The sequence below is a fragment of the Stegostoma tigrinum genome, chromosome 13, assembly GCF_030684315.1.
Source record: "Stegostoma tigrinum isolate sSteTig4 chromosome 13, sSteTig4.hap1, whole genome shotgun sequence".
NCBI lineage: Eukaryota > Metazoa > Chordata > Chondrichthyes > Orectolobiformes > Stegostomatidae > Stegostoma > Stegostoma tigrinum.
In genome coordinates, this window is record NC_081366.1 from 39,763,946 (window position 1) to 40,046,233 (window position 282,288).

Here is a 282,288-nt window from a genome sequence, read left to right on the forward strand (position 1 = left end):
AGCACAGATCCCCATGGAACACCACTGGTCACAGGTCTCCAATTTGAGAAACTCCCTTCTACTACTACTCTCTGTCTCCTGTTGCCTAGCCAGTTTTTTATCCATCTAGCTAGCACACCCTGGACCCCATGTGATTTCACTTTCTCCATCAGCCTGCCATGGGGAACCTTATCAAATGCCTTACTGAAGCCCATGTATATGACATCTACAGCCTTTCCCTCATCAATCAACTTTGTCACGTCCTCAAAGAATTCTATTGAGCTGGTAAGACATGACCTTCCCTGCACAAAACCATGTTGCCTATCACTGATAAGCCCATTTTCTTCCAAATGGGAATAGATCCTATCCCTCAGTATCTTCTCCAGTAGCTTTACTACCACTGACGTCAGGCTCACTGGTCAATAATTACCTGGATTATCCTTGCAGTCCTTCTTAGAACATAGAACATAGAACATAGAACAGTACAGCACAGAACAGGCCCTTCAGCCCACAATGTTGTGCCGACTTTTTTTTTTGTTGGTTTCTTTCGTAAAGACACAAGCAAAAAAACTCATTTAGGGCTTCCCCTACCTCCTCAGGCTCCACACACAAGTTCCCTATGCTATCCCTGATCGGCCCTACTCTTTCTTTGACCATTCTCTTATTCCTCACGTAAGTGTAAAATGCCTTTGTGTTTTCCCGGATTCCTTCTGCCAAGCCTTTCTCGTGCCCCGTCCTGGCTCTCCTCAGACCATTTTTGAGCTCCTTCCTTGCCTGCATGTAATGTTAAACAAGGGAACGACATTAGCAAGTCTCCAGTCCTCTGGGACCTTACCCGTGTCTAAGGACGCTGCAAAGATATCTGTTAAGGCCCCAGCTATTTCCTCTCTCGCGTCCCTCGTAAACCTGGGATAGATCCCATCCGGACCTGGGGACTTGTCCACCTTAATGTCTTTTAGGATACCTAACACTTCCTCCTTCCTTATGTCAACTTGACCTAGAGTAAGCAAACATCTATCCCTAACCTCAACATCTGTCATGTCCCTCTCCTTGGTGAATACCGATGCAAAGTACTCGTTAAGAATGTCACCCATTTTCTCTGACTCAGTGCATAACTTTCGTTCTTTGTCTTTAAGTGGGCCAATCCTTTCTCCAGTTAACCTCTTGCTCTTTATATATTATTTATTTGTCGTTTATCTCAAGAGCGTTGGAATATAAAAGCAGCGATGTGCTTCTGAGGCTTTATAAGGCTCTAGTTAGGCCACATTTAGAATACTGTGTCCAATTTTGGGCCCCACACCTCAGGAAGGACATACTAGCTCTGGAGCATGTCCAGCGGAGATTCACACGGATGATCCCTGGAATGGTAGGTTTAACATATGATGAATGGCTAAGGATCCTGGGATTGTACTCATTAGAGTTTAGAAGGTTGAGGGGAGATCTAACAGAAACTTACAAGATAATGTATGGTTTAGAAAGGGTGGACGCTGGGAAGTTGTTTCCGTTAGGCGGGGAGACTAGGACCCGTGGGCATAGCCTTAAAATTAGAGGGGGTAAATTTAAAACAGAAATGAGACGACATTTCTTCAGCCAGAGAGTGGTGGGCTTGTGGAATTCATTGCCACAGAGTGCAGTGGAGGCCGGGACATTGGATGCCTTCAAGTCTGAGATTGACAAGTTCTTGATCTCAAAAGGAATCAAGGGCTACAGGAAGAGTGCAGGGAAGTGGTGTTGAAATGCCCATCAGCCATGATTTAAATGGCAGAGTGGACTTGATGGCCCGAATGGCCTTACTTCCACTCCTCTGTCTTATGGTCTTATGGTCTTATATGTTGTCAATTAGAAAATTCAATTTCCTAGGAAATTCCCACTGAGTCAACTGTATCAGGGATTCCTTGTGGCTCTGGTGTGCATCTCCCATTGGTATTACTCCAGTGGCAGTCTGACCATTGGAATATCTAAGGCCAATGTCAGGTTCGTGTTCGGAGACCCTCACGGACTTGATGCAATAACAAGACACTGACCTGTTTAGAAAAACACAAATCCTTATATTACCATGCAAGTACAAGCTGTGGAGAATCACTGTACTTAACCCGGCACAGAGTGCAGAGTCTCGCAAGTAATTCTCCCGGAGCAGCGGACAGTCCCCACTTTTTATACTTTACTAAGTACATAATACATATAACAACTTCACATCTCACAATGACATGATACATGAAACAATTATTACAACAGACGAAGGCAGAATACAAAACAATTATTACATCAAGAACATAAAGGACCAGGATATAGTATCGATCGTTCGTGAAGTGGCTGCTCATGGCAGGAGGCGATTTCAAGTTGTTATCGGGACAGATTGTAAGTTCAAGTTGCCGGTGTGTCTGGCTGGAACAAGGTCAGTGCCCTGGCCCCTTTGTCAGCGACAGAAGTTACATACTTCAGAAGTCTCACACCTTTACAAATGTTCCTCATGTAACCTTATTTGAGACAGTTTAATTCTAATTCTATTCAGTCAGGAAGCTGAAGGCAATGTCTGCATTCCGATGTGTAGGAATATAAGGATTACAAAGTCTTACACCGAATTCCTAGCTGGGCAGAAAGCTTTAGGGCAGGGCCCACATGCCGATGTGTAGGCAGAAAAAGGACATTAATTTATAGAAGTATAGAAATCAATGAGATGTTATCCCAATAACATCTCACCAAGACCAAAGATTCAGTTTTCCCACTCCCATGCTCCCATTGTCTGTAGTGTTCAATATGACCTCATACCTCTTATGTTGCCTTAGATCCATTCCAGGTTGCAGGAGGAGACAACAGTCTCTTGTCTTTTTTTTGTCCATGCTTAAATAATAAATTTAATTGTAGGTCACCCCTTAGTCAGCTCTTTTCAAGAGAAAAGGGGCCTAGCTGTTGATTTTCTTTCCTTTAAGATGTCAGCTCACAGTTCTCATACAATTATTTTCATTCTTTGCTACACCTTTTCATTTCCTCCATATCTTTTTAAAATGAAGAGCAAAACTACACACAATGTTACAATTGTGGTCTAAATAAGGTCTAATACAAGTTTACCATAATTTCTCAACTTTTCTCGAAATAGGTATTAAGTTTCAATTCATTTGTTCACTTAGATTTAATTTCTTAGTGATTTGCAAGTTTTTGATTTGCCCCAGTACCTCATTCAGATTCGTTTCAAAAAAAGTCTTTATTTTTCTGACTAAAATATGCAGCCTTACACTAATCTGCAATAAAAATCATTTGACAATGTCTATTATTGAAAATGTATTGAAGTCTTGTAAATTCTCCTCAATTTTAATTATCCCTTCCAATCTGACAATCACAAAAGTTTAAAAAATGTACTTTTGTTTCCAAATTTTATATCACAATTTAGAATGTGAACAATAATGTTCTCAGTATTGATTCTTGTTAATCCCCACTTTTCGGATTCTGCCCCTTGGAATAGCCACCCATCATTCTTATTGCCTGCTTTCTGTCTTCACGCAGTCAATGCCTGAACAGTTTACACCTTTCCTGAACCTAGGAATGGGCAATAAATCATGGACTGGCTGGGAAAGCCCATATCCTGTGCTGTCCTTTGAGATGTGACTGTGTTCTGAGCAAAATTATCAAGAAATTCCTCCCTGCCTTATATTTAAGAGTGTGTCTAACCTGTGCACCTCTTAACATCTCTGAGCTAGAGTAACTCAAAGCAGGGTAATTTCTTGCAGAAGACAAATTCCAGGACTGTCTTGCTTCCCATAAATAAACACATACTACAATCCTTCCAAACAGCCTATGTTACTCTCTCTAGTTGTTCATTACCTAAAACTAAATGGTGCTGTTTCACTATAATAAAATGTGAGGCTGGCTGAACACAACAGGCCAAGCAGCATCTCAGGAGCACAAAAGCTGACGTTTCGGGCCTAGACCCTTCATCAGAGAGGGGGATGGGGTGAGGGTTCTGGAATAAATAGGGAGAGAGGGGGAGGCAGACAGAAGATGGAGAGAAAAGAAGATGGAGAGTAACCCGCAGACAAGGGTGGCGCAGTGGTAGTATGGCGCACTGACCTCTACATCGCCGAGGCCAGTCGCCAACTCTCCAACACCACCTCCTACCGCCCCCTCGATCATGACCCCACATCCGAGCACCAAACCATCATCTCCAACCTCATTCATGACCTCATCACCTCAGGGCACCTCCCACCCACAGCCTCCAACCTCATTGTTCCCCAACCCCACACGGCCCGTTTCTATCTCCTTCCCAAATCCACAAACTTGCCTGCCCTGGTCGACCCATCATCTCAGCCTGCTCCTGCCCCACCGAACTCATCTCCACCTACCTGGACTCCATTTTCTCCCCTTTGGTCCAGGAACTCCCTACCTACGTCCGTGACACCACCCACGCCCTCCACCTCCTCCAGGACTTCCAATTCCCTGGCCCCCAACACCTCATCTTCACCATGGACGTCCAGTCCCTATACACCTGCATTCCGCATGCAGATGGCCTCAAGCCCTCCGCTTCTTCCTGTCCCGCAGGCCCGACCAGTCCCCCTCCACCGACACCCTCATCCGCCTAGCCGAACTCGTCCTCGCCATCAACAACTTCTCTTTTGACTCCTCCCACTTCCTACAGACTAAGCGGGTGGCCATGGGCACCCGCATGGGACCCAGCTATGACAGCCTCTTTGTAGGTTACGTGGAACAGTCCCTCTTCCGCACCTACACAGGCCCCAAACCCCACCTCTTCCTCCGGTACATTGATGACTGTATCGGCGCCGCCTCTTGCTCCCCATGAGGAGCTCGAACAGTTCATCCACTTCACCAACACCTTCCACCCCAACCTTCAGTTCACCTGGGCCATCTCCAGCACATCCCTCACCTTCTTGGGCCTCTCAGTCTCCATCTCAGGCAACCAGCTTGTAACTGATGGCCATTTCAAGCCCACCGACTCCCACAGCTACCTAGAATACACCTCCTCCCACCCACCCTGCTGCAAAAATTCCATCCCCTATTCCCAATTCCTCCGCCTCCGCCGCATCTGCTCCCACGACAAGACATTCCACTCCCGCACATCCCAAATGTCCAAGTTCTTCAAGGACCGCAACTTTCCCCCCACAGTGATCGAGAACGCCCTTGACCGCATCTCCCGTATTTCCCGCAACACATCCCTCACACCCCGCCCCCGCCACAACCGCCAAAAGAGGATCCCCCTCGTTCTCACACACCACACCACCAACCTCCGGATACAACACATCATCCTCCGACACTTCTGCCATCTACAATCCAACCCCACCACCCAAGACATCTTTCCATCCCCACCCCTGTCTGCTTTCCGGAGAGACCACTCTCTCCGTGACTCCCTTGTTCGCTCCACACTGCCCTCCAACCCCACCACACCCGGCACCTTCCCCTGCAACCGCAGGAAATGCTACACTTGCCCCCACACCTCCTCCCTCACCCCCATCCCAGGCCCCAAGATGACATTCCACATTAAGCAGAGGTTCACCTGCACATCTGCCAATGTGGTATACTGCATCCACTGCACCCGGTGTGGCTTCCTCTACATTGGGGAAACCAAGCGGAGGCTTGGGGACCGCTTTGCAGAACACCTCCGCTCAGTTCGCAACAAACAACTGCACCTCCCAGCCGCAAACCATTTGCACTCCCCCTCCCATTCTTTAGATGTCATGTCCATCATGGGCCTCCTGCAGTGCCACAATGATGCCACCCGAAGGTTGCAGGAACAGCAACTCATATTCCACCTGGGAACCCTGCAGCCTAATGGTATCAATGTGGACTTCACCAGTTTCAAAATCTCCCCTTCCCCCACTGCGTCCCTAAACCAGCCCAGTTCATCCCCTCCCCCCACTGCACCACACAACCAGCCCAGCTCTTCCCCTCCACCCACTGCATCCCAAAACCAGTCCAACCTGCCTCTGCCTCCCTAACCTGTTCTTCCTCTCACCCATCCCTTCCTCCCAACCCAAGACGCACCCCCATCTACCTACTAACCTCATCTCACCTCCTTGACCTGTCCGTCTTCCCTGGACTGACTTATCCCCTCCCTACCTCCCCACCTATACTCTCTCCACCTATCTTCTTTACTCTCCATCTTCGGTCTGCCTCCCCCTCTCTTCCTATTTATTCCAGTTCCTTCTCCCCATCCCCCTCTCTGATGAAGGGTCTAGGCCCGAAACGTCAGCTTTTGTGCTCCTGAGATGCTGCTTGGCCTCCTGTGTTCATCCAGCCTCACAGTTTATTATCTTGGATTCTCCAGCATCTGCAGTTCCCATTATCTCTGGTGCTGTTTCACTATTTTTGTTAAAACATATACAAATTATTTACTAAACAGTGATCAAAATAATTCAGATGCCGGAATTCTGAGATTAAAATAGAAAATGCTGGAAGAAAACCAAACTTGTTTGGCAGCATCTGTGTGGAGACAAAAACAGAGTTCACATCCTGGATTTTCACTGACTTGGGATGATATGAGAGCCCTTTAAAAAGTGGGTGTGCCCAGGTTGTGGTGTTCCTGACCTTATTCCCAAGGTTTCCGATTTTCAAAAGAGCTTCTTGAGGATGCAGGCTGCTCATGCCCACACCAGACCCTCTTGGCTTTGTCATATATTACTGTGATAGGCATGACCTTGACCTCCACAATTTGGAGTCAGGCCAACTTTAACAGAGTCATAGTTGCGGCACCACAGAGCTGTTGTGAACCATAGTCAATGTGAGGGAACCCATTGAAAGCCACACAGAACCATGGCAGGATTGACCTTTCCTTTACCTTTTAGTCCAACAGCCTCTGTACTCATGGATCATTTTCTGCCATTTCTGTACAATGTTATCTTCTCCTCCTGTCTCCTTTCAGCACTCCAAAAGAATAATCCTTCCATGATACCGCTCCTCAGTCACCTGTAATACCCATCACTTCCCATGAAAGTGCAGGACGTATAAGACAACACTTTTTTTTCACTTTCTCTCTTCTCACTGTATAAGGGCCAAAACAATCCTTCCAAGTAAGGCAGCGATTAAAATGTACCCTCTAGTTTACTGAAGTTGCTGTTCACTATATGGTTATTCCCTACACTGGCAGACCAAATGCAGATTGGATCACTGCTTTTCAGATATGCCAATTCCATCTGCAAACATGATCCCGAGCTTCAATAGTCTCAGAGATTTTAATTTTCTATCTTTCTCTCTTGTAATCCCTGTGCTACTGCACTATTTCAGTGAAGCTTGTCAATGTTGACAAGTCAAGTAACAGCCTGATCTAGTTGCTCTCAAGGAAATGTAGGCCAATATCCCAGACACCTATATCACCTTCTTTGGGTAAGTCCTGATCCACCAAGTGGACACACTACCAGAGGTGGTGGCACAGTGCTGTACAGTCAGGAGGGAGAATGTTCCCAGAATTGACTTCAGTCCCCATGAAGTCTTGTAGCATCAGTTGAATGTGGTGAAGGAAACTATCTGAGTCGTGAGAAACAGAGTTAATGTTTTGAGTCTGGTAGAACAGTCATACCAGACTTGAAATGTTAACTATTTCTGTCTCCACAGATGCTGTCAGACATGCTGAGTTTCTCCAGAAAATCTCTGTGCTTGTTTCAGATTTCCAACATCACTTATTTCACTTTGATTCAAACAATATTTTATTAGCTTCCTAATTTAGAGTAATTATACTGAACACCAAAATGGTTGCCAATGCATGTGTAGACAGAGATGTAGGATAATCTGTGTATGTGTTGCTGAAATCACCATGATCCACGTGCAAAGACATCACACCAGAGCAGACTGTTCCACCTTTATCTCAGTGTAATGAATTTTTATATGCAATGGCAAAACCTCCATGCTCCAACCAGTGGTGTTGTTCGTAATAAATGCAGCCAAGTACTATACCTATATACAAGCATTTAGCAATTTGTGCACTTGGAGACCCAGCTCCCTTCGTATCTCAGCGCTTTGCAATTTCTCATCTGTTTAGATAATTTTTTTTGCTTTTCCTTAGAAAATGGGCACTTTCTCACATTATATTCCATTTTCCAGATCTTTACCCATTCACTTAACTTATCCAAATCCCTTTACAGCCTTCTCACATCTTCACAATTCACTTTCCTTTCTATCTTTGTCCCTTTGTTCAAATTCTACACCCAGTGCATACATACATGGAGAAATCCTAAAGAAGGATTTCTAAGATCTCTATTGCAAGACGAAACATACATCCATCTGATTGACTACTGAATCAAAAATTGACAATTGCTAATCATAGAAATTTTGAAAATAAGAGCAACAGTAGGTCATTCAGCCCTTGGAGTTTGCTGTGCCATTCAATATGGCCATGGCTGATCTTTCAGCTCAGTGGCCTGTTCTTGCTTTCTCACCATACCCTTTAATCTCTTTATTTCTAGGAACTTTTTATTAACTGGCACCTATTGCACCAGGAGTCTAGCAGTTGATGAAGTATTCCGGTTGGTCAACGTAATCAATGTAAAAACACACACTAAGTAACGGGAATGTGATGCAGAAGCATATATTTCATGTCTATACTTTACTTAGTGCAAAAATCACTTCAATAATATTGCAACTTTACCTTAAATGAAATTTACTGGCAGAGAGCCTCCTCACTCGCATTCTCAACTGTCTACTCGAATATTGCAGAGCTTGCGATAATGCAGTAAACTTCTGGTATTTGCGGTATATAATTTTTGGTGGTTTATTGAGAGGGTCAATTTATAAGGTGCCAGTTAAAACAAGGTTTTCTGGGTGTCCATATCTAATTGAGGAGAGTTGGTACAATGTCTTTTTGTGATTGGTGGAAAAGCATGTAGTGCAAAGGAAGGGAGTGCTAGTGGGGTTGCAGGAAGACTCCAATGCAAGAACACAAGGAAATAAACTTAGGAAGATATTATTCTCATCCTTCCTGCCAAGTTCAGGTTGTTGAAGCACATGCAAAATGCAGTCCTTGAGGTGATTGGCATTGTCTATCATCTCCTTCACATCGGCTGCCATTTGAGGGGAGCAGAAACTAAAAGTGCAGATTGGCATGTTCCATTAACACTTTGACCTGAGGAAATAAGTCACTTTTGTCTGAGATAATTGAAACTGAAGAATCCTAGCAGTTGCACTGAAGTTAACTGAATTCACTTTTTTTATATCTGTTTATGGGATATGAGCATCACTAGCTAGGTTAGCACTTATTTTCCGTCTCAAACTGTCCCTGAGAAGGTGATGGTGAGCTGCTTCTTGAATTGGGCTGCTGGGAAGTGAGTTCTGGAACTTTGACCTAGCAGTTGCAAAGGAATGGCAATGTAGTTTCAAATCAGCATGGTGTTTGGCTTGGAGGCAAGTTTGCAGGTAGTGCTGTATCCATGCATCTGCTGTCCTTCTTTTAGGTTATCGAATTTTGAGATTCGGAGTGTATTCTTGAAGGAGTTGTGGCAAATTACTGCATTGTTTCTTGTAAGTGGCGCACACAGCTGCCACTGCGCTTTGGTGGAGGAGGGAATGAAAGTTGTAACATGCCTGCTGGAAATTCTAATTTCTGAAAAGGTAGATTGTCTATCATCACGAAAGCTCATGGAAAATTCAAAATTTAAATGTAAGAATCTGTAAGATTCATGGCCCAATGATATATACTGATAAACTTGATAACATTATTCTTCGGTTTCTATGGTTCTCCTCTAAAATGTCTTCTTTTAAATTATGTTTTTTTTGTTGTTTTGAAATAATCTTGTTTGTATTCAACAAACAGTAGGTTGCATTTCAAACTCATACTACCTCTCTATAATTACTCATTGTGCAGTGCCTGTGAAAAATTACATGGTGAAAGACAGGAGGGAAACATTACCAAGTACTTATCAGTCCATTATTATCATGTTGAATTAAAGCGGCATGCTGTATTAAGATATCCACTAAAACAGTGATAAGGAACCAAACTTAAGAGAATAAATTGACAATTGTTGTGTCGAATTCCCTTGTAACATTTTGGACTACAAGCTTCAATTGAAATAAATTAAAATACTGTTAGCACAAGTCACTTTTTCCAGTTATTACAATGAGTTCAGAAAATTCTCATCTGAGTTGTATGTTCATTGTAACTGTTAATTATTCTTTCTAGATGAATTGTAGATCAAGATCCAATTGGCATTGACAGACCAAATGCAGCTGTGTTCTTTTCTTCCCAGAAAATAAATTCTTACTGTTATTTGCCATCTGTTAAATGCGACTTGAAATCACCCTGAATTTACAAAGTCTGCTTACCTCCTGCTATGAAGGAAATTGCTTTAAAGGTAATCACAGAACAAAAGAAACTTTGAGAAGTTATTGCTAATTTTTCTTTGCTTTGTTTGACAGGAGACTGCCTGAACAGGAGTACATCATTTGACTCCTCAAGCCTATTTTGCCAATCAATCAGATTATCAGCAGTTTGCGCCCCCTTTGATGCTGAATCTCTTAACTAAACAAAGATTCAATTGAAACTTGAAAGTTTAAATTGAACCAACAGTCATAGCAAACAAATTTCTGCAAACAACTGTATGAAAAATAAGTCATTTCTGATTCTGCCCTTGAAGACCCTGAGGTTAAAATTTCCATCATGCCCTTTGGTTTTGGCCTCCACCACCAACAGGAAGAAGTTCCTACATTTTTATTCCTTTAAATCACTTCGTATTTTGAATTGTTTAACTAGATCTTTTCGGTTCAAATCTCAACGAATTGAAAAATTACAATATAATCTGATTCGTTTCAACTTCTCAAAGAATAACTTCACATTTCTATTTATCACAATTCTGCACACTCACTTGGCTTATGCCATCATAGCAATGGATCAGAACCCTAAAGTATGCATGGACATATTGACATGTTAATTTCAAAATGTGTTTTTATGAAAGGATACTGCTGTAGCCTAGCACTGACTGCGGTTATAAATTTACTGATTGTCTGGCAGAGTTCCATGTGAACCTATGGAATGCCACTTAGACCTGTCCAGAGTCAGGGGAAACTTCGAACAGAACAACTTGAAAAGGAAGAAATATTGACAAGCTGAAGAGCCACTCTTCTCCCAGCAAGAAGCAAGGTCCTTCTATGAAGGTGATCGTATTTCAACCCTTTGAGGAAACAAAATAAGAGTTAAAAACCAGCTGCAATAGTTGGCCTTTGTGAGGTTAGTGGTCTAGCATACGACTGTGCTGTGAAAATTACAGTTTAGGAATAGCCACTAAATAGCTCTGCACACACAAGAGGAACAAATACACTCTTGGTCTGAGTGCGGGCAGCCAGCTATCATCAAAAAGAACCAGGGTAAAAGAATTACAGTCAAGCTGCAAATACGCCAAGGACCTTGAACTCAACTACTCAACTACCAATGTTAATGCTATCAATACCATCCAATGTAATGTCACAATGTTATCTTCTCCTTACAAGAGCCTCAGAGACTGATTGGTATGTCTACCTTTGATTTTTAGGGACTTACCTCATAGGCCTAATTTCTGTATAAATGGTCTGTTATTACTTTGCTGCATGTTCAGTAATTAATAAACTCAGTCTTTTGTTAATTCAAGAAAGCCCCATAAAATTGTCTCTTTATTAAACATAAATGAACAAATGTAGACACCAAGTGAGGGGGCAGGTGAATAAAGAATGGGAGACCCCTCGACACATGGCATTTGAGATTCCATCTGGAACAGTAGCAAATTGGGAACCTTGCTCAGGTATATCAAACCAGGGGCATATCTTCTATTTGAAACCAGAGATGAAAAAACAGAAGTAGAGATTTTAACCATCACTTTAAAACCGATTTACAAATAAAACGCAAAAATCTTTCTTGAGTTTGCACTGCTACAGTATGAAAATTGATGCCTGTGTGTTCCTAGCAGAATTCAGGGAAAATGCCTTTAAAAATTTAAATGTTTTGTCTATCAGACAGTTAAATCAAGGTACTAAGATTAGAATCTTTCCTAAAAACCAGAGAACACAAAATTTCAAAAGTCATGGGCAGGAGTTTATGGATAGAAACTGCGGACAATAAAACAGAGAGATTAAAATTGATGAAATTAGGCTGAATTTGAATTGCAAGAGAAAGAACGAACAGACAGCTAGAGGAAAATGAAAAGGAAAGAGAAAGTAAAGATAAAAGAAAGAGAAATGGGAAAGAGAGGAAAGACAGTAGGGATAGAATTTCAGGAAAACTGTCATGATTGGTAGTTTGAGCTAAGGAAGTATGAACTGAGGGGCAAGAATCCTATTGCGTCCCACATAATCATTACTGGTGCAGGCCTAGTGAAAGAGGCAATTTGGTTTGCTCACTTAGCTCTTAATTTTGATGAGACAGAGGTAAAGAGGGTGGAACAGCATTAAAAGCAGACCTTTCAAGAGCATTAAAACTTGCCAATCCAACATTATCTTTTATTACTGCAGAGTAAAGTTTTGAGGGAAAGCTGACAAAGTATACTTCCTCTTGCCTGAGGAAAATGAGATAGGTTATCAGGCAGTTAAAAAAAAAGGCTATGTTAAGTGCATGCCACCTATTGTCAAAGGCATATGGTTAAAAGTTTGAACTGGCTGGTGATTATCTACAAGCCCCTGCTCCAGAAGAAACCGGCCTTCAGTTAATCCTGACAACTGAAAGGGTAGAGGTGGGCAGTGTGATCAGAAACCGAGCACCCCTGGGAGGAAGGAATATGCTGGGAACCTTCTTCAGAAAGACTGATGTTAAGATGGAGTGTGAGATCAAGAAGCTTGTGTGCTTCAACTGCCAAAAAGTATAGCATGTCAGCACAATGACTATGAGTGTCGCCCCCACTCGGCTTGTGGGCAGGCTTGACCTGCTCCTCGGCAATGACTTGATGTCATCAAAGGTGATAGCATTCCCAGCATCTCCAAGAAATCATTCTCCTGAGCCAGAGAGGCCAAAAAGCTGCAGGAGGGGGCCTCAGTTCATCACAATCTCTTCCATTCCATCCAAGTGGCTTCTTGGTCTTCAGTGTCCTCTTTAACTACACTCTGCCAGGTGTATTTTGGTCAGTCCAGCCATCTATTTCCTCCGGTTAGTACTATGGTACTGCCAGTCAAGTGGGGCATATGTCCGAGGCTGAGGCCTGTAGGAGAAGAACATGTCCTATCGGTGTCAATTGCCATTCCATCACAAATTCTCACTGGATACCCCTCACCCAACCCTCAGAGCAACTCCCCGTTGGTGCTGCCATCTCTCTATGTGATTCTCAATATCTTACACAGGCACCACAGGTGAAAGGCCATCTAACTTGTGTAATATCTTTGCTACTTTTTCCATGTTCCCAATGTACCTGTAGGCTTTGATTTCTGGATGGAACTTGTCATGGATTTGGAAGTTGTTACCTAAGGAGACTTGATGAATTTCTGCAGTGTATCTTAAGGATAGTACGCACTGCTGCTACATAGCATTGGTGGTGGATGAAGTAAATGTTTATGGATGTGGTGCCAATCAAGTGAGCTCTTTGTCTGGATGGTGTCAAGCTAACTGTTGTTTGGGCTGCAATCACCCAGGTAAATGCAGATCTCAAAGGTCATCTGCCTTATAATAGCTGTCTGATTGGCTCCTGTGTTGCTGAGCAGCTTTTGGTGTGGTTGATACTGGTAGCTTTTGGATTGTCGCTGTGAGCAAACAATGGTGTGTCATTCTCACCATAAAATATCCAAAGCCTGTAGAAAGTCAGTTTATTTTCTCTCACCAGTTATTGTAAACTGTGGCTTTTAGCGAATGACTAAGAGGCTTTTCAGTTAATGTATCAATTCCTGTGCTTCACATAAAAAGAACCTGGGGTAAATAGATTGAAGAATAGCCTAAGTCCATCAAACAAAAGGATTACCTGAGTGAACCCTGTGCACTGGGCCATTGTACTGCACCCCGAGGTTAGTTCACATATTAGCTGGAGAAACCTTAATTAATTATGCTGGTTTAGTTTACTTATTCTCAATTCCAACTATCACTGAGCTCAACCTCACTTTCCTGCCCTTAGCTTTACCATTTTTAGCTAAGGCACAGGTTAACTAACAAATCAAAACTTTCCTTTTGCAACATTCGTTATATTGTTAGTTCATGCTGACCAACTGGTGGGAGGAGTTATGGAAAGCTAGGTTTTGGTGGAGATCGGTTATAACTCTCCTAAGACTTTCCAAGAAAGTCGAAGATTTTTACCAGCTGAAGTAGAATACGGAAGGAGGACACCAGAACCAGTGATTAAAATTACAGTCAGACAAAGCTCAGGATATCTTGGACCCTTCTTCACATGGCATGAATCAGAAGAACAAAATTAATGACATCTTCACTAGAACATGCACTGTTTGGTTCAGAACTATTGCAGCCATTTTCCAAATAAAATTTATAATTATGAATTAGTCTTGACAATTACATTTATGGTAATAGTTTATCATTATTCAATCTAGATTGTATTATAATTTATTGTTTTAACTCAGATTTGTTCCTGGTAAGAAGCTAGATTTGAGATTAATAAAAGTAATTTCTAGGTTAATGTGCCTTAAATCAGATGGGTGAGAGCACTATTACAAGCGACTTCTACTTCCCATAAATAGTAAATTATTTTAAATAAATACTATTTAAAAGCACCAAAATATAAGAAATGGAAGCAGAAGAAGGCATTTGATTTCTCTCTCTGCTCTCTCTACTCTTCATTTCATGACTGACCAGGTTGTGACCTTAACTCCACTTTCGCACACATTGACATTGCCTTGACTTCATTGTCGATTAAAAATCTGTCTCAGCTTTTTATATATTTAATGATCCAACCTTGACTAGGATAAAGAATTCCAAAGGTTAGTAGCAGTCTGAGAAAAGAAATTCCTCCTTTTCTTTATCTCAATGTGAAACCCCTTATTTTGAAACTGTGCCTCCTGGTTCTGGATTCTCGCACAGCGGAAATAGTCTCTCAATATCTTTCCTGTTAAATTCTCGCAGAAACATAGAAACTTTGAATTTAGAAGCAGGAGTAGACTTTTAAGCCAGCTCCGATATTCAATGTAATCATGACTGATCATCCGGCTCAGCGCCCTATTTCCACTTTCTCCCCATAATCGTTGATCCCTTTATTTCAAAGAATATATCTACATCTTCTTGAAAGTCTTCAAAGTTTTGGCCTCAACATTTTCCTGTAGTAGACAATTCCACAGGCTCACCATTCTCTAGATGAAGAATTTTCTTCACATTCCTGTCCTAAAAGGGCTTATCCCTAAAAACCAAAAGAACTGCGGAGCTGTAAATCAGGAACAAAAGCAACGTTGCTGGAGAAGCTTAGCAGGTCTGGCAGCATCTGTAGAGGAGAAAACAGAGTTAACATTTTGGGTTCGATGACCCTTCTTCAGAACACTCCGAGTTCTGAGTTCCTCAGAGAACTTCCTCAAAGTTGTTAATCAGTCTGTTTGTCTCACTTTACTGGAAGTTAAACTGTTTCCATTCCTCAGGTCTGTTGCTGTTTTTGGCCAATTTAAACACGTCTGCCTTAGGACCTTACAAGATCACAACTCATTCTTCTAAAGTCCAATGAGCACTGGGGCAATCTGACAATTCTCACTCATAAGACTTCCTCCCAGGAACAATAAACTAAATGCTTCACCTAGGTTCTTTATTTGGTGGTATGTAAATCCATATAAAAACTCAGTTGACCTAGGAGTGCAATAGAGTTAGGGTGAGCGCTTGAGGGTGGTGGATGAGAAAGTCTAAATATTAATTTTGCACTAATCTAACATTGTTTGTTACTTGTAGTTGGCATTTAACTGAAATCTACAGTCGAAATTCTGTAGGTCTCAGGCTTAAGCAGGATTTTCAACATGTCCTCCAATGTTAGAGTAATTGATTTTAATTAAGAAGATTCAGACTAATATATCCGGGTCAGAGTCTCAGAATGTCAGAAGTGTTTTTGGAACACTCTTCCTGAAAGTTTAGTGGAAGGTGAGTCCTTGAATATTTTTAGAGCAGATATTGATTGAATTTTGTTAAGTAAGGGCATAAGATATTATTGGGGTGCATAGCAATGTGAATTGAGGTTAGAATGAGATCAGCTGTGATCTTATTGATTGGCAGGCTTGAAGGGGATAAATGTCCTAATCCTGTCCCTTGTTTATTTGTTCATGTGATCCAGTGAACCAGTAGCTATAAATGCAAGTGTATCGCACCATAAGTAAAGAGACAGAAGTTGTATGAACTCCACGAAATGCAGTCAATTGTTCAATTGTAACAGGGCTTCCCAACTGTGATACTGAAAACACAAAATGCTGGAAATCACAATGGTAATAAAATGTGAGGCTGGATGAACACAGCAGGCCCAGCAGCATCTCAGGAGCACAAAAGCTGACGTTTCGGGCCTAGACCCTTCATCAGAGAGGGGGATGGGGGGAGGGAACTGGAATAAATAGGGAGAGAGGGGGAGGCGGACCGAAGATGGAGAGTAAAGAAGATAGGTGGAGAGAGTGTAGGTGGGGAGGTAGGGAGGGGATAGGTCAGTCCAGGGAAGACGGACAGGTCAAGGAGGTGGGATGAGGTTAGTAGGTAGCGGGGGGTGCGGCTTGGGGTGGGAGGAAGGGATGGGTGAGAGGAAGAACCGGTTAGGGAGGCAGAGACAGGTTGGACTGGTTTTGGGATGCAGTGGGTGGGGGGGAAGAGCTGGGCTGGTTGTGTGGTGCAGTGGGGGGAGGGGACGAACTGGGCTGGTTGAGGGATGCAGTAGGGGAAGGGGAGATTTTGAAACTGGTGAAGTCCACATTGATACCATATGGCTGCAGGGTTCCCAGGCGGAATATGAGTTGCTGTTCCTGCAACCTTCGGGTGGCATCATTGTGGCAGTGCAGGAGGCCCATGATGGACATGTCATCAAGAGAATGGGAGGGGGAGTGGAAATGGTTTGCGACTGGGAGGTGCAGTTGTTTTTTGCGAACTGAGCGGAGGTGTTCTGCAAAGCGGCCCCCAAGCCTCCGCTTGGTTTCCCCAATGTAGAGGAAGCCGCACCGGGTACAGTGGATGCAGTATACCACATTGGCAGATGTGCAGGTGAACCTCTGCTTGATGTGGAATGTCATCTTGGGGCCTGGGATGGGGGTGAGGGAGGAGGTGTGGCGACAAGTGTAGCATTTCTTGCAGTTGCAGGGGAAGGTGCCGGGTGTGGTGGGGTTGGAGGGCAGTGTGGAGCGAACAAGGGAGTCACGGAGAGAGTGGTCTCTCCGGAAAGCAGACAGGGGAGGGGATGGAAAAATGTCTTGGGTGGTGGGGTCGGATTGTAAATGGCGGAAGTGTCGGAGGATAATGCATTGTATCCGGAGGTTGGTAGGGTGGTGTGTGAGAACGAGGGGGATCCTCTTGGGGCGGTTGTGGCGGGGGCGGGGTGTGAGGGATGTGTCGCGGGAAATGCGGGAGACGCGGTCAAGGGCGTTCTCGATCACCGTGGGGGGAAAGTTGCGGTCCTTGAAGAACTTGGACATCTGGGATGTGCGGGAGTGGAATGTCTTGTCGTGGGAGCAGATGCGGCGGAGGCGGAGGAATTGGGAATAGGGGATGGAATTTTTGCAGGAGGGTGGGTGGGAGGAGGTGTATTCTAGGTAGCTGTGGGAGTCGGTGGGCTTGAAATGGACATCAGTTACAAGCTGGTTGCCTGAGATGGAGACTGAGAGGTCCAGGAAAGTGAGGGATGTGCTGGAGATGGCCCAGGTGAACTGAAGGTTGGGGTGGAAGGTGTTGGTGAAGTGGATGAACTGTTCGAGCTCCTCTGGGGAGCAAGAGGCGGCGCCGATACAGTCATCAATGTACCGCAGAACGGGCAGCCCTCCGCTCCCTCCGCTCCAACCCCAACCTCACCATCAAACCCGCAGACAAGGGTGGCGCAGTGGTAGTATGGCGCACTGACCTCTACATCGCCGAGGCCAGACGCCAACTCTCCGACACCACCTCCTACCGCCTCCTCGATCATGACCCCACACCCGAGCACCAAACCATCATCTCCAACACCATTCACGACCTCATCACCTCAGGGGACCTCCCACCCACAGCCTCCAACCTCATTGTTCCCCAACCCCGCACGGCCCGTTTCTATCTTCTTCCCAAAATCCACAAACCTGCCTGCCCTGGTCGACCCATCGTCTCAGCCTGCTCCTGCCCCACCGAACTCATCTCCACCTATCTGGACTCCATTTTCTCCCCTTTGGTCCAGGAACTCCCCACCTACGTCCGTGACACCACCCACGCCCTCCACCTCCTCCAGGACTTCCAATTCCCTGGCCCCCAACACCTCATATTCACCATGGACGTCCAATCCCTGTACACCTGCATTCCGCATGGAGATGGTCTCAAGGCCCTCCGCTTCTTCCTGTCCCGCAGGCCCGACCAGTCCCCCTCCACCGACACTCTCATCCGCCTAGCTGAACTCGTCCTCACACTCAACAACTTCTCTTTTGACTCCTCCCACTTCCTACAGACTAAGGGGGTGGCCATGGGCACCCGCATGGGCCCCATCTATGCCTACCTCTTTGTAGGTTACGTGGAACAGTCCCTCTTCCGCACCTACACAGGCCCCAAACCCCACCTCTTCCTCCGGTACATTGATGACTGTATCGGCGCCGCCTCTTGCTCCCCAGAGGAGCTCGAACAGTTCATCCACTTCACCAACACCTTCCACCCCAACCTTCAGTTCACCTGGGCCATCTCCAGCACATCCCTCACTTTCCTGGACCTCTCAGTCTCCATCTCAGGCAACCAGCTTGTAACTGATGTCCATTTCAAGCCCACCGACTCCCACAGCTACCTAGAATACACCTCCTCCCACCCACCCTCCTGCAAAAATTCCATCCCCTATTCCCAATTCCTCCGCCTCCGCCGCATCTGCTCCCACGACAAGACATTCCACTCCCGCACATCCCAGATGTCCAAGTTCTTCAAGGACCGCAACTTTCCCCCCACGGTGATCGAGAACGCCCTTGACCGCGTCTCCCGCATTTCCCGCGACACATCCCTCACACCCCGCCCCCGCCACAACCGCCCCAAGAGGATCCCCCTCGTTCTCACACACCACCCTACCAACCTCCGGATACAATGCATTATCCTCCGACACTTCCGCCATTTACAATCCGACCCCACCACCCAAGACATTTTTCCATCCCCTCCCCTGTCTGCTTTCCGGAGAGACCACTCTCTCCGTGACTCCCTTGTTCGCTCCACACTGCCCTCCAACCCCACCACACCCGGCACCTTCCCCTGCAACTGCAAGAAATGCTACACTTGTCGCCACACCTCCTCCCTCACCCCCATCCCAGGCCCCAAGATGACATTCCACATCAAGCAGAGGTTCACCTGCACATCTGCCAATGTGGTATACTGCATCCACTGTACCCGGTGCGGCTTCCTCTACATTGGGGAAACCAAGCGGAGGCTTGGGGGCCGCTTTGCAGAACACCTCCGCTCAGTTCGCAAAAAACAACTGCACCTCCCAGTCGCAAACCATTTCCACTCCCCCTCCCATTCTCTTGATGACATGTCCATCATGGGCCTCCTGCACTGCCACAATGATGCCACCCGAAGGTTGCAGGAACAGCAACTCATATTCCGCCTGGGAACCCTGCAGCCATATGGTATCAATGTGGACTTCACCAGTTTCAAAATCTCCCCTTCCCCTACTGCATCCCTCAACCAGCCCAGTTCGTCCCCTCCCCCCACTGCACCACACAACCAGCCCAGCTCTTCCCCCCCACCCACTGCATCCCAAAACCAGTCCAACCTGTCTCTGCCTCCCTAACCGGTTCTTCCTCTCACCCATCCCTTCCTCCCACCCCAAGCCGCACCCCCCGCTACCTACTAACCTCATCCCACCTCCTTGACCTGTCCGTCTTCCCTGGACTGACCTATCCCCTCCCTACCTCCCCACCTACACTCTCTCCACCTATCTTCTTTACTCTCCATCTTCGGTCCGCCTCCCCCTCTCTCCCTATTTATTCCAGTTCCCTCCCCCCATCCCCCTCTCTGATGAAGGGTCTAGGCCCGAAACGTCAGCTTTTGTGCTCCTGAGATGCTGCTTGGCCTGCTGTGTTCATCCAGCCTCACATTTTATTATCTTGGAATCTCCAGCATCTGCAGTTCCCATTATCTCGGAAATCACAATGGGTTAGGCAGCATCCATGGAGAGAGAGCAAGTTAATGTTTCAAGTCTTTTATATACCACTTCTTTTGTAACAAAAGTTAACATTCCATTTACCATTCTAATAACTTATTTCTGTGTGCTTTTTGTGAATCATTTACAAGGGCAACAAGATTCCTCTGTACCACTGTTTCAACCCACTGCCACCAGCTGGTCATGCTCAATTTATGCCTCAATGCAGAATTCATATGTGTACATCATATACAGAGAATATATGTATATATATATATAAAATATATATACACAGTGTAGCTTCTTCAGTGCAGGTGCAGACATCTGCAGAGCTACTCTGCTTTTTCTTCTCACTTAGGGTTGAAGTGTTGATTTGCCACAGAGTGATATCTAGTGCCCCAAATAAAAGAAAACAAGATCAAGCATGAGGTTAACATGTTTTGAAATGTGTATAAATTATCAGGCCCTGTTATTCAATACTCTATTTACAATGTTATTAGGTTCCTTGGTTTATCAATCTAAATTCTGTGGCAAATCTCCAAAAAATTAAATGCAACAAATCCATTGCATTTAGCTGAAAATAAGAAAAATAGTTATAAATACAACAGGGAGAGAGCATAACACGGAGGTGCTGAGGATCCTAGGATGAGAGAGCATACAAGCAACAGTGACACCTGGGAGTTGCAGTTGAAAAATCTTAACCTAGCTGCAATGAGGTTTTGCCAAATGTTACAGATCCCGCAAATTTTGGCCGAGAAAACCTCTTCTCCTGTGCTACTACTAACCTCATCTGTGGATCTACACCTCCCAACAGTCTCCCACCTCATACGCCCCCCAAGCCTATCAAGCCCACTTCTACCTTCTTGCCAAACTCCATAAACTGGTCTGCCCCTTTATTTCAGCCTGTTCCTGTCCCACAGAACATATGTCTTCCTACTTTGACCCAACGTTTTTCTCCTTTTGTCCAGTCTCTTCCCATTTACATTCACGATTCTTCTGACTCTTCTTGTCAGTTTGTGAGAATCAGCCATCTCCTTTACACCATGGGCTTGCAATCTCCTTACACCCCATCCATTTCTCATCAGGATGGTCTCAGGGCTGTCTGCTTCATCCTGGAAAGAAGGTCTGCACCATTCCTATCTTCCACCATGCTCCTCTGCCTGGCCAAGCTTGCCCTCACTTTGAACAACTTCTCCTTAAACTCCTCCCACATTTTTCAGATCATAGGGTTGGCTATGGATTCCTGTATGGTTAAACATGTTTGTGGGATACATGGAATATTCCTTGTCCAAATCCTACTCGGGTTTCTCCCCACAACCCTTTCTCTGGCACATAATGACATTATTAGTGCTGCTTTACTCCCTTGTCTAGAATTGGAAAACTTTTCAATTTTGCTTCCAAATTCCATCTTTCCCTCACTTTCACATGGTCTATCTCCAACTCCTGCCTTCTCTTCTTTAATTTTCTTTCTTCTGTTTCCAAAGCTTGGGATAACAGCTCCCACTATTCCCTTAATTAACCATCCTCATCTCTTGTCTCCTGTAAGGTCTCTATTCCATTGTCCCAGTTTCTCATTGCATGTTCTTATAATGCTTCCTTCTGCAGGGGGCCTTTGAAACGGTCACCTATTTCCTTCACCAAGGATTTCCTACTACAATGGTCAAGAGGACACTTTGTCATGGCCAACCTATTTCCTGCAATTCTGCCCTCACTCCTCACTTTCCCCTCACAACAATTATAGAGTACCCATTGACCTCATTTACCACCCCACCAGCCTCTGCATCTATAGAATCATAAGCTGTCATTTCTGCTAACTCCAGTGGAATGCCACTACCAGGTACATATTCTCCTTTCCTTGCTGTTCACCTTCTGTAGGGACCGTTCCCTCTGGGACACTTTGGATCACTCCTCCTCCACTCGCGTCACCTCCCCACACCCCCATGGCACATTCCCATGCCATCACAGAAGGTGTAACATCTGACAGTTTACTTCCTCTGTCTTCATTATTTGCCCCAAACACACCTTCTGGAAGAACCAATATTTTACCTGGACCTCATTCAATCTAGTTGACAGTATTCACTGCTCACAATGTAGCCTCCTATATCGAAGAGGCAAAAACTAGGTTGGGTGGCCACTTTGCCAAACAACTCCATTCTGTCTATAAAACAATACTCCAAGCTTCCAGTTTTCTGCCATTTCAACACATCATATTCCCATGCTAATAGATCTGCCTAGGCCTGCTGCATTTCTCCAGAAAAGCTCAATATAAGCTAGCAGGAGCAACACCTCACCTTCTGCCTGGGAACCCACAACCCCTGAAGCATCAACATTAAGTTTAACAACTTCAGAACGTGAACACCTCATTCCATGTTTGTTACCCACCCTCACACTCCCAGTCTTGTTCTGTATGTGTCGCTCCCAGCATAGCCAATATATTTCCAATCACTCACTGGTTCAGTTATCGCCTATTCAGCATTTATTCCTTCCCTGGCTTACTAACTGCAATCCTTTTCTATTTTTTCTCTCTGGGCACTGTCACCATCTAACCGTCTCATTCCCATCATCAGCATAAATATCACCTCATCCCAGTTTTCAGATCTGATGAAGGGTCACTGGATTCAAAATGCTTACTGTGTTTTTCTTTCCACAGATGGTGCCAGACCTATTGAGTCTCTCCAGCATTTTCTGTTCTTTTTTTATTTTAGATCTCCACTATTCACAGTTCTTTGTTTTCTTCTATCAAAGGAAAGGTGTTCAGGGGCACTGCTGGACTTTCCTGAAGCCTGCCCACCATCTACACAGCACAAGTCAGAAGTGTAAAGGAATATTCTTCATGTGTCTGGATGGTGTTGTTCCAATGACACTCATTAAGCTTGATACCATCCAGGGTAAACAGCACACTTTGATTGGTATCCCATCCACTGCTTTGAACACTCACTTGTTCTGTCACTGATGCCTGCTAATAACAGGGGACTGTGTGAATGTCTCTACTTCTTTATGTCATGAGATCAAGACATCAAGGGCTCTGTTCTCTGACTAATGCAGTTGGAGGCAATCCCTCCAGCAGGGAGTGTATACTTTTGAAGTTCCTATTTCTTTCTTTGGATTAAGAGCTAGTAATTGGATAAATACATTTTCCAGATGCAGGCGTTTGCATCTATCTTACACCTTGCAAGAGGCACAGCTCATTTCAAAACTTGTTACAGAAATTAAGTCTTGTAAGAATTTGGGAAACATTAAGGAAGGCCTGGGTTCACCTGTCCTGGAGGAGTAGCAGAACATGTCTAAACAAGTTTGCTCATTCTCCCCATGTCTGCGTGGGTTTCCTCCGGATGCTCCAGTTTCCTCCCACAGTCCAAAGGTGTGCAGGCTAGGTGGATCGGCCATACTAAATTGCCTATAGTGTTCAGGGGTGTGTGGGTTATAGAGGGATGGGTCTGGGTGTGATGCTCCAAGGGGCGGTGTGGACTTGTTGGGCTGAAGAGCCTGTTTCCACAGTGTAAGGAATCTGATCTAATCTAATCAAGTTTATTAAAAATAACTGATACTTCTATAGTCAACCTGTTAGAGCAGGTGGGACCTGAACTCAGGTCTCCTGTTTCAGACAGCATCAGAGGAGCAGGAAAGTTGAAAAGCAGGAAACTTTTGGGTCGGAACCCTTCTTCAGGAATGGGTCTACATTGCCTTCCTATGCTGTACTTCACTCTCTCCCTTGGCTTTCTGAACCAGATTCATGATGAATTCCTAATAGGGACAAATCAATGCAAGTACCTTGGAGTCCTAAAGTCCCATTTTTTGAAGAAGGGTCCTGACGCGACATGTTAGCTTTCCTGCTCCTCAGATGCTGCCTGGCCTGCTGTGTTCATTCAGATCCACACTGTGTTATCTCCGACTCCAGCATCAACAGTTCCTACTATCTCCTGTCCCTGAGTTGGAACTCTCTCCATAGCACCTCAACAGGTCTTGTAAATAATCTTTCAAAAGCCATTTAAAACACAAATATTAACTGCAAATGTATGGGTCAATATTTATACTAAACTGAATCTGGCAACTATGCCTCATTTAGGCCCTGATAACAAGGTGTTGAGCTGGATGAATGTAGCAGGCCAAGCAGCATCATAGGAGCAGGAAGGCTGATGTCTCGGGCCTAAACCCTTCATCTGAAATGTCTAGCCCTGAAACGTCAGCTTTCCTGCTCCTATGATGCTGCTTGGCCTGCTGTGTTCATCCAGCTCTACACCTTGTAATCTTGGATTCTACAGCAGCTACAGTTCCTACTCTCTATCATATAGGCCCTTCTGCCTATATTTTAAAATATTTTTTTCTAGCAACTGCACAGTTTTTCTTTGTAATTTTTACTAGGCATCTCCATAATTGCATGGGCACTAATGTTGATTATGTTGCTGGTTAAGGACTCCAAGGTCCTTATATTGATTTGGCCCTCTTAGTTCATCATGAATCTGGTTCAGTAAGCTGAGGGAGATAGTGGAGTACAGTATCGGAAGGCAATGTAGGGCAGATTCTTTCTCGCTCCTGAAAAATGTGCATTATGATGAGTCTATTGGGAAATTATGGCAAGATCTGAAAAAATAGAAGATGAGGAACAAAAGGTTAAATTTTCCACCCAGAATTTTGATGAAATATAAATCTCACTAGTGAACAACAAGAGGCCTAATTGGACGTATCTTGGTCAAAAATCACACGATAGCAGGTAATAATCCAACAGGTTTATTTGAAGACACAAACTTTTGGAGTCTCCTTCCTTCTTTAGGTGTCATTGAGACAGGTGGCATCTGACATGGAATTTATAAGCAAAAGGTCAAGAGTTATAGACAACTGATGCAGTGTTGAACAAACATAAGATGACTGTTAAATCTTTAATCAATTAGAGAGAATTAAAACGCAAATTACTGAACATCTTTCAAGGCACTGCCCCAAAATAATGAAAGCTTTTATCAGTTCTTTCACTATACCAGAAGTGACGTCTCAGGTCAAACAGTCCATTTTAGGCATGAGGGCTTGTTTAGAGCCTGGCTGAGCATCAACTTGGAATAAGACTGTTTTTATGTCCAAAGTAAAAATTTATAAAATGCCGCATTGATTGCCTACAAATTGTGTGCTTTTTGAACAGGGAATGCATCTGCAATGACAAATTTGCAAATAAGAAAGAGTGTGTGTGTGTGTGTGTGTGTGTGTGTGTGTGTGTGTGTGTGTGTGTGTGTGTGTGTGTGTGTGTGTGTGTGTGTGTGTGTGTGTGTGTTGGGTGTGAGAGAGAGAGACAGTGTGTTTAATATGGTGGAGTCACCTGTAGTGCAACATGAACCCAAGATCCTGTTTGAGGCCATCCTCATGGGTACCGAACTCTATCGGCCTTTGCTCGGAGACTCTGTGTTTTTGTGAATCCCGACGTCCACCTTGGAGGACGTTCACCTGAAGACCTGAGGCCGAATGTCCTTGGCCGCTGACGTGAACACTGGAAGGGAACATCACTGTCTGGCGATTGTTGAGTTGTGTCCATTCATCTGCTGTCATAGGGTGTGAAGGGACAAATGGGCACCAAACAACAATCATTGTTGTGGAGCTGCCGATGTTGGACTGGGGTGGAGAAAGTCAAAAATCACATGACACCTGGTTATAGTCCAACAGGTTTACTTGAAGATATCAGATTTTGGAGACTCATCCCTTCTTCAGGTGTCAGTGAGAGAGGTGGCATCTCCACAACTCATTGAGATGCAGTTTGCTATTCTCTCGATGATGGAGAGAAATGAGATGGTGACAATAAACAAAAATTAAATTGCTGAAAAAACTCAGCAGTTCTGGCAGCATCAGTTGAAAGAAAGCACAGTTAATGCTTTGAGTCCAGTGACTGATGAAGAATTCCAGATTGCCAACATCTGCACTTCTTAACAATACCTGACATGAAATCCTGAGCAAGTAGCTGATGACTGCAGCTTTCTGCTTACTCCCCCTAGGGCCCCATCTTGGCCAACATTTCCAAACATCTCAGCGCATGCTTGATGTGCAGTGACTGGCCAGATTCTTCATCAATAGAGGTTGGAATTGGAAATGTACCAGTCCCAAAACATTATCATTATACAACTTTAATTCAAGAATGCAGTTCACCACTTCAAGACTGCAATTTGGATCACACTGACACCCTATGTTGCAATGCTCCTGCCAAGCCACTTGCCTTCAGGAACAACATCATCTCTTGGACCAGGGAAGGATGTATCTTTTTTAATTCACTTGTGGGAAATGGGCATCACTGGCTGGGTCAGCATTTATTGACCAGCTGCCCTTGATAATTTGGTGGTGGGATGCTTTCTTGAATAGCTATACTTCATATGCTGCAGGTTGACCCACAATGCCATGTGGGAAGGATTTCCAGGATTTTGATCCAGCAACACTGCTGGAACAACGATATATTTCCAAGTCAGGGTGGTGAGTGGCTTGGAAGGGAAGCTTGCTGGGTTTTTCTCAGGGCTATTACCTTGTTTTCTTAGCACTCACTCACTTTGTACCTACTTAGATGCTCCCAACATGTCTGCCTTGCTTTTGTGTATATTTCTGCCTCACTGAGAACATGCACTTTCATAGTACTTCTATCTAGCCTTGCCTTTTACAGCAAACACAAAGCCAGGCAGCTTGTAACGTTTGCCAACAATGATCAGTCAAGAAAGTGGACATGTTCTTGTACACCATAGAGATATACCAATGTAATACCGCGACCATATTCCAGCATCATTCATTGTAAACAAGCTGCATTTGCTTCAAACAAGGGACCATGCCTCAAAGTCTAAGAAAAGTAGCTCTCAGTCAAGTCAAGGTAGACTGTAGTCAGCCAGGGGCTATCAGCACAGTAAGTCAAGGGCCTCATCTGATATAGTCTAAGATATTGGATATAGTCAGCTGCCCACTCAGGGCATCATAGTTACGGGGTCCATATGATTTCAGTTTTCAAAATCAGCTGTGGTCAGTCCAGCAGGTCGAGCACAATCAGACCAGGGATCAGCAGTCAGTCATTCGAGGAGGTGCACAGTGAGGGGTCTAGTCACTCATCAGCTGAGGATGTTTCTCCAATTTGATCTGAAGTGTGAGCCATCATCAGTACAAGGGGTCTGTTCATTGAAATTTTAGGCCCCAGTGGGGACATTGGGAGATTCAGTTGTGCAGCTTGGAGGCAGCATGTGTGTTGCAGAGAAGGTAATAATTGTGCCGTGGTGTGTAAGGGTGGCAGATGATAAAGCATGAGATGGCAAGGTGTACTATGATAGTGGAGGTCATTTACAGTCTTCACCTCTGTGGCTTTGACGGGGGGGATGATACACAACTATGTTTGTCACAGTAAGTGATTTGCCTGGGGATCAAGAGCTTACGTGATGTAACTAAAAGACTAGGGTAGAAATGTAGGGGGGATCAAAGTTGCTGTGTTTGACAGGGAGGACAAAACAGAAAGGAACATGAAGGTTTGGAGAATCACCTAAATTGAGAGGCTGAGCCTATGACTCACTCTATGAAGTGACCTGTGTTGTCTTTTGTCCTCATCTAAATCACAAATGTACAATCAAAATGAAAAATGGCCAGCATCACATCAAGAATGGGCTGCATAAGAGTTTTGTTTTCTCTGATGGAATGGGCTTCATTTGTGAGTGACATGAAGCACTTCAAGGGGTAATTAAGCCCAGGAGAGGGTTATGACACTTATTTCTGTTACTTTTGCACATACTTCTGCTTGCTAACCTTGTGCATTAACCAATTATCTTCATTTAAAAATCACAGCCAGAAGCAATCTTGACCAGTTCATTCTCCATTACTAATTAATTCTAATAACGACTCTGGAGCATTCACCTTAGTTACCAAAGTTGCAATCAAATTTCAAGGTTGCAAACCCTGCATGAAGTCCAGGGACTGCTCATTTAACACCTTATCTATAAAACATCCACAGCATTATCCTAGATATAATGCTGCCTTTCGTGGGTAACATGGAGTTTGAAGTGGGGGTTAAGTTCTTTTTATTGCTACCACACTTACAATCTCTGAAAGTATGTGCAAGAAAAGGCTGGAGCAATGTCTGAATCAGCCATGATGTGCAGACTTCATGTAAAGGCATCCTGTTTGTCAGAGGCCTCCATGTCCCAACTTTTTGAAAATACTGTAAATGTTATTTATGTTTTTCTGTGGTTGCTAAATGATCAGATCACTGATGAATTGCCTTGTTTCTGAGATTGCCCACATTGGCTCATTGGAGCCAGATACACAAGTTCTGGCCATCTCTGTAGCTACTGCACTAACAGTGTTCATAGAAATGGATGGGATGCACGTGTCTGGTAGGCCTGGACCAGAATTAAACTGCAGCAAGTGTGTGAAACCTGTTAATGGGAAGCTTCCAGCTAAAGATGACATCATGATTGGCAAAGATGCAGTAGCTCCAAAGTCACTTGTTTCCCATGAAGTGCATTGTAGATGAGAAAGGGGCTGTGACGTTATACTCTGTTGAGTGGTGGTTGTTAGATCACCATATTATGACGCCCATCACATCTGCAATGTGATACCTTCTTCTACTGAGGCCAACAAGACTGCAAGGTGTCTCCCATGTATCAGGTTCCTGTGCATGTCATGTTTGGTGCTTCACTGCTGTACAGTACAGGCGAAGGACATTGCTTACCCCTGGGCCCTTTGCATTGGACAATTTGGAAAGTTAACACTTTTAGTGACTTGTAGCCAAACTGAATTTAGGAAGTAATTCATGCACTTTCTCTTGATCACTTTTTTTAATTCTTCTCAGTTACTGTGAGAGACGTGCTATTTTCTAGTGGACAGTATCAATTTAATCAATTTTAACACATATACTTTAAGGTTATGAAAGTAGGTGCTGCTTTGGGTTCAATCCAGGTGGTTGTAACATCTGGATTAAAATATATTAGAATATAATTGATTACATAGAACATAGAACATTACAGCACAGTACAGGCCCTTTGGCCCTCGCTGTTGTGCCAACTTGTCATACCGATCTCAAGCCCATCTAACCTACATTATTCCATGTACGTCCATATGCTTGTCCAATGACGACTTAAATGTACCTAAAGTTGGCGAATCTACCGTTGCAGGCAAAGCGTTCCATTACCTTACTACTCTGAGTAAAGAAACTACCTCTGACATCAGTCCTATATCTTTCGCCCCTCAATTTAAAGCTATGCCCCCTCGTGCTCGCCGTCACCATCCTAGGAAAAAGGCTCTCCCTATCTATCCTATCTAACCCTCTGATTATTTTATATGTTTCAATTAAGTCACCTCTCAACCTTCTTCTCTCTAATGAAAACAGCCTCAAGTCCCTCAGCCTTTCCTCGTAAGACCTTCCCTCCATACCAGGCAACATCCTAGTAAATCTCCTCTGCACCCTTTCCAAAGCTTCCACATCCTTCTTATAATGCGGTGATTAATTAATTATTGTAATGCCATTCCTGACATTCAGTTTTCTGGAAATATCTGAACGTTTTTTGGAATTAATGTCGCGATTGAGAATCATAAGCAATTCTCGCATTTGAGAATCTGAATCAATTTGGTTGGATTGCATAGTCTCCCACCTGTCTACTTGAAGTGGTTGACGGCTTGCAAATCTTCAGAAGAGGATTTACATCCTCACGCTACCCTTTCTGATAATTAAAACTGCAAATGAAAGTACTTCTGCTCTATGGGCCCACATTTACAAGGAACCTGAATGAGATGCCTGTTTTTCACCTACTGCAACAACAACAGATGAAAATTTCAAAATGTGCAGGTAAGGAAGCTGCAAATATTAATTATTAGCTTTGACAATTGAAAAAGTTGGGGAAATGAGGATGCATGGCACGGAGGTCAAAGAATAATATACAAAACTGTATTAATTGAAAGGCTTCTTATAACATTGTAACTCCAGTGAGAAAAGCTTAAGTATGGTATAACTATCAACTGAACTCAAAATTAGATTCAATTTTCAATTTACTCCTAAGAATGTTTAATACTTTTACTCCTTGTGGAACATGTGACATGAAATCACCACTTACAGCAGGTTCACCTCCAAGTCACTCATCATCTTGGCTTAAAAATATAGCATCACTGGTTCAAAATCTTGGAATTCTCTCCCTAACAACAGTGTAGCCTGCCTATAAAGCACATGGACTACAGTGGTTTTAAAAATGCAGTTCACCACCACATTCTCCAGGGCAAACAGCGTTAGGCAATATCCCATATCACATGAATGAATAGAAAAAAGCTGAGTTAATTCAGGTTAGTGATGTTCTTCAGGATTGTTTTGTTCAAAAACAAGAGTGCCTTATATGACATAATCACTGAAGAATTATGGCACTAAATGATTGATGAGAGGATATTCATAGCATTAGTCACACTATACTATATATTTACTTTCTTGTCTCAATCTTATGAAACATTTCAAAAAAAAATTACTTTAAAAAAATCAATAATTGTAGTGCAGTAAAATGTTACTGACATCAGTATTTACTTACTCCAAGTCGCACTCTGTGTTATTTCAGATCTCTAGTTGTACAAATTCTAGAAGGATATTTGAAGAATTGTTTTAGACAGCACTCTTTTTAGTGGTTTAAATTACACAATGTAAAAATCAAAATGATTTCTTTCTACATTGGAAGATTTTAATATACATCAAACATTAAATCCATATTATACAGCAGCAGAGGAGTCAAACCCCAAAATGATTATTTCAGTGTTTAAAAAATGTATTTTATATTGTCATGATCCCAGCTGATGTTATATTGGACAAATCAATTCTGAAAGTGAAAACTGGTTTGTTAGATCCTAACTTTGTCTTTTATTTACCACTGAGGTCAGTTACTGAACACCTTAACTAGATGCTGCTAGTGTACCTTTAAGACAAGGAATAAAATGTTTATTAAACAAAAGAAAACATGAACCATATTATACTATTCAAAAAAGTTGGGGAAGATTTCATTATAGATATCAGAAAATGATTCAAATTCACATGATTCCTTCTCCACCAGCCACATACTTAGAAATGCACAAAATTCACTGCACCAGTGAAGAAACATTACTATGGGATTTCCTGTTTTAAGAAAGTTTAACTTACAAATGTTCATACTTATGAATGCAATCTCATACAGGGTGTAACGTTATGGATCCAACATACGTACGTTTCCTGTACTTACAAGTGTGTATACAAGTGGCTCCTGTATATTGCCTGCTTTGTGTTTCAACTTGCATACAAATCACCTAGCAATTGGACTCCAAAATAGAACCCAGTTGCATGTTAGGACTCTCAGTATCTCCATGCTCAGCCTTCTCACTCTGGCTGGCATCACTGTGACCAGTTTCCTATTAGGAATCTTTTTGCACATTCACAAGATGCTGCTTTTCTCCAATGAGAACTTCTCTCTGTGATACCTGAAACAATTTTGAAACAAACTCACTTTCACCTTTAATTTCAGAGCAAAGACATGAGTTCCCTACTCCCAGTTTTCAGCGGTCTTTTATTCTTTGGTACACACCACATTGACTGACTGACTTCCTGGATTGTTCTGTCTACCTGTCCTGTTGGATCCCTGTCACTAGGCAACAGCAGAGTTTCATTTTTCTGCCTCACTGTTGCTGCACTTTAGTGTTCATTTCAACAGTTTAAAATCTCATTAAAAGCACACAAACAAAGCAGGTGTCATAATTCTTTTATAACAGCCACAAGGCCGTAAAATTGAAAGTATGTCTAATATGCATGAAAATTGCTATGCTTATCGACCATACACCTATCCTTCACTTAAACATCAGTGTTGCCCAGTCGGTAGTACTGTTACCTCAGTGTTCAAATTCTGTCTGACTCAATGACTTGAGTAAATAAACTAGACTGCTGCTCAGTGCAATCCTGAAAGAGTGCTGCATGGTCAATGGTGAATGAACTACTAAACTCAGACCTTATCTTACTGCTCGGGTAGATGTTGAAGATCCTAGTAGAGGAAGGGGAAATTCTCTCACATGCCCTGATAAATTATCCTTTTCTCAACCAACATCACAAAGATCTAATTATTTTGTCATTTGGCAGCTTGAACTTTGCAAGTTGGCTTCTGCACTTACCTACATGACAGAGACTACAATTTGAAAACAATTCCTTAGTTTTACAAGACTATACAATTTTTGTGAGAGTTGTTTCCCTTAGTCTGCATTTTCCAGTTTGTTCAAATATTTTGAATCCACAGGCTCCATTAAAAAAGTGAAAGCAACAAAGGGTTTAGGGAATTAACAAGAATGTGTGAGGGTTCAGTAGAAGAACCCCTCCCCCACCCTACCACCCTACTCTGGACTGGTAAACAATGTTGATTTGCTAATATAATTATCATTGTTGCCATCTGTTAATAATTTATGCTCCATTCGCTTTTGGCACAATCATCTTCTGGCAAAGGAGCATGCTATTATTCTAGTTAGAAACTAAGGACTGAACTTTGGCAACAATCAGCTACGTGTTATGACTGGCACATTTCACGGACAGATTATCACTGCAGTGATGAGAATGCCCTAGCCCTGACTGCCTCAGTGGCTGATTAATAGTGCCCAAGTCCATGGATTTATAGTGTACACTGCCTTGACTTACTATGATGAGACTCAATGGTAGAAGATTGACTCTAATGGGCTGACTGAGGGATACTCCCTTTAGACTTTGAAACACGGCCATTGGCTGATGCACATGCAGTGCGTTTGCAGCATACGCTAACTGGCATATTGTAGGTGTGAGATTGACACTGCATAGTGCTGCACAGAGACATGGCCAGCTCCTTGACTGATTGCTGCTGACAACCATATTGGATGCCTCACTTTGTGTCCATGCTAAAAGACAAGACTGAAGTACTGTAAGCTTTTAAACACTGGTTTAAAGGGGCAAAGTGCAAAAAGATAAGTCAAGGCAATGCAAAGCAAAGCAGAGATACTGTGAACACCCAAGTATATGCAAAATGAATAAATCCTAGGAAATCAAACTAAGAGACCTCAGTTGCATCTTCTCCAAAATTATGAGTGAGTCCACTTGAGTTTCTGGTGAATGGCAACCCCTAGGATGTTGATAGTGTGTGATTCAGTAATGTTAATACCATTGAATGTCAAGGATGGTGTTAGATTGTGTCTTATTGGAGATGATCATTGCCTGAAAATTGTGTGAAGTGACTGCTCCTTGTCACTTGTCAGCCCAAGTTTGCATATTGTCCAGATCTTATTGTAGTTGAACGCTGACTGCTTCAATATCTACAAAGTTACAAACGGTGCAGAACAATGTGCAATCATTGGTGAACATTCCCACTTCTTAACTTATGATGGAGGGAAGGTCATTGATGAAACAGCTAAAGATGGTAGGCATAGGACACAATCTTGAGAAACTCCTGAAGGGATGTCCCGCAGCTATGAAAACTGAACTCCAAGAACCAAAATAATCTTCCTATGTGCCAGGAATGACTCCAACCAGCTGAAAGTTTATCCCTTGATGCTCATTGATTCCAATTTTGCTAGGGGTCCTCGACACAACAATTGGTCACATAAAATCTTGACGCCAAGGGCTACAGGGTAAAGGTTACCTAATCCTAACCGTGTCAATCTCACCTAGCCTCTGGAATCCAGTTCATAGAATCATAGAACACCTACAGTGTGGAATCAGACCATTTAACCCATTGAGTGTACACTGCCCCTCAGAAGAGCATCCCACACAAACCCAACCTCCCCCCAACCATATCCCTGTAATCCTGCATTTTCCATGGCTAATCCACATATGCTATACTTCCCTGGATGGCCAATCTGAGGAAAGGTCACCAGACCTGAAACGTTAACTCTGTTTTCTCCTCCACTGATATTGCCAGACCTGCTGAATTTTTCCCGCAACTTTGTTTTTGTTCCTGATGGGGTGGTAATTGGCCAGGTTGGCTTTGTTCTGCTTTTTTGTCTATGGGACGTACCTAGGCAATTTTCCACATTGTTGGTTAGATCTCGTGTTCTAACGGTACGGAAAGAGCTTGGCTATAGCAGCAACAAGTTCTGGAGCATGTCTTCAGTACTATTGCCAGACTGTTATCACGGCCCCAAGCCCATGCAGTATCTAGTGCCTCCAAACAATTCTTGATATCATGTGGAATGAATTAAAGACGGGTATCTGTAATGCTGGTGGCAACTGGAAGATGCTGAGATAGGTCACCCACTTTGCACATCTGTTTGAAGATTGCTGCAAATGCTTAAGCCTTATCTTTTGCAATGATGTGTTGGGCTCTTCCATCACTTAATGTTGACCTTGTTCTGTATGTACCACCTCTGCAGCCATAACGTTGTATTCTTAACTCTGTTCTATTACCCTTAAGCATTTTATATGGTCTGATCTGCCTCTACTGCATGCAAAACAAAACTTTTCACTATGTCTAGGTACATGTGACAATAATAAATCAAATCAAAATCATTGAGAATGGGAATATTTGTGGAGCCTTCTCATCTAGTCAGTTGTTTAATTGCCTACCACTTTTCACAACTGGATGTGGCAGGATTGCAGAACTAAGATCAAATCTGGTAGTTGTGAGATCGCTTAGCTCTGTCTATCACTTGCTTATGGTGTTTGGCATGCAAGTAGTCCTATTTGTGAGTAGCACCACATTGCCACCTCATTTTTAGGTATACCTGGTGTTGCTCCTGGCATGCCTTCCTTCACTGTCCATTGAACCAGGGTCGATCTCCTCGCTTGATGGCAATGGATGAGTGGGGACTATGCTGGGCCATAAGATTGCAGATCATGCTGGAGTACAATTCTGCTGCTGTTGATGATCTACAGTGTCTCATGGATGTGTAGTCTTGAGTTGCTCGATCTGTTTTAAGTCTATTCCAATTAGCACAGAGGTGGGGTCAAACTACATGATGGAAGGTATTCTTAATATGAAGGCAGGACTTTATCTCCACAAGGACTGCAGGGTTGGTCACTCTTACTGATTCTGTCATGGTAAGGATGAGGTCAAATATGTTTCTCCCTCTTTTGGTTCCCTCATCGCATGCGGTAGACCTTGTCTAGCAGCTATGTTCTTTAGAAGCTGACCAGTTTGATCAGTAGCTCCGCTGCCAACCCATTCTTGTTACTGGACATTGAAATCCCCCACCCAGATTAACTTTTTCTCTTTGCCATTCTCAATACTTCCTCCAGGTGTTATTCAACATGGAGGAGTATTGTTTCATCAGTCAAGGGAGCGACGTGTGCAGTAATCAGCAGGCGGTTTCCTTGCCCATGTTTAACCTGAAGCCATAAGCCTTCATGGGATCTGGAGTCAATGTTGAGGACTCCTAGAGCAACTCCTTCCTGAGTGTACACCGCTGTGCTGCCACCTGTTTTGCATCTGTCCTGCTGGTGGGACAGGATATATCCAGAGATAGTGATGCCTGGGACATTGTTAATAGGGTGTGATTCCATGAATATTACTATGTCAGGCTGTTGCTTGACTACCACTGCAGCACTGACATGCCACAGAATTGTATTATAAGTGGGGCAGAGATGTACCATTAGGATGTGGTGCATGTCTGATAATCTTGCCTGCGGATGAGGTACGTGGATGGTTGCTGCCCAGGGAGCATGTGCTAAGATGGTGGAGATTCCTGTCCAAGATGGAGACCCAGTGAAACAAGTGGTGAGCTGGAATCTTCAGCTATCAACTCTGACTTTCATGTCAGGAACTGCCACCATCTGGTTTCTCTCCAGCAATGTGGGAGAGTAGGAAACTACATATTAGTGCAGCAGAATGTGATAATAATGGCATGTTAAACTGTGCAATTGGATGTAAACAGGCCACTCATCACTAACTGTGCTCCTGAGATGCTGCTTGGCCTGCTGTGTTCATCCAGCTTCACACTTTATTATCTTGGATTCTCCAGCATCTGCAGTTCCCATTATCACTCATCACTAACTGATGAGATTCTTGACTTGCCCTGTAAAACTTGAATAGATAATAAAACTTTTTTTCTTATACTGATAATCTCATTTCTATCAATCTCACCATATTTCCCCAACTGTCTCACAATGCCCATATATTTCAGAAGCTGGGAAGATATGCCTGTAAAAATTCATAATAGATGCTAGGAAGATTTAAAAAGAATAATTTCAGTCACACTGCTGCAAAAAATCTTATATTCTCTGTGATTGCATGTTCCCTAGGGGGCCACAATAATATTGTTAGTTTTGTTGTCAAGAATTAATAGCTTGGATAAACATTCCTCTGAACAGGATAGAAAAATAGAACAATGAATGTTGTTCTATTTTCCACTCTACCCTCACAGATTGTTTTAAATCAGTTGTTTGAGTACATTCATTTCAGTAAGATGCATCCCTGTATAAGCACATCAACTGTAAGCCAGTCAACATAACTTGGGTGCTAGGCAAAGTTCTCAAAAACTTGGCCCAAATCCTGTGGGTCAAGTGCCTTCTCAGCTAAAGCAGGGTAATCAAAGCCAGAGATCCATGTGGCCAGCCACAGGGCTAACAGCTGCTGAAACTATGCCCCGTTTTTCTTCAGCAATGGTCATTGCATTCTGCGGTTTCAAGGTACTTAATCTATTTTTGTTGTTTTGTCTACTCCATCTTACCCAGGGATTGTTTGATTTGTGACATGCTTTGAAGGTGTGCCACTTAACTCATAACAACCCCAAACACTTCTGTGTCTGTGAGTGCAAGTCTCACATGCAAAATAATGGTAGTGGTGAGAAATGCCTCTTACATTCTTCAGTATCACGATATCCATGCTCAATTACCTGTACTATGAGGGATAGCATAAGCATTTCTGCATCAGGTAGGCATTCTCCTGGAGGCAAATTCATAATTTAGTTAGCTACAATAATTATCAAAAAGAAAACTCCAATATATTGGTGGCAGATATTGGGAAAACCAATTTCAGACAAATTGGATAATGACTTGATAAAAACAAAATCACCACAAGACCATAAGGTACAGGGGTAGAAATGGTCAACTCCACCATTTGATCATGGCTGATCTGTTTTTTGATCGCATTCTCCCGTCTTCTTCCCACAATCTTTGATCCCCTGAACAATCAAGAACCTATCTATATCCACAGCCCTGTGTGGCAATGAGTTCCATTGATTCATTACCATCTGGCAAAAGAAATTCCTCTTCATCTCAGTTCTATAGGGTCATCCCTTCACCCATTGGCTGTGCTATCATGTCCTCGTCTCTCCAATTAATGGAAACTACTTCTTGTCCACTATCTCTAGGCTTCTCAATATTCTGTAAGTTTCAATCAGATCATCCCTCTCCATCTTTCCAAATTCTGTCGAGTACAGACCCAGAGACCTCAACCACTCCTCATAAAATAAGTCCTTCATTCCTAGGATCATTATTGTAAACCTCCTCTGGAGTCCCTCCAATGCCAGCACACGCCTCCTTAAATACAGGGCCCAAAATTGATCACAATAGTCTAAATGCAGTCTGACCAGTGTCTTATACAGACTCAACTGTACATCTCAGTTCTTGTATTCTAGCCTTCTTGAAATAAATGCTAACATTACATTTGCCTTCCTAACTACTAATTGAGCCTGAATGTTAATATTAGAAGAACCATGAACAATGACTCCTGAGCCCCTTTGTGCTTCAGATTTCCAAAGCCTTTTCCTGTTAAGAAAATAGCCTACGTCTCTATCAGTGGCACGGTGGCTCAGTGGTTAACATTGCTGCCTCACAGCACCAGAGGCCTGGGTTTGATTCCACCCTCAAGCGACTTTCTATGTGGAGTTTTCATATTCTCCCCATGTTGGCACAGGTCTCCTCTGAATGCTTGAGCCTGCTCTGCCATTCATTATGATCATAACTGTTCAACTAACTCAATAGCCTGTTCCCATTTTTCCCCATATTCTTTGATCGCTTTAGCCTCAAGTGCTATCTTCAACTCCTTCTTGAAATCTAACAATGCTTTGGCAATAATTACCTTCTGTCATAGTGAATTCCACAGGCTCACCACTCTCTGAGTGAAGATGTATTCCGGGGTATATATTATCAGTCTCTGGGACCTATCTGCCTTCAATCCCATTAATTTTTCCAACACCTTTTCCCTGCTGATATCAATTGTCTTCAGTTCCTCCCTCTCACTGAACTGTCTTTTCCAACTTTTCCTTATTTGGTTAGCCATTTCCTTGTTCCCCCGTTATAAATAAATTGCCCTATTCTGACAGTAAGAGGCTTGCATTTGTCTTCACCAATCTTTTTCTCTTCACATACCAAACAAAACTTTTTCAATCAGATTTTATGTTCCCTGCAGCCTTACTCTCGTATTCTGGTTTCCCTTTCTTAATCAATCCCTTTGTCCTTCTTGGCTGAGTTATAAACTGTTCCCATTCCTCAAGTCTGTTGTTTTTTTTCTTGCCAATTTATATGTCTATTTCTTGGATCTCATACTCTCTCTAAGTTCCCTTGTTACTTTTGTGCCAGACAGAAATGAACAATTCTTGCAATACCATGTGGTCTTTGAAAGTTTGCCATTGCCTTTCCATTGTCATCCCATTAAGAAATGTTGTCCATCATATCATAGCCAACTTGTGCCTCATACCATACTAGTTTTCTCTATTTAGATTCAGGACTCTAATCTCAGAATCAATTACGCCACTCTTCATTTTGATGAGGAATTCTATCATATTACGGTTGCTCACCCCAAGGGGCCTCACAGAACTGAATTAACCAATTATTATTTTCTCATTACACAATACTCAGTCCAGAATGGCCTGTTCTGTGGTTAATTCCTCAATGTTAAAAAAAGAGTTGCGGATGCCAGAAATCAGAAATTTCCAGAAGAAGTCAACCTTTTTGGCAGCACCTATAAAGAGAAATCAGAGTTAATGTTTCAGGTTCAATGGCCCTTCCCGTAGGACTGATGGTATCTTGGAAAATGTCGGTTTTTAATGCAAAAGAAAGTGTGGGGGGAAGGGTGTAAGTAGTAAACAATAGTTGGAGACAGAGCCCAAAGAGAGAGAAGGACAGTTGGATAGACAAAGAATAGACAAAAGTTTGGGCGGCACGGTGGCTCAGTGGTTAGCACTGCAGCCTCACAGCGCCAGGGACCTGGGTTCAATTCCAGCCTCGGGTGACTGTCTGTGTGGAGTTTGCACATTCTCCCTGTGTCTGCATGGGTTTCTTCCAGGTGCTCCGGTTTCCTCCCACGGTCCAAAGATGTGCAAGTTAGGTGGATTGGCTATGCCAGATTGCCTGTAGTATTCAGGGATGTGTGGATTAGGTGGGTTATAGGGGAATGGGTCTGGGTGGGATCCTCTGAGAGCTGGTGTGGACTTGTTGGGCCAAAGGACCTGTTTCCACACTGTAGAGATTCTATGATTCAATGCGTAGATAAGAGTCGGCTTAGCAGAATGATTAGATGCGAATGGGGACTCTTGGTGGATAACAATGGAATGTGTGTATAGCAGACCATGTTTTAATGAGGCCAACTATGGGAGTTGGAGTAAAGGCATGGGAGAAGGGGTCACAAGCCCTAAAATTGTTAAATTTGATATTGAATCCAGAAGGTTATAGAGTTTCAAAGTGGAAAATCAGGCGCTGTTGTCCCAGCTTGCATTGAGCTTTGCTGGAGCACTGCAGCAAACCTAAGACAGAGATGTTGGTCCGGGAGCAGGGTGGTTTATTGAAAGGCAGGCAACTGGGAGGTCAGGTTCTTTTTAGTGGACAGAACATTGTTGTTCTGTGAAGCAGTCACCAGTCTATGCTTCGTTTCCTAATGTAGAGGTAATCGCTTGTGAGCAGTGAATGCAGTAGCCTAGAATAAGTGAAGTGCAGATAAAGCACTACCTCACCTGGCAGGTGTGATTGGGCCCATGGATAGTGAGGATGGAAGAAGTAAACAGGCAGATGTTACAGATTCTGCGGTTACACGAGAAGGTGCCATGGGGCTTTGGGGGGTTTTCGGGAGTGAAGGAGGAGTGGTCCAGGTTGTCCCAGGCAGAATGGACCCAGTGGAAGGCTGATGAGTGGGGAGGGGAATATTTGTCTGGGTGCTGGCATCCTGCTGGAAATGGCAGCCAATGATGCTCTGGGTGTGGATGCTGGTAGGGTGGTAGCTGAGGACAAAGGAGACCCTATGACTATTGTGGGAAGGAAGACAGGGGGTGACAGCAAAAGTGCAGGAGTTAGGTCAGACCTGGCTGAGGACCCTGTGAGCTACAATGCTGGGGAATCATCAGTTGAAGAAGAAGGTGGACATTTTGGAGACCCCTTTGTTGAAGGTGGTATCATTAAAATAGATGTGATTGATGTAGAGGAACTGAGAATGGAGTACAATCTTTACCAGAAGCAGGGTGTCAGGATGTATAGTCAAGATAACTATGGGAGTCAATGATTCTTCAAAATATTGGTCCAGAAGACCATTTCATATCCATGAATTCCTTCTCTATGGGATTGTAAATGATTTAATTTTCCAAATTTATATGCAAACTAAAGTCACTCATTGCTACAGATGTTTCTTTATTGCTTGTAACCCTAATTTCCTGCTTGATGTCATTCCCAACATCGTCTAACAATATACAACCTCCACTAATGTTTCTTGCTCTTTGATGTTTCCCAGCTGTACCCACACTGATTCCAGATCATCCGATCTACTAAACACTTCACCATTGCGTTAATCTCCTTTATAACCAGCAGTGCAATTCCATAACTTTTATCTTTTTGTCGATCCTTTCTCAATACCGAATATCTCTGGATGTATTCAGTATACCCTAGTCACGTTGCAGCCATGTCTTCCTAATCTTGACTATATAATACCTGTTTTCATCTATTTGTGCAATTAATTCATCCAATTTATTGCATTAAGGCTTGAGGCTTGTCCTTTTAGCATTAACTGTCCAATTCCCATTATTTTTTACTATGGCCCTGTTTAATTCTGACATTTTGTTTCTTTGCCTATTTCTTTTCTTATTACCCTTTTGTTCTTGATTCTGTTTTCCCTGATTCCTTGCATAGGTTCCCATTCAACTATCATTTTAGTTTGAAGCTTCCCTAATACTCCCCCAAGGACAGTGCCTCTGTCCTGCCCGGGTGTAATTCATTCAGTTTGTACTGGTGCCAACTCCCCCAGAGCCAGTCCCAATGTCCGAGGAATCTGAAACTGTCATCACTCGCACCATCTCTTCAGCCATGTGTTGTTCACCTTATATAGCTAATCTACTCAGTAATCATGAGATCACTACATATGAGGTTGTATCTTTTATCTTACTTCCCAAGTCCTACTTTTAGGACCTCATCCCTTTTTTAAACTATGTCTTTGGTACCAATATGTGCCACAACCACTGGCTGTTCACCCTCTCCCTCCAGAACGTCCTGTAGTTGCTCTGAGACATCCTTGACCCTAGCAGCAGGCAGTAACATACCATCCTGAGTTTTGTTTGCAGCCACTGAATGGCCTGTTTATTCCCTTGCAATGGAATCCTCTGTAACTATTGCATTCCCCACTTATAATTCTAACCCTATGCAGAAGAGCCAACTATGGAACAAGGACTTTGGCTGTTGCTGCTTTCCCCTGAAGAGCCATTCTCTCAACATTATGAAAAGTGATACTGTTTTGCAGAGGAGTAGCCACAGGAAACTCCTGCACTGCCTGCCTCATCTTCTTGCTCTGCCTGGTGGTCACTCATTCCTTTCCTGTCCGTGGAATCTTTGCCTGTGGTTTGACCACTTCTCTTTACATGATATTTATGATACTCTCCACCTTGGGGGTGCTCCACAGTGTTGCCATCCAGGGATCCAAAAGTTGCAGTTGGAGACACTTCCTGCACACATGTTGGCCCCACGCGCTAGAAATGTTCCCGGCAACCCATGTAAAGCAGGAACATGGCTTTGACCTCTCCTGCCAATGACTTACCCCTTTGATTTAAACCTTTTGGAAGATGTTTAATATCAAAAAGTGTCATAATATCATAGTATGTGGAGTGTGATGTTTACGTGTACCTGCTACACTTGTCCATCTATGGTCATTGGTTTGGAAAGTATTGTCGAAGGAGCTTCGGTAACTTTCTGCAGTGCATTTTGTACATGGTACACACTGCTGCTATCGAGAATCAGTGGTGGCAGGAATGGATGGTTGTGAATGTGATGCCAATAAAACAAGTTGTTTTGTCCTGAATTGTGCAAGTTTCTTGAGTACCGTTGGATGAGATGCACATCACATGCATTATGATGGAACAGATATAACACAGTGTAATCAAACCAGTCAATGATCTCAAACACCTGTACCCAGATAGATTTGATGTGTTCAGAAGTTTTAAAGATGATGCAGTACTGTATCTCACAGATGATGAAAACCTATTTATTGATCTTCCTCAAAATGGGTTTAGACTGCAGAGAACAGAGAAACAGCTCCTGCGTTGGCAAAGATTAAAACACTTCTCTCTGTATCTTGTTCCCAGCCCCAAGCTGTTCAGATGAGTGAGAACCAATCACATGATTGGTGGACAGTAAATGGCTTTTGTCACTGATAACTGGTCACTCGTCCAAGGACCACTCAACATTTTGTTGCCACAAGATAGATAGCAAAAACTGCAGACGCTGGTGTCAGAGTCTACACAGTGTGGAGCTGGAGGAACACTGCTAGTCAGGTAGCATTAGAGGAGCAGGAATATCAACATTTTGGGTTGACACCCTTCTTCAGGACTCTGAAGAAACATTGGTTTCTCCATTTGCTACAGTAACACATTGATCACATGTGCCCATGTACAATCATGTATACTTGTTTAGGATAAAACTTTATCTTTCAAAAAAAGGGGAACATTGTGTTATGTTTCTCAGCATGTCAGTGTGCTTTTGAGAAACATGCTCGTGATATCATCAATGCATCATCATATGTGACCTAAGAGTATGAAGGTCTCATACTTCATCTTACTCCAGAATCATTTGAAGTATAACATACCACTGAGATCATGATCCTCTGTCGGACTGATAAGGTTAATGTTATATGTCTGTGAATAAGATTTATGTATATTAGTTAACTACAATAGACGTACTTTGGATTCTTCAAAACCATAATATCGATGCCCAATTTCTTATGTTATGTGGAATATTGTAAGCATTGCCACATCAGGCAAAGTACTGTGTTGGAGTGAAACTCATATTGACTGTTGAGAGAAGGTAACTGTGTAAGATAGGCAAAAGGGAAGGGAGACAAGTGAATGGGGGGATAGAACTACAGATGAGGGGTAGGGTTCTTTGGAAAGGTATGGTGTCAGGTAGATGGGGGAACATGGTGGTTTAGGATGTGGTAGAGTGCCAGGACAGTGAGGGGTACAGATGCCAGATGAAAATGGGGAGTAGTGAGGCACATGGCTGGGCAAGTGGATGATGAATGTGGGTGCATGGGCACTGTGGCAGGTAAGCGGGTGAGGGCAAAGTGTAAGCCAAGGGGAACAAAGGTATTTGATATGCTGCACAATGGACCTGTGAGCAAATTTACAGCTCATAAGTTAAAAGGACATTAGCAACATGGAATACTGAATTTTTCTGAATGACAGGAAGCATGGAGCAGTGGTTGATACTTTTCTGGTTAGAGGAACATGTGTAGTGGAGTTGCCCAGGGATCAGAATTATAAAGCTGGTTTTTCATTTTAATAACTAGAACTTGGTGTACAAGAAATAATTTCAAAATTTCAAAATCAAGATGATAGAAAATTTGCCACCATTGCAAACAGTGATGAGGATAATGTAGATCTTCATAGACAAGTTGGTAGAATGGACAGAGGTGGCAAATGGCGCTTATGCAAGGAATGGGAATGTCATTCATTTTGAGGGGAAGAACATGTGAAGGCAATAGAAAGTGCACAATTCCAAACAGGTGCAGAAGCAGAAGAACCTGGATTTATACGCGTACAAATTTTTGAAGTGGCATTGACTTATAACACATACTAAATCCTGGATTTTACTAAATAGTGGCATGGATTACAAGAACAAGGAAGTTATGTTGAATTGAACAAGGCACTAGTTTGACCCCTGCTGGAGTTTCATGTTTAGTTCAGGCATTGCACTTGAGGAAGGATGTGACAGCATTCAAGGAAAGATTCACAAGAATTGCTCCAGAGTTGTGGACCTTCAGTTATGAAGATAGAGTGGATAAGGTGGTACAGTTTCCTTTGGAGTAAAGAAGGCAAATAGAAGATTTGATAGAGATATTCAAAATCATGAAGGTTCTAGACAGAATAACAGAATTCCTACAGTGTGGAAACAGGCCAAGCAGTCCATCAATTCAACACCAACTCTGTGAACAGCATCCACCCAACCCCCTATGCCTGCATTTCCCATGGCTAACCCCCATAACCTGCATGTCCCTAGACACTATGGGCATCATAGCACGGCCAATCCACTTAACCTGCACATCTTTGGGCTGTGGGAGGAAACCGGAGCACCCAGAAGAAACTCATGCAGACACAGGGAGAATGTTCAAACTCCATACAGACAGTCACTCAAGGCCAGAATCAAACCCAGTTCCTTGGCACTGTGAAGCAGCAGTGTTAACCACTGAGTCTCTGTCCTGCCCTAGTATAGCTAAGTAGAAAGCACTTGCACTCATGAAAGGATCAAAAATGAGGGGGCTTAAATTTAAAATAATTTAAAAAAGGAGAAAAGGTGATAAAAGAGAAAACAAAACTTTTTCATTCAGTGAGCAATTAAGCTCCAATGCACTTCTTGACAACATTGTGAAGGTAGGGTATATTGAAGTATTCAAAACAAAATTAGACCGTAATCTGAAAAGAAAGAATGTACAGAGCTATTGGGAGAAGACAGGAAAATGGCACAAAGTGAACTGCTAATTCAGTGAGCTGATATAATTTGTCAAATGCCTTTTTCTGTGTTGAAACAATTCTGTGAGTCTCTTTTAATAAGGCACTGTAGGAGGCACAGTGGTAAAAATAACAGCATAATACTACAATAATTGTATGTGACATGACTGAAAGTTATTATCCAACTACAACAGACAAATTACAGAAATCACTTGGTCTTGTGGGCCTCTGGGTACTGTCATTCTCTCAGATTACTAATCACACTAAGATTTTTATGCCCAAGAAAGACTTGCTCACAATACAGCCATTCAGATTAACTATCAACTTGGAAGCACACCAGGCAATGAGAGTTGAAGAGATTCCCCATCAACGATCTGATGGAAATAAACTGTATTCAGACTAAAAATTGCATGACTAAAGCTGTTTGGACTCCTTGAAGATGTGGTTGGCAGCTCACTGGATGGCTTGTTTGGATCAGCTTCATGATAGTAGCACGGGGTTCAATCTCCAACCAGCCTGGGTTGGGGGTGGGTGGATTCAGGTCGTGCCTCCTTTCCCTAACTGTGCTGAAAGTCATGGCATTTCAGGTTTTTGGGTGGAGAACTCAATTAGAAAAAGAATTATGCGATAGCTTCTGTTTGATTTAAGTCGACTTCAAAATCAATAGCACACTTCTACTGGACTATTGTGTTATACTCATCAACCATAAACTGTCTTAAATATCTATGGGTTAATCAAAGTTATCCTATAGAATAGATACAAAACAGCAAACAATTAAGCTACTACGAACCAGAATGAATCATGAACATTCATTTTAGAACAGAAACAAATGGTAGACTTAAACATTGATGATTAATGCTATTGCTTCAAAATATTAGCTTAAGATAACAGACTAGATTTTCCTCAACAATATGACTCATTTTCAGCAGCAGAAGCAGACACTGTGAGCATTTATGATAACAAAGTGTGGAGTTGGATGAGCACAGCAAGCCGAGCAGCATTTATATTCATTTTGTGCTTTCTCATTGGAAATTGATGATTGGCAGTAGGAGCATGCACTCAAATATGAATGGACAATGATATTTACTTATATATAATAAGATGCTGAGATAAGAATTTCACTTATAGTACATGCCCAACATCTAACATTCAACTATTAACAGGTTTGCCTTAGGTCACTTCAAATCTTTGGAATTCTCTCAACAACCTCTCTGACTTCTGTAACTTGCTCCTCCTATAAAGTGCTTCGTACAATCTGCTTTTTTGACCAAACATTTAGTCATTTGTCCTAACATAAATGGACTTCATATCAGATTTTGTCATTCCAGAGAAGAGTCATGTTATATGCTACTGTGCAAAAAGTGTTATTGAAATGAAAGTTATGGTTGACATTATTAATTTTGGAAAGACTATAGTAATTAAATTTTCTAACTGAGGTTATAAAATTGAATGGCCTAACACTAGAGCAATGTTAACCAATCAGATTGGCAGGTAAACATAAATACTTTTATTTGACTTAAAATCATTCTTTTTAGCTTCCCTAAAAGATATTAATTATTTACATTTGAATGTCATACAAAGAATAATTCAAATCCTTCCATGAAAGCAGATGTTCCATTTCATTTACATTCTATTTCAGAGAAAATAGCTAAAGCACAAAATCCTTCAGATAAACCAAAATACCACCCTATATAAAGATAATGGACTGCTTTTGTTTTAATTTTAACAGCAATTGGTTGGACAAAATATATACACTTTCAAAATATGTACGATACTGATAACAAAAAGTGATGAAATATTCAAATAGATAAATCACCTAACAAGTGTGGGGACAAAATTGGATAGCTCCAAATCGATAACTCTCTGCCATTACAGTAAATGTGAGGAGTACAAGCTAGGGGATTTGGATGCAGTGCTAGAAATATTCAATTGTCTCACATGAGTGATTAAGGTAATCAAATCTTTACGCATGTTCTTCCTACCTGTCTGTGGAATGTTCTGTTGAGTAAATGTAAATTGTCTGAATTAGAAAAATTGTAGAAAGCTCCTTCCTCAGTGCTCTACATGTCCAACATGCTACATTTAGCAAGTAGCCTGAAGGAATTTCAACCCTCCCATCTGCAAGTTTTGTGGACTTATTAGTCACTGGTCAGTTTATTGCATACCATTCTAAATAAATGTCATATCTTATATTATGGGGGGGGTGGAAGCCCTAAAAATAGCGTTACAGAAAGATACATTTGTTATTAATCCTTGTTTTGGCAAAGGTGATTTATAACTTGGAAAAGTCCCAAAATGAAAATAAGAAATGGATGTCACGATGTACCAGAATTGATGCAAAAGACTTAATGATCATTCTAAAAACTCAGAATAAATCATGACAACTCATTTCAGAATAGAAACAAATGATAGATTTAAAAATTGCTGATTAATGTTATGACATCAAAATACACTTTAAGATAATGATCTAGATTTTCCACATCAATATTACTCGTTTTCAAGTCATAGAAGCAGGCACTGCTACCATTTACAGTAATTTCACAATGCTATAATGGAAACTAATGATTGGCAGTAAGAGCTTGCAATCAAATATGGATGGGCAATGTTAAGACATAAATTACTTAGATTCATAGAGCTATACAGCTTGGAATCAGACACTTGGGTCCAACTTGTCCATGCCAACCAGATATCCTACATAAATCTAGTGCCATTTGCCAGCATTTGGCCCATATCCCTCTAAACCCTTCCTATTCATTTATTCATCCAGATGCCTTTTAATTGTTGCAATTGTACCAACATTCACCAGTTCCTCTGGCAACTCATTCCGTACACACCCCTCACTGTGTGAAAAAGTTAGCCCTCAGGTCCCTTTTGTATCTTTCTCCTTTCACCTTAAACCTATGCCCTCTCGTTTTGGATTCCCTCACCCTGCAGAAAAGACCTCGGCTATTCACTCTATCCATGCCTCTTATGATTTCTATAAGGTCTATAAGATCACCTCTTGATCTCCAAAACTCTAGGGAAAATAAAGCCAGCCTTTTCAACTGCTCCCTATAGCTCAAACCACCCCTCAACTCTGACAGCATCCTTGTAAATCTTTTCTGAATCCTTTCAAACTTTACAACATCCTTCTTATAACAGAGAGACCAGAGTTGTACTCAGTATTCCAAGTGTGCCTAACCAACATCCTGTACAACCACAACATGACCTCTCAACTCCTATACACAATGCATTGACCAATAAACACAGGCATTCTAGACGCCTTTTTCACTATTCTGTCTACCTGCAACTCTACATTCAAGGAACTATGAACCTGTACTTCAAAGTTTCTTTGTTCAGCAACACTCCCTAGGACCTTGCCATTAAGTGTATAAGTCCTGCCCTGATGTGCCTTTCCAAAATGCAGCACCTCACATTTATCTAAATTAAACTTCATTTGCCACTCCTCAGCCCACTGGGCCATCTGATCAAGGTCCAGTTGTGCTCTGAGGAAACCTTCTTCGCTGTTCATTTCACCCCTATTTTTTGTGTCAAATGCAAACGTATAAACCATACCTCTTATGTTCACATCCAAGTCATTTACATAAATGATGAACTGCAGTGGACTCAGCACCGATCCTTGTGGCAGACCACTGGTCACAGGCCTCCAGCATGAAAAGCAACCCTCCACCACTAGAACAGCTAGTTCTGTATCTAAATGACTAGTTCTCTTCCTGATACTGAGAATATAATTTCATTGTGTCTTACCGCTGCATGGTCTTTGCTACATTAGTATTATTCTACTACTTTATGTTCAGGATGTGGACATCAATGGCAAGGCCTGAATTAATAGCCCCTCTGCAGCCACCCTCAATGTGTTGGATTCATCTAATGACACAGCTTTTACACTACACCTGAGAGCACTTAACAGTCAGCCACATTGATGTGTAAGACGAAATCAAGGTAGCACATTTAATTTATCAAATTCATTAATAAATCTTTGCGCTTTTAATGACAATCCGATAAGTGGACAGTCATCTTTAGTAGTAGTAATTTTTTACTTCCAGACTTCTTTTCAACTGTTTTAAGCTTAGAGTCATGATTCTGGACCTGAAACCTTTGAAAACTGTTGGTCCAAACAGAATGGAATCCCCCTCAATATGCAGGCAGTCTAAGGCTTAATCATACCTAAAAGCTTTGTTTGAGGAACTTTGTCAAAATACATTCTAAAATATGTTGTCCAAAACTCATATGCACTAATTTGATCATGTTTCAGAAAAAGAAAATGTTGCGAGATACATAGCAAGCAACTAGTCTGTTCAGATTCTGGAAATTGTTCTTCACATTCCAATTTTCAATGTCCTTTTTTCACATCCTTTTGTTGTATATCATGAAGCTCAAAAACAAGAAAATATAAACAACGATGACAGACAGAAGGTTCATCAAGATACTAAAGTAAATTCACACCTAGCATCCGAGCTGGAGGCAAAGGACCTTTTGGCTTTCTTGAAAGAAAACAACTGAATTCCCCAACTGTCTTGGCCAAAATCTATCCTTCAACCAACCTCAGCAAAACAATTTAGTTAGTTATTTATCTCATTACTAGCTGTTGGCTCATGGAGTTACAGTTTCCCATATTACAGTAGTGATTACAGTTCAAAACACAATCATTGATCACGAACATCTTGGGTTGTATTGAGAATGTGAAAGATGTCATATAAGTGCCAATTTTCTTTTTCTTATTATATTCTAGAAAAGTTATTAGTTGAATATTTTTTGTCCACCAGCTTTCCCTTTGGTATTTTTTATAAATAGCATAGGTTACATTTTATATCAATGTATATGTGTAAAAATATATTTGATTATTTTGTTTGTCTGGAAGCTTGTTTCATCCATAGTGAGGATTTGAAACATTTTCACTAGAAAAGTTTGAAACTCTCTTCCAAAAGTACCTACACTAGATAAACTGCAAGGGTTCAAGAAGACAGTGCACCTTGCAAGGACAGTTTAAAAGGACAACAAATGTGAAGTATAAGCACTGGGTTAAGTTCCCAAAAAGAGGAGTGAGATTTGGAACTTGACAAGGTCCTGTCTACATCTGATTCAACATGAACTTAATTAGAAATGACCTGGGAACGTCCTGTGCAGCTGCTGAGAAAGCAATCCTAATCGGCATTTAACTTTCTATTCAATCTTCCATTCAGGTTTCAACAGTTACTGCACTAGTTTCCCAAGTTCACTGATGCAAGTTCACAGTGTGGAATGTTCAACTAATGAGACTGATATGCTGAAGAATGCCTTGAAAGAATGAAACTGCAAAGCATATTGTCAACCACAATTAAACATTTACATTTGCAAAATTAGTTCTGAAAGGTTGAAGTCTCTACTTTAAGTATCAGTTTCAACTTTTATAAGTAGTGTCAAGTGTGGGAGCTAAGTTGCAAATCAGGAAGCTTGAAAGCAATAATCACTGGTTTATTCCTAATACCAAATACAAGAGTGGAAATAAGAGTATAAAACAGATGAATGGCTGACTTAAAAATGGTGCAGGTGGATGAGATTTGGATCTCTGAGATATTAGAACAGACTTTAAGGGTTTTGAAGTTAATGCAAGCTGGACAGGTTGCAACTAAACACAACAAGAAATAGTTTCCTGGATGGCAATTTGCAAATGCAATTGGAGAAGATTCAAAATATCTTGGCAGGGATGTGGGAACCGAAGACAAAAATCAGAGAGGAATACCAAGATGCACAGAATACTGAGGAAGACAGATAGCACAAGAATATGAAATAATGCATTATAAATGTGCCCGAAAGTGAAGGAAAAAGTGGAAAAGTCTAAATCCAGGATACAGAACATGCAAATCCATCAAGTATGATAACTAAGATTGGTGAGATATACATACATATAGTCATGTAGAACAATGGAGAAGGAATCACATGTATCTTAAGCTGCTATAGTCACAGTGCTAGAAAAATAGCAGAAAACTACATTGGGATGACTTCACCATGGCTTGGCATTGCTGAACAAATTTCTATGGATAACTTAGGAATGGGGACAGAAGCCCATTGACCAGTGTTGAACACTTAATCAAGGGGTCTTAAGCAAAGTGATTTGTATTTTATGGATGGTGCATGGGAGCTTCAGAGGCTGAGCAGTACAAATGAGGTAACTACAAAACATTGTTATCTGAAACTGACAAACATTAATGTTGCACAGATTTTGCAAATAAGAAAATTCAGCATCACTATCAGAAGGGAATATATTTTAAAGGGATTAGTGTTCAAATCAGAAACTCCAAGGCTTTCCCCCAGGGCTGCCGTACTGACCCTTTTTGGGTTGAAGACTCCAATGGGTATGAGTGCCGCACACTTAGAGTTCATCTCCCTTATCTCCTCCAGTCAGGATGTTAACTACTAGTCTCTTTTCAGAATCCCTCTTTGCTTTTCTTATTTGCTTTGCCACCTTCCTTCTGAACCTTCTACATTCAGCCTATTCTCTAATGTATTCTCTAATGGACACACTTTTTCATTTTTATTTCAATTTCTATTTCCCTTTGCATTCTCTTTGCCAAAGAGAAATTTGCATTTCTTCTTGCACCACGTCAGCAATGAAGCTCACAAGTCACACAACAAATTTCAGTTATGGAGGCAGGCGGGCACTAACAGTATGTTATCATACCATGGAGAGTTGCCACCAATGTTAATAGAAGGATGTTCTTTGAACACCTAAACTTTGGTGGGATCTATTGATATCAGAAGTTATAATTTTATTTCACCTGGAAGCATTGCCTGTTTATACAGAATTACAGTTTTAATGTGTGATCAAACCAGTACAGAATAAAAAAAGTAGAAAATGCTAGGGCTATAATTACACTTAAGTGTTTTTCAATTTAATTTAATTCAGAATAGCAATTATTATTACATACACACCTGAATAACATAGACCAAACATATTGAGAGTGAAAGAAATGTCAAAGCATGTGCCACATAAGCGGACTGGCACAAAATACTGAAATGAACAAGATTGATTTACTCAAATAAACACCCTTACAAAATTTTGAAAACATTATTGAATACTGTAGAAAGAAAACACTACTGTCATATAGTAACTGAGATCTCTGACACAATGATTAAAATATATCCCTAATTTAGCTTCTTGTCATCAAGATTCATTTTCCTTTTGTCATGAATGCAAAGAGCTTTTGGAATTGTTGTAACCAGAATGCATCCATTACTATCAGCACTTTCACTACAGCCAAACTGTCATGTTTTACGTTGCGTTTTAATTGTCACTACATTGTCCAAATCTGAAAATATATTTTTCTTGCATTAACACAATTTATAATACATCTGTTTTGATGTTTTACTATGTGGAGCTGTTGATCTGTTGTGAGAACAATGTATGGGAAAATCCTATAGAAAGTGTGTTCCTTAAATGTGACTTTTTCAGAAAAAGAACAAATTTCAGTTCTTTGTAAAGCTGTTTGTAACATTTTTGAGCTCCAACAGACAAGATATTTTACAAGTCTGAATAAAACGTGCCAGAATAGGAAAAGGATAAGACAATTTACATTGGATGTATGCAACTGTCAAAGCAATCCAGCTAGCATTTCTCAGGTGCCTTAAGCCAAGCTTCTCACAAAATGAAATAAAAAACAAATGTCATTTTCCAACGACATATCATTTTGTTTATTTTGTGTGTGTACTGTTTGTAACAAAGATCTTTTACTATTTTGTACTTTTGTAACAAATGTGAATATAATATGGTAATAATGATCCCAGTACCAGAGAAGCTATACTTTCCATGTTACTGTGATAAAAATACTGGCACAAATTTGATTAATACCACAATCACACACATTATATTGCACATAAATAAAATCAATTGGTAGCAGAAACTTCATTACAGATGAAATATTCTCTTTGATGCCAGATAGCAAGATTGTTTTTTAAATGAGGCAATATGTATACCTTCTTTTGATTGGGTCTAGTATTCTGAATAGCATCCAAGTAAACCACCTTCTTAGAAAGAAAAATCAAGAAATATACTTAGTTATCCAAACTGCATTTAACAATGTTCACAAAACCATACACAAAATTATACTTGCGTAGGCATTAGCATTTCTGTACAATTTAACAACAGTCAAATGATGCCTCAAAGCTTATGCCTTTCCTCAATAATTTAAGCACCTAGTAGCTCAGGCATTTAATGAATAAACATATTAATATGCAATATTAGACATTCAATATGAGAGATTAAAAATAACAAATTGCAACAGTAATGAAAAAAGCTAGCTCTTCCTTTCCTCATAAACATTAACGGATATCAGCATGCAAACTATCATGTATACATAACATCAATCATAATGACAAGCAATCTAGGAACTCAGCTCTTATTTTAACATTTATTTATATTACACACTGTGGATATTTATAAACAACATTTTAAAAACACATTTTTATAAAACTATTTCCTGATTTTCCAGGAGATTAAAACTGTTGAGCCCTATAATACAGTGTAGCTTTAAAATGACTGACAGTAATGCTACAAAAGACTGTCGGCCATTTAATGTCTCACTGTAATAAAAAGTACTTTTCAAAAGTAACAGTAAATCTTAAAAAAAAACTGCAGGGAGCGTTTGCTTTTAAAGTGATTGTAAGTGGAGACTGATATTCAAACACAGTAACCAAAGAAATTTGCTAAATTTAACAAGAAAAATGGTTTCATGGAAAAATAAATACACTTGACCAATAACACTATGTGAATCAACAGCTTGAATGAATTTTGAGTCCATATACCTTCCAGTAAGGAAGGAATATGTGAAAAGATGCAACAACGAGACTGGTGTGGCTCTGTACAAATAAAATGAAGCAGAAAAGAGGAAATTTTAAATTGATAGATTTATAGTATTTATCAACTGGTTGAAAAAGAAAATTAGGTGTAAATAAGAAGAGCAGAAGAAAAGAATTAGAGAACTTGATGGAATATTAATGGAAAAGACAGAGTACAGATGAAACTTTAAAATTAAATTACGAGTAAATCATAAATACTGTGCTCAATACATTGCTAAATCCCAAAGGTGATGACTTTATGAGCTTATGCATGGTTTAATCTGTACAACAGTAGTTGAATTTGTAAATTCATATAACCACATGTCTCATTGCTTGGGATAACATTTCTGTTCAAAAATGTTCTTTTCCATTTTGCCATTTAGAGAATAATGTCCTTGGTTCAGCGAAGGACTAGACTGAGTCTTCCTTAAGGAATTTTCATCATTTTCAAAGCTGAAAATAATTGCCTCAATTTTTTCCAGATCATCAGTTCCTACTTTTAGTTTTGCCTTCAGTAGGTTAATATATGCTTCGTATCTGCTTTTCTGTGGAGGGAAATTATAACCGAAGAGAAAGTTTACTCCATTTAACTAAATCCCAAATAACAGAGAATCATTCATACAATTTATGAAGTCTTGATTTAAAAGCTGAAAAAGCAAAAACTATCTTCATGAAAATTGTTAATTATTACAATAGTTTAACAACTAAAATAGAATATAATACACCAACTTTAGATTTTTCCCTGCAACTTGTATCAATAGCATGAATTTTGAGAAAGTTTGTAGCTCAGGTTGAGGTTCTGGATGTGAGGTTGCTCGCTGAGCTGGAAGGTTAGGTTTTCAGACGTTTCGTCACCATTCTAGGTAACATCATCAGTGAGCCTCCAACGAAGCGCTGGTGTTATGTCCCGCTTTCTATTTATCTGGTTAGGTTTCCTTGGGTTGGTGATGTCATTTCCTGTGTTGGAGATGTTATTTCCTGTTCTTTTTCTCAGGGGATGATAGATTGGCTCCTAATCAATGTGTTTGTTGATGGAATTCTGGTTGGAATGCCATGCTTCTAGGAATTCTCGTGCGTGTCTCTGTTTGGCTTGTCCTAGGATGGATGTGTTGTCCCAATCAAAGTGGTGTCCTTCCTCATCTGTATGTAAGGATACTAGTGATAGTGGGTCATGTCGTTTTGTGGCTAGCTGATGTTCATGTATCCTGGTGGCTAGCTTTCTGCCAGTTTGTCCAATGCAGTGTTTGTCACAGTTCTTGCAAGGTATTTTGTAGATGACATTTGTTTTGTTTGTTTTCTGTATAGGGTCTTTTAAGTTCATAAGCTGCTGTTTCAGTGTGTTGGTGGGTTTGTGGGCTACCCTGATGCCAAGGGGTCCGAGTAGTCTGGCAGTCATTTTGGAAATGTCTTTGATGTAGGGGAGAGTAGTTATGGTTTCTGAGCCTGTTTTGTCTGTTTGTTTGGGTTTGTTGCTGAGGAATCGGCAGACTGTGTTCATAGGGTACCCATTCTTTTTGAATACGCTGTATAGGCGTATCCTTACACACAGATGAGGAAGGACACTACTTTGATTGGGACAACACATCCATCCTAGGACAAGCCAAACGGACACACGCACAAGAATTCCTAGAAGCATGGCATTCCAAACGGAACTCCATCAACAAACACATTGATTTGGAGCCAATCTACCATCCCCTGAGAAAAAGAACAGGAAATGACATCACCAACCCAAGGAAACCTAACCAGATAAATAGAAAGCGGGACATAACACCAGCGCTTCGTCGGAGGCACACTGATGATGTTACCTAGAATGGTGATGAAACGTCTGAAAACTAACCTTCCAGCTCAGCGAGCAAACTCACATCCATAGTATGAATATTATCACTATGACTAGATCGTGAAAAGTTTTTTAACCTATTTATTTAAAATTACCATGTTATTTCTTGTACAGCTTGAACAGAACAATATAGTTATCTCATATGTCAAAAATGTTATTTTCCTTATTGAGTTCAGTTTGCTTCTGCACATGTATTTCCATCTGTCAAAGTTCATTCCTTTGGTACTTGTCAGTTCTACTCACATTAAGGTCATCAATCATTTGTTGGGATATGTAAAAATCCCATACTGACATTTGGCAGTTTGAAATGATCTATGCTACCTTGATGGAGTATTGTATGCTCAGAAAGGTATGTAAAAATTGATATCTTATTTGCTAAAAAAAGAAATATAACTCGGTGATGAATTAAGGACATGTTCAGCACCATTCCATTTTGTAGAGTTACACAGGTTCAATAAATCTATATGTTATTAAGAACAGTGAGTTGACTCTTACTTGCTTGGCTAAGTGTTAGTTTTGTTGAGTTTTTTGGAGGGATTCCTGTTGTGAAGCCTAATGAGTTTTTCATATCATAATATACTCACCTTATTAACTACTCACTCTGACCCTATACTTCCTCATGTCTGATTCTAGCCTGTCTTACCAAGCGTGACTTCTAGTATAGTTCATCATTCAATGGATATCTGCCAAAAGACTGGCATCCTTTGTGCATGTGCCATCTTTAAAAGGCTGCTGTGCACCCAGACAAGTTGTCTTTTGTCGGCAATGTAATGGCACAGCATCCCAGAACACACACTGCCAATGGCATATAGCCAGCATGGCTGGCATTCACTCGCACACCCTAGTCATTTTGTAACCAAGAGGCCACACAATTTATCAGTCTGCAGTTACACTTGGTGTGAGTATCCTCTCCAAATGACTGCTACTCTGCACCCAGTTGCCAGTGGACACCTATAATTGGTCATTATATAGTGGAGGAAAATGCATACAGGCAAGCAATTGGACGATTCTAAAGGTGAAAATAGAGGACAAACAAAATGAAATGCTGGCATGATAACTAACTGCTACTTTACATTCAAGGATAGTCTGCTACACCCAGCTGTCAGCTACACACCCTAGTCATTTTGTATCAACCTGTCAGCCTTGTTGCACCTGATGTAGCTGAGGTCTGTCATGGACGAGGAGAGCTTCCTCCTTCCCAAAGTCCTTGTTCTCCAGCAGATCCCCCATTAACCTCCTTTCCTACAAGGGTAGCAGTTTCAACTCCTTCAATGCATCCTCATAACTGAACTTTCACATTCTTGGTGCAATTCTTGTAAGTCGCTTCTGTAATCTCTCCAATGTTATCCCATCCTTTTTATAATGTGGCAGAATTGTACTCTATATTCAAGCTGAGGTCGATTAAGTATCATGTACATATTCATCATCATCTTCTTCTTTTTGTAATCTATGCCCCATTACTTAGTGTTCTCTCCACCTGTCCAACCACCTTCAACAGACACTGTGAATGTTGGAGAAGCTGAGCAAATCTGACAGCATCTGTGGAGAAGGAAACACCTTTAAAGTTTTGAGTTCAGTATGGCTGTTCTTGTTCTGAAGAAGTATCACTCAGCTTGAAATATTAAATGTGCTTCTCCATCCACAGATGCTGCCAGACCCACTGAGTTTCTCCAACATTCACTGAATTTGTTTCGGAACTCCAGCATCCACAATATTTTGCCTTTAGTCACCTTCAATGATCTGTATACAGATACACACAGGTTCTTCTGCTCGTACATGCTGCTTTAGAATTACACCATCTACTTTATATTGTTTTTCAATGTTCTTCCTACCAAAATCCATCACCTCACAGTTCTCTTGATTGAAACATACCTGTTACCTATCTGTCCACTACACTAAACTGGATATATCTGTTTTGGAATTCTATACTGTCTTCTTCACAGTTCACAATTCTTCCAAGTTTCCGGTTTTCTCAAAACTTTGAAATTGTCTCCTGCACACCAAGATCTAGATCATTAATGTATATCAGGAGAAGCAAGAGTCCAGATACCAATCCCTGGGGAACTCCACCACAAACTTCCCTCCAGCCAGTAAAATATCCTTTGACGTTAATCTTGGTTTCCTATTATTCTGCCAAAGTTGCATCCATGTTCCTACTACTGCCCTTTTACACAAAGTTAAAAAAAGGCAACATTCCCATAGTCATTCCATGAGTGAGACAACTAGTGGTGGGTTACAATACATCAGCAGAGAAAAGTCCTGCATGGTAACTCAGCTGGTGCAGGAACTGAACCCACATTGGTTGCATCACAAACCAGCCATCCAGCCAGCTGAGCTAAACACTATTGGTAACTGGAGCCTATTGCATTACCAGGAATTTCTGCTGGGAGAAGAATTTCAGGCAAGATTTGCAATTTCTCGATTGTCTTCTTTACTAACTCCTCAGGACTGTAAAAAGAAATACTTGTTCCAGAAAGAGTTGCCAGTGGGCCATTTGCACAGAGGCTTCCTAATATTTTCAAAACCAGTTTTACCGGTAAGTAAGGCAAAAATACACCCTATCTCTTATTGCCTTGAAAGCTCTGTGTGGCTGTTTCCTCCAAAGTCATTTGACTTTTCTGTAAACAGCAGGTGGCTTACAGTATAAATTGAACTGCTAATCTCACCCCTTGACCCTGTTAACGCAAAAAATGTCGAAGCCATTTCACACTTTCTGATTTTTCCACATAGTCCTTGAATATAAATGTGTATTCCCAGCCCATCACAGAATGTCCTCAGTGATAATGGGAACTGCAGATGCCGGAGAATCCAAGACAATAAAATGTGAGGCTGGATGAACACACCAGGCCCAGCAGCATCTCAGGAGCACAAAAGCAGACGTTTCGGGCCTAGACCCTTCATCAGAGATGGGGATGGGGTGAGGGTTCCGCTTGGAAATCTTGCAGCCCAATGGTATCAATGTGGACTTCACTGGCTTCAAAATCTCCCCTTTCCCCACCGCATCCCAAAACCAGCCCAGTTTGTCCCCTCCCCCCACTGCACCACACAACCAGCCCAGCTCTTCTCCTCCACCCACTGCATCCCAAAACCAGTCCAGCCTGTCTCTGCCTCCCTAACCTGTTCTTCCTCTCACCCATCCCTTCCTCCCACCCCAAGCCACACGTCCATCTCCTACCTACTAACCTCATCCCACCTCCTTGACCTGTCCATCTTCCCTGGACTGACCTATCCCCTCCCTACCTCCCCACCTATACTCTCCTCTCCACCTATCTTCTTTTCTCTCCATCTTCGGTCCGCCTCCCCCTCTCTCCCTATTTATTCCAGAACCCTCACCCCATCCCCATCTCTGATGAAGGGTCTAGGCCCGAAACATCAGCTTTTGTGCTCCTGAGATGCTGCTGGGCCTACTGTGTTCATCCAGCCTCACATTTTATTGTACAGAATGTCCTCATATTGGTCTTCATGGTCTGATAGTTCTGTTCTAAAGCCCGTTGTGACTGTGGATGGTAGGCTGAGAACTATGGCTATGGTATACCCTGACTATTCATAACTTCTTGAAAAATGTTAGACATAAAATTGATGCCTTCATCTGACTGAACCTCAGCTAGTGATCTATATCAGGTAAAGAACAGTGTCAGCCTCTCCAGTACTGCTTTGGCAGAAATGGTTCCCAAGGGAATGGCCTCTAGGAACTGGCCACAGCCAGAATAGTAATGTTGATACTGTGGCTCCAACTTGTTTCTGACATGGGTTCCACAGAGTCTACCAATACCCTATTAGCAACACCCTGAGAACTGGTACAGGAATGAGAGGTGCTGGTATTTTTGCAGGAAAAAGGGTTTCCCAGAATCTATTATGTTTTGCAAAACTGTATCATGTTCTTGTGGAGGTATAGTCATTAATGATGCTAACCTGTTTGGGTATCCCTTGCCTGCCAACCCAATGGAATTTCACAAGCTAACTTCAACACCTCCCAAAGGTAGCGAAGTCGCACAGTCAGAGATAATGGGAACTGCAGATGCTGGAGAATCCGAGATAACAAAGTGAGAAGCTGGATGAACACAGCAGGCCAAGCAGCATCTTGGGAGCACAAAAGCTGACGTTTCAGGCCTAGACCCTACATCAGAAAAGGGGGATGGGGAGAGGCTTCTGAAATAAATAGGGAGAGAGGGCAAGGCAGATCAAAGGTGGACAGAGGAGATGATAGGTGGAGACGAGAGTATAGATGCGGAGGTAGGGAGGGGATAGGTCAGTTTGGGGAGGATGGACAGGTCAAGGGGGCGGGATGAGGTTAGTAGGAAGGAAATGGAGGTGCGTCTTGAGGTGGGAGGAGGGGATAGGTGAGAGGAAGAACAGGTTAGGGAGGCGGGGACGAGCTGGGCTGGTTTTGGGATGCAGTAGGGGGAGGGGAGATTTTGAAGCTGGTGAAATCCACATTGATACCATTGGGCTGCAGGGTTCCCAAGCGGAATATGAGTTGCTGTTCCTGCAACCTACGGGTGGCATCATTATGGCACCACAGGAGCCCCAGGATGGACATGTCGTCTAACGAATGGGAGGGGGAGTTGAAATGGTTCACAACTGGGAGGTGCAGTTGCCACCCCAAACTCAAGTTCACCTGGACCATCTCCAATACATCCCTCACTTTCTTGGACTTCTCTGTCTCCATCTCAGGCAACCACCTAGAAACCGACATCCATTTCAAGCCCACCAACTCCCACAGCTACCTAGAATACACCTCCTCCCACCCACCTTCCTGCAAAAATGCCATCCCCTATTCCCAATTCCTTCATCTTCACTGCATCTGCTCCCAGGATGAGGCATTCCACTCCCGCACATCCCAGATGTCCTTCTTCTTCAAGGAGCACAACATTCCCCCCACAGTGGTCGAGAACGCCCTCAACCATGTCTCTTGCATTTCCTGCAACTCATCCCTCGCACCCCGCCCCCGCAATAATCGCCAAAAGAGGATCCCCCCTAGTCCTCACATACCACCCCACCAACCTCCAGATCCAACGCATCATCCTCCAACACTTCCGCCATCTACAATCTGACACCACCACCAAAGACATTTTTCCATCCCCACCCTTGTCTGCCTTCTGGAAAGACCACTCTCTCCATGACTCCCTTGTCCGCTCCACACTCCCCTCCAACCCCACCACACCCGGCTCTTTCCCCTGCAACCGCAGGAAGTGCTACACTTACCTCCATACCTCCTTCCTCACCCACATCCCAGGCCCCAAAATGACTTTCCACATCAAGCAGATGTTCACCTGCACATCTGCCAATGTGGTATACTACATCTGCTGTACCCGTTGTGGCTTCCTCTACATTGGGGAAACCAAGTGGAGGGTTGGGGACCGCTTTGCAGAACACCTCCGCTCGGTTCGCAACAAACAACTGCACCTCCCAGTCGCAAACCATTTTAACTCCCCCTCCCATTCCTTAGATGACATGTCCATCCTGGGCCTCCTGCAGTGCCACAATGATGCCACCCGAAGGTTGCAGGAACAGCAACTCATATTCCGCCTGGGAACCCTGTAGCCCAATGGTATCAATGTGGACTTCACAAGCTTCAAAATCTCTCCTCCCTCCACTGCATCCCAAAACCAGCCCAGCTCGTCCCTGCCTCCTTATCATGTTCTTCCTCTAACCTACCCCCTCCTCCCACCTCAAGCAGCACCTCCATTTCCTACCTCCTAACCTCATCCTGCTACCTTGACCTGTCCATCCTCCCCGGACTGACCTATCCCCTCCCTACCTGCCCACCAATACTCACCTTTACAGGGTCCATCCCTGCCCCTTTAACTTGCCTGTCTCCTCTCCACCTATCTTCTCCGCTATCCACCTTCGATCCGCCTCCCCCTCTCTCCGTCTTTATTTCAGCACCATCTCCACGTCCCCCTTTTCTGATGAAGGGTCGGGGCCCGAAACGTCAGCTTTTGTGCTCCTAAGATGCTCCTTGACCTGCTGTGTTCATGCAGCTCCACACTTTGTTATCTCAAAGTCACACAGTCATCTGGTGAGCCACCATCCAGTCTACAGTCGTTTGACTGTGGATTTCTTCACTTCTTTCACCGTGCCCTGTTATGTATGCAGCAGGACTCCAAAAATCCATCTGCTTCAGCTTTAGTTTGAGAGGCTAGGGCCAAGTAATTGAATTCAGGGTCGGCTTGCTGTAAGTTCAGCCAGGGAAGACCCACTTATCATTTCCCTCTGGTGATCCATAAAGCAGAGTCACCTGTCTGTGGCACCACTTTGGCATCTGATGATGGAACTTGTTTAACCATTGATCGCATCACCACATGGGAAAGAAATATAAATGCTGTAACCTTTTCCTGTTACTGCTTTGTTCTCCTTGTTTTCACTTGGCCTTTCTGAGACTACTGGGGAAACTAAAACGGTTCTCCCCCAACAAAACATTTCTCAGGTATAGGACGACTCAGTACACACAAAAGCTTTCAACAATCCCCAGAGTTATTGGCCCAGACATTAGTGGCACTCCAGGGTGTCCATACTGCACACATAGGTATGGTTATATATTCCTTGCTAATTTATTGCACTCTCTGGTAGAAAAATCATGCCTTCCCTGTGCAAAACGGTTTGAGTGATGCTTGTGTCCCTTAGTGTGATTATGAGTTTAGTTGCCTTACTTGATGGATAGGGAGTTGTTTTTCCTTCTGATAAGAACTCTCACTAACTCTCGGGGATCTTGTTCTCTTCCCCAACACTCACTCCAGGGGCTTTACCTAGCTTTAAGGTCACAGACAGCACAACAGCTTTTCCTGCTGTGTTCTTGGTCCCTGCACTGACATCATACACTATAGAAAGCACCAGCAGCATGGTGGCTCAGTGGTTAGCAACACTGCCTCACTGCTGCAGGGACTTAGGTCTGATTCCACCCTCGGCCAACTGTCTTTGTGGCCTTTGCAAATCCTCCCTGTGTCTGTGTGGGTTTCCTCTGGTGCTTCATTTTCCTCCCACAGTCCAAAGATGTGTGGGTCAGGTAAATTGGCAATGCTGAATTGCATGCCATAGTATCCAGGGATGTGCTGGATAGATAGCTTAGCCATGGGAAATAGGGTAGAAGGGTGGGATGTACTTCGGAGTGTTGGTGTAGACTCAATGGGCTAAAAGGCCTGTTTCCACACTATAGGGATTCTATGTTTCTACTCCAATGAATCCTATCATTACTTCTAGCAATTAGCCAAACAATTTTCCATTTTGATCTGAAGGTAGTAGCTAGGCTCAGGTGCAGCACTCCCACTAATTCTGCCTTGTGAAGAGAATCATTTTTGAGTCCAGTTGTCCCTTCTCTCCCCTGGCTGTTTGCATTCCTTTTGAACCTTCCACAATCTATCCTTGTCATGTTCGTGAAAGCAGTGGAAAAATGTTTCCCTTGGGATAAGGACTTGTGGACTAGCTCATAACCATCCGCCACCCTGTCTCCTTCTCTGTTAGCTGGAACCTTTTGGTTGATTACATGGGTCCTTATTGATGTAGGGTTTGAACTTTTAATTTCTTTGGGGAGAAATATCCCTCTGAAGCTCTCAGACTTTGGAGTCTACCCTGAGTGGTTGCACTGAATGATTAGAGCTCAGTTCTTTTATCCTCTCAAACTCCATGAAGGTCTGCCCAGGCTGCTTCCCAAGGCTTTAAAATTTCTACCTGTAAGCCTCAGAGACCAACTCATAGGTACTAAGGACAGCCTTTTTTGCCTGATGCCAGACAACATGGCATCAACTTTATGAGTTTTGCCAGTTAGCCTGCATGCGGGTAGTGTATCTATTCCACTCTTTGGTTCCAAGTTTATTTTGCAGCACTTGTGAGTTTGGCATTATCAGAAATTGGACTGGACTGAGGCAACTTCAGTACAGCCATAAGAAAGCAGGGAGAAGTGGCCTGCTTGAAAGTAGTGTAGAACATTTTTGTACAAACAAATAAAGTGGAACAAGGACACCGAGAGCACCCAGATTTTGTGATGTAGCTAGAGGCTCTGGTATAGATGATAGACAAGCGAGATCACTTTAAGAGCATAAATCATCTTGGCAAAACCTGCAGTAACAATGAGAAGACATGATTCTTTTGAGCAATTCAAGTGAAACTATTCCCGAAAACGTACTGTGGGTTTTAGCCTCCTGCACATTACAATAGAGGAAGAAGGGGAGCAACGAGAAATACAGAATTGCTTTCCAGAGAGTAAAGTTAGTCCCTAACCAAACGCCCATGACTGCTAAAAAATGCAGCCAAGCAGCATTAAAATCTTCTTCTCAGTAATTAATTAAATTTTCATAGAAAATAAGACATAAACGCAGAAAAAGAATTGACCAGAAGCTTAAAATCGCAAACCAGCAATTAACTCATGATGAGAGATAATGGGAACTGCAGATGCTGGAGAAAACCAAGATAATAAAATGTGAGGCTGGATGAACACAGCAGGCCAAGCAGCATCTCAGGAGCACAAAAGCTGACGTTTCGGGCCTAGACCCTTCATTAGAGAGGGGGATGGGGAGAGGGAACTGGAATAAATAGGGAGAGAGGGGGAGGCGGACCGAAGATGGAGAGTAAAGAAGATAGGTGGAGAGAGTATAGGTGGCGAGGTAGGGAGGGGATAGGTCAGTCCAGGGAAGACGGACAGGTCAAGGAGGTGGGATGAGGTTAGAAAGGTAGATGGGGGTGTGGCTTGGGGTGGGAGGAAGGGATGGGTGAGAGGAAGAACAGGTTAGGGAGGCAGAGACAGGTTGGACTGGTTTTGGGATGCAGTGGGTCGGGGGGAAGAGCTGGGCTGGCTGTGTGGTGCAGTGGGGGGAGGGGACGAACTGGGCTGGTTTTGGAATGCGGTGGGGGAAGGGTAGATTTTGAAACTGGTGAAGTCCACATTGATACCATTAGGCTGCAGGGTTCCCAGGTGGAATATGAGTTGCTGTTCCTGCAACCTTCGGGTGGCATCATTGTGGCACTGCAGGAGGCCCATGATGGACATGTCATCTAGAGAATGGGAGGGGGAGTGGAAATGGTTTGCGACTGGGAGGTGCAGTTGTTTGTTGCGAACCGAGCGGAGGTGTTCTGCAAAGCGGTCCCCAAGCCTCCGCTTGGTTTCCCCAATGTAGAGGAAGCCACACCGGATACAGTGGATGCAGTATACCACATTGGCAGATGTGCAGGTGAACCTCTGCTTAATGTGGAATGTCATCTTGGGGCCTGGGATAGGGGTGAGGGAGGAGGTGTGGGGGCAAGTGTAGCATTTCCTGCGGTTGCAGGGGAAGGTGCCGGGTGTGGTGGGGTTGGAGGGCAGTGTGGAGCGAACAAGGGAGGCATGGAGGGAGTGGTCTCTCCGGAAAGCAGACAGGGGTGGGTATGGAAAAATGTCTTGGGTGGTGGGGTCGGATTGTAAATGGTGAAAGTGTCGGAGGATGATGCGTTGTATCCGGAGGTTGGTGCGGTGGTGTGTGAGAACGAGGGGGATCCTCTTGGGGCGGTTGTGGCAGGGGCGGGGTGTGAGGGATGTGTTGCGGGAAGTACGGGAGACGCGGTCAAGGGCGTTCTCGATCACTGTGGGGGGAAAGTTGCAGTCCTTGAAGAACTTGGACATCTGGGATGTGCGGGAGTGGAATTTCTTATCATGGGAGCAGATGCGGCGGAGGCGGAGGAATTGGGAATAGGGGATGGAATTTTTGCAGCAGGGTGGGTGGGAGGAGGTGTATTCTAGGTAGCTGTGGGAGTCGGTGGGCTTGAAATGGGCATCAGTTACAAGCTGGTTGCCTGAGATGGAGACTGAGAGGTCCAGGAAGGTGAGGGATGTGCTGGAGATGGCCCAGGTGAACTGAAGGTTGGGGTGGAAGGTGTTGGTGAAGTGGATGAACTGTTCGAGCTCCTCTGGGGAGCAAGAGGCGGCGCCGATACAGTCATCAATGTACCGGAGGAAGAGGTGGGGTTTGGGGCCTGTGTAGGTGCGGAAGAGGGACTGTTCCACGCAACCTACAAAGAGGCAGGCATAGCTGGGGCCCATGCGGGTGCCCATGGCCACCCCCTTAGTCTGTAGGAAGTGGGAGGAGTCAAAAGAGAAGTTGTTGAGGGTGAGGACGAGTTCAGCTAGGCGGATGAGAGTGTCGGTGGAGGGGGACTGGTCGGGCCTGCGGGACAGGAAGAAGCGGAGGGCCTTGAGGCCATCTGCATGCGGAATGCAGGTGTATAGGGACTGGACGTCCATGGTGAAAAGGAGGTGTTGGGGGCCAGGGAATTGGAAGTCCTGGAGGAGGTGGAGGGCGTGGGTGGTGTCACGGACGTAGGTGGGGAGTTCGTGGACCAAAGGGGAGAAAATGGACTCTCATGATGACCTATTTAAATACCATTGAAGGTTTTTGATTAGTGGCACAAATTGAGTGAATTTATTGTGCAGTGAGTTTTACTCTGGGACAATATCAATATCAAGAAAGAGTTTACAATAAGCAGTGCACCCTAATTTAAACACATTTATCTATTATTTTGAGAAGTTTTGCTATGTTCTCTGGATATCCAGGGAACAGTCAGCTCCAATATATTGGGTGGGAGACATAACGAGGATGCATGCACTGCAGACTGTGTTGAGTTTTTGAACACCCATTTTGAACATGAAAGAAGTTGGGATAGAAACCTCTAGATCCAAGTCTGCTGTCTATGAAACATTTATTAATTAAGCGATAAAGTGTATATACTGCATGTGCCTTGAGACCAGTGCTCTTTCTGCTCTTATGGACTATTACTTTGTGACAAGCAGTCTGTACTACGAGAACAAAGAACTTTTAGGAATGTTATCATTTAGTCAATTACATTCTACTATTATTACGCAGTATATAAATGAGATAAAATTGCTGGATGTTTTTGACATTGTCTCAGGCAGCTTATTAAGACATCAATAGATAACAAAATGACCACAACCACAGACATTCCCTGTGGTGATTGGTCTAGAAGTGGCATGATCCTGGGTTGACTGTGGGTTTCCTGATAGTAGATGCACTGGGGAGAAAATGCAGGGGCAATACTTTGTCCCAATGAATTTAATGTTGCTGTATGTTGTCATGTGTGGCTACTTTAGATATTGCGGGAAGCAGAATAACAGTGCGCTATTACTGCAATTCAACAGCTCTGAATTTGTTTTTCTTCATTCTCTTGCTTGACCTTTGGACAGGATTCTGTCATAGGCTGCAGGACCCAGTTCCAGACCAGTCTGCAGCTTAGTTTGTTGCAAATTCAGAGAAAAAATTCTACCTTAAAAGAATTGTTACCATCAAGACATAGTCTTGCTCCTCTTTAACCTCCTGTCGACAATGAGAGCATTATAGATAGATTGAAATGGGATTAGAAAGCATGAAATACATGTTCTTGTTTTCTTACTGGTGCTTCCAGTGAACTCGGTTCTTGTGATCTTAAAACAATAAGATATAGGAGCAGAATAAGGCCATTCAGCCCATTGAGTCTACTCTGCCATTCAATCATGACCAATATGTTTCTCAAACTCACTGTCCCACATTCTCCCCATAAATTCTGATCCCCTTACTAATCAAGAGCCTTTCTATCTCTGTCCTAACCATATTCAGTGCTTTGACCTCCACTGTTTTCTGTGGCAGTGAGTTCCAAAGATTCACTATCCTCTGGCTGAGGCAATTCCTTCTATTCTCAGTACTGAGCTCCCTCATGCTCTTTGTGTGAGAATGCATTAAATGGAAACAAAAACTATAACAAGACAATAATACATTTTAATTTATGATTAACCTCAGTCCTGGCGCTGAAAGCTGTAGATCAAGAGAACTTTCTTGTCTTGATCACTAAAATTATCTCCACGTAAGGTATAAATGCCAAGAAGAGATTACTCATGGCAGGGTTAGTCTGCAGTCCATAAAAGTGTTGACTTTTGCAACTTAAATCAAATAGAATCAGTATTGAACAAATATAAATATGTGTTACTGTATGTGATATTATAGAACAGAACTTCTACAAATAATGATCTGGTCACGTAAGCTTTAATATGAATAAAATGATGCATGATGCTGCTAAGACAATGGGAGAATGAATTCAAGCTTGATCATGAAAGGTTTTCATTCAACACTTAATAGTTTGACTCTTTTGTAAGTTACCTTCAAACTGAAAATTTTCACAAACAAAATGATCCATAGTAATACAGGTTACTATCTATTGGTATTTTCATACTGCGAAAATAGGACCAGAACTTAAGTATAAAAAGGTTCATTTCATACTTAGGTTTTCCAGACAAGAAGCAAAGCTTGAGAAAATAGCGGTGAGGAAATCATAAGATTCATTGTATGATTTGCTATCTATGAAAATAAAAGGTAAAAATAGATACTGGAGTCTCACAATCTCTTTAGTTGTCCTCTAACAAATTTGTTTTTTTGATGGGGCTCCACGAACCCCTGGAGGGTGGCAAATCCCTAAGGATAATGGGGAAACACTTCAACTGGTTTGGACATGGCAGTGATTGTGGCCGACATTGCTTGTGGCCCTGTAAATGGGAAACCATGATCGAGGAATCAGCCATTTGGCGTCAAAAGGCACAGTGCTTTATAATTACATTGGGGAAAAATTCTTCTGATGGCATTGTAAACATGTTCTTTTCAAATGTATTTGCAATGTTGCTACAAATAAATACCAAAAAGCTACTTCCTCAATCATGGCTATCATGCAGCTTTAACAATATGCGCATATAAGCTAATAACATTTAATTGAACATGCCTCACATTCAAGTGGCACAAACAGAAACTTTCAAAAAATGTAATATGATACGATTAAACATGCGAAGTCAAGCAAAGTGGCTTGACTTCCATATCTCTCTTGCAGCAAAAGCCTATTCTAGTTGCACATTCTAGTAATTCACTATTACATACTCTGTATGTACCTTCCTTTAGCACTAAATATCAAAAAGCATACTCACCTCAAATAACAAATAATGTTCTTTAAGTCTGAATTCCTCTGCATCTTTAGATTTGACATTCTTCTCAGGAGGGTGGGTACTGTGTTCTGCTAATTCAGTTGTAATTTGTCTCCACTTCGTCTCATGAGACTTTAGCTGCTCCTCCTTTATTCCACATAATATACATAAGTTAATTTTATAATTCAATACATCACTTAAAAATACAGGACATTTAATGTTTGATAAATGTTGTTGATTTATCATTGATTAAAAGGATTTTACAACCACATCTTTGTGTGACAATTTTTTTGTAAACCATTACACAAAAGAAGCTCACATTAAACAGTGGAATTCATAAAACATGTCTCTAAGATGATACAAAAGCATATATGGCAAATTATTATTGATCCATATTTTCCAGTCAGTGGTGAAAGGACAACACTCGCTATTGACCTTGAAGAAAGGTGCCCATAAAAATCTAACAAGTTCTGTGAAATTGATTTGCTTTTTTTAAGATGCACTTTTAATTCAGGCACCATCTACAGGACATCTGTAGCATGAGGAATAGGCAAGTCATTAACAGAAGTTGCTAGAAAAGCTCATCAGGTCTGACAGCATTTGTGAAGAAAATATCAAAGTTAACATTTCAAGTCTGGTGACCGTTCCTCAGAACACTGGGCCCAATATGTTAATTCTGATTTTTTTCTTCACAGATGCTGTCAGGCCTGCTGAGCTTTTCCAGCACCTTCTGTTTTTGATCCTGATTTACTGCATCCACAATTCTTTCGTTTTTTTATGAAGCAAGTCATCAAGTAGTCTAAGCAATAAAATTGAACAATTATCACAAACAGCAAACCAGGAAGTAAGAAGCACTAATCATCATGCTATTTAAATATTTTACACAGAGTACAGTATTATTTGAGACATGCACATTAGATTAAAGTATAAGTTAAACATCATTAATAAACATAAGAGGAAATAAAAATTAAGAAAAAAATTAAGTTTTAATGATAAAATGAAATGACTGTCCAGGTTAAAACGAATTATCCAGGACCAGGTAGGTAAGTTAGCTGTAGTGAAAACTTAGAATGATGTCAAAAACTTAACTGTACCTCAGTAACAAACCTAACCATTTAATTTACTTTTGCAGCAAGAATGGCATGTAACATGTTGAATTCCTCACCAGATTTTGGATTCTATGCTGTTTGTACCTGTAAAATAAAATTCAGTAGCATACCCTGAGGAGGGATAGCGTATTAACGATAAGAATTTAAGAATTAGTAGTGGGAGTAGACCGTTGAGACTGCTCTGCCTTTCAAAGCGATTATGTCTGATCTTCAAATTCATCTCCACTTTTCTGCCATTCCTCATATTGCTAAACTACCGGAGAAAAAAAAATTCATCTACTTTAGCTTTAAATATGTTCAACTGCTGAATGAAAGAATTTCTTCCCATCTCACTTCTGAATGATTGTTCCACTTAACCTGAGACTGCAACCCTGTCTTCTGTATATTGCAGTCAGGAAAAACAAATCTACAGCTACCCTATTAAGTCCTTTCAGAACCTTAAATGTTTCAATGTGATCTCCTCTCATTCTTCTAAACTTCTAAGAGTACAGACCCAATTTATTTAATCTCTCACTACACGATAACCCTCTAATTCCAGGCATCAATCAAGCATTGCTTTGCTATACTGCTTCCACTGCAAGTGTATCCTCTCTTAACGATGGAGACCAAAACTTCCTACAAAATTCCACCCAAACCTCTGTACAAGTACAGTTAGAACAACAGCAAAGAACAATACAGCACAGGAACAGACCCTACGGCCCTCCAAACCTGCACTGCCGCATTTTGTCCTTCTATACTAAAACAGTCTTCACTTACAGGATCCATAGCCCTCTACTCCCATTCGATTCATTGTTTTTTCTTCAGCAGAGAGCGGCGGGAGCTGTGCGGAAGTGAAGTCGGAGCAGAGAGGCAGTTGGGAAGGTAAGTGATAGTTATTTAAGCACTTACCTCGAAGCCCCAGGTCCTACACAAGTAGGGTCTCCCTCCCTCCATCCTCCTCTAACCTACTTAAAAGTCCACAGACTCGCAGCAGGAAGAGCGGGAGTTTCGATCAGAGGCCTACAGGCGGGTGAGTCTCTGCTTTAAAGATTAGAAAGTACCTATCTTGACCGCGGAGCCCTCCATTCCTGTTCCAGCAGCACAAAGAGCGGGAGCTCTAACCGAGAAGGACTCTCGTGTGTTGTTAAGATAAGGCTTTTCAATTTATATTCTTGTGTATTGTGTAATTGATTAAAAGTTTAATTGCTTAATTGAAAAAACATGTAGCAGAAAAGTACTAGAAAGCATTTAATACATAAATTTTAAAAGTTAACTAAATAAGTAGTAATGGCTGGACAGGTGATGTGCTGTAGCTGTATGATGTGGGAGCTGGCTGATCCCATTGAACGGCAGTGACCACACCTGCAGCAAGTGCTGGCTGCTGGAAGAACTTCGGCTCAGAGTTGATGATCTGGAATCTGAGCTTCAAACTCTGCGGCACATCCAGGAGGGGGAGAGTTACCTGGACACTTTGTTTCAGGAGGCAGTCACACCTGGTAGATTAAATAACTCCAATTCAGAAAGAGTTCAGGGACAAGGTGTGACTGTAAGTGAGGCAGGTGGGGGGATTCCGAGTTCAGGGGTGCAGGAGCCTCAGCCCTTGACCTTGACCAACCGGTATGAGATTCTTGCTCCCTGTACAGATGAGGAAAAGGGCTGTGGGCAGGATGAGCCAGCTGACCACAGCACCTTGGTGCAGAAGGCCTTTCAAGAGGGGGGAGCAAAAAGACAGGTAGTTGTTATAGGGGATTCTATAATTAGGGGGACAGATAGTATCCTATGCAAGCCAGATCGGGAGTCTCGCATGGTGTGCTGCCTGCCCGGTGCCAGAGTGCGGGACATCTCCAACCGGCTTGAAAGGATGTTGGAGCGGGAGGGGGAGGATCCAGTTGTTGTGGTCCACGTTGGGACTAACAACACAGGCAAAGCTAGGGTAGAGGACCTGTTCAGGGATTATCAAGCACTAGGAAAGAAATTGAAGTACAGGTCCTCAAGGGTCATAATCTCCAGATTACTGCCTGAGACACGTGCCAATTGGCGTAGGGAAAAGAAAGTTAGGGAAGTAAACACATGGCTAAGGGATTGGTGTGGGAAAGAGGGATTCCATTTCACGGGGCATTGGCATCAGTTTTTGAACGGGGGGGGATCTGTACCATTGGAACGGTCTCCACCTGAACCAATCTGGAAGCAGCGTTCTAGCAAAAAGGATAAATAGGGTGGTCAGTAGGATTTTAAACTTGTGAGTCGGGGGGAAGGGAAAGCGAAAGTGACAGGGAGTATGGAGTTAAATGGAAAGATAAGAAACAGGATAGCATGTGTACAGGTGGGTTTAAGCTCGAGGCAGACGAGGAATACAGCAAAAAGGAAGGATAGCTGAAGCCATTTTAGGATTTCCAATCTCTCTAGTAATGATAAAAAAGTTCGCAAAAAGGCACTTTATCTAAATGTTTGTAGTATTCGCAACAAAGTGGATGAATTAACAGCACAAATCCTCTTGAATGATTATGATGTGGTAGGCATCACAGAGACGTGGTTGAAGGGAGTTCAGGACTGGCAGTTAAACATCCAAGGATTCACAACATATCGAAAAGACAGGGAGGTGGGCAGAGGGGGCGGGGTTGCCCTGTTAGTTAAGAATGAAATTAAATCTACGGCACTGAATGACATAGGGTCGGAGGATGTAGAGTCTGTGTGCGTGGAGTTGAGGAACCACAAAGGCAAAAAAACCATAATGGGAGTTATGTACAGACCTCTTAATAGTGATCAGGACCAGGGGCGCAAGATGCACCAAGAAATAGACAGGGCATGACAGAAAGGCACGGTGGTCACAGGTGACTTCAATGTGCGGGTGGACTGGGTGAATAATGTTGCTGATGGATCCAAAGAAAGGGAATTCATGGAATGTTTGCAGGATGGCTTTTTGGAACAGCTTGCGATGGAGCCCACAAGGGAGCAGGCTATTCTGGACTTAGTGCTATGTAATGAGCCAGACTTTATAAAAGACCTTAAAATAAGGAAACACTTAGGAGGCAGCGGTTATAATATGGTAGAGTTCAGTCTGCAGTTTGAAAGAGAGAAGGCAAAATCGGATGTAATGGTGTTACAGTTAAATAAAGGTAATTACAGGGGCATGAGAGAGGAACTGACAAAAATCGACTGGAAGCAGAGCCTAGTGGGGAAGACAGTAGAGCAACAATGGCAGGAGTTTCTGGGTGTAATTGAGGACACAGCACAGAGGTTCATCCCAAATAAAATAAAGATTATCTGGGGTATGATTAGACAGCCATGGCTGACAAAGGAAGTCAGAAAATATATCTAAGCAAAAAAGAGACAGCCTATAAAGTGGCCAAGATCACGAGGAAATCAGAAGATTGGGAAGGCTACAAAAACAAACAGAGGATAACAAAGAGAGCAATAAGGAAGGAGAGGATCAAATATTAAGTTAGGCTAGCTAGTAACATTAGAAATGACAGTAGAAGCTTCTTTCAATACATAAGAAACAAACGAGAGGCAAAAGTAGACATTGGGCCGCTCCAAATTGATGCTGGAAGGCTAGTGATGGGAGATAAGGAAATAGGTGAAGAACTTAATAAATACTTTGCGTCAGTCTTCACAGTGGAAGACATGAGTAGCATGCCAACAATTAAGGAGAGTCAGGGGGCAGAGTTGAGTGTGGTAGGCATTACAAAAGAGAAAGTGCCAAAAAAGCTAAAAGGTCTAAAAATTGGTAAATCTCCTGGCCCCGATGGGCTACATCCTAGAGTTCTGAGGGAGGTGGCTGAGGAAATAGCAGAGGCTTTGGTTGTGATCTCTCAAAAGTCACTCGAGTCAGGGAAAGTCCCAAATGATTGGAAAATTGCTGTTGTAATCCCTTGCTTAAGAAAGGATCAAGGCAAAAGATGGAAAATTGTAGGCCGATTAGCCTAACCTCAGTAGATGGTAAAATTCTTGAATCCATTGTCAAGGATGAGATTTCTAAATTCTTGGAAGTGCAGGGTCAGATTAGAACAAGTCAGCATGGATTTAGTAAGGGGAGGTCATGCCTGACAAACATGTTAGAATTCTTTGAAGAGGTAACAAGTATGTTAGACCAGGGAAACCCAATAGATGTTATCTATCTAGACTCCAAAAGGTCTTTGATATGGTGCCTCATGGGAGGCTGCTGAGTAAGGTGACAGCCCATGGTATTCGAGGTGAGCTACTGGCTTGGACTGAGGATTGGCTGTCTGACAGTAGGCAGAGAGTTGGGATAAAAGGCCCTTTTTCGGAATGGCAACCGGTGACGAGTGGTGTCCCACAGGGTTCAGTGTTGGGGCTGCAGCTGTTCACCTTATATATTAATGATCTGGATGAAGGGACTGGGGGCATTCTGGTGAAGTTTGCTGATGATACGAAGATAGGTGGACTGGTAGGTAGTACTGAGGAGGTGGGGAAGCTGCAGAAAGATTTAGACAGTTTAGGAGAGTGGTCCAGGAAGTGGCTGATGAAATTTAAGGTCAGAAAATGTGATGTTTTGCACTTTGGAAAAAAGAATACAGGCAGGGACTATTTTCTAAATGGTGAGAAAATTTGTAAAGCCGAAGTGCAAAGGGATCTGGGAGTGTTGGTCCAGGATTCTCTAAAAGTTAACTTGCAGATAGAGTCCGTGATTAAGAAAGCGAATGTAATATTGTTGTTTATCTCAAGAGGGTTGGAATATAAAAGCAGCGATGTGCTTCTGAGGTTTTATAAAGCTCTAGTTCAGCCCCATTTAGAATACCGTGTCCTATTTTGGGCCCCACACCTCAGGAAGGACATACTAGCCCTGGAGCGTGTCCAGCGGAGATTCACACGGATGATCCCTGGAATGGTAGGCTTAACGTATGATGAACAGCTACGGATCCTGAGATTGCACTCACTGGAGTTTAGAAGGTTGAGGGGAGATCTAATAGAAACTTACAAGATAATGTATGGTTTAGAAGGGGTGGATGCTAGGAAGTTGTTTCCGTTAGGCGGGGAGACTAGAACACGTGGGCACAGCCTTAAAATTAGAGGGGGTAAATTTAAAACTGAAATGAGACGACATTTCTTCAGCCAGAGGGTGGTGGGCTTGTGGAATTCATTGCCACGGAGTGCAATGCCGGCCGGGACGTTAAATACCTTCAAGGCAGAGATCGACAAATTCTTGATCTCACAAGGAATCAAGGGCTAGGGGGAGAGTGCAGGGAAGTGGTGTTGAAATGCCCATCAGCCATGATTTAAATGGCTGAGTGGACTTGATGGGCCGAATGGCCTTACTTCCACTCCTATGTCTTATGGTCTTATGGTCTTATGTATTCTTCTAAGTGCTTCTTGAATGCTGCTATAGAGTCTGCTTCTACCACCTCATGTGGGAACAAGTTCCAGGCCCTCACCAACCCTACTGCAAAAAACACGCCTCGCACATCTCTTTAAACCTCCTCCTTGCACCTTGAACCTGTGTGCCCTAGTAATTGACCTCTCCACCCTGAGAAAAAGCCTCAAACTTTCCACTGTACCTGCCATTCGCAATCTTATAAGTTTCTTTTAGGTCACCCCTCAACCTCCTGTGTTCCAGTGAAAACAAACTCAGTCTATCTAATCATTCTTCACAGCTAAAATCCCGCATATAAGGCAACATTCTGGTAAACCTTTTCTGTGTCCTCTCCAAAGAATCCACATCCTTCTGGTAGTGCAGTGAGTTGAATTGTACGCAGTATTCCAAGCATGGCTAAATAAAATTCTATAAAGCCCATAGCATACTTGTGTATCCTTATATTCAATGCATCTTCCAATGATGGAAAGCAGGCTATTTGCCTTTTTTATTACCTTAATTAAAAAGGGAAAGGCGTTGTCTGTCTTAAAAAGTATTAAGGTGGATAAGTCCCCAGGCCCTGATGGGGTCTATCCCAGAATATTGAGGAAGGCAAGAAAATAAAATGCTGGAGCATTGACAGACATCTTTGTATCCTCTTTGGCCGCTGGTGAGGTCCCAGATGACTGGAGAATAGTCAATGTTGTCCCATTGCTTAAGAAGGGTGGCAGGGATAATCCCGGAAATTAGAGACCCGTGAATGCTGAGCTGCCACCATCGGTGATCAGTGGACCTACAAACCTAGATCCCTCTGCATATCAATACTCCTACGGGTTCTGCCAATCACTGTATATATTTCACCTGTGCTTGGCTTTCCTGATGCATCACCTCACATTTGTCCAGATTAAACTCCATCTGCCATATTTCTGCTGATGCTCCTAACTGATCTATAACCTGCTGTATCCTTCAACAATCCCCCTTACTATCCACAACTCCAACAATCTTCGTATCATCCATAAGCTTACTAATTAGCCCAGCTATGTTTTCCTCCAAATCATTTATGTAGACCAAAAACAGCATCGGTCCCAGCACTGATCCCTGTGAAACTCCACTGCTCACAACCTTCCATTTCAAGAAGCATCCTTCCATCCTTCCACTGCTACATCTGTCTCCGATGACTAAGCTAGACCAAGTTCTGTATTCATCTTGCCAGCTCACGCTTGATACCATACAACTTAACGTTTTATACCAGTCTGCCATGAGGGACCTTGCCAAAGGCTTTACTGAAGTCCATGTAGACAACATCAATCTCTTTTCCATCGTCATCTTTGTGAACTCCTCAAAAAAAGTCAATCCAGACAGTGAGGCATAACTTCCCCCACACGAAACCATGCTGCCTATCACTAACAAGTCCATCTTTTTCTAAATGTGTATAGATTTTGTCCCTGAGAATCTTTTTTTAATGATTTCCCTGCCACCAATGCAAGACTCACGGGTCTCTAATTTCCGGGATTATCCCTGCCACCCTTCTTAAACAATGGGACAACATTGACTATTCTCCAGTCATCTGGGACCTCACCAGCGGCCAAAGAGGATACAAAGATGTCTGTCAATGCTCCAGCATTTTATTTTCTTGCCTTCCTCAATATTCTGGGATAGACCCCATCAGGGCCTGGGGACTTATCCACCTTAATACTTTTTAAGAAAGACAACACCTTTCCCTTTTTAATAGCAACTTGGCCTAGAAACTCTACATTCCCTTCCGTGAGATCATCCTCCACCAATTCCTTTGGTGAATTCTGACTCATTTAAAACATCACCTACCTAGATTTTCTCCTTTGTCTTTGAGTGGGCAACCCTGGCTACCCTCTTGATTTTTTTCATATTAATAAACACAGTCTTGGGATTCTCTTTAATCCTATTTGTTAAAAAGTTTTCATGACCCTTCTTAGTCCTTCTAATTCCTGGCTTAATGTCTTTCCTACTTACCTTACATACTTCAAAGGCTTCATCAGTTCTCATCCTCGTAGACCTCATATGTGCCTCCTTTTTCTTTATAACCAAGGTCATAACATCCCTGGTCATCCAAGGTTCAGGTAATTTGCCATTCCTACCCTTCATTCTCATAGGGGTGTGCTGCTCCTGAACTCTTATTAACTGACGTTTGATATACACATGTCCAATGCAGATTTACCCTCAAACTTCCACCTCCAGTCAAAATTCTCCAGTTCCTGCCTAATATTATTGCTGTTTGCCTTCCCCTAATTTAACACCTTCACTGCTGTTATCTCTATCCATGAGTATCTTAAAACTCATGGTATTATGGTGAGTTGAGCTTCTACTCAGACCACCCACACAAATGTGACGCCAGTTTTTAAAGAGTGCTATACTGGCAGAGGAAGGCAAACCGTGACCCTTTTTCACAAGAGTCAGCTGCTGAATTTTGAAAAGTTGTGGTCCAGAAGCACAGACAGTAATTTTGACAGCTGCTGTCACAACACCATAACAACATAAGATATAGGAGCAAATTTAAGCTGTTTGGCATATTGAGTCTGTTTCAATCATGGCTCTCAACCCCATTCTCCTGCCTTCTCTCTACAACCTTTGATCCCCATAAGTTAAATGTGCTGTTGATGTGCTGGGAAGGTGCCAGATGGTTAGGGTGCCAGATGGGCAAAGTGCATGGTGCCAGTTAAGAAGAGTGCCAGAAGAGTTGGATGTAGGGTTACAGGGATATGATATCAAGCAAGTATGAAAACACAGAAGTGGTGTGAATTTTGGCTATTTTTTGCTTCCTTGCCTATGGTATATTGGGACAGCGATAGAAAACACTCAAAGGCTCTTCTGGCATCATAGTCTTTTCATGATGCCACCAACAATAACATTTTCAAAACAGCTTTATGGCTCAGAACTAATCTAGTAATTCAATCCTTTTCACATAGATCTGAATTTCAAAATGTTTTTGTTTAAATTGGAATGGCTTTTTAACACAAGACTGCTCATATTTATTTGAATTTATAAGTATTTTGTTCAGCAAGTGCATATGATATTGTAAAGATGAATTTTTCAATCACATTTTAACAGGTACTGCAACAGACCGCAGCAGAAGCCTATAGGAAGAAACATAACTTTTCTATTCACTGTAGTCAGTCAAGTCTGAAATGTGAGGCTGGATGAACATAGCAGGCCCAGCAGCATCTCAGGAGCACAAAAGCTGACGTTTCGGGCCTAGACCCTTCATCAGAGAGGGGGATGGGGAGAGGGTTCTGGAATAAATAGGGAGAGAGGGGGAGGCGGACCGAAGATGGAGAGAAAAGAAGATAGGTAGAGAGGAGAGTACAGGTAGGGAGGGGATAGGTCAGTCCAAGGAAGACGGAGAGGTCAAGGAGGTGGGATGAGGTTGGTAGGTAGGAGATGGACGTGTGGCTTGGGATGGGAGGAAGGGATGGGTGAGAGGAAGAACAGGTTAGGGAGGCAGAGACAGGTTGGACTGGTTTTGGGATGCAGTGGGTGGAGGGGAAGAGCTGGGCTGGTTGTGTGGTGCCGTGGGGGGAGGGGACGAACTGGGCTGGTTTTGGGATGCGGTGGGGGAAGTGGAGATTTTGAAGCTGGTGAAGTCCACATTGATACCATTGGGCTGCAGGGTTCCCAAGCAGAATATGAGATGCTGTTCCTGCAACCTTCGGGTGGCATCATTGTGGCACTGCAGGATGCCCATGATGGACATGTCAGCTAAAGAATGGGAGGGGGAGTGGAAATGGTTTGCGACTGGGAGGTGCAGTTGTTTATTGCGAACCGAGCAGAGGTGTTCTGCAAAGCGGTCCCCAAGCCTCCGCTTGGTTTCCCCAAAGTAGAGGAAGCCACACCGGGTACAATGGATACAGTATACCACATTGGCAGATGTGCAGGTGAACCTCTGCTTAATGTGGAATGTCATCTTGGGGCCTGGGATAGGGGTGAGGGAGGAGGTGTGGGGGCAAGTGTAGCATTTCCTGCGCTTGCAGGGGAAGGTGCCGGGTGTGGTGGGGTTGGAGGGCAGTGTGGAGCGAACAAGGGAGTCACGGAGAGAGTGGTCTCTCCGGAAAGCAGACAGGGGTGGGGATGGAAAAATGTCTTGGGTGGTGGGGTCGGATTGTAGATGGCGGAAGTGTCGGAGGATGATGCGTTGTATCCGGAGGTTGGTGGGGTGGTGTGTGAGAACGAGGGGGATCCTGTTTGGGCGGTTGTGGCGGGGGCGGGGTGTGAGGGATGTGTTGCGGGAAATGCGGGAGACGTGGTCAAGGGCATTCTCGACCACTGTGGGGGAGAAGTTGCAGTCCTCGAAGAACTTGGACATCTGGGATGTGCGGGAGTGGAATGCCTCATCATGGGAGCAGATGCGGCGGAGGTGGAGGAATTGGGAATAGGGGATGGAATTTTTGCAGCGGGGTGGGTGGGGGGAGGTGTATTCTAGGTAGCTGTGGGAGTCGGTGGGCTTGAAATGGACATCAGCTACAAGCTGGCTGCCTGAGATGGAGACTGAGAGGTCCAGGAAGGTGAGGAATGTGCTGGAGATGGCCCAAGTGAACTGAAGGTTGGGGTGGAAGGTGTTGGTGAAGTGGATGAACTGTTCGAGCTCCTCTGGGGAGCAAGAGGCGGCGCCGATACAGTCATCAATGTAACGGAGGAAGAGGTGGGGTTTGGGGCCTGTGGAGGTGCGGAACAGGGACTGTTCCACGTAACCTACAAAGAGGCAGGCATAGCTGGGGCCCATGCGGGTGCCCATGGCCACCCCCTTAGTCTGTAGGAAGTGGGAGGAAACGAAAGAGAAGTTGTTGAGGGTGAGGGCGAGTTCAGCTAGGCGGATGAGAGTGTCGGTGGAGGGGGACTGGTCGGGCCTGCGGGACAGGAAGAAGCGGAGGGCCTTGAGGCCATCTGCATGCGGAATACAGGTGTATAGGGACTGGACGTCCATGGTGAAAATGAGTTTTGGGGGCCAGGGAATTGGAAGCCCTGGAGGAGGTGGAGGGCGTGGGTGGTGTCACGGACATAGGTGGGGAGTTCCTGGACCAAAGGGGAGAAAATGGAGTCCAGATAGGTGGAGATGAGTTCAGTGGGGCAGGAGCAGGCTGAGACGATGGGTCGACCAGGGCAGGCAGGATGGTGGATTTTGGGAAGGAGATAGAAACGTTGCCAGACAGTCAAGTCTGTCTGTTTTCAATGCTTCTGTGAGTATTCTCTTCACTGCACCACATGCTCTGAATCTTAAGAATTAGTTGGCTGATGCTACAGGGATTCATTAGAGGTTACTTCATAGAGAAACTCTCCGGGGATCCAACAAAGTTTTAATTGGGCTGTTGTGTGATTAAGTGGGCAACATTGATCAAGGCCAGCTTCACCACTGATTGCAAAATGCCGGTCATTGCTTTCCAATTTTCACAAGCAAGTCATGCTGTAAGCATTTCTATGTGATTAGTTGGAAAGGTCACGCCACAGAGCAAACTTGCCACATAACTAACCTTCACGCCGCATACGTTCATTTACTCATAAGATGAAATGCAGAACTTGGCAGTCACTCATCAAATGTGCTTTCCAAACTTCTAGCATCTCAACCCTACCTCTCTGCTGGCAAGGCAAAGCAGTGCATATATTAAGACCGCTCAGTCAATTGAACATGCCATGTTCAACCTAGCACGGCCTGAAGACATTGAGAGCGTTGACCAGAGTTATCCTAAGGCTTAGTGCCAAAAGCAGCACTTTTTTCTTATTCTTAGCCCACTCAGTCACTTTCTCACACAGAAGCACATGAAAATAACACATGTAGCTGTGAAAGCTCTTCTTCAGAAATTGTATTTCTGCCAGGATTCCCACTCATTTTAAAGAAAAGTATTTTTAACCCAAAGAGAACCTGCTGACTCCACCATATTGTGAAACTACAGTTGTCCATAATTAGATCATCTGACTGCAGAATCCACAAACACAACCCTAAATCCATATTCAGTAGAAGACCCATACTTTACCTTTCCTCAGTTAATAAAACTCATAGTGTCCTCCAGGTCAAAATGATGAAAGAAATGCCAACAAAATTACAACCACTTCAAACCAATGTTATCAACCAATTCGACCAAAATTCCACATCAAAAACAACTCATCATATTTGTACATTCCCTTGGAGCCTGTCATCTCTGCACCTTTGCTTGGTTTTGTTGCAGTGCTAATCCATAAAATAGTTGGTGGAAGGCCGCTGAGGAGGAATTGGAAGACAGACTTGAAGGATGAATTCAAACAGCTCTGGCCTTAGAAGTTCCAGCTTGAACTTCATCACGTTGGCATGGGAGGGCGTCAGTCTGGATTGGCTGATAAACAGACAACACCAAGGTTGGATTAACAGCGGTGGGAGAATAAATGCGGTCATTCCGAATTTGAAGACCAGGCGGATGTTCTGCGGATCCTCTGTTACTGCCCTGTAGTAATCCAGTAATCTACTGAAGGATAGATCACCAGACTGCTGCAAAACCTTAAAAACCCCTTTCAGTGTTAGTACCCATAGTGATGGGGGAAACAGTCTGAGACTGCATGGCAGAAAGGTATGCTGATATGATAGCAAGCAAGGGTTGCAGAACATTATTCAGCTTCCACCGCAGGACTCTGGCTTATAATTTCTGTTTACAGGCTGCAGAATATAGACATGACTTCGAAAGGGTGAATTGGCAAACCCGAGCTGTACACGGTGTCAGAGCTGTCTCTTCTATTCAGCAAGGCAGTGGTAGAATCTATCATGGCTGCCATGTACCTTTACTGCTCCAGCAAGCAGGCAGATTAGACAACCTGAAGCATTCAGCATCATTAATTGTTGCTGAGGCTACTGTCGGTTCAATTTGAGTGCCATGCTAATTTCCTGCCCAGTCAGGGCATTTTCATTTCAGAATAGTATCTCATGAGTGATGCAGTTGAGGAGTGGGACTCTAATTCATTTGGCTGTTATGTTCACATTTCTCTTCTGAAATTTTGACTAATGTGCGCAGATCCAGACTTCATTCTAGCTGCTGAAAGATATGCAGTTAACAACACAGCATCATGATCTTGGATCTCTGATGGAGCCATTTTATAAGATGTCTGCCCAAGAATCTGAATCATTGCTGTTTATGTTTATATGTTACTCAACAAATATCCTGGAGGATGCATGAGTTTTATTGTATTTATGCTCTGCTACTCATGACTACTTCAGCGATAGCTATATTTGAGGTTAAGAGAGTAGCCCACATCTCCTAATAGGCATTTGCATGATCTGTGACAATGGGAACTGCAGATGCTGGAGAATCCAAGATAACAAAATGTGAGGCTGGATGAACACAGCAGGCCCAGCAACATCTCAGGAGCACAAAAGCTGACGTTTCGGGCCTAGACCCTTCATCAGAGAGGAGGATGGGGTGAGGGTTCTGGAATAAATAGGGAGAGAGGGGGAGGCGGACCGAAGATGGAGAGAAAAGAAGATAGGTGGAGAGGAGTGTATAGGTGGGGAGGTGGGGAGGGGATAAGTCAGTCCAGGGAAGAGAGACAGGTCAAGGAGATGGGATGAGGTTAGTAGGCAGGAGATAGAGGTGCGGCTTGGGGTAGAAGGAAGGGATGGATGAGAGGAAGAACAGGTTAGGGAGGCAGAGACAGGTTGGACTGGTTTTGGGATGCAGTGGGTGGAGGGGAGGAGCTGGGCTGGTTGTGTGGTGCAGTGGGGGGAGGGGACGAACTGGGCTGGTTTAGGGATGCGGTGGGGGAAGGGGAGATTTTGAAGCTGGTGAAGTCCACATTGATACCATTGGACTGCAGGGTTCCCAAGCAGAATATGAGATGCTGTTCCTGCAACCTTCGGGTGGCATCATTGTGGCACTGCAGGAGGCCCATGATGGACATATCATCTAAAGAATGGGAGGGGGAGTGGAAATGGTTTGCGACTGGGAGGTGCAGTTGTTTATTGCGAACCGAGCGGAGGTGTTCTACAAAGCGGTCCCCAAGCCTCCGCTTGGTTTCCCCAAAGTAGAGGAAGCCACACCGGGTACAATGGATACAGTATACCACATTGGCAGATGTGCAGGTGAACCTCTGCTTAATGTGGAATGTCATCTTGGGGCCTGGGATAGGGGTGAGGGAGGAGGTGTGGGGGCAAGTGTAGCATTTCCTGCGCTTGCAGGGGAAGGTGCCGGGTGTGGTGGGGTTGGAGGGCAGTGTGGAGCGAACAAGGGAGTCACGGAGAGAGTGGTCTCTCCGGAAAGCAGACAGGGGTGGGGATGGAAAAATGTCTTGGGTGGTGGGGTCGGATTGTAGATGGCGGAAGTGTCGGAGGATGATGCGTTGTATCCGGAGGTTGGTGGGGTGGTGTGTGAGAACGAGGGGGATCATCTTTGGGCGGTTGTGGCGGGGGCGGGGTGTGAGGGATGTGTTGCGGGAAATGCGGGAGACGTGGTCAAGGGCGTTCTCGACCACTGTGGGGGGAAGTTGCGGTCCTTGAAGAACTTGGACATCTGGGATGTGCGGGAGTGGAATGCCTCATCGTGGGAGCGGAGGCCGAGGAATTGGGAATAGGGGATGGAATGGGGCATGTGCCCCAGCTATGCCTGCCTCTTTGTAGGTTACGTGGAACAATCCCTCTTCCGCACCTACACAGGCCCCAAACCCTACCCCTTCCTCCGTTATATTGATGACTGTATCGGCGCTGCCTCTTGCTCCCCAGAGGAGCTCGAACAGTTCATCCACTTCACCAACACCTTCCACCCCAACCTTCAGTTCACCTGGCCCATCTCCAGCACATCCCTCACCTTCCTGGGCCTCTCAGTCTCCATCTCAGGCAACCAGCTTGTAACTGATGTCCATTTCAAGCCCACCGACTCCCACAGCTACCTAGAATACACCTCATCCCACCCACCCTCCTGCAAAAATTCCATCCCCTCTTCCCAATTCCTCCGCCTCCGCTCCCAGCTTTTAGAAACATCAACAACCTTTGAAATCTCAGGGCAACAACCATTGCTTATGCAGTATTACAGTGTAGTCAAATTGGAGGCATATCTAATTACAAGTATTGTTGCTGGTTCAATATACAGTGAGGAGAATTAAAACAGTGGTGTAGTGGACAGTGAAAATTATCTCAGAGTACAGCAGGATGTCAATCAGATGGGCCAATGGGCCAGGAGTGGCAGACAGAGTTTAATTTGGATAAATGTGAGATCTTGTATTTGGGAAATAAAAGGGCAAGACATATACACTTTAGGGTTGGGGCCTGAGGAGTGTTGCTGAACAATGTGAGGGGTGCAGGTGCATAGTTCCTTGAAAGTGGTGTCGCAGTTATAGATGGTGAAGGAGGAATTTAGCCCAATAATCTTCATTGCTCAGAACATTTTATTTAGGTATAGGAAGTTAGGTGTCATGTTGTGGTTATACAGGACATTGGTGAAGCCACTTTTAGAATACTGCGCACAATTCTGGTCACCTTTCTATGGGAAGGATGTTAAAGATGAGAGGATGTAGAAAAGATTTTTAAGAGTATTTCCAGAGGGTTTGAGCTACAGGGAGAGGCTGGTAGGCTGGGACTTTTTTCCCTGGAACATCAGAGGCTGAGGGCTAGCCTTATAGAGATTATAAAATCATAAGGGGCATGGATAGGGTGAATAGCCAAGGTCTTTTTCATAGTGTCAGGTAATCCAAAACTAGAGGGCATGGTTTAAAGTGAGACAGGGAAGATTTAAAAAAGATGTGAGGGGTAACCTTTTCATACAGAGGACGGTGCATGTATGGAAAGAGCTACCAGAGGAAGTGATGGAAGCTGGAACAATCACAACAGTTAAAAGGCATCTGGATGTGTATATGATTCGGAAGGGTTTAGAGGCACATGGGCCAAGTGCTGGCAAATGGGATTAGGTCAGATTGGGATCTGGTCAGCTTGGGAAAGTTGGATCAAATGGTCTGTTTCCATGCTGTATAAGTCTTTGGTTGTATAATTTGGGCTAAATTTTCCCATTTTATATTGAAGTATTTTGTCCAGTTTGTTCATGGCACCCAATCCTGCCATGGCTCACTGAAACATTTCTCATGCAATCATTCACGCTTCACTTTATCAGTTATGCACCCAGGCTCCTTAACTTTCTCATGGAATTGTGCAAGAAGAGAGGCAAAAGAGCTTGCTACTGCTGCCTTCATATCATCGGTACTGTATTTAAAGCCATGTTGCACATCACTTCAGATGCTGCATTCTAGGAACTGCCCCTCAATTGGTGATGCTTGGCTATTATCACTGAGGACATGGATCAGAGACAAAGTTCACTCTCTGTTTCATGGGTGGGAACCTGGAGGTACTAGTGGAAGAAAGAGTGGTGGAAAAAGCGGCGGTTATTTCTCCTCCTAGCCACGCCAATGGACATAGCTAGCAAGGCAAGTATAGCATTTGGGTATGGAACACACTGCAGTACAGTAGAAAGCTTGATGTATATTCTGAGCTATCTAAGGGTATGGCCACCATCTTCTCATTGCCATGTCATATTATAACCTATTATTTAGACTAACTCTGCCACTATATATGACTCTCACTAAGCCTCATGGATACAGTTCTCACTGTACTTGTGCCATGCCCAGTCAATGGATCTCATCCATTCCACTACAAACTTTCATTCCCTCCACCACTAAAACTCAGTAGAAGCAGTGTACCATCTAAAAGATACACTGCAGAAGATCACCAAGGCTCTTTAGACAACACTTTCCAAACGCACACCCTGCATCATCCTGAAGAATAAAGGGCAGCAGATACAAGAGAATACCACGACAGGCAAGCTCACTTCCAAGCCACTCACCAACTTCGCTTGGAAATATATTACCATTCCTTTAGTGTTACTTGTTCAAAATCCTGGAACTCCCTCCCTGATGACATTGTAGGTTTACCTATACTAAATGGAGTGCACCAGTTCAAGAAAACAGATCACCATCACATTCTCAAGGGGAAATAATCTTGGACAATAAATGCTGATCCAGCCAGTGACACCCACATCCCATGAATGAATTTAAAAATATCCCTCAAACTACGAACCCTCTCCCCCTCTCTGCTTCCTGCTAATCACGCTTTCGGACTCCACACCACCTCTCCTGATCCTGTATCACCATTAATGTCTCTCCCCTCCACTTCCAAGATACACAATCCTACTCTTTGTCTCATTTTAGAAAAAACTGTGCACCTCCCCAAGGTCAACTCCACAGCATTCTGACCGACCTACCTGGATCCCTGGACTGCTTGCAATTGACCTACAATGTCCACAGTGGCCTTATCCCTATCGCAAGCACACGGATACCTAGACTCGTACAGGAACCACATCTGGCTGACTATGGAAATATTTTGAAAAGGGAATCAGGTGTACACTTTGACTAACTCTACTCCCAATACATGCATGTTTTAGTCTGGGACTATGGATAATGATGGTAGAGGATGCAACTTTTTTCCATCATAATGTTGACTAGGATTTTCAGTAACTGCTACAGTTGTGATTTGAAAGCATTTTCAGGTTTATATGCAATCTATTGGCCACATTGAGAACGTACTGCCTTTGGCCATCAAGTCCTTGTGTGGGACTCAAACCCAGATCCTCTGGTCCAGATGCAGGGATGCTACTTACTGAACTAAGAGACTTCCACACATCAAGCAATAGTTCATATCAATTCCACAGCAAAGATAATTTTGAAGGAAAGTGTCATATTGCACTTGACAGTTAATAATTCTCGTACTAAATAACTTTATACATTTCACCTGGGAGAGTTTGGTGGTAGACGAAGGAAGAAGTGGCCGACTGAATTTTTTCAGTGATCCAATAGCAGCTGGAAAGGATGGTGCTGAGAAAATGGCAGCTACCAGGTTTATTCTCAATATCCAGGAATGCATTTCCTCTTCACTTCTGCCAAAAAAACGGAAAGAAAAGTGTGTAAATGTTACTTTGAAAATATCCATCTCTATTATAATATTTAATATGTTCTAACACAGTCATTGAGCGAAAACAGGACAGCGAAGAAAGGAAATGCAGTCATTTTTTCAAGATTTTTAAATGATACTAACTCTTTCAGGTGATGTTAGAATACAACATGAAGATTCAGAGATAGTAATATACCACTGTAAAGACGTCTGTGCAACTGCTGCACTAAAATGTGAAAATTCCATGATACTGTACGATAAAATGACAATTTCCAAACAATAATGAGATCATGAGGTAGAAAGATTTTATACACTATAGGTATACATTCATTATTGTCCCATTTTCTGTTAATACTTCAGCTGTTCAGATCATCCCTCTTTTTCTCTCTCTTTCTCTTTCTCAAATGTCAAAATCTGAAGTGAAAGGATAAGTATTTCACAAACAGAAACAGAAATTACCACAAAAACTCAACAGGTCTGGCAGCATCTCCGGAGGGAAATCAGAGTTAATGTTTTGGGTTCAGTGACTCTTCAAGTATTTCACAAATGTTGTTTCAAAAATACTTTAAGATTTATAGTCCATCTTATTTTGACATAAATGGCAGAACCTCTCATACCCAGAAAAAGCCAATTCCAGCTGCATCAATAGAATCAACCAATGATTCAAAAGTTTAGGCCCAAATCTAATCTTTTGTACTTCTTTTCAACCGAAAAGTGCAGTACTGTCCAACATAACTATCTATAATGAATCATGTACCATGAAAGTAATCCAAGAGTGACAAGAAGTTGAAAATACTGTTGAAAACCTGATGGACTATAGGATAGTGATTCCTAATATGAAATATGCATATCCGTTTGTCATTTATATATGAAGTTGACTGAACAGCAATACGTTCTGTTGTGCTCATATAATTTAAATTAAACATTTGAAAAACAAGTAAATTTTAATTATGCTTGATCAGATTCCTTAAAGTAGCCTTCCCTTTCAGTAGCTTAGATTATTTAAATTTAAATATTGGTCACTCATTTCCAGAAGGCTCAAGGGAAAGGGGTGGTGGTGATTGGGAAGAGTGACATTGAAAGCTTAAGTGGAAGATACAGGTGCAGCAAGTTAATTGAAAGAAGATGACAAAAGAGAGGTAGCAACATACAATAACCAGAGCACACCGAGTGACAAGCAGGGACTTACCAAAAAACACGCCACCTTTACCACCACATACTGTCAACATGTTTAGAAATCTGTTTTCTTTACTTACATATAAACAGAAATAGACTTAGTGGCTTCTGAATTGTTTTTTATGCATCAATTGCACTATGATAACGACACATTGGTTTAATATTAACCTGTTTATGGAATTTTAACAATTATTCAAACACATTTCATTATGTTATGGTACCTAGGAAATCCTGTGTTATTCCAATCCTGAACAATTTTTTTTATTGTTGGCATAAGATTTAGATTTTACTGATTGACACATGAAAAACACTTTTTTCAAAATGTGTTGCTCTAATCACCGAGACAGAATGTAATAACTTTATTGACAATCAACTCTACATTTGTTGTATCATAGATGTGGTTAAACAAAGTAATACAATGTGTTGTGTGAAGTTTCTGAACTTTCAAGGAGGATAACAATTAACAATAACTCTTTCAATGTCTTAATGCTACATTTATTGTGCAAAGTCTGAAATATAGATATTGTAAAGCAGGCTGTGCATCATTTCATCTCCAAATGAGCCATATCTATGTAGATGCATCCATAATCTTATTGCTGTTCTTTGCTCACTCACTTGCATCTCCAGGCTCAGTACAACAAAATTGGGTTTCCCAGCGAATCTTTTTTGAAACATTTGAAGGGTTACTGAACCTGAAACATTAACTCTGATTTCTCTCCATGGATCAGAATTGAACTAATTAATTGAATAATGTGAAATTAGCACATGTTGTTGTCAGGTAGGTGTAAGCATCTCATTGCCTAAATAATGCTCAAAAGAAGGTTTGATTGGAAGTTACAGCAGAATCTAGCTGAAAAGTTTACATCCAAGATTTGCTTCCAACTGCAGAGAATAAAGACAAACTAACATCCCCAATATTCGGGGATGGGCAATGCTTAATTTAGCTTGAAAATAGTTCTTCAGTCAACTGATTCAATTAAAGTAAGTATGGCTGTTAATTAGTTTAAATTGTTGAAATATAATGGATGTACCAAAACAAATGTTCATACCAAATCATCTGGTACAGAATTGATTGACCAAATATGCAAAAATTTAAAAAAAACACAAATTCAGAAATATTCACAAGTAGGTGTTTACATATCTTATGTGATTCTTTCAGTGCACTTCTAATAGCTCATGTCATCTGTTTTCATATAGGCAGCTGGCTAACTGAACACAGTATGAGCTGAAAAATGGGGAAAAGTGGAAAGCAACAGTAAATCATTGAGATAACAAGGTGTAGAGCTGGATGAACATAGCAGGCCAAGCAGCATTAGAGGAGCAGTAGTCTTTGATATCTGAGAGTCTAAAACTATTTGTAATTCCTGCAATACAGTTTAACATACTTCCTTTACATCAACAAATCTTCCATAGACATTTCAAGAGTATAAGGACAATAATGTAAATGAGTTTGTGCCTTTAGTGCTGATGGGTTCAAATTCCAAGTCTGCCATTTTAAATCATTTTCAAAGCACATTAACATCTGACTGTTGGCTTTGCAAGAAACAGATACAAACTTGTAAGGGGATATGTGCTCAATGATTGATTAGTGACACAATTACATTGATGTGTCACTTTTTTAGTCATTTGGTGGTTCAGAATTCAAGTATTGCTGCAAAAAGATACAATTTGTTGAAAATTTTGAATTTAACATCTGAATTTAAATTACAAACCATTAAGCCATTACAATGTGAACAGATTACAAACGTTTGCTGCTCTGTCATACAGTTTGCTGCAGCACAGATTTATAGCAATGCAATGGATTTTTTTCAGAAGCCACATACCTACTGGTACTTCTGAAAAACATCATGAAATTTGCCGATTCAACCAGCTGCTCAAGCACCAGTAACTCAGCAAAAGTAACTACAGATGCTGGAGATCTGAAACAAAAACAGAAAATGCTGGAGAAACTCTGAAGCAGGCCTGGCGGCATCTCTGGAGAGAAAAACAGAGTTAATGTTTTGAGTCCAACAACCCCTTATCAGAATGTAACATAGCAAATTAAAGGGTCAGGTCACAAAAATCAATTTCCAAATTAAATTTGGTTCAAACTACAACATAAATGCTTAAAATAGATATGTACAATAGTCTTACGGTGCTTGGAACAGAAAGACTCTCCAGTCTGCTGTCTTCAATTTAAGAACATTGGGACGTTTGCTGTAATCAATAGCCTTTGTTGCTAATGCATGGTGTATGCGAATAGCATTTTTCAGATCAACTTCAGACAAGTCTCTATCTAATTTGTATTCATCCTGTAAGAGATACAGATAAGCAGAGCAATTATGATTTTTATTTTGAACATTCATTATAAGTGATGATCAGAAAATGCTCATTATGTGAAATGGAGACAATTCCATTCTGTTACACATTTTAAAATGAGAAACAAATTTCTGGGATTATTTTCTTCCCCACTCCCCTATCTCATTGTATGCACCCCAACAGTCCTTCAATACCTAACCCATTGGATTGACATCAAGTTTTAATCAAGATTATACTTGCCTGCTGGTTATATAACCATGGAGGAACCTTAACTCAATGTAATTTTGTTCTCATCTTCCCATTAGAGATAATTTTTTCCCCCGATTACTTAACTCAGGGAGTATTGGGGAAGTAGCTGCAAGGTGTATTGCATCTACTGAAATCACATTAACTACTTCCAATGAATAAAGTGTATTACACCAACTGACATCTCTAGTTTAATCTCATGCATCATTTTCTTTGTCAATAAATATTATGAAAGGCATTATTCAACTGGTTAACCATAATAATTTAAACTACTGATAATTCTATAATTACTATTTATTACAAATAAAGAGATTCTACATACAGATAAATAATTATGAACCATCAACACATAATTCTACAAGTTCAAGTTCAAAGCCACTTATAAACTCTCCCCCTACGCACATATACAGGCAATCACGAAAAAATGGGTGTTATGTGCAGATGGAAAGACTGAGAAGGTAGTTCAGTGGTTCTTGCTGTAACGTTTGCTGAGATAGTCCTTTTGCTGTTTTTCGAACTTCCTTCTCCAGGTACTTAAATTTGTTTGCAGGAGGCACAAGGTGACAGGTTCACACTTATAAAAGTCTCTGGTTGATTCATTTAAACTCACTGCTCGATGAGAGATATAAGTTGGCTGTCTTCAGGCTTGAAATTTTTTTTTAAACTGCAGAGCAAAAACAGCCCTGCACTTTCGGATTTCTGACGGCTTCTCCCTCAAACATTCACACACAGAAGATTTTCAGCACAGTTGTTTGTAGGCAGGAAGCCTTGGTCTTCATTAACTGTTCACCATACTACAGACCAATCAACTAATTGTTGCTGATCAAATCTCCATTTGTATGCAGTCCCTGGCTTTTCCTTCCACTTGAAGCAACAACTATGTCAACAATATTTAGTGTCAGATAACATAATTTTTAAGAGGTGCAGCAGTCTTCCAATAGCATTCTTGGATTTTAGGGCAATTTAGTCCACAATCAAATATACAGAAAGAAAAACTACTGTCCCTAGAGCAAGAAATTAAAAATTTGATATCAGCATGCTCAATTTAAATATAGATTGCTGCAGGCACGTGGGACGTTCCTGTAAAGATTTCCCTCTTTGGGGACAAACAGAAGAACAGCAGCTTGATAGGCCTTTCCCTGCTATGACTCCCTCTGAACAAGATGAAATATGGAAATCCACCACTGTTTGGCCACAAAATAAAAACTATGATTTAGTGAGAATGCTACAGTAGATGACATTTTAAAGGAAGCAGTGCCTTTAGATTAAGATTAAAGATATTGGGGAAGTGTTGGGGAAGTAGCTGATTAAAGATATCCACGTCACAACATCATGGGCTGAAGGGCCTGTACTGTGCTGATCTTTTCTGTGTTCTACGTTGCGATTTTTCAGGCCTCAGAAAAAAAAACCCATCACTTATGCAGCTCACTTTGTAACAGCGTATATAGAGGGCCACAAAAGACAGCATCTTGGGCATATTACCCGCTTTCAAATGTGCCAAGGAAGCAGCATTAACTCAAGTAGATGAGTTGGAGCCACAGGGCATGACAATATTTGCAAATGGCATGCAGGAAAGGCTGACCATTTTTGTTCCAGGCCAGGATGGGAGAAGGAAAATATATATGGGAACAATGGTGCAACATAATAAAATAAAATCATTTTCCTTTCTACCCATCATAAATTATGCCTTTATGTAATTAGATATAGTAACCTGGTACCATTTTGTTAACACTGCTAGAAATGGATTCAATTCACTAAAATCAGTGAAATTTAATTGATAAAGCTGCACTGAATCATTTAATAATTTCATTAACACATATTTGTCAGTTTCTAAATAAACAACTGAGTTAACTTGAGAAAGAAATCTATTAAAATGTGCCTTACAGTGACACAGTGCCTAGACAAATGAGACAATTTCAATAGTCTTCTCAAACAACTACATCGGTAGTATCTCATAATTTTGACATAGGATTGAGGCCAGTTTTGCAGACAGGGCCTGCTTTGAGCAAACTGAATCTTAAACGGAAATGAAAGAATGTGGTAAACAGAAATATATTTGTATAAGGGCACAACTCAGTTGGGTTTAAGATTGTTTGATCTTCTGAGTTGATACAGTTGAATCCACCCAGATAACATTGATATTACTAGAGCTAAGAAACGGAAATTATAGCCCATTAATCACTACTTTTGCAAAGCAACTCAGTAACAATAAAATATGCCTACAAATTTCTATTTTGTTTATGTATAATGTATATACAAACCACAGAGATGCACAATTAGATTTAAAAAAGAACACTACCTTTTGCAAATAGAGAATAGTCCCTTTGAGCACAGCATAAAATTTCTTCCATCCTCTTCTTCCTCTCGGGGCTACAAGAAAAATAAAATTCTAAGTCATATCTATTGATATGCTCTTCTGGTTACATTGTTACAAATTCTGATGATCTATTCAAAACTCATCAGAAGAATCTATAAAATGAAAATGTTTTTTGAATGAACATAGTTACTAAAAATCACTTCTTGGTCATACTGAGGTTGTAGTTGAGGTGTAGTATGAATCCATGGGTTGTAGTTACTAGATGCATTGGGAGTTTTGTTTCCTTCAGAATTCAACTAGTTTTGGAGGTTAAAAAATACCTAGACCTTTATTTTCCCCTCTCCGTGTTGTTTCTGTTATGTCTCTCTCTTAACTACATCTTTCTTTTCCTCATTTTTCTTTCTGGACATAACTTTACAATTAAATACAGGTACAGTACATCAATTCTGGGGTGGCGATGTCCAAAAACCTGGACTATTTTTTGTACATCTTAGCCTCTTTTTTCCTTAATTGCTATGGAGTTAGAAGGCTTATGATCTCAGTAAAAACCAAAAGAACTGCGGATGGTGTAAATCAGAAACAAAAACAGAAATTGCTGGAAAAACTGAGCAGTTCTGGCAGGATCTGTGGAGAGAAAACAGAGTTAACATTTCACGTTCGGTATCGTTTTCTCAGAACTGATGGTAGCTAGGAAAAGTGGTATCAGAGATAATGGGAACTGCAGATGCTGGAGAATCCAAGATAACAAGGTGTGGAGCTGGATAAACACAGCAGGCCAAGCAGCATCTCAGGAGCACAAAAGCTGACGTTTCGGGCCTAGACCCTTCATCAGAGAAGGGGGATGGGGTGAGGGTTCTGGAATAAATAGGGAGAGAGGGGGAGGTCCTTGACCTGTCCGTCTTCCCTGGACTGACCTATCCCCTCCCTACCTCCCCACCTATACTCTCTCCACCTATCTTCTTTTCTCTCCATCTTCAGTCCACCTCCCCCTCTCTCCCTATTTATTCCAGAACCCTCACCCCATCTCCCTTCTCTGATGAAGGGTCTAGGCCCGAAACGTCAGCTTTTGTGCTCCTGAGATGCTGCTTGGCCTGCTGTGTTCATCCAGCCTCACATTTTGTTATCGTAGCTAGGAAAATGTCATTTATACATGGAAGACAGGGTGAGAGGAGGGGTTAAGGAGTAAACAGGATGTGGGGATAGAACCCAACGAGAGCGAACAATTGGACAGACAAAGGAGTGGATAATGAACTGGCTAGAAGGGTGAATAACTATTAACGGGGACTGTTTGTTGCCAATAATGGGCTGTGTGTAATAGCAGACAGTGTGATAATAAGGCCTGATGTGTGGAAGTTGGGGTAAGGCCATGGGAGAGCTCAAGTCCTCAAGTTATTGAACTCGATATTGAACCCAAAAGGCTGCAGGATTCCCAAACAGAAAATGAGGTAATGTTCTTCCAGATTGCACTGAGCTTTGCTGGAGCACTTCAGCAAGCCTGAGACAGAGATGCTGGCCAGGGAATAGGGTGTGTGTTAAAGTTGCAGGCAACTGGAATTTCGTTTGCTGCCAGACCTGCTGAGCTTTTCCAGCAATTTCTAATTACGTTCTCTACTGGTTATTGCAATTACTACATTCTCATCAGTCTGCCAGATGGTTTTATGTGATGTGATCTAGTTAGCCCTCCCACACCATCTCACCAAACCTGCCACTTTACTGATCTACCATGCCAAATTTTGTTGTGAATTTGGTGATGTTTCTTCCTTTTTTTTTATCAGAAGCATTTAGCTGATTCAAAATCCAGAAAAAGACATGCATGAACATTACTTTTGGTGCCATTTAAGTACCAGCAGCAAATGAGAGCACCAAAGTAAAATATTGACAGTAAAAAAAGTCACAAAGTTTGAAATGGCAGATATCTTGGCAAAAGCAACCTATACGTGGAAAGAAATAAATAAAATGATACTAGAACACAAAATATCCAGCCCTTTTGGCCACCAATGGGACAATCTGCTTAAATAAGCCAGGTCCAGAAGCGCAGTGTTCTCATCATGACTGAACAGGAAGATATAGCTGTAGACACAATGTTCACAATGGTCACCTTAAGGATTTTCTCAAGTAAATATGGCTTTGATTATGAGTTCATATTACTAGTCTGTTTAAACGGAATATTGGAAAATACTCACTTCGCTTTCCATCCATATCTGCATGTGTTTTACGATTGAGAACTCCATGTTTATAGGTTGCTGCATTCAGTGCCTGAGGGATGTCGAGGAAGGGATTACTGCTATCAATGATTCTGGTCACTTTCTTTGGACAACTTTCGCATTTATCATCCACAAGCTCAGACAGAGATTTTCTCAACTCATCTTCATCTCTTCAAAAGAAGAGTGGAAGCACCAATCACTTTTATTGAAGAAGAAGTTTGGAACTGTCTTATTCTCCTATGATAAACATACTTGAACATGAAATGATTACATTACTATAATTTACACTAACTGGTAATTATACATTTTAATTCAAATTGGATCTGCAATTACAATGAAATTTTACATTATGCAAACTGCTACACCTCTGGCTATATAATACTGGCATGGTATGAGCACATCAAAGGAATTTCCTGGCTCACATGTCATAACAAAATGAGCACCACTAATTACAAAAACAGTACATAAGTATAATGAGGGTGTGATCTCATGAAACTGAGTCCGGCAGGATACGAAAAAGTCTCACGGACTTGTGTAATGATGTCAACTGGCAAAATTAAGTCATTTGGTAGCCTAATAAATAGATTGTTTACAACTGATAATAGGGACATCTGGTCAGCATGGACGAGTTGGACCAAAGGGTCAGTTTGTGTGGTGAATGGCTCTAAACTCACAATAAGGACTTAAGAGTTGCAATTTTACACAATTTTAAAAAGGTATGTAAGGGCTGCATAGAAGCAACAGCAGGCTATTCAGTTTACTCTCAGTGGTTGGAAATAGTGAAAAACAATAATCAGATACAAATTTACAACCACTTGGACACATGTACATGATTCAATTAAAGCTATAATGGATTTGTCAAAAGCAAGTTGCAAAAACCAATTTGACTAAGTTTTTCATGAAGTGAGATCTGATAAGGCTAATGCAGTTGATAAGATCTATATGGACTTAAAAAGGCATCTGGAAGAGTGCAATGTGATAGGTTCACCATCAAAGTTGAAGGCCATGTAATAAGCACAGTAAGCATCTAGATATAAAGTTGGCTGACCGATAAGAAACAAAGAATAGCGGTAAATGGTTGGTTTTAGTACTGATTGAATACACATATTATGTATACACAGAACCCAGACATCAGTATGTGGGCCATGGTTTTTCTTGATGGATATTCATGACTCATACTTGGGTGACAGTGTATAATTGCAAAATTTGCAAATGGCACAAAATGTGGAATTATTGTGACCTGAGGTTAGGAAGTAATAGATTTCAACAGGGCATACATGGGCTGGTGGACTGGATACATAGTTACTGCACTTATTTAGTGCTCAAAAGTTTACAAGTGTCAGATGTTGGTCAGGAAAAAGAGCAAGGGCAATATCAAAAAAGGTTACAAATTTATGGGGAGGAAGGAACAAAGCAACCTGAAAATATGTATGGTGATTGTTGGTGTTGGCAGGGCAAGTTGAGAATGTAGTTAAAACTGTGTTTATCATCCTGGGATTTATACATAAATAAAGATATAGAGTACAAAACAAGAAAATTTTGGTGAATATTTATAAAACTCTGTTTCAGTCTCAACTGAAGTCCTATATCTAATATTGTATCCTAGGAAAGAATACTTTAGACGGGTGTGGAAAGAAATTTTGCTAATGGCTCCACTGATGATGATTTCAGTCACGAAAGTAGCTCAGAGGTTGAAAAGTAGTTCGGAAAGGGAAGTAATGGAGGGCTGATCAAAGTGGAGAGAGAGAAATTGCTCTTTTTGTCAGAAGAGCTGAGAAGTTATACATATTGATGTAAAGTGTTCAACCAAAGCATATCATGAGAAGTAACATCTGGATGAAGGGACTGGGGGCATTTTGGTAGAAGTTTGCCGATGATACGAAGATAGGTGGACAGGCAGGTAGTACTGAGGAGGTGGGGAAGCTGCAGAAAGATTTAGACAGTTTAGGAGAGTGGTCCAGGAAATGGCTGATGAAATTCAATGTGAGCAAATGTGAGGTTTTGCAATTTTGAAAAAAGAATACAGGCATGGACTATTTTCTAAATGGTGAGAAAATTCACAAGTCAGAATTGCATAGGGATCTGGGAGTGTTGGTCCAGGATACTCTAAAGGTTAACTTGCAGGTAGAGTCCGTAATTAAGAAAGCGAATGTAATGTTGTCATTTATCCAGAGAGGGTTGGAATATAAAAGCAGTGATGTGCTTCTATGGCTTTATAAGGCTCTAGTTAGGCCACATTTAGAATACTGTGTCCTATTTTGGACCTCAGGAAGGACATACTAGCCCTGGAGCGTGTCCAGCGGAGATTCACATGGATGATCCCTGGAATGGTAGGTTTAACGTATGATGAAGGGCTAAGGATCCTGGGATTGTACTCATTAGAGTTTAGAAGGTTGAGGGGAGATCTAATAGAAACTTACAAGATAATGTATAGTTTAGAAGGGGTGGATGCTAGGAAGATGTTTCCGTTAGGCGGGGAGACTAGGACCCGTGGGCACAGCCTTAAAATTAGAGGGGGTAAATTTAAAACTGAAATGAGACGACATTTCTTCAGCCAGAGAGTGGTGGGCTTGTGGAATTTATTGTCGCAGAGGTGCAGTGGAGGCCGGGATGTTGGATGCCTTCAAGGTAGAGATCGACAAATTCTTGATCTCACAAGGAATCAAGGGCTACGGGGAGAGTGCAGGGAAGTGGTGTTGAAATGCCCATCAGCCATGATTTAAATAGCGGAGTGGACTTGATGGGCCGAATAGCCTTACTTCCACTCCTATGTCTTATGATCTTATGTCTTATGGTCTTATTATTTATGTATTGTGTGGATAGGGTCTGGAATGCCTGCAAGGATGGTCGAGGTAATTTAAAGGGTAGCTTTCAAAGAGGAATTTCATAAGAACCTGAAGAGTAAAACAAAGCAGGGTTAGAGGAAAACATCAGCGAGGATCAGCCAAATCACTCTTGGAGAGAACTAATATGAGCTGACATCATTCTGCTTTCAAGAGTCAGGTTTCAGATGACATGTTCCACAGGCAAGTGAACCAATTTGTAGGGTTCATCACTGTCACTGTGAAAGCAAAAATATTTATAGAGTGCCTGAAAGACTTACCCAATTCTTAAGATAATTTACAACATGAGTAATTAGAATGTTTTTGGGTCACAAAGTAAAAGTTGTACTTACACAGCCCACTCCAGCTTTTCATTTTTTATTGAGTTATACAATCCCTGAAGGAGAAGAAATTATATTTTCTGAATGGGTATTTAAATAAAATTGGACTTAAGGAGAATTATTTAATTATGCTCAGCAAACAATGACTTTCTCTTGCCATCAATATGCATTTGTTCCGTTGTTTTGTTGTACTTTGTAAATTTCTCAATAAACCAAAGAACACTTTGAATATTACAGGGATAGAATATCTGCTTCAACTACAATCAGAAAAAAAAATTCCCATACTAATTTGTGCAAGTTTTAAAATGAGGTTGCTTCTCTCAAATTTGGTTGCATATTTTCAAATGCAAAATGTGCCATGAATTAGCATAACTACAAAACTTTGGTTTTACAAATATCCCTTAACACATTCAAGAGTGCTTATTTGATCAATGCAATCTGATCAATACAGCTAAAAATAGGATTACCACAAATAAAATAAACAACATTAATCACAGTGTCTCCTGATCATCTACAAGTAACCTGATTTTAAAATATCATAAAAGAAATTTAACGTGTACAGAACCATTTACTAGTGACATTGAGAGACAGTAGCCCACTTCATAGTAAATTAAGAAAAATATATTCATAAGCTTTTAAGACTTACTTTTTGGTGTTCTTGCATCTAAAAGATTCATCCTAATTTTATGGAAGCTCCTCAGAAATCCATAAATGGGTGGAATATGCAGGAATTCTTAATATTGATAAATATTGAAAAATTCACCTGTGGGTATGGTCAGCTCTAGAGACAGAGCTTGCATCCAGCACAATACTTTTTAAACAAGCGTAAAAAAACTGCATAAACTCAATTTATCCATACACACTAGACACTTCAGGGAGGTAGATAATGGCAAAACTATAAGAAGTGAATTGATTAAACCAAAAGAGAGAAAGAACAAATAACACATGAATAAAGCATCAGTGTTGAGAGACAGGCTACAGTTTACAGCCCAAATAACAATTCTGAATACAAATGCATGTAGTGTGAGGAATAAATTAAATGAACTGCTGGCACACATTTAAACTGGAGATCATGATACAGCTACCAACGCTGAGACGTGGCAGCAGAATGGTTAAGATAGGGAACTAAACATACCAGGTTTTCAAGTTTACAGAACAGACAGGGAAATTGACAGAGGAGGTGGAGTAGCCATACTGATTAAAAACAAGATTACTTCAATGGTGAGGCAAAGTCAGAAGTCACATGACACTAGGTTATTGCTCAACAGATTTATCTGAAATCATAAGATTTAGGAGGGCTGCTCCTTCATCAGGGGAAGTCCACTTCACACGATGAAGGAGGAGCACTCTGAAAGCTTGTGATTTCAAGTAAACCAGTTGGACTATAACCTGGTGTCATGTGGCTTGTGACTTCATTCACCCCAGTCCAACACTGGCACCACCACTTCAATGGTGAGGGAGGATATAATTAGGGGAAAGCATTCTGTGGAGACCAAATGGGTGGAACTGAGGAACAGTGAAGTATCTAAAACTGTGGGGATGCTGCCAATGACTATCAGGAAATGGCAGACATGTTAAAATAATTATCTTGCCTCAATATTAATGGCAGAAAAGGTGATTAGCTTGCCAGAAGTCCCAAGGAAATTAATAGTGAATTTGGAAAAGGGATTAGATAAATTTATTGTAAGTAGAACATTGGTAATGGGGAAGTTAATGGAATTAAAGAGTGAAAAATCCCCGGGATCTCTGGTTTCCATCCAAGCATGTTAAAAGAAATAGGGAAGCACATTGTAGGTGCTCTAACTATAACCTTACAGAGTTCTCTAGGTACAGGAGTCACCACTCTGCATTGGAAATTTGCACATGTCACTCCACCTTTTCATAGATTGCAGTTGTTTGCTCACCGAGCCAGTTGTTCTGTGGCATGCAGACGTTTTGTTACCATTATAGGCCACATCATCAGTGTGATCTCTAATCAAAGAATTGGTGTTCAGCTCTGTTCAAATTGATATGACCCTCTGGTGTGGTGGGTCTTGTCACTTCCGGTTCTGTGTTTTTAACAGCGATCTGTATACAGGGTCTATTTCAATGTGTTAGTAGTAGAGTCCCATGTTGAAAACCAGGCTGCCAGAAATTCCTTTGCATGCCTGTTGTTCACTTGTCTCAGTATTGTCATATTGTCCCACTGATGTCTTACAAAGATTGCTGCTGGCTGACAAGGGTTACCCTCTGTAACCATGGCTGTTCACTCCATCAGCCCCCTGACCGAAGCCGAGCATAGAAACAATGTAGTCTATTCTTCCACCAGGGCAATCATGGCACAGACGTTAAGCCTCTTGTATATGGCACTAAGGACTGGTAATCTCCGCAGCTTCAATTTTCCAACTGCAGTTACAATGACAGCTGATCAGGCAAGTGATGATGGTAAAGATGTAATACATTAATGATTGTGAGATTCCAGTTCCAATGATGAGTCGCCCACACCATCTGTTTGTCCACATGAGCTTTTCTATTTCCGTTCTCTCCCTCTATTTGTACTGTGAAGGGCTAATACTGGCTGGCAGTGTTTTCCCTGGTCTACTGCAGGGCTTTAAATAGGGTGCCAGAATGGTAATGATGAGTACTTTCACCACTGGTGAGTGCACAATTATACAGGCACAGCATCATAGATACAGTGTCTAGATATAATTAGGTGCGCAGTGGAGAATTGCATGAGATAACCTGCTAGGGCTTATGGAGAGAACCCTCCATGAAACTCTCTGAAATTGATAGCAAGCTAGGTTTTGGTAAAAGTCAGCCCTATATTTTGTCTCCGGGATTGAGGTTGCATGATGTTCGATTCTTCCTTGAAAATTACATCTTAAAGTCATAGTGGATCTTCAGATGTGATCCTACTGAAAGAGTCGGGAACTAGATGATAATGTCCAAATCCATCATTCCTTATCACAAAGTGCAGTCAAAACCCAAAGGCTGTAAGTGTTTTAAGGTAGTTGGATTTGAAGGAATGAGAAAGAAGACCACAGTTCAAAAGGCTGAGAGCACTTTTCAGCCTTGCTTGGAGGAAATAAAATTGATCGAGGATGAAACAACAGTGGGATTCAGATATGCAACTTGTGAGCAATTGCAGAAGCAGCACAACATGTGGATTTCAGTTCATGGTTTTAAAAAATTGAGCTGCTGAAAGTGATAGTGCAAGGAGTATTAATTGCTGAAATCAGCTACTTCAAGACATGGAAATGAAATGCAGCAAACATGACAAAAAAGCAACAGAGAACAGTTATTTGCAGGACTTGAGGAGAGCTAGAGTAGAAGCACCCTTATAAAAATACCTTGAATAAATAAATTATTCAACGAGTAAAATGTTTCAAATATGCATAACACCAAGTGTTACCAGTTAAACTGTTCTATATTTACTAATCTATGTTACGTCGTCACAGAAGCATGCAGCTTTCTCAGTGCTTATCATTCATGGGCATAACGCAGCACACTCAGACGTTCAACAATCAAACTGGCACCACCTTACTGCTTAGACACTTATTGATCAAAGAACTGCAAATGTCATATTTTTACTATCAGTGTTTTATCTGTTTTGATGCAGACATGAGTAGCTTGTCATATTTTTGCTGCTGCTCAATGGTAAAGTAAATGGGAGGCCTGGCCATGTTGATCAACATATCAGTTTACTTGTTTTGTATATAGATGAGCACCATATCAAGGCTAATGATGCCTACATTGAACTGGAAATTGGTAAAGGCATAAGAGCTGAGGGAGAAGGTGAGTTTCAGCAACAAATGGAGGTGTCCTGCTCGCATAAGTAGCATAAACATGCAACTGGCTTTGGGTGAACTAGAGGTAACGGAGCCAGCTTCCTAAAATTGATCTCAAATAATTGTGCCAACACTTGCGAATTTGATTGCAAGCAAAGGCAGGTTCCAGTAGTCCACCCTTGGTGCTTGGTAATTGTCACTGCATGCTTCCTTTCATTGTATGCCATGTTAGCCACAAAATATTGTATTTGGAAATCAATCCCCTGCACTAATTTCAATTTAGCTTGCTATCACAATGGAACCTTTCACTCAAATGCCTTGACATTTCTTAAACTCCCCTGAAAACTTATACAGTAAATACTTCGTGCACGTTTTTCAGTTCTTTGTAATAGTGAAATAGTGCTTTGGTTACAGTGCATTCCAGAGAATTCAGATGCAATTTAGCTTTTTTCAGATTTCATGAAAAGGCTTATTAACAGATTAACAGAGTTCAGTGCTTAAAATACATTCCAAAATTGTAAAATGAAATGTTTCAAAGTCTGACCTTCTCTAGGTAATATAGCTTTGGTGACCTAGTGATTGTTTCCCACTTGCCTATTCGGCAAAGCTAACATAATGTGGTATTATATCCCAAATGTTCATTTGTAATCTTAAAATATATATTATATTTATCCATGAAGCTTAAATATGTTTTGGACAGGTTCCAATGAAAGATAGTTCTGTTCCATCCAATTTCTTGATTTCATTCATACCAAACACAATTATTTCTCGTGTTATCAATTGTTTCCAACCACATCAATGTTGCAGCAAAATAATTGCTAGGAATGGGATTTTTGATCATTGTTGCTGAGGAGTTATTGTTGTACTTCTTAGAAAATCCATGAAGGAACTACTTAACGTCTCACAGAATGTCGATAGGCTCCATTAGAAAATGGCAGGGGACTCTTTTTTGCTCTCTGTTTTTGTCACAATTTACCATTTAAACTTCCAGGGAGTACGTGGTGTCCTGGCAATTAATTACTATTCAATCAATGTTTCAAAGAACAGGTTATCTGGTCATTGTCACACTACTGTTTGAGGGAGTTTGATGTTCAGAAATTGGTTTCTGAATAAATATGTCCATAGCTGTCCAGGTTAGGTGGATTGGCCATGCTAATTTGCTCATAGTGTCCAGGGATGTGTAGGCTGAGCTGGTTAGCCATGGGAAATATGGGGTTACAGGAATAGTGTAAGGGATGTGGGTCTGGATAGGATGCTGTTTGGGGGGGCGGTGTGGACTCAATGGGCCAAATGACTTGCTTCCACACTCTAGACATTCTATGATTCTATGATCCTATGCATACTTAACTAACTAAAAAGTCCATGGTTATGAAAATGCGATGTAAATGCAAATTTTTCATTCCTTCTTTCTAGAACGAGTAAGGTATCCCTCTCTTTAATGGAGTAGCAATGTCTTGGCTAGTTTACTTAGGTTCTAAGTGTACTGTCTTTATGTGAATAACAAGTTCAGATAAGATGTGAAATATCAGCTTCTGAGGTTGAAGAGTATGGTTGCCACACTCCTAGTGAATCATAGACTGCTCTCTATTAGAGAGAGATGGCTGGTGGTGGTTCACCGTGAGGGGTTGCCACGCAGGTGAGGATGAGAAAGCAGGACCTGCGGAGGTACAGGAATCTACGTTGCTGGCGTCACTCTGCATTGCAAACCAGCTGTCCAGCCAACTAAGTTAACCAAATCCCAGTTGAGGTTGTATGAGTTAGTTACAGGCAAGGAAAAGTGTCACTTAACTTCAGTTAGGCTCAGAGTGAGCGAACGTAATGGTTCTGATCAAAGGACCCAGAAACACAGCCTGGTCCAGTCCATGAGCTGAGTGTCGGTCCCTGAGTGCACAGTGTCCTTGCTGTAGCATTAAAATGAGAGTTGTCAGTGCAGCCAGAGGTGCAGAATTGAAGTGCATAAGCATCCTGTAAGTGGATTGGTGGAATGTAATGAGGGTTCTTAGAGGCTGGCACATAATGGATGCCAATGTTTGAAGATGGGAGGGCATGTTTCCGTTGCCCTTAGAGTGTGCCCTGAGATGTTACTACTCAGTGTTCAATATGGATGTTGTTTGGAGCAAGTGGTGTGCTGAAGTCACCAGGTAACCGCTCTGTTTTCCAAGTCAGGTTTTCCCAATTTCTAGCTTGTTTGAAGTGTTTGTTAAGACAGGAAACTGAATATTAACAAGGCGAGTTGTGCCATTAGTAAGAACATAGAACATAGAACATTACAGCACAGTACAAGCCCTTCGGCCCTCGATGTTGTGCCGACCTTTGTTTAACAAGAGCTAATCACCCTTAATGGGCAACTTGCTGCTGCCTAGCAGAAACCTGCCACACTACTTGTGAAAAGCAGAGAAGGTGTGTGAGATGCTCCTGTCATCAGATAGGCCTCACTAGCATTCCGTCTAATTTCTTACTTTTCTGTGCAAACCCTCAGGGCCTGTGCACAACAGTGACATCTGGAACCTGAAGTCAATGCTGTGATCTATGTTGACATGCTAATCACCATGTTTGCCACCATAGTGAGATTTGAACCTGTACAGCCAGAAAATTAACCTGAGATTCTGAACGAATAGACCAGCAAAATCACCAATATGCCACTGTAGGCTACACTGATATATGCTGGAAAGTCTGATCGAGAGATAACAATCACATCCATGAGGCTTTCAGTAGCTGATGGATTAAGGCAATGTGCAGATTCAAGTTTTGTTATGGATGTGGAAGTAGACAGTGTCAATGGTAGTGCAGATATGTTGTTGAAAGCTTATCATAGGATCTATTATTGCACTAAGGTTGTGAACAGTGTGGTGCAGCTGATTTAGTTGTCAGGAAGTGGGATGGAGTTGATACTATGGAATGAAGTTTGCAACAGGAGCCAAAGACAATGGTTTTGATCTTCCAAATATTTACTTGGAGGAAATTTCTGCCCCTCTGATATTATAAGTTGGACAATCAGTCTGACAATTTGCTAAGTATGGATGGGCCCAGGGAGGTGGAGCTGTGTGTGGTCAGCAAATGTGTGGGAACTGATTTTGGGCTTTCAAATGATGTTGCTGAGAGGCAACTTATCAATGAGAAATAGAAGGGGACCCAATGTGGCTAATTCCTTGGATGTAATCTTGCTGAGCAGAAAGAAAATTCATTGCAAGTGACTGTCTGGCTATAACTCATTAGATGAGAATGAAACCAGGAGTATGCAATCTCAGTTAACTGGAAAACTTTAAAGAGATGTTAGAGGGGGACTGTGGGGTCAGTGATAACAAAGACTTGGTTAACATAGACATTATTACATTAATGTGAACAATACCTTTAATAAATCTTTGGGAAAATCCTTTCCATCGTTAAGGCCATCCAGATTTGAAATAAATTGTTGGCATGACATCTTCTTTCCAATATTCTGGAATACATAGACAAAACAAAATATGTTTTAATTTGAAAATAGTGGAGGAAATATTATTTGAAATATGCAGAGTGAATTTAATATATGTAAGACAAAATGAACAATGAAAGTAATAATTTTACTTTGAAACAAAAGCAATTACAATGAAACGAAAACCTTTCTGATTATAAATCTCCTTAAATAAATGCAATGACGTAACTGAAAGCAGAGGAATTAAGTACAGTTGCAAAAATATAAGGGAGATAAAGCTAAACTAGATGGGATAAAAGTACTAAATAATAAATGATTTAGGATTGAAATGTCCATGGATGAATACCTAAAGCATTAGGAATAAAATTGGAGATCAATAGAGCCAACTGTTAAAGGGAGGCACAATGCCATGGATTTGGCAGTCCTGGGAACTAAACAAATGTGCCTTAAACTTTCAAAAGAGATGAAGAATTCAAAGACAAAGGATCAGTGGCATGACTAATGACAAGATTACACCATTGAAAATGAATGGTTTTTCCTGAAGTTAGCATTTATCACAATTCTCTCCAGACTGAATTGGAAAACAAATTGTAAAATTTAACTATGCCTGTCTAGAGAAATTTGAAAATGCTCAAAAAGCTCTGTGCACGTGGATAGAGAGACAGGCAGTGCTACAGAGCCAGAAGGCATGCCAGAGAGGTAAAATGCCCATTATCGTCCCAATTTTGTCCAATTCAGTGAGGGATGTGATAAATCTAGGTTGGATTCCCAGCTCAGAGGTCATACCATTGGTCCCCAATTTTAAGGCCACTTAATGGCATCTTCCTATCACTTCTGGTATTCTAATCGTGATGTAGAGCTCCTTTGGCATATGGTGAAATCTCCACACCCTCTTAGAAGTTGGTGAACTCCCAATGGGCTTGGGCACTTCAGATCTGGCACTCTGTGGCCAATGGGAGGGTTACCATGGCAGAAAGGACCACAGCAGTCAAAAATCCCAGCAATATCTTCACCCACAAGTCCATCCCCTCAACTGGATCTAATTTATTGACTCCGGTGACCCTGGCCATATATACCTGTTTCCTCGGGTCAACCCATTACACTGGATGCAATCCCCGCTGTGGCCATAACTCTTGGTGGCATAATTGGACTGAAACGTTTTAGCCCTCCCGATGAAAGTTGGTAAATCAGCAAGCCTAGACAGCTTCAAATGCTAAGTGAGATTAGTAAAGGAATGCCACAACTGTAATCATAATATTCTAAAGATTCTGCACAGGAGAACAATAAGTTTCTTGCTCACAATATGGTTTGAGGCTAAGGTAGAACATTAGTTAGGCTGCTAACAATTAAGGAAAATAACATGCGATGGAATTCTATGTTGTTTTAGGACATTAGGATAATTATGAGCAGACAAACAAATGTTACAGACATTTGAAGAACTTAAATCAATATTTTATAGAAATTATCAGAACATATAATAAAATACTGGAGTGGATACAGAAAAGAAGTGTTTTAAAAGAAAAAGAATAACACACTACCTAAACAATTTGTTTTAAAAATTATGTAGTAAAGGTGCAGAAATAGCAATGTATGGGAATCGGCTTAAATGGAAAAGTGTAGAAATAAATAGTAGTGTCTCAGATTTGCACAATATAATAATTTTGTTAGAAACAAAACAGAAGTTGCTAGAGAAACTCGGTTCGTCTGGCAGCATCTGCTGAGAGAGAAACAGAGTTAACATTTCAAGTCCAGTGGCCCTTCCTCATAATTCATGTTGTCATGCTGCCACACCCGCTGAGTTTTTCCAGAGATTTCTGTTATTGTTTCTGATTTCCAACATCTGCAGTTCTTTGTTTTTTTTTGAAAGAATTGGTATGTCCTGTTGATTTGTTTTGAGACTTCGGTATTCCCCATATAATTATGTGAGTTTATTGTATAGAGTGTGTTTTTTTTTCATTCGAACACTGGATGTGGGTATCTCTGGCTGGGCCAGCATTCATTACCCATCCCTAATTTCCCAGAGGGCAGTTGAGAGTCAACCATATTGCTGTGGGTTTAGAGTCACATGTGCGTCAGGCCAGGCAAGGATGGCAGTTTCCTTCCCTAAAGGGCATGAGTGAGCCAGATGGGTTTTCCCTGACAATTGGCAATGGCTTCATAGTCACCACTTTTTATTGAACTCAAATTCCACCATCTGCAAGACAGGATTCAAACCTTGGTCTCCAAAGTATCGTCTGGGTCTCCATATTAATAATCTAGTAATAATACCACTAGGTATCGCCTACACATATATCAACATTATATCAAATAACATCAACATTCGCTCTTTTCCCTGGGGGTTCGGAGGCTGAGGGATGACCTTATAGAAATTTATAAAATCATGAGGAGCAAGAATAGGGTGAATAGCCAAGGTCTTTTCCCCAGGTTAGGGGAGTCCAAAATTAGAGGGTAAATGTTTAAGTAGACAAGGGAAAGATTTAAAAGGGATCTAAGGAGCAACTTTCTCATGATGAGAGTGGTGCATGTATAGAATAAGCTGTCAGAGGAAGTGATGAGGGCTGGTATAATTATAATATTTAAAAGGTATCTGGATGGGTATGTGAATAGAAAGGATTTAGAGGGACATAGGCCATGTGCTGGCAAATGGGACTAGATATCTGGGCAGCATGGACAAGTTGGCCTGAAGAGCCTGTTTCCATGCTTACATCTCTATGACTCGCTGACTCTTAAAATCACATTACTGAGGATGACAAATTGAGCAATCATTGGGATACTGCAAGAGACTAAAGCAGATATAAATGTAAAGTAAGGCATTTTGGCAAAAAAGCAGAGAACATGGAGTGCCAGTTATACGTATATCCCTGTATATGCATGTATATTTATTTATTTGTATATAAAATCACTTGAACAATACAACAGAGAAAAATCAGCCAAATGGGTTCAGAAAGTTAGTCAAAATGTCTTCGTTCTCTTACTTAAAATTAAACTATTTAGAAAATGTATATGAACTGTCTGCTCCAAAATGCATATCAACTAATCTGAGCAGCTTTCGTATCAGTATTGGTCTGAAATAGCTGTGTGGTTCTCAGATGGAAGCCTTAAAGAAACAATTTTTAAAAATTAAGTGGCTGTCTACTCCATGATCCAGGGTTTTTGCTAATGTCCTGCTAGTGTCATGCATAACTGGAGATGCAAGAAACCCCAAAAATTCAGCAACATTTGCTTTTACCAAAAAATGTTTTTTTTAAAAGAAGCTTCTGTTTCATCAAAAGAATATTAAAATGAACTTTGGTTAGAATTCTGCTTTTTAACGATAATTATTGATCATGCTTATTCATATATTGAATATTATTATTAATTATTATTTAATATTGTAGACATGTTTACTGAAAACCATACAGAAACAGAAACATGTATCTTCAGCATTGGCATTACACAGTTGAAACTAGAGAAAAAATGTTATTGCTATTATTTGAGATATAGGAGAGAATCAGTGTTTTAAATCTTATTTGGAAGTAATGGAACACCCAGAAGGACCAGAGAAAGGAAAATTGAATAAAAAGGATCATATAACTGAAATGAAAATCAGCACATTATTAGCAATAATTTTAAATAGATAGAAAATTAGTTACACCATTATTTCAAGGTGGAGTTTCCTAACTGATATTTGTGTGTGTAATGCTTACAGAACATTCACTTCAGTGAAGCGTATTAAGGGGAAATTATGCTCCATGGAGTTAGTGTACAAAAAAAACTAGTTCAGAAGAACTCAGCTTTTAAATTTCAATTTTATTTCACAGCCAACTTAACCCTGCACCATACCTGCCTTTAAAATAAATAGGTTTGAAATATCTGTGGAACAATCTCATGGTATGACATGAAAAATATTAATTACAATTGGATGTCTTTAAGATTCTGCATCTTCCTTTGATTCCTATTCACACCCCACACTCACTTCATCAAGCAGTTTTTGTGTCTGAGTTGTAAAAAAAAATGCTAGAACTATAAAAATGGGCTGAATCTTCACCACCACCCCCACCCCACCAACACCAAACCTCTCTAACAACCCCCCACCCCCACCCCGAGCCAAAGATCAGTGAGTTGGGTGAGTTGATAAAACTTTAAATTCTCAGACCTGACCGTGGACCATCTCCAATTCTCTTCTTCTTTAGCTGAGGTGGAACAAGGGACAGGCTGCCAACCCATTCTGAGGAGTCAGTCTGACAAATCAAATAAAAATCGAAAGAACTACAGTTGCTGTAAATCAGAGACAAAAACAGACATCGCTGGATAAGCTCAGCAGGTCTGCCAGCATCAGTGGAGAGAAAACAGAGTTAACATTTCAGGTTGAATGGCCCTCCCTCAGAGTTTTGAGGAAGCCTCATTCAACTTGAAACGTGAACTTTGATTTCTCTCCACAGATGCTGCTGGACCTACTGAGTTTATCCAGCAATTTCTGTTTTTGTCTGTGACAAGTTGAATGCTTTACTGAGGCTAGAAGATGCCAATGTAACCAATGTTATCATTTTAATATTTGTTGGCTTGGTTTTCCAGGTGAGAATTCAGACAGTTGGAAGGAGGCAAGAGCAATTTCAGATGGAGTTTAAGTGTTCATCTCAATGACTCCCAAGTTTCCTTAATAGCCTCTCCCACAGGCTGGTTGGGGATTGGATCCCTTTCAGGCAACATGCCCAATACAGAGACCCTCTATCCCAAGGGTTGGGATCAGACATACCTCCAGAAGAAGCAGCGCTTTCCTTAACTGCACCTGTGATCTCTTCCAGATATGTGCCCTTTCAAACTGGAAGCAAAGCTGGACAATCAGACTTGCACCCAGGCTTCCAAGCACTCTTGATTGCTAACAGACAATCTGCACTCCACCTCCCCACGCCAATCCCCACCCCAGCCAATCTAGATCATATGCAGTATCATGCAACAAGGGCAGCTTGGAGTCTTACTTCTGGGAAATGCTTCATTTTCACTTGACACTTCACATGAAAATGTTAGTCACAATTTCATTTCAGTAATAGTGGGAGAATAGAAATGATACTTGTCTTTCCATAGTATTAAATTTTGATGGCCTTGCACCAAGCCCCTTCATTATCAGCTTCAGTTTAACTGGAGTTAAGTACGACAACAATATGCCTTTAATCAAAAGAAAACATCCCAATATCTTTCACAGAGGTACAACCAGCATAAAGGAAGAGGGATTAAGGACATAATTTAATTGCTCCAGTGTGGGTCCTTGTTGCAGATGCAGAAGTCAGCTGTCTAGCCCTTGAATGAATACGATGTTTTTCAGCAAGAAGACAGAATGGGCAGTGAGTACACTGGAATGCACAGCACATTAGCAGATGCCTGAAGAGATCTGGATGTATGTGGTACAGAATTTGCAGACTGATATTTCTATCACTCTACAAGTGGGCATGAGAGTAGAAGTATGGATGTATTATCCAGACGGCCCCTTACTTGTCATGCATCCTGAAAAGGGAGTTATATATCCTTAAATGATGATACTCATTCTCTATTCCTGTCTGCAGTAAAAACAAATGGCTAAACAATGTGCAAATATGGGCGAAGAAGTGCCCTACATAAGTACTCAGAACTCCAAGGTTGGAGGAAGAATTGGCCATGGAACATAGAGGCTATACAATGCTGGTGGCAAAGCAGGATGGCAGACAAGAATGAGGAAAATCGAAAGAACTACGGTTGCTGTAAATCAGTGTAGGTTTAAAGGTAGGTTACGGTGCAGGGTTAAGTTGGCTGTGAAATAGAATTGAAATTTAAAAGCTGAGTTCTTCTTAACTAATTTTTTTGTACACTATCTCCATGGAGCATAATTTCCCCTTAATACGCCTCACTGAAGTGAATGTTCTGTAAGCATTACAAACACAAATATCAGTTAGGAAACTCCACCTTGAAATAATGGTGTAACTAAGATGGATCATCTTTCTGTTCTCCATTGCATGGAACATTCAATGAGGACAATGGCTCTTCTCTGTATAGCTGGGAAAATCCTCCCTTGTCTCCCTTGTCTTCTTCTTCAGGAGCACAGCAGATGATCGTACCCTTAAGGGGGACATTGGAGAGCTCCACTATAGCAAACCAGGTGCTCGAATCTAATTACCAGCCATTTGATAGTCTGCCCTACTGTTGCTGTTTGAGCCACAGGAAGCAATGGGATTGCAGCATTCTGTCTGTTGTCATCAGCTGGTAATTGTTACCAAAGATCCATTTCTATAAGTATATAAGGGATAGCCTTGGAACGTGGGAGTTGTGAAACCACCATGAATGATGAGAGGGGAACTGGCTACACTGTTTCCACAGCTCACAGAGATACTTAAGAGAGCAAAACGTCTTCCTGTGTTTAAGGTTGCAGGCTGATCCCAAGAGCTCTGATCATACCTGATCATAATTAACTTCTGCAACTTTTGTCAGCAAAGTTCACTGACATTGTGTCTGGTTCTCTTGACCAAAACTGATATTCACAAAATCTTTTTTAGATAGTGCATTGGTGACCTCTAATTCAGCACTATACACCTACCCATGAACTAACCCTCGTAGATCCTGGAAGAAGCCTGCTGGCATAGAAGTCCAATTCCGCAGTGACTTTTAAAGCTACTGGCTTGGGATTCCCTCCCAATCTAAGAAGGTATATCTCATCCTGAAGGTGAGCACACAGGTCTCCACAGACAGCCTCAACTTTGTACAGGCATTACCCATCAGTCATTTTCAGGTGCTTGCAGTAGCCTCTGGGATGATTCATTAGTCACTATCACATTTGGCCCTGGTTGCCTTCATCCTAACCAACCTCAGTTGGGTCATCTCTTGCTGGTCTTCTGGATACTGTTACACATGACCCCATGCCATTCTTCCCTTATGCTGATCTTGCCTCACCCGAGCCTCCAGGACCATTGGGTAGATGAGAACTACTTTCACTCCAGAAATTACAAAGCTGAAGCCAGGGAATGGAATGCCCACTACTGTTGAACAAGTCCTCGACCAACCCTTGTATCTGTGCAAAAGTGATGATATCTCTGGCGTCCTTCAAACTTATTCTAGTCTTGTTCTCCATGTCACTTCATATTCCATTAATCACGGTTGATCTTATCTTCATCACCTTCGTTCATCCGTGATCTTTCATTCATCCTTTCAACTTTCTCTTGAATGTCCTTGACTTTCCCTTGTCAGCTTTGAATGCTTCATCAACTGTCCTTGCCCACCTTTCATTCATCTTTAACACTTCCTCCATTACTCAAGAATGTCGCTCAATCAATAGTGAACCTCCATTGGTCAACTTTAATGCTTGATCACCCTAATGCCTCCCTCGGCCACCCTCAACCTTCCATTGACACTCTTGACTCTCCTTCAATTGTCTTTAACCTCCTCTGGGTCACCCTCAATCAATTGACGGTGAATGTGAAGGCTTGTATTTCCTAGGACCTCTAGTCTAATTGCAAAGTTAGTATCTAGTCACAAAAACCTGCATGTGATGAGTATTCATTGTATGCAAATCCATCAGTTACCTTCCTGCTGGGCGCCATGAACTTCCAAACTAACACCAGGATTATTCACCACACATATAAAAAAGTTAAGCAGTTGAAACTTTGCTTCATGGTCGATACAGTGCCCCCTCATCAGCCTCTTCTCCACTTCCTTAGCTGGAAATGAATTTCATTCAATAAGGGATGGCTCAAATTTTGGTCAATATGATGAGTTTTAGGGCAGCTTTTAAAGATGAATAGGAAAGCAATACAAAGGTTAAGGGAGGATATAGTGTATTTCTAAGCTTAGGTTATTTGAGATATAAGGAGCGGTCTGGGGACTCAGTAGTTAGCACTGCAGCCTCACAGTGCCAGGGACCTGGGTTCGATTCTAGCATTGGGCAACTATCTGTGCAGAGTTTGCACATTCTCCCTGTATGCGTGTGGGTTTCCTCCAGGTGCTCTGGTTTCCTCCCACAGTCCAAAGATGTGCAGGCTAGGTGGATCAGCCATGCTAAATTGCCTGTAGTGTTCAGGGGTGTGTGGGCTATAGGGGGTTGGATCTGGGTGGGATGCTCCAAGGGGCGGTGTGGACTTGTTGGGCAAAAGGGCCTGTTTCCACACTGTAGGGAATCTAATCTAAAATAATCATAAGTGGTGTGGTGGTGAGCTGGGAGTCAGAAGGACGTGTAATATGAGGGCAAAAGGTCAGAAAGATAGCCTGACCCCATTTTGGTCAAAGGCGCTTCTCTTCCAGGGTACTTCATCACACAGCATCATCTTTATCGTCCTGCAACTTCAGCAATGGCAGTGCCATTGTTGAAGCTGCTCAGCTGTCATCCCTCTGATTCAGTCAGCAATGCTGGAGGCACGTGGCTCTCCTTAATTGACTACCACCAGTAAGGTGCTGCCCTTGGTCTCACAGCCCATCGGAATAGGATTAGCTTCGACTACAGTCTTGATGGTGCGATTTCTTTTCCTTGAGGAAGGGTACAATGTTACAGCAAATAAACTTTAGCTATTTCTTAATTGCTTTATTTTCCTCATCCTTCCCATCTCTCAGGGCACCTGTGCTAATTGTTGCACATTATTTATACCTCCCCTAGCATCATTACTGATGCCAGCAGAAATTTCACTCTCTGCTGCGTAGGAAAGATATCATCAAGTCACGCTGTCTGAGAACTGTTCTTTGCCCACCTGCAGAATCTGTACACCTGTGAGCGGTGAGCATAAGTCACTTTAATTAACTATTAATACAGAAGACGTGTATCTTCCTAAAGGAATCTATGTGGAATACCCATGACAGCAATATAATACGTGAATACTTGACTAACCAGGATATCAACTGCTTTCTGAGAAATGCCTCAAGCACAGTTTATCATGCATTAAATGGTACAGCACAAAATAAGATAGGAACTGCAGTATAGGGAGGCGTTCTGGGATGTTCATGTTCAGTATATGCTGACTTATCTCATCAAAAGAAGCTGCCACACATTCTAGCCATCCTGGCAGAGGACAGAGAGTCACAGAGTCATACAACACAGAAATAGACACTTCTGTTACTATCTGTCCACATCCCAATCTGACCTGGCCAGCATTTAGCCCATATCCCTCTCAGCCCTTCCTACTCGTATACCCATCCACATGCTTTTTAAATGTTGTAATTGTACCTGCTTCCACCAATTCCACTGGCAGCTTGTTCAGACGCACACCACCCTCTGCATGAAAATGTTACCCCTCTGGTCCTTTATAAGTCTTTCCCGTCTCAACTTAAACCTATGCCCTCTAGTTTTGGACTCCCGTACCCTGGGATAAAGATATCACCTCATCTATGCCCCTCTTGTTTTTATAAGGTCACCCCTCAGCCTCCAACAACCCAGGGGAAATGCCCTGGCCTATTCAGCCTCTCCTTTTACCGGAAACACTCCAGACCTGGCAACATCCTTGAAATTTATTTTAGCACACTCTCAAGTTTAAAACAACTTTCCTTCAGAAGGGTGACCAAAATTGTATGCAGTATTCTAAACATTGCCTCGCCAATGTCCTGTACAGCTGCAAAATGACATTCCAAACCCGAAACCCAATGTTCTGACCAATGAAGGCAGGTGTGCCAAATGCCTTCTTTATCACCCTGTTTACCTGAGACCCTGTTTGCAAGGAACTATGCACCTGCACCACTAGGTCTCTCTTTTTGGTAACACTCCCCAGAGCCCTACCATTAGGTGTATAAGTCCTGCCCTGATTTGCCTTACCAAAACGCAAGACCTCACATCCCTCTAAATTTAACTCCACCTGCCACTGCTCGATCCATTGGCCCATCTGATCAATGTCCTGTTGTACTCTGAGATAATCTTCACTATCCACTACACTACCTATTTTGGTGTCATCTGCAAACTTACTAGCCACAGGGTGGTATGGTAGCTCAATGTTTCAGTGGTTAGCACTGCTGCCTCGCAACAGCAGAGACCTGGGTTCAATTCCTGCTTCAGGCAACTGTCTGTGTGGAGTTTACACATTCTCCATGTAGTCTGTGTGAGTTTCCTCCCACAGTCCAAAGGTACGCAGATTAAGTAGATTGGTCATGCTAAATTGTGCATAGTATCCAGGGAAGTACAGGCCAGGTGGCTTAGCCACGGAAAATGCAGGGTTACAGGAGATGGGGGTGGTTCTGGGTAGAATGCTTTTCAGACAGTCACTGTGGACCCAATAGGTTGAATGGCCTGCTTCCACACTGTAGAGATTCTAATGATTTTGGCCCCCTTCCAACTCAGGTGGAACCTAACCTTCATATACATGTCATTTCTACCCCTGAAGAGATTCCGATGATCCAAAAATGTGAATCCTTGACCTCTCACCAGCTCCTCAGCCATACATTCATCTGCTCTATCCTCCTATCCCTCCCTCTCTAGCATGTGCCATTGGTAATAGTCCAGATATTGGCACCCTCAAGGTCCTACTTTTTAAACTCCTGCAGAGTTTCCAATATTTTTGCTGGAAAACCTCATCCCTTTCCCCGGCCATGTCATTGGTACCATGGCCAGTGACCATACAGAACTAGGTTATCAATGTATAAATTTAAAAAGGCTAAAATCGTGCCATTTGATGCAGAGCAATTTTCAGCTGTCACGTAGCATAAGAGGTAAGATATCCAGTGGTTTTAATGGTCAGAACATGTCTAAGACCTGCTTTTCCTCACGGAGCGGAGACATAGTACCAGCATTCAAGAAGCACCTGGACGAATACTTGAATGGGAAAGGAATAGAAGAATACAGATCCGGTCAGTGAAGACAGATTTGGTACAGAAGGGCAAAATGTGTTGGCGCAGGCTTAGAGGGCTGAAAGGGCCTGTTCCTGTGCTGTATTGTTCTTTGATCTTTGCACAGTGAGGTCAAGCCCTTTGTGCAATCACATCAGGCTTGAGTCTGCAAGCAAGAGATGGAGGAGCCAAGTAGTTGGGGGTTACATCTCTAAAGCTTTGGAGAAGTCTGTTCAGGAACAGAGATACGTTTAATAGTTCTGGAAAAGGATTTCTAAATTGCATCATTCAACATTCTCCTTTCAATGAAGGTTATCACTTTTAATTAGATTTGTACACATTATGCCCTCAACACCAGTCCAAATCTACTTCTGAAACTGCAGTACATCTGCTAATTATGGAAATTGATTGTAAACAACATGATTCCATTTAAGGCTATCTAAATGCCACCAATAATCATTCCACTACAATTCTATGTAAAAGAGTAGAATGATAAATAATAAATAATGCATTTGAATCATTCTATGTTTCTCCCACTCTACAAGTGAATTGCCATAACCAGGTCAGAATGTTATGATGCAGAATGAATGGATTCAATCTCAGAAAATCCTGAAACTAAAATGTTACATTTTGATAGTTGTTTTGCCACCCTAATATTCCTTCACGAAAGCAATGCAACTCTAAACCTATTCTGACTAGCTCGTTCATTCTTTCAGTTTCGTTTCTGTTTCCTCTCTGAATCAATGAAATGTATGATTTAAGATGCAGAACAAGTGCAAAATGCCTTTGATGATTATAATGAGGACAATAAAATTGACAACTAAGCGTGGAATGTAATGCCCTGCTGGCTGAAATTTGATAGCAAAGCACCTTTAATCAGGCAGAAGGATGAGTAGTAGGGTTGATTATGTCTGGCGTGAGAAGGCTCATGAATGGCCGCCTGCTCCACTGGCAATTGAAGCTGTTAAATGGGCAATTAATTCAATCAGTGATGGACATGGAGCTCACCAATCGGAAAGTCCGAATTGCAAACTCGACTATGTTGTTTGAAAGTAATTTGAATCAACTTGTCTGACATTTGGGACAGAAGACATCAGAAATAAAAAAATCACTCTCAATATCACGATTAAGAGTCTGGACTTCCATTTTCAACATAGCAGGAATTTATTGTAAATATCAGCAAGTAATATTTCCAACATCAAATTTTATAAATTAATTGTACTTTAAATATGATTCAAAAACACAAAAATAATTTTACTTTAGATAAGCTATAAGCATCTTAGAAAATGTGCTAATAAACTGAAGTATTTTGAATGTTTCAGCTCTTTACGAACCTTTTTACTGAAGATGAGCATGTTTAGACATATTTAAGATTAAATTATGTACAATTTTAAACCACAGTGCACTTCTTTATCATGTACAGTTATCAGAAGGTTGAGAATATGTTAACTGTGGTAAAAGGTATGTTCAAAAAATCCACACAATACTATCTTCTATTGGATGCAAATGTCACTTCCAGTATAAGATTATACTGCTTTGTAAAATAGCAGGACATCTCTATTCTAGTTACAAGAGTGGATTCTTTGCCCACTGGAGGTGAGAAACAAAGAGTCATAGAGATGTACAGCAAGGAAACAGAGCCTTTGGTCCAACTCATCCATGCTGACCAGCTATCCTACACTAATCTAGTCCGATTTTCCAGCATTTGGCCCACATCAGTCTAAACCTTTCCCATTCATATACCCATCCAGATGATTTTTAAATGTTGTAATTGTACCCATCTTCACCACTTCCTCTGGCAGCTCATTCCATACACACTCAACCCTCTGCATGAAAAGCTTGCCGTTTAGGTCCCTTTTAAATCTTACCCCCTCACCTTAAACCTAAGCCGTCTAGTTTTGAAATCCCCCACCCCAGGCAAAACACCTTGACTATTTACCTTATTCATGTCCTTCATGATTTTAAAAATCTGAGAAGGCCATGCCACTGCCTCGGACACTTCAGGGAAAATATCCCCAGCCTATCCGGCCTCTTCCTCTAGTTCAAATCCTCCAACCATGGCAACATCTTTGTAGCTTTTTTCTAAACATGTACCAAATAAATACACCAACTGGAAAACCTAATTGAATGCATTCCTCCAGATGCTGGAAGGCATATAAAAGAGCACTGGTTATAGCCTGCATTTGCCTGAGCACCCTCTGAGTTAGGAATTATAAGTAATAGTGGGAAATATGGTCGAGAAGATATGAACCTGTTACAGTTAGAAAAAAATCTGAAAACAGATGTCGGCATGTGAAATTCATACACACTAACTCACGTTACACATATTTCACCAAATTAGGAAAAAATAGCATTTTTGACAAAGGCAGCTTTTTCAGCAGATTTAATAACTGAGTTTTTCACACTTATTCTCAAAGGTAATATAATTAAAATAACAATTAGATTATAACATGCAAGGGAATGAAATGAATGATGATTATTGAATGAGGCAGAAAACTTCAGTTTATTGCATACAATAATATTAAACATTCTATGCCAAAATACAAAAGATAAATTGGGAATTCACACCATTCTTAGATATAACAGTATAGCCAGCAAAAACACATGTGTGAGTCTTATGCACAAAATAAATAATGGCAAGATTAAAAATGCAAGTGATCACATTCAGAACATACATTATAAATTGGGTAGCCATTGTTCCTTGTTATCTAGTAAATAACAAACACATTTCACAGAGGCTGTTATTTTCCTCGTTAATTTATTCTGCTCCTACACTTCCCACTAATTGTCTCAGTTGGTGTTTTAGTTTACCAGAACAGAGCTTACTTAAATGCTGCCTAGAGTACCTACAGCAAAAGTAACAAGAGATTTGAAAAGAACATTTTCCCCCTAGCAGGTTCAATCAATCAAACAAACAGAAGCAATTTTAAAAATTGCTCCAAATAAATACTACTCTCAAGAAAACACAAACACAAGAAAACATTTCCACATGTATTAATTAATTGTTAAATTGAATAGTAGCAGTATAGTTACTTTAGTTGCGGTGCAGCTTAGTTACAGTTTAGTGAGCTGTCCTAATTTCTGATTCACCAGTGAAGGATGTTTCTGTGTCTGTGCTATTCTAGCCTGTGGAGTTACACCAGATTTGTGCTGCTTTAACCTGAATGTTTGTATTAACTTGGACATCAAAGTGGATAGTTTAGGCATGTACTTCCAACAGAATGTTCAGAACTAAAAACACAAACATTTTATTCATTCCTTAGAAAAGTTCTCAACTATTCAGCTAAATTTTCAAAGAACATGGTATCTTTCATTTTTAGCAAATTTAAGTACAATATACAAATAACATGAAATTAGAAATGAAATTTCATGAGATGGAAAAAATTAAATGGGCACTACCGTAAAAGTTCGTGCACTAAGCAGAACTACACTTACCACCTGAGACAGGAAATGTGTGATCCAGGGTTAGGCAGGAAATCAGAAAGGATACAAAGGCAAAAGAAACGGTTAGTATCTAACATGCAGCTGTTGAAATTTCCTTGACCGGAGGTTATCAAGCAGAATGGAGGCTATCAGGGACAAGAAATGCAATGCTAAAAATATTCCATTCCACATAGTACACAACAGGTTATGAGCATCAAGTTTATACAAGATTAATAGATGTAAATTCTAGGAAATGTAGTACATAAAAGAGGTAATTGTTCTCTTTCAGCCTGCAAAGCATTAAAAATACCAATCTAAAAAGTACAAAAACATAAGAATGACCTGAGGTGAGTGTATATCATTCAACCCATTGAAGTTTGCATTTTAAGTATTTCCATTTACTTTCAGCCTAACAAATATCTAACAATTTTATATGTTTTTATTTGACATCATTACATTATAAGTTTTTTTAAAACATCAATATTTTCAAATGTTCCCTCATAGTTTATCCTCCTTACTTTTGAGATCATTCATATTAGCCTTTCTCCAGCAAAACCACAAATGGATAGAAATATGGGTTGAGCAGGGTGCTATACTTTTTGCAGATTCACAGTCCATTGTTCCGGCTATGAACTCCAAAATTCTATTTGCTGCAATACATTTTCCACACCTGAATGTTTACTGTCTTTCCCAAGTCCCTTCCAAAGTCTTCCTGTATTAGTTTCTCCTAATATTTTGCTTTTGGTGCCTTTAAATTGCTAACCACTTTTTTACAGTTCTGATACTAAAAGGAATATATTACCGTGTTTAGCATAATGTGCTATGTAAAATATCAGTGCCTTGTTGGCATGATTAATTTATTTTAAAACCCACTTAATACTTTAACATGATGCTGTGCCTTTCCAAAAGTTACATAAGTAGTCATTTTGATAGTACAGAGCTTGATTTTTGCTGAAAACAGCACATAATTTCTTGAAGCTTATCATCTTACACTCATCAGGATAATTTTCAAGAATGACAATAAGGGGAAAATCAACATTTACACTGTTTGAGAGGAAAGTGTTAACTGGTTGGCAAGTGATTATGAGTGGTAAAGATGTTGCCATGGAGAATGCAGTAGTTAATGTTTTTCTTTATTCATTTATGAGTGGGTGCTGCTGGCTGAGTCAACATTTATAACACATCCCCAATTGCCCTTGAGAAGGTAGCAGTGAGCTGTCTTCTTGAACCACTGCAGTCCATGTACTGATTGTTGGCTGTTAACTGCCAGACTGTTTTTGGATTTCAAACCAAGCAGGCTGAGTTTGATTGATCAGGGCATTTCCCCTGGAAATGAACCAGTGAATGGCTGTCATATATTTGGTTGAGTTTGAACAGGCTTGGTATGTGCACATTCATTCAGTCTGAAAAGAACAGATTCTTATGTATTAATACAAGTACTGTGAGCCTGTCAATTCCAAATTGGTGGTCACCGCAAAATGAATTACAGCTTCCATTTTCCCTTTTAAGTTTTGTACTGATTTTTTTTTGCTGTTTTTGTTGACTTCACTGCTCGTCCATTCAGTAATTTGCTTACGTGCTCTACATCTTAACTGTACGTTTCTTTTGCATACTTAATTTTATAGTTCTAATTTTTTTTCCACTTTTCCTTGAGGAAACTTTCCCTCATAAAGCATTCAGCTTTATTTTCTCATTCAGTAAATTTGTCTTACTGAATTCATACAGTACTCGCTTGGTACTACTTTTTCTTTAAATATTAATACTGTTTCTGTTTATTTTTTATCCTGACCTTGATCCGTAAGCCAATAAACTTTCCACAACTACAACCAAGCCCTTATAAATTTCCTTTCTATTCCTTTCAGTTATTAAACTTATATCACAATTACTTACCTTCATACACTCCACATGCAATATTACATATGTCATTCTGATTACTTATGAGAACCAAACTTAGACTGAAGTTATTGCCAATAAGGTCTATGAAACACCACAATAAAAAGGAGTCGTGGAACATATTCTGCTCCTAACCTGCATTTGACCATTTCCAGTTTATGTGTAATCACGTGCAGTCTCACATTGGGCAGAATTTTACAGACACCTTTGCAGCTTCAAAAGCGGGTATGGGCCTTAAGTTGCCCGGTCAGCCTTCCAGCCAACTGCCTGCCCCCAACGAATTCACAACTTTACATGGGAAGGGCAAGGCCTATAGCAGCCGATCCACTCTTATCCCATGTGAGGCCTTTAAGTGGCTTATTATTGGCTACTTCGGGGCACCTTACCATCCAGTCACAGTGTCTTGCAAAAGAAGCTCGGGGCAGGGGTGAGCTCAGCAGATCAATCAGACCTAAGGTGGAGGAAGGTGGGCTCCCTCAGCAGCCCCCTTCCCTCACGGGAACTCACAGATTCTCCGTCAAGACCCGTAGCCCATTCATAGTTCTCACATGCTGTTCCCACAATCTCCTCTCTCTTACCTGATCCTGGACTCTAGGATGTGAGGGACTCGAAGCTCAGGGAGAGTTTGTAGTCTCTATTTGGTCATTGCTGAGAGTACAGAACTCGGGTCAAGCTGACTGCCTGGATGCTCTTTGATGTGAGACCCCTGCCTCAGTAAGTCATGGGGATCTCATCTGCGGCTAATTAATATTCTTTACGAGGGTTGAATGGTTATGTGGTTTATTGGGAGTGACAGGAATGCATTCCTCACTAACATTTTGGGTAGTGGGATGGAAAAACCCACCATTTCCTGCTCGTTATTATTCTTATTGTTGGTGATGACTTTTATTTCATCAAAAAAAAGCTCACCTCCTGGCCAAGGGTGATGTGTTCATAACGCGGCCAAACAGGTTGAGATTCAACCTACAAATTCTTCCAACATACATCAATGTCAGGTAACAAAATTCAGAGAGATTTCTGGTCAGCCAAATCATGGAAACAAATTGCGGCCTCTACCATCAGCGTCCATAGCTTCAGGCTACAAAGCGTTTGTAAAAGTGCTTGTCACCATGGTAACTCACTTTCCTTCAGGGGTCATTTGTCTTGGTTAATTATGCAGTGAGGACGAGATTGGTGCAAATAGCATGTAGTTGGATTTCTATTTGGCTGCACTGGACACGGGAGCTGCGTCCTTTCACTCCCTGTGATAAAGATCGTGGTGCTATGAGTTGACCGATAGACAAGCCAGGATGACCAATTAATCGCTGTGTGTCTGTTCCTAGTTATTAACAATGTTTTCAAGACGAACATGAATTCTGGGTCAGGAAGGAACACTAACCATTCACAGTCTCTGGATTTCTCCCAAAGATTAGATTCTCAGATCAGAAACTACATACACATCCCTCTCATAAACAAAGTTGCTGGAAAAGCTCAGCAGGCCTGGCAGCATCTGTGGAGGAGAAAACAGAGTTAACGCTTCGGGTCCGGTGACCCTTCCTCAGAACACCGGATCTGAAACATTAACTCTGCTTTCTCCTCCACAGATGCTGCCAGACCTGCTGAGCTTTTCCAGCAACTTTGTTTTTGTTCCTGATTTACAGCTCCGCAGTTCTTTTGGTTTTTATACACATCCCTCTCCCAGATCTGCCCACTGGTGCTTCACACTACTCCCCTCAGCATTCGCCTCGAAATAGAATATTGGACTTGGGTTCTGAGGACACCTTGTATTCACAAAGTTCCCAGAGCCATTCCTGCCACTGGCTCAGTTTTGTCTTCAGAGTCAGCAGACAATCAGATTGGGTGGCAGCTTTCTGAGGCTGCACTTCTCCCTGACTGAGGGGGTGGAATGCCCATTTCCAGCCAATGGCAATAGCTGTGGGCCTGCTAAGTTCAAAGGGGAAGTTTTTCTCACTAACTCTTCATGTGCTGGACTGAAAAAATTCTGCCATTTATTTCAGCTGTTTCATCATTGTTCATTGAAAGATCGGCGATCAACAAAATAGTTTGCATCCTTTGGAGTATAGATTATTATTCCCAGAATCTTTATGAGATTAATTTTCTTTTTTTCTGGAGGAAAAACTGACTAACTCTTGAAAACAGGTAAGGGCTTTGCAGTACTTAATTAGCCCACACTCACTTGTTACATTGTAATGAGTGTGGTAACTCGATATGAGGTGCTCTCTAAATGATTGCTGCATGTAGCTACCACACCCTGTGATGCTCGCTAGCTGCATTGTCCATTGCAATCTCAACAACTAAATGCTACGAAAAAGCAGACCAGGATGTTTTACGGAAAAGTGAATTGTAGCTGGAAGAATTCATGGTATTTTTCAGAAGTTAATTAAGACTCTAATACTTTGAGCAATGACTGGACATGAGCGTGTGTGAGCACAAAGATTTCCAGACAATGCACAACAAATCTTTATGGAAAAGGTGGAAAGGACAGATTTTGTGCTTTTGGGAGAGGTCGGATATCCTCTTGATATGTGCTCAGGAAGTCATTGGAACAAGTGGTGGTAGAAGTCAACAATAGGAGCATTGTTCCAATAACATGGATTCAGTGCAACATGTTTAATGACCTGTTATGAATGATCACGTCTTCCGAAGTTGGGTAGAGAATTTGTGGTTTGGAAGGCAGCACACTAGAATTTGGTGTTGGCAGACTATTGATGTTTGTAAAATGCTAGGGGGGAAAGCAATGTTTTGAATTTAGCCAATCAATTTGAACAAGGCATTTAGATATCAAAAAACCAATTAAGTTTAAATCTGATGGTTTTAACAACATAGGACCAATCCTACCGTAAGAAATTGAAATGTCATCAAGAGTATAAAAGAAGGGGCAGCTGGGCAAAGACAAGAGACAAAATTGCCATCTGCTAGAGATAAAGCACCATCTATTCACAACAATACCATTGCACCCTGTGTGAAGAATTCACAGGGAAAGCATTCCTGATAGAATGCTAGATAGAGAAGGCATTCCAGAACACTGAATGGAAAAGTCACAGACATTCTGGAAGGCATGTAATCTGGCTGTAATTTTGAGAGGCTAAATTCTTTTTTTTAATTTTACATAAGTGGGACTTTTATTTACTGGAACAGCATACCATTAGAATCTTCTTTTATACAGGAATAATTACATGGTTAGAAGGGGTTTATTCAGTTTGTTAATAATTTAGTTAAATTTGTGCATTTTGATGAATAAATTATTACTTGTTGATTATAAAGTTAATGTCAGGCTTTACTTTACTTAACCATGAGAAGTTGCTGCAAAAATGGATTATATACTCTCTCAGAAATAGTAGGAACTGCAGATGCTGGAGAATCTGAGATAACAAGGTGTACAGCTTCATTTCTGAAGAAGGGTCTAGGCCCGAAACAGCAGCCTTCCTGCTCCACTGACACTGCTTGGCCTGCTGTGTTCATCCAGCTCTACACCTTGTTATCTCTACACCCCTTCTTACACGCCTTTAACAGGTTATCGGGGGAAGCGCTCTCTCTGACTGTTTCAGGTTTAGTTATTGGCAGGGAAGTCAATCCCTGCTTGAGAGCAGACTGGGTGCTCAGCTCTGGGACCTGGCAGCTCATTTCTGGGATCTAAATGGATTTGAATGGATCTGAATGGATTTTAATTGATTTGAATGGATTTTAACGGATATGAATGGATTTTGAGGAATCTAAATGGATTTGAACAGATTTGAACGAACTGGATTGGATCTGAACAGATTTGGACAGATCTGCTCAGATTTGAACAGATTTAGGATATGGAAAGTCCCACAAGAGTTAAAATAACTGGGGACTAGTGCCTTAGATTTTTAAATAAATCTTAGGTGAGAAGTGGAAAATCTGTTTAATTTTGGCGGTTGTTATTGGTTAAATCAAAAGTCAGGTAATAGGTCTATCAGTCACTAAGAATTTTCGGGGGTGGAAGAAGTGACTTTGGGGGTTTTATAAAAGGTGAGCAAGGTAAAGCTGCTGGAATTGACAGACAAGCCTGAGTTGGGGCTGCCATTGTCTGTGAGAAAAGGAGAGGTACTTACAGCAATAGTTCAACAATTAAATTTGCTGGAAAGCCAACAGAATCTTTGGAACTAGCTAGAATTCAACTGCAGATGAAGCAGCTTGAACAGGTTACAAGTAAAGGAAAGGCAAAATGAAAAAGAGAGAGAAGAAAGGGAAAAAGAGAGAGTTTGAACTTTGGAAAGTGCAAATTAGACAGGATAGCCAACTTAAAATGATGGAAATGAAGGTCAGAGTGATGATGAGCAGACTCATTGTAGCAAAAAACCTGTTACGGATATATATAAATATGTCAAAATATTACCAAAGTTCAATGAAAAAGCTATAGAAGCCTTTTTCGTTTCCTTTGAGAAATTGGCTAAACACATGAACTGGCCAAAAGAAATGTGGGTAATGTTATTTCAGACCAAGTTCGTAAGCAGAGCTAGTGAGGTGTTTGCAGCACTGTCAGAGGAGGTGTCAAGAGAATATGAAGAAATAAGACAGACTATTTTGTGCACCTACGAATTGGCATCAGAAACATACAGACAAAATTGATATCAGAGGCAAATAGACAATGGTTCAGAAATATAGGAAATATTGAGTTTGAAAGAATTTAGTAGAGCAACTTCGAAAGATGGGTGACAGCATCAAAGATAGAAAAGGCATATGAGAATCTTAGAAAAGTTATTCTGCTGGAGGAGTTTAAAAAACTCACTTCCAGAAGTGAATAAGGACACATGTTGAGGAACAGAAAGTTAAAACAGCGAGAAATGCTGCAGAGATGGTGGATGAATATGTATTAGTGCATAAATCGAAGTCTAACTTCTGACAGCAATTTCATTCCATAAGGGAAAGGAATTGGGAGCAGGAAGACCCTTCAATGAAAAACAAAAAGTAGATCACACTGGGTACAATTTACCATATGTGCAAAAAGAAATCCAAAAGGGTGGAAAAGACGTGAGAGACTTTAGGTGTTTTCACTGTATGAAGTTAGGACACACAAAGTCACAGCGCTGGTGGATTAACAGAGTACAGGAAAAAGGATGTGGTAAAAGAAGCTAAACCAATTGGATTAGTTAAGATAGTGAAGGAAATCCCAAGAGAAGTTGAGGAGCTGTAGGAGAATGCACGGCTTAGTCATGGACTGGATAATAAGTTAGCTCCCAAGCTTTTCAAAGCGTTCACCTGTGTGGGTAAGGTTTGCTCAGGGGTACAGGGGGTATAGGTAAAGGAGTTAAAATGTTGAGAGATATGGGAGCTGTCTGTCTTTAATTGTAAGAGATGAAAATATTTGCACTTCTTCAGAAATGTTGCCTGAGAGATTCATAATCTGTGAAATAAAAGGAGAGAGAATTTGTGTTACCCTGTGTAAGACAAGTCCAATCAAGACTGGGGGAGTGGTTGTGGAAGTGATTGAAAATTTGGCTAATCCAGGAATACAGTTTGTTTTGGAAATTATATCGCTGGATCACAGGTAGGAGGGATGTCCATTGTAGTGGAGAAGCCAAAAGAAAACCAGGGAACTAGGGAGTTAAAAGGAAAATATCCTAGAATGTTTCCAGACTGTGTGATGATAAGATCCCACAGCCATTAGTTAAAACAAGAAGGAAGACAAAAAAGAAAATGAAGTAATAGACTCGCCAAGTTTAAGGGCATTTAAGTGGTCATTGGATAAACATATGGATAATAATGGAATAGCGTAGTTTAGATGGGCTTCAGTTTGGTTTCACAGGTCGGCGCAACATCGAGGGCCGAAGGGCCTGTACTGCACTGTAATGTTCTATGTTCAATGTTCTATGAAGGTATTGAAGTGTAGTTGTCTGACACCCTGCTTGAAGAAATAGTAAAGGAAAAACTTCAGCAGTTACTGGATCAGACAGAGGTATTTAGTTCTGAAAGAATAGCGGAATTATAACAAAAAGATGAGATGGTAAAGGATTCATATCATAAAACCATATGCAGAAAAGTAATCAGAATACATTCCAAAATGATGTTACACTAAAAATAAAAGCTTAAAGAACAAATAGAGACCATGTCAGGTTAGTGCAGATGAGAAATAGCCGAAAGTTCACCAGATTGTGTTGCTGGAAGAACACAGACAGGAAGATTTGCAGATAGCACCTGAATTACATGTAGGAGATCATGTGGGAGTGAGGAAGACTCAGGCTAAAATATGGAAGCCTGTATTACATAAAGATGGGTTGAATTTTTCTGTACCTGTCATACGTGTCAGATGGTAGGAAAGCTACAGGCAGTAGTAAAAACCAATTCCTGTATTTGAAGAACATTTCACGCGGGTTATCATTGATTCCATAGGTCCCCTCTCTAAAACTAAAAGTGTGAACCAATATTTGCTAACCCTAATGGATGTGTCTACCAAGTTTTTGGAGGCTTTTCCATTTCGGAATGTATCAGCAAAAAAGGTTGTGGAAGAGTTGTATGCATTCTTTACTCATAGTGGAATTCTCAGGGATACTCAGTCAGATCAAGGGTCCAGTTTTGCTATCAAATTATTTAAGGAAGTCATGGATAGTTTAGGCATCCAACACTTTAAATCAAGTGTGTACCATCCTGAATCTCAGGCGTAATCTTTGGAAAGGTGTCATCAGACTTTAAAAACATGCTGAGAGTTTACTGCCAGGATTACCCAAATGATTGGGATTAAGGTATCCGATTTATATTAATTGCTGTTAGAGATGGTCCAAACAAACCGATTCAGTTTACTCTGCTTTGTAATACAAAAGAAAAAATGTTCATCTTCATATAACCTGCCAACATCCACTGTTCAACCTTTTACATTCACATAGCCCAGCAATTAGCAATCTTTGTCAATTAGAACTTTAAAATTCATATGCTTTGCTTAATTCTCTCTTACATAGCACTGTTGCAAGTCCTGTACTCACAACATACACTATGATGAACCCAGCAGATGTTATTACTGAACAAGTCGAGAGTGCGTGCATGTGTACATGATGTGCGTGCATGCATGCATGCATGAGTAAAATGCCTTTTATCTGCCAAACTTTATATTGGTAATGTGCTTCACAACTTGAATATCCTGTTTCACCATTGGGAGACCATAGAACATTTACAACAGCATAAATTCTCCCTCATTATCATTCCAGATTTTAAAAATATGTTAATTTGTTCTGTTTGGAAAATGTACAGTTCCTATATGAATAAATGCTAATTATTTCTTGTCCTCTTTTGCATGAACCTCCACAGTTGTTGTCAAGCTCTAATAAAGGATTGAATTCAACACTAATCAAACATGAAAGTGGAAAAGCAATACAGGGGAAATTTTCCCAAATGGTTGGAGGCAGGTTTGGGAGCTTAAAAGGCAATTAAGAATGTTTTTAAGCATAGAATCCTTCATTCCCAATTGTGCATTGGTTGAATGTGATGTTTGCAATTCAGCAGGTTGGAGAAAGTGAGTATACAGTGGGAATGTAACATAAGATGAAATAATATGAGCAGCATAAATAGTGAAGCAGGCAAGTTTGTATTCCGCAACATTGCGAGTTTTCCGCTGACAGGAATAGTTCTTTCAGTCTCAACTCACTTATTTTGTTGTGGACAGTAACATTAATGCCTAGGATCAATCTCGTCTTATTGCCTGTAAAACTTCCCGGTGACATAGGTTTGCATATTCAGCAGTTTGTTGGATCTCTCATCTGTGTGGTCCAGCCCAGAAACTATAATTGAAGGAGCAGCTTTCTCCACAGCTACATGCACAAAATGGAAGAGAGGGGTTAGAACACAGCTACAGCTTAAAGCAGATGATACCCCCATGAAAGGATGTCTAGACCGAAGGTATACTTGCTCAAACTGCACTGTCTCTAATGGCTAAGCTTCTTGCAGCAGACAGTCACAGTTAACTACAGTCACCCAGTGATAGTCTTTCAAGTACAGCAGTTGGCAACGCTGCCCATGGCAACTTTCAACATTTCACATCCAGGTCCTTTCGGAGCTCAGTTGCTGACATCTGCTGACATATTCTGTTGCCGATTTCAACTGAACCTGAGGCAGGTTCAACTGAGTTGGAGGGCAATAGATTACTTGGGTAGAAATGTTGTTCATGGATATAGTGAAAAGAAAGGAGATTTTCATTAGTTATAAGAGCTGGTGAAGGCATGATGAACCACATAGCCACCTCCTGCATTGTAGCAATTCTGTAATATGTTGAATTTCACAATGTGTAGCCCAATGCTACATCAGCCAGGCAACCAATGCCTTGTTTGGAAAGATTACAACTGTATTCACTCTGACATTGTTGAAGGAGTCAAACACAGCTTTACTTTGCTTTCCCTTTGAAACCCACCGTACTTCAACACTAACAAACCTTACTACAGACGCAAACACCCACCACTTTCACATGGCAGTTAATGGCATTCATCAAAATTAAAATGAGCAGAATCACTGGGGGAATCCACCAATTAGACATCATAGCACTAAATTAGTTCACAGAAACTCATGCTTATACTCAAGTATGAAACAGTACCAATGGAACATTAACAATTTGAGAAGTACTCTTGTGATTTTCTCTGTGCTACTGACAACAGTTCCTTGTATTTCCTTCTATAGTTCCTACCTGGTGCTCCTCTGTAGATTAGGTAAAGCCGGAGAAAGGCTCCACATTCCCCTGTTCTACTGCAAGATGCCCATGACAGGCATAGACTCAGTTTGGAGCCCATGAGGAATCTGTCAAAAGATCTGCTCACCTTTGCTTATGCAGGAAATAGCAGGCTTTCTTTATGTCTGTGTTAACTTGACAGCCAGTGTGTGCAGGAAATGGCTGTGGATAGGAAATTGGCATGTGCAGAAATGATAGAGAGATCATAGCATTAATCCTACAGATAGACTCCTCCATTTTCTGCATAAGGATGCTCACTGCCTCTGGACAACCTGGCAGAAGCATTTGCATTTCCCTTTGCTGTTCCATAAATATCCTTTCAGTGTACGCCTAGCAGAACAGAATCAGGGAGGAGAACTGCTCATCCATGTTCTGGTCTCCCCCATCTGCTCATGTTCACAAAGATGTGCTCCTTGCCATGTGCCACCCTGCTAAGCCCATCAAGGTTTATATATCTGCTTTTCTGTAGCATACACAGAAGTCATATGACAGGGCTAGCCTTCCTCTGAAGACTCCTCAGGCGTATCCTCATTTGCTTCACTGGCAGCTTCAACTTACCTGTGGGAAATTAAAGATATGAGTTAAAGCTAGACCAAAATGAAATGGGTGCTCCAAGTTAATATAAAACAAATCGTGGCATTTAATGCATTGTTGACATTGATTCAGTATTAGTGACAGCTAAGTTAGGGGTATTGTAACATTTAATCCTGTTACTATCTGGGCCATCCCCAGCTCTCCATTGACATTGATCTGTGCAACTATCTCCCTTTCAATCTCCAAGGTTACTTGCTCAATCAGGGTAAGGATCGCCATGGATGGATGCAGCTCAACCCAAGTTCTCTGCCTGACTTAGGTATTGTGTGTTTTTTTTTCCTGCACCAAGAAAAGCTGACACTTATTGGGCGAGCTATTAACTGAGCTAACTGGATGTTGAGGGTCGAGGATAAACATTTGAGGAGGGCAACTCTGCAGAATGGAACTGAGGGCATTGACAGGGAAGCTCAGTGGCATGGTGGTTAGCACTGATGTCTCACAGCACCGGGGATCCCGTCCCCCCACCCCCCACCACCAAGTTTGATTCTGCTTTGGGCAACTGTCTGTATGGTGTTTACACATTCTCCCCATGTCTGCGAGCATTTCCCCCGGGTGCTCCAGTTTCCACCCACAGTTCAAAGATGTGCAGGTTAGGTGGATTGGCCATGCTAAATTGCCCGTAGTGTCCAGAGAAGTGCAGGCTAAGTGGTTTAGCCATTGGAAATGCAGGGTTACAAGGATAGGATAGAGGGGTGAGTCTACGTGGAATGCTCTTCGGTAGTTCAGTGGTGGACTCAATGGGTGGAATGGCCTGCTTCCACGCTGCAGCAATTCTATGGTTCTGTGACTATTGATACAGAAATTTGGGACAGTAACTGCAGAGAAATGGGTGTGTGTAATAACAAGTTGTGTCCATCAGAAGAGTGCTATGCAAAAGAATACTCGGCAGCTGAGAAAGTGATGGCTCCCCGTTGACAGTTTCGGGTACTCACCTCATTAGACATCAATGAACCATTTTCAGCATTGGATCCAGGTCTTCAGCCTCACATCTTGGTTACTGATAACTTCATACATGCATGATGTGGTTGGCCAGTTTTTATTGATCATCTCCGTGGATGACTCTATGAACAGGAGGACAGCTTTCCAGGATTTCCATCTCCTTTCTCCTTCACACAGGATTGCTTTCTTTCCCATTGGGATCCCTTTAAGTAAAGATGCTTCACTACTGCTTTAGATACAACATCCTAACCCTCTGCCCTTGACTGGGTGGCGAATCAAAAGATGATAATTAGTTTGTTCTGGAAATACCAACAGCACAGTGTGCAAATTAGAACCAAGTTCCTGAAACAAAAACATCGTTCCAGCAGGGAATAAGCTGAAAAAAATTCTGCCTGTGAGTTCACCTAGTAATGGAGTTCATAAACATGCTGATTCTCATTCTGAAGTTATACTTAACAAATGCAATTGTGAGCAATGAAGAAAATTAATTACGCATAAAATTGAAAAATATTTTCTGCAAATAAAATTCTTGATCAAACAAAAATGATAATTTATAACCATATCTCAGATAACAATTGCTGTGGTCATTTTTTTTAGTAAAATGCTGCTTGGTTTATTTACCTTTTCTGAAGTAAGATAAGACTTTTTACTTTAATGAGGTAATTTTTTACCTCAGTGTGAGTATCCTATCTGTAAATTAATTAAATGGACTTACATGTCCATGAAGGTCTGTGTTCAAAAGCATTAGTGCACAAGTTAATGTATGGACTCCATCTGAAAAATACAAATGTATCATTATCATTTTTAATTGCACACGCTGAAATAAAATACTACATTGCAAATATTCTGCTGTTGGTGCTGAATTGAAACTGAATCATGGCATCAATGTGCTCACAGTAACTTGCAACATTGGTAACTTGACATTGTGCTGTATCTCATGATATTTGTGATTTCAGGCTCAGTGGCATTGACTTTTACAGAACAATGCTTACAAAATAGTGATCTTGTATAGAAGCAGTGGAGATGGCTTTCATGCATCTGGTTGAAGTGATGGATAGACTAGAGGAACTCGATATCTGCACACACAATGCACGTTAGAAGTTTTCACACGACCTACAGAAAATTCCAGACATAGTGATAGTTCAGCGGATATCTGCAGCTATAAGTTGCTAGGAGGACGCAATAAGAATACAGGAGGTTGTTAGAGTGGTGATTCTTTCTGATTTAATAATTATCTTGAAAATCAGCTTAAGTACTACATTTGCACAAGGTTTCCAAAATCAGCTTGGCTCAGCATAATACTGATCAGTCGTACATCTGATCTTCTGTGCAACACCAGCGGAAAAGCCTTGCTGGGCGAATACTATCTGAACACATCATTTGTCAATTATTTTCTCTTTTCTATCCAAACTGTACAAGTACTCCTTTTAAGATCAACATCTAGTGAAATGGCTATTTTCTACATTCTGTAAAATACTAAAGCAAAATTATTCATTGACACTTTTACCATTTCTCCGTCATTACCTGTCACTTTATCATGCTCACCCTTTAATGAACCTACCGAGATTTTAATTCTCCTTATTTGTGTGTCCATACTTTATCATTTCTTTTAATGTGCATTGGTAAATATTTCTTTCTACTTCCTTGATCATTTGAAAAAAAAGATTCTCTTGAGTTTCTTGCATCTATTTTGGATTCCTCTCCTTTAGTATCTAATGGTTTATTATGTGTCTTCAGCCTTGGATCAAATTTTCCCTTTAGTTCTCCATTTATCAACTGTGCTCTAATATTAGCTTACATTTTTCTGACTTTCAGCAGAATAAATTTCTCCCAATTGATTAACAATAAATATCTTTCACAATTTTACTGTGTTTGTGGTTGGAACCTTGCAGATCTTGCAGAGACAGGTTTGAAAGTAAGGCCAGGAACAAAATTTCAGAAAGTGCATAAAGGATTGGTTCTTTAACATATGCCTGCTTCCAAGCATTCTTGCCAAAGGCAGGAGCAGGATCGATCAAGGATCCTTTTCGGACTAAGGTGCAGAGGGAAAGAATTACACTTATTGGTAAGGTTTTGCGGTGTGTTGCTGAACAAAGAGACCATGGGGTACAGGTTCACAGTTCATTGAAAGCAGTCACAGGTAGACAGGTAAGTGAAGAAGGCATTTGGTATCCTTGCCTTCATTGGTCAGCGCATTGAGTACAGGAGCTGAGAGGTCATGTTCGACTGTACAGGACATTGGTTAGGCCACTTTTGGAATACGCTCCAGGAAATATGTTGTTACAATTGAAAGGATTGAGAAAAGATTTACAAGGGTGTTGCCAGGGTTGGAAGGTTTGAGCTATAGGGAAAGGCTGAATATGCTAGGACTATTTACTCTGGAGTGTCAGAGGCTGAGGGGTGACCTTATAACAGTTGCATCTGGAGTGTTTAGCCCTGTTTGAATTCTAGACATTTCAATTAGATCCCCTCCTATCTTTCTGAACTTCAGTCAATGCTGGCCCAGTCTAACTAATTTCTCCTTAAAAGATAGTCCTACCATTCCCAATATTAGCTCAGTGAACCTCTCTTATACTGCCTGTATAGCAAATATGTCCTTTATTATGTGAGGAGACCAAAAATGCAAGCAATTTCAAAGTCTCACTGAGGCCCTGTATAACTCAAATTCTCTTGCAATGAAGATCAATATTCCATTTGCCTTCCTAATTGCCTACTGCACCTGCTTCATTACAATCATTGACTGGTATATAAGAACATCCAGATCGGTTTGTGCAACCATGCTTTTCATTAAGTCACTGCTTAAATAATATCTTCCATTCGGTTTTTCACGCCAAAATGTATAACCTCACATTTAGCCATGTTGGACTATATCTATCATGTATTTGCCCAATCAAGTAACTTAGCGAAATCACTTTGAAGCCTCCTTGCATCCTCGTCTCAACTCACAATGCCACCCAGTTTTTTTGTCATCAGTAAACTTGGAAATGTTGCATTTAGTTCCCTCATCCAGGTCAATTATATATAATGTCAATAGCTGGGGAACAAGCACTGGTTGTTGTGGTACTCCATTAATCAAGTTCTGACACTTATTCCCACAAAAAGTGATGGAGAAACTCAACAGTTCTGCAAGATTCTACCAAAAATTGCAGTACGCTGCTGTGCAGAGGGACTCGGGTGTCCCTGTGCATGAATTGCTTAAAAGTAGGATTGCAGGTGCAGCAGGTAATTAAAAAGGCAAATGGAATTTTGTCTGCCATTGCTAGAGGGATGAAGTTTAAAACCAGGGAGACTGTGCTGCAGCTGTATCGGGTCCTGGTGAGGCCACACCTGGAGTAGTGTGTGCAGTTTTGGTCTCCTTATTTGAGAAGAGATATACTTGCACTGGACGGAGTGCAGAGGGGATTCATTCGGTTGATTCCAGAGTTGAGAGGGTTGGATTATGAGGAGAGACTGAGTAAACTGGGATTATACCCATTGGAATTCAGAAGAATGAGGGGAGATCTTACAGAAACATATAAGATTATGAAGGGAATTGATAAGGTGGAGGCAGGGAGGTTGTTTCTGCTAGCAGGTGAAACTAGAACTAGAGGGCATCGGCTCAAAATAAAGGGAAGCAGATGTAGGACTGAGGTCAGGAGGAACTTCTTCACCCGAAGGGTTGTGAATCTGTGGAATTCCCTGCCCAGTGAAGCAGTTGAAGCTAACTCGAAGAAAGTGTTTAAGACAAAGCTAGATAAAGTTTTGAACAGTAAAGGAATTAAGGGTTATGGTGAGTGGGCAGGTGAGTGGAGCTGAGTCTCAATAAGATCAGACACGATCTTATTAAATGACAGGGCAGGATCGAGGGGCCAGATGGCCTACTCCTGCTCCTAGTTCTTATGTTCTTATGTCTTTTGTAAGAGATGGCAGCATTTTCCTGACTACTAATGTTAGGTCTAGTGCTGTGTAATTCTCTGTTTATTTCTGTTCTGTAATTCTCTGTTTATTTCTCTTACTCCCTTTTTAAACAGTGGGGTTACATTTGCGACCCAATAATCTGTAGGAACGGCTCTAGAGTCCATAGTATTTTGGAAGATGATCACCAATGCATACGATATTTCCAGGATCACTTCCTTTAGTACTCTGGGATATGGATGATCAGGGCCGTGTGTTTTGTTAGCTCTTACCCCATGAATTTCCCTCCAACCATAATACTGATTTCCTTCAATTCAGCCCCCTCACAAAACGCTTGGTTCCCTAACATTTCTGGCAAGTTATTTCTGCTTTTGTGAAGGCAGAAAGAATGTGTTCAATTCTTCTGTTCTTTCCTTGTTTTCCATTGTAATTTCCTGGCTTCTGACTGTTAGGGAACTACATTTGTCTTTCCTACTCTTTTTCTCTTCACATATTTATAGAAACATTATGGTCAGTTTCCATGTTCCCTGCAATTTTACTCTCATGTTATTTTATCTCACTTGATTAAACATTTTGTCTGTCTTGCTTAATTCTAAAATGCTCCCAATCCCCATGGGAACTAATATTATCCTGTATTTTATAAGTCATTGGTAAGCCTACATGTATTTTCCTCCAATTTGATTCAATTATTTGGTCTACACAATATCCTCTTTAGAGTGTTGGATCCCTCTGGTCTTTTACCTTAATTTTTATCAGAATCTTAATCACTTTAACTTATTAACAGTTACTTCCCTTTAGTTTCTGCTTCTGTTATGCTGTCTTTAACTACTGGATGTGACATTTTTTTGCAGATATGGAAATTTGGATTAGTCTTGGCCAGAAACTATATCAACACATTACTAGCAATGCCAGGTCATTATAAATTATTTATGCTTAGATTAGCTATCTGGAATTTATTTCCTGAACAAATTGGTCACTTGAGATCGAGACATAATACATGGATTTAGTTTGATTTAAAATGAATTAGTCATTACAGAAGTCACAGTGATTAATTACAAAGTGATTTGCCAGTTATTTAGCATTTTATGCTCAGTTTGAATTGAATCACTTAGCAAATTTTCCTTTTACTTACATTCTTTCATCCTAATGTTAAATTTTCATGAACTAACGCTTTACACCACCCACTAGTATTATTTATAGATACTAGTCAAATAAGGAATAGCTAAGTTCTCCCTGTTATAGTTATCTTCATTTCTATGGTTCTGCTACATGTCTCTGCATGTTAATTATAGAACATAGAACATAGAACAGTACAGCACAGAACAGGCCCTTCAGCCCACAATGTTGTGCCGACCATTGATCCTCATGTATGCACCCTCAAATTTCTGTGACCATATACATGTCCAGCAGTCTCTTAAATGACCCCAATGACCTTGCTTCCACAACTGCTGCTGGCAACGCATTCCATGCTCTCACAACTCTCTGCGTAAAGAACCTGCCTCTGACATCCCCTCTATACTTTCCACCAACCAGCTTAAAACTATGACCCCTCGTGCTAGCCATTTCCGCCCTGGGAAATAGTCTCTGGCTATCAACTCTATCTATGCCTCTCATTATCTTGTATACCTCAATTAGGTCCCCTCTCCTCCTCCTTTTCTCCAATGAAAAGAGACCGAGCTCAGTCAACCTCTCTTCATAAGATAAGCCCTCCAGTCCAGGCAGCATCCTGGTAAACCTCCTCTGAACCCTCTCCAAAGCATCCACATCTTTCCTATAATAGGGCGCCCAGAACTGGACGCAGTATTCCAAGTGCGGTCTAACCAAAGTTTTATAGAGCTGCAACAAGATCTCACGACTCTTAAACTCAATCCCCCTGTTAATGAAAGCCAAAACACCATATGCTTTCTTAACAACCCTGTCCACTTGGGTGGCCATTTTAAGGGATCTATGTATCTGCACACCAAGATCCCTCTGTTCCTCCACGCTGCCAAGAATCCTATCCTTAATCCTGTACTCAGCTTTCAAATTCGACCTTCCAAAATGCATCACCTCGCATTTATCCAGGTTGAACTCCATCTGCCACCTCTCAGCCCATCTCTGCATCCTGTCAATGTCCCGCTGCAGCCTACAACAGCCCTCTACACTGTCAACGACACCTCCGACCTTTGTGTCATCTGCAAACTTGCTGACCCATCCTTCAATTCCCTCGTCCAAGTCATTGATAAAAATTACAAACAGTAGAGGCCCAAGGACAGAGCCCTGTGGAACTCCACTCACCACTGACTTCCAGGCAGAATATTTTCCTTCTACTACCACTCACTGTCTTCTGTTGGCCAGCCAATTCTGTATCCAAGCAGCTAAGTTCCCCTGTATCCCATTCCTCCTGACCTTCTGAATGAGCCTACCATGGGGAACCTTATCAAATGCCTTACTGAAGTCCATATACACCACATCCACAGCTCGACCCTCATCAACCTTGATATCACATTTTCTATTTCCTCCCCTGAGATTATTTACTGTTGTCCCCTTCCTTAAAGAACATGCTGTCTCCTTTATCCTCTGCACAAGGCTCCCACTCTCACAAAATTCCTGTTTCTTTTCAGCAGATTCCTGCAGCCCCGTACACATATCACATAACACATTCTTATCCATTGAAGTTACAGAAACAAACAAATATCATGCAAGTATTATGGTAAATTTATAGCAAGAAAAACCAATTTTTAACTGCAAAATTTTGAAGTGTTCTCAATTTGTAAAAGTCAGTTTCAGAGATGTTAAACTGATTCTCAAAATCTTCAGCGAAGGTACAGTTGCTATTAATATAAATAATCAAAATATATTTAAATATGTTTTCTTCCTTTGAAATTTATTCCAGCAACCAAAGTATAATAATTAATCATGTAAGCATATTATCGCCATTTAATTGCACTTGTGACTTTTTCTGTACCTTCAGAATTGATACAATCACGATTGCATTGGCAGTATCTCTTAGAAAAATGAATCAGAACTCTCTCTCGCTCCTGCGTTTCACCCATCAGTGGAAAAGCCTTCAAAAATCTCCTAGTGGACAAAGGGAATAGAAGAATGATTTAAAAAGTCATCAAGAAATTAGAAACTTCAACTAATTCAGAAATTCTGAAATACATTTGCTTAATAATAGATCATTACAAAGATGATTTCAATGTTCTTGTTTTCTTGTGGGAGCATATTATATGCATACAAACGTATTGCAGATGTTGTTGAAATTTCCCTACATTTTAGTGAAACAACATAAGTTATGGAGCCAGTCCAAAGAAATAAATTGGTCAGTGCATGACCATATTAAAACACTGGATTATTTAAACTTAGGTATGAAAAGTCGATGCTACAGTGCTATTTTACATTCTCAATTTTAAGAAGTAAATAGAACTAAAATTAAGGTAGATAAGTAATGACACTATTCCCACCAATTTGTATACAAAAGTACTTTTGCTTCAAAGATTGCTAGGGAGGGAAAGCAGGCAGGAAACATACTTATATTCTTTCATTTGAACGCTGACTATCACTCGGGGATGGTTCTCATCATCTACTGAAAAGAAGCTGCTTTTTGTTAAAGTTAATTTTGTAAAAGAAGCTAAAGGTGAACATTAAATATCAATATTTAAAGACAAAGTGATAGTTGAAAAGCCTTATATGGGTTGTTAATGTAGACTAGTGGTTAATGAGGCATTTTTGGGGGGGTATTGTAACTGCATTCACTCATTTGAACATAATCAATTCCATTACACTCCTAATTTTGCCTTATTAATTGTGAAGTGGTATGGATATTGAGAAGGTGAGTCATTCACCCTTGGATACCCAGCCTCTGCCCTGGTCTTTTAGCTGAGATTGATCCTTTTCAGCTTCTTGTCAAACATGACACTCAGAATAGTTATAACTGGAATTTGTCATGCTTTATGTGAGACGGATGGTTTCATTGTAAAGATATTGTGAATGAGGTTGAATATTGCTCAGTGATTTACTCCATTCTGGAATTTATGATGCAGGAAGGGTCACAGATGGAGCAGCTGAAGGGAGATGGACCTAGGACAGCGCTCTGAGGAACTCCTTCAGCAATAAACTGGGCCAAAACTGATTCAACTCCAACAAGCACCGCCAATGCCAACATTTTTTCTGTTCCAGCTATCACTCTAGCTATTGAAACTTTTCCCACTGATTTCTATTAACATCAACTTCTGTAGGGTTCTTCATGGTACACTTGGCCAAATGTTGCCTTGATGGAAAGAATAGTCACTTTTAGGCTGGGCAAGTGCTGTCCAGCTGTGAATGTGACACTGTATTATCCTTCCTCCTTTTCTCCTAGTTGCTCCTCTCATCCACAATCCCTTGCATTAAGAATGAGCCATTGGCTGCGTGGAAGTTAAATATCAATCTTGATGAGTTTTCAAGTGGCTTAAAAGCTCTATCTTAGCCTTGCATTCACTGGCACTATGCACTGAGATATCAGAAAAAAATCATAAAACATCTCTCATAGCCCTATTCCCTCTATCACATGTGCCATATCACCTCATGTCCTGTATTGACCCATAGTAATCCCTTATTTTTTAAAGTTCAGTCATGGGACGTGAGTGTCACTGGCTGGCCATTTTTATTGCCCATCCCTAGTTACCCTTCAGAAGGTGATGGTTAGCTGTTTTCTCGAACTGCTGCAATCCACCTGCTGTGGGTTGACCACAATGCCTTTAGGGAGAGAATTCCAGGATTTTGACCCAGCAATATTGAAGGAATGTTGATATATTTGCAAGTCAGGATGGTGAGTGGCTTGGCTCCCCTCATGAGTGGAGGGGATCTTGGAAGTAGTGGTGTTCCTATGTTCCTGTTGTCCTTGTCCTTCTAAATGGAAATGGACATGGATTTGGAAGGCATTGCCTGAGAATCTTTGGTGAATATCTGCAGCTCATATTGTAGATAGTACACACTGCTGCTACTGAGCATTGATAGTAGAGGGACTGAATGTTTGTGGATGTGGTGCCAAGCAAGTGGGCTGCTTTGTTCTGAGTAGTGACAAGCTTCTTGAGTGTTGTTAGAGCTGTACTCATCCAGGGAAGTGGGGAGTGTTCCATCACACTCCTGACTTGTGCCTTGAAGACGATGGACAGGCTCTGGGGAGTCAGTAGGTGAGTTAATTGCTGCAGTATTCCCAGCTTCTGGTCTGGTCTTGTATTCATGTGGTGAATTGAGTTTCCAATCAACGGTAACCCTCAGGATGTTGATAGTGGAGGATCCGGTGATGGTAACCCATTGAATGTCAAGGGGCGGTGGTTAGACTGTCTCTTATTGGGAATGGTCATTGCCTGGCATTTGTGTGGCATGAATATCACTCGCCAATTGTTAGCCCAAGCCTGGATATCGCCCAGATCATGTGAATATGGACTGCTTCAGTATCTCAGGAGTCATGAATGGTGCAGAACATTGTGCAAACATTGGCGAATATCCCCACTTCTAGCCTTCTGATGGAGGGAAGGTCATTGATGAAGCAGCTGAGTATGCTGGACCCAGGATTCTAAGGAATTCCTCCAGACATGTCCTGAGCTGAGATGACAAACCTCCAACACGACCATCTTCCTATGTGATACGTATGACTCCAACTAGCAGAGAATTTGTCCCCTGGTATCCATTGATTCACCTGGCCTAGTTGAATATGGTCTTGATGTCAAGGGCTGTCACCTCTAAAATTCAGCTCTTTTGTCCATGTTTGAACCAAGGCTATAATGAGGTCAGAAACTGAGTGAGCCTGGTGGAACCCAGACTGGGCATCAGTACGCAGCTTAGTGCTGAGCAGTTACTGCTTGATGGCACTGTTGATGCCACCTTCCATCACTTTATGATCGAGTGTAGACTGGTAGGGCAGGAATTAGCCAGGTTGGATTTGTCTTGCTTTTTATGTATATGATACACCTGGACAATTTTCCACATTGTTGGGTAAATGCTAGTCTTGCAACTGTGCTGAAAGGACTTAGCAAGGGGAGCAGCAAGGTTGAGCACAACTCTTGAGTACTTTTGCCAGAATCTTGCCAGAGCCCAAAGCCTTTCCAATATCCAGTGCCTCCAACCATTCCATGATATCACATGAAGTGAATCAAATTGGCTGAAGTCTTGTATCTGTAAGGCTGGGGATCAGTGAGGAGGTTGAGATTGAGCATTTACTTGGCAATTCTGGCTGAAAATTGCTGCAAATGCTTCAGGCTTTTCTTTTTAACTGTTATGTTGGCCTCTTCGTTGAGGATGGAGATATTTGTGGAGCATCCTCCTCCAGTGAGTTGTTTAATTGTCCACCACCATTCACGATTGAATGTGGCAGGACTGCAGAGTTTAGATCTGACCCTTGGTTGTGGACTCACTTAGCTCTGTCTAACACTTTCAACTTATGCTGTTTGGCATGCAAGTAGTCTTGGCATGCCCTCCTGCACTGTCATTTGCTCCACATTAACTTATGCTTGGTGCCACCTCCCACAATTTCTCATATACTTCAAGCTACATACACCCAGTGCCCCTTATTCCCTCCATGGCAACATTTGTCCCTGTAATCATTTACAGTGCCCTCATACAGAATGAACAAGGGACAATAGTTGACACTTCAAGCCTGCTCCACTATTCCATAATATCATTGCTGATCAGAGTTTAAAGTCAACCATACATTCCTACATATCCTTAATAATCTTTCATCCCTCGGTAATCGCGAATCTGTCTATCTCTACCTTACAAATATTTAAATGGAATTCCAAAGACTCTCAATCTTCTGTGCAAAATAAAAACTCTCTTCATCTCTGCCTCATATTTATAATATGATCCCTCAGTTCTTGATTCCCCCAAAAGAGGAAACAGCCTTTTGACATCCCCACAACCAAGTCCCCTCAGATTCTGCTAAAGTACAAAGCATACAAGACTAGCCTGCCGTGCCTTTCCTCATAAGACAAGTATAACGCAACAGTATGTTATGCCATTGTATCTAATTCCCATTGTCCTCCAAATCCTTCAACCTAACCTGTACACACTCCATTGTACCTTTATTGCTTCTATGTCAAATTAGTACAAATTCATTCCAACCATTGTCTTCTCCAACCCAACACCCTCTGTCCCTGCCACAACTAACTTTACATAATATCCAGACTGGTCTTAGAACCCAAGGAAATCAGATAGAATAAAATTCTAAGCATGTCTTGTAGATTTCATTATATTGAACAACGATTCATTCATTTAAAAAAAAGTCTACATTTGCATTCCTTCAACTACAAAATACTTTGTAGGAATAAACATTTCATTCAGGTAAACAATCCCTTTTAACAACAAACATTGAAATTCATTTATGATACCACTTAGAACTGCCAAACAAGTTGTGAAATGACAGGCACCTCACTGTGACAATCAACGGTAATCCAATAATGGAAGCCGTTATATCAATAGACATAGTGAAATAGTAAACAATTATTTCTTTAACACTCCATGCATTTCTCTCAAATAATTAAAGGCAAGACTTTTGAAAGCATCGACACTTGGTAGTTTCTCTTGGCAGTTGCTTTTGATAGGTCGTTTTTGATGAATCACCTTAAAATTTGTTATTGACACTTTGTCCAGTTGATTTTTAAAGGTCTAAAAAGCTTAACAGTTGATGAGTTTGTGCACATATTATGCTCATTCATGCCTATTTTTAACCATTCTAATGGGTACCATGCATTCTCCCAAAGACAGCATGATGCCTTATCTCTCCAAATAGGTACTTTGGCTAACCACACAAAGTTCAGACACCCTCCTAAAGATCCACATTATACATTTAATGTTCCATAGTCCTGAGCTACCAAATTATATAAAAGTTGAGTGAGCTGATGTTCAAAATAACAAGCAGTCCCCAAGAACTGTGCATGTATACACCCTGATCCAAACTGATTCCCAACCCCAGGAAAATGAGATGTGCCTTATTCTGGGCCAGGACTTACAATTTCTGTGTTTATTCAAGGTTTTTGTCACAAATGATAAGCTTTCTATCGTACAAAATGTCAGACCAAATATACTGAAAAAAAAGCAAGTCTCAGATTCAAGCAGTGACTGGGGAATAAAAATCATAGTAGAGACAATGATGAGAAATTTACATGGGGAGATATTTGAAATAAATGGTAGAGACTATGGTGAGACATTGAAATGGTGATGTAGAAATCATCCTGTTCAAATCCAATCAAAGCCTAGGGGCTGAATTTTAAATCTGTGGTCAGGAATTGGATAGTTGGATGTTTTATGGGTCCTGGCCATGTATTGTGTCACTACCATGACTTTAATTTTAAAGATAAACTACTTAATTGGGCCTGAGGCATCTGTGGACCCCATTTATTGAAGTGGGCCTTGAGTCAGGTCTATTTCAAGAGATTATTTTCAAGGGCAGATGACAGCCATGGCTGAACTTGTCATTGCTTGGAGGAAGTGATAAGGAGGAGAGCAGAGGGCCAGAGGCCTCAATGTCCAAGCAAATACTCAAATGCCCACATGTTCACTACTTAATCCATCTTTGTCAAGCAATGGCAAATTTGTGCCTTTCCTGCACAATACTTTAAATGAACAGCAACATAAACTAATGGCTCCCAACATTACACTCCCAACATGTGCCAGCCTATTTGTGTCTCTCATTCTTACCTTTGAAAATGTGATTCTGTCTTTCATCTGCCTGTTAAATGGTTCTTCAGTCCGGTTAACAGCAACATAATCGGAGTTGTGTGGCTTGCTGACAATTCCTCTAACTCGTCTTTACAAACATTAGCATTTACAGAGTTGTCAGAAAACTGACATGCCACTTAATAGTACACCCAGAGCAGCTCCACTCCCATATGTAACAGAAAACCTAGCTCTACATGTTTTTGTGACAAACTGAGGACATGAAATTTGAACTTTCAAAGAAGGCATTAAAGGTAACAAAAAATAAATTATTTGATAGATTAAATATTCAGCAATATATGCCCTTAAAAAAATTAAGACAATATAAATTCCAGTTACTGCAAAAATAAATGCATAAAATATTTTGATTGAATCAACTAGTTCATGAACAACCATGACGAACATTTACTTACAATGGTAATTCTGACAACAAATATTTATATTACCAATTTCAATGTAAAATGTTGACATAAAAACATCAAAGGATTTTCTGGTTTGTGGACAGAAAAATCCAAAAAAGTACAAGCTGTTGGCAATATGGCAATTCTAAATAATTGCATTTAAAAACGAATGCAATAAGCATGAAAAGAAACAAAGATTAAGAGAAATGAGGAAATAACAGAATTGGGACAGATATAAACAATGCACAAGGAAATTTGCATCAACATAATAGACTGAAAAGTGTTCTTCCAAGCTGAAATTTCTATAACTTTGGTTAAAAATGGCCAAACCTAATGATTTGATTTCATTTGCTTTGACTTATTATTGTCACATGTATCTAGGTAAAGTGAAAAGTTTTGTTCTGTGTGCAGTACAGGCAGATCATACCATACAAAATCCTTCAGAATAATAGAACAGCGCGAAGAATACACTGTTACAGCTGCAGAGAAGGCACACACAGAGCCAGATCAGACTTAAATTTAAAACTTGGTAGGTCCATTCAGAAGTCTAATAACAGCAGGGAAGAAGCCGTTCTTGAATCTATTTCTATGCATATACAAGCTTTTATATCTTCTGCCCGACAGTGCGGAAGGGGTCTTTGGTGATGTTGGTTGCTTTCTGAGGTAGCAGGAAGTATAAATGGAATCAATGGATGGAAGGCTGGCTTGTGGGATGGGCTGTGGTGTGTTCATGACCCACTGTAGGCTCTTGCAGTCTTAGGAAGAACAGTTGCCAAACCACCCGATGATAGAACCATGTAGGATGTTTTCTACAATGCACCTATTAATTACACCCATTTTGAGAAGTGCATTCTGCATGCCTTCTCCTCCCTGAAAGTCTGTGCAAACCCATATTATTGACTGCGGCGAAGAAACAGCACAAATCAGACATTGTTTTAATATATAATGCTTTCAATGTTATGTTGCTAATATTTCATTAATGAGCCAGAATTTACAGAAAACAGATTGTGGTAGAGAAATTCATATTCTGTGCAAATACTTTTTCTATCTACAACTTTAAATTATTTTGTATGGTTTCTGTCCAGTCTCAATACCGTTTGCTGCCCAGTGGAAAGTATTTATCTCTTCAAAGCCTTCCGTAATTTTGAAGATACATCAGTATCATGGACACTCAAACAATCATGGAAAAACTTAAATTGTAATTAAAACTAAAACAAATTATACATTCTGCCCATCTATGTTAAGAAGCATTTCTCCATCAACATATCAAAATTATTATTTGTAATTACACACTATACATATAAATAATAAAGTAATCTTTTTTGAAGGCATTAAAATCTTTATATTATATTTAGAATTAGCGCAACTTAAGTGCAACTAAATCTTATTTTTTAATAGCACTAAAAGCCGTTTACATTAGTCTATTTTAAGTTAATAAGTATTTTATTAACAAAATCTATTTAACCTACTTTTTTTTTAATTACAAATATCCCGATTTGCACCTTACAATTGTTACTCACCTAAGTGCTTTATCCAAAGTCAAATCTGTGAAGTCAAAGAAACTAAGATATTCTTCAGCCACCAACTTGCTGAAGTCATTGCTAGAAAAGAAAAAAATACCAAATTCCAAAATTAAGGAAATTTGTGTGTTGCAGTTGCTGTGTTCATATTTCTGATCCAAAGGTTTCAGGCTCGAGTCCCACTGGGGTTTGTGGTTATGAAACGAGAGTTTGTAACATGGCCCATTGGACTAATAATCAGCCTGCAATTCCTTCCACAAATTCCTGAGGGCTCCCCAAAGGAAGAAAAATGTGTGTGAAGATATGCTGGAAATATATATTAAGATACAATGTATGGCCAGTCCCCATCTGGAGTATTGTATTCAGCTTTGGATGCTTCATCTCAGGAAAAATATATTGTACTTTCGGGAGTATGGTGCAAGTTTACCAGATGATACAAGAGTGAAAGATGTGCATCTTTCACAACATTAAGAGAATTTCAAAGTGCTTCACAGCCAATCCTGTAATAATTATGTATAGTCACTATCATAATGGAAGAATTTGTACAAGCAAGATCCCATAAATAGTAATATGCAAATGACCAGTTCACCTGTACTTATTAAGTGAATTGATAGATAAACATTGATCAGGACACTGGGTGAACACCCCTGCTCTTCAAAATTAATCTGTGAGATATTCTAAAATCACTTGAGAGTACTGATGGGGCCTTGGTTTACTGCCTAATCAAAAAAAACTGCAATGGCAACAGTGCAGTATCTCTAAGCAATGTAGTGGTATGTCAGCTTAACATTGTGCATAAAACTCTTGAGTGGGCTGAGACCACTTCCTACTTTAATTAGGGCTCGCTATAAAATGTATACCACCAAGAATCTCAAGGATAGTGCTTCCATCCATGCTCCAACAGATAGCAAGAGAAAGAGGAGTAGTCTGAAGCAGATGGGAGGAAAGCTTGTTTCCACTCTTTACACTGATAGCTAAAGATAATTGCTTTCTTCTGCCAGATTTCCTGCAAAAATATTTCTAGCGCCTCTGTTGGCTCTTCTGCAGACAGTGTCCATTCTGAAATCTCATCACCTCTCACCAATACAGATCTGTTAATAGTGTCACCTAACCCCTTAAGATATGACATCAGACCTTTCCATTCTTTTCCTACATGCCGCTCTCAACTTCAAATCAAAAATATTTTGAACACTTAGAGGAAATTGAACAAATTTTAACAATTTTGATCCCCATCCTGATAATGGGTCAGCAACCATAAGATTAGCTGAGAACAAATTCCTCTCCATTTTCCCGGTTATCAAGATCAGTGGCACATCTGTTAACTGGTTTCTGAGATACAAAATTTGCAAAGACTGCGCACCTAATCACATTCTATCCATTAATGTAATGCAAATAAAAAAGCTTCCGAGACATGCTTACAAAGTGTGAAGATGGATGAACACAGCAGGCCAAGCAGCAGCTCAGGGGCACAAAAGCTGACGTTTCGGGCCTAGACCCCGCTCTGATGAAGGGTCTAGGCCCGAAACGTCAGTTTTTGTGCTCCTGAGATGCTGCTTGGCCTGCTGTGTTCATCTAGCTTCACACTTTGTTATCTTGGATTCTCCAGCATCTGCAGTTCCCATTATTTCTGAGGCATGCTACTAGTTTGTGGCAGAGCTACCCTTCAGTGTAGTTCCCTGCCAATTGCCAGCTCCACGGCAATGAATCTTTCATGTGAGAGAGATAGGCAATGAGCACATTCTAAATAGCCCTGGGAACCTTGGTGGGCTATAGTATAATGACCACATCCCCCTTCAGTATAACCATCTCAAACTTCATTCCAACATTTTAAGCTACTCCTTCAGTGCTATCCTAATGCCTCATAGTACCAGAAATTGACTTAAGGTAAAATGCACCAAAAGGATGAGGAGACAGGAGTCGGAATTATTCACAACAATGCACATATTACTGTTTCTTGGTGGGTAATAACATAATTCAAATATTGTTAGGATGATCAAATACTGATTCTTTCATTTTCTAATCTGCTCTGACTATATTCTCCTTAAATCTAAAGGAAAAAAAAGATTCTGTTTCCTCTGTTCTTCATCATAAAGTTGCTTTTAAGTTCATTCATCAAGTTTGTTTTAACTTGAGAAGAGAAAACTCTCTTACCACCATCTCTGCTCTGGCTTAGCATTGTCCTCATTCCTCAAATTTTTCAGCTCCATCTGCTATATTTTCCCACTGTTATCACTCGGCAATGTTTCATAAAACAAACAACTGCTTCATTTTTCTTGCTATAGTTGTTCTGATTTCTCACTGTGCTAAGCCCATCTGCTATTTTCAAGTTACAACTTTTCTCTACCAAAGCTGCGTTTCACAAATCATTCTCTGTCTTCCTATCACCCTTCACAGTTTTCAAATTATTAACTCATTTGTAATGAGCAGTTTGACTACAGAGAATGGTGCACCAAATTTATATATTTCCTGTTGTCTAATCACTCATAAATTAATAATCTATTATGCATTTTTAGTCTTATGTACTAAAGCAATGAAGCTTAAGAGCAGAATTGAATGATAACCTTCACCATTAACAATGAGCCTATTTGTGTAAATGCAATTCTCCTGCCTAATATAATGGCCAATACAGTGGAACTGTGCTGCTATGTAAATGTAAAATTCCACTATTTCCATTATTTTTTCGATTATGTGGCCAACCTTAATAAAATTCTCTCTCCGTCTAATTGTTCAAAGACATTGAGTTTTCTATAGGCAATAATCATAGTCAATTTAGTCAGTGCAGTCAATTTAACAGAATAATTAATATTGTGGTGAGAAAGAGCAAACATCGTCAATGTCCTGTCCAAATGGCCATAGACCACATGTGTGTGAAATGTTCAGTAGGTCTGGCAGTGCCTGTGGAGTAAGCACTTCAGGTCAAATATGGCTTTTCTTCAGAAATGCTCTGAAGAAGAGTGATATTTGATTTGAAACATTTACTCTGCCTCTCACAGCACATGTAATGCCAGTGTAGCTTATTTTTTTTTGCTCTAATTTTAGATTTCCAGCATCGGCCATATTTTTCTTTCTTTTTGGTTTGAAACAGGCTTGGTCTCAGTCAATAGCCACAACAATCCGCACAACAACTGCATTGAATAACACTCAGAAGCTTCCAATTTACGAATGTTCAACCTTCAAATATTCATACTTACAAATGCAATCTCATAGATGGGGTGTAATTGTAAAGATCCATTTACAAAAGGTGACTTTATACTGTCCTGCATTATATTCCAACTCGCATACAAATTGATTTACCAATGGCCTCAAGAATGGAACTCATTCGCAACTCAGGGACATTTTGTACTTTTAAATAGTTAAATAAGGGCAGATTGTTATCCTAAAGTTAAAGTGCTCCATCTGAAGAATTTGACTTTAAGCTTACTAACTTGGAAGCCAGGGAAGTAAATAGAATCTACCTAATCTACTTCAGTGTAATCTGAGTTTAACTGAAGCAATGGTCAGTGCGATAAAGGAACAGGAAATTTAAAGTGGCACAAATTCTTAATACAGCTGCTTCTGTCCAAATCAAACAAATCATTTAAGGTACCATAAACAATAACTTAGAAATTGGCAAATAGTTAGCAGTCGTGACGCATGCAAGCAACCCACTCACAAATGAATGTTAATGATGTTTATCTTTATTCAAATATTGATTTTGAAACTTGGCAGAAGTAGTTATTAGCTAATACTCAAAAGTAATCCTCAACAATATGTGTTGACTTACTTCTTTCCAAGGTGCCGTGCCACATCACATCTTTTAAACCCTTCGAGATTGTACAGTCTTTTGGCAAGTCGTTTTGCAGGATCTATATCCGTTTTGCAGCCATTAGCTAAAGTGTCAGTGCTTCCATGTTCAAGCTGGTCTGCACTGTCCATTTCAGAATCAGAATCAGATAAGGCTTCCTTAAAGTTGGCATCACTGGAAACAAAATACAGAGAATTGAATTTGCATATCTCTAATTTCAAGTAAAACAAAGAACTGCGGATGCTGGGGATCTGAAACAAAAAACAGAAATTGCTGAAGAAACTCAGCAGTCCTGGCAGTATCAAGAGACAGAACACACAGTTAACATTTTGAGTCTAGTGATCCTTCTGGACTCGAAAATGTAACTCTGTTTTCTCTCCACAGAACTCTATATTCGATGGGGCTTTTTTTTTTACATACAGACCACATAACTAAACAAAACTGGATAGAAATGAACAATGAATGCAGGATTGAAATAATCAAAAACTACTTTAAAGGCACTTTACATATTCAAATTAGGGCCCTCTTTGGTGAAGCAGTAATGTCTCTATCCTCACACTAGGAGCTTCTTGGTTCAAGTCCCACCTTCTCCAAAGGTGCAAAACATCTTTGATCAGGTTGATTAAAAATGCAGGTTAATTAAAAAACTCAAATTATTATTACTCACAAGGCACAGGCTTTGAAACCATTATGTATATGTAAAGTCTGTGCCTTGCTAGTGATAATAATTTGAGTTTATATAATGCCTTTAAAGCATGAAAAGGTGAAAATGGTGCTCCAATGGTACGATCAGACGCAACTATCACCAAGCTGAAGTGGGTGAGCTTGGCAGTGGAGATGGTAAACAAATGCTTAATCAAAAAGGTAAGCTTTAAGAATGATCTCAACTGAAAAGAGGGTAGTGGAGATGTTAAAGAATTTAAAGAGAAGATTACAGATCAAGAGCCTAAGCAGTTGAAGGACCAGCCATGAATATTTGTGTTAAGATTGGACAAAGGATTAGACAATTCAGAAGAGACCAGTGCTGGGGGAACGCCATGTCATTAAAGGTCTATGATGCTATGGAATGTTATACATAGAGGCAAACAAAGGCATGAAAAAAATTATGCAGAAAAAGAAAATATTTAGATCAGAAACATTGTAGAACCAGAGCCAATGCAGGAAAATAGCAGCAAAGCTTTTGATGATCTTAGAGAGTTGGCTTTTAATAGGATAAGGTTGCGACAAAGATGTGTAACATTTAAACGTGGAACTAAATAGTCACGTAGTTGGAAATCATGTTAGATTGTTTACTCTGGATCAAGTAAAAATACAAGACTGCTTGCAATCTTGTCAAAATGAAACAATGGATGGAAAGGTTGATGGAATCTGCAAAATGAGCATGGACTATACGACTGTATACACAATTTTAAATTGGAGGTGATCATGGCTCATTCAAGATTGAATGACAGTCAAACAATCCAAACATAGAATTAAAATGTGGTGGAGGGAGGAAGTTGTGTGGTATTACCATACATTTGTAGTCGACAACATGTCGTCAGACAATGCTTCTGAAGTACAATATTTAAAGGAGGTGAGAAGAGGAGATAACTATACATAAACATGTGCAGTTTCTATGAGATACAAAAAACAGTTTTTGTAATTGTGATTAAAAATCACTTTCTGAACCTGCCACAATTCCAGAACAGGTTTCAACGAAAAATACAATTGCATACATCTCCCAAATTCAGTCAGAAAAGTCTACAAATTATTTTCTGTAGAATGAATTGTTTGACATTTCAGTGTGGGACAATATAACTGGATATCATATTAATATAATAATATATTCTTTGCGGTGAATAGTGAATTTAATTGCCTCTTATAAATCATCCCAACTTTGAAATAAATTCACTAATTGAGAGACTGAGATGAAAAACGAAGGGAATTTACTCTCTAATTAAAATATGAAATGTTTTAGTAGTTTAATCTAATCTAAAAGTAATCATTATCACTAAATCGGAAATAAGAAGGAAGGATTAAAATGTGGTATAGATTTTACTATCTCAGTTATGTTAAACCACGTAGTACTAAGCTGATGCTACATAATTTTGTGGAGTCTTCTATCTGGTGGTTGGAATCTTGCCAGAGGGCATTGGGATGCAGCAAATTAAAACTGAATTGTCTCATATGGAGATGATATATTTGAAGCATTTTATGGCCTTTTCAAAGATTATGCGATCACTTATCATCTTTATCTTTAAAATCCCTTCACAATTGCAACCCATATTCTCCAATTACAACTGAAAACAAAAATTGCTGGAAACCACAGCGGGTCAGGCAGCATCCATGGAGACAAAGCAAACTAACGTTTCGAGACTACATTACTCTTCATCATTCAGCTCTAATGAAGAACCATCTACACTCGAAACGTGAGCTTACTTTCTCTGTACAGATGCTGCCTGACCCTCTGTGACTTCCAGTGTTTTTCGTTTTCAGTTCAGATTCGAGCCTCTGCAGTATTTTGCTTCTCCAAATACAAACTGTGTTTGAATTTGCAACTGTTTTTCTAATCCATTTCCCATGTAGCATCATCCAGTCTTCCGTTAGGATTCTAGCTGATGGTGTCAGTAAACAAGTTAGATTCCAGTACGAAATCTGGCTTGAAAGGTCACAAACTTTACTTTTATACTGTGGTTACTGCAGTGATCAGTCACTCAACATATTCTCAAGAGGGTGCCAATGTATTTTTAACAAAAACAAGTTTCTTACACAAAAGAGAAAGAACACGTGTGTGTGTGTGTGTGTGTGTGTGTTTGATACTTTTGAAACATCATGTCATAAACAGCAAAAGGAAAGATTTGACCCTCTTATTTCCCAACATCTTTTACAGACTGCCACTCCTGTCTTCAATTTGAAATTTCTTACTCAATTAACAATATCATAAGCATGTACTTTCAGTGAATTACTGCACATTCACTGGATATGATTCCCTCTTTTGAGATATCCATACAAGCTAACTCACTGACCTTTCTCTGATTCTGACTACCTTGAAATTGCTCAAACAGCTGAAGATATCTTTCCAACTCTCATGGCTTGAAGACTTCCACAAAGTTACCTGCCTTTCTGCTGGATTGTGTTTTTTTCATCTGAACTCAATCTGCTTACGCCCCCTAGCATTTCCTTATGCCTTTATTTCTCTGGATCATAAAAAGTCAACAATAAGCAGCAATTATCTCACCAGGGATCTTGTTGAATCATTTAGTTTAAGTCACATGATTTCTTAGAAATGCCACCATCAGCTCATTGTTCCAAATGACTGTTGACTCTTTCTTGAAACAAAATGATTTGACATTCACAGCACCGAAAACCATAAAATCCATTTACCCCTTCTTTATAACCAAACTCACAAATGGTAATAAAATATTATTGACCTTCATCACAAGACCAACGCGTCCTTTGATAGACTTTAACTACATTTGGAATCACCTACCTAATTCGTCTTTCCATTTATCTCTCTCTCTTCCTTTAAAAGTTTTCTCAAAACTCACATTTTCAAAAATGCTTTTTATCACCTCTCCATAGCAAAGTGACCACTCAATCAACCCTCATTTTAGTTTTTCTCTTTCCTATTGTCATGGATCAAACCAGACACCCTCAAATTATTTTAAGAAGGTTGCCTAGACCCTAATTTTTTTCTTATATTTAAAGGCAAATGTGAAGTGCCTGTTCCAGATGCAGTGCAACTGGTCAAACTACCTGACGTGAAGAAAAAGCACAATATATTTAAACATTGTCGTAAAAATACAAACAAAAGGAAAAAGAACCCTATTGGAAAACTTAACTGTATAATAGATACAATACCTATTACTAATTAACTGTCCCAATATAGTAACATCCTATAAACACATGCCTTGGCAAAAAGGTAAATTCAGACACAGGTTCTCGCATGCAGTTCTCCAATCCAGAAGGAAAAAAAATAGAAAAAACTCAGAGACAGTAGCAGCCAGGAGACATTCACTGAAGCTTCCAACCTGTTGAGACTCCAATAGCTTTTGATACTACTGTAAAAAGCCAAAACCCAGAAATATCGATCTGTGAGAGTTGGCCACACCCATTCAGGCTCTATTTTAAAAAAAAACCCAAGGCCTCCCAAGCTGTTTACATTACGCCAGACTGCTTAGTACCTCTACCATACAACTTCTCTTCAAAAACAAAGCAGGACAAAATAACATTTAAAGCCACAGCATCTATGAAATGGATCTTAAGATCACTTTCTATATTAAACTAACTATATAAATACATTTTTCTTATTATCATTACAGACCTGGAATCTTTGTATTCAGTTCTGCAAACTCACTGCCATAAATGTGGTTTGGAAGGTACAGTCTGTCTCCAGTGCAGCCTCATCTACCTCCTCTTCTCTCCAGACTGTGTAAATGAAGGGAGAGTGCTCCTTATAAAAGCAACTGCCCAACTGCTATGGGTACAGCAAATATACTTGGCACGAAATGTCTCCCGATAAACTGTGCAAAACAAAATACTTATCATATTAATGAACATTTTACAGTATCACATGATCTGTGGAAAAGCTTAATAAATACAAAGTGGTGCACATGCAAAGTGTGTATCAGACCTGCCCTTCTAAGTGGCTGGCTTAACAAACCAACAAAATAGCTTGCATTTATGTGGTTCCTTTTCTTCAGAATGTAATAATGTAATTCACCAAAAAAAATTATTATTGAGGTGCAGTTGTGGTTATAGCTGAAATGGAGCAGCATGGTGGCTCAGTGGTTAGCACTGCTTCCTCACAACACCAGGTACCTGGGTTCGATTCCACCCTTGGGTGACTGTCTATGTAGAGTTTGCACATTCTCTCCATGCCTACACAGGTTTCCTGTGAGTGTTCTTGTTTCCTCCAAAAGGAATGCAGATTAGGTGGATTGGTCATGTTAGTAGTGGCCAGGCTAGGCTAGGCTGATCAGTCATGGCAAATGTGGGGATCGGGTGAGGGGTGGGATGCTCTACAGAGGGTCAGATGGTCTTAGCCCAAGGACTCGATGGGCCTAATGACCTGCTTCCACACTGTGGGGATTGTATGCAAAACACACTATTATTGTCCACAGAATAATAATGGCCTGAAGCACCAGAGCCTTGTGTTATTGCTTGAACAATACAGTAGGAACAATGTCTCATTAATTATCAAAGGGGTGGCTTCAAGGTTGTGATTGACAACGTGAAATAAGATTGAATTTCATCTTGAAAGTTGACAATACAAAACAAGATCTGCTCTTAAACCAAATGCTGGCAAAAGGCTTTTAGTTAATACAAAAAGAATTAACCAATATCCAGGCTTTTGGCCACAGAATCTTCTAAAATTAAGATCATAAAACCATAAGCCTTTAAGTTAATTGCAACAGGAAAATGTGTATTTATCTTGCAGATTGCTTTTATTCGCATGAGAACACATTATCCCTGGTTTGGTTCTCAATGCGGCATCTAATGGATTTTATAGATGTTACCTTTATCAATGTGTGAGGAAAAAAGCTTGAGAATCATCAAAATAGTGTTGGGGCCTGTCATAAAAATCATGGATTCAAAATGATAGAAGTTAGATAGTGCCAGTATGCTCATATAAACCAGAACAATTGTGTGTGCCATGCATAGTCCCCTGGCACTTGCTAGCCAAATGATCAAAAGTTTGGGCCCTGCAAAGCAAGCTGCAGTGCTCAGGTGGATCTGGGTTCTGGGGTTGGAAGCAAATACAATTTGCCAGCTGTTTTCAGGAATGTGAAGAACACATTCTGCTGAGAAATGTCAGTGGCACTCACCTCTTTTATGGCAGCCTTCAGATACCCCTTTAATGGTTGTAAATTTCACAAAAACCTGTTTAACCTCAATTCTGCTGGTCTCCATTGTCATTTGTAAGGGACCTAATGGCATTGATACATCATGAATGATTTTCCTGAATTCAGCAATGAGATCAATGTCTTTGCAGACTGGGTATAGGTCAACCTTTTGCCGAATTTGCTCACTTTACCTACATTTTACACCTAATAAAGGCATGAATGCATTCCAATTTCTCACCTGCCATCTCTAAAACATCTCCTGAATGGTAGAGAAATCTTTCTGTAGAATTAAGACATAACAATCTGGACTGTTGGCATGATCAGTCCTGAGTTGTCAGCAGTTGTAAACACAATCTGTAATGATCTTTTTCAAGAGCTCAAGGTGTCTCTGTTTTTGCCTTAGAGGAATTAGCAGTTTCTTTGTTAATGCACTTGGATTTTCACTGTTCTTCAAGATACTTACGCAGACATTGAAAGGCATATCATTGGACAGCATGTAAGAACAAGGAGTAGGAACAGAGTCAGCCTGTAAGGCTATACAAGTCAATTGAATTTGTAAAAATTAGCTGTAGTGTCAATTAAATGACAGTAGGCCACCTTTACTGATCAAATTCCCACATTTAGTAAATGTTAGCCTTATTGAATTCGGAAAATCATACATTTTCCCTTTTCCCAGTTGTGGCTGTTCAATTCTTACTTTTCCATTGTACAATAGCTTATGGATAGGTGGACATTCAAGAGCAGGATTGTCATTCTAAGGGAAACAAACAGATGGATCACTACCAGACCCTCGGGAGAAGTAGTTTCAACTCTCAAGCTTTATTGGAGTGAGCTACCAACTGGCAACAATTGGGTGACCAATTAGTGGCCAAAGCAGCAGAAACAAAGGTGAATCCAAAAAAATAGTGAGCTTCATTTCAGTGCATAATTAGTACGGCTGCCATTTCACAGATTTATTTATGAAAATAAAGATCGAGGAGGAGAATCAAGCAGCTTGGTACTTGGCAAAGGCGGCAACAGACTGCCACCATCCCTGGTCATGGATCGAGGTCACCAGTGCCAAGAACAAAAGGAAGATGTTATGCAGGAATTTGCTTCAGTGCAGCAGGAGAATTGGTAAACCTTTAGAAAGGTCAGTGCACTGGAACTAGCATCTGGTGTTCACCCTTCTGAAGACACTCCAGTTGAGAAGTCTGAGGGCACAGGCTGATGCTGAATGGGAGAGTACTGCATGCCAGGATACTAACCGACACTTGACAATGACTCAAAGCTATTAGGCTGTTGATATGCAATCAGCACTAATATATGCAGATTCTTTTACATAAAAGCCATTGGCATTGCTCTCGAGCCTTATCACTTTCTTTCTTACCACTGTAAAAGAAGCAAGCACATAGAGTGCATGAAATGATGCTTTGCTGCATGTCAGCACCACAACTGAAGAGGAAGCCGTGGAATTCACTGATATCACCAAAGATGTGAAGATGTGAAGAAGATCCCGAGCAGGCAGGGTGAACAGAGACCACATTGTTTATATTAAGAGGGAGCCTTGGACTCCTGCCCGTTTGACAACATGCATGGATTTAGTAGTGACTTGGTAACACAATTACTGATCGAGTTGGCTGAATCCAAAAGGCCTTGGCTGCTAGACCAAGACAGATGGTGAGGGAATCAACAACAGAGAAACATGTACTTGACCTCATCCTCATTAATCTAGCTGCAGCAGATTCACCTATCTATGACAGAATTGGTAGGAATGACAACTTCAGTCCTTGTAGAGATAAATTCCAGCCTCCAAATTGAGATTATCCTAAACTATTATATGTGGCAACATCACCATGCTGAAAGGGATAGATTTTGAACAGATTTAGCAATTCAAGATTGGACAGCCATGAGGTACCGGGGCAATCAGCAACATTGCTTTTGTATTCAATCATAATCTGTAACCTCATTGCCTGGCATATTGTCCACTCTACCATTAATACCAAGACAAAAAGTGAACTCTGGTTCAATGGAGGCTGCAGAAGAGCATGCCAGAAGCAGCATCAGGCCAGAGAAAAAGTGTCAAACAATGAGATGGTGAAGCAATACAACATGACTACATGTGTGTCAAACATCAAAAGCAGCAAATATAGACAAAGCAAAGCAATTTCACGGGTTGGTTAGTTCTGCCATATCCAATTATGAACAGCAGTAGACAATGAACCATTCACTACAGGATGGACAATAATTGTCCATCTCTAATTGTTACGAGGGCACTTGAAAGTCAACCACATTGTAATGGATTCAGCATCACATTTGGGCCAAATAGGTAAGGCATTAGAGAACTAGACAGACTTTTACAATAATTGACGGTGAGTGCATGGTTGCCATTTGGTTAGTTTTTATTCCGGACATTTACTGAATTCAAATTAAACCATCTGCTATGATGGGATTCAAACTAATGTCCCCAGTCATTAAACAAGGGTTCTGGATTACTAGGTTCACTGACAATACCATTACATCACTGTCTCCTTCATATGATCTATCAAGCCAGATTTTGCTTTCAGATCTGACTTGTCCATTAATATCATTAGCTGGGATCATTACAACTGGGTGCCCTTGGCAGGATTATTGAATTGCCTGAATTTAAGAGGTACATGCCTTTCTGGTTAAAGCAACAGCTAAGTGGTAGTGGCTGTGGGCATATAATAGCTATATTGTGGTGATGATTATTGCATGGAATTTGAAGATGGTTTTGAGTGTTGATGGAAGTTTTCTGAAAGTGGAAAATATAACAGTGAAATATTTAAGATCTTTAACTAAAATTAGACTGAAAGACATAGTGGATAATTGAAGGCAGATGTAATAATAGGATCATGTAAGAAGGAGGTGCTCGAATTACTTATGCAGCATTCAGAATTGGAAGAAAAGAAATCTAAAACTGGGACGTTACAATAACACAGTAATTAGCTGAGAAAGAGTTAGAAATGAAACAACTGGATTTAAGACAGAGCAAAAGAAATCCAAAAGCGTGAATTTGAAAAAGACAAAAAGAGATTATCAGAATTTTTTAAAAAGTGGAAATAGAGCTAAGAAAACATGTAATGCGAAAAGAGATAAAAGAATGAGAGAAATGGAATGAAGAAAACTTGAACTTCAAAGAGGCTGGGAAATTGAAGGACATGGGTTGGCTTAGAGAAAGAAAGGATGAAAGATTTCTGATAGAAGATATTTTTCAAGATGGCAACAGATTAAGTTAGCTGAGCCCAGGTCCCATCTGTTCCTGTCGGCTTTGTTTCTCTTTATTTTTGTCCTTTTTACTTTTGACGTTTTTCTGTCTTTTTTCTTTGTTTTCTTTTCTTTTCAGCCTCCAGCGGTGGCAGAAGCCGAAGCGACAGCAATGCCAGGATGAGTCAGGCACGGCTCCAAACAGTTTCTGAAGAAGTGTCCCGACCAGAAACGTCAACTTTCCTGCTCCTCTGATACAGCCTTGCCTGCTGTGTTCCACCAGCTCCACAGTATTACAGCCCCACCTGAGCCTGGGGTCTCCCAGCGAGTGAGGAACAGGTCCCTGGACTGACTTTCCTGGCCTGGACTCAAAGGCTAGTGTAAGGCTCTAGGTTCACAGCTAGGCCCCAGTGCCTGAAGAAAGAGATTGGTGGTCTTGGCCCAGCATGGTGTTCTCGCAGTATGGTAGTCTTCCTGTGTGGAGGTTTTGTCCTGGCGTGGAAGTCTTATCCCCATGAGGAGGTCTTCTTCATCTTCAGCATTTGGATATTCCAGAGGCCCAGATGGCAATCCCTGCCTGGCATGGCTGTCGTCTTCAGCAGAGGCTTCCAGCCTAGTAACCAGCAAGGCTGCCAGATTAGATGCAACCATCTGGGCCAGGAGGTATGTCATACCACTGCTAAACAGGCTGATTAAAAATATCTAGATTTGTGATACCTATGGACGCGATGGCAGTTGAGATAAGACTGGGGCACGGTTTCTGTATTGCATGTCCTCAGCCCAAGTCTAAGCTCCTGAATTTAGAGTAGGAATATGAGAAGAGAAAACCTATTGGAAGGTCTGATTTGGGCACAATTCGAAGATACTAAAGTCACTAGTGTCTGCTAGATCCAAAGAGAGGGAAAGATTTGTGTGTACATATGTACCCATGCTCAAAAGCAGGATTCACAGAGGCTGACACTGGAAGTTGGGACGGTAATGCCAAAGCAGGTCTGGCAGCATCTGTGAAGAAAAAGCCAGAGTTAGCATTTCAGGTCGGGTGACCCTTCCTCATAACTGAAGGCGTGTATAAAATTAATAGATTGCTCCAGTAGAAGTACAAGGAGTCTGAATGGAGAACTACTGGGCCAAAAATTGGACTAAGCCAATGGCCCAGGGATGGAGATGGTGGCTTGGAAACAAGACGACAAGTCTGTAGAAGATGGAATTAAATAAAGAAGGAAAAGAGATTTAGTCAATGATGCAGCCCGGATACTTAACACTAGTATTTCATGAATGAATAGTTTGGATTTGACTTCAATGGACATTGGGATGCGAAACCTTAAAGGGTAAATGAAGGATATTTTAACTGGAGAAAATATCAATCAGGACTTTTAATTAAAAGAGAACCAAATTATGACAATCCATATACAAACAGTGGTGAAACAACTGGAAAATCATGCCCAGATTATGAATAATCCCATCTGGGAGGATGGAAATGTCACCAACGAGGCAGCCATTAATGATAGATGTATCACTGGCTCCCCATAAAAACATGAGACAAATTATTGAAGGGGGAGTGCCCTCATGGGTTACTAATGACTATTTGGAAAGACTGACTGAATATGAAAACAACATCATTGGCGGTTTGCTCAGAGGTTAAGTAAAGGTATATGCTGCACAGGTAAATCGTGAAAAGCTAAATCTTAAAGTGGTGGGATTGGTACTTCAGTAAAAGTGGGTGATACCACTCCTCATGTATAAGTTTGGGAATATCAGCATTTTGGAAAGGGGCAACCTGAACAAAATCATGATACCCTCCCATATGCAGTGAATTTGGGTGACTGTATATTGGTAATCCACGTGGAGGGTTTCAACATTCAAAGGGACACAGCAATATGTCCCTATAGGATGGTCAGTTAACCTATAGTTTAAATATCATGGTGGTGAATTGTAGGCTGGAGATAGTATAAACAACCTTCAAGCCTATTCAGATAGTTCATTTAGTGAGAGGGAACGTTTTAAGCTATAACCAGTAGGAAACAGTACCAGTGTTTGTTTTACTTGTTTGCTTTATTCTGAGACACTCATGCAGTTTGGAGAAAGAGAATTGGTAAGGCTTTACAGCCATAGCTGCACTGAAATTAAAGTCTGTGGCATGAATAAGAGGGAATTGTGGGAATATGTTGATTATGATATTCCATCACTAACAGAACTTTTAAATAAACTGTGTAAAAAGACTGATAAATCCCAGAAAGTATTTTATCAGTTCGAACAGGTGAATCATGAAGTCCTGCAGTAAATCCAGACCATTAAATAACTTGTCACTTATTAGTTGCTGTGTAATTGATTATGTTGCTGGCATAGACATAGAAAGCTGAAGACCATGGGCAAAATCTTAGACTAAAGCAAGAAAAGCACATGAAAAGGTAGTAATGTTCTCACAAAACAAATTTAAACATCTTAAAGATGGATGCTGAAAGCCAATGTGCACATGCATACACATCAACACAAAAACTCTGAAAGCCACTGTGTTAATCACTCTTCCATTGTATTAAATGCACAGAAACTTAATTGTTAGGTAGCAAGAACTGCAGATGCTGGAGTCAGAGGTAACACTGTGTGGAACTGGATGAACACAGCAGGCCAGGCAGTATCAGAGGAGCAGGAAAGTTGACATTATGGGTCAGGTTCCTTCCTCAGAAAATCCAGACCATTAAATAATTTCTTGTGTATTAGCTGCTGTGTAATTGATTATGGTCACTACAGTTTTTGAAGAAGGGTCCTGACCCGAAACATCAACTTTCCTTCTCCTCTGATGCCTTTTAGAATCATAACTGTGCTTTTATTTCCTTCCTATTAATGCGTGTAAGCTGTTTATAATGAAGTCCCATATGTTAAGCTTGTTTTATATTGATGGAGTATGCATCAAAGAAGAAACTGATACAATGACAGAAGAACTGCATTATGGGCATGAGGTTCAAAGCAGAATGGGTAGATATTGGTCAGGCCACATTTTTTATTCGAAGTAATTTTAAAAACTATGCTGGAACTGTGAGAGTACTATAGCCTCATTGTTCCCATGACTATAAAAATGCCTTTTTCACTCTATCATTGAAGGAGAGATAGAAGTTAAAGACAATATCCCAGACAGCTGCCAGTGTTTGTTCAAACATGACTTTGAAGAAATGGTCCATAGAAAATACAACTAGTGATGGTTTCTAAAAGGGCAGTGATGTAATTGCAACCAAATTAAATGGGCCAAAACCAGATGTTACCTTAGCATAGCATTGCACAGTAATAGTGAGGAAAGGGGTAGATGGAAAATATTTTCTGAACAACTTGGGACAGTGGACAGCTCAGAACAGATTGGTCACCTGTTCTAGAAGGCATGCCAGAGCTGTTATAAACTGATGACTTGAGACAGGGCCTGGTTCAGGGGATCTCTAAGCAACCAGTATCATAGACTATGTATTATTACCTGGTATTTTAACAAAAGCAGACCACATTATGTGGAATGTTACCCAACTTGTTGAGCACCTTTAGTATTTGGGCCAGAACCTTTAGTTCCAAAAGAAAGGGCTTTACATGCTGGCACTGGATCTTATCCATATCAAAATTTCTCCATCATTGGTGATATGGGCTATTGTGAGGGTTTGACTGATGTCTTTCTTACCCTTTACCCATCTCCTATATACTCTCCTGAAGCTCTGTACTCTGTTCTTCCCATGGGTGAATATTACTGTTCAGCATCACTGAATCTGAAATTTGACAGTCATGTTCCCATTGTCAGCTGCCACGTCCCGTGTACTCAGTTGACCTTTCAAAATATATTTTAAATCCTGTCAATGCCTTTTAAGTTCTCATGATTTGAGCAGGATGGCAGCCTACCACACAACCTGCTTCTTGATCATATGGAAGCTGTGTCCTAATGGCTAATCCCTCCTTTGCACTGTTCCATCTTTCATGGAACTCACAAAATTCCTTGGCCCAGCTTGACTCATTTCTTGCTGCACAAAGACCTCCATTCACCAAATCTGCCCAAATCCAACAATGAGCTTATGTGTCCACAGTCCCACAAAATCTGAATCTGACCCTAAGTAAAATCTGAGCATGGTCCTCAAGAACCTTAATTATTAACATTAGAGAATTGGGCAGATTCTTAGGTTCCTTCCCTTCCAGCACTGGTGAAATATGCTGGCATCTGGAATGGTGCCAGGGAACCAACTTTTCCATGTACCTATGTTCCTGCCTTTAGTGGGAATAAAAAGCCTTCCCTTGGTGGGACCTAAGTATCCTGCCAAATTCTCATTGGTTCACTTTAAGCTTGCTATCAATATTATTTAGATATTTTGTGTTAGTCACTACCAGGTGACTACCAACAATATAACAATACATTGGTAGGTTTGCATATGGCACTTACCACTGCACTAAACTCACTTAAGAGCTACACATCAAGCATTCAAATAGTCAAAAGTGCTCAATGGTAGATACTGCAAGAACAGTGCTGCAGACAGCCTGCTGCTTCTTCACCATTTATTCATCGTGCTCGAGCGTATTCTGAGAGATTCTGAATCTAATGCCATTAGTCTTAGCAAACCCTGGAATAAGGATGTAGCAAAGTACATCTCACAATTTTACTCCCATACTTAAAGCTTTGAATTTGTTTGACTGTGTTAACCACTTTGTTACACATAATCAAAGCATTTTCTCCAGATGGAGCACCAGTGCCACTCTGTGACTTAGCCAACTAAATCCACAGCTGCGTTGTCTGCCAAATTTCATGTACTTGACTTTTCTTCCATAGTCTGCTAACGACTGAAAGTATTACAAGCTTGATTGCTAGATTTAAATGTCACATAATCACTGAACTGCAAATTCGTAATGAGAGTGATGCAAAACAATGTTGCATAATAAAATCAAGCAAATGTTTACTTCTTCAATTTGATTTTGGAATTGGTGAGTGGAATCGCGTAAACAAATTCTGACTTAAAATTAAAGGACATCTATAAATCTTCTATGAAAGATGGGCAATATTTTTGTATCTGCAATGAAAAGGCGTACAATATAAAAGGAGTGACAAAAGAGAAACAATTTTGGAATTGCTATATGAAAAACACCAGATGGCATCACTCAGGCTAATATGTTTCAATCATTTTCTACTCAGTGACACATTAATTTGATTGTATGAATTCCAGTCCCATGATATTAAATATTCCTGGCAGATACTAAATAGCATAATCAATCAGTGTATGAATCTCAGCGCACAAAGAACCCAGTTAAAGTGAAACCTGCACTTCATACGCATTTTCAATTTGTTGGCCCTTTTCCCGTTTGTGTAGAAAACAATTATGTACTTTGGGCTCTAAAAAATACAGTCATATTAACATTATAATGATTATATAGGTTCAAATAGTTTTAATTCAAGCAATGCTTTAGCTTTTAATTTTAAAACAAAATTTGTAGAGAGAATTCTTACAATTAAAAAAAACTAACAGTTCTTCATGAAATAATTTTTAAAATATTCTTTATCAGCAATTTCTAGGAAAAAAAAGTCTCCTTGTGTCCTTTGCTTTACAAAATTATGATTTATTTTGTAAGATAGTAATTGATCAAAGATTATTCATAGCATGGTAATTAGACAATGATGGGATTTATCCGGAACTGTGGGAAAGCCTTTCACTTCAACTTATCACTTTCAAGGTTCTGTGGCAACAGAATGTCTAACTTAATACCTTGAAGGATTAAAGCTTTAATATTCCAAACTGCAGTGGTGAACAACGGTTCACCTGTTGCTCTTTTTGACACATATGCTCTGGCGCTGACATGAAAATCTGGGCCTGTGTTCCTTCACTGGGTATGTCCTATACATAAAAGCAGGACAAATCAAACCTGGCCAAATAGCACCCCATCAGTCTCCTCTTGATCATCAGTAAAGTGATGGAAGGTGTCATCAACTGTGCTATCAAGCAGCACCTGCTCAGCAATAATCTGCTCAGTGATGCCCAGTTTAGGTTCTGCCAGGGCCACTCAGCTCCTGACCTCATTGGCCAAACATTGGCAAAAGAGTTAAATTCAGGAGGTGAGATGAGAGTGACAGCCCTTGACATTTCAGCTGCATTTGTGTGTGTGTGTCACAAAGAATCCCGAGCTAAACCAGAATCAATGGGTTTAGGGGGCACACTCTCCAGTGATTGGAGTCATACCTGAGACAAAAGAAGATGGTTGTGGTTGTTAGGGGTCAGTCATCAACTCCAGGACATTTCTGCAGCAAGTCCTCAGGTAGTGTCCTAGGCCCAACCATCTTCAGCTACTTTGTCAAAGACCTTCCGTCCATCATAAGGTCAGAATTGAGGGTATTCGCCAATGACTACACAATGTTCAGCACCATTTGTGACTTCTCAGATACTGAAGCAGCCCATGTTCAAATGTGACAAGATCTGGACAATATCCAGGCTGGAGCTGACAAATGGCAAGCGCGATTTGCGCTATACAAATGCCAGGCTATGACCATCACCAATAAGTGACAATCTCACCACTATCCCTTGACATTCAATGGTGTTACCATCACTGAATTCCCCAGTGTCAACAGCCTGGGGGTTATCATTGATCAGAAACTCAACCAGACTCACCACATAAACTCAGTGGCTACAAGACCAGGTCAGATGCTAGCAATACTTATGGCGAGTAACTCACCTCCTGACTCTCCAAAGCCTGTCCACCATCTAAAAGGCACAAGTCAGTAGTATGATGGAATACTCCCTATTTGCCTGGATGAGTGCAGCCCCAAAAACATTCGAGAAATTGGATACCACCTAAGACAAAGCATCTCACTAGACTGGCACTATACCCCAAGCGTCTACTCCTTATACCACTGATATTCATTAGCAGCAGTACGTACTATCTACAAGATGCACTGCAGAAATTTGCCAAAGATCCTCAGATGGCACTTTCCAAACCCATGACCACTTTCATCTAGAAGGGCAAGGACAGCAAAAATGGGAACACCATCACCTTCTAGTACGCATCCAAGCCATCGCTCCCTCACTGGTGCTGGGTCAAAATCCTGAGATTCCCTCCCTAATGGCATTATGGGTCAACCAACAGCAGCTAGACTGCAGCGATTCAAGAAATCCGCTCACCACCATCATCCCAAGGGCAACTATGGGTGGGTAATAAATGCTGGCCAGCTGGTAACGCCCACAAACCACAGATGAATAAATTTTTAAAAAGTCATGAGGCTCTGCTCCAATTGGGTTAGTTGCCACCTATTAGTTTTCACTTTGTCCTACAATGAGAAAAACATGTGAGATGTTTGCAGGGATAGAGAGTCACATTCAGATGTCCACCTTAAATCCTATTTCATGCGAGAGTAGGTCAACATGCAGGTTTTTTTCTGTGAGTTTATATTGTACACCAATTTTCTGACTGCCAATGTGACGACAGTCTAGATTTTGGGGGCTGGTCAGCTCAGTTGGCTGGACGACCAACAGCATGAGTTCAATTCCTTGACCAACTGAGGTTACTGTGAAGGACTCTCCTTCACAAACTCCACCTTCACCTGAGGCATGGTGACTCTCAGGTTAAACCACACTACTCATCTCTCTCTAATGAGAGAGCAGCCATATGGTCCAGTAAGACTATGATGATTTTAGCTTCAGTGCAGATTTTAAACAGTAGTAATAAAGTGTGGCCTGCTGTAATATGAGCACATGTGAAGCTTCAAAATAACAGCAACATTTTCTGAGATGTTGGAATCTGCAACATCCAGCTTTGAATAACAAGTTCAGATAAAACTTGTTGTGAATGTATTCTTTGCCTATCTACTTAGTACCCGTTAAAAGAAAAAGTTTAGGTTTATTCCACACATTTCCAAACAGAGCTACATTCCCTTTCCACCATACCAGGAGAAGCTCATTCAAAAAAGCAAGTGGGAAGAGAGACCGTCTCCAGGTGCTTGAACTTCTCAAGCCTAACTCAATAATCAGTGCCTTCCTCACCAGGCAGAAAAAAATATTTACAGTTTAAGAGTTTTCAAATTGTGAGTTATCAGCAGCAGGCACAATGTTACGTTGACAATTTAATTCAGCTGACATCAGGAATTGCCACCAGATCGATAGTATATGATGGTGGCAGGCAGACAGCTAATTAAACACCAGTCTCTTCACTTCAGCACAAAGGATACAATAGTCAATAAAATTTCCATTTGTATACCACCCTTAGTCCAGCTCCTAAATTTACAGCATGTTATCAAATGAGATTTGAGGCCAAGCCACCAAAAAGGAACTGCACAGGTTCTCCTCCTTCATTTAGCGTCAAAGAAATCTTGGAATTTAAGATGGACACAGAGGATGTCACAGTCGTGACACTTTTACTGGCTGAAGAAGAGGATGAATTTCCTCTAAGGTGCTCTAGGTGCAAGAGGTAGGCATGTGTAAATAAAGGATAACTTGATGACAAGATACAAGCCTCTGTGGAATTCTCTCAAGGGGGAGCACTTTAAGCAGACAAGAACTCTGCACTGAGGCAAAATAAGTTAGCAGTATTTCCAAATTTTCAAATGAGGATAGAGATAACAGGAATAATTACATGGCTTGCTGGGCAAAACCATGGAAATATTTGCTGAGTAGCTTAGTTTCTCAAAAGCTCAGACTAAGTAATAAAATTCCTATGTGAGAAATTCCACTCTGGAAGAGTCCAAGAATCTTCAGAGCAAGCACACAGAAATTTTGAGGTTTGAGAATTGAGCGTGTGTTTGAAAAGGAACAAATAGATGGATAGCAGCATTGTTCATCATGGGTAGTGTGGTAGTCCAAAGTTGTAATATCCGGATAGAAGTTTTTTGCAGAATACTCCAACTTAGTTTATTGTAAATAGAAGATTGAAGCACTGCCACTCAATGGCGTTGTAATGTAACTGCATCCAGTCTTTTGGGCAAAATACAGTACAGTATGAGTAAAGGTGTCATGTGGCTAACAATACAGCTGGATTTTGCATCAAGGCTGAAGGTCTTTGTGGCAGCATTGAAAAGGAGACCCTCTACTCGTGAGACATGCAGAGGCAATCATACATTATCTCACAGCAGGCCGGCACAGAGGCCATTGATTTGAATGGCAGTGGCTGGAAGCAAGACTGATGCAATACTGAAGTGGCTGTCAGCAATGCATTCAGTGCTAACTGCAAACAGTGTCACCTGAATGTTCTCATCAACCAAGAGCTTTCCATCTGTCCATTGGTGTCTAGCTAATGCCTTTAAACAACAGTCTTCTATCTGACTGCTGCTTTCCACAGGAGTAAGAATGCATCAGGTGGCCCCATGATTTAATGATAACTCCTTGCAGGTTCTCCTCCAGACTACAAGGGCAATGTATTAGATCCTTCCGCCATGGATCCACAGAGAAGACCAGATCAACTGAGTAAGTTTCATAGAGGCAGACAGCAGCCACAGAGCCACTCAAAGAAGTTGAATCCTGTTTCACAATCGTATCAATGGCCTGCTTCAGTTCACTAAAATCCAGACCTCTTTCGGTTTCCGAAGGAGCTGATGTGTTACAATAAATGTCTACGTATGAGGGCATACTGCATTCAACTTTGCCTGTGATATGAGGAGTCCCTCATCTCATGTTCCTCTGTATCCTCATTATCTGAAGAGCCATTGCAATCAACAATTTCTTCCTTATTCATGCCCTACTCTCTCTGCAGCAGCAAATTATATACAGCAGACCAGAGTGATAAGCAAGACCCTCACTGCAGCAAATTGAAGGGTTCCATCACATCAAACTAGGCACCCGAATCATTTCTTTAGAAACTGAATGGCCTGATTGAGTATTGACTCACAGCAGGTGTTGGACCTTTCCACTGCACTTATGCATGCATTCCTCACGGGAGCGATTATCTATGTTTCTCGTGATAGCTCCTGTCTCCTCCTATCCATCCAAGATTCGTGGTGGTTTAAGATAAGCTGTAGCATTTGACCTATTGAAGTATATAGGTGTCTCAGCTGCTTTCTGGGAAACATATAACTACTTGAAGTATCTACATTCAATTGTCAAAAAAACAAATGAACATTGAATGAATGGAAATCCTTTCTTTTGATAAGAGCCCCTGGTCTCTGAGTGGTGGCCTTGATGTCACATGAGTCTCATCAACTGCACTGCATCTGGAGAATCCAGTGACGGCCCCTAAAGCCAACAGACTTCATCTCCTGAATGACTAAATCAATGTGTCAATGCACTCAGGCACTTACTCTACTGAACATAACTCTAATCACCTCCTTGTTTCATAGACAGGTCATAGAATGAAATATCATGCATCCATCTCCATGAAAATCAAGATGATCTTTGGAGCTATTGATAATGGATAGCCACCAACCTGCAAGTATTACAGTTCATTGTGTAGAATAGCTCAAAGACAGTGAGTGCCTCCCTGGAGAGCTACAGTCATTGCTAACACTTCCATGTGGACATCAGGAGGTACCCGAGTTGTGACTTAAGGACTGTCTATTGGGTATAGCCTTTCTTACTTGTTAATAAGATTCACTGCAACTTTCCCCTTCATGCCCACACTGTGTGGCACCCTTGTTTCTCAGCATACCTCAACAAACACCCTCCCTTTGCGCTGTACCAACAACCAAGGCAGCTCTCAACCCTTAGCAAATGAGGCCTGTAGGGCTCTTTCTTAGGCATTCTATCCAGAATTACACTGTATCCCTAACCCCATGCCCCCAAACCTTTTCCTGACTTTGTTCCTTGGGATCAAATATTAACCTGGAAACATGGCTTCCTCAATGATTGCTCCATTTTCCCCTTTTTGTCTTTACCAACAATCCCCAATAAGCACCATGCTCCATGTCACCACATACTGGTTCTGTTGATTGAAAAAACAAAAGGACTGCAGCTGTTGTAAATCAGAGACAAAAATAGAAATTGCTAGAAAAGCTCAGTAGGTCTGGGACTATTGTTGAGAAATCAGAATTAACATTTTGGGTCGAATGGCCTTTCCTCAGAACTAATGTTAACTCTAATTTTCTCCACAGCTGCTCAGGCCTGCTGAGCTTTTCCAGCTTTTTTCTATTGTTGTCTTTGGGTCTTTTGCGAGTTGGCTGAAAGAACCAGTATGCAGCTTTTACTTACTACCTACTTTAAACAGATGATCTTCTAAAGCCCTATCGTCCTCGGGTAGCATCAATAAAGTCCAAAGTGTAACGTCAAATTCCAATTAATTGTCCTTTTAAATACCTTATGTGTTATTCTGCCACATCAATGTGTGAAGTTCACCTTCCATGGTTGCCATGAATGATAAACAAAAAACTAAAGAAGAAGGCTTCTGGGCAAACCTGCTTCCAATAAACATTCCCAACAACAACTAAGATCCTCCCATGCTTCTCAGCAACATTGTGTTTCAGTGGCTTTAATCTTGTAAATGTTGCTTGGGTTCCCATATTAGTACTTGATCAGTGCATTGGTCGATACCCCTGGGCTGCAGTATCAGAATACAGAAGCCTCCTCCCATTTGCTAAACATCCCATTCTTTTTCCTATCATATTCTTCAACTCTTCTGCATTTCTAGATAACTCCTCCACTTTCAAAAATTTCCCAAAAACTTCCTCTTAAATCAAGCCTTCGCCAGCACTGCTGACCAGTTGCTGTTTTGAGCTATGTGAATCATTTGAGCCTGCTAGCCCACAATATTCCATTCAACATTTCATTAGATGGAAATCATAGATTCAGAGTTTACAATTTTCTGATAATTACACCTAATGTGTTAAGAGCAACAAAATATCAAATTTCCACCATTAAATTGTAAGATTTTGTAAATATATATTTTTAAAAGATAATAATGTTTAACAACAATTTCCACCACAATAATGATACATTGAAAATGCATTTACTCAGAATATTTACCTGATGGAGTTAACTATCTTGGTGATGTCCTCTTCTAGTTCATCTCTCTCATTGTGCAAACCATTTGGCATTGATTTCAAAGAGGATCTACTAAGGACATTCTCAGATCTGCTGCTGGTAAGTGAGTGTCTCAGTGGACTTTCAGCATTTCCCTCATTCATCCTAGACCGATGTTCCTGGTCATTACTAACTCCAGCTTCCAGGATCTCCCGCTGTTCAGCAACCTGAACCAATTTCTGCTGTAAAAGTTCTGGGGTTTCCTTGATACGTTGTTGAATTAGAGGTGTGAGAGGGGCTTCAAAACTGATACAGCTATCTGTCTCATCGGTCAGTGACAGCACGTCCAAAGAATCCAGGCTACTGTATGAAGTGCCCTTCATAAGGTCAGATTCCACAATTCTTTCAAAGGTAGAACTGAATCCATCTCGACTGTCCTTCACTTGGACTTGTTCTTTTTCTACAGTTGCACCATTAGGTATTGTTTCTCCAACTATCAGCCTGTTAACAAACCATTACGACAAAGAATAATGTTTAGTGAAATTTTAAATTAATCAAAAAATTTAACAGTATAATGTAGGCATTTACTCTTTTATTGAACAAGCAAAAATACATCTTTGAAAAGAAAGAACATTTTGCAAATGGTAACATGAAAACCTGAAACAAAATGAAAAAATAATTAAAATCAACAAATGTATGTGAAAAAAATATTGATTTTATCTACTTGATCGTGGCATTATTATTCCTTTTGTCCGATTAAAGGGTATGAAAAGGCAAGACACTTAGATTTAACATTTCTTAACCTAGGTGGAGACAATACTGGATTTTATTAAAATGACAGTTTTATTCCTTTACTAAGAAAAAATAATGCTAGAAGTATTAAAGGATGATCTGTATTTTTTTTCCAATGTAATTCCACTTATAATAAAAACACTTCTCTTCAAAGATGTAATCTTATGAGTTGAGAGTTATGTCAGCAAATATTGCAGTGCTTTGTGCCAAGGCTCATGGTGTGCTGAGTACACCTGCAACTATAAAGTGAAGCTAGGTTGGTGAATGAGAACATCTGAAGACCCAGTGCACTGCACACAATGCATTGGGAGCACCCAAGTGTTAAGGGATGGAACATTCTGTTCTAGCAGCTCTGAAAAGATTACTAACCACTTTTAAAGGGAATTAGTAATGAATTTAACAGCCAAAGCAGGGAAAGAACATAGTCATTCCAAAATCTAGCTGTGGGGGTGGAGGGGTGCTTCTGCAGAAGGTATGAAGAAAGTTGGATCTTTTTCGAGAAAATTCCCCCATTAAGGAAAGTATCCGAGCAGCCAATGGATCAAAGGTGATACATTTTTATACTTTTAAATGTTGGTTCTTTTTGTTCTCAATGTGATTCAACACTATAAATCACAACAGAACATAGATCTGCAATTCTGTGACCCGGAAAGAACATTTCAGGGAATATATAGGGTCCTCGCTAAACCCTCACCACCATCTTTTTATTTGTGATCGTATCTAATGTTCTCAATGGACAGGAGAGTATATTCTATTCTACGTTTTATTTTAGGCTACAGTTTACAATTATTATTTACAAAAATTTAAATGATGAACATTGATGGAAATGGAAAGCAAGAAATTTTAAAATCTTCACTAGGAGCCAACATAGGTCAGCAAGCAAGGGGTGCTAGCTGATTGGAATTTGATATGATCAGGACGCAAGCAAAGGTTTGGATGACCTCAAGTTTAATCAGTAAAATATGGGAGACCAGCCGAAAATACATTGAAATAGTAAAGTCTAACAATAATAAAGATATGAATGATGTTTCAGCAGCAGATGAGCTGAGGCTCAACTCCAGATTAGGAATGCAAAGTCAGAAAATTGCTGTAAAACATCTATTTTATGACAGTTGTGGGTCAAATTAAGTTGGGTCATTCTGAGTGAATTGGGCTGGTAATATTATGTATAAGAATAAAAAAAATCATTTGGCAAAAAAGCTTAACTTTGGAGATATAATGCTGTAAAAAATCTTTATCTCCCCTCATAGATGCCTGGAACCAGGAGAAGGAAACAAATAAACATAATGGGTCCAGCAACTTTTAAGTAAGAATGCTTACACTTCACATATTTCAAGAAGATTGCATCATTTACAGTCAAATGTCAGGATTTTTAACCACTTATTTTACAAACAACTTTAAAATAAGTTCATTACAAAATTCCAATTTTGCCAAAAAACATATCCATATTCTCAGTAATCTTTTAAATAAAGCACCAAGTAATGGGCATCTAAAGCTAAATTTAGGATATATCCTCCATAAACAAAACAAAAATTAGGAAATGTTGACTTGAACAAGCAACCAAAGGACCACCCACATCCATTGTATTGGAAAGGTATGTGACAATTGATTTTGAATACAGCAAGATAAAAAAATACATGGGGGCAGAAAAATGGTTTATTTAAGGACAGAAAAGATGTAAGGATAAGTGGAATTGATATAAGGAAACATTTAGATGTAAAAACAATCAAAACACTGTCCGAAATTGAAACATGAACTTTAAGTAACATAATATCTAATGCAGAAAATATGATATATTCTGCACTGTGTATTATACAAAGACAAGTTGCAGTGTCATCTGTATGAAGGTAATCATAATTTGCCCGAATATTCACCTGCCAAACAGATTAACACTTCATATCTATCGTCATGCACCAAGGATTCACATTCTTTGTTTGGAATGATCAGATCCATTTTGCTGTATTTGTTTGAAATACAAATAGGATGTTGTTGTTATGATTCCAAACTATGCTATTATACATTTAGGGTGTGAGTTAATTCCTTGAAACAGTAACACAACTTAACTTGAACTGGTTGCAAAAGTAGTGATGCAACAGAACCATAAAAGATACTTATGGATGGCAATATTTACGGAAATAATAGAAGATTTATGGCACACAAGCATCCCCTTATCTGACTAAGGCTATGGTGTCATTATAGTCATAGAGTCATAGAGTTGTATAGCCCCTTTGATCCAACTCATCCATTCCAACCAGATATCCTAAATTAGTCTAGTCCCATTTGCCGGCATTTGGCCCATATTTTTCTTGCATTTCAGGTTTAAACATATGGAATACATGTGTATATACAACTGTTTTTAAAACACATGCAGACAGGAAAGTAATTTCATAAGTTTCAGTACTTAACTCGAGATGAGAGGACACTGGAGATTGTAGGCTAAGAAGCTATATATGGAATTGGGAAGAATGATGATGTCAGAGATAAGCATTACCCTTTTCTGTTTCTTATTCACAGAATCATTCCCCCATGCAGAAAAATGTTGAGATAAAACTGTATCTCGCTATCTAAAAATTTAATGACAAATTTATTCCTAGAATTCCAGAAAGGAAAAAAATGGCAGTGCCCAAAGGCTGATACAAACCAACCAGCTCAAGTCTTCAGTATTATCTTCCTATCGTAGCCAGGGCATATATATCCTTTCCCCTGATGGGACATAGAGTTGGTAATGGTGGCGGTGGAGATGGGCATAAATTGCATTTGCAAATTGTAGGATGAAGCATTTGTGAAGCACATAGCACAAATGAACAGGAACAAGTATTTGTGGAATTGTGTTATCTTTGGCATGCTGGCTCGAGTACAAGATAAAGACTCAACCAACTCCAGGAGATAATAGAATATTTCCTTCTCCCCCAAGCAGAAACTGAGAATCAGTAAGCATCACCTCATTCAGTCTATCAACTTACAAGAAGAAAGTAGAAGACAGACCCAATAGACTTGAAAAGTAATCACAGATGCAGTCCCACTTCTACCACAAAGCTTTGGGGTGAAAATAATTGTGAGTTAACTATTAATCATGAGTTTGATATTTGCTAATATTTACAGTATCTACATCTTAAATGTCATATAATGCAAAACTGTTATCTGTTTCCATCAATTCTCAAAGGCAAGAAACAAATTATACAAAAAGGACATTGTGATCTCAAAATCTGAAAGATTCCAGCTTTTGCAGTACTTTTGGTCTATTTAATTGATATATGGTTTGAATTGGCATAATATTGTTTCCAAAAGCAGTTTCTTTATTGTTCCCCAAAATCCCGAAATTATTCGATAGGCATCAAAACTGGCATAACTACAAAATGCCATAATCAGCAGCATATGTCTAGTTAGTTAAAGAGCTGCAGAATCTTGCTGCATCTCCTGCAGTAAAATACCTTTTCTGCACATCTTCTGCAGAGTGTTTCATCTGTATATCCTTGCCACATGCTGAGCTCTGCTCCAAAACAGTAGTGCTGTCTTTTTTCTCAGCCAGCTGCATGAGAATGATGTTTTCTGAGCTTTTGTCAACATCCTCCCCATCTTTTGAGTCACAGTTGATTCCATTTGCCAATATATCAGTCACTTGCTCGGCAATTTTGTCATCAGGACATTTCATGCTTGGTTCTGCTGTTGCTGCAGCCTCACATGTGAGATTAGCAGCATTCTTTGTGCCTATGTCATAATCTTGACTTGACTGCCCAGGCATTCTTTTCACACGTTGTGCCTCATTTTCTTGTTGGGTTACCATCAATTGATGTTCAGGTGCATTATTTGATCCCTGCTCTCCGACAGATGGGTTTTTGTCAGAGGTTGTCTGCTTAGCTGTTACATGTGGTGTGCATTCTGAGCTTAATGCATCCATCTTTACAAAGATCTGTTCATGACTATTTGGAGCTTGGCTTTTTGAGGGCGTTGGATGATTTTTACTTTTATTTTGAATAGCTGTTTCTTGTGTCAAAATGTTCAGTTTGTTCTCTATTACAACCCCTGAAGTACAAGGGGCATTTTTTGCTTGGTTCATGTCCAGATACTACAGACGTTATGTTATCTTCCAGTTTTCGAAGTGTGCTTTATTTCTTACAGTTGATGAAGGTGAAACTTTATCCTACAGGAGATGGAGAGAGAAAGATTTTTTTTTAATTTGAGGGGACAGTCTGTAGCTCGAGAAGCCTAAATTTAGTAATACTGCAGGAAGTAGAAGATTACTTCTAATACATTACATTGCAGAAAATAATTATTTTGTAGAGAACAGATTCATTTACATTACATGATCAACACGGTGTTAAAAGAAGCAGAAAACACAAGAAGTACTGAGGTCAGGGAGTGCCTGTGGAGAGAGAAACCAATTAGCAGAATGGGTTTCATGATTCAAACACAAACTGCTGGAAAAGCTCACAAGTTCTGGCAGCATCTGTGAAGAAAATAAATCAGAGTTAACATTTCAAGTCCTGTGGCCTTTTCTCAGAATCAGACCCAAAACGTTAACTCTGACTTTTTTTTTCACAGCTGCTGCCAGGTCTGCTGAGCTTTGCCGGCAACTTTGTTTTCGTTCCAGATTTACAGCATCTTTTGGTTTTTGTTGAGTTTTATGATTCCCCACCAGCAAGTTTGAAGAAGGGTGAGAGGACATCATTAAATTTAGAAGGCAGCCTGTCTGTTGCATAATCATCCCCAACACCACACCATACCTGTCCAGCAGAAGCATTAACCAGCGTGTGCACCAGTGAATCAATTGAGACCCAAGGGCTTCATCTCACTACCACTGCATTTAATGACTGGTAAAACAGGGCTGTACTGAGCAGCCAGCTCAATGGGTTTCCCTCACTCCTCCTTGACAAGTTCCTGAGCCAATTGGACAGCCCTCAGTGTGCTTCCCCCACCTCTGAACCCATCGAGGTATGTCCTCACCATGGCCTCTCAAAGATCTTCATCAGAATAGAAGGCCATGGTCGAATGAAAGGCAGGAAACATTAAAAAAAAGGGACAAGGCTAAAGGGGCCAGTAATAGGACAAGTAATTAAACCAAAGATGCTCCTAGAAGAGGTCTGCATAGCAGAGAGAGAAAAGAAAAAGTAAATCAAAACAGCAAAGAGAAAGCAAGTGAAAGTGGGAAAGAGGTTGTGATCTCAAATGATTAAACTCAATGTGGATTCCTGTATATTTCCAATTTGAAGGATGAGGCTATTCCGTGAATTTGTTCTGAACTTCCCTGAATACTACAGGAGGTAAGGACAGAAATGTCACAATGAAATGGTGGCGAAGAATCAAAATAACAGGTTAAGGCTCTCTTTACAAACTGAATGGAGATGTTTCACAAGAACTCATAGAATCCTTGGAGTGTGGAAGTAGGCCAGTCAGCTCATCAAGTCCACACCAACCCTCCAAAGAGCATCTCACCCAGGCCCACCCTCCTATCCAATCCCTTTAACACTGCACTCACCTAGCCTGCATATCCCTGAACACTATGGGTAGTTTAACATGGCCAATCCACTTAACTTGTACATCTTTAGACTGGGGGAGGAAACCGGAGCACCCAGAGGAAACCCAAACAGGCTCGGGGAGAGATGCTAACCACTAAGCCACCATGGTGCCCTATTGGTGGAAGAAAGTCACCAATCCCTGACTGATTTCTCCAGTGTACAGGAGAGCACATTATGTGTAGTGACAACAATGTATTAAACTGGAAAGACAGGTCAGGATCTGGGTCAGTGAGCAGGTAAAAGGGGAGGTGTTGCATCTTTTGCATTGGCATGGAAACAGTAACCATGTGAAATGGACAATTGGACCCAGGTGCTGCAAAGGACATTGCCCTTTTGAAATGCTGAAAAGGATGTAAAGGGGCAGATGTTTTTGGAGATATTTTCACACAGAAGGTGGCAGAAGTGACAGAGGATGACCAAACCATTATGCAAAGAGTTTAATGGGGTTGAAAATGAATTTGAGTAAAACCATATCATGGCCTTGGGAGGGACAGTAAAGGCTGAGATGGAGAAAATAAATCTACATGGTCAAGGATCACATTAATCATAGCAAGAGTAATCTGGCGTATGTACGATTGAGGTGAAAGGAGGACGTAAATGCGGTAGTGCGGAAAATTGCATTATTCGGAGCATGTGCAAAAAGTAAAACTGGGAAAACGAAACAGGCATCTTACAGTCATGAGGGTGTATATACTTCCATTTAAAAAAAGGTGAAAAATAAAATGTTGAATCCACACGTACTTTATTCAGATTTCTTCTTCCTAAATCAATTGCAAACACGTTGCTAATTAATTCAACATTCTGAATTTACAATTCACAATGCTTCAGTATAACAATTAATACAAATTCTAATTTGCTTCCAATTTTAAGCACCTATCAATTGTCTTATCAATTCTATTGTTATGAAATTTCCTCAAAATCACATACCTTCCCAGTCAAATGAATGCACAATGCATTTCCAGTGCTCACCATTATGTATCTTGCGGCAAAAAAAATATGCCGTTAGACAATCTTCATTTATTCTTTGCCCTTTTTTTTTGGTGGCTTACTTGCTCAATGCAAATCATGCTTTTCCATAAGGAAATTCACCGTTACAAACCCATACCCCCATCATTTTGTGACACAGTTCACCACGAATTGTATTCCATTCCAGAAATTAGTTTAAAAATACCCCTTTAACAAATTTGATTTCTGTAAAAAAATAGCATGGCTCATCCCCTATAGTCCACTTCACAGAATGGAACCATCAACGTAGGCTGAGTACACGATGTCCTTCCTATCCACTCTTCTGACTGGTACAGAATGATCTGATAGCAGTGAAACTTTTAATTTAAAAAATAAAGCAAATGCACTTAAGCATGCTGTTGTGAATATAACTTTTTATTAAAGATAAAAGCAAAGCTTTGATAATACAATTATATCAATAAATGCAGACTAGTTATATTATTTTGTTCATAATATATGTACAGATGCAGCTTGGAAGGTAACAATGTCTTGAATCAAAAGTGGAAACTATTATAGTGCTTGAGATTTTCTAACGTAAATATAACGTGTCTAAATTATTAGAAAGGAAGGAAATGAAAATAATTGCAAAGTTACACTGGGGTATTTGTCATTTTACTTCTGGAACCTGGAAATGGACTCTACTTAAGGTTGCTAGGAACAAAATTCCAAGTATTATGGCACATCTCAATCAATTTTGGGGACTACAAGAACAATTCACTGAAAGCCCTCAAATTTGCACAATTTTCCTCTAAATTGGCAATCTTACTTAAACCTTATTTACCTTACTCTGCATCGGAAACATCAGAATGGTACATGCTGGTTTCAATCTGAAACCATATTATTGAAAAAATACCATGTTGGGAGTTTTATTGTACATTTTCTTGAAATTTAAATGATTGCATCATATATTTAGTACGATCTGGAACAAATCAAAGCTGCAATACCTTTTAGAAAGGTCAACCTCAAAGGAAAGCAGTAGCAACCATACAAATCCACTTGGAAGTTTGTGTTCAAGAAAATGTTAATTCAGGAAAAATGAAAATCTTGAACAGCTTACTACAGAGTAAACTTAATAACCACAAGCCAAGCAATAGAAAGCTACTTCGCAGAGATTAAATGATTTACTAAAAATGAATTGACATGGAAACACCAGTGAAATAAATAAGGTAATGGCACTACCAAATCTAGAAGGCAGAAGAGGAGGCAATTGGGAAGAATAGCAGTGATTCAGAGGAACAAAAGCAAAAGTAGGCCAGACAGACACTAGAGCCTGCACTGTCATTCAATAAAGTTACTGCTAATCTAATTTTAACCTTGTTTCCAAATCTGTTCCCGAAACCCCAGACTTCGTGAAGTTCAAAAATCTGCCTGTCACCAACATGAACGTATTGAAAAACAGTCTCGACATCACTCTGCAATACAGAGTTGAAAAGGCTCTTTATCTTCTGGGAGAACTTCTTCCTCATTTCAGTTTTAAATGTGTGTAATCTTATTCTGCAATCATGTGCCAACTCCTAGGTATCCTAAGAGGAAGCACCATCTTACCTTCGAGCCTTTCAAGTCTCCTCATAAACTTTTACATTTCAATAAGACTACATCTCATTCTTCTAACCTCCTTTGAGTATAAATCAAATTTGCTGAATGTTTCCTAATAAAAGAACCCTTTCATCCGGGGATCAACCTAGGAAAGCTTCTCTGTACAACGTCCAATGTATGTATATCTGTCCTTAGACAAGGTAATCAAAATTTTACACAATTATTGAAATCACGTTGAGACTGGGTGTGGATAAATAAAGGCAGCAATGGCAGCAGCATTAAGATTAACAGCACAGTGCGACAAGCAGAATGATAAAAGAGCAACAACTGAGAAGCTTTAGGAGCACAGCGGTGATAGTGGCAGGATAAAAAAAAAGCTGTGGATGAGAGGATTTAGTGCCAACAAATCACGTTTGAAAGAAAACAGTGGGTGATGTGAAAGGAAAGCAGGGAAGTGGTTGATTGGTGAGTATTTTTCTCTTTTTCATTTTTTTCTGAACCAGAGCACTCATTAAAAACAGGAACTGGGAAATTCACATTTTCAATTGAGGTATGCATAACAGTAAATCAAGAGTATTTGCATCAAAAAGGTCTAATTTTGGTCTTAGTCTAAACAACATCTTATCTAGATTTTTAGGAAGTAAAGGATTTTTGTTTTGATCATAGTTAGGCAGCCCATGACCTGTTCCTTGCAATGCCTGCACCATTTGGGAATTTCAGGACATTTCACATGTCTCAGGAGACAACATGTGAAGGAAATGTCTCCAGTTGTTTCAGTTTGAGCACAGAATTTTAAAACTTGAGCAGCAGTTGGAGTCACTGCCGAACGTCAGGGTAGATGAGTGTTTCATAAACCATATTTCTCAGGAGCCGTTCACCTAATTGATAGTAAGAGTTCAAAATAATAAATGGGCAGCAATCAAAAAGAGTAAAGAAGGGCATGAAAAGTAGGAATCTTCATAATGTGTGCCACTCTGAAACAGATACTGGGTATTGAAGACTGCTGAGAGTCAAAGTGACACCTTGAGTAATGCAAATCAAGTCATGACATCAATAATTAGAGGATTGCACAGGAGAGAAAAGCATAGAAATTCAATCGTTATAAGAGTCTGTAACTGGGGGAGTCAGACAGGCATATCTGCAGCCATCACAATGAATCCTGCATGTTGCATTGCATGCCTGATGCTAAAATAAAGAACATCAAAGAGAAGGCACAGTATATCTTGAAGGCTGAAGTGTGTGAGCCAGAAGTCATGGTACCAACCATATAGAATGGGTTGATAATGAACTCTTATGGTCAGATTTTCCTGAGCTAGGTGCAAAATTAGAAAGTAAAGCCTTAAAGGTAGTAATCTCTGGATTAATGCCAAAGTCATGTGTTAATAACAGCCAAAGTAGAAAGATGGAGAGGATGAGTACTTATCTAGTAATTAACGAACTATTAACCTACAGAAGGATCTAAGCATACAGATCCAAAGTTACCTGAAGGTGGCAACACAAATGGATAGGGTGATCAACAAGGTATATGACACACTTACCTTCGTCAGTCAGGGCACAGAGTGTAAAAATGGGCAAGTCATGTTGTAGCTATACAGAACTTTTAGTTCAGCAATACTTGAAATATTATGTACGGCCCTGCTAACCACACTTTCAGAAAGATGTACAGGCTTTGGAGAGGGTACAGAAAAGGTTTACCAGGATGTTGGTCAGCATCAAAGGAGCAGGAAAGTTGACATTTCAGGTCAGGACCCTTCTTCAAATGGGACCTCTGAGATAGAGAGGAGGGGTGGGGCTGCGGAAGGTCGGTGGGATCCACCACTGCCTACCTGCATTCACCTATCACCATCCCACCTACCTTCCCCTGCCCCACCCCTCCTCTCTCTGTTTATTTCTGAGCTCCCTTTCACATCACCTATTTCTGTGAACATTTTCAATGGGAACACTTGAATAAGTAATCCTGTTCAGTTAAACCCAAAGACATACGTAGCTACCTATTCAAAATGACCATACACTTCGGTAACAAACAAGTTTCGTTTAGTTGCAATATGTCACTTGCTCTACCAACTCTGCAGAAGACCCAATCTATTAAATATTACATATTTTTTTAAATATCACTGAATTAACTATGAATATTCCTAATGTAGGCAATGATGTTTAATTTATTGAATTTAGTTATATGTTTTAGGACGTTATTAGCCCAGAGTCATAACTTGACACTATTTGTTCAGATTTATCTTTATAAATTAAGCAACACGTCCCACCCTTTGCCTTGACAAATTTTTACAATTACTCAATTGCCTCGCACTTCCAGTGGAATATGCACTCAAGTGAAGCTGCTCTGCACTAATGTTCATTAATAGTTCACTATTGGCTAATACTCTTGCTATTCTTTGATTTACCGAGAAAACAGCAAAATTGCCAACGCTGGCAATGCACAACAATAATAGTAGAAACTAATGAGAGGTAAAAGTAAATACAAATAATACTAGACCTTCAAAAATTGAATGCCAGATATTTATGGGCTGCCTATTACCCGTGTAAGAGTGCAAGGTTTATCAGAAAGAAATTAGTGGATAAAAATGAAAGCTTGTGACATTAACGGAAAATGTATTGTGCTTGTCCATCATTCCATTGTCTGCTATATTCGGGGCAGCTTCATAAGAGGATCTATTTGAAAACTGTCCAACTCCAAGATGAAAGCAAGGATCTTTAATCAGCAGCATTAAAATTTGGGTGCACACACCTCAAGTATTTCAATCAATAACTAAGTAGCTAGACATCCAGAAAAAGTTTTGAAGCCTCTTTGCAGTTTCTTCATCATTTCAAGAGCCTCTCTCCATCATCCCATGCCAGTGTCAAAGGGTTAAAGAAGGTTATATGTTTTATTTGCTCTGGTTTATTTGTCCCAGATCACCCGATCTTATACTATACCAGATGAACAAATTCCCTCGTTTCATAAACCCCTGCCATCATGAAAATAGTTTGCTTTTAGATGTGAAGTTATGAAGCAGGGTATAGCCATATGGTTGAAATCCCATGGTCTCCCCTGGCCCCCTCCCAGGGCCTTCTCCAAATATTCCCTCACTTTAGCTTCCGTTGTGTTGGTGTCATAGATTAATATCCATATTGCATCAATATTTAAATGTGTAGCACTAAATAAACCAGAACTAAACTGCTGAAGATGGTAGTCCTGAAAATACTTGAATAGGAATCATCTAAAGATCAGTCTTCAAGATTTCAAATGTTCCAATTTTGACTTTCATTTGGCAACTTGTTCCAATGTGAAATTGTCCTTAGGATGAAAGATTCTTCATGTTTTTGAAATGAATGCTAGGTTGTGTGGATAGCTACCTTGTGTTTTATCATTGCCAGACAGCACCAGGTACTTGCTCCTGTCAGTTCCCATCAGTCCAGTCCTTATTTTACAGAACAGGGAGAGTCTATTTTCTCCCTCCTTTGTGTGCTGATTCCCATTCCAAAGCTTTGATCTAGGACATGACACAGGCATATATTCCATCCAGATTTGTGCAGAGTTGCAAAGCAAGTCTTTGGATTGCTTCAATCTTATTCAGATTAGTCATATTAGGAACCCACATGCACAATTTACATACTCCAGGATAGGTATAACAACTCAAACAGTTTATTGTAACTACAACTTCAACTCATATTCCGCTTGGGAACCCTGCAGCCCTATGGTATCAATGTGGACTTCACCAGCTTCAAAATCTCCCCTTCCCCCACCGCATCCCAAAACCAGCCCAGTTCGTCCCCTCCCCCCACTGCATCCCAAAACCAGCCCAGCCTGTCTCTGCCTCCCTAACCTGTTCTTCCTCTCACCCATCCCTTCCTCCCACCTCAAGACACACCTCCATTTCCTACCTACTAACCTCATCCCACCTCCTTGACCTGTCCGTCTTCCCTGGACTGACCCATCTCCTCCCTACCACCCCACCTATACTCTCCTCTCCACCTATCTTCTTTTCTCTCCATCTTCGGTCCGCCTCCCACTCTCTCCCTATTTATTCCAGAACCCTCTCCCCATCCCCCTCTCTGATGAAGGGTCTAGGCCCGAAACGTCAGTTTTTGTGCTACTGAGACGCTGCTTGGCCATCCATGTGTTCATCCAGCTCCACACTTTGTTATCTTGGATTCTCCAGCATCTGCAGTTCCCATTACTCTGGTTCAATATTACCTTGGAGGATGTGTTTGTTCTTCCTATTGATCATTTGAAAGTAAGTATTTAACAAGTTTCTCCCCACTACAGTAGCTCAGACAGTGAAAACCCTAGAGATAACTGTGGAATCTCACTGCAAACATGAGACACGGCAGTGGGTCATTCTGATCTCCCCAATCATTACAAATAACATTCCTTTTGTTCACTCTTGAACATATTCAGCAGTGCTAATGCCTTCACACAGTCAGGGAAAATGGTTAAATTCTCTCTTGTTGTATATAGTTATTGCTTGACTCAGATATTACTTGTCATTTATCATCCTTAGCTGGATGTTCCCTCGATCTGACTGTATATAGAGATGGATTGCTTCAGTATGTCATGTGGCACAAACGGCACAGATATATAAGTGATCAACAGCAAAAATTCCCACTTCTGATCTTATAATGGAAGACGGGTCATTCATGAAACAGCGGTAGATGACTGGCCCTAGGACATTACCCTGAGGAGATCTGTAGTGATATCCTCGGATGAACTTCCTTCCAATGAAGAATTAACAGAGTGTTTCCCTCTTGATTCCTAGTGACTTCAGTATTGCTAGGTCTCCTTGATCTTACACTCATTCAAAAGCTGCTTTGATGCCAAGGTCAGTCACTCACACCTCACCTCTGGAGTTCGTTTTGACTAAGGGTGTAATGAGATCAGGAGCCAAGTGACCCTGGTGAAACTTAAACTTAACATCAGTGAGCAAGTTATCACTGTATATTGCCACTTGATAGCATTGTTGATGATCCTTCCAATACTTTACTGAAATGACAATTACTGATGATAACTGTTAGGGCTTAGTTTCACCAGGTTTAATTTATCCCAGGGTGGCACGATGGCTCAGTAGTTAGCACTGCTGCCTCACAGCACCGGGGATCTGGGTGTGATCCCACCCTTGGGCAACTGTCTGTGTGCAGTTTGCATAATCTCCCTGCGTCCGTGTGGATTTCCTCCAAGTGCTCCAGTTTCCACCCAAAGTCCAAAGATGTGCAGGTTAAGTGGTAAATTGCCCATAGAGTGTAGCGATGTTCAGGGTATGTGCATAAGCCATGGGAAAGGCAGGGTTAAAGGAATGGGGTGGGTCTGGGTTGGATGCTGTTCAGAGGGTCAATGGGCCAAATGGCCAGCTTCCACACTGTCGGGATTCTATGATTCGTTTTGTAGACTGTATTAACTTTTCATATTGTGGTCTCCTCTATACTGGGGAGGCCAAATGCAGACAACTTCATGAAACACCTCCATTTGGCCAATTGCGTGACCTGCACTGCTTGAACCTTGCATTTCAATCTTGCAGCATTCTAATGAAGGTCACTACATTGAAGCTCGAAGAATAGTATTTAATTATTTAATTAGCATAATTCCAGTGTTCTGGTTTCAACACGAACAAGAAATGAGGCGAAAACCCTGAAGCACACAATCAGTCAGTCTGAGACAAAGGTGGATTCATCAGAGCTGATTGGAATTCGTTCTTGTTCACCTATAGGAAAAGGATCTAGTGGTTTAATAAGTCTGTGGTCAGTGTTTAAGGTCTTTTCTATGCTGAAATTTTTACACAGCATGTAAGTTGATAGTTGTTAATAAGATATATAAAAAGACATTGGGCATAAACGAATTGTACAATTAAATAAATAACGCTCATTGAGAATATAATAAAATGTGAGGCTGGATGAACACAGCAGGCCAAGCAGCATCTCAGGAGCACAAAAGCTGACGTTTGTGCTCCTGAGATGCTGCTTGGCCTGCTGTGTTCATCCAGCCTCACATTTTATTATCTCGGAATCTCCAGCATCTGCAGTTCCCATTATCTCTAACGCTCATTGAGAATGTCATTTCAGATGATGTGGCAAAGCTGCAGTAATGAAACTCCTGGATACCATGGTGATCCAGAACAAACACATCTACAGTAAGTATTTTAAATTCAATTAGCTTCACCACAGAGTTCATGAGCTGCAGGCTGAACTGCATACACAGCGATGCATCACTGTGGCAGGGTGTTGGTCAGAGAAAATGAGTAGGAATTAATTGAATTATTTCTACAAGGAGGCAGTCAAATTACTTGGCATAGGGTCTCCTGATTCAGTCAAGTGAGGCAAGTAAGGAAACTCAAAGAGCAGAACAGCAGGAGTGTCAGACTCTGCAACTGTCCAAAATATTTTAGGTTCCCACAGCCTCTTTGGATGACAGCAGGAGCACCAGGGAGGATATGAAAATTGACCATTGCACCATCGTGCAGCAAGTCATTCCAACTGGGGAGCAACAAAGAATGTAGTGGTGATGGTGGAGGAGAGTATAGTGAGGGGGATTGACAATTCTTCACAGCAAAGAGTAAGAGTTCAGGCAGATGTGCCAGGATTCGGGACATCTGCTTAGGGAGAGAAAAGAACTTGGAGTGGCAGGAGTAGATCATAAAAAACATAGAAAATAGGAGCACAAGTAGGCCATTTAGCCCTTTAAGCCTGCTCCAACATTCAAAATGTTCATGGCTGATCATCCAACTCAGTACCCTGTTCTTGCTTTCTCCTCACATCCTTTGGTCTCCTTAGTCATAAGTAGTTTATCTCCAGCTTTCTTGAAAGTCTTCAACAATTTCATACAATCATACAATACAGAAGAGGACCTTCAGCCCAGCAGGTCTGTAACACCAAAACAATGTTAAATCTACACTAGTCCCATTTTCCAGCTCTTGCCCCATCGCCTTGAATGCTATGACACTTCATTCACTCATCTAAGTGTTATTTTTAAAGGTTGTGAGGTTATGCACCTCTACTATCCTCCCAAGCAGTGCATTCCAGAACCTATCAGCCTCTGGGTGAAAATATTTTTTTCTCGACTCCGCTCTAATCCTCCTGCCTTGTACTTTAAAGGTGTGCCTCCTTATTATCGACCCTTAATTTAAGGGGAACAGCTGTTTTCTATTCACCCTGTTCATGCACCTCATAACCCTCTATCGTATCCCCCCGAACTTTCACTTCTCCAAAGAAAACATCTTAAATCAATTCAGCTTCTCTTCGTAGCAAAACATCCTACTGAATCTCCTCTGCACCCTCTCCAGTGCAATCACATCCTTTCTATAATGTGGAGGCCAGAGCTGCACACAGTCCTTCAGTAGTGGCCGAACCAATGTTCCAACCTGACTCTATGCTCTTATAATCTATGCTGCCACTGATAAATGCAAATGTCCCGTATGCTTTCTTAACTACCCTATTAACCTGTCCTGCCACCCTCAGGGATCTGTGAACAAACACCCAAGATCTCTCTGTTCCTTTGAGCTTCTTGAGGTTTCTGTCCTACTCCCTTTGCCTTGTTCCTTCTTCCAAAGTGCATTCCCTCACATTTATCAGGGTTAAATTCCATCTGCTACTAACCTGCCCATCTGACCAATCACCTATATCCTCCTTCTGCTTCATTGTCAACCACCTGGCCAATATTTGTGCCATCCACAAACTTATCATTCCCTTCTTCACATTCTCATCCACATTGTTTACATATATCAAAAACAATAAGGGAACCAGTATTGATCCCGGGGTACGGTCCTGTTCACTGGGCTCCAATCACAAAAACAGCCTTCAACCACCACCTTCTGTCTACTCCAACAGCACCAATTTTAGATCCAACTTGCTAAGTTATCCTGGGTCTGTTTTGTTACCAACATTTTTGGCCTCAGCAATTTTCTGTGGCAGAGAAGTCCATAAGCTTATCATTCAGCATCTCGGGGCTATGAGAGTCAGAATGCTTGACACATCATTGATGAAGACCTGACTGACAGGCAGTTCACCACTTGCCCTGACTCTTTCTGCTATACTTTGGGTGGTTTACCTCCTAGAATGAGAGAGAAATTGATATTATAGGAGATGAAAGTGAGTGGCACAGCTGTTACTTTTGGTACAGGGTGGGGAGGTGTCCTGAGCGAGTGAACAGATATCACAGAGCACAGGCAGGATTAGTGGTGTTGGAGTTGGGGTGAGTGACAGTGAGTGAGGGAAGATGTTGTAGACAATGGTGAGAGTAGTAGAGCATTGGGTTGGTGGGAGGTGGGTATTTTAGCAAATATTGAGTGAATGCAGGGCATCGAAAAGAAAGTGGTGGCACTAACGCTGCTGGAGTTGAGAAGGTCATTGCCCTTCTCCCTACATTGCAGGGCTTTCCTCTAGGTGGCAAACCCATGTCAGACTAGCCTGGTCTGGTATGGCGTCATGGCGTCCTCTGCCAGCTGTGGGAGAATAAGGATGTAACACCTGTATACCTTCCATCCACGACCTCTAGGTCCCTGCCTGCAAAGCAGAGTGCCAACCTGTCATGTCTGAGTCCAGTATCAGGTGGTGTACAGAGTCAACTCCAGATTGACAGTGCTTCTCTGGGTGCAGAACTATTAAAGATGGCATGAACGCTAAGGATGCTGATCATAGAATCCTTACAGTATGGAAACAGGCCATTCAGCCCAAACAGGTCCACACCGCCCCTCTGATAAGCATCCCACCCAGACCCATTCCCGTAACCCTGCATTTCCCATGTCTAACTCACCTAACCTAAACATTCCTGGACAGTATGGGGATTTTGGCATGGCCAATCCACTCACTCTGCACATCTTTAGACTGTGGGAGGAAACTGGAGCACCTGGAGGAAACCCACACTGGCACGAGGAAATTGTGCAAACTCTACGCAGACAGTCACCCAAGGGTGGAATCGAGCCTGGGTCCCTGGTGCTCTGAGACAGCAATGCTAACCACTGAGCAATAGAAAGGAATTTTGTTGAATTATTGGCTTGTTTTATTAGAAATGTGCACACATTTACAATTCTTTAATCAATTCCAGGATTTCCTAGGGTGGAACTGGAATTTGGACATGGGGACACTGTAGGGTTAGAGGTAAAAATGAGGCTCGTTTAGTAACATACATCAAGAAACTTGCCAGTTGTCACTGCAAAAATCACTCCAAAAACTCCAAGGCAACTCACTCAAAACGAGTGTAAGCTTCAGTCCACCATAAAATAAACTATATATAAACCAAAAGAACTGCCAATGCTGTAAATTAGGAACAAAAACAAACTTTCTGGAAAAGCTCAGCAGGTCTGGCAGCATCTGCGAAGGAGAAAACAGAGTTAATGTTTCGGGTTCGGTGACCCTTCCTCAGAACTAAAATAAACTACATTTAGAAGAAACTGAAAGGCAGGTCGGGGTCAAAAAATGGAAGAGTGCCACATTTGGCCAGAGGTCTGATGTCTGAGGAGCACTTTCCGATTTTAACAGTGGTGGGATCCAGGGAGGATGGATTTCTGATACTGACATGACGGAAGAATAATTGACTTACTTAAAGGCTAATAAATTTCAATTTTGCTGGTCAGTCCAAGCAGTGATAGCAGCAGCAAAGGAGGCCTAACCTGGGAGTGTACAGCAGGATAAATACCTGAGGAGCAGGATCAGTCAGAGTGAACCTGGGGGTGTACAGCAGCTGGGTAAAAACCTGGGGAGCGGTGTCGGTCAGAGTGAATCTGGGGGTGTACAGCAGGACAAATACCTGGGGAGCAGGATCAGTCAGAGTGAACCTGGGGGTGAACAGCAGGATAAATACCTGAGGAGCGGGATCAGTCAGAGTGAACCTGGGGGTGAACAGCAGCTGGATAAATACCTGAGGAGCGGGGTCAGTCAGAGTGAATCTGGGAGTGTACAGCAGGACAAATACCTGAGGACCGGGATCAGTCAGAGAGAACCTGGGGGTGAACAGCAGGATAAATACCTGTGGAGCGGGGTCAGTCAGAGAGAACCTAGGAGTGAACAGCAGGATAAATACCTGGGGAGCGGGATCAGTCAGAGAGAACCTGGGGGTGTACAGCAGGATAAATGCCTGGGGTGTGGGATCAGTCAGAGAGAACCTGGGGGTGTACAGCAGGATAAATACCTGGGGAGCGGGATCAGTCAGAGAGAACCTGGGGATGTACAGCAGCTGGATAAATACCTGAGGAGCGGGGTCAGTCAGAGTGAATCTGGGGGTGTACAGCAGCTGGATAAATACCTGAGGAGCAGGATCAGTCAGAGTGAATCTGGGGGTGCACAGCAGGATAAATACCTGGGGAGCGAGGTCAGTCAGAGAACCTGGGGATAAATGTAGGGGTGGAGTTCCAGAGGTGATGTCTTGGCTCAAAAAGTGACATAGGTTTGGCTGTTCATGTTTGCAGACGGAGCCAGCAATGGCTGGAGAGAGATAAAATACTTACTTTTTGTAGGTGTAGTCTGCTAGGAATAGAAAGCGGGAATGAGAGACTAGAGTTTGTTGAACAATGGAGTGTAATGTTGTGCAATCAGTTCCTGGATTATGGTGTGTCGTTGATAAGACTGATTTTCTCGATAAGGTTCGAAATGTCAGAAGAACCTGGCCCCCTGGAATGCTCCTGCAGTATGTGGGAAAATAAGGGACACTTCCAATATCCATGGCGATGACCTATCCAGGAAGTGTGCTCAGCTGTAGCTCCTGATTTGCTGCGTGAGTGTCTGGAGCTACAGAGGGACTCATGATGGAGTATTGCTGAGGCTGGGAATTTCATGGATAGCACATTTCGTAAGCTAGTCACACGGCCAGCATGGACTACACAGACAGAGTAGAGTTGGGTGACCACCAAGAGGATGAGTAAGCGTGGGTAGGCAACAGGAGTCACCCGTGGTCATTCCCCTCTCAAACAGGTATACTCTTTCGGATATGGTCGATGGAGGGGGTTTGACCACTCAGGGGAAAGCAGCATCAGCCAGATCAGAGGCACCATGATTGGCACTACAGCAGGGAGGATTGAAATACAGGGGAGCAGTAGTGATAGGGGGTTCTTCAGTCAGGGGCACAACTAGGTGTTTCTGTGGCCACAAGCAAGACTTTTGAATGGTATGCTGCACCTTGGTGCGAGGGTCAAGGATACCCCCGACCGGGCACTGGATATTCTAAAAGGGGAGGGTGAGCAGCCAGAAGTTATGGTCTATATTGGTACTAACGATGTAGGTTGAAAGAGAGATGAAGTCCTGCAAAGAGAGTTCAAGGAATTATGTAGGAAGTTGAAATTCAGGAGTTGTCGGGTTGTAATCTCGGAAGGTGCCTCATGACAGTGAGGATAGCAATACAAAGGTACTATAGTCAAATACATGGCTAAAGAGCTGATGTAAGAGGGAGGGTTTTAAGTATGTGAATCACTGTGATGTCTTCAAGGGTTTGTGGGACCTGTACAAGAGGGCAGAATTGGAAGGGGACCCAATATCCTGGCAGGGAATTTGCTAGTGCTATTCAAGAGGGTTTAAACTGGTGTAGCAGGCAGGCAGGAGCTAGAACAGAAGGTCTGCCAGTAAAATGGCTGAGTAAGAGTCAGAGACTAAGATCAGTAAGACTTAGAGGAATAGCAGACAGGGAGAGGTTACTGAATGCTGCAGGACTGGCAGTCTGAGGTGTATTTATTTCAGTGTGAAGAGTATGACAGATAAGGTAGGTGAACTTACAGCTTGGATAAATACATAAAGCTATGATTTGTAGCTACTACAGAGACTTGGTGGAGATGGGGACAAGCCTATCAGTTTAACATTTTGGGATTTATATGTTTCAGGCCTGATGGAGAGGGATGCAAAAGAGATGGGGGGAGTTGCATTACTGATAAGGGACAATATCGCAACGGTAGTCAGGGAGCATACCTTGCAGGGCTCAACCAGGAAGGCATCATGGGTAGAGCTCAGGAATAGGACAGGTTCAAACAATTTGATGGGATTGTACTACAAGCCTCCAAACAATCAGATGGTGACACACGAACAGAAAAGTGTAAAAACAACAGGGTTGTTATGGTATCAGTGATAATGGGAACTGCAGATGCTGGAGAATCCAAGATAATAAAGTGTGGAGCTGGATGAACACAGCAGGCCAAGCAGCATCTCAGGAGCACAAAAGCTGACGTTTCGGGCCTAGACCCTTCATCAGAGAGACTCTCTGATGAAGGGTCTAGGCCCGAAACGTCAGCTTTTGTGCTCCTGAGATGCTGCTTGGCTTGCTGTGTTCATCCAGCTCCACACTTTATTATGTAGGGTTGTTAATGGTAGGTGATTTTAACTTCCTCCCCGTTGACTGGGATTCCCTTAGTGCCAGAGGTATAGATGGGCAGAATTTATTAGGTGCGTCCAGGAGGCTCCTTTGAAACAACATGCAAATAGTCCAACTCGGAAGGTACCACATTAGACTTGCTACTAGGGAATAAGCCTAGCCAGGTGATCAAAGTTTCAGTGGGAGAAGTTTCAGTCCAGGATCATTGACAATTCTTTAAGTTTTAAGGTACTCATGGATAAAGATAAAAGTAGTCCTCGGGTGAAAGTACTAAATTACGGGAAAGCCAACTAAGACAATATTAGGAAGGAACTGGGGACCGTAGATTGGTGGTGGCTATTTCAGTGTAAATCCACATCTGGCATGTGGGAATCTTTCGAAGGCCACTTTATCAGAGATCAGGACCGGCATGTTCCTATAAAAATAAGGAAGCAGGATGGCAAGATTCAGGAACCTTGGTTAACAAGAGAATTTGAGAATTCAGTCTAAAAGAAAAATGAGGCATACATAAGGTTTAGGAAACTGAGACAGAGCCCTCAAGGACCACAAAGAAAGGAGAACAAAAAACTCAAACAATGAATTAGAAAGGCTAAAGGGTTCATGAAATGTCTTTGGCAAACAGAATTAAGGAAAATCCCATGGCATTTTACATGTAGATAAGGAGCTGAGGGTAGCTGGGGAAAGGGAAAGTCCACTCAAAGATTAAGGAGGGAATTTACGCATAGAACTAGAGGAAGTGATCGAGGTTCTTCATAAATACTTTTGTATTGTTGTTCACAAAGAAGAAGGACATGGTGATTTGTGAGTTTCAGAAGGGGTATGTTGATGTTCCAGGGCATGCTAGTTTAAAAAGGAGGTTCTGGGTGTATGAAAAGCATTAACATAGAACATAGAACATTACAGCTCAGTACAGGCCCTTCGGCCCTCGATGTTGCACCGACCTGTGAAACCAACCTGAAGCCCATCTAACCTACACTATTCCATTATTATCCATGTTTATCCAATGACCATTTAAATGCCTTTAAAGTTGGCGAGTCTACTATTGTTGCAGGCAGGGCATTCCATGCCATTACTATTGTCTGAGTAAAGAACCTACTTCTGACATTTGTCCTAAATCTAACACCCCTCAATTTAAAGTTATGTCCCCTCATGCTAGCCATCACCATCCGAGGAAAAAGGCTCTCACTGTCCACCCTATCTAATCCTCTGATCATCTTGTATGTCTCTATTAAGTCGCTCTTGACCTTCTTCTCTCTAACGAAAACAGCCTCAAGTCCCTCAGCCTTTCCTCATAAGACCTTGCCTCCATACCAGGCAACATCCTGGTAAATCTCCTCTGCACCCTTTCCAATGCTTCCAGATCCTTCCTATAATGCGGTGACCAGAACTGTACACAATGCTCCAAGTGCGGCCACACCAGAGTTTTGTACAGCTGCAACATGACCTCATGGCTCCAAAACTCAATTCCTCTACCAATAAAACCTAACACACCGTATGCCTTCCTAACAACCCTGTCAACCTGGGTGGCAACTTTCAGGGATCTATGCACATGGACACCGAGATTTCTCTGCTCATCCACACTACCAAGAATCTTACCATTAGCCCAGTACTCTGTATTCTTGTTACTCCTTCCAAAGTGAATCACCTCACACTTTACTGCATTAAACTCCATTTGCCACCTTTCAGCCCAGCTCTGCAGCTTATCTATGTCCCTCTGTAACCTGCAACATCCTCCTGCACTATCCACAACTCCACCAACTTTAGTGTCATCCGCAAATTTACTAACCCATCCTTCTACGCCCTCATCCAGGTCATTTATAAAAATGACAAACAGCAGTGGACCCAACACCGACCCTTGCGGGACACCACTAGTAAGTGTACTCCAGGATGAACATTTCCCATCAACCACCACCCTCTGTCTTCTCACAGCTAGCCAATTTCTGATCCAAACTGCTAAATCACCCTCAATCCCATGCCTCCATATTTTCTGCAATTGCCTACCGTGGGGAACCTTATCAAATGCCTTGCTGAAATTCATATAAGAAACATCAACTGCTTTACCCAAAGTGTACCACCAGAGGCAGAGCTACCTCTAAATGAAGAGCTTCTTTTATTCATTTGTGGGACGTGGGAATCATTGACTGGCCACCATTTATTGCCCATCACTAACTACCTTGAGAAGGTGGTAGTGAGCTGCCTTCTGGAACTGCTGCAGTCCACCTGCTGTGGGTTGGCACACGCTGTCATTGGGGATTTCGACCCAGCAACAGTAAAGGAATGGCAATATATTTCCAAATCAGGATGGTGAGTGGTTTAGAAAAGAACTTGAAATTGGTGGTGCTCCCATGATCTGCTGCCCTTTTCCGTCTAAATGGAAGTGGTCATAGTTTGGAAGGTGTTGTCTGGGGATCTTTGGTGTATATTTGCAGTATATCTTGTAGATAGTACACACTCCTGCACTTAACATCAGTGGTGGAGAGCATGGATGCTGGTGGATGTGGTGCCAATCAAGTAAGTTGTTTTGTCCTGGATGGTGTCAAGCTTCTAGACTGTTGATGGAGTTGTACCCATCCAGGAAGTATTCCATCACACTCTTGGCTTGTGCCTTGTAGATGGAGGACAGGCTTTGGGCAGTCAGAAAGTGTGTTATCTAGCCTCTGACCTGCTTTTGTAGCCAGTATTTATGTGGCGAATCCAGTTGAGCTTCTGGTCAATGATAACCTCTAGGATGTTGATAGTGGGGATTCAGTGATGGTGAATGTTACTTGCCACTTGTCAGCCCAAGCCTGGATTTTATTCAGACCTTGTTGCATTTGAACATGGACTGCTTTAATATCTGAGGAGTCGTGAATCGTGTTGAGTATTGTGCAATCAACAGTGAACATCCCCATTTTTATGATTTTATGTTGGAGGGCAGGTCATTGATGAAGCAGATGAAGATAGTTGGGTCTAGGACACTATGCTGAGGAAATCCTGCAGAGATATCCTGGAGCTGAGATGGTTAACCTCCCACAACCATGACCATCTTCATATATGCCACATATGACTCCAACCAGCAGAGAGTTTGACCCCCTACACTCATTGATTCCAGTTTTGCTAGGGCTTCTTGATGTCACATTCTGTCAAATATAGCCTTGATGTCAAGGGCTGTCACTCTTACCTCACCTCTGGAATTTAGTTCTTTTATCCATGTTTGAACCAAGGCTGTAATGAGGTTGGGAGTTGAGTGACTCTGATAGAATCCAAACAGGGTGTCACTAAGCAAGTTCTTGATGAGCAGCTACTGCTTGATAGCACTGTTGATGACACCTTCTATCATTTTACTGTTGATTAAGGGTAGACCAATGGGGCGGTAATTGGCCAGGTTTGATTTGTGTTGCTTTTTACCTACCTGGGCAATTTTCCAAATTGTTGGGGACATGCAGCATTGTAACTGTACTGGAACAACTTGGCTAGGGGAGTGGCAAGTCCTGGAGCACAAGCCTTCAGCACTATTGCCAGAATGTTGTCAGACCTGTAGTCTTTGCAGTACCCAGGCAATAATAGTGGCAATGCCTCTGGATATTCATCACTAAGCATTCAACATGCTACACGGTGAGCTGAAGCTCTTCAGCTTGGTGGGCAAACAAGGCCAGTGGCCCTGAAAGTAAGTGTAGCTTTCAACTTCTAAGTCACAAGCTCTTTCCAAGGATCCACTATGGACATACGTGGGATTACTTAGTCTGCAGCTCATCGCTACATCAAGGAGGTGACAAGTAGAGTCATTGACTCATAGAGTATGGAAACAGACTGGTTGGTCCAATTAGTCCTTGCCAACCATTTTCCCAAACTATACAAGCTCCACTTGCCTGCATTTGATTCATATTCCTCCAAACCTCTTTTGTTTATGTACTTATCCAAATGTCTCTTAAATGTTGTAACTATACCTGCACCTACCACTTCCTCTGGCAGTTCATTCCATTCATGTACTACTCTCTGTATAAAAAAAGTTGCCCCTTTTATCCTATTTAAAACTTTCTCCTCCCACCTAAAACATATACCTTCTAGTTTTGAATTCCCCCGCACTGGGAAAAAGATCCTTGCAATTCTCCTTATCAATGCCACTTACGATTTTATGAGCCTCCATAAGTCATCCCTCAACCTCCTGTGCTCCAGTGAAAGAAGTCCCAACCTATTTTTATAATCAAACCCTCCATTGCAGCAACATCTGGGTAAATCTTTTCTGAATCATCTCCAATTTAATAATGTTCCACCTACAGCAGGGCAACCAGAACTGCACGCAGTACACCAGAAGAGGCTTCACCAACATCCTGTACAACCTTCACAGGACATCCCAACTCCTATACTCAAAGGGCTGAGTAATGAAGGCAAGTGTGCTAAATTCCTTCTTAACCACTCTGTCTACCTGTGATGGAAATTTCAAAGAATTATATGCCTGGACCCTTAGTTCTCTCTGTTCTACAACACAACCCAGGGCCCTTCCATAAACTATGTGAGTTTGTTTTACCAAAATGCAATACTCTGCATTTATCCAAGTTAACCTCCATTTGCCACTCCTCAGCAAGTTGATCAAGATCTCTTCGTAATCTTACATAACCTTCTTCATTGTCGACTATACCACCAATGTTGGTGTCATGCTCAAACTTACCAACCATGCCTCCTAAATTCTCATCCAAATCATTTACGTAAATAGCAAACAAATGGTCATGTCAAAAAAGCCAAAGGCTGTGTGCATTACCAGAATGATCCAGAAAGTCAGGCAGAGAATTTATCAGCTTCAGGACCATTGCTTGACTTCCCATGGTGCAATGCGTCACTGACTACACACGATGACCAAGAAAACATCAGATCAGTCAGTGAACTATACCAACAAAAACAATTGCATTGCATTCCACAGATATTGGGTTCTCCACTATCAAAGCAGCTTTCTGAGGCCATGGCAACACTTGGCATGAGATTGCGGACCTATTATCCACATCAGAAACATTCTAAAAGGAGTACCCAGAAGCAAGAGGCTGCCATTCCTCCTCTTTTGTGAGACACAGTTGTACCTCAGTATGGAAAATACAAGGATGACGATCTGGTTGAGAATCCAGGTGACTTGTCCCCCTCCCTTCCCAATACTCAATCAAGCTCATGGACCAGACATTAGTATGCGCTCATCTCCAGTACCTATTGAGTGGCCTGTTAGATCTGGCTGTCCATGAGTGTCATGTATTTTAGTGAAGGAAATCAAGATCACCCATCAGAAACAGTGCAGATCTCAAGGTGTAGATGGAGTTATCCATTATCCACAAATGGATGTGTGTACTACTTGTGATGTTCCTGATGACTCCAAAGCCATGAAATCAATATGGTGCTTAACATGAGCCTGAACTCTGGCAACTTCTGTCAGCCATTCAGATATTTCAGCTAAGCATCTTGAAACCATTACTTGTGACCCTTATTGTAATGGTGTGCAGTCCCACCAATATGAGATTATTTGTGCTGATGGACAATGTGGGGGAAGGTGTAAAGCTATATCTACTGAGAGTCCCTCCTCTTCCTCAGAAGTGGCTAGGTTACCCCAGTCTCTTGAGTTGTTCATTCCTCAGCTAAGCTCTAACTTCCATGAGAGGACATAAACTTGATTTCCCATTTCTTTATCCAAACGATGTTTGTTGAGAACTCTATCTGCCCAATAATGATCACATGGGTGTTATGCCTGTGTGTGTCTGATATGCCCTGGATTCACTCATCATCTTGGGTAAATGGACCCCTCTTGTCATCAGATATTTATAGTCTCCCTGGTCTGTTAACTTCTGGGAACCACTGTTTAGGAAGGGTTTAAGGGCATTGAAGATGGTGCACAAATGATTTATGAGGATAGTCGCATTTATGTAGACAACAGGAAGAATTAGGTCAGGTCTTCTTAGACGGGAGAAGGCTATAAAGGGAGATTTGACACAATTGTTCATAAGGGATCTGAACAGTTGATTGGGAGGAACTATTCCCATTCGCAGAAGACTCAAAACCAGAGGACACAGCCAAAAGAAGCAACAATGATATGAGGAAAAATGTTTTTATACAAAAAGTGGCGAGGATGTGTAATGCACTACCTGACACCATGGCGGCTTTCAAAAGAATTTACACAATTGTTTGAAGAGAAAAGACTTACAGGTCCACAGGGAAAAGATGGAGTAGGAGCCTATGTCAGTTGTGCTTGTGCTAGCACAGAACAATGGGTCAAATGACATCCTTGTGCTTTGTAACCACTCCATTCTAACCAGTCACTTACTGAGAAAATGGAGCTAGCACCTGCTGTGGTGCTATACCCTTGGGGAATCTGCCCCATATGTACTACCACCCAGAAGGTCACTATTTTCTCCATATTTTGTCCCAGGGCTAATTCGGCAGCTGCAGCAATGCAGTCTTATTTTATCTCCTGCCACTTCTCTAAACTCTCAAACAGTCTTCAATTTTAAACATCTCCATTTGTCTTTCAAATTATGTCATGATTTCTACATTAATTATTAGTCCTGGTAAAAGGTAATGGGAAAATTTGAATAAGGCCCAACCAGGCACAAGGATCATGAAGCACAATTAATCCACATCAATTTGTTGTGATTCAGGCAGCACACCAAGCTCAGCTAATTTATATTTAAATGATAAGAACTTTGGTATATTCACTGCATACAAGGTATACAATTTCATGTGAGACAAGCTTGCCTACACTTCTGAAAACCAGTCTGTACTCAAAGGGAGAGGTGCTATCCAGTTGCAGCAGGTGCTGAGAGTGGCTGAAGACAGATTGTCTGATCTTCAAGGGAAATGAATATGAGTAACAGCACAGTCATGATGCTCCAACATTCTCTGATGCAGTGCTGAAGACTTTGGTGCAGGGAGTAAACAGAAGGAGAGAGGTTCACTCCCACAACTAAGTAGGAAGCACCACTCTTCCGGGTGACTTTACAACACCGTTACAATATAGTCAGATCAACCAGCCATCACATTCTATGTTGGGAGGGTAACCCTGAAGACTTCCATGGTAGCTCTTCTCTTCATTCACTTCACATGAATGGTTAATAGTAATAACACAGTTTTGAATGGCAAATATGACTAGTGGCGCAACGAGCTGAACACTAATCCGTGCTCCCATTGAGTAGAGAGTGCACCTCTTGTTTCCTTTAATTTGCTTCACCTACCCTTGCGCCTTTGTCATTTTTGATATCCAAGGACATGGAGGCTGATAAAGAAATATTGCAGCCACCTGCTCAGACATTGGCACCATGCATTACTGTCAGGGTAGCATAGAGGCAGGTTCGGCATGCCTTAATTTGTTAGACAAATGGTAGCCTGCGGTCAGAACAGGAAGAATGGGTCGAGACATGTGCAGGTTTTTCTCCTGAAGACTCAGTTGTAGATCTCAATAGAGCAGTGTACAAAAGTTGTACATGTGATAGTTGTGCATAATGAGATGTCTGGTGCTTTGGAAGGTGTGCCAGAAAGGCTGCTGTTATTTTCAAGGAGCACAAAGGACTCTAGAAATGACTTGGCGCAGGGCATTGCATAGAAATGGGAGCTCATCCTTTCCAGGGTGGAGAAGTGGCTAATTTCATGAGAAACCTTGTGGACTCAACTATGTTGACCACCTCAAGGCCAGTGTCTCAGCATCCACTGCACACAAGCAGAGAGATACATAACTGAAAAGTCAATCTCGAGTGTTGCAGTCAAAATTCAGGGTGAAGATTTACAATCTCAGCCTGTAATAATGTAAGAGGACAGGGTTGGTTAACTCACTCTTGTATGATATATTGCGTGTGGATGATCAACTAGATTGGAATTGCTGTTTCACGGTGGCTTTTATTTCAGTAATCTTGGTCAAGAGGAAGCTGTGATAGTGAGACATTGGGGCACTAAATGAGTGTATTGTTGTTGAATGGGGAACTGGATTGTGTTAACTGTTGCAACAGTCAGATGAAACAATAATAAACAGCTACTCTGAAAGGAGGGGGTATGCAGTTCCTTTTACCTTTTCTTTCCTTTCTAAACTGTTCACTTTCCTGATGGCAAGGGTTCAGCCCTCATGATGATGAGGTTATGCAGGAACCAATAATCCACAATGAATCACGACACATGCCTGCAGTGAGTACTAGAGAGCTCTGCCAAAGTGATCCATCATTTGAGCAACTCAATATGCAATGTTTTATGTGACAGCATGGCGCTCATTCTATGCGCCCACTGATTTAACATGATGACTCAAATACAAAGATGCAGCAGACTGATGCACATAAAGGCATTATGGCGTAATGGACATTAAGCCGTATGGCATTCTAAGCTTGGTTGTGTACCAAATGCACATTCAGAGAATGAATACTTTATGATCGTAATTCAGCTATTTTGCTATGTGTATGCAATCAACGGCACTCTGCACCATAAGGGAAGCTAATTATTCTGACAAAACCGCATGCAAATTTTGCCGAATTTTCTTCAGAAAGAATACAATGTGCTCTTCTGAGATGTATTATCTACCAGTTCCAATGAAGGGTCACTCGACCTGAAATGTTAACTCTGATTTCTCTCCACAGGTGTGCAAGACCTGCTGAGCTTTTACAGCAACTTCTGTTTTTGTTTTTGATTTACAGCATCTGCAGTTCTTTCAGTTTTTACTTTGTATTGCTCACTTCTCTCGTGGAATAGACAGCATCAGTCATCTCCCTTTAGAGAACGCCTAACAGCATTCAAACCATACTCAGGTAGAGGGCAAATTTACTGCCAAAAGTCACAAAATGTCTGTGAAAAATCAATTACTGGGCAACAAGTCAGAGAAATGTTACCCCCATACATAGGAGAGACAGAATCAGTGAGAAACAGCTCCTCCATTGACAGGTTGTTTCTCTCCTGTATTTGCTGATGATAGGCTCTCTAGTGATATAAGAGACAGAAGCAGCCTAAGATTGAAGAAGCAGTGAATGATTGGCAAAGTAAATGGCAATGGTGAGCTAGTTGCCAGGGGCCCCTTTGTCAGGGAAGGGATAGACTTTTGTCAGGTTTGGGATTGCTGTAGGCAAGGGTGTTAGAGCAAGGAACCATTTGCCAAGAAGGAGGAGGCAAGTGCAAGGAGTTGGGGGACAGGAAGGAGAGGATTCAAAAGGATGAGGGGTGTAAAGGGAATTCCAACAACGGAGGACGTAACTACAAAGGGGGTGGGAGTGTAGACAAGGAGGCTGCAAAGAGGTGAGAGGCTGGCTGCAAAGTAAAGAGAATTGTTTGAAAACTGTCTAAACCTTTCAACGGAAGAATACTAATATTTTAATTCCAGATTTGTTAACTGAATTTAAATTCTACCAGTAGCCGTGGTCCTTTGTCCGCAGAACATTAGCCTGGGCCTTTGGAACACTAGCTTAGTGACACTGACGCTGCACTACCACCTTCCTCCAACTCTAATATCTTCACCAAAGCAGTGTCCAATATAGGCCACACCAGCGTGTGCTCTAGAGCTGTATTTTGGAGACACCTCATTCTAATATCCTGTACGAAAAATAAATTACACCATTCCCCCTTTTGTTTTCCATAAATAATGAAATTTTCACTTCCAGCATAAAGTTCTTTAAGACAAATTTATATCCATTTCTTTCACTGAGCTTGATGAGCTGTGAGCTCACAATTCAAATAGAGCTAACAAGCTACAGCGTAAACAAAATGAAATAACCATAAATAAGATTGATGATACCACTGAAAATACATGATCTATGACTACCCTCTCAGTATTATTTGAAGTACATAACCAATTACTGATTCCTTTAATAAATATTTATATTTATGAATACATGAAAGCCTTAACAATTACAATTTATACAGCACAATAAATGCTATAATTTCAAGTAATATGAAAACTATTACAAATATTTTATGAAAACTGACCTATATATTTAAAATTTCATTATTTTTAAAGACCAATCTCATCAGTGAATAGTGCCATAGCACAATAAAATATATGGACCAAATACATGCTTAAGACCATTTTGTAGTTTAGTTTCTATTGCAGTACGTGTTGATTTAACTTGTGAAATCTTCTAAACACAAGGCAGGACAGGACTTTTCTGCTCCTCCTTCTCAGGTTCTCTGGCTGAAAGCAGGTTCCATCCACTGCACAATGATCACCACCATAGGTAAGGCAGCAAGGTATTGAATCCACCCCTGTCAGAACAGGGATCGAAGCCTGTGCTATCAGCAATGATCTGATCCACAACAGCCATCCTGACAAATGAAGAGGCAAGGCACAGACATAAGGGGATTGGAGGAAAGGGAGGTTCAGGGAAACAACTAGGGAGATGAAACAGTGACATCAAGGGAGTAGCCAGGAGGAAAATATTTAATCAGAAAAAGACAACACAGCCCTCAGAGAACAGAGAACAAGAAATGAAATGAAAGCTGAAGTCACCACTAATGAGAAATTGCATTGTTCAAACATTGAGTGAGGAAAACAGGGTTAAAAAAAAAGCCCAATGAAACTTGGTGTGAAACTTGAATGCATGCTTGTTTTAATGGGAGGCGAGAAGGTTGCAACAAGTTGAGACAGTCAAACAGAAAGCAATTGCCAAAGTCTTAAGGAGGTAAACATAGACATATAACAGAGAAATGGGCTATTCTATGACAGCTTGAGCAGGACAAATGGTGCAATATACAGACAGCTGGAGAAGCTTCCTTCGAAAGGAAAAGTTATCATTCTTCAATCATCTCACCAGCAAGGTCATGATGTTGATGTAATCATGCATCATGATAGGTAGAAAAGGGCCTTGTTCTGATTAAATGCACATTTTTGAGGGAGATGTAGGCACTGCTGCTGTCAAATACACCAGCAGAGTCTATTGAATTAGTGAAGGAAGCAGTGAGAAGGACAAGAAGCAAGTTGAGAGAATTAGCCACTGACAGGATTAGCTGGGTGGAATATCCAGAGAAAGACTAGGATAGGGGCTGAAGAGCTACTGACATATTCACAAATGACACCTCCAAGTCATTACTGTAGCCACCAACAGCCTCCTTGCTTCAGGTGATATCATCATTTCCATCACAAGCACCTACAGAGACCAGTGAGATAACTGATAAGCAGAGCATTGCATAAATTCACAGCTTTTGAATTGTCTGTTACATGTGCATTAATATAAATTAATTTTGAGCATAACCTCCAAATAGCAAAAGAAGTGCAATTTTTTTTAAGTTTTCACTTCTCATGGTTCAAAGCTATTTACAGGATGCAATTTATGTTTCTGCTGCTATGCATAGACTCAAAAGAAATTTTAAAAACCTTCTGTGATTCAACAATTGCAATTTAGTAAAGTTTGATAAAAACACCTGCAAAAGTAAACTAATACTTTTAATCTCAGTTTAAATAAACTGTCTTTTAGTATGCCAGTTTTATTGTAAAAATATGGAAATCAATATTCCAGTTAGTTTGAAGCACTGTAACGAGTTACTTCATATTTTCTTTTTAAATTGCATTCAAAAATTATTCAAACTGCTTAGTGTCTTCGTGCCCTGAAGATCCAATTCAAATTTCGGAACATCCTCAAAGACCTATAAATAGGCTCACTTAGTGAAAACTCCCAAAGGTTATTAATTCATCCTGGGAGAACTGCCAGTTTTTTGGCATTATATTTTTTAGATTAGGATAAAGGATCACAGAGAATCATGTGGATTGAACCCAAGCTATGCTCAACTTTCACAATTCCTTGTACTGACCATCACAATTAAGCAGAAACTCCAGGCAAATTTATTCAGGCTCATAAAAAGAGTACAGCACAGGAACAGGCCCTTCGGCCCACCATGTCTGTGCTGACCATGATGCCAGTCTAAAGTCGTCCCATCTACCTCCACATGGTCTGTATTCTTTTGTTCCATGTCTATTCATGTGTCTGTATAAATACCTCTTACATGTTGCAAACATATTAACTTCCACCATCTCCCCTGGCAGTTTTTCCAGGCACCTACCACCCTTGGTGTAAAAGACTTACTTTGTACATCTCCTTTAAACTTTCCCCCCTCACTTTAAATCTATGCCCACTAATATTTGACATTTCCACCAAAGACTCAAAATATCCACCCAATGCATGCCTCTCATAATTTTATATTGAGCTATCAGGACCCCCCTTAGCCTCAAATGCTCTTATGAAAACCAAGCAACCAACCAATCTCTCCATATAGCTAATACTCTCCAATTCAAGTAACATCCTGGTAAACCCCTTTCGCACCCTGTTCAAAGCCTCCACATCTCTTCGATAATGTGATGACTAGAACCGTACACAATAGTCCAAATGTGATGTAACTAAAGTTTTATACAGCTGCAGTTTTTATACTTAATGCCTTGACCAATGAAGGCAGGTATGCCATATGCCTTCTTAACCACTTCATTAACTTGTGTTGCCACTTTCAGGGAACTATGTACTTGAACTTAAGATGCTTCTATATATCAATGCACCTAAGGATCCTGCCATTTACTATCTATTTTCATCTTGTATTTGGCCTCCCAAAATGAATTACCTCATAACTTGTCAAGTTAAAGCTCCAACTGCCACTTCTCTGCCCAAATTTCCAACTGATCTATATCTTGTATCCTTTGACATCCTTCTTCACTATCCATAACTCCACCAATCTCCACGTCATCTCTAAACCTATTTAGCACACCACCTACATTTTCATTCAAATCATTTACATATACTACAAAAGATAGAGGTCCCAGCACTGATCTTTGTGGAACACTAGTCAAGGGCCTTCAGTCTGAAAAACACACTTCCACAACGACCCTTTGTCTTTTATGATGCTGCCAATTTTGCAACCAACTGAGCAACTCACATGAATTTCAGACAACTTAATCTTCTGGACCAGCCTAACACGTGGAACCTTGTCAAATATTTTAATAAAGTCCATGTATCCACAATCCGACCATCATCAATCATCTTTGTCATTTCCTCAAAAAACTCAATCAAACTTGAAACAAGTCCTCCCCTGCACAAAACTTTGCTGACTATTCCTAATGATTCCATTCTTTTCTAAATGTGAGTAAGTCCCATCCCTAAGAATCTTCTCCAATAATTTTCCTCCCACCTTTAATTTTCTGAATTATCCCTGTTGCTCTTCTCAAACAAAGAACAGCATTGGCTATTTTCCAGTCTTCTGGGGCCATGTCTGTGGATAAAGAAGATACAAAGATTTTCGTCAAGGCTCAGAATTTCTACCTTGCATCCTTCCTTATCCTGGGATAGATCCCACCAGGCCCTTAATTTTTTTTTAACCAAACATCTCCTTCATAATATTGGCATGCTGCAGAATATTGACATAACCATCCCCAGTCTTACCACGATCCATGTGGTTATCCTTGGTGAACACCATTGCAGAGTACTCATTAAGGACCTCACCTACTCTCTCTAGCTCCGTGCATAAATTCCCTCCTTTATCTACTGGTGGACCTACCCTTTCACTAACCGCCAACTTGTTCCTAATATATGTATAAAATGCCTTGAGATTCTCTTTAATCCTACATGCCAAAGACATTTTACAGCCCATGTTAGCCCTCCTAATTCATTTAAGTTGTATAAGTTCTTTCCTGCTTCCTTTATATTCCTTAAGAACCTTGTCTAATTTCATCCAAGGCTTTATAAAACCTACCTTTGTCCAAATGTTTGGTCATCTGACCTTGATATGTCTTATGTGGATTAACTTTTTATAATATTTGAAATCTAACCCAGCCCACCTCCACTGTTTTGAGTCCTGAGGAAGGGTCACTGGAACCGAAACGTTAACTCTGTTTTCTCTCCACAGATGCTTAGGCCTGCTGTGCTTTTCCAGCAATTTCTGCTTTTGTTTCACCTCCACTGTGTTCATTTCTACATTTAATATGTGAATACAGGATGTATACTTCAATTTTTTAATATGTGTTCAAGGGATTTAGCATTGCTAACTGGATTAATATTTATCGCCCAAACTCAATTGCTATGGAGTAAGTAACAGTGGGCTGCTTTATTGAACTGCTGCAGTTTTTGAGGTTTAGGGACACCACAGACTGTATGATGGAAATTCCAGGCCCAGTGACAATTTTCAAAGCAGGATGATATGTAGTATGGGTGGAACTTGTAGGTAGTGGCATTTCCATACATCTGCTATCCTTGCCCTTCTCAATGATAGAGATTATAGGTTTGCATGACATTATTGAAGGAGACTAGGTGAGTTACTGTAGTGCAGCTTGTAGATAGTAGGCAGTGCTGCCACAGTGCATCAGTGCGAATACAGTGAACGTTGAAGGTAGTGAATCAGGTGCCAATGAAGAAGACTGCTTTATCCTGGATGGTACTGAGCTTCTTGAATGTTGTTGAAGTTCCATATAATCAGGCAAGTGGATAGTATTCCATCACACTTTCATTTATCTCTACACCTGTGGTTTTCCAGGCCTCAATTTCTTTCTTCTTGAAACCCACCCCCCAACTTCCAACAAACTTCTGGAGTCTGCCCCACCTTGGTCTGATGTCTAATCTCCACTACCTCTCTGGTTTCAAATTTCCACCTATCCGCAGCTCCCTCTCTGGTCTGTAACTTCTCCCTTCCTCAACCATTCCTACTCATATCTAACTAAATGCCAAATCCTCCCTCCATCTAAGTCCAGTTTATTTTTGTTCCATTCTCTAGCTGATTTCCCACTGAACAGCATGTTTGCCACTGCCTGGCTGTGACTGGAAAACACATACAACAAATATAAATCAAGTCCCATTGTAAATTTTGCATGACTTTCTGGAAAACCCAGACCCTGCTACCACTTCCTTTCCCCCTTTCAATTATGGCCTGACCACAGATTTTGGCAAAGAATGGCACTGTAAAGGTTTGGTGTGTTTTGTGCTAACATTGGTACGCCTGAGGGCCTCTGTGGCAGAATTGACATCCTTGCAAGAACAAAGCAAAATTCCAAAACTCATTTCCTTTATTTTACTTTTATTAATTTGATTAGTGTACATCTGTAAGTAGAAGCAAAGAATGTTGCAATTAGCCTTTATCTTTCTGACATTTTACCTAAAAAGCTTTCAAAATTTGTTTCAAAATAGTTTACTTCATTCTTTCATCTATTTTGTGGTCTGCCCCTTGTCTGATCACTTAGACATCCTAGTTGTGCCTCTTATAAAACGTCTTCATCATGTTCCCCCATCATTAACAGCTGTTTTTCATTAGCAACTTCAATGAAGCTTCTTTGTGGTCTAAAGTTACAGACCACACAACTGACAACATAAGATTTGTTTATATTTAGCAAGCGTCATTTTTATAACACATTGCATTTAAATAATGTCATTACATTACAGATGGTTCAGGAACATTATAGTACTGCTTTTCCCAATCAAAAAATGTGAAAGGTGAAGTGAATAGAATTATAATAGAAATTTGCATGGTGCCGAAACAGTCACCTGCATTGTCTTGCCTCTGGATAATTGGGGACTGGACATACCCTGAGAGATTAGCATCATGTCATCCTCAGAAGACCTACTTCCACACCGACTGTGGGGTAATCACCTGGGAAGTTTAATTTCTAGTGGGCAATTACCGAGAATTTACAAACCTCCTGTAAAAAAAATCTAACTCTTGAGTTAAAGTGAGAGTATTTGCAAGGTTCTGAGTTACATAACAGATACTCAGGAAATATTAGAATGGTTAAACATGCTGTCTTCTGAATAATTATAAAACTGACACACTTAGTCAATCACACTGACCCAAACAGATACCCAACCTGCCACCCTCCCACCAATGAACGTCCATCCCACCCAACCATCTGCTTTCCTTGACATAACCTACAAAATCAGTTCCCAGTGCCCAGTGCCCTGTGTTCTAGCTGGCAAGACAGGTATGATAAAAAAAATGTGTTTGACAGGAACAATCGATAGCGACTGAAAACTTAACATTCTGGCTAGTATACTATTTAAAAATGTCAAGACACTTTATAGAGGTGCAAAAATATATATGTTTAGAGCAACTGGGTGTAACAGGTCTATTTCTGAAATCTCACCCTGCACAGTTTTACAGCTTGCAATCTGTAGACTCAATCCATGTGTGACTCATGAACATTTTAGTCTCCACCCGGAATGGGTTTATGTTGTAGTTTGCGAGGCATGACATGTCAGAAAACCTGTCTCACTTCTCCAGTGTAATATCTCCACACCAGTTTTTAAAGACTTCAAATTTTCAACTGTTCTCTCTCAAACCTCATTTTTCCAGGTAATGCACCCTTCAACTTAACCCATGTCAAAAATAGACCTCAATTACCATCAATGCCCTGAAATGATGAAGAACGTAAAAACACATGGGATCCAGGGTAATTTTGCAAGTTGCATCCAAAATTGTCTCAGCTGTTGGAGGCAGAGGGTGATGGTAGAATGTTGCTTGTGACTAGAAGCTGGTGTCCAGTGGTGTGCCATAGAGATCGGTCTAGGTTCCTTGGTGTTTATGATACATATAAGCAAAATAGATAAGAGTACCATGAAGGCCCTGCCTTCTCAACCCTCCCCTTCCCCAGAATCCTGCTGACCCTCAGGTTAAACACACCACTAGTTATCTCCTTCTAATGAGGCAGTAGCTTTATGGCCTTCAGGGACTATGACAGTTTTACCTTTTACTTTCTATATGAGAATGTGTAGGGGGGGTGATGAGGAGGTTTGCGGGTGACACAAAGATTGGCTAGAGATAGTAGGAACTGCCAATGCTGGACAATCTGAGATAACCCAGTGTGAAGCTGGATGAACATAGCAGGCCAAGCAGCATCAGAGGAGCAGGAAAGCTGACATTCAGGGACGAGACCCTTCTTCTTCAGAAGGGTTTAGGGGTTACAGGAAGATATAGATGGATTGGTCTGGAAGTTAAGAGTCAGATGCAAGTTAACTCTGAAAAGCAAGAGCTGATGCACTTTGGAAGAAGTAACAAGAAAAGGGAATGCTGAATGACAGATTAGACAAAGCAGATACAGAAAGGATGTTCTTGATGACCAGGAAGTCCAGAATCAGGGATCACACTAAGGATAAGGGGAAGGTATTTTATGACAAGAGATGAGAAGTTTCTTCACCTAGAGATTGGTGAACTTGTGGAATTCTCTGCCGCAGGAAACATTAGAACAATGAAGACTTTCAACAAATATGTGGTATAGTTCTTTGGGTGAAACGGATCAAAGGATATATTGAGAAAGCAGGAAGAGGGTACTGAATTGAATGATCAGACATGACCATACCGAATAGCAGAACAGGGTCAAATGGCCAAATGGACTATTCCTGTTTCTATTTTCGATGTATTGAAGTCAGGATTGGAATGGAATACTGCCAAAATGACTGGATAAGTGCAGGCCCAACATCACTAAAGAAGCTTAACACTATTCACTCTTCACCTGCACCTCATCCAATCTGATCTATTGCATCTGTTGCTCCCAATGTGGTCTCCTCTATATCAGGGAGACCAAACGCAGACTAGCAGATCAGTTTGCTGAGCATCTGTGCTCTGCACACACCAACCAACTCGACCTTCCGGTTGTGGCTCTTTTTAATTGCCCCTCCCACATGACATGACCATTCTTGGTCTCCTCACTGTCAGAGTGAGGCCAAACGTGAACTGGAGCAGCAACATGTGATCTTTCGCCTTGGGAGCTTACAGCCCAATGGCCTCAACACTGAAGCTGGTGAAATCAAAATCCCTCCACCCCCAGCCTTTTCCCATGTCTTGCCTTCCTGACCCGTATGTCCATCTTCCGACTCACCTATCCGTTCCACTCTTTGAACTGAACAATCAGTATAACCCCTTACCTGCATCTACATATTACCATCCCTCTTACCTTTTCCCAGCCTCATGCCCCCTCCCTCTATTTATTTCTGGGCTCCCATCTCCCACCCCAGTTGTGATGAAGGGTTTCAGCCTGAAACTTTTACTTTCTTGCTCCTCTGGTGCTGTCTGACCTGCTATGTTTGTTCAGCTCCAGGTTCATTGACTCTGTCTTCCAGCATCTGCGGTCTTTCCTGTCTCTTAAGCACAGCACTATGTTTGTGTATTTGTGGAGATATGGTGGACTGTCACTTAAAGTCCAGGCTTGTGATGTCATAAATGTTGTTGTAGCGATTGTAATGAGGTCAGTCAGATGGACCTCATAGAATATGAGCTCCCTGACTGCCAGATTGACTGCCCCAATCAGGGAGCCCCAGGTGACAGATATAAACAGGTGTGTCAGGCGCTATCCTCACTCTAGGAGCCAGCTCTTAGTTGGCTGGGTCAGTGCCATGTACTCTGCATGTGTGAATAAAGGGTCACTTGGTGATGGGATCCAGCCTTCATGGAGTCATTTCAGTTGTCACTGGACATTTTGGAGGGAAACAGCTCAAGTCTAGCTAGCTACCTTGAAGGGTGAATACCTCCAAATAAAACTCCTAAGCATCTTGAAATGTAATCCAGGGTACTGAGTTGGATGATCAGCTTTGATCACATAATTGTAGATGATTCAGAGTGTAAATCTGCTTATTGCTGCTCCTATATTATATGTTTCTATCAATGGTAGGATATTAGGAAGCTCAGAGGAACAGAGGGATTATGGGGGTGCTGTCCACAGATGCCTAAAGGTAACAGGACAAGTTAATAGGGTGGTTGAGCTGGAATAGGGGGCACTTGCCTTTAATCAGCCATGGCATGAATTATAAAAGCCTGGAGGTTAGGTTGGAGTTGTACAAAGCTTTGATTAGGCCAAAGCTGGCATACCGTGTGCAGTTCTGGTCACTGCACTAAAGGAAGGATGTGAGGGACTGCTGTGGGATTCACCAGGATGTTGCCTAATTTGGAGCATTTTAGCTATGAAGAGGGGCTGCTTTTCTTTAGAGCAGACTGAGAGGCAATCCAATTGATAGGATTATGAGGGAGATGAACAAGGTTGATGGGAAGCAGCTGTTCCCTTAGTTGAAGGATCAATAACGAGGGAGCATAATTTTAATGTTGAAGGCAGGAGGTTTAGAGGGGATTTGAGGAAAATATCTTTCACCCAGGTAGTGGTAGGAATCTAGAATGCACTGTCTGGTAGTGCAGTAAAGGTAGGAAACCTCACAATCTTTAAAAAGTTACAAAGATCAGCACTTGCAATATCATAACATTCAAGGCTATGGGCCTAGTACTGGAAAGTGGAGTTAGCGTAGATAGTGTAGATACTGTAGTATCAGAGCAAACTTGACAAGCCAAACGGTCTCGTCTGTGCTATTGGAGTCTAAGTATCTCCATATGCTCACTAAGATGGTTTCATGCGAACTCTAGTCCATGCTCTTGCATTCCTCTTCAAATTCTGTGATGCTACTTCTACGGCCCTTAGATCACCAATGTCACCCCTAGCACCTCCACACTCCCCTTGCCCCCTCCACAAAACATGACACTAGCCACAGAATGCCCTCTGGGAAGGAACGAACAAATGATAAAATCAACTTCAAAGCAATGTAAGAAAGCAGAGTTAAATTTCTGTTTCCAGATATCAAACAGGCTCGTTTTTAAAGTTTTTGAGAAGATTTGTGGCTCAGGCTGTGGTTGAGGTTGTAGACTTGCTCGCCAAGCTGGTGTGTTTGATTGTAGACATTTCGTTACCCTGCTAGGTAACATGGTCAGTGCGCCTCCGGTGAACTGTCAGGGTTCTGCCCCACTTGTTATTATTATGCCTTGGTTTGCTGGGATGGTTGGTGTTACTTCCAGTTCGGTTTTTCAGTGGCTTGTGTATCAGGTCCAGTTCAATGTGTTTGTTGATGGAGTTCTGATTGGAATGCCAGGCCTCCAGGAATTCCCTGACATGTCTTTGTTTGGCTTGTGCTATTATGGATGTGTTTTCCCAGTCAAATTTATGTCCTTCATTGTCCATGTTTTTTGAGACCAGTGAGAATTGGTCATGTCTCTTGGTGGCTAGTTGGTGTTCGTGTATCCTTATTGTCAGTTTTCCCTATGTAATGTTTCTCACAGTCCTTGCATGGTATTTTGTATATTACGTTAGGTTTATTGGTTGTGGATATGGGAACACTTATGTTTGTCAGTAGCTGTTGCAGGGTGGTTGATGATTTGTGGGCTACCCTGATACCTGGGGGTCTGAGTAATCTTGTGGTTATCTCTGATATGACTCTGATGTATGATCGGGTGACTACTGTGTCTGGCCATGTTGTGTCTTCTTGTTGCAGTCTGTCACAGAGGTGATAGCAGATTATGTTTTTTGGGTTCTGCTTTGCGGAATTCGCGGTTGCTACAGAGTGTTATGGCTTATTTGAATAATGTCCTGATGTAGCTCCATTTATGGATGTTGGGATGGTTGCTGGTATAATTAAGTATCTGGTCCATATGTGTGGTCTTTCTGTATACGCTATTCTGGAGTTTCCCGTGGTTTCTACGTTCTACCATTATGTCAATGAAGGATAGTCGGTTATTGTTCTCCTCTTCTTTTGTGAATTTTGTGAGGATGATGGTTATGCTTCGGGGGGTTTCGTCTAGTCTTGTAAATTTGATAATCACAAAGGTCTCATCTAAATAGAGCCCCAGAGTTTGGGTTGTGTAGTGAGGAGCGCTGTCTGTTCTAACCTGTGCATTACCATTTTTGCAATCAGTCCTGATATTAGGGATCCTATTGGTGTTCCATTGAGTTGTTTGAATTTACAGTCGTTGAAGGCAAAGTGGATTGTGAGGCACAGTATCAGCAATTTCAGGGTGCTGTTGGTCTTGTACAATGCCTATCTTCCTGATTCATCCAGCAGTGTGACAACTGTCTCTTTGGCTGGGTCCATGTTTATGGTTGTAAATAGTGCTGTTATGCCGAGGGATATCATTATCTCATCCTCTTCTTCTCTGGTGTCCTAGTTACTAGTCACCCCACCATACATCAGGCATAACAGAGATAACCGCAAGACTACTCAGACCCCTAGGTATCAGGGTAGCCCACAAGCCAACAACTACCCGCCAACAGCTGCTGACAAATGTAAAGGATCCCATATCCACAACCAATAAAACTTATGTAATTTTTTAAAATACCATGCAAGGACTGTGAGAAACATTACGTAGGGTAAACTGGAAGAAAACTGACCATAAGGATATATGAACACCAACTAGCCACCAAAAGACATGACCAATTCTCACTGGTCTCAATACACACGCACAAGGAAGAACATGAACTCGACTGGGAAAACACATCCATAATAACCCTAGCCAAAGAGAGACATGTCAGGGAATTCCTGGAGGCCTGCATTCCAAATGGAACTCCATCAACAAACATAGGACCTGATATGCAAACCAGTGTGAAACAGAATCAGAAGTGATGACAACCATCCCTGCAAACCAAGGCATTTAAATAACAAGCGGGACAGAGCCCCGATGCTTTACCGGAAGTGCACTGACAATGTTACCTAGCAGGGTGACAAAACGTCTGCAACTAACACACCGGCTCAGCAAGCAAGTCTACAATCACAGTCTCCTTTTAAAACAACATCAGCCAGATACATTTAAATCACAATAGGAAAGATGACAGCACTGTTGACAGGATATTTTGCTACAAACCCAGTTGAGAAGGATAATGTGTTTGTTTACACATTGAAATATTGACATGGATATCAGAAGATGTTTTTTCTTTGATCATTTTGTCAAAGTTTCCATGTTTTCTGCACAAGGATAAGTAGTGCAAAATGCTGGAACTTCTTCTATGATACTTTCATATTCTACTGGGTGGAGCTTCAATACAGTTGCACATCAGTTTTTCTTTCAAAAACTATAAATGGTGGTTTTTTCTCTAAGCAGTTGCACACTTACCATAATTCTATAATACTCTAATACTATTATTCTTATTGTAACATACACTGGTCTTTTACATTGTATTGCTGGGCAAATGATCATGGAAGGTATGTGAATTGGAATGGAGATTGGATGGGCCATACGAAAAGGGGGAGTTAGTAAAGACATGAACAGATATTCACTTAGAATACAGCTGTAAAGGACCATGGAGATGGTGGGGAGGATGAGGATCACGAGTTTTTATGAAGGGGATATGTGAAAAACATTTTAAAGTTACCTTTCAAAACGTTGCCAGACCCAAACTATGGATCACAACCCATGAGACACACAAGATGTCTACATCTGGAAAGGAGTTGGCTAGATTGGAATTGCAGAGTGCTGTTTTGCAACCCACAAAAATCTTCTACATTATCAAACATTTGGCATGTCAGCAATATGGTTAGGAATTTTAGAATCAGGTATACACATACCACCACCCCCATCCCCAAAAACATTCAGTCCATAAGATTCTGTGAAAACCTGGCACTATGTCTCCCTTAGTGCCCTGAAAGGAACAAAAAGAAGTACAGTATGGCCAGTGAAGATGTGAACATCAGATTCAGTAGGTAGCAACTCACTATGACCACCTGATGCGATAATCTCAACTTTGAACAGCACTTGACAGAAGGTCAATAAAGCTGAGCCTTTGAAGAGCCTTATGCATGGTAGTGCTCCTGCAACCTCAACTCCGGTAGCGTTTCATTCTCTGCTGCTCCCTCCAGAGCATTCATTTGGTGCTACTGATGCCAATTGCGTCTCTTGTTTATAAAACCGAAGTGGCCCTCATGTCAGCCATCCTGATACTGTGTGTGAGCACCTCTAACTGAACAGACAAGTATTCTCCCCAATACACTTTCCAGACAAGACACAAAGAATCTGAACCATTATTCAGATTGGAGACATTATACATGGCAATAAAGTACAGCTCAATCTCAATCCAGTTACACAAATTTAACAATGTAGCTCCTCCTCATGGGGTAATTTTTGCATTTTCTCGGAGACAGTAACATTTATACCATTGAGCCTGGAGGTAACAAAGGGATTTGTTGCAAGTTTTAGTGACAGGGTAAATTTGAAAATTAGTGGTTGAATATGAAGAAGAAAATTACACAGTCAGAACTTGATTTCAGAGTTAAAAAGGACGTGCTAAGCATTCCTCTTCAGTCTGTGATAATTATTGAGGGAATTCAAGCTGTTTGAGAGGAGATGTACAATTTCTGTGAGTTGAAGATGTTGGTTCTGTGCATTTTTAAGTGGTATGAGTCAATTTCACCTGGGCACAATCCTGACTCTGGAGGAAGTTGCTTGTGTTGTTGGGCAGAGTTTTTACACTCATATCCCATCTCAAATCATTGCTCAAATGAATTTCCATATTGTCAAATGTAAAACCCATCATGCTCCAGTACAATCAATCATCCACAGGTTTTGAGGAATAATGGATGGCTCATTAAACATTTTAGGAGATAAAGATAGACTTAAGCTGAAATGCAGATTTAGCACAAGTCACCATCTTGGTAAAGGAACTGAAAGCAGACCCTCATGTGATGCACTGGTAGTATCCCTACACCGGAATTGGGAGGCCCTGGGCTCAGGTGTGTAAAAACATCAGATTGGATTAGAAAGATAATTCAAATAACTTTTATTTACAAGGCATTGTAATCGCTGGCAGGAACAAGTGCATACAGACATGTTAAACAACAAATGGACACTTTAAAACATCTGCTGTTATTGATTAAAGGGAGTGAATTTAGTGACTAGCACTGTGAAATTCCTAACTACTAACTAGCTATTCAAGGGGAACATGATGTTGATGTCAATGCTTTGGCCTTTCGAGTTGACCATCTCACTGCAATCCTGGCAAAAATCAGTCCTGAAAGCCTTCAAATCATTTGGAACAATTCACTCTAGGGGGTGAACATCAGAAAGCAGTTGTCCACTTAGTAGAATGGAAGGAAATGGTGAGTAGCTGTTGCTGCAATAACAGGCTGATTCTCTCCCATGCTGGTCACTGATAGCTTCATAGAAAACCTATTAGCCCCAAAAGCAGAAGAGAACCAACCTGTCTCTGAAAAGTCAGTGAGCAGTTACAAAAGTCAATGTTTGCACTGAGCGAGTCACCAAGAACGTGCCTTTTGCTGGGAGTCAAGAGTCAGTTGCTGGGGTGGGGCCAGGGTGAGGGATGGGAAATGCGGAGCAAGGGAGCTGTGAGATGGTGGCAGAGGGGCTGAGAGCTAGCAGTGGAGAGATTTGAAGCAAGAGGTGTTGACTGCATAAGAGTTTGTTTGTTTGTTTGTCTGAAAGGGGGCTGCAAGTGGTGATGTGGGGAAAGAGAGAGGCTGAACAAGGAGTGATGAGGGTGAAGTAGGCTGCAAGAGGGGTACGGAGGGAGAAGAAAGTTGCAAAAGGCGAATGGAAATGAAGCAGACTGCAGGTGGTTAGATAAGGGAAGAAGGAAGCTGAAGGAGGGATGTTCAATAAGGGGCTATCAGTGGCTTGGGGAGTAAAAGGAGATTGCAATAGCACAAGGGGAAATAAGGAGCCTTCAAGATGGATTCAGGAAGAAGGACCCTGTAAAATGTTAGAGAACAGTATTAAGCCTGCTTACAAAAAAAAATCAATCAATGTGGTATCTCTATCTTAAGGTTCTGTAACTTCAGGACCTATTATGCTCATAAAAAATACAATGGATCATATTGTAACATACACTGTTAGTTGTTAGATTGTCAATCTGCGATTGAAATCTGGTAATAAATAAGATTGTAACAGTCTGTTTAAAATGTTGCTGCTTCATGTGACATATGGTGGAGATGCATTAGCTGTAATCTCATTAATCTATAGGTGGTATGCTTGGGGTGATGGGTTTTCATGTACAGAAGTGTGTTTCAATTGTTTTTAAAGAAATATTTCAGCTAATTTGTGTGCGTTGTCTTGGACCAATTTAAAGATGGTGGTGTCTAGAAAATTGACACTTTCGTTGTGTGCTGTGGCTTTATACGTAATTGAGAATATGTATGAATTAGAATATAGAATATAGAACATTACAGCACAGTACAGGCCCATCGGCCCTCGATGTTGTGCCGACCTGTCATACCGATCTCAAGCCCATCTAACCTACACTATTCCATGTCTGTCCATATGCTTATCCAATGACAACTTAAATGTATTTAAAGTTGGCAAATCTACTACCGTTGCAGGCAAAGCCTTCCATTCCCTTACTACTCTCTGAGTAAAGAAACTACCTCTGACATCTGTCCAAAATCTTTCACCCCTCAATTTAAAGCGATGCCCCCTCGTGCTCGCCGTCACCATCCTAGGAAAACGGCTCTCCCTATCCACCCTATCTAACCCTCTGATTATTTTATATGTCTCAAAATGGTTTGCATCAGCCTATTTCTTGTGTTTATGTGCTGGCTTTCACTATGGTTGAGAACAGCAATGATCTTGGGGATTTTGTTTCCGGTGGGTGAGAAGCCCTACAGTGTGGAAACAGGCCATTTGGCCAAGCAAGTCCACACTACCCTTCTGAAGAACAGCCCACTCAGGCTCACACCCATACTCTATCCCTGTAACCCTGCATTTCCCATGGCTAACCACCCAGCCTGCACATCCCCGAACACCATGAGCATGTTAGAATGGCCAATTCACCTAACCTGCACCTCCCTGGACTATGGGAGGAAACCCACACTAAAACAGGGAGAATGTCCAAACTCCACACAGACAGTCGCCAAGAGTTGAATCGAACCCAGGTCCCTTGAACCACTGACCCATCCTGTTTGGTTGTCTGACTGTTGAGTGCCATTCTCAGTTGGAAACCATTGAGCCACAAATGGGTAGCACAGTGGCTCAGTGGTTGGCACTGCAGCCTCACAGCTCCAGGGACCCGGGTTCGATTCCAGCCTCGGGCAACCGTCTGCGCGGAGCCCGCACGCCCTCCCCATGCCTGTGCGGGTTTCCTCCGGGTGCTCTGGTTTCCTCCCACAGCCCAAAGATGTGCAGTAGGTGGATGAGCCATGCCAAATTGCCTGCAGTGCTCAGGGGTGTGTAGGTTATAGGGAGATGGGTCTGGGCGGGATGCTGCAACAGGCGGTGTGGACTTGTTGGGCCGAAGGGCCCGTTTCCACACTGTAGGTAATCTAATCTAATCTAAAAAAAAATGCTTTTCTGTGCTCAACTGATGGCAGGACAAGTTGGTTCTGAGTGTGCCTTACACCTCTCAGTGTTGAGTGCAACAGATAGCACCAATTTGTAGCTTCATGATATTAATGACTCATTCTAAGCTGATCTCCTATCCTTCCCATTGAAATCGAGTTGATCTTTGACTTGATGGTGATGGAGGATTTAGCAATGTGTCAGGCCATGAGGTTATAGATTGCAGTTGAATACAATTATACCGTAAATGATCACCCAAAGCATCTTAGTGACACTCATCTGATGCTTACTGATACTGAAGCACTAATTATTTATTTAAAAGAGAGAAAAATCATTGTTACAAGTGATAGACTGTAGTTTTGCCACAATGGAAAACGAGGCTCAGCCTAAAACTCTGTGGAATTTGCTGTATTATGTAACAATGTCTCAGTACCAGCGATAGGTGAATCATGGTTGGTTGGAATGCTGTCAATCCTCCTTCCTATGCCGACCTACGAGGTTGTTCATTAGTCTGTGGTGGAGCATAGCCCATGAATAAGTCTAAGCAGAAGAGGCTCTTGCCTTGGAGCAGAAGGTGGGTCTAGTTTAGTTTGGGATTATGTTTGACGCATAGAATCCCTACAGTGTGGAAACAAGCCATTGGTCCAACAAGTCCACACCACCCCTCCAAAGAACATTCCGCCCTGACTCATCTCCCTATCCCTGCAATTCCCCCTGTCTAACCCACCTAACCTAAATGTCGCTGCACACTACAGGCAACCTAGCATAGCCAATTTGGACTGTAAGAGGAAATCAGAGCACACCCACACATACACGGGGAGAACGTGCACACTGCACACTGACAGCCGCCCGAGGGTGGAATTGAGACCCTGGCACTGAGGCAGCAGTGCTAACCACCCAGCCACCATGCACTGGTTGGATCAAAGGGTCTGTTTCTGTGCTGCTATGATTCAATAAGAACAGTAACTGTACAAACAGTCTTAACTCTTAGACGTATTAACTATTTCTAGCAAGTGCTAGAGAAGAGGTGCCTGTTTCCACCAGAGAACTATGTCAGAGTCCAATTAATTCTCATTCAGACTGGGTGGAAATCAATCTGGTTCAAACATTGACTCTTTCAGACAGCCATTGCATTATGCAACGTCTGCCCCCAAAGCTTTTACCCTTAGTTAACTCATTATACAATCATACATGTACCTATTTTATATTTACCACAACCCGTCCTCCCTCCATGTGTCTATTTCATAATGTGAGCATTTGGGAGGTTATGCATCTCTTCCAGAATGTGTGGGTTTTGTATTTGAAGACTTTAGTTTACATATTATTGACTTTGGAATTATTCTAGTTCTACTGTGTGTTCATCCAAGCACTCCATGTGTCAACATAAATATGGAAGATATTGGCACTACAGTACGGTATCACCTAATGAATGAATTGGTGAGATTGAAAATATAACCCCTAAAAACTAAAGTGTGGTATCTGCAAGTCAAAAGGTAGGCCTTGAGAATGAAGAATGATTTTGACCCTGGTAGGTAGGCAATTATGGTCATTATATTCCATCTAGCTACTGAATCCTGTCAAATATGAAGAATATGATTTCAATATTCGCACTATTGAAAGGCATATTGATATTTGATAGGGGCTGCTCAGATATTATGCAGTGAACCACGCATTTACCCCTAAACTGTCATAATAACACATTAAACAAAATACAACAGCATCCTTAAAGATAAAAATACTGTGGTCTTTGTCTTTTGCAATTTTAGCAAATTTTTTGGCACATCCCAGATTATTTTCATTAAAATTGATTCGCAGGATTTGGGCACTGCTCATAACGCAAGCATTTATTGTTCATTGTTAATCATTCCGAAAAGAGGGAGATGGTGTATCTGGACCTTAAACCACTAAGATGCTGAAGGTTCCTTGCAGCAACCTTTATTACTCTGAACAAACTATTGATAATGTTAGTATTTGTCCATTTGACACTGACCTACATACAGCATAGCATCTTACCCAATTTCTGTTTGAGCACCAGCAAAGGCATTTGAAAAATTAGGTATTAGGACAGGTTTTAAAATACTTTGAATCTACATAGCAAAAGCATACATAATAAGAGCGTAAATAGTTATTCCTAACTTTGTATGAGCTTTCATTTTCTGTAAAGATAATAGGCGGTCTTTAGTAATCAATAACAGTTGTCATAATCATCTAATTCATGATTCATATTAATATATTTTAGAAATGTCTAATTTTTGGGAACAGCACATTTGTAAGAGTAAGCTAATTAAAAAGCTGGGCTTTAGAAACAGCCACTTCTCCTCAAATAATGGCAGTTCAAAAGGTTCCATGTGAGGCCAGGGTGAGGAGGGTGAAAGGCAATAAAACAATAGGTAGCCTTCATTGGGCTGCAGAACTGCAGACAGTAAGTCTGAGAAGAGCTGCCATGGCTTTATTAGAAATTTAAATTATTCAGGTAGGCTCCATGATCAAAAGTTTAACTTGAAATGAAAAAAAAATTCATCTAAAAACCTGTTGGCCATTTTAACATAATAAAATGTGAGGCTGGATGAACACAGCAGGCCCAGCAGCATCTCAGGAGCACAAAAGCTGACGTTTCGGGCCTAGACCCTTCATCAGAGAGGGGGATGGGGTGAGGGTTCTGGAATAAATAGGGAGAGAGGGGGAGGCGGACCGAAGATGGAGAGAAAAGAAGATAGGTGGAGAGAGTATAGGTGGGGAGGTAGGGAGGGGAAAGGTCAGTCCAGGGAAGACGGACAGGTCAAGGAGGTGGGATGAGGTTAGTAGGTAGGAGATGGAGGTGCGGCTTGGGGTGGGAGGAAGGGATGGGTGAGAGGAAGAACAGGTTAGGGAGGCAGAGACAGGTTGGACTGGTTTTGGGATGCAGTGGGTGGAGGGGAAGAGCTGGGCTGGTTGTGTGGTGCAGTGGGGGGAGGGGACGAACTGGGCTGGTTTGGGATGCGGTGGGGGAAGGGGAGATTTTGAAGCTGGTGAAGTCCACATTGATACCATTGGGCTGCAGCGTTCCCAAGCGGAATATGAGTTGCTGTTCCTGCAACCTTCGGGTGGCATCATTGTGGCACTGCAGGAGGCCCATGATGGTCATGTCATCTAAAGAATGGGAGGGGGAGTGGAAATGGTTTGCGACTGGGAGGTGCAGTTGTTTATTGCGAACCGAGCGGAGGTGTTCTGCGAAGCGGTCCGCAAGCCTCCGCTTGGTTTCCCCAATGTAGAGGAAGCCACACCGGGCACAGTGGATGCAGTATACCACATTGGCAGATGTGCAGGTGAACCTCTGCTTAATGTGGAAAGTCATCTTGGGGCCTGGGATAGGGGTGAGGGAGGAGGTGTGGGGGCAAGTGTAGCATTTCCTGCGGTTGCAGGGGAAGGTGCCGGGTGTGGTGGGGTTGGAGGGCAGTGTGGATTTCAACCACCCTATTTCCAGAAAGATGAACAACGCTGAGCCTTGGTTGGAATAGCTGTCAGTGGGATTTTCCAAAAAAAGTCTTTGGGGTTGAAATTTAAAGAACCCAGGTCATTGCGGCTAAGCCCCGAGTTCAGTAAGTAAGGGAAGAAAGAGCTTACTTATAGGCATAAAGTCGTTGATAGCCAGAAGCAAAAGAGCTAGGAGACTTCAAGAATGATTCTGACAAGAGGTACTAAACATTTAATTTGGAGAATGCGATGAAGTTTGTAATTGAACTGAAAAGCTTAAACAGTCCTCTTGAACTTTTGAATGTATATTGAAGGTTTGATATACTCAAAATTAATGGAAGGATCTCTTTGAAAAATAATTGGAACAGAGGGGAAATAAATGACTTACTGAGAGCTGTGGCACTTTGGTTTATCCCCAGAAAGTGAAGGAACCCCAAGAGGCACATAACTAGCCAAAAACTTTCTGGAAGAAAACTACTGAGGAAAAAGGAGTGGTTCAATTGAGATTTTTAATCTAAATGCAATTGTGTTTAATTAAGCTTTCAATGTAAAATATCAGTACTCGCCTAAGATAGTATTTAATAGTGATAACACAGAATGGAGCTGGAAGAACACAGCGGGCCAGGCAGCATCAGAGGAACAAGAAAGTAAACGTTTTGGGTTGGGACACTTCCTCATTTATTTTCTGAAGAAGGATCCCAACCCGAAACATCAACTTTCCTGCTCCTTTGATGCTGCCTGGTCTGCTGTGTTTTTCCAGCTCCACTCTTATCTCTGACTCCAGCATCTGCAGTTCTTGCTATCTCCTAGTATTTAATAGTGTTTGCTTTACTTGCTCCTTGTATGGTAAAATTCATTTGTTTTAAAGCATGGAACCTTATATAATTTCTGTGTTTGATCACTGAGTATTCAAATTTCTCTTTAATGGTCCCTAGCATAAACCTACCACAGTTTAATCTCTTCCAATGATAATATGCCAACTTTTGTATTTCATGCAGATGCAATTTGGTGTTCTACTTAGCTGATGACTTTTACTGTTGGCCTTTTATGTGGGAGAATTCATTATTTCAATATTGCTAGTGTAGGATCCTGGTTACCGGATTTAAGTCTAAAAATACAAGAAAAGGATTAGAACATTCGGATGCCTGAACTTGTAGGCCTGTTTTACCAGTTATTTGGATCGTGGCTGATCTGTATCTTAACTCATTTATCCATCTTCATGCCATATAGCTTAGTAATCTTGATGAGTAATAATCTATCAAATTTAGATGTAAAATGAATAACTGAGCAGGAGTCTGCTATTTTTTCGAAAACGAAGTCCCGAATATCTATTATCATTTATGCGATAAAGTGTTTTAATAATTTCTCTCGGAATTGCCCAACTCTTGCTTTTAAGGTTATGACCCTTGGCCTAGACTCCCACTCTGAAATTTGATTTTTATTGAAACTAACATGCAAAAACTCAAGACTACAATCAATCACATCTTAACTTTCTATATTCCAGGGAATGCATGTCAAGTTTGTCAAATCTCTCCTCATGCTGTAAATCTTGGTCTCTGTAAATCTGCAGTTTACTCCTTGAACAGAATTTACAGAGGCCAATGGCGACGGACAGGTACATAATTCTTTGCTGTTGACTAACATGTTAAAGCGCTGGTGCCTTCCTTTCTCCAAGTCCTTTTAGGAAAGGTTGGTCGGAGTAATCACCCACAAGCAGCACTAGCTAGTAACCCCAACTAAAGTCACTGATCAGAGGCCAATTAAAACTTTCCAGTCTGCCTGCACAATATCAGGAGCTTGGCAGCTGTCTGGAAAGGTTCCCATTTCACTGTGGTCCAGCAGCTACGGTCATCTTTTCTTTCAAATTTTTGAAAGTGATTTGAGGGCATATCATAATCAAGAGTGATTTCCTTCTTTCTTTACCTGCAATGGTAGACTGCATATCCTTCTATGCTGGGAAGCTTTCTGTGTCCCTCCATCTTTGAGAGCACACCCGCCATCCTTAATATGTCATGAGTGAGCGCCTGGCTATTAAGTGATTGATCAAGGACAAATCTATGTGGAGTGACTGCTCCTGGGATTCAGGATCAGCATTTGACTCTTAAGTTGAGGTCCTGATGTGAAAATAGAAAATCCTGCCATATAATGAGAGACCAGTAAAAGCTGAAACTTCAGAAACATTGTCATTTCGGTATATCATTCTAATTGCAAGATTATTTGGCAAAATAACAGTTTATCAAACAGTTCATGCAGTATCACCACATGCACAACTACAAAAACTAACCTACCAAAGCTACAACACCAAATAGCCAAAACCAGTGAATGAATAATGTTCCTAACAAGAACCATTGTCCCCAGGCTACAGCATTTGCTCGTGTTTATGTTGGCAACCTCTGTTGTACTGCTTACGAAATGCCAACTTTGATCAATGCATTGAACTACATCCATTATGCAAAATCTATACATAATACTGGATAGGCACAAACTTGTGCATCATGTAAAACTGAAGGCATGAATGTTCTGAAGGGCCTCAAAGGTGCCAAGAAAATTTACTAACATGATACCTAGGCTAAAGAACTGGAGAAACTAGAGTTGCTCCCCTTTGAAATAAGGAAATTAAGCGGAGATTTGATGGAAGAATTAAAAAAAACCACAAATGATTTTGCTGCACTAAGTAAGGACAAAGAATTTTTCCACTCTACTACCAGAAGATCAGACACAGATATAAGGTTTTGGGCAACAGGACCAGTGGTAAAATACAGGAGAAAAAGTCGTGAGTTGTTATAAATTGCTAATCTGCCTTAAAGGGTTTTGGAAAGAAACTCAATAAGGTCTTCCAAAAAGGAATTAGATAAATATTTGAAAAGGACAACAAGTTCAGGAGGATGGGAAAAAGCGAAGGAAATGGGATTCATTAAATAACTCTCAGAAAGAGCTATCACAAAGCACAATAAGCTGACTCAGCTTCTTCAATGCTGTATGTTTCAGTCATTAATAGTAAAAGGAGATAATAAAGTGTGAAGCTGGATGAACACAGCAGGCCAAGCAGCATCTCAGGAGCACAAAAGCTGACGTTCCGGGCCTAGACCCTTCATCAGAGAGGGGGATGGGGAGAGGGAACTGGAATAAATAGGGAGAGAGGGGGAGGCGGACCGAAGATGGAGAGAAAAGAAGATAGGTGGAGAGGAGAGTATAGGTGGGGAGGTAGGGAGGGGATAGGTCAGTCCAGGGAAGACGGACAGGTCAAGGGGGTGGGATGAGGTTAGTAGGTAGGAGATGGAGGTGCGGCTTGAGGTGGGAGGAAGGGATGGGTGAGAGGAAGAACAGGTTAGGGAGGCAGGGACAAGCTGGGCTGGTTTTGGGATGAACAGTAAAAAAAAAGTTGTTTTAAACAGCTAGAGGCATAATTTGTGAAATCAACAGGAATTAAATTTTCTGACGAGTGACAATCACACATGGATTGCTTTTTTTTTCCATTTCAGACAGGAGTTTCTGATCAGAGTTCCATCAGAAATGCTGAGCCAAACTTCCATTCTGACAGTTGTTCTAGATTGCAGGACTGTCAGAGAAAGACAAACTACTCCTCCTTTTCAAAGCACTCAGCTGCTGTACTCTGCAACTGAAAGGTCCAGAGTCACAGCTGCTGTCAAACAGTAAGTACAGAAGTTCAGTGCACTGCATGGCTAGGCTGACATCTGGGTAGGTTGCCAAATGTGTAGAGGGTAATTGCCAAGTGATTATGGTGTCAGGTAAGTGATGTGTGTTTAGAATAGGTTGTTGTGGTTGGGAAAAATTGGGTCCTGCAGGGGGGAATGGCATGGTAGTGGAGCAAGGAGTGGATTCAGGGCGTGTGTGTGCGCGTGTGTAGCACAGAAACAGATTTCAGTCCAACTCTTCCTTGCCAACCAAGTTTCCCAAACTAAACTAGTCCCACTTGTCTGCATTTGGCCCATATCCCTCTAAACGTTTCCTATTCATGTACCAGTCCAAATGTCTTTTAAATGTTGGAACTGTACCTGCATCTACCACTTCCTCTGGCAGTTCTTTCTGCATGCCAAAATTTAACTCTGCACATACAGCATCTGCTAGTTTCAAAAGGTGAATACCAATGAACACTACCTCAATTAACACCATGAAAAACATTACAGCTGAGTGATGGGAAGCTAACTTTTAGTCAATATTTAGGATTTAGTATACTAAGTATTTCATAGCCCTATTGGTATCACAAGAACAGCCTCATCAACCAAGCAGGGGCTGATTGTGGGAACAGGAAGCAATCCAACCATCGAACGTTCAATTAACTCTTATTCATTTTCTTAACACCAAGTTACAAAACATCGTACGTGCAGATTGCAGACCAACGCTAGTCCAACACTGGCGCTGTAATGTTTACAGGATCCAAACTGTACTTGCAAACACTTAGTGCATGAAAAGTTCCAAAGCTTTTCAGTGGCATGGCAGAAGATGAACAGATTCAGAGAAGTACAAGATCGTGCGATAAGTGAAAATTACAGAAAGAGTGAGATTTGGAGATGCAAGTTTTTAAATTTAGCATTACTTAACCAGCAGCTAAATACATACTAAATGAACAAGAGTGATGGTTGAACAAGGCAAGAGAAGCTTAGTTCTGGAGGAAGTCAAGTAAAGCGTAGAATGTAGGTGGTCAGCCAAGAGTTTATTAGATTAGTCATGTCTAGAGGTGAGAGACACAGAAGGGGTTTCAGTGGATATCCTAAGGTGGAGAAGATCTAGGTGATAATACAGAAGTGAAGACAGACAGTATTAGTGAAGCTCATCTTGGAGACAACTATAACACCAAGACTACAAATAAACTGTGATGCTGGATGAACACAGCAGGCCAAGCAGCATCTCAGGAGCACAAAAGCTGACGTTTCGGGCCTAGACCCTTCATCAGAGAGGGGAATGGGGAGAGGGAACTGGAATAAATAGGGAGAGAGGGGGAGGCGGACCGAAGATGGAGAGTAAAGAAGATAGGTGGAGAGAGTGTAGGTGGGGAGGTAGGGAGGGGATAGGTCAGTCCAGGGAAGACGGACAGGTCAAGGAGGTGGGATGAGGTTAGTAGGTAGCTGGGGGTGCGGCTTGGGGTGGGAGGAAGGGATGGGTGAGAGGAAGAACCGGTTAGGGAGGCAGAGACAGGTTGGACTGGTTTTGGGATGCAGTGGGTGGGGGGGAAGAGCTGGCTGGTTGTGTGGTGCAGTGGGGGGAGGGGACGAACTGGGCTGGTTTAGGGATGCAGTAGGGGAAGGGGAGATTTTGAAACTGGTGAAGTCCACATTGATACCATATGGCTGCAGGGTTCCCAGGCAGAATATGAGTTGCTGTTCCTGCAACCTTCGGGTGGCATCATTGTGGCAGTGCAGGAGGTCCATGATGAACATGTCATCAAGAGAATGGGAGGGGGAGTGGAAATGGTTTGCGACTGGGAGGTGCAGTTGTTTGTTGCGAACTGAGCGGAGGTGTTCTGCAAAGCGGTCCCCAAGCCTCCGCTTGGTTTCCCCAATGTTTATTCCAGTTCCCTCTCCCCATCCCCCTCTCTGATGAAGGGTCTAGGCCCGAAACGTCAGCTTTTGTGCTCCTGAGATGCTGCTTGGCCTGCTGTGTTCATCCAGCCTCACATTTTATTATCTTGGAATTCTCCAGCATCTGCAGTTCCCATTATCTCTGATACTACAAATAAACTGTATCAGCTTTTGGCAGCTGTGAGGATAGGGATGCAGTCAGTAGCTAGAGAGATGAGAGTGGCTTCAATCTTCCCTATATTTAATTAGGATGAATTCTTGATCAAATACTGGGTGTCAGATAAACATCAGATTAACAATGTAGCACATTAGATTCAAAAGAAGATTCGAGCGAGGTGATAGAGCCACGAGCTATGGCAGCACTCGTGGAAGTGAATGATATCTTCATGGTTCTCCTTGGTGACAAGTAATGGAGGGGCCATGACAGATCCTCAGAGGAATTAAGGGATTTTTAAATGCAGCAGGCATATGAGGCACTGCAGATGGTGCACCATTAGACAATAAAGTCAGGAGTGTAGTCCGTAGACATGGGTGACTGTGGAAAGTTGCAAGAGGATGGTCTAGTCGCGAAGAAGGATGGCAAGTGTAGTTTACCTTTGTCACAGTCACAAGAACAATCATGCAAGAACAGCCATTTGGTATTATGGCAAAGACAGAAACCAGATTGGAGTGATCCAACCATGGTGTTCCATCAGAAATGGCATGGGATTTGAGAGAGTGCAAACACAACGATTTTCCAGCTGGACTTTCGACCCACTTCAATCATTAATTATATCATGTCCCTGAGACATGCCACACAATTTATTCTGCAAAAGGAACATTGTGTTAACTTCCAATTACAAAACTATTGTTATGGGAATGATAGTGCCTTCTAACAACAGCATGTTCAACTTTAACAAAAATATATCATACTCAACATAGTTAATTACACTAGAACGAACAAACCTAATTTCAAATAACTTGGCTGAAATAAGCAGACTAATGGTATTTCAGACTTGACCTTTTTCACTCAAAACAAGACAGATCATTCCATTACACAAACAGTGCCAGGGCTACATTAAGGTGGAGTAATTAAGACCAACCAACTTGGAACAAAAAAAACCTCCAACTTCTGCACAACATGGAGCTGTTTGGAGTAACCCAGAACACCCTATAAAATTTTGATCTTATGGTACAGGAAACCCAGCATTTTCTGCTAAGGTTATGTTAAGATTAAGAAGCAAAATTGTTACATTACCTCTTGCAGCAGTGAAACTTCCTCTGCCATGAGCAAAAATCCGATTGCATTCAGCTGCATTTAGACACTCATGTGTCCAATGTCCACCATGTCCACATGTAAACCACTCCTGGTAGTTCATAATGAACCATACTCAGGTTCAGCCAGAAGCATGACCTGGGATTGGGGGCATGGGTGGAGATGGATTTGGTCCAGAGCAGGAACAGGTGTTGAACAGGTGAAGGAGCCTTGGGTCCTGGGCTGGGAAGAGGGATGGGGGCTCAGTTCAGTTCCAGAAAAGGTTAAGAAGGGTCAGGTAGGGTAGGGATTTTGCAGTGGATGGTTGGGGGTATTGAGTCCAGTGCGGGTCGAGGGTGTTGGTTCTAAAGATGTCAGGTCAGGGGGAGAAACTGGTCTGAGAATATTGGAATTGGTGAGTGTGAGCCGAGTATGGGGTCAGTTGAATAGTTACCCAAGAGTTGGACTATGTTTTGACAACCTAACTTTTTCTGAGTAACTATTAATTCCATTGGAACTCTCTGAACCCTCCAATTTAAATGGAAGATTTCAAAAGGTTTCAGGTCTAAGAGAATCTTCCAGTTCTGGGACAATTCCTTTGGTGTTTGCTGCGACGGGGCTTCTGCAGAATCAACACTAGAATAACAACTGTCTGGCCATCAGAAGCATTGAATATAAAATGTCAAAATATCTGCTTTCTTACTTATTGAACCAGAAGGATCAAGTGGGAACATTACTGGTGAGGTTATCAGATCTGTAGGAAGAATGCTGAATAGATGCATGGAAAATTACCCAGAAGGAAAAACCAGTAAACCTTCAAATGACGCATACTGGAGCAACTGATATACTTCAGAACAGTGCTCCAGTACACCCAGTACATTCATTTTCAGGAATTACTTTTTGTTACCTGTTGGCTTGCATGGTTGTTCTTTTACCATCTGATTTTGCTAGCAAATGCAGCAATAGTGAAATTGTCTGTGAACTTGGAAGCAGACAGGTAATGAGAGGTACAGTAAAGATGACGTACAACAGTTCAAAGACTCATGATTATTTGCAATTATAGTGGGTAAAATCAGGCTCCACTGATGTGAAAATAGTTCTATAATTTAAAAACTTGTTAAAATTACTACAAAAAACTGAAGTAATTTTAATGCTCCACTAAAAATAAGCCTACTATGAAATAATTTGCACTATGAATCCTGGGTTTTAGCCTAAAACAGAAATGGTTAGTCAATCCAGAAATTTATAGATTTTTTGATCAAAGATTAACAAAGAACAAAATATAGCATCCTAAATACTGTATGAAAGTCATGAGAACTACAACTATTAATTCCACAATCCTTTGAAAGAAACAAATGCTTGGTCAGCAAATTAAACCCTTATTGACGCTGACCTTCCTTATTGTTAAAAGCAGGATGCAAGGTCATATTTAAATTACACAAACTGAATGCCACCATAAGATTACAATTTTTAAGACTTGTGCAATTATAAACGACAGACTTTGTAAATCCCTTTCAATTTTATGCAGAAAATCCCTGACAAATTTCATATAAATTCAATTCATAATTTTGCTTAAAAACAGTTGTTCGCTGTTACCTGGAACAAATAGTTTCTGCCCAAACTGCCAAGGGTATTGAACCAAATCTACAATTCAGATTTTTCATAATCTTTCCATAACATTTCCATAGCTTTATCAAGTGAATGCACCTGGAAAATTGTTGGAGCAATAACTGATAACAATTATCAGCTTCACGTATTACATATTCAGCACATGCTCCCGTTTTATAAAAATAATAAGAAAATAATATGATCTTCAAAACTCAGTCATTTATATTGCCCATAATGCAATTCTTTCAGCTTTGAAAAGAATAAAGTGCAAATACCTGGATGTAAATGCACCAGGTAATGATTTAACAAATCTCATGTAATGTAGATATCCCTTTTTACCTAAATGAATCTTTAACATGTCGAAAATAAGCCACGTGTAGGACATAAACCCAAACTCTTCAATGACAATACCTTGCGTCAGCCTCGTCCAACTATATTATTTCAGGCTCATAGTACAATCACCATGACAACAATGTGAACTGGCAAATGCAGCTACCACCAGATTGATCTACAACTTCATAGGAATAGATCAATCCTAATATTAAATGAAAGCAAGATTAATTTATTTTATCAGTGTAGTTTATAGTTTATCAGTGTACAAGTTAACACAGATTATGTACAATCACATTTTCATTCAATCAGCTGTTTATTTCTGCAGAAAATACGTGAGTATAATACATTATTTCTTGTAAGCATGCATAATATAAATTGCTTTTAAATGCATTATACACATTCATATTCATAAGGTAAAGATCTGGATTCATTCACTGACAATAATTCTTGCTCCAGCTCAGATAAAATATCAGATTATAGATAAAATACTGCTTAAAAGTGCCACGTTGTTCTGAATTCTGTCTCAACTGCTCAACCAGCAACAGAATATTCTAATAAAAATTCTGTGCTATGGATAAATAATATAAGACAGTAGTGAATTATATCTGCACTTACCAGAACCGGCAACCTCTTTCAGTACAACACCCTTTTCTCTACAGCCATCCATGCAAAATAATCAGCAGCTGCACACTGGGGCTTATCCCATCCCCCAAACCCTGCCCAAGCACTTCATATGGTATCTTCCTAATTAGGAAGCTCCACTGCACTAGTCTTAGTTTCAGGTGTCACAAAACTGAATGTGGATGTAGGACACAGAATCTATATAAAAGGGGGAAAAAGGAAGTGAACAAATCATTACTACATTCTAGCAAGGAAAATTATAATAGACAATCTGTAGAGACAAACAGTATAGGGTCGACAAACATGAAGCTGTACAAGGAAGGAACATATTTGACAATAATAGCATTAGGGCTTTCAGTATTTGTATAATTAATTTCCAAAATGAATAAGCAATATTTTAAAAACATACCTCTCAACAGTTTCAGCAAGCGTTTGAGTTTAAACATATAAAGCAATATGCCTTGTGTTAAAAGAAGTATCAGTTTTCATCACTGAGCTGCAGTAAAATTAGCTGTAAGTGTGCATTTTAGAAATCTTGTCCATTCCTGTTTTGCATTATTCCCTCAACTAGTTAAAATTTATATTATCTTTTCTGACCCAGTACTGTAATGAAACCATTGTATTTTATGTTAAAAAAACTAAAATGCTCATTAATAATGTTGTAATATCTAAAAATCTGATTTAATATTACTATCACAGCATATCAACAGCAAGGAAAGCAATGTGCCAGACTGTTCAAGGTCAAAGCATAATCAAGCAACAATGAATAAGATGGCAACTCACACCATTCAATGCACAATGTGGATTTTGCTTTTTGAACTGTCCTGTAAACTGCTGTTTACACTGCTTCCATATAATATCACAGGCGTAACCATATTTGTTAAAATACACTAAACCTAAAGATGAGTTTTCATACCTTGGCCTTAAAAATGCAAATGTAGTCTGGAAGACGACCTAACAACAGATCAGCCCCGTTTCTGATGTGTTCTTCTATGTAGCTTCATTTTCTATTATAACAGATGGATCCTGCTCTTCTGACACATTATGTGCATAAATTACTTATTAACACATCTTTCAATGAGGTATGTATCTTGTTTGTAATTCAAATCACTATTTTAAAAAATATTGGAGGAAGCAGAAATTGCAAATTACGTGAAAAAATGGCAAAAGGCTGCAGAGGAACAAAGCAATTAGTACACAAATCACTCAGCATAAGTGTGAAGGCACAAGAAGTAATCAAAGAGCCTAATAAGATGTCAACCTTCATCTTAAAGACTTGAATTACACAAGTGTGGAGGTTGTGCTACAGGCCCTTAGCCAAACAGCTTCTAGAATGCTTGTTTAATTTTGGGCAGCAAACCTCAAAGTCTTTGAGAGCGTACAGCATTTGTTCAATCAGTATTTTGGTTTTCTTTAGAGTTGAAATAACTTTGCTACCCTATACTTAATTTTTTCCAAAAGATTTGTCAACATTTTGAGAAAAGATACCATTTAATTTGCTAGTGAGTCATTTAATTCATTCATAACACACAAGAAAACCTTATAATCCAGCTAAATTCAAATTCATGAATGCCAGCCTAACTTGACACAGTGTTAACATTTCATTCTCCAGCAATTCTCCAGTTTTTTGTTTGAGATCTTCAATACCCACAGTTCTTTGTTTTATTCTCACATTTGACGAGTTATGGTCAAGGCTACTAATTATACAGACAGCCAAAACTTATCCAAACAAAACACACAGTGATTTGCTTAGCTATATGTACAACTGTAGTTACTTTTATTTTATATGTAGCTAATTTGCATGCTGTTAACTGAAGAAATGAGGGCCCCTGATGGGACCAAGTTAACTGATTACACTCTAGAGTATCATATTGCATTATTTGCTGCGGCTAAAGAGAATGCTACAGAATCTGAAAGAAAAACAGCCATGACACATTACCATATTAACTTGGGCACTTGTTAGAAATTGATGGCATAAAGTATAATGGTAGCTGTTGTATATGGGTGTAAGGTTCTGAAAAGATTAATGTTGTGAAATGCCTTATACTTCACCCATTATGTTTGTATCATATGGAACGAACAGCTTGGGATCTCGAAAGAGTAAAAACGACCAAGTGCGTCTTCTTCAACAGCCTTTGTAATAATGTGTATCATGTTCGTGTCATTCACACCTAGTTGCTATCATACAATAAATTACATCCAGTTAAGACAACAACCGTTTCTGATTAGACTATTAAGTGATTTCCCTACTACACAGACCAAACAAAGCCCATGGATCCCCACTAGGAAAGAGGATGGTGGTAATAAATCTATTATATAGCTCGTATTACATGAGGAGTAGTGGTAGGATTCCCTTTACAATATGATGGCAACTAGTGTGGATTTCATTTAGTACTATCTTACAACCCTGGGAGCAGTGGAGATCTCTAGGTTTCTTTAGACATAACTTTTGGAGGCAGATATGTCAGCATCTGGAAGAGCTGAATATTGAAGAATCTCACAAAACAAACCTTGCAGCCAGATTCAACAAGATAGAATTTACCATCAATGTTAGTATTGTCTCATGGTCAGTGTGCCTTTAAGACATAGCTCATGACATCATCAGTATCATGGTATGGTGACCTGATGTAGTTTCATCAATGTTCTATACAGCTGCTGTAGGGCTTCCTTGTTCTTGTACGCAAACCTTCTTGTACTGAAAGTCAACATTTGCCTTCCAAACTGTAATTGCACCTGCATGCTTGCAATCAATGCCCTCAGTACAAGGACATGCAGGTCCCTTTTTATCTCAACATTTCCCTATATACCACGGTTTAAAAGAGATATTGCCATTATGTTTTTCCCACCAAAATGGACAACTTCATACTCATCCATGTTATATTGCAACTGCTTCACATTCACCCAGTCACTGAACATGTCTAAATTACCTTCAAATCTGTGTATTCTTTACATCCTCCTCATCACTCAGTTAGCTTTGTCAACAGCAAACTTGGGAATATTGCATTTGACTCCCCCACCTGGATCTCTGATATATTCTGTGAATAGCTGAGGCCCAAGCAGTGATTCCTGTAGTACCCCATTGTCAATGCCTATCATGCTGAAAAAGATCCATTTGTTCATGCTCTCTGTTTGTTGCCTGATAACCTATTCTCAGTATCAGTAAGTTACCACCAGTCTACATGTACTTTTATTTTGCACACTAATCTCTTCCATGGGATTTTATCAGAGGTTTTGGCAAATCTAGGCTGGTGCAGGGGAGAAGGATTCACATTTTTGGATCATTGGAATCTCTTCTGGGGTGGAAACAATGTGTATAAGTAGTACAGGTTGCACCTGAATTGGAAGGGGATTAATATGCTGGTAGGGAGATTTGCTCGAGCTGCTTGGGAAGATTGTGGATGGGACCCAGGGAGATGGTGAGCCAAGAAAGCAGTCAGAGTAATACAGTTGGGAAAAGGAGTAAGTCAAAGTCAAGGCAGGAAGGAACAAAGCAGATAAACTGAGGGCATGGTTGGGAAAATGGGACTGCAATATCATAGCAATTACAGGGCTGTGGATCAGGGATGGACAGGGCTGGCAGCTTACTATTCCAGGGTATAGATGTTATAGGAACGATAACAAGGGGAGCAAGAAAGATGGGGGAGTGCCATTTTTGATTAAGGTCAACATCACTGCTGTACTTAGGGAGGATATTCCTGGGAATACATTTAGGGAAGTTGTTTGGGAGGAATTGAGAAATAAGAAGGGGATGATCACCATTTTGGGATTGTACTATAGACCACCCCACCCACCCCAATTGTGAGGGAAATTAAGAAACAAATTCGTAGGGAGATCTCAGTTATCTGTGAGAATAAAAAGGGTGTTATGAAAGGGGATTTTAACTTTCCAAACATAGACTGGGGCTGCCATAGTGTTAAGGGCTTGGATGGAGAGTAATTTGTTAAGTGTGCACAAGAACATTTTCTTACACAGAATCTGGATGGTGCAAAGAAGGTGTAAAACCTGACCTACTCTTGGGAAATAAGGCAGGAAGGGTGACTGAGGTGTCAGTGCGGGAGCACTTTGGGGGCCAGTAATCATAATTCTATTAGTTTTAAATAGTGATGGAAAAGGATAGACTCGATCTAAAAGTTAAAATTCTAAATTACAGGAAGGCCTATTTTGACTGTATTAGGCAAGAACTTTCAAAAGTTGATTGAGGATGGATGTTTGTAGGGAGAGGGATGAATGTAAAATGGTTAGCCTTCAAAATTGAGATAACAAGAGTCCAGAGACAGTATGTTCCTGTTAGAATGAAGAGTAAGGCTGGTAAGTGTAGGGAATGCAGATGACTACAGAAATTGACATTTTGAACAAGAAAATGAAAGCATATGTTAGGTATAGACAGCTGGGATTGAGTGAATCTGAGAAGGGTTTAAAGGCAGTAGGAGTATACTCAAGAGGGAAATCGGGGGTGGGGGGGAGGAAACAGGACATGAAATAGCTTTGGCAAAAGGGATTAAAGGAGAATCCAAAGGGATTCTACAAATACATTAAGGACAAAAAAAAGAGTAACCAGGGAGCAAATAGGGCCTCTTAAAGATCAGCAAGGCCACCTATGTGTGGAACTGCAGGAGATGAGGGAGACACTAAATGAGTATTTTGCATCAGTGTTTACTGTGGAGAAGGATATGGAAGGTGTAGAACATGGGGACTTAAATAGCGAAATCTTGAAAAATGTCCATATTACAGAGGAGGTGGTGCTGGACGTCTTAAAACGCTAAAAGGTGGATAAATCCTGATAAATGATCTATCCTGGATAAAAACCGAAAGAACTGCAGATGCTGTAAATCAGAAACAAAAACAAAGTCACTGTAAAAGCTCAGCAGGTCTGGCAGCATCTGTGAAGAAAAAAAAAACATCAGAACGAGGACGGGTCATTAGACCCAAAACATTAATTCTGATTTATTCTTCACAGATGCTGCCAGACCTGCTGAGCTTTTCCACCAACTTTTGTTTTTTGTTTCAGGTATATCGCAGAACTCTGTGGGAAGCTTGGGAAATGATTGCTGAGCCCCTTGCTGTGATATTTGTATCATTGATAGCTGCAGGTGAGGTGCCAGAAGACTGGAGGTTGGCTAATATGGTGTCACTATTTAGGAAAGGCGGTAAGGAAAAGCTAGGGAGCTACAGACCAGTGAGCCTGACATCGGTTGTGGGCAAGGTGTTGGAGGGAATCCTGAGGGACAGGATTTACACATATTTGGAAAGGAAAGGGCTGATTAGGGATAGTCAACATGGCTTGGTGCATGGGAAATCATGCTCACTAACTTGGTTGAGTTTTTTTGAAGGGGTAGTGAAGAAGATTGCTGAGGGCAGAGCAGTAGGTTTGACCTATAAGGACATCAGTAAGGCGTCTGACAAGATTCTTCATGGTAGACTGGTTAGTAGGGTTGGATCACGTGGAATACAGGGAGAACTAGCCATTTTGATACAGAACTGGCTCAAAGGTAGAAGACAGAAGGTGGTGGTGAAGGGTTGGTTCTCAGCCTGGAGGCCTGTAGCCAGTGGTGTGACACAAGGATCAGTGCTGATTTCACAGTTTTTTGTCAATGATTTGGATGTGAACACATGAGGTATGGTTAGTAAGTTTGCAGATGACACTAAAATTGGAGGTGCAATGGACAGCAAAGAAGGCTACCTCAGAGTGCAACAGGATCTTGATCAGATGGGCCAATGGGCTGAGGAATGGCAGATGTAGTTTAATTTAGATAAATGTGAGGTGCTGCATTTTGGAAAGGCAAATCAGGGCAGGACTTATAAACTTCATGGTAAGGTCCTGGGGAGTGCTACTAAACAAAGAGACCTTGGAGTGCAGGTCCATAGTTCATTGAAAGTGGAGGCACAGGTAGATAGGCTGGTGAAGAAGGCATTTGCTATGCTTACCTTTATTGATCAGTGTGTTGAGTATAGGAGTTGGTAGATCATGTTGCAGCTGCACAGGGCATTGGTTAGGCGAGTATTGAGTTATTGCAATTCTGGTCTCCCTCCTATAGGAAGGATGTTGTGAAACTAGAAAGGATTCAGAAAAAGATATACAAATGTTGCCAGTGTTGGAGGGCCTGAGCTATTGGAAGAGGCTGAATAGGCTGGGGCTATTTTTCCTTGGAGTGTCACAGGCTGAGGGGTGGCCTTATAGATGTTTATAAAATCATTAGGGGCATGGAAAGAATAAACGGGCATGGTCTTGTTCGCCAAGATGCTGCAGACAGAGAGGGAGAGAGGTACCAGCCACTGACATGCTGCTGGGAATGCTCAGCGTAAAACTGCTTACACATACAGGAAAGAACAGCTTGTGAACTGAGAACGACCTGAGTCCAGGTGCTGGTCTGAGCCAATCGATACCACTTGGTACCAAACAAATTCTGCAGAAAGAAAGAAAGGTGATATAATGCAAAAGCCTGAGATAGACAAAGAGCAATGAGGTAATGTTACCCAGGTCTCTAGTCCAGGGCCAATAAGGTAAAGGCATGCAACAAGCAGATGAACCTGAGCCATTGGGAAGGAGACAGCACACCGTGACAGAGGAGGGGAGGGGGGGAGCGAGGGGGGGGGGGGGGGAGGAAAAAGAGAGAGAGAGAGAGAGAGAGAGTCCTCATTAGCAGCAGCAGCTATCCTGATCATATTAGCTTTTGTATTTTGTGGCTACTCGGGAATTGTCAGAGGACTCTCGTGGTGTATAAATAGGTTCTAGTTCAGTTTGTGGGAAAGTATATAAGCCCTAATTTGTAATAAAACATTTAGGCAACAGGTGTCTTGTTTAATACATTAATAAAGTATTTTATGAAGTTATGAGAATTGACTGTTCTCCTCTCTGGCCATGCCAGCAGCAGCAGTCAGTGACTGTTTAACTCAAACAGCCTCTAACCATCCTTTTCCCTGGAGTGGGAGAGTCTAAAAACTAGACAGCATAGGTTAAGGTGAAAGGGGAAAGATATAATAAGGACCTAACGGGCAGATTTTTCATGTAGAGAGTGGTGTGTAATGGAATAAGCTATCGAAGGAAGTGGTGGAGGCTGGTACGATTACAACATTTAAAAAGGCACCTTGCTGGGTATAGGAATAAGAAGGGTTTAGAGGGATATGGGCCAAATGCTGGCAAATGGGACTAGGTTTATATAGGATATCTGACTGGCATGGAGGAGTTGGACTGAAGGGTCTGTTTTCATGCTGTACATCTCTATGACTCTATGATTCTAAATGCACCACATCAATTGGTTCTTCCTCATCAATTCTGCTAGTTACAACCTCAAAAAACTCCAGTAGGTTTGTCAAACATAATTTCATAAATCTACAATGACTTTGTGTAATATTGTTGTTACTTCTTGAGTGCTGAGTGTTATCACATCCTTTATAATAAACTTCAGCATTTTCCCTGCCGCTGTTAGGATCCATGCAGTGAAATCTACCATTTGGGTCTTCCTTATAGCCGTTAATACAATCATATTGATGTAACTTGTATCTAACTGAAATCAGGTAATAAACCACATTGTTCAAGACAAGAGCCTCTTCTCATTAAACTCTTAAGCGGCTTTTCTCTCGCACATGAAACCAAGGATAAAAGGGATAAAAACAAAAATTGCTGGAAAAGCTCAGCAGGTCTGGCAGTATCTGTGAAGAAAACAAAAACAGAGTTAATGTTTTGGGTCTGGTTACCCTTCTTCAGAATGGCCCTGGGGGTCCTTACCAGGCAAATCTACCAGACAGCTCATACAACATGACAATCAGTTGTTAGAAATCATCCTACACTAATAACAAATTGGTGTTAAAGCTGAATATTTAATGTTTAATTGTAATGCTGACTTGGAATACCAATATCAGAGCGAAAACCCTGTGCTTGCCGCACTTTGTCACTGGGAAGTACAGCTGGTAATTGTTTCTGCACAACTTCCCAATATTTTACCAGGCCCCCAACTTCACTGCTGCCACCTAGGATCTGGTAAAATTCAGCCCAAAGGTTTTTGCTATTAGGTACATAATACTTTCATTGCAATAACTGAATACCTATTTTCATTGCAATCACTGTATACCATGTAAGCATTGATTGGGAGTATGGGAGGCCAAAGGGTTCCATCTGCGTGATTATGTAAAAAAAAACAAATATACATAGATAAGGCCTGAAAAAGGTTTTTGAACTGCAATGTGCAATTAGCCCCTGTGTTCACTGTGATGCAGACAAAACAAACTTTCTACTGCTCTCTACTAGTGCACAGTCTAATGTTGGCATGCTTCTGCAGTGGGTCACAATTCACACACACCTCTTAAAGCTAGACTCCACTACCACAACACAGCCTGCAAGACATTGTCAGTAAATAAACAGTGAAGGCACACAACTTGGCAGGTGGTATGCTCTAAGATTCTTTAATTCAGGACTAAAAGCCTTGGGGTACAGGTGGACAGGTAAGGCAAGGTCCTCAACCCAAAGGGGTGAGAAAGCCCATTAAACAGATACTGAGAAAGCAGAAGCAGAAAAGCATTGCTGTCATGCAAGCAGTTTAATCTGAGAACCTAAATGCAGTGCAGGAAGAAATATATTGAATCGTCATCATTCTAAATGCATCTGCAAATGCAATTTTCTTACAATATTAACCACAGTTTTACTTCCCACAAACATCATCTTCACTCATCAACCAACACTATCATGATTCATACCTGATGTTGGTAACCTTACCTCTCACTCTAAAACTTTGCATGCTGCAAGTCTCAAATCCAATTCTTCCAGCTTTCGCATTCAACCAGATATTCAACAATGACAGATGCATTAACCTAATGTATTAGACCACACTCACTGACATACTCCCAGCTCTCTTTGTGAGCAAGGTGGTACATAGGGACAGACAGTAAAGTTGAAACAATGGCCTTAAGCACGGGCACCGACCACCACCCTACCCCCTCCCCCAAAACAGAAGAAAGAATGCAGTCCACTACGAGGTGACCATAACTTAGGCTGTGGCCAACGGCAGAACTGAAACTATGCAGGATGACAGAATGTTTCTACCTAATCCACCTCCTTATATCTCACTTGCTCCTATTCCATTTCCCAATCTCCTCTCATTTACAAGCTCCAAAAGGTGTAATGTTGCACTTTTTGCTTCAATGCACACACTGCACCATAATCCCACACATCTCTTTCCATTCAGATACAGAAAATCGTCAACTTAGCAAGTAGTTGTACAGAAGTGAGAAGCCTAAAAAGTGACTGGAGAGTGATAGTGATGAAATAACTCAAAATCCAGAAGGCATGTGATAAAATTCCTCATTAGAGAATGTTTGCACAAGTTAAACTTAAGAATTAAAGGCAAATTAATGGTGTCATACCTTAGGAAAGGCCTTGGAAAAGGTGCAGTATGGATTTACCAGATTGATGTCTGGACCCCAACATTTCAATAACAAAGAGACATTACACAACTGAGTTGTTCCCATAATTTGATAGGTTAGGGTGATTTGATTGAAGTTTTCAAAACATTAAGGGGAACAGATAGGGTAGACAGCTAAAAGCAATTCCGCTTTCTGAGGAGTTTAGATTGAGATGCCATAGTTTAAAAGTTACAGCCAGCTGACAACAGCCAATGCTTGTCAACTTCACCAATTTGCAGCACCGGTAGAAAACTTACATCACTTCTATAAACTCCTTTGGAGCCAATATATATCAAACAAATAATTTCAAACAAGTTTGTGCTATGGCCTTTATCCTTGAACTAACTGAAAATACTACCTTCGTGGTTCTTCTTGATCATTCCTGAAATTTCATTGATGCTCTGGCAGAAGATCATGACCAAGGCGTTACACTAAGTGGTTCAGAAACATTCTCAATAAGTTTTGCAGGTCTCACAGCATCACAATCTCATAAATTGGCTTTACCTCTAGCTCGTCCCTTCCAATAATTTAGTGCTTTTCACCCTTCCTGTTTTGAAACCCTTCTGCTCTCAATGATTTCCAACTCAGCCTCACTTTGCCTTCCACTGGGTTCTTACATCCTTAGAGCTGATGAACCACTGAACCTCAATGGATCCAAGAACCCCGATAAAATTAAAAATCCTGTTCAAAATGGCATCATGCATGCTACTGTTTTGCAGGCTCTTAATCTCACTACCTGATCATTTCCAGAAATATTCACTAATGGTGGAAAAAAACCAAATATTCCATTCCATGTACTACTGTCATTTTACCTGTTCCTGCCTCTAATTGCTTCATTCCACGGCCAGTAAACACCAGCCTATTACTGACGTTCTAATTTTGTCTTGTGTTGTAATATCCTGATCTTCATTCTGCTTGTCATTAACTCTTCCATTATGCTAACATTTATTGTAATTGTTCTGAGAGAAGGGCATGGAGCTTGGTTTTAGTAACTAGAACTGCTCACTGAATTATGTATGTTATGTACAGAGCAGGGAATGATCCCTGCTTGACTGTCTTGGACGAAGTCCTTCCACGCAGTGATTGACACGTGATCTGGCATTACCAGTAGTGGTATCATTGGGATCTTATTGGTGGCTACTGCCATTTTCTACACCATCAATGGCCAGTATCTGGACCGTTTTGAAATTTAACAATCATTGAGTTCCCTATTCCTTGCATCACCACAGAATGGCATATTTGTCCCATGACATCTTAAGGAACTGACTGTTTCCCCAGGAATTTTTCCAGGGAGAAGATTTTTGATTCAACAGCATCTCCTTCTTCAGGAACCAAATAACAGTTATGAGTCAACTCAGCACAATCAAGTAACTAAGTGCAGAGATTGATCCAGGAATCCCTAAAATAAATGTTGTTATTTCTTTCAAATAATGTACCAAAGCCCATAACATATTCTTCCTCAGAATTAGCGTCTGATATTTAAATTCTGATCAAAGTCTGACCACGCCCAATAGGCATTTAGCACATCAGCATTCTTATAGGTTTTATCCAAGAAGTCTAACTGAAGATCCTAACCCTCATCACTACACAACTGGGTTGGCATCCATCTCAAAATACATTTTCTTTGACTTTATTTCTTATAGGAAGTGACCTACACCTAAGTGCAATATAATATGCTAAAGCCATACCTTGTTTTCTCCTTAATAGTAACGTAACCAGTATCCACGTTATTCTTCTACTGGTCATGTGATTCAGACTCCAGGAACATCAAAGGGTAGTTATATCCCTGACAACATACCTTTTTTTCTACCATTTTCCAAAGTGACCATGAGAATTTTAGCTTACAGGCTGAAATATTGCCAGTCTCAGTTTTCAACATTCACCTTCAAGCGACCATCCCCTAATAATATGCTATATTCCAGCAAGCTTACTGCTGAACAATAGCACTTGAGCCAATCTTTCAACACTTCGCTAATTACATTTTTTGCAGAAATACACTTAACAGATATTCATGTCCTAAGCCAACAACCACAGTCTCAGTTTAAGTCTATTTATAGCAGCACATGTATTCCCAGTTAATGCATATGATTAAGTACAATATTTCCATATCTGACAGCTTAACTAAAAACAAGCGTCCATGACAGTTAATACTTTATAATTCACGTCTTCTAATCACATTACAGAAAAGACTCATTGTTTAAATATAATTGTAACCCTTAAGTGACCCTTGTGCAATTTGCTGGTTTTATGCACTAAAATCACTTCTCCAGCATATTCTGGCGTTCCATATCCATCAGATATCCAATTATTCCCAATATAGAGTACAAGGCATTATGATACTCAGGCACTCAACATTACATTATTGGTCCCTTGGTTCTACTGTCTCTGCACTGAAACCTATCTAGCTTCCTGTATACCACAGGCATAAATCATAGAGAATTTTAATCATCTCCAATAATATTTCCACCACCTTCCCTTCATATCCAGCAAAACTATGGTGGGTTAAATCCCAGGGGATCCATCACAAATTCATGTTAAGTAGCGATTCAATACAGACAGCCCATGAGGGTTAGGAGCAGAAGTTAGATTTTCAGCCCATCAAGTTTGTTCTTCCATTCATTGAGAAGATAACTGTTCTGATAATCCTCAACTCCACTTTCCTACATTTTCCCCATAACCCTCGATTCCCTTCCTGATTAATCCATTTCCTTCCGTTTTACCTGCTGCACTTGTAATGCTAGATTTTTGTGATCTTTGCATGAGGACTCCCAAATGCCTCTGAACTATAGTTTTCTGCAATCTTTCTCAAAATTAAATATTTAGCTCCCTGAACCCTCTAATAAGGGAAAAAAATCCTGTGAGTCTATCCTGTCTATGTCCCTCATAATTTTACACATTTTAATCATGTCTCCCCTTAGTCTCCTCTGCTGGGAGGAAAACAACCCCAAGTTATCCAATCTCTCTTCATAACTAAAACTCTCCAGCCCAGGCAACATCTGCTAAGTTTCCTCTGCACCCTCTCCAGTGCAATCACATCTCTCCTATAATGTGGATTCCAGAGCTGCACACAATATTCAACTGTAGTGTAACCGACTTTAGAGGCAGAAACCCTCATAACATTTAATAGGTATTAAAGTGTACACTTGCAGTGTCAAGGCAAACAAGGTTATGGGCCAAGTACTGGGATCAGAGTAGTTAGATGGCTATTTTAACCCTAACCCTAACCCTATCACATAGACCTGATGAGCCAAAGGGCCTTTTTCTGTGCTGCAGACTGCTGTGTCTGCAGATTCTGTATCAACCTCACCACCTAACTTCCTACCTATTTGTGTCATCTACAAACTTGGCTATAGTGCATTCACTTTCCTCATCAGTGGCCTTAATATATATATTGTAAATAATTGTAACCCCAGCACTGATTCTGATGGCACTCCGTTAATTAAGGTTGTTATCCTGAAAAATGTCCCCCTTATCCTAAAGTACTGTCTTTTATCAGTTGGCCAAGCCTTATAAAGGAGGTCCCTGTTTCATCTAATTTGCCTACAAATGAGTTCTACCTTAAAAAGCCAGATGAAAATACAATGAAGTGGTAAATATGTAAACAAATGTTTACATTCAATTTGTTCACTCCTAACCTTATATAAAAAGAAATTGAAAAATGTTAGGAATTAATTCTAGAAAAGCTGTTTTTTTCCTGCTTGTTGAACTGTTCCAAGATGTTTATCTTATGTTACAGAATACTTGGCTAACTTGCTGGTAGAGTCTCACATTTCTTCACAATGTTCACTTTCCACTTTGTGCCATGGGTTTCCACTTGCTATATCAACTTCGCTCTTTATCCAACAGGCAGCACTTTGACTTTTTCCCATATTTAGTTTGTGTTTGAAGATTTTACAGATGTTTTCAAAGGGTGGTCTTGATTTCAGGTTATAATTGTCTCAGCATTCTATAAATTTAAACTCTTGTGAATCCAAACTTCACACTGATAGGTCAACACAACCATATGACAAGTTTAGACAAATTTGGCTAATGATATGATAATAATATCTCTAATCGATTGCTGTAAAAACCCGCTTTTTTCATTATTGTCCTTGAGGAAAGGAAATTTGCCATCCTTACCTGATTTAGCCTTCATTAACTCCAGACCGACAAATTTAGCTAATCTGGAGGAACCAGTGGAGAATTCTGGTTTATCATGTGCATCATTCCAATGGATTTGCTATGCTGCCAAAAGCAATCGGAGTTTTGTGTCATCTGAATTTGGCTCATTGTACTTTTACTGTATATTTATTTAAATCAAGCTAACAACTAGTCAATTCTGTCTGGCATTGTACATGAAGCATTCAGATAAAATAGGCTCAGAGGTAGGTGACAATTAGAATGTAATACTGTCTCCATTTAAATAAAGATGTACAAGACAACCATTCGGATCCTAATGGAACAACCTATTGGACTCATTATTAATGTATGAAACCATTAAAAATCCCAACACAACAAAGCTTTAAGATATCTAGTCCCTTGGGAACGAGATACGTAGTCAAGTATTCAAAAAGAAGAGAACGCAACTCTGAAACAAAGCGAAGGCCGTGTGGACAACTATGACAGCCAGGAAAACAGAGCCATATAAAAAATTAGGCTCACTGATTACTTTCTAAGTATCAATATATGGGCTCCCAGCGTTCTGTTCAGACCAAACCAGAAGCACTTTTTTGATTGCTGTTGGGAACTTGCAACCAATGGTGAGAGGAAGTGGTTTCAGGAAAGGAAAGTCCAAGATTTTTTTTGTGGAGTACGGAGGAGCATTCTTTCATTTTCAACCACAACAAAAGAAAATAACTTGATTTTCTGGGCAATTTGCCTGCAAGTTTTACTGTGGATCTGGTACATTTTCTTATTCCTTCATGAGATGTGGATATCTCTGATAAGACCAGTATTTATTGCCCATTCCTAATTGCACTTGAACTAAGTGGCTTGTTTGGCTATTTTAGTAGACAGTGTCCTATATGTGACTTATCTTTGTGTCAGTGTCTTCCCTGATCTGACCTATGTGTGACTCCAGACATTACTGTCGGTCTGGAGTCAATGAAGGCTAGATCAGCTAAGGATGGCAAATTTCCTTTCCTAAAGGACAATAATGAAAGAAACAGGTTTTTACAGCAATCCATTAAAGATATCATTATCATGATTACTGAGACTAACTTTACATTTCAGATATATTGATTGAATTTAAAAATCACCAGATGCCCAGGTGAGACAGGGGAATGAATGTTCTCAAAGCATTAGCATGTGTCTCTGGATTATTAGTCGAGTGATGTAACACCATACCTCCATTTCCCACTTAAAACCATTAAATAACTATTAAATATGCATGGTTCTGATTTCAGTCAAAGTCAAGGCTTCAAAGTGTGGACAATGAACACAGTTTCAGCATTATTTTCCACGTGTGAGATTGCTAATGAGGTTGATAAATGTGAGGTCATCCATTTTGGTAGGAATAACAGCAAAATAGACTGTTTTAAATGGTAAAAAAATTGCAGCACATTGCTGTGCAAAGGGTCTTGGGTGTCCTTGTGCAAGTGGTAATGATTTTAAAATTACATAAGGGTCTTAATGACATAAGAACATAAGAACTAGGAGCAGGAGTGGGCCATCTGGCCTCTCGAGCCTGCCCCGCCATTTAATAAGAACATGGCTGATCTTTGAGACTCGGCTCCACTTACCTGCCCACTCACCATGACCCTTAATTTCTGTACTGTTCAAAAATTTATCTGACCTAGCCTTAAAAATATTCAGCGAGGTAGCTTCAACAACTTCACTGGGCAGGGAATTCCACAAATTCACAACCCTTTAGGAGGAGAAGTTCCTCTTGACCTCAGTCCGACATCTGCTTCCCTGTATTTTGAGGCGATGCCCTCTAATCCTAGTTTCACCTGTGAGGTGGAAACAACCTCCCTGCCTCCACTTTATCTATTCCTTTCATAATCTTATATGTTTCTATAAAATCTCCCCTCATTCTTCTGAATTCCAATGAGTATAAGCCTAGTCTGCTCAGTCTCTCCTCATAATCCTGGAATCAACCAAGTGAATCTCCTCTACACCCCCTCCAGTGCTAGTATATCTCTTCTCAAGTAAGGAGACCAAAACTGCACACAGTACTCCAGGACCCTAAGCCTCCTTGTCTTTAAACTCCATTCCTCGAGCAATGGCAGACAAAATTTAATTTGCCTTTTTAATCACCTGCTGTACCTGCAATCCCACCTTCAATGATTTATGCACAAGAACACCCAAGATCCTTTGCACAGCAGCGTGTTGCAATTTTTTAACCATCTAAAACAGTCCATTTTGCTGTTATTCCTACCAAAATGGATGACCTCACACTTATCAACCTCATTAGCAATCTCACACATGTGGAAAATAATGCTGAAACTGTTTTCATTGTCCACACTTTGAAGTCACTCACAAACCCTGCTACAGTAAGTTATGAATCCTGACTGAAATCAGAACCATGCATATTTAATAGTTATTTAATGGCTTTAATATACCTGAATGTTTAATCAGAAATATTCATTGCTTTAGGACTGATAGATCCATTTACATCCCAAAATAAAGTTTCTCCTTTGGCAACAAGAAGTCATTGTTACTTTTGTTAACCCAACTAAGACCTCTGAACATTGGGAGTGATTTTGTGTTTTCAATAATTTTTTGGGGTCTATTTTTACAATTTCTGTTTTAACATATCACCCAGAATATTATGACATTGAAACATAATGGTACAAATTTACCACCACACACTCACTCCCCTCCTGAACATATTGTAACGGAGAAATTTATATTGTTGGCTCTGTACAAACTATGCCAGATCTATCTGTTGGTGGTGAAGGGAGAATGTCACTGAACGCAACCCAAAACGCTTGCTGCCTATCTCTCTCTCTCTCTCTCTCTAATTTTCTCTCGGTGTTTCTTCAAAAATAGCACCTGGTCATAAAGCAAATTGGATAAACTTCTAATCATCAAGAATTCAAAGATAGCTGCAAATTTTACTCATTCAGGAGAGAACAGTTACTAATTAAACAAACACAGTCTCAGATTAAAATTAACCCCTCAAACACTCTAAAGGTGATTTAAGTAATACATTCTTGGTACTCCTTTCTGTACTAGATACTCTTTCCTTCTTAAACTTTAAAAATGTTTTTAAGTGCGCGTGTATTGATATCACGTCTTTTGTGTGATTGGTAAGTGATAAAATTCCACTCTCATTCACTCAAAATTTTGTAATTTGCTTCTTCATTCTGGCTAGTGCTATGCTTTAACTGAAGTGCAATACAGCTGTGTGGCTGCAACAAAGATTTCCTTTTAAAAGCCAAGGGGATTAAAAAGAGGGGAACTGATACACCCTCCATGTCAGGTGGTAAGAGTGGCAAGAAACCATCTGTGCCATACAAGTTACACGCAATGACCACTTAAACAAGTGAGAATCTAACCATCTCCCATTAACATTCAAAGGGTACACACTGAATCCCCACTGCTCCACAACAGCATGCCCCCACCACACCCATGTCAATATTCTGGAGGATTTCATTGATCAGTAACTTTAACAGACGAGCTATTTGACTACTGTGCTGACAAATGCAGATCAGAGGCTTGAAATTCTGTGGTATGTAAGTCAATTATATGTAAGGCACAAATTATAATTGTGTTGGACTACTGTGGACTTGCTTGGATGCATATGGCTCCAAGAACATCCAAGAAGTTTGATGCCATCCAAGGCAAAGCAATGCACTTATCTGGTATTCAATCAACCGCCTTGCACATTCATGTACTCCACAGCCAATGTACAATTTCAGGAATGTGCACTATAATCACTGCCTGTGACTCCTTAAGCAGCTCCTTCTAAACACACAACTCTGCTACCTAGAAGGACAAGGGCAGCACTTAAATGAGAACAGCACTATCTGCAAGCTGCCAGCCAAGCAATGCAGTATTTCCTTCACTATGATGAGGTGACTTCATGTAACTCTTCCAAACAGCACTGTGTATGTACACAAATCTCATGGAATGCAGTGGTTCAAAAAGACAACTCATCACTATCTTCTCAAGCGCAATTAAGGATGGACAATAAATCCTGGTCAACCCAATGCTCTGTACACCCAATAAAATTAATTTAAAAAAGTAATTTTACATACTTCTAACTCTCAAATATACTTTTGAACATTTTGTATTTTCCCACCTGTAGCCATTGAATGGCACTTTCTCTTCCCTCAGGACTGGAAGGAGGTCATGACAACAGACCCTGTCATGTTGGTCTGAGGTTGCTACCTGGGTCAAGGCAGTCACCATGGTCTGGGAAAATGCAGGAGAAGTCAGTGACCCTCAACTGTAAATGTCACCAACTTTTACTACCTCACAATAACATCCTACCATAGTCAAGGACTTCTCTCATTTGCAGTCACCCACCCTAACACCTATACCACCAATCCTGTATTGTCTCTGTGCTGTCTACTCATTCAGGTGGACACCTCATGATCTTTCCCCCTCTCTGCATCAACACTAACAGCGGTGTTACCCATTTTTATGTCACACAATCACCCATTTGGCTCATTTCAGGGGAAAGTAGCCCATAAGAACAGAGAGAGCCAAAATGAGTGGTAGAGCACCTGAGGTTAGGCTTCTCACTCCCGACAAAGACAAAATCCTGGCAAGAACTGAGACCACTCCTGCGAAGGCACCAAACCTCCATATTCCGGTGGCCAAGTAAGAAGTATTGTCCATGCTGAGCTACTCTCTCAGTACCACCACTATGAATGTATTTCTAATAATTTTACACTTCTACCTATTGTTCAAGATGCATTCTCTTTCTGTCTCCTGCAGGTATGAATGGAATCAGCAAAGTCTTGGTGGCAAGGAGTCGGTTCCAGGAATATCTACTTCTCCAACACGGAGAAAGGAAACATAGATACATCAGAGGATGCACCTTTAAGACTGCCATTTGCACTAACAGCTCAGCTACTGACATCTCAGTGGATACGTTAGCTAAATTCATAGTTCAGAGGAGATGTTTGCAAGCACGTCATTTCCAGTTCTCCGCAGCAAGTCAAGAAGTAAAGTTTCAGGTCATAGGCGTTCGGAAGATATTGGAGACAAGGCATCTGCTCATCTCCCATAGGAGAGGACTCTATGGTGTTGGCAGTGAATAACTTCATTCAAGTGCAGAAGCAGATACACGGGAGCAGGAGAGAGGTGTATTGGAGGCACTGCAGCCTCATCCGGACCATGCTGCCTCTGACATGTGAGCTTCTAGCCATCTCCAAGAGCAGGTTGATGGCTACGACAATGAGCCAGGCCCAGCACTGTCAGAGCCTGCAGAATATAAGCACAGACCTACAGTCGATCACAGCAGTACAAGGGACGTTGATCTGTTTTCAGCTGTCCCTTCCTTACAAGGAGACAGGGTTATAACAGTAAGCAGCCAAGCAGAAGATTAACCACTCACAGGTTCTCCTGAAGTCTCCTCTCAGGACACTCCTGAAGTGGCCAGACCTTTTAACTCCACCTTGCTTGTTACGTCAGCTCTGTGGGAGTTCAAGTTGAGGAGGGCACTCCTGTCCCTGCACAGGATTCACTCAGTACTTCCAAGCTCTCTAAAGACAAACACACCCGTGAGGCTTGACCAAACCTTCAAGACTTATGGGCTCCGCTGTAGGGAACTCTCCTTTCACCCCATCTGCAAACCCCTAGACTACACCAAGAGATAGACACAGGGAAGGAAAGAAAACAATCTTCTAAGGGTACATATGTTATACAGATGATACATCTTTGTGAATTAATTGTGATATAGTTTAATAAGTGTTCACTTTTTATCATCATCTGTATGAGCAAATGTCTTTCCAGCTGCAACTACAAGAATGCAGACGCATAGTTTACTCATCCTTAGTGCTGCATGGGGTTTCATGGTACAAGATTTGAAGTGAGTAGATCCTGCACCGTGCACTTGCTACGGGAACATGGAAAGTGCTTGCGACTTTGACAACTACATCAAATACATTGTTTGTGCATCAGTCATTAATCAGATTGATTCCTGCATGATACAGTCAAGCGTGCTTGGGGCCAGGATTTGGACTGCACATAGTATGTTTCATTCTAAACTTCACACACATTGTAACACTTACGGGTGTCTTCTACCTTTAGTGTATGCGTGTCTGTCCAGTATCATTGGCTTCACATCATTCAAAAATGATCTCCCTTCCTCATAGAACAAAATACTTGTCCAGTACACCAAGTATGTGGTGCCAGCGTGTTTCAGCTCCATTGCACACTTACTACGTACAACATGATGGAAGGAAGCAGCAGCCATTCCTTCTGCAATGAGTCTCAGAATCAGCCTCTTACCCTTGGCGCACCCCAAATGTAACATTCCTTTCTCAGTACCCCTCCCCATCTACCCGATTGGCTGGGAACTTGGAAGTTCAAAGCTAGTCTGTCTGGCTAACTCTTCATCTCCACACTTTACAACTCCAGTCCGAGGCTATTGTCTCTTCCACTTAATAAGATTGATCTCCCCCTGCATCCCAGCATGCTTCCTCCAATCACCACAGTTGCATTCCCCAGCTTCCTCCTGCAGCAGATAACCAGCGATAGCCACCCCTTAACTTTCAACCTCAGGAATGACTGTGATCCACCTCTTGACCAACTTGGATGGGCAGCACTGAAGGAAAATGATTTCTGTACCACTCCACAACTAATTTCCTGCAACTTGCCAGACTGGTTGCACTGGATCCACATGGCTAACCATGGGGCTAATTTTGGGCCCCACACCTCAGGAAGGACGTACTAGCCCTGGAGCGTGTCCAGCGGAGAGATTCACACGGATGATCCCTGGAATGGTAGGTTTAGCGTATGATGAACGGCTGAGAATCCTGGGATTGTACACATTAAAGTTTAGAAGGTTGAGGGGAGATCTAATAGAAATCTACAAGATAATGTATGGTTTAGAAGGGGTGGACGCTAGGAAGTTGTTTCCGTTAGGCGGGGAGACTAGGACCCGTGGGCATAGCCTTAAAATTAGAGGGGGTAAATTTAAAACTGAAATGAGACGACATTTCTTCAGCCAGTGAGTGGTGGGCTTGTGGAATTCATTGCCGCAGAGTGCAGTGGAGGCCGGGACATTGGATGCCTTCAAGGCAGAGATCAACAAATTCTTGATCTCAAAAGGATTCAAGGGCAATGGGGAGAGTGCAGGGAAGTGGTGCTGAAATGCCCATCAGCCATGATTTAAATGGCGGAGTGAATGTGATGGGCCGAATGGCCTTACTTCCACTCCTATGTCTTATGGCTACTCCCTCGACTGTCGGGGTACAGAGGTGCCAGAAACCCCTGACTGAATGGTGTCTCCCTTCACTTGTTTGCATGGTACTTTCCTTGGAGTTTGAGACTTGGCCATTTGGTTGAAAGACTTGCAGTGTGATTGCTGTATTTGTGGCTGGCACATGGTCCAGCTGTTAGATTGATGTAGTACAGTGCCTTAAAGGCACAAGACCATTTCCTTGACTAATCACTGCTGACAACCATAACACACTATCCTGGCTTTGTGTCTGCACTAAAAAGTCAGGATACAAGTACTACATAGAACATAGACCATAGAACAGTACGGCATAGTACAGGGCCTTTGGCCCATGATGTTGTGCCAACCTATTACTGTAAACATTTAAGATCTGAATGAGATGCATTCAGCACAAAAGGGCAAGGCAAGGCAAAGAAAGGCAAGGATGCCTTCAGCATTGAAACAGGCACAAACTGAGTGCAAAGAGAGCAATTGAGGGTCCTCAAATGCAGCTTTGTCAAATTCTTGAGAGGGGTGCCTATCACTGTGTGCATTTTGTGTTTGGCAGCAGCATTTCAATGCTAGGCACCCAAGCACTCCGAAGTGTGCTACTGAAATACAGAACTGCACTCTATGTGGATCTGAGGTGTTTCATGATGTGTTGAGGGTGGAACCTGTCTGAGATATTGGGGCTTGGTGTCTGAAAGCGAGGATGAAAGTCTGCAGGAATAAGCTGCGAGCTGGACTTGTCACGTACTCACTCCAACTTTCAGGTGAGGGATCATCACTGTCTTCTTTCTATCCGGCAAGTGGAAGAATGGGAAGCTTCGTATTGATGAGTTAAGTTTAGATCATAATGACATGTTAATTTGCAGGAACCTTGTCTGACTGAACAACACTTGGTTGAAGAATGGGATGTTTCACTCTTGATATCAAGGCAGCCCTGGTTGGCCATCTCACATGATTTGACCAACTTTCTCACCAAGGCCCGTGTCAATCAGGGACTGGAAAGATTCAGCTCATATGTCAAAATTATATGCTGTCTTATTTTCTCATACAACACCGATTTCAGCATTTTATCAATTGACATCAATTGTGTGATTGTTACAATCTTATGTGTAATTTTACCCAAAGACAAAATGCAATTACAATTTTTCATTTCTTCCTATACATTGTTCACAGACACAAAACAATAGACAGTACGGCACAGTGACCTCTGCAGGCAGTACCATGGAAAGTATATTCAATTCCTTCCATCAAAAAAAATCACTGTCACTGCAATCTAGATAATGAGAAATGTTGCAATTGCACATGCTGTGAGCAAGACACAGTACATACACTGCAGTGGATTCATACATACCAACTCAGTCTCCACCTCTGGTGTTTAATTTGAAAATTGTTGTGTTTTGTAACCAATTCTTCATTGAAGACTTCCTAAGCTATGAGAAAAGTATAACCATGTCACAACTACATAAAATTAAGTACTAAAATATTAACATTGAAGAGAAAATTAATTACAGGCAAAATAAGTTTCCCCCTTGATAGCAGATAAAATATCCACTATTAAGGGCAAGATAAGGTTCCAGCCATTCCCCAATACCATTTTTCACATTCTGTGTTAAAATTCATTTCTCCATTGTGCTTGTTTTGCCAATGACATTTTCAGTTAGAATAGATCCTTAAAAGGAAATACCATCCTCTCTGCAGGAGAAGAAAAATCATTTAACCCTCCACTGCAAAACATCAGACACAAACTGGCTTTAGTATACTACTGTTTAAATTGTTACCTTTTTAACACAGTCACTTCTTTTTTCCTTGAAGGTAAATGGGTCAAGGCTAAAGAAAACATATTCAGGGATAGCAAGAACTGCAGTTATTGGAGTCAAAGTCAACAGAGTGTGGAGCTCAAGGAAAAACAGCAGGTCAGGCAGCATCAGACGAGTAGCAAAGTCAACATTTCGGATTTACACCCTTCATCAGGATCGGGGAGGGGGAAGGGAGCTCGGAAATAAATGAGATGTAATTAATTAATATGCTTAAAAAGTGGAGTAATCTCAGACAGATGAGCAACACTAACAATATAGTATTCAGAACAACAACTAACTTTTACTCAAAATTCCTCAGAACCTAGTTTTGACAAAATCTGCTTTGTACTCAAAATTTCTCAGAATTTAGTTTTGACAAAATCTACTTTATTGTATTGTTATGGAAAAGACCAAGTCCCATTAAAATATTCAAAGGATAGTCTAGACCGTAAACTTTTATTATTTTAAAGATTAATGTGAGGTGTTGCATTCCTGATTAAATTTGGTAGTTTGATCAATCAAATTGTAAGCAAAACACACTTTATTCATCCACTATTGTTAAAATATAATAAAAGAAAGAAGGCATTGGAATAACTTAAATCTACTGGAAAACCTAACAAAATAATAGATGGAGTAATTATTACTAATTTACTGTTCCAATAAAGTAAAATCCCATAAATACAACCATGGAAACAGGCAAGTTCAGAAAACAGATTGTTTCACATGCAACTTCCACAGCAGACGGAGAACCCCCCCGCCCCCCCCACCCCAGTTCTTGGTGGTAACCAGAAGAGGAACAAAAAAAAAATTTCCACTTCAGCAGCAACTGCCGTAAGATAAACTGAAGATTCTGGTTCGGTGGGAATTTGACCACATCCATTCAGGATACTTCTTTTGTTCTAACTTTTAAAAAAAATACACCCAAGGTTTCACAAGTTGTTTACCTTTTCATAGACTACTCGGCACCTGCCCCCTATCTCTCTCTGTAAGAAATCAGTACAAAACACACCTCTTGAAGCCACAGTATAACATTATTTCTTGATCCCTCTATGCTATCACCTTACAATGAAAGAAAGAACAAGTATAAAAGCAAATCTCAGATATCTGTACCCATGTCTCATGAACAGGTCACCATTACAGAAAACAGACTCAAGTGATTTCTGCAGAAAGGTCCTGACCCAAAACATCAACTTCCCTGTTCCTCTGATGCTGCCTGGCCTGCTAAGTTCCTCCAGCTCCACACTGTGGTTATCTCTGACGCCAGCATTTGCAGTTCTTGCTATCTCAAGTTATTCATGTTTCATTTTTTAAAATTATTTATCAAGATCTTAGATTTGCAATATTTTTATTATGTGGAGCACACAAACAAATGGATAATAGTAATGTATGCTAAGTATATAACTCTGTGTTAGTTCATGTCTTATGAAACCAAATACCTGGACATTTAGAAATTTAAAACATGATCCACCGTGTTATGTTAATACCCACAAAGCCCAGAGTGAAATACTGTGAGCATAAGATAAATATAGCAGCCAAAAACAATTATTGGACAGGGTTTACTCATTGTTTCGTGGACAAATTACTATTGGTAATATAGACTCCATAACGAGAATAAATATTTTGTAAAATATAGTAAGTTGGACTCATCAATGAAAGACTTGATAAAAAGAAAGAACTGATATAATCCAGGGTGAGAAGTTTAAAAAATCCCAAAATATCATTTATAACAATGCAATGAATACGAGTCAAAAATGACATGGTACCAGGTTATAGCCCAACAGGTTGATTTGAAAACACTGGCTTTCTAAACGTTGCTCCTTCTTCAGGAGTAGAGAGAGGAGGTATCAAGACACAGAATTTATAAGTAAAAAGATCAAAGGATCATACAACTGCTGCAAATGTATTGAATAAATTTGCAATGGTGGACTGACTCCCTCTTGTTAAATCTTTAATCAGTCAGAAAGAAGATACAGGTTTTGATTGATTAAAATGCAAATCCCAGAATTTCTTTCAAGTCAACGCCCTGAGATAACGAAAGGTTTTATCAGCGTATACAACAGGTGACATGTCAGGTTTGACCATGCATTTTAGGTACGAGGCTTTGATTAGAATCTGTGTTTAACCTGGAGTCAGATTAGTTTTATTTCCAAAGCAAGAATTTATAAAATGCCCCATTGACTGACCATGTTTACAAATTGTGTGCCTTTTGAGCAAAATAGAATATAGACTAGAGCCTGGTGTCATGTGATTTTTGACCTTGTCCAACCCAGTCCAATACAGGCACCTCTACACAATGAATGCAGTACATATTAAGAAATTGAGGTAACAAACTCTTGACTATTCCAGCGTGCAAGTTAAGAAGACTGACTAAATTGGACGTTTTCACTTTTTAAACTTTTTACTCTAACTGCAATGTTTGCCACCAGTATACAAAATATTTTCCTATTATGAAGCATAAAAATGAAACAAGCATAATTATTGATCAATTAGAAATGTACAACTTACATCAATGTTTTACTAAATTTGAAGGCTCTGCAGGAACTTCAAACAGACTATTCTATGAGAGCCAGTCACACACTATTACTATGTCATAATTTGTATGATGGTCATTGCTGTTTAAAATATTAATATCAACAGTGTTTTGATCAATTTTATATTTAGGTTACTGCTGGATATATTATTTCATGCTCTCCAAATTTAATATATTTTGCAACTAAGATCTGCCTAAAAATTACCAGCACGCAATGAAGAAAAATTCTGCATTATCTGAAAAAAATGCATGTTTTATTTTATGATATGCTACATGTCATGATGTGCTAAAGATACACGGACTTTACGTTTTTCCAAATTAAACTTAGCATTACATCTTATGGAGAGTGCACAGTAAGACCCACAAATTGTTAGACATAAAGGCCAAAAGTATTCTCTTAGGAGGTGCTGTAGTCAAGCTCTACAAAGCTAATTCTCATTAGGAATGTTAACCTGTCAATTCGCAGATCAGGTATTCTTAAAAGTTCAGAAAACTGGGTAGTAGATTGAATATTTGAACAGGAGAAGACTACTTAGCCATCGACGCCTCCTCAAGCATTCAGTGAGATTGTGGCTGATCTCAGTTTACCCAGCTTGCCTCCACGTACCTGTTTAATATCGGCTGCAAAGAGATCTATCAATCTCAGTCTGGTTTATTAATTGAGGTAGCATCTACATTTTTCTTACAAAATGGAGGATTGTTCTAAACTATTACCTACATATTGTAAGAAGAATTGGTTCCCAACTTTTCAACTGAATGGACTAACTCTGATTTTAGGATTATGTTACCTTGCCATAGATTTGACCAGTGGGATTTTTTTTCTTTCCAACTACTCTATCAATTCCTTACTAAATCCTAAAAACACTAAGCAATTTCTTCGCCTTCCATATTCCACAGAATACAAGCCTCAGACCTGAATTTCCAGCCCCTATCAAATTCTATGAAGTTAGAGGAAGTCTCATAAAATGCAACACGTGCCTCCCTGCCACCTTCCTCCAATATTCGTACTGGTGCAGGACAGGGGAGAAGTGGTGGTGTCATTGGTTTGCCAGCCATCCCTGGGGTCTATTGAGGCTCTTAAGTACCTCATGGTGCCTCTATTTTACCCATTGTAGGGGAGGCCCAGCCTATCAGATAGCCCAGTACCTTTAACTCGGTAATTGTTGAGGGAACTTCCTTTGAATGTCCCTTGTGCCCATTGGAAACACCTCAATCCCACATCAAAGCAATACACACTTTCAAAATACTCATCCTCCAGTCCCTCAAACCTGGTCTCCACCATCTTCAGCCCCGTCACTTGGATCTGCCAGTTGGGCTCCATTGATAGTCCAGGCTCCATAATCTCCACTTTGGAGTTTAGCTATAGTCATACAGCAGCCTAACATAGCTGGAATTAGAGCACTGCCAGCCAATCAGAGTGGACAACAGATCTCTAAAGCAGGATTTCTGGCTCAGGAAGGGGTGGACATCTCACCCTGAGCCAATTAATGCCTTACCAACTGTAAAATGGCTACAAGACAAGTTTTTTTTTAAGGTTGGGAAAGCAGGGAAATGACACGCAAAAATCCATTCCAGTTTGCATAATCCATCCTCATAATTTAACCCTGGGAACCCTGGTATTATTCTTGTGAGCATGTATTACTTTACTTCCAAAGCCAATATTGCCTAAGATTTACACCCAGACATACTACAGATATGGTCCAACAGTTGTAACAAAACTTTTATCACATATTTTAATCCTCCACTTAAAGACAAATATTCCATTAACACCTACATTTTTTCATGTGATTTCTCAATGTTATTTTTATGCTGGCAAAGTAATTAAGTAGTCACAACTTTAATGAGAAAATTTAAAATATAAGCAAAATTACATTTTTGTCAGTCGGCACTTCAAACAAAATAATGTTAGTCCTTCTCTAAATGATTGCACTGCTGGTCAATACATCGCATCCTTGTAAGAAGCAAAATATTCTAATATTGAGAAGACTGAAGCCAGTTTCTTAAGTATCCACCACAATTCTGTTCCCTAGATACCAAGTCCATCCCTCTTCATGGCAACCATCTGAGACTGAATCAAACTGGTTAAAAAACTTTGGTGTCAAATTTAACACAAGGTAAACTTCCAAATAGATACCTGTGCCAGCAATAAAATTGGCACTGAAGTGGAAATAGACAATCTTCAACTCCAATCCAGTCTCAATTAATCTGCTAATGAAAATCACATTTGTGTTTTAGTTATCTCCAGACTTGACTCATCCAACACACGTCCGGTAACTCTCTTGTAAAGATCACTTTTTTTTGGACTGAGGACTAAAACTTGGGAAAAGATACTGCCTTAAACTAAGGAAACTGTGGAAGATGTTGCAGTTTTAAAAATGATTTTCTGGAACTGACCTTGAGTTGTATCCACAAAGTTGTCTTAACAAGAGGGAATGCTAATCATTGGCCCCATGGATGTGTGTTCCAGACAGTTTTACAGAGACAGTGTTTTGACTGATTTTTCAATCAGGATCAGTTGTATATATGCACAGTAGAGTAACAACTACATGACTAATTCCTGGACAACTGGCTTGTTTGAATAATACAGGGGAAAAAAGTCTACATTGCTCTCTCCCTCATGCGTGAATAAATTACGGAAAATTTCCGGGTAGCTATTCTCACTTATCATTTTCCCATAAACCACTAACTCTGCAAGTTCCCTTCCTGAAAGGAAAAAGAGGGAAAAGAGCACCTTCAGAGGCACTACAATTTTCAACCAATGAATGAAAGATTGAGAATCAGTGAATCCACAAGTGCGTGTCCTCAAAGAGTCAAAGGAATCAAAAGAAATTGAGGAAAAAAAATTAATTGATGCCTGTAATCTGGACTGGTACCAGAATTTTGCTTCACTGGCTTTTTTGTTCCTTCTCCACCCATAGTACTTGTGTCTTCTTGTCTCTTTTTACGTCTGTTTTACATACATGACAATTTTAATAAGGGAAAAAGTTTAAGTTATTGAGTTTTCAGTGAGCAATTCATGTTTCCTTCTCAACATTGATTTAAACTGTTTGATTAGAGTAAATAGTGATTTTCTTGTTAATGATAAAAATTCTGTTGTGCATATTCTTTTAACGTGAATGAGAAAATTAGGTAAAAGCGGGCATTTCGATGGTAATATTTATAATGATTCTAGGAATACTACTGCCTGATTTCCAGTGCATTACTCCAGTGATGTTATGGCACTCATATTTTTATACATTATAAACTAGTGATCTTCTAAAGCTCTACTGCCCATGTCCTAGTTCACAAGAAGCCTCATTCATTCGTTCATCAATGTCATTGTAGACCCACTCTGGCTTCCGGTTAAACAACTTCTCAATATTAAAATTCTAATTCTTATTTTCAAATCTCTCTGTGGTTTCTTCCACCTGCATAATTCTAAGATATTGATGTTTCTTTAAGTCTGGTTTCTTGAGCCTCCCCAATTTTATTTCCCCTATCATTAACGATTTTGCTTTCAGCTGCCAAGATCCTAAGCAATGGAATTTCCTCCCTAAACCTCTCGCCTCCTTTTTACCCCTTTCCTTCTTTCAGATGCTCTTAATTCTTACCTCCTTTCATCTGCCAAAAGGTATTTCTCTGTTGTCAAATTTTATTTACAAGGATGTTACCTGAACTGGAAGGTTTGAGTTATAAGGAGAGGTAGGATAGCCTGGGACATTTTTCACTTGAGCATTGAAGTTTGGCGGGGTGACATTATAGAAGTTTACTAAAACATGAGGAGCATCGAAAAGGTGAATTGCAAAGGTTTTTTTTCCCCCTTGGGTAGGGGAGCTCTAAACGAGAGGGCATGGGTTTAAGGCAAGGCAGGAAGATTTAAAAGAGACCTGAGGTGCAACTCTTTCCCCACCGGTGGTGGGACGTATATGCAATGAACTGCCTGAGAAAGTGGTCGATGCAGGTACAGTTCCAACATTTAAAAGACACTTGGATAGGTACATGAATAGGAAGGGTTTAAACGGATATGGTGTGAATGCAGGCAAGTGAGACTAGTTTAATTTGGGAAACATGGTCAGCATGGATGAATTGGACAGAAGGGTCTGTTTCCATGCTGTATGACTCTATGATTCTATTTTGCTTTATAACACAACTCTGAAGCCTCCTTTATTTTATTGCACCAGAAGAACCATATAGTTACAAATTATAGTAGCGTAAGCTTAACTTCTTCTGTCACTTCACATTAATGCAAGGTTTTGGAGCACATTGACATAAAAATTATCATTTGAGATTTTGCAAAAATTTGGTTTAATTCTAACCCAGTAATAAACTATTTTTAAAAGCTTTGAGCTAGTCTATTAGCAATTGTTAGAATTTTACTTTACTTTAGAACATCTCTAATATGAATAGAGAGTGAATAATCCTGACTGTAAGCTTCTAACATTAAAGACTAACCATTCAGTAAGTAGAGTTTGTTACAAGTTTAATCATGCATGCAGAGAGCCTATCCATGACCTCGGAGCAAATTCTGTCAGTGCTCAGTCAACTAGATATAATTCTCACTCTGCAGATACCAAACAGAAGTTTCTGTATGACTACAAACCTTTGCCTTTGGTTAACTAAATTGCATAAAATTTATAAATTGTAATTTGATCATTTTAAAACCCTACCAACAGAATCTCAAATCAGTACTGATATCCATACTGTACTATTAGAATGATAGTGTCAGTCAATCTGAGAAAAACAGGGAAAATAGCAGAGCTGGTGTTGTGACAGTATTTTTCAAGAGGCAATGAGTTGAACCATACTCTCAACCAACTTTTTTTTTCAGAATCTCTGCATTACACTTTATTGTTAAGCTTCGGTAAGGTCCTGTGGGAAGTAAGGTTGACAGACGTGAGATAATGGGAACTGCAGATGCTGGAGATTCCAAGATAATAAAATGTGGGGCTGGATGAACACATCAGATGAAGGGTCTAGGCCCGAAACGTCAGCTTTTGTGCTCCTGAGATGCTGCTTGGCCTGCTGTGTTCATCCAGCCCCACATTTTATTATCTTAGGTTGACAGACGTGTCGATTTAGCAAAATGTCAATGAGGGCTTGACCACTCTGAATAATCAGTAATTATATGCAGGATCACTGCATTGTCCATAAGTGAACAAGAAACTTCAGACCACAATAAGTGTGTTGTAAAAATGCACAAAGCCATGGTTTTGTGTTTACTGTACTATGAAAGGGAAATAAATTGTCAACACTAAATTAGGATATAACAATATTCCTAAACTAAAAGTAATCATCACCTCTAACATCCATGATGATTACTTTTTTTCTTCAAAAGCAACTTCTAGAATCTCTCAATAATGTTGTTTCTCACATTTAATTAGCAATAGCAGTTTGTTATACTTATGTCACAGTAAACTGAGGAGAGATCAAAGGAAAGAAATTACTATTATCAAAAGAAAGGGAAAGTAGGATTATGATGAAATGCGTAGACCTTTGTGTAGGCATTAATTGTCAGAGAACAAGCTGGACTACTTTACTGCATTTCTGAAGGAGGGTCTAGGCCCAAAACGTCAGCTTTCCTGCTCCTCGGCCTGCTGAGTTCATCCAGCTCCACGCCTTGTTCTCTCGCATATGGCACTGTAGGTTTTGCTACCACACAGACAGGACTGCTTGTCATGAAGTTTCTATTCTATGTGTGTTTCTGCCAGGTGCTGGTACTGGAAATTGCACCCAGTATGATAGGGAGGGGCCTGGTGCACTGCCCAACCTCCCATCCCATCCTCACCTGGGGCCAGCTAAAGGTACTGCTGGCACCCCGCACTTATAAGGAGACTAGCAGGGAAAAGTATTCAGACTGCCGCCTCCTCATTAATTTACTTATACAATTTACCTCTACAGTGAAAGAAAACAAACAGGCAATAAATAAGTGGAGACCCGCAGCTGGAATCTGGCTTTAGTTACATTTCCATGGTAACCACATGATACTTGGAGGCAGTGTCAGTGTCAGTTTCTTGTCGCGAGCAGCTTGTTGTCGCTGGGGCGCCGTGAATTGTTAATTCATTGCAGACGGAAGTACAGATAGATGCACATTGTTATTATTGTTACAATTTTATTTCCCGAAACCTTCTCCCGGGGACGCCAGGATGACGCAATGATCCCGGTGAACCGGGGAAGGTCGCGGTGGCCACGTGCCCGGGTAAAAAGGTTCATTCATTCGTTCGTTCCCGGGGCTTTGCACCTCAAAACGTTGTGGCCTTGGAATTAGCAGGAAATGATGCTGTGTGTCCGCCAGGCCATGTCGGTCCATTCAAACTCCACGCACGCCCCTGCCTCATCTGCTATTGCACCTCCCCCGCGATGCTGCAATATTTGTATTTGCTGGTTTAGCTGCGGAGAAGTCACGTCGTTGCCTTCAGATCAGTGTCTTGGCAGGTCATTACAACGTTTGCCGGAGTGACTCTTGGTTTCAAATGAAGATTCGCACTTTTAGGTCCAAGCAACTGTTAGGAGACAGAGATTGAACATTTACATTTTATCCCAAACACCAAATGTATCAAGCAGTAAAGAAAGAAATCTAGGCGTCTTGGGTCTTGAATGCTAATATGCACTTATTCTTGTAAATAGATAAAATGGAATCAACTGGCCATTTCAAAGACACACCGACAGACCAGACCCTTGAACAAATTGGCAAAAGATCACTTGCCCACGTTTGTATTTAAAACAGCGGTTTCGAATTTAAGAAGCTACACCCAGGTGTGTAGATTGTTATAAACGAAACGGAATCCAGAATGCAATCCAATAGTTTTTGTTTGCATTGCCTTTCGCTTTCTACCGGTTGTCAATAATTAATTGTAGGCGTGGGGCAGTCAGGGGTGATGTTTGTGCATTACTGAAGTTCTACCGATAGAACAGTAGGAGGCGATGGAACTGCGGGTTCTTCGCTCGCGTCGCGCAGTTCAGACGCTCCAGATAATTACCGCGGAACTGAAGCATAATCTCAGGGGATCGCAGCAGTTTGTGGAAACAAAGGGAAAGACAAAGATACTGACAATATACGTGAAAAGTAAAATTGCAAAGGAAGTTGGTCAAGGAGTGGCTCAAACAGGAAAATAAAAGGTCACATGAGAATAGATAAAATGCTTCAGGGAACTCTGGAAACTGGATCGTGCTTGACACGAACGCGTTGGGGACATCTGTTCAAACATGTTAAATTGGTGTAGCCTTGCTGTCTATCGATTGCACTGTTGTTCAAGAGTGGGGCGTGAAATTGGGCTGAAATGGTGGGACAAAAAAAAAGGCCTGCCAGCGCTTCTGAAAGAGGAAGTGAAAACAGCAGGGAACGGTTGTGAGAACGTTTAATGGCTGCAAGAGCTGCAGATCGGGACCTAAGGTCACCGAGTGCTGTTGTGTGGTTCCTGGTTGAGATTGTAGGCAGGAGACAGGAACAAGGAAAGACTTGTTCCCCTGGGGTGGAAAATACGCCAAGCAACACCTACCTCGTCAATGTAAGAGACAATTCTGAAACGCTCTCACGATATGATTTCAATGTCGACAAAGTACTGTCAGAGTCTTAAGGTATTAGCGATGTTCTATAATCTCAATTCATTTGTCTGCCTCGAGCAGCCTATCAATCACAAATCTCCCCACTTCAGCTTCACTCATTCAGTTTTGGTGAAGCTCTAGGTAACTGACACAGATATAAAATCTGAGCTCTTCAGCCCTGTCACAACCTGTCATTGTGAAACAACAACTGAGGAATATCCCCATTATCAATGATGATGGAACTCAGCACGTTTGTATCAAGGGAAATTCAGAGATGTTTGCAACTAACTTCCCACAGGTGACTGATCAAAGATTTCTAAGCTTCACTAGCAATCTTATATCAATTCAATTCACTCCAGATGTAATTGAGAAATGGCTGAATGCACCAGTAAAGTAAATGCTATGAACCCCATTCGAAACGCTGAAAACTTCTGTTCTAGAACCAGTCATGTCCAAGTTAAACTGTTCCAGTATATTTACAACATTGGCATTTACATACGAAGAAGGGACAAGAGGAGACCACTTGACCCTATAAGCCTTGCTCACCATTCAATAAGAGCATGTCTGATCTTATTTTAATTTCAGCTGGACATTACTGCAGAGCCTAATCTTCTGTTCCCTTGGTAATCAATAATCTTCCCCAGAAAGTGGAAAGTTGACCAGATAATTGCCCACAAAAAAAGGCATAAACCTTTGTGGCCAATAACTGTCCCATCACCCTATTCCCAATCACTGGCAATCTAATAGAATGTGACATTCATAACGTAGCACACGTTAATTAGACACTAATAATCTGCTCACAGATATTCAGGATAGATTGTATCAGAGATAATGGGAACTGCAGATGCGAGAGAATCCCAGATAATAAAATGTGAGGCTGGATGAACACAGCAGGCCCAGCAGCATCTCAGGAGCACAAAAGCTGACATTTCGGGCCTAGACCCTTCATCAGAGAGGGGGATGGGGTGAGGGTTCTGGAATAAATAGGGAGAGAGGGGGAGGCGGACCGAAGATGGAGAGAAAAAAAGATAGGTGGAGAGAGTATAGGTGGGGAGGTAGGGAGGGGATAGGTCAGTCCAGGGAAGATGGACAGGCCAAGGAGGTGGGATGAGGTTAGTAGGTAGATGGGGGTGCAGCTTCAGGTGGGAGGAAGGGATGGGTGAGAGGAAGAACAGGTTAGGGAGGCAGAGACAGGTTGGATTGGTTTTGGGATGCAGTGGGTGGAGGGGAAGAGCTGGGCTGGTTGTGTGGTGCAGTGGGGGGAGGGGACGAATTGGGCTGGTTTAGGGATGCAGTTGGGGAAGGGGAGATTTTGAAACTGGTGAAGTCTGGTGAAACTGGTTACGTGGAACAGTCCCTCTTCCGCACCTACACAGGCCCCAAACCCCACCTCTTCCTCCGGTACATTGATGACTGTATCGGCGCCGCCTCTTGCTCCCCAGAGGAGCTCGAACAGTTCATCCACTTCACCAACACCTTCCACCCCAACCTTCAGTTCACCTGGGCCATCTCCAGCACATCCCTCACCTTCCTGGACCTCTCAGTCTCCATCTCAGGCAACCAGCTTGTAACTGATGTCCATTTCAAGCCCACCGACTCCCACAGCTACCTAGAATACACCTCCTCCCACCCACCCTCCTGCAAAAATTCCATCCCCTATTCCCAATTCCTCCGCCTCCGCCGCATCTGCTCCCACGATAAGACATTCCACTCCCGCACATCCCAGATGTCCAAGTTCTTCAAGGACCGCAACTTTCCCCCCACAGTGATCGAGAATGCCCTTGACCGCGTCTCCCGCATTTCCTGCAACACATCCCTCACACCCCGCCCCCGCCACAACCGCCCAAAGAGGATCTCCCTCGTTCTCACACACCACCCCACCAACCTCCGGATACACCGCATCATCCTCCGACACTTCCACCATCTACAATCCGACCCCACCACCCAAGACATTTTTCCATCCCCACCCCTGTCTGCTTTCCGGAGAGACCACTCTCTCCGTGACTCCCTTGTTCGCTCCACACTGCCCTCCAACCCCACCACACCCGGCACCTTCCCCTGCAACCGCAGGAAATGCTACACTTGCCCCCACACCTCCTCCCTCACCCCTATCCCAGGCCCCAAGATGACTTTCCATATTAAGCAGAGGTTCACCTGCACATCTGCCAATGTGGTATACTGCATCCATTGTACCCGGTGTGGCTTCCTCTACATTGGGGAAACCAAGCGGAGGCTTGGAGACCGCTTTGCAGAACACCTCCGCTCAGTTCGCAACAAACAACTGCACCTCCCAGTCGCAAACCATTTCCACTCCCCCTCCCATTCTTTAGATGACATGTCCATCATGGGCCTCCTGCAGTGCCACAATGATGCCACCCGAAGGTTGCAGGAACAGCAACTCATATTCCGCCTGGGAACCCTGCAGCCTAATGGTATCAATGTGGACTTCACCAGTTTCAAAATCTCCCCTTCCCCAACTGCATCCCTAAACCAGCCCAGTTCGTCCCCTCCCCCGACTGCACCACACAACCAGCCCAGCTCTTCCCCTCCACCCACTGCATCCCAAAACTAGTCCAACCTGTCTCTGCCTCCCTAACCTGTTCTTCCTCTCACCTATCCCTTCCTCCCACCCCAAGCCGCACCCCCATCTACCTACTAACCTCATCCCACCTCCTTGACCTGTCCGTCTTCCCTGGACTGACCTATCCCCTCCCTACCTCCCCACCTATACTCTCTCCACCTATCTTCTCTCCATCTTCGGTCCGCCTCCCCCTCTCTCCCTATTTATTCCAGAACCCTCACCCCATCCCCCTCTCTGATGAAGGGTCTAGGCCCGAAATGTCAGCTTTTGTGCTCCTGAGATGCTGCTGGGCCTGCTGTGTTCATCCAGCCCCACATTTTATTATTCAGTATAGATTGTGCCTGAATTTATTGGTTCCTGCCTTCAAACATGATCAAACGATCTGACTTCCAGAAGCAAAGCGATTATGGGTGTCATTAACATGGGAATAGGTGGCAAGTAACGTTCATGTTACAATTATCAGGCAATGATCATCCCTAACAAGAGGGAATCTAACCATTCCTCATTGGCGATTCTATTGATTGGCATCACTGAATTTCCCATTATTAATATCCTGGGGCATGTGGCTTTGGCTAGAAATTGAAGTGGACAAAGCATATAAACACTGTCGCTATGGGATCAGGTCGAGAGTCAATGAATCCTGCAACAAGTAACTCACCTCTTGACTCCCAAAAGCCTGTTCACCATCTACAAGGCATAATTCAGGATTGTGATGGAATATTCTCCATTTATCTGGATGAGTGCATCTCCAACAGCAAAGAAGCTCATTACCATCCTAGACAAAGCACCCACTTCATTGGAGCCACATCAACAAGTATTCATATCTTCCAGTGTTAATGCTTAACATCAGCAATGTCTACCATCTATAAGACGCACAGAAGAACTTCACTAAATCTCCATAGACAGCTCCTTTCAAACCTGCAACCACTACCATCTAGAAAGACAAGGGCAGCAAGTACCATGGGAACACCATCCCAAGTAACCCCCAACCCTTTAGGTCATTCATTATCATGAGTTTGAAATATATCACTGTTGTTTCTAATTGTTGGATCAAAATCATAAGACTGTAAGACAGGAGCAGAAATTAGGCTGTTCAGCCCATCGAGTATGTTCTACCATTCAATCATCACTAGTAAGTTTCTCAACCCCATTCTTCCACTTTCTCCCCATTACCCTTGACAATCAAGAACCCATCCATCTCAGTCTTAAATATACCTAATGAACTGGCCTCCATAGCCTTCTGTGGCAGTGAATTCCATAGATTCACCACTCTGACTGAAGAAGTTTTCCTTATCTCCATTCTAAAATGTCTTCCATTTACTCTAAGGCTCTGCCCTCAGGTCCTAGCTTCTCCTCCCAATGGAAATAGCTTCCCAACATCCACTCTGTCTGAGCCATTCAGTATTCTGTAAGTTTCAATTAGATCCCCCCCCTCATCCTCCTAAACTCCATCAAATATAAAACCAGAGTCCTCAAACATTCCTCATATGCTCAGCTTTTCAATTCCTGGGACAATTCTTGTGAAACTCCTCTGAACCCGCTCCAGGGTCAGTATATCTTTCCTAAGAAATTGGGGCCCAGAACTACACACAATACTCCAAATGTGGCCCGACCAGAGCCTTATAAAGCCTCAGAAGTACATCCCTGCTTTTATATTCAAGCTCTCTCAAAATAAATGAGAAGGGTGCATTTGCCTTCCTAACTACTAACTCAACCTGCAAGTTTTCCTTGAAACAATCCTGCTAGAAGTCCCAAGTGTTTGTACTACAGACTTGTGAATCTTCTCCCCATTTAGAAAATAGTCCATTCTTCTTACCAAAGTTTCCCACATTGTACTCCATCAGCCACTTCTTTGTCCACTCTCTCAATCTGTCCAAATCCTTCTGTAGCTCCCCTTTATGTATTTTTGTATCATCTGCAAACTTAACCAGAATGCCTTCAGCTCCTTCATCTAGATGATTAATTTATAAAGTGAAAAGTTGTGGTCCTGACACTGACCCTTGTGGAACACCACATGTCACTGGCTGCAATCCTGAGAAGGACCCTTTTATCCACTCTCTGCCTTCTGCCAGACAGCCAAGCTTCTATCCACGTTAGCACCTAATTTCTAAAGCCATGGGCCCTTGTGTTACTCAGCAGTCTTCTGTGTGGCACCTTGCCAAAGGCCTTCTTGAAGTCCAGGTAGATAACATCCATTGGCTTTCCTGAGTCTAACCTGCTCATTACTTCCTCAAAGAATTCTAGAAGATTTGTCATGCATGACCTCCCCTTGATGAAACTATGCTGACTTTCCCCTATTTTACTATATACTTGCAAAAATTCAGAAATCTCACCCTTTACAAAGGACTCCAAAATCTTACCCACAACCAAGGTTAGGCCAATTGGCATGTAATTTTCCATCTTTTGCCTTACTCCCTTTTTAAACAGGGGTGTCATATTAGCGATTCTCCAGTCCTGTGGGACTGCCCCTGCCTCTAGTGATTCCTGAAAGATCATCACCAGTGCCTCTAATATCTCTTCGGCTATCTCCTTAAGAACTCTGGGTGCAACTGGTCTAGCCATCCACTTTCAGGTTTTACCCTTCCCCTTCTCCTCCTCCACCCCCCCAATTTTCTAGTTTAAAGTCCTGTTGACCAGCCTATTTACCCACTTTGCTCAAACATTAGTCCCAGCTTGGTTCATGTGGAGACTGTCCCAGCAGTACAGATCCCTCCTGTTCCAATATTGATGCCAGTGCCCCATGAAAAGGAACCTTCCCTTTCCCACAACACTCCTTTAGCCATGTGTTTACTTCCCTTATTCTCATATATCTGTGCCAATTTGCACATTGCTCAGGCAGTAATCCAGAGATTATAACCCTGGATGACCTGCTGTTCCATTTCATTCCTAGCACCTGATAATGTCTGAACAGGTCCTGTTTCCTAGTTTTGCCTATGTTATTTGTTCTGATGTGGACCACAACAACTGGATCCTCCCCCTCCCATTACAATATTCTTTCAAGCCGGTCAGAGATATCCCTTACACTGGCACTGGGTGGGCAACACACCACATGGAACTCTTGACCCTGCTTACAAAGGATACCATCTGTGCCCCGATTATAGAATCCCCTACAACTACCAGTAGTCTTTTTGCTCCCTGCTCTTGAATGGCCTCTTGTGCCACAGTGAAGTGGTCAGTTAGTTCATCCTCCCTGCAGCCCTGTTCCTCATCCACACAGCGAGCAAGTACCTCATACATGTTGGGCAAGGTCAAGAGCCTCTTTTCCTGTATGCAGGATCCCTCTACCTGCCTCGCTTACAGTCACAACCTGCTGTCCCTGGCCACTGACTAAATTTATGGTACTTAATCTACCAGGTGTGACTACTTCCTGAAACACAGCATCCAGGTACTTCTCCCCCTCCCAGATGTGCCATAGTGTTTGAAGCTCCAATTCCAACTCATCAACTCCTTGAATAATCAACACTTTGCTGCAGATGTGGTCACTGCTGTTCACAATGGGATCAGCCAGCTCCCCCATCATACAGCTACGACACATCACCTGTCCAGCCATTTCTACTTAGTTTAGTACTTTATTGAGCTAATTAAACTTCTTGATACTTCCTGGTGCATTCTATATCAAATTTCATGCAGATTCCCTACCAGGGAATCAGGTCACAGCCTCTCTGTGACTTCACTCGAGCTTTTTCCTCACAGGTACAATGTGCCCCGAGCTCCTGTAGGATGCCGATGCCGATGCCGATGCCGATGCCGACGCCGATGCCGACGCCGACGCCGACGCCGATTGTGGTCATCACTGTGGCTTTTTTTTTTCTTTGTTGGTTAGTGGAAGAGAGAGGGAGGGTGATACAGAAGTGATGTTTGAGGTCAAACTGTCCTTTGACGACACTTCCTCCACAAACCCCTGTTTAGTAGTGGTGACTGCACTGATGCAAATCTTCACCCCAACCGCCAATCAGCATCGTTGCTGCCCTCTGATGAACAAAAATGCTGGAATTCCCTAACAGCATTGTGGATGTACCTATGCCAAATGGACGGCAGCCCCTCAAGAAGACACTACTACTTTCTCAAGGACAATTGGGGATGAGCAAAAAAATGTTAGCCCAGCCAGCAAAGCACATATTCATATTTACAAAACAAATAGAAAAGAATTTGGCTGGGGTTTTACTGTTGATTGATGAAGTGGCTCAAGTACATTTGGTGCTGAACAGCCTACGACTTAGGTGCTGTCAAGACCCAGAGTATCTTATTTTTAGAGTTAATAGGACCTGCAGATGTTGGAGAATCTGTGATAACAAGGTGTAGAGCTGGATGAACACAGCAGGCTAAGCAGAAGAGCAGGAAGGCTGACATTTCAAGCCTCGACCCTTCTTCAGAAATGTATCTTATTTTTAGTTTTGACAGAGGAAGGAAAAAGAAACTGTAGACAAGGGGTCGTTATACAGAGAATACAGATTTGAAATAATTGGCAAAAAAAATAGATGGGACACAAAAAAACTTTTTTTTAATACAGCTAGTTGTTGAAATTAGGAATGCAATGCCTAAATGGGCAGTGGATGGAGCTTCAAAGGTAATTCTCAAAATGGAGTATATTGGAATTGTGCACATCTTCTTGGATGACTGCAGTTCCACCAACATTTAAGTTCAACATAGTCAAGAAAAAACAGCCCACTTGATTAACATCCCACTAACCACCTTAAACATTCACTCTCTACATCACGACACACTATGTCAGAAATGTCCCAAGTAGAAGATCCACTGAATCATCTTGCCCAGGGTCCTTTAACAGCACCTTCCAAACCCATGACCTCTTTAAGCTAGAAGAATAAAGGCAGCAGTTAATAGAAACGCCACAAACTGAAAGTTCAGCATCAAGTCACACATCATTCTGACTTGGAACTTTCTTGCCATTCCATCACAGTGAATTTGTCACAATCCTGGAAGTATCTCCCTAATTAACTACAATGTAGATATAGCTTTGTCTTTAGGACTTCTGTGGTTCGAGAAGGCAGCTTTCCATCACTTTGTTAAGGCCAGTTAGGAATGGATAATAAATGCTGACCTTGTCAGTAATACATATATACCATGACAAAATGAAATAATAATCATAGCATCATACTGTCCTCCAGTTCCTTCTCTTCAGGTGGAATTGTCCCAGCCTTAGAGTGGTATGGAAATGGTGAGTAATGTACAAAATATGGCAAGATTGAAATATATATATATATATATATGATATATAAGATATAATATAATTTTATATATAATATATAAAAGATTTACAATGTCTTATATGTCTCCATCATAAATTCACTGCTCTCGTATTCAATGTATCAATACCTTTTTGAGTCTGTTGTCCACCTCTCCTGTATCTGAATAGCATGAGATGAAAAAGTTGGGGAGTAGAAGACTATTTGAGAAGCATTGTTGCAAACAATGGTTGGATACCTGCAACTAAATTCCCCTCAGAGAATAAAACTTTATCTAAAAATGCAATCCAGCCCCTAATTTTCAAATCCGATGCATCTGGAGTCATAGAGATGTACAGCATGTAAACTAAGCCTTTGGTTCAACTCATCCATGCCAACTAGATGTCCTAAATAAATGTAATCCCATTTGCCAGCATTTGGCCCATTTTCCTCTAAACCCTTCCTATTCATTTACCCACCCAGATGCCTTTTAAATGTTGTAGTTGTACCAGACTCAACCACTTCCTCTGACATCTCATTCCATACATGCGCCACCCTTTCTGCCCCTCCTTTAAATCTTTCTCCTATCACCTTAAACCCATGCCCTCTAGTTTTGGACTTCCCTATCCTGGGGACAAGACTTTGTCTACTCACCTTATCTATGCCCCTCATAATTTTATAAACCTCTATAACATCCCCTCTCAGCTTCCGATGCTCCAGGGAAAATAGCCCCAGCCTCTTTAGCCTCTCCCGATAGCTCAAACCCTGCAACCCTGGCAACATCCCTGTAAATCTCTCCTGAACCATTTCAAGTTTTACAACATCCTTCCTATACCAGAGAGATCAGAACTGCATGCAGTTTTCCAAAGTGGCCTAATTAATCTCCTGGACAGCCGCAATACTCTCAACCTCTGTACTTAAGCAAGCATACCAAATACCTTCCTCATTAGCCTGTCTACCTGCGACTCCACTTTCAAGGAACTATGAACCTGCACTCCAAGGTCTCTTTGTTCAGTAACACTCCCCAGAACCTTGGCATTAACTGTATAAGCCCTGCCCTGATTTGCCTTTCCAAACTGCAGCACCTCACATTTATTTAAACGAAATTCCATCTGCCACTACTTAGCCCATTGGTCCATTTGATCAAGATCCCATTGTACTCTGAGGTAATCTTCTTCACTGTCCACTACACCTCCAATTTTGGCATCACCTGCAAACGTACTAACCATACCTCCTGTGTTCACACTTATTCTCACCTTTACTGCCACCTTCACTTCATGACACCTCCTATCAGACACTAACAGACAAAATGTTTGACCTGGACAGGCACAATCATTAAAAATTTTCTAAGTGTCCTACCAATCCAAACCTTCTCTCTTGCAAGAGAAAGTTACACTCAACTTGCTGCCAAAAAAGTCAAGCACAAGCCAAGCTTACCGACCATCAGAGTCAAAAGGAAAGTCATGAATGTGGCTCCTGGCAATGTTGAAAGAGATTTTGTAAAGGATTTCCTGATACTTCCTTCTCCTTAATTCTTTCTATCACAATATTCTCTGTAGAATAAACTGCAGTTGCTCAAATAATTAATTTGTTTCTTTCTTTTATTTGTTGTACTGAAAATTTGTATATTCCTCAGCTCTGTAACAAAGAGGCAGGCTTCCTGTAGATGTGAACTCATTCAATCTAATCTCAACAAACACCCAACATAATTTACAGGATGAGCTCAAGGAAAGATCTTCACACAGTGAGGTCATGAATGTGTTGGAGCTAGGAAGGCACAAGAACTACTCACTGGAGGATAAATTCACCTAGAAACTCTACTGCAAAGCAATCAGGATTTGACCCACTCACTAACCTTTGGTGTATCTTAACCATTTACCCTGTTCATAACTTTTCCCTAAGTTAAGCTAACAAATTTAAACCTGAAGAATCAAACTTAATTTAAAATATTTAATGGGAAAATAGAATTTTAATAATTAATGAATAAACATGAACAAACCATTATTAAAAAGGGATAATAAAAATCACCATCTTTGCAAATATCCAAGGCTGTTACAATATTGATTCAATGACCTTACCACTTAATAATTTTAATGAGAGTCTCACATGACAGGAGACAAGAAAGAGAGCAAGAGGAAAAAAACAACAAAGACATGGAATATTGAAAATGAAACAAAATTGCCCATGTATATATGCTATGCTAATTATCTTATCAAACTACCACCTAACCTGAGTTAAAGTACAGGTACCTCATTTGTTTACAAGCCTTTGCTTATTGGATTTTCCAACCAGATGTTCAAGATACATCCAGGAAGAACACTTATATATGTTCTCCACCTGTTAGGAAAAACTGTGCATCTGTACTAATGTAAATTCCTTGGGTGCCTGAACATTCAAACCTAATGCTCCCAAAAATATTGCCCTTAATCATCCATTTTATATTTTGTAAATTTGTTCAAGGAAGAACAGAGCCAACATTTGTTACCCATCATTAATTTTCCTTGGCATAATGGTGGTTACCATCTTCTTGAACTGCTGTAGTACATACAGTGTGGTGTACCCATGCTGCTGTTAGGAAGGCAATTTCCATGGTTTTGACCTCGAAGCAGTGAAAGAATGCTGACAACATTTCAAGTCAGGATGGCATGTGATATGGAGGTAAACTTGTACCCACACATCTGCTATCCTTGTTCTAAGTATAGAGGCCACAAATGTGAATTGATGGAATAAGTTAAATATTTTTTAAAATGCTGAACATTTGTATAAAGTTGTGGGCAGAAGGGAAGGATAAGTAGAAGTAAGTCCGATATTCCATTTTTGTGTACCACATACCTTGTGTTGAAAAACATTTTTAAAATGGTGCGGTTTTTTTTTTAGGTGGAGGCAGATAAAGACAGCTTCCTACAGGCAAATGGGGTGGCCATGGGTACCCGCATGGGTCCAACCTATGCCTGCCTCTTTGTAGGTTACGTAGAACAGTCCCTCTTCTGCACCTACGCTGGCCCTAAACCCCACCTCTTCCTCTGTTACATTGATGACTGTATCGGTGCCGCCTCGTGCTCCCACGAGTTGCTCGAACAGCTCATCAATTTCACCAACACCTTCCACCCCAACCTCAAGTTCACCTGGGCCATCTCCAACACATCCCTCACCTTCCTGGACCTCTCTGTCTCCATCTCAGGCAAACACCTAGAAGCCGGTATCCATTTCAAGCCCACCGACTCCCACAGCTACCTGGAATACACCTCCTCCCACCCACCTTCCTGCAAAAATTCCATCCCCTATTCCCAATTCCTTCACATCTGCCGCATCTGCTCCCAGGATGACGCATTCCACTACCGCACATCTTAGATATCCTTGTTTTACAAGGACCACAACTTACTCCCTGCGGTGGTCGAGAATGCCCTCGACTGTGTCGCCTGCATTTCCCGTAACTCATCCCTCATGGCCCGTCCCCGCAATAATCACCAAAAGAGGATCCCCTGGTCCTCACATACCACCCCACCAACCTCCGGATACAACACATCATCCTCCAACATTTCCACCATCTGCAATCCGACCCCACCAGCAAAGACATCTTTCCCTCCCCATCCTTGTCTGCTTTCCGGAGGGACCGCTCTCTCCGTGACTCCCTTGTCCGCTCCACACACCCCTCCAAGCCCACCTCACCTGGCACTTTCCCCTGCAACTGCAGGAAGTGCTACACTGCTACACTTACCTCAACCCGCCCCCTTGACTTGTCCATCCTCCGCAGGCTGACCTATCCCCTCCCTACCTCCCGACTTACACTCACCTCTACTGGCTCCATCCCCACCTCTTTAACTTGCCTGTCTCCTCTCCACCTATCTTCTCCTCTAACCATCTTCGATCTGCCTCCCCCTCTCTCCCTATTTATTTCGGAACCCTCTCCCCATCCCCCTTTTCTGATGAAGGGTCTAGGCCCGAAACGTCAGCTTTTGTGCTCCTAAGGTGCTGCTTAGCCTGCTGTGTTCATCCAGCTCTACACTTTGTTATCTCTTAAAGACAGCATGTATTTACTTTCTGTATATTTGATTGTAGACTAAAAAAGGAAGTTGGCTTTTTTAAAAGCTGAGGATTGGGAAAGATGTGTGACTCTTCAGAAAGACTGGAAATCTTTGTGAATCTGTTTACAGTGTTGCTTTCCACAACCACTCCATCTAGAAGGCAAGGTTAGCAGATGCGTGGGAGCACCGGCTCTTGCAAGTTCTCCGCTCGCCATCATGACTTTGAGATATATTGTTCCTTCCATGTCGCTGGATCAAAATCCTGAAATTCCCTCCCTATTATTATTTAGAATCTACCTACAACATATAGACTGCAGCAGTTCAAAAATGCCATTCACCACTGCCTTCTCAAGGGCAACTAGGGATAGGCAATAAATGCTGGCCAGTCACCAATAGCCATGTCCCAGAGTGAATAAAACAAAAGTGAAGGAGGTGAAATAAGATAGCATTGCACCAGGCTGTGTGCACAGAGAGTCAACAGGCAGGCAACAATTGGTTTGCGCATATGTAACCTGTTAAAGTCATAGAGTCGTAGATGTATACAGTACAGAAACAGATCTTTAGATCCAACTTGCCCAAGCCTACCAGATATCCTAAATTAATCTAGACTCTTTTGCCAGCATTTGGTCTGTATCACTCTGAACTCTTCTTACTCATGAACCCATCCAGATGTCTTTAAAGTGTTGTGATTGTACTAGCCTCCACCTTTCCCTTTGGCAGCTTGTTCCATACACGCATCACCCTCTGCATGAAGAAGTTGCCTCTCAGGTTCTTTTTAAATCTTTCCCCTCACATCTTAAACCTACACCTTCCAGTTTTGTACTCTCCTACCCTGGGGAAAAGACCTTGGCTATTCACCATATCCATGCGCCTCATGTTTTTACGAGCCTCTAAAAGTTCACCCTTCAGCCTCCAATTCTCCAGAGAAAATATCCCCAGCCTATTCAACCTCTTCCTATAACTCAAACCCTCCAACCGTGGCAACATCCTTGTAAATCTTTTCTGAACACTCTCAAATTTCACAATTCTTTCCTATTGCAGGGAGACCATAATTGAATGCTGAATTCCAAAAGTGGCCAAACCAATGTCCTGTACAGCCACAACATGGCCTCCCAAATCCTATACTCAATGAATTGACCAATAAAGACAAGTGTACCATACGCCTTCTCTTCACTACTCTGTCTAACTGCGACTCCATTTTCAAGGAACAATGAACCTGCGCCCCTAAGGTCTCTTTATTTGGCAACACTCGCCAGCACCTTACCGTTAAGTGTACGAGCCCTGCCCTGATTTGCCTTCCCAAAATGCAAAACCTTACACTCATGTCAATTAAACTCCATCTGCCATTCCTTGGTTGTTTGGGCCATCTGATGAATGTCCTGTATACTCTGAGGTAGTCTTCTTTGCTATCCACATCCACCAATTTTGGTGTCATCTACAAACTTACTAATGATGCCTCCTGTATTCACAGCAAATCATTTACATAACTGACAAAAGCAGTGGATCCCACACAGATCCTGGTGGCACACTATGGGTCACAGGCGTCCTCTTTGAAAAGCAACCCCCCCATCATTACCTTCATCTTCTACCTTTGAACTAATTTTGTATCCAAATGGCTAGCTATCTCTGTGTACCATGTGATCTAACCTTGCTAACCAATCTACTGTGCAGAAAATTGTCAAACATCTTGCCGAAGCCCATACAGATGATATCCACCACTCTGCCTTTATCAATCTTTGTTTTTTATTTTCTCAAAAATAATCAATCTAGTTAGTGAGACACCATTTCCTATGCACAAAGCCGTGTCAACTATCCTTAAAAAGTCCTTACCTTTCCAAATACATGGAAATCCTGTCCATCAGAATCCTCTCCAATGACCTACCTACCACTGAAGTCACGCTCACTGATCTATAGTTCCCTGGCTTTTCCTTACCAGCTTTCTTAAATAATGGCACTACATTAGCCAACCTCCAATCTTCTGGAAATCACCAATGTCCATTGATGATACAAATCTCAGCAAGGGGCCCAGCAATCACTTACCTAGATTCCCACAACGTTTTGTGATATAACTGATCAGGTTCTGAGGATTTATCCACCTTTATGCATTTTTAGACATCCCGCACCTCCTCTTCTATAATGTAGGCATTTTCCAAGGTATCACTATTTATTTCACCAAGTTCTCTAGCTTCCAAATCCTTCTCCGCAGTAAATGCTGGCACAAAATATTTGTTTACTATGTTTACTATTCAGAAATCATCGGCCTGATGATCTGATTGGTTCCTCGGCAGGTGAATGGTTTGGGAGTTTACAATGGAGGGAAAAAAGTCTTCTAAACTGCTATATCAGCAGGTTCTGTATCTCTTTCCCTGTAGTAATAATACCTGAAGTCTACAGAAAGCAAGTCTTTTCTGTTTACCAGTTGCTGTACGTTGCTACTTTTAACAGTTACTGGGAGATCTTACAATTTGTGTAACAACTGCTGTATGCGTCCTGCAAAGAAATGAAAGAACCTGAAGTAATCTAAGAACACTAGGTCTCAGGAAGCAAAAGGAATATCTCATTGAAGCATATGGACTGTTGCTACTGAACTGTGCTTCCTCAGTTTTTTCTTTCTCTCCACCTATAGCACCAGTTTTTATTTAGTCTGTCTGTATCTGTCAATGTATTTGTGTGGATTCAACAGAGGGTTAGAATTTCAACTAGTTGTGTTATATGTTGATGCTTCTTAGTTTTGATTATAACTTATTTATTTGTAATAATCAGAAGTTCTTGTTAAATACAAAAACATGCTCAGTGTTTTCCATTCGCCTGATTCCATTAGACCAAAAATTTTGGGATTTTATGTAACTTGATTGCACCATTCACATTTGTGATGACATTGGGAGTAGGGAAGCCCTAGGGAGTCATAACAATGCAGAAGTTTACTTTCCACAATTTATATTTTTTTTAACGTTTGATTGATTTGCATTTACAAAGGCTGCATAGTTTCAAATTGCTAACTAATGACATTGATTCACTAATTAATGTTCAAAGAACAGTTCACAAACAAAGAATTATGGTAGTGGAATTCTAGGCTAGGTAATGGCAACTAGATTATAAACTTGTAATTCTGTTTGTCCATCTCTGCTTGAACAGTACAATATGTATATGGAATTGTTAAATCCTTCAGTCCCACATAATGCCAAGACCATTGCTCCAGGTGATCCTAATCAATGTGCAGATAAATTTAAACAACAATAGCAGAATAAAATGTATGGCAGGTCTGAATCTATTTTTAAAAGTTAGCATAGCTGCAGCCTAATTGAAAGTGCATTTCATATTTTTGACAATTTGATTTCTGAAGCTGGACATTTGTTAATATCAAAAATAAGATGCAAGGAGTTTCTCTCAAGTTTATACTCAGAGTGTTGGTTGTGTCTAATTAATTTGACTGAAACTGTGCTCAATATCTTTATGGATTCAATAAAACAGAATACATCAACTCAGCCTTTGGGCAGAGGAGGAAAGGAACCTTTCTTGCTGGGAAATACGAATACATTTTAGCTTGGTAAAAACAGTCCATCAGTAATGAGAAGTGGTAGTGAATTCTTGCAAGGTGAATTAATGTGAAAACCCACATTCCTACATCATGTAAGTAAAATAGAGAACTAAATGCCTTTTTCATTGTGTAGCGTTTATCATATCTAAAGATATGAGCTTAATTCCAACCAAAAATGTCAAAAACTTAATTCATTTTAATTTATTGAATTAAATAAATCTGTTATAAAAAGCATTACCACTAATGGTGACCATGAACAAATCAGATTATTGTAAAATCTAATCCGGTTCTCTTAAGAATTTTAAGGAAGGAAATCTACCATCCTTACTCAGACAAGCCTGCAAATTACTCCAGAAGAACTGCAATGTAGTTGACTCTTAGCTTTAGTCTGAAACAGTCTAACAAGTCACTGAGCTGTATCAGAGCACAACAATAAAACTAAAACAAAACCAGATGGGCCTTCTGGCATTGGCCCATGTTCTGAGCATAACAAAGAATACCTAATCAAGTGAACCATGTACAGTCCTCCTCACTAACATCTGGAGATTTGACTGGCAAAACAGGCATTATAGATGGCAGCACAAAGGCTGACTGTTAGAAGTGATTAATTGGTTCTGAACCCAATGAAGAGTCATGGCATTGCATCAAACACAATGAAGGAACCTGCTGGTGGTTACCATCTTCCATCAGCTGATTGATTCCCCTCCATATTGAATACCACTGGGAAATATCAGTTAGGCTTGCAAAGGCGAAGAGTATATTCAGGATGGGGAACTTCAGTATCCGTCACTCTGAGTTACCTGATAGCACCAGTGCTAACCAAGATCACTGAGTCCGAAAGAGCATGTCTGCTAAGCTGAATGGTGACATGCATTGAAATAAACAGATCTAGATGGTCAGAATAGGTTTCTATTTGATGCTGTGGGCTACAGGCTATAAACACACAGCCCAGTATGCCTCATTCAGCAATTACAATCAAACTAGGAGAATAACTGTGGTTCAATGAGGAGTGTAGGAGAGCATCCCAAAAGTATCACCACCTAATAATGAGATGCCAAACTTGTGAAGCTACAACACTGGATTATATCCATGCCAAACGGAGGAAGCAACATGTGATAAATCAACATGACCATACGTGTGAGAGATCAGATCAAAGTTCTGCAGTATTGACGTATCCATTCCTGAATGGTAGTGACCAATTAACCATGGACAAAGAGAACTAATCTTCATTGATGGCAGAGCTGAGCACGTGAGTGAAGGATGCTAGGCTGATACAGCTACAACTGTCTTCAACCTTAAGTGCTCTTGTTCTCTTACTAATGTTCCCATCATCACAGAAAAAAAGTTCTGAGCCAATTTGTTTCACTCCATGTTAGAGAATGAAATAAAGTCCTGGTTTTATAATGTGCCTTACACAACACGGGGCATTCCAAAACACATGGTCAATGTTGTAAGTTAGGAACTAAAGCAGCCAATTTATGAACAGCAATCTTCCACAGCCAGTGTTCTGATAATAACTAGTTAATCTTTTTTGTGATGTTGGTTGATGGATTCTCATTGAATGGGGGATATACCCACTGGTTTTGTTCAAAATAGTACTATGGGATCTTTTACACCCAATTTAGAAGACAAAAAGGATTTGGTTAACATCTCAACCAAAAGACTGCAATACTTCCCTGGAATATTGTTATGTTCACATTTATGGCATTGGACTTGAGTTCCAATATTCTAATTCAGGGGCACAAAACTAAGAAACATGACACTGACAAAGATTGGGTATAGCAAAGCCTGTGGAGTGTGAAACCTCAGCTCCAGAGCTAATCATACGTCCAGACAAGCTGTCCTAGTTCAGCTCAGCATTGATCTAACAAAGACAGTTACCCAGCTACATAATTAGGTCCCTGTACTCCATTACATACATCAGCTTACTTTCAACTCTCAGAAAATTCAAGGAAGATCTTGTCAATAATACAGGAAGCTTGCCAAAATCTGTTCATCAGCACTCAGTTTAGATTAATAGAATCATAGAATCCCCAAAGTGTAGAAAGAGGCTATTCAGCCCATCATGCTTGCACCGACCCTCCACACAACATCTCACCCAGACCCAGGACCCCACCACCACTCCCCCCCTCCACCCTCCCACAAACCAATCCCTGTAACCCTTCATTTTGCCAAGGCTAACCTACCAAACCTGAACATTTTTGGAACAGGGCCAATCTGATCCAGATCTTATTACATTTTTAGTCTATGAACTAGCACTTGCTTGTATTATTGGGTCATATTAAATGTGTTGATACATTAAAATTTACAGGTATTGTGATGAGCAGAAATCCTGAGACAGTTTGCAGCGAACCATGACTGCATATTTTTCCAAGCACTGGATTTCTCATTTCTACTATTTTTGTGTCTCCTGTTGTCAATTCGGTTTATAAATAAAATGTCTGTTGAAGGGCACAGCTCCTGATTAGCTTAACTTTTACAGATGCTGAATCATCAACTGTGTATTTCATATTATTTGTATTATTTTCAGATTTACAATATTTTCAAACATTGCTTTAGATTCCTTAATTAGCTTATGATATATGGCATGACGTATAATTTTCCTGCCAGCATCATATTATTAACTTTGGAAAATACAAGTAAACTATGTCACCCTTCACATAACAATTGTTTACAAGAGGACACAAGGAAATTTGATGGTTGGGGAAACAGACATAAATTTCTATGGCTAAAATGTGAACCCAAGGTGGTAGTTTCCTCTCTGGAACCTGAGTCATGGATATCAATCCACCCTAAAGTTTACTTTTCATGGCCCAAAATGGTAAAATTGACTTGGGTAGAAAGAGGGATATGGTCGTGTAGTCTGATTAGGGAATTGGGTAGGAAATTATCAAGCAGGCCTTCAAAAGGAGTAATGCCTAGGTTACTCCTGGTTCTAAGTACAGATAATTATGGAGATATGATGACAGTCCAGGTGACTGCATAGCCAGAGAGATTGTAAAGAAGAAAGGCGTTTAGATTCTGGGGCTATTGGAATCAATTCTGGGGAGATAGAACCTGTACGGTTTGATGCATTGCAGCCAAACAGAGCTAGGAGCACTTTACTACTAGGGTGATTTGCTGGTGCTATTGGGAAGCAGTTGAAGTAATTTGACAGAAATGTGGGAACCAGGAGGTAATATTGGAAATTGTTTGTTGATGTCTGGAGGCCATGCCAAAATGGTGTGGGGAACGATGGTCTTCCAAATAGTTCAATCAAGGCAACAGTGGATGACCTTGTTGTTGAAGTTCTATCTCATCTAGTTTTGATGCTGTTTGCTTTCTTCACTATTGGTTATTCAATTTTGAGAGGGAAACCAAGGTGTAAAGATTTTTGGGAGAAACAGATGTTAGCAGAGTAGGAAATATGAGGGTAAGTTCAGTGTAAGAGGGGAGTTAATGAAGTTTGAATTAAGATTAGAGTGTAAGTAAGTTTGGTACATAGGTCCGGTGAGTCGCAAACAATGGAGTGTGATGCTGTGGTGATAAGAGAGACCTGACTCAAAGAAAGGCAGGATTGGATGTTAAATATTCCAGGATACAAAGTTCAGGAAAGATAGAAAAAGATGTGCAGTGGCAGCGTTAAATAAGGTGAAGAGTTAATGTCCCAAAAATATCAACGGCTGAATGGATAGATGTAGAAGAAAAGCTGGCAAGGAAATTACAGAGCAGTGCAAGA

General features: G+C 41.2%; 1 protein-coding gene across 4 annotated transcripts; it reads right to left on the reverse strand.

Annotated features, from left to right (window-relative positions):
• Positions 1–51,746: 51,746 nt before the first annotated feature.
• On the reverse strand, positions 51,747–231,646 carry LOC125458447 (PH and SEC7 domain-containing protein 2-like). 4 transcript variants are annotated; one of them, XM_059650704.1, is made up of 16 exons: positions 231,591–231,646; positions 205,010–205,090; positions 175,027–175,736; positions 170,807–171,304; positions 149,872–150,066; positions 146,109–146,189; positions 138,456–138,568; positions 132,328–132,388; positions 105,292–105,382; positions 98,188–98,231; positions 94,992–95,182; positions 92,791–92,861; positions 90,081–90,238; positions 86,613–86,757; positions 68,462–68,605; positions 51,747–54,244 (listed from the first exon to the last, which is right to left on the reverse strand). In XM_059650704.1, exons 3-16 carry the CDS (start codon positions 175,650–175,652, stop codon positions 54,026–54,028), a joined length of 2,637 nt encoding a protein of 878 aa, XP_059506687.1. In that variant the 5' UTR covers positions 175,653–175,736; positions 205,010–205,090; positions 231,591–231,646; the 3' UTR covers positions 51,747–54,025. The 4 variants fall into 4 exon arrangements, with proteins under 4 accessions (XP_059506687.1, XP_059506686.1, XP_048399671.1 ...); XM_059650703.1 differs by lacking the exon at positions 231,591–231,646 and adding an exon at positions 230,669–230,801; XM_048543714.2 differs by lacking the exons at positions 205,010–205,090; positions 231,591–231,646 and adding an exon at positions 230,669–230,802 and having other exon boundaries at positions 105,292–105,381; positions 132,330–132,388.
• Between the last annotated feature and the right edge of the window lie 50,642 nt (positions 231,647–282,288).

Bases quoted from the DNA above. Each gene is read 5' to 3' on its own strand.
- LOC125458447 (XM_059650704.1), bottom strand. From the start codon at position 175,652: ATGAACCAAGCAAAAAATGCCCCTTGTACTTCAGGGGTTGTAATAGAG. The intron at 150,067-170,806 runs GTAAATATTCTG...TTTTGTTTCCAG, and splicing joins AAGATAGTTAACTCCATCAG to TGATGCCAACTTTAAGGAAG. The intron at 92,862-94,991 runs GTGAGTATTTTC...TTTTTCTTGTAG, and splicing joins AGATATGGATGGAAAGCGAA to CCCCGAGAGGAAGAAGAGGA.